The sequence below is a fragment of the Podarcis melisellensis genome, assembly GCF_964234715.1.
Source record: "Podarcis melisellensis genome assembly, chromosome: 1".
Lineage (NCBI taxonomy): Eukaryota > Metazoa > Chordata > Lepidosauria > Squamata > Lacertidae > Podarcis > Podarcis melisellensis.
The window spans coordinates 41,385,010-41,615,307 of NC_138528.1; the positions used below are offsets into that span (position 1 = coordinate 41,385,010).

The 230,298-nt window shown below is 44.1% G+C and overlaps 5 protein-coding genes and 1 long non-coding RNA gene across 22 annotated transcripts; 3 read left to right on the top strand and 3 right to left on the bottom strand.

Annotated features, from left to right (window-relative positions):
* The first annotated feature begins 29,687 nt into the window (after nucleotides 1-29,687).
* On the top strand, nucleotides 29,688-61,347 carry BUB1B (BUB1 mitotic checkpoint serine/threonine kinase B). Of its 2 annotated transcripts, XM_081886536.1 has the most exons (23): nucleotides 29,688-29,837; nucleotides 30,534-30,738; nucleotides 32,055-32,114; nucleotides 32,317-32,461; nucleotides 34,396-34,592; nucleotides 34,708-34,883; nucleotides 34,970-35,166; nucleotides 36,237-36,331; nucleotides 37,730-37,956; nucleotides 38,676-38,788; nucleotides 38,905-39,053; nucleotides 39,233-39,282; nucleotides 40,594-40,675; nucleotides 41,102-41,204; nucleotides 42,410-42,696; nucleotides 43,772-43,938; nucleotides 44,909-45,052; nucleotides 46,524-46,636; nucleotides 54,402-54,563; nucleotides 55,795-55,928; nucleotides 56,746-56,917; nucleotides 57,379-57,485; nucleotides 60,801-61,347. In XM_081886536.1, exons 2-23 carry the CDS (start codon nucleotides 30,599-30,601, stop codon nucleotides 60,979-60,981), a joined length of 3,201 nt encoding a protein of 1,066 aa, XP_081742662.1. In that variant the 5' UTR covers nucleotides 29,688-29,837; nucleotides 30,534-30,598; the 3' UTR covers nucleotides 60,982-61,347. The 2 variants fall into 2 exon arrangements, with proteins under 2 accessions (XP_081742662.1, XP_081742663.1); XM_081886537.1 differs by lacking the exons at nucleotides 56,746-56,917; nucleotides 57,379-57,485; nucleotides 60,801-61,347 and adding an exon at nucleotides 56,221-56,733.
* A 17,796-nt stretch (nucleotides 61,348-79,143) lies between these two features.
* On the top strand, nucleotides 79,144-125,959 carry LOC309355679 (serine/threonine-protein kinase PAK 6-like). 11 transcript variants are annotated; one of them, XM_081886681.1, is made up of 10 exons: nucleotides 79,144-79,476; nucleotides 93,520-93,581; nucleotides 104,608-104,816; nucleotides 108,341-108,973; nucleotides 116,531-117,016; nucleotides 117,876-118,009; nucleotides 120,331-120,457; nucleotides 122,092-122,217; nucleotides 123,042-123,176; nucleotides 124,188-125,959. In XM_081886681.1, the coding sequence occupies exons 3-10, from the start codon at nucleotides 104,613-104,615 to the stop codon at nucleotides 124,353-124,355; spliced, it is 2,013 nt and encodes a 670-aa protein (XP_081742807.1). In that variant the 5' UTR covers nucleotides 79,144-79,476; nucleotides 93,520-93,581; nucleotides 104,608-104,612; the 3' UTR covers nucleotides 124,356-125,959. The 11 variants fall into 11 exon arrangements, with proteins under 11 accessions (XP_081742807.1, XP_081742805.1, XP_081742813.1 ...); XM_081886679.1 differs by lacking the exon at nucleotides 79,144-79,476 and adding an exon at nucleotides 92,472-92,633; XM_081886687.1 differs by lacking the exon at nucleotides 79,144-79,476 and adding an exon at nucleotides 92,733-92,938.
* On the bottom strand, nucleotides 85,888-101,537 carry LOC309356477. Of its 3 annotated transcripts, none has more exons than XR_014162815.1 (3): nucleotides 101,460-101,537; nucleotides 97,681-97,756; nucleotides 85,888-86,009 (listed from the first exon to the last, which is right to left on the bottom strand). It is a non-coding gene; the product is annotated as an uncharacterized lncRNA (long non-coding RNA). The 3 variants fall into 3 exon arrangements; XR_014162816.1 differs by having other exon boundaries at nucleotides 100,730-101,537; XR_014162817.1 differs by lacking the exon at nucleotides 101,460-101,537 and adding an exon at nucleotides 97,843-98,592.
* A 1,551-nt stretch (nucleotides 125,960-127,510) lies between the features above and the next one.
* ANKRD63 (ankyrin repeat domain 63) lies at nucleotides 127,511-132,737 on the bottom strand. The gene has a single exon (XM_081887445.1). The coding sequence runs from the start codon at nucleotides 131,066-131,068 to the stop codon at nucleotides 130,241-130,243; it is 828 nt and encodes a 275-aa protein (XP_081743571.1). The 5' UTR covers nucleotides 131,069-132,737; the 3' UTR covers nucleotides 127,511-130,240.
* Nucleotides 132,738-136,717: 3,980 nt separating this feature from the next.
* On the bottom strand, nucleotides 136,718-191,805 carry PLCB2 (phospholipase C beta 2). 4 transcript variants are annotated; one of them, XM_081886487.1, is made up of 32 exons: nucleotides 191,430-191,805; nucleotides 186,517-186,594; nucleotides 178,576-178,644; nucleotides 175,773-175,913; nucleotides 174,961-175,040; nucleotides 174,060-174,113; nucleotides 172,342-172,417; nucleotides 171,290-171,390; nucleotides 170,558-170,724; nucleotides 169,737-169,883; nucleotides 168,576-168,733; nucleotides 161,622-161,704; nucleotides 161,175-161,259; nucleotides 160,834-161,005; nucleotides 160,044-160,138; nucleotides 159,438-159,534; nucleotides 157,592-157,676; nucleotides 156,707-156,831; nucleotides 154,340-154,494; nucleotides 153,566-153,730; nucleotides 151,750-151,849; nucleotides 150,317-150,421; nucleotides 149,042-149,127; nucleotides 147,607-147,709; nucleotides 147,314-147,385; nucleotides 145,451-145,664; nucleotides 143,626-143,803; nucleotides 141,428-141,504; nucleotides 140,867-140,962; nucleotides 139,467-139,524; nucleotides 138,557-138,643; nucleotides 136,718-137,402 (listed from the first exon to the last, which is right to left on the bottom strand). In XM_081886487.1, the coding sequence occupies exons 1-32, from the start codon at nucleotides 191,511-191,513 to the stop codon at nucleotides 137,142-137,144; spliced, it is 3,654 nt and encodes a 1,217-aa protein (XP_081742613.1). In that variant the 5' UTR covers nucleotides 191,514-191,805; the 3' UTR covers nucleotides 136,718-137,141. The 4 variants fall into 4 exon arrangements, with proteins under 4 accessions (XP_081742613.1, XP_081742614.1, XP_081742615.1 ...); XM_081886488.1 differs by lacking the exons at nucleotides 186,517-186,594; nucleotides 191,430-191,805 and adding an exon at nucleotides 179,196-179,264; XM_081886489.1 differs by lacking the exons at nucleotides 186,517-186,594; nucleotides 191,430-191,805 and adding an exon at nucleotides 179,180-179,261.
* An 18,874-nt stretch (nucleotides 191,806-210,679) lies between these two features.
* INAFM2 (InaF motif containing 2) lies at nucleotides 210,680-214,437 on the top strand. Its single transcript, XM_081927558.1, has one exon. It carries the CDS (start codon nucleotides 211,339-211,341, stop codon nucleotides 211,678-211,680), a length of 342 nt encoding a protein of 113 aa, XP_081783684.1. The 5' UTR covers nucleotides 210,680-211,338; the 3' UTR covers nucleotides 211,681-214,437.
* The last annotated feature ends 15,861 nt before the right edge of the window (nucleotides 214,438-230,298 follow it).

Consider the following 230,298-nt stretch of genomic DNA (forward strand, 5'->3'; position numbering starts at 1 on the left):
TCTAAGGCTGGAAACAGATTACAGCTTTTCCATAGAGCTGGAGGTGGTTTGAGAGAGAGACAGGATTACTGCTTGAGATATGCACACTCCTTATCATGTTTGCTTCTGTAAAACAAGCTGTTCAGGTTTCCTGTATCTGTCTTGCCTGCTGATGAGCAGCTGCTGAGATGCATCAGTCCCTGGAAAGTTTGGGCCTGGGGGGGGGCTGCTCTGCACTGTGCACAGCAACACTTCCTCCCCTTCCTACTGTTAACCCTTTAACTCCAGAAGATTGGGGAAGCAAGGGATAGAAAGAGCAGCTACCACTGCTCCTGATCATTCAACCTTCTTCTCCCTTTGGGATTCTCTACCTGCTTGCTCACCCTGCCTCTGTGCACAGTCAGGAGTGGGCTCAGAAGGAAGTACCCCAGAACAAATGCAACGGCAAGCCTCTGCTTGCTCACCCTTTCTTTCCCTCTGTGTAGTAAAGCAGCGTGGATATTTGGCTAGGGTGCCAATCGTCCATGCAGCAAGGGCAGAAATTAAGAGAGCAGAAGTAATAGCTCAAGTGGTTTTGTTTTGTGAAGGCAGCACCACAGGGTCCCACTGTCCCTCCCATTCTGCCCCGAGAGTGTGTTCTTGCTCGGCCACCTCTACCCCATTGCTTGCCTTCTCTTAAAGGTTGGGTAGGGCCAGCCCAAGACATTTTGGCACCTGAGGCAAGTCACAAAATGGCAAGGGGAATGATCTACATCAGGAACAAGAGGGAATCAAGATTGACAGTGGGAATGGGATGGGAGGAGACCAGTACAGTGGTACCTCTGGTTGCAAACGGGATCCATTCCGGAGGCCCGTTCGCAACATGAAAAGAGCGCAACCCGCAGCGCCGCTCTGCTCACGTACGGGTTGCAACTCGCTGCTTCTGTGCATGTGCGTGACATCATTTTGCGCTTCTGCGCAAGCGGCAAAATCCAGAAGTAACCCTTTCCGGTACTTCCCGATCGCCGCAGGACGTAACCTGAAATAACGTAACATGAAGCGGACGTAACATGAGGTATGACTGTAGTACCTCTTGTTCACTGAGAGGGCACTGTGGAGACAGCATGGGTCAGATCTTCTGCCCCTGTGGATCCTGTCACCTGAAGGAGTCGCCTCACCTTGCCTCATGGGCAGGTCGGCCCTGGGTAGGTCAGGTTGAGATAACTAGAGGGAGCACCCAACAGTATGTTTCCCAAGGTCCTCTGTAACTTGCCCCTTTGAATATTGTCGTCCGTCTCCAGCAGCCTGCATGGTTCGTTGAAACTTTCAAGCTACAATCTCAAATGCACCTAGAAGTGATTTCCACCGATGGAAATGAGTAAATATGCATAGAATTGTGCTGCCACACAGACTTTTAAAAGGATGAAGAGGCGAGACTTTGTTTGCAGATGCTGTTCTGTGGTTAAAAACTTCAACAATTCTAGCCTTGAGAATCCGAGTCATTGATACCCAAAGGAGAAACTCAACTCATATCCCAGTATAATGGTTCCTTTTTATGAAACATGGTACCAGGTACAAACATACAGCATTTTTAGGGTTCCTGATTTAACAGGCAAGGCCATCTTCTCCCAGTCATGCCCTCCTGTCACTCACCTGACACCACATGATTCCAGGTGTGGGGGAGGTAAAGCCACAGCTGCAAATGAACCATCGGGAGCCTTAAGAGTGTGCTCTCCATTGTTCCTTTGCAAATGTGGTTTGCATTTGTTGCCATTTAAATTCTGTACCAAAGGCAAGCTGCACGGCTAGGGTCAGATCCACTCAGCGGCTCCTGATATTAGCCCCCCAGTAGATCCAATGTCTGCTGGATGCAACATGGCTTGTTTTCAGCGCCAAATTTAAACAGCGCCAAATGCAAGCCTTTGCTCCCAATTTTTCTTTGCAAACCTGGGTTGCATTCTGTGCTGTTTAAATCTGGCACTGGATGCAAGCTGTGCTGCTTTTGGCCTAGGTTGGATCCACAAGGAAGCTTCACTCAGAGTAGATCCAACTTGGCAGCCTGGTTTGTATTTGGTGCTAATTTAAACTGGACCAAATGCAAGCCACAGTTTGCAAGCTTTGCAAACCATGCTGCTTTCAGACTGTGTCAGATTCACATGTTATTTAGGATTCACTTAAATAACAATAATCACAGAACAATAATCATAAAAGGGACAGCATTAATATAACATAACATGCTAAAAAGGACTACTGAGCAAAACACCGCCTTGGTAAAATATCTAAAGGACTATAGTACACCAGGGCCTAACAGATCTCACTTGAAAAGGCACTCCACAAGGTGGGTGCAACCACTGAGAAGGCCCTGCTTCTGGTAATTTTAGAACCAACTCCAAAACTGGGAAGGGAAAGGAGATGTACAGAGCCTTCAGATAATGGAATAAAAATAATGGTACGCTAGCAGGGACGCGGACTTATAAAAAATATTGGGGGGGCCCGGGAAAGCTCATGAATAATAAATAAGCTCATGAATATGCAAATAAAGTGGCGCCGCCTCCTCGTGAGCGAATAGGGGAGAGCGTGCTGCGCCTATTAATCAGCTCCAAAGGAAATTGGGTGGAGCTTTTGCTCGGGAGGGAGGGCAGGAGGCATGCAGCCCGCCCCTCCCTGTGCATTTTGGGCTGGGGGAGGGGCGGCGATGGCGCTCTGCTGGAGGGGCGCCGGAGATTATTGGGGGGCGGAGCCCCCCCAAACGAATTTTTGAGGGGGCTCGGGCCCCCTCAAGCCCCATGGAGTCGGCGCCTATGTACGCTAGTGTAGTATTGGTAAGCCAAAGAGATAACCTTGCTGACATTTAGAATTTGGTAACAATGTGGGAAGGCAGCCTCACTCGTGTTTGCCAGTCGGCATTGCTGAGAATAGGCTAAGATCTTGTTACAGTGGTACCTTCGTTCTCAAATGCCTTGGTACTCAAACAACTTGGAACCCAAACACTGCAAACCTGGAAGTAAGTGTTCCGGTTTGTGAACTTTTTTCGGAAGCTGAACATGCTCCGTTTTGAGTGTTACGCTTCTGATTTGAGTGTCACACTTCTGTTTTGAGTGTTACACTGAGGTCTGTTTTTGCTATTTATTTTGAGGGGTTTTTTTGTTTTTGAGGCTTTTTTGGTTTGTTTTTGTGACTGTGTGGAACCCAGTTCAGCTACTGATTGATTGATTGTGTGACTGCAGTACATTGATTATTGCTTTCATTTCATGGATCAATGGTCTTGTTAGATAGTAAAATTCATGTTAAATTGCTGTTTTATGGGTTGTTTTTTAAAGTCGGGAATGGATTGATCCATTTTGCATTACTTTCTATGGGAAAGCACACCTTGGTTTTGGAACACTTTGGAACAGACTTCCAGAACGGATTAAATTTGAGAACCAAGGTACCACTGTACTGATGTTTGACATGCTTTAAAAAAGAGCTGGATATATTACACTCTTGCAGCAGAGTGTAATATAACAGTGGAGTGCCCCTCTTCTAAGGTATAAAGTCACAAAGGCACATTTTAAACAAAAGTCACTGGGAGTGGGAGTGGCGGGGAGGGGGGCAGTTGCTGTTATATCACTTATCCTTGTGTGGCATTGCAAGCAATTCTGGGCTACAGCTCTCAGGTTAATAACTGCTTCATGGGCACTCTGAGAATACTGCTGTTGCGCACGACCATTTATGTTGCTGTGTGTAAAACAGTTGCTGTGATACTCATGCAATTACTTTCCACAAAGCAAGAATCCCGTCTCCCTGGGAGAAGAATTGCATTTTCCCCAAAAGCAAAATGTAATGCAGTCATAGTGAGGGAAAATGTGATAGCCATGTGGCTGATATCCCTACAATCTAGAGAGTGGATGTCTGGACTGTGTGCAACAGAGCAGTAGTGGCTGCACATTTACTGCAGAAAAACTAATACTATAGTTGGGAAATGCCCTCTGAAATACACTATTTTTCTCTGAAACTACCAGTAGAGGGCAACATCACCAACACAAAACATATGTACAATGGCTGGGAAAATGCACTATATGCGCTTTAGCATTTCAATAAGATAGTTTTAGACACACAAAGTTCATTTACAGTACAATTATATTAGCTTATGAGGTAGATTAGATATCCCGCCTATCAAAATCAGGACTGATGTGCAAAGGATGTTGTTTGTGCTTCCAGGATCACCACTGCATTTCCAGCTAATTGAGCCAGCATTTAAAATCCATTCTAGTTCCCCTTTTTATAATGTGTTTTAATGGCATTGGCCACAAAAACAGAATTTCTGCTTCCTAAGCATATTTTCAGTTTGGATTGCTGCCTAAAACCATTGTTCCATTTCTAAAGAAACAGGCGGTTCTTCAGTCCTGTGATGATATTATTTTGCAGGTGATTTCAAGTAGCTTTGCCATTAAAGCAATTCCATTTTCTGAAGAATCCCAAGGCGCATTAAGCAGGTGGGCATGGCTGACACCCTCATTTCTTTTTAATGAGAGAAATAATCATCCTTAAATCAGATTACCTGGATCTCCACTAGCCTTGTACACATAATAAAAGTTTTTGCGTTCAAGGTCTAGGCCAAGGATGGTAGAAAGCCTCTTGGCAAAAAAGAGCAATGGGCAGCAGTGTGTGGGCAGGTAGAGGCCACACACCAAGGCAAAACCAGGCAGCACGTAGAGCCAGGGACAGCATCCACACGGACATAGACCCTTCCCTGCCCCACTCATGCATATGCACCCAGGCATACACACAGGCATACAACCTCCCCACTCTCTCACAAACGCCTCCCTTCCCCAGAGGCATCAGGACTGCAGGTTCCAACCTATTCTAGTTCCCAGCAATCCCAGTGCAGCTAAAATTGTTGTTCCTATGCAGCTAGCTATGGGCAGTCTGGGGCCAGAGATCGTGGCTGCGTCAGGAGTGCTGGGGTGGGGAGCGGGGCAGGTTAAAATCTACTTCCCCCTGCACTGATACAGCTAGTATTGCTGATCCTCAGCTGCTCAGCTGCAAAGGAGCACAGCAGTCTTTTTCCTGCTACACGGCTGATGGCTGATCAGAGGGGCAAGGGGGGCAAGGGACTGTAAGACTGCCTTGGGAGCTGCATGTTCTCCTGGCTCCCACTTGCAGGCACATTCCTTGGACTCTTGGCTCGATGATTACCCAACCAAAAATCACTACAGGGCCTAAACTTAGATCAGGTTGCAGGTGACACGGCTCAGTGGTGCAAAGCAGAGCTCTAAGATGCATGGCTAGGCACGATGTGAGATGTTGTCCCAACACCTGACATGCCCCCTTTGCCCTCCTTTGGAAGAGCAGAGCAAGCAAAACCATCTGTGTGCTCTGCATCCCGAAGAACATGACTGGGCAAGCAAGGCAGCTCTTTGGCGTCTGTTGCCAGCAGGGCATCTTTGGAGGCAGAGGGTGGGGTCTGCCCAACTAGTTCATTATCTAACCCAGGTGCCTACCCAGTTGCTGGGGAGATTACACTAGCAGGAGGCAGGGTCTCTCCTGCCTCTGCTGGGATGTCTGGAACTGCTGGGGCAGGGACATCATCTGCCAGATTACTCAGCTGCTCCCTGGCATCCAGCTCAACACTTTCCAATCCTGCCAATAAGTCTCCACTGGGCTTGTGATGCATGTGGTCTGTGAGACACAAACTGCCCAAGTGTAGTCTAGCCCACCCCTGTGCAAAATGGCTAGTGCTACCACAATGTCTAGGGCTGCAGGGACGCAGGTTCAAACCCTCACTCAGCTGTGGAGCTCACTAGATGACATGGGGCTGCTCCCCTGCCCTTAGACTAACCATGGAGAGCATGGGATATGCAATGGCCACAGCTGAGAGATGGGGGGAGGCAATCTAGGTGTAAGGTGGTTTGCCAAATCATTTTGTTGGGTTTTTGGAAGCTATCATTACTGGGCTGACTATTGTAGACGGTGCTTTTGCATGCTCTTATTTCAATATCTATGCAGAGCATAGCCCTGATTTTTCTTAAGTTACGTTTTCCCATAAATTGTTGCTGAAATGTCAGTATGATGAAAAGAATTCCTAAATCCATGGTAGGGCTATGTCGTTACTGGGCCAACGAAATGCTTTCTTATGGGCCAACATGACTATCTTTGTTCGTTGATGCTGATAGGACCCTTTAATCACACAAATCTAAATTTCCTGGGAGACCCTTGAATCCCTCAAACAAAACGCTGACAGTTTGGAGGGGATCATAATTGCCGAGGTGATTTGAATGGAGTTTGCGTGCTGCCAGATTCCAAGAATGGAAAACACACAGAACTGAGAAACTGTCTTTGGTACGGAAATAACTAGTTACACAGTTGCTCTTGAGACAAAAGTAAGTCCTGAACTCAGTAGGAGAGGAAACATTTTAGTGCAGCTACATACTTAATATGGATATTAGTTGCAGGTCTGCTTTACTTACCATATATGAAAGACCATCTGCTGAAGAAAACCAGGTCACAGCGACATCGTAGTCAGGAAGTTCCCCTCTTCAGTTTGCTGCTCTTATGCACTATGAAGTACTTCTGGGATAGAGGCATGTCCAGACTTGCCATGTACCCTCTGATGCTCTGAACAACACTGGAAGCCTTAAATGCTATGTGCTCTCAAGGCTGCAAACCTATAATCCCTTTGCTAGTGAGCAGGGCTTTTTTCAGCTGGAACTCACCAGAAACCAGTTCCAGCACCTCTGAAGTGGAAGCCATTGCCATCCCAAGAGAACAAGGGAGGTGTGCATGGTGAGTCCTAGCACAGTTGGACTTGCTTCTGATTCAACATGCATAATAGTGATCTGTAACATGCACCAAACCAAGCTTTGTTTTGCTACTTTCAGTAATTTTTGTTCAGAATTACAGCTTGGGGAGCCCGAATCATAATGTTTGGGCAAGACCCCAAAAGGTGAAATAATTATTTATGTTTTCATGATGAATTCTACCTCTCTGCATAATAAAGGTTGCCGTGGTGGTTTTCCTGCAATGTTAGTAAAGAAATAGAATCAATAAAAAAACCTTTCAGTTGAACATGGTGTATTAAGGACTTTGAATGTTCACTCTAGCTCCAAAATAGCAGGAAATTGCAGCTGTTAAGGGACCCTTAAGAGACACATTATTTAGGCCATACTGATATGGAATGATGTAACTGGTCCCAGTTCTAGCACTTTATTAGAGCTGGGAGGCTGTCAGTGGCAGGGTGGTGGGTCTAAGTCTAAGGGCTAATCCATACCCCTACGAAACCCAGTTTACTGCCGAATCAGAGCAAACGTCAATCAAGTTTTATCCGGATTGATGTTTGCTCTGATTTAGCAGTAAAGAGCAGGTTTTCCAGGGGACAGTGGCAGGGCAAAGTCAAAACAGCTCAGGTACAAGACAAGTGGAATTGTGGGCATAGTCCCAGATTTGTCTATTCACTGGAATAGGCATGTGTAAGCTTTGCAGCTGAATCAACTATTCCATGTCACAAGTACTGAACTGAAAACCAGTATCATCAACATCAGAGTAGGAAACACGTTTCTTCCCTATTGTTGTGTATTCTGGCTCCAATACTGATCCCATTAAAAATGTTTGAACAACAGGAGCTGATTCTGGCAGTTGTGCACTGCAAGGCAAGAATATCCTTAATCACTTGTGAACTGGAAATAAATGAATGCTGAATATTGTTTTGTAAGGGGCAAAAGAAAAACACCAGGCCTTGCCGTAAATCTCAGCGAAGGTATGAAAGTGAAGACTCACATCTGACAATTGTACCTTTCTTAAAGGCAAACTTTCAGGCACAATGATCAAAGTTGTATCACCTTTTTAAGGTGGTCTTTTTTTCCAGTAGTCAGGCTCTACACAAAATCCAGCTGCAGATCTACACCAGGAATTTCAAATGATTTCAAGCATGTATTCTAAACAAGGAACCCTGGGGTTATTTATTAAGTGGCTAGAGACTAAGAACAGAGAATCACTTCCCAGAGTTATGGCAATGTGAAACCAGTTTAAAACTGTGGGTTTTAGGACAACACCTAAAAATGGAAGTTGTCCTGCTCCTCTAGAAGCATACTCATCATCCTGATGTCAAATTATCTTACTCTTTTCTAGAACTTATTTCAGTGAGAACTCTCTGGGTGAGCTAGAAGCAGAAGCTGACTGTGTTGTCTAGCAGCTGGCTCTGACATATTTATCCCACCTGCACTATCTCCCTTAAGTTTTGCCTTTTTTAAAGAGAAAGAAAGGTGGGGTGTTTTCTAATAGACATCATACAATCTTTTAATTGCCTAAACAAATTTAATTAATTAATTTATAATCCAAGGCTGGGGAACCTGTGGCCCTACAGCAGATGTTGGACTCCAACTCACGTCAGCTCCAGCCAGCATGACCAATGGCCAGGAAAGACGGAAGATGCAACCCAACAGCATCTAGGCAGCCATAGGTTCCCACTCCTGATATAAATGATAATATGCCAATTAATGGAATCTTTTGAGAGTGTTTTCACCTACCCACACTCCCACTGACCTTGAATTTTATGAAAAATTGCTGGTCTGACACTAGCTTGTTTAGATTTGTCCTTTTCCATTCCTAATTGTTGTGATCCTAATGAACTGAAAAAATGCATGACTAACAAGAATGGAATGCAAATTACAACATAATGGATATGCAGCAAAACAAAATTGCATTTGATCTTGCTAGTCAGATATCACTGGGCTTAAAGCCTTGGATTATTCTCCACTTTTGACAGCCTTGGTTCCAGTTCTGAAAGCAGTGCCATCATAACAGATGCTCTGGAAGCTCTTGGCTGGGCCTGCAACTGATTCCAGACTTCTGCTACAACAGCCAGTCATTTTCAAATCAAACTATTGTTTGTTTGGGCTTTTGAGGCTCCCAGAGGCTTTTGAAGTCTGAGCAGTGCATTACTAGACTAAAGGAAACAATGGAGCACATTAAAATGTGTGTTTATGTGCTTTTATGCCGATGTGCCTAATATGAGGGGGGAAATTAATGATCCGTAGGAACAAAAGAGGTTAGTAACGGGGCAAAGATTTCTCGGGAGACTCCTTTGTGAAAAGCCCTATCAAGCAACACCAAAAAATGAAGAAACAAAAGAGAACAGACGCTGCACACAAAAGTCCTTCTTAAATAGGGTTGGCTCAAGACATTTTACTGCCTAAGGCAAAGACGGCATCTCTCTCCATTTCGGACACAGAAGCTGATCAGAGTGGCAACTAAATCTTACTTGAACACTGCTGAATGGACAACTATATGCCCCTGAGGGCGGCAGGCTGGCTTAGGGGTTTTGTGGCACTCAAAGCTCTGCCCATTCCTGCCCCTCAGCACCAGCCACCTGATACAGTATATACACATAAGAAGGGAGAGCAGGGGTCTTGAAGTTGCCCATCAACAGTTAGTACCTGGATAGAAGACTGCACAGGGACACAGGTCACAGTCTTCTCCACAGTGATGAGATGTATTGTTTCTAGATTTACACACACACACATTAGTGTATGCAAATTTATTTCTTGTTTTTGTTATGTATTCCTTTTTTTTTGCAATGCATGTGTCCAGCCATATAGAGTGGCCTCACAGGTGCTAATTAAATCTGCTGTTTCTGATGCTTGCCTGGAACTGCACAAACAGGGAGAGGGCAAGGGATACATCTTGGCAGCTCATAACTCAATAACTCATAGCTGGTGGGCATTTAGCCCAGCGGTGTATGCTACAAAGACTGGGTCATTAAGATTTTCCTCAGACTCCCTCTCATTTACAGAGCCAAGGTGATGAAGTTGCTTCATCAAGCCTTGGACTCCACTGGCATGGGGTGAAGACACATGATGCACCCACTTTGCTGAAGCTAAAGGTAGAGCTAGGTCTTCTCGGTGCCTGGAGGAGAGTCCGGGTGGGAATTCAACCTGTACTACCTTAAATCCATCAAGGAAGAAAGGTGGCATCTAACTTATATAATACAGGGACATGGGCATAGCCAGGATTTATTGGGGGAGGGGGGAGAACCTCAGTTAGTTAAGTACAGTGGTACCTTGGATTAAGAACTTAATTTGATCTGGAAGTCCGTTCTGAAACTGTTCTTAACCTGAGGCACCACTTTAGCTAATGGGGCCTCCCGCTGCCGCACAATTTCTGTTCTCATCCTGAAGCAAAGTTCTTAACCTGAGGTACTATTTCTGGGTTAGCAGAGTCTGTAACCTGAAGCATCTGTAACCTGAGGTACCACTGTGTTTTTATTGATTTACCTGATTTAGGGGGGGTAGTTGTCACCCCTGCCCCCATGTACAGGGATCACTAACCTTTTTAAGCCTGATTGGGCACACTTGGATTTTTTGAGCAGGTGTTGTGGACATGGCCCTCTGGCACTTCCCTCCCACCTCCCCAAATCGGGCCACTCGCCAGAACATCCCTTCCCCTGCTGAAAGTGCACACATGGGCACATGGGCCACTTTTTCAAGCAATCTGGTAGTTTGATCCAGTAGAATTAATCTGAGGGTAGAAAATCGTAGGGAGCTGAAAGAGGAAATGGAAAAGAGTGCCACTCTCCAACTTCCTTCTTCAGCTGTATGTACTTCTCAAAGAAGGGGGCGGTGTGTGTGTGTGGAGTCACCACCTTCACCTCCTCATGATCAAGGGGACTCAGTTTTTGTGGGCATAAGGGGAATACCTGAAGGGTATTGTTACACTCACAGGCACCAAGTTGGCGACCCCAGGTATAATAAGCAAACAGAATGTGAAGAATAGGTTGTGGTCACCGATTTTAGTGAGACTGCTCAAAGGAAAAGATTGGAAGCCTGCACCTTAAGATGAGAAGTAAAAGTTGCATGTCTGACAGCCTAATGCAGTAATAGAGGTCTGGAAGGATAGTTTGCCTTGCAATGATTTACAGAGAGATATGGCAGGATTTCATGAAAGGATGGACTCGGAGGAATTCCTTGAGGAAATTAGTCATTGTTAAGCATTGGCTCTGAGTAAATAGACCCAAACCAAGACCGAGACAGTGTGTCTGAAAGAGAAAACAGGGAACTGAAGCAAGTTGTGCAGCGGTGGTTTTGCTCAAGATCGATAACGAAGCTGCCACAATAGCAGAGGGGAGACAAAAGGAAACAATCGGCTGAGAAGTTTTCCTGCACGCGCAAGACCCATTCAGGATGAATGGAAACAGCACAAGCATAGCGCTCTTGCGCGGTTGCTTTTCATTGCGCTGGAGCTTCCACAATGAACAAATGCAGCCCTGTTTGTTGGCACCTTTGCTAGCAGTAACTGATCCTAGAAGCCAGAATTGTCCACACACACACACACACACACACACACACACACACACACAGAATACTGTATTGGAGAAAGAATATCCAAGTCTGATCCACTTCTAATGGTAATAATATCAAAACCAGGCAAACACATTAGTTCAGAAGTGGCTGCGGGGGGGGGGGGGGAGAGAGAGAGCTGTATGTGTTTGTTTGTGGGTTGCTGAAGTTGATTGTAGCAGTAGGATGGAGGGAGGGGTGATCAATTGCTTTATCATCCCTAAGGGGAAAATAAGGCAACTGCTGCCTGTGGTATAAACCCGTTAATGGGCATAGTGCCTGTTTCATCTGTGTGACAACATTGCTGTTCTTATTATGATCTATTAATAAATAATCACAAATCATCTTACAATGTACAGCTTGCTTTTTCAGCATTTTCAAACTTGAATTTATCCAAGCAGGAGCATGTGGATTGCTGTAAATCTTATTATTATTTTTCAGCCCCTCCATCTGAAATACCGCGTCTGATCTTGCATTGGATGTAGTAGAAGTGGCGACCATTGTAGGTAGGCGCGTCCAGTTGATGCGCAATCGCTGGCACTGTGTGGGTCCTTTTGGAACCAGAAGAAGACAAAATGAGGGTGGGGGCCATGAACAGACCCCCCCCATGCAAAATGGCCATTGCCTGTATTGTTGGCCTAAGCAATGGTGAAAGACCTACAGTAATAACTGGTTCACAATTCAAGACACCCGAGTTATTTGCATGGTTTAAGGCTGACATGGAGTAGGGGAACAGAGCCTTTGTCCCTTTAACAGCTGAGTGGCAAGTAGAAATTGAACAGGGAAATTGTTTTCAGGTGTGGAAATACAATCAAGGGGAAATTTCAACTGTTGACATCATATCTGTCAGACATATTATTTCCTTGGGCCTGCCACCGCCACCTACAAAAGAGGGTACACATTTGCAAGTGTAGGCAAATTTCTATCTTCATTTTGAGTGCCACAGAGGGCCCATATTAGGTCCAATTCTGGATGCAGAAAATCCTGTTGGCAGCCCTGGTGATCATCTGTGTGCAAGCCGTTCTTCTGCCAGCACAAAGTAACCATTGGATAAGATCCAGAAAAGTGTGCATATTGTTTAAACGGCATTTCCTCTGTAGCCCTGTTCCTCTCAAGCTCATCTGTTCTCATAGAATTACAGAGCTGGTAGTAATCTTTGAGGTCATCGAGTCCAGACTCCCATTCCATGCAGGGTCTATAATGGAACTATGTTGTGGGATGGGACTACAGCATCCCTGATACATGGCTAACCAGCCTCTGCTTAAAGATCTCCAGCAAGTTTTAGATTTCTGCCTCCTGATTTTCTGTCCATTGCTTTCCTGATTTTCTAGGCCAGATTTCTTGATCGTTGGTAATGTTTTATGCTTTTGGAAACAGATATGGCAATCTGGATCAAGTTTGGGCTTTTTTCACGTGGTTAAAAATTGGCTTCTTGTGTTTCTCGTGGCAGCAGTTAAAATGTGATACCTACACTGGCTAGAGAATGCAATTTCTTTTTTGTTTTCTCTCCCAAGTTAACAGGATTGGTAGATGCTTTTGCAGTCTTCTGTATGAACCAAGCCTTAGGGCTCCTGCACACGCCCACTTGTCCCGCTGCTTTCCCACATGGAAAACCCGCTCTTTACTGCTGAATTGAAGCAATCGGACCCATGCTTTCTACTCACAAGACAAGGGGAAGTGTGGACAAGCCCTTACTCAGTACAGTGGTATCTTGGTTCTCAAATGCCTTGGTACTCAAATGACTTGGAACCCAAACACCACAAACCTGAAAGTGTTCCGGTTTGTGAACTGTTTTCGGAAGCAGAACGTGCTCTGTTTTGAGTAACACACCTCCGTTTTGAGTGTTACGCTGAGGTCTGTCTGTTTTTGCTATTTATTTTGAGTTTTTTGGTTTTGCGGCTTTTTTGTTTTGTTTTTGTGACTGTGTGGAACCCAGTTCAGCTACAGATTGATTGATTGTGTGACTTCAGTACATTGATTATTGCTTTCATTTTATGGATCATTGGTCTCGTTAGATAGTAAAATTCATGTTAAATTGCTGTTTTAGGGGTTGTTTTTAAAAGTCTGGAACGGATTGATCCATTTTGCATTACTTTCTATGGGAAAGCACGCCTTGATTTTGGAATGGACTTCCAGAACAGATTAATTTTGAGAACCAAGGTACCACTGTATAGTGACTAAGGGTGACAAATAAGCACTCAAATATCAGAAATAGAAGGAATCAATCTATTAATAATTTAAATGCACTAAGATTATAACCCGACAATCAATTAGGCTACAGTGTTTGGTTTAAGGCCATTACAACACAATTGTAAAGCATATTTACTCCATTACATTGAATGTGATTTATACCCTAATAAATGTATGTAGGTTTGGCACCAGTGGGAGATTTCCTCCCAAAGCAGATATTATCGTCAGAAGAGGGATTTTACTCAGGAACATAGAACGGAAGGAAAGAGCTAAATTCTCCCTCCATGCATGCTCTGAAACAATTAATTCTCAGCCCCACGCCAAGTTGATGCAATTTGCATTTTTAAAAACCTTCAGGTTAAATTGAAAGACATAGTTAGCAACACATCTAGCAATGCATGGAAACGAGTGGAGAGGGTCTGTTTTGACCTAAGTATATTGCATATTTATTTTTTAACCCCCCTTAAGTTTTAATGTAGGATAACAGTAAATTTGTAAAATGCTCTCCCCATTTTCCCATTCAAAAGTGTTATGCATATACAAATGCCTGCTTTTTTGACTGTCTGTTGTGCACTAATGTTTCCCCTTTCCTAAAATTATTGTAAATTAATATCATTTCATCTCGTTATGCTTTACTCAAGGTGCTAACATAAATTAAAGACCTAATCTTTGTAGCAGTGAAGTGTGACTATGGAAAAGTGCCTCCGTTTTCACTGGGGATTCACAGCACCCTTTTCTGCAAGGTGCTCCACCCTAATCCTAAATGTGAAAACCAAAAGGAAGCTGAAAACCAATATGAAAATCTCAGAATGTCCTTGACAAAGTATATACACTTTACTGGGGACTGGGAGTAAGTCTCAGTGAACTCTAGGGGACTTACCTCTGATCAGACATACATGGGGTTACCTTGTTAGTTAGCGTGTGCTTTTTTTTGAAGCCACTACTAATGGCCTTTGATTTAGCTTTCACTCCCATAAATAGTAAAAGCTTCTTTGGCCGAAGGGTGCTTCCAAGCAGTCACTTTTGGGATGAGATTCAGTCACAATCTGGCAGATTTAAGCACTGCAATTAAAGAAGATTTGGAGGTCTTGTGAAACAAACCTGCTTTCTCCAAAGATCTATCACCAATGCAAAAATTGACGGGGAAATGGATTGAACAGTGTCGGTTAACACTTGCTGGGCCCATGGTTTTATAATCTCCCCACAAACAAATCAGGCTGAATGCTCTTTAAACAAGTCATCTGGAAGTGACCATGGGAATAATAGGAGGAAGCTTATTTTCCAGACAATGGCACCAAGCAGTTTTCTGAAATTATAGTTTGTGCTATGGAGTAGGCAGTAAAAGCTCAGTGGGACTTACTTCTGAGTAAGCATGCATAGAATTGGCTGGCACATCTGCTGGGACACATCCTTTACACCATGTGTGAAAATGGAAATATACCATGTGTAAAAGAAACGAACGAGAAGAGCTCACCCTTTTTCTTTGGCCTGCCTGTTCTTAGGGTTGATAGTCACAGATCCCTGTGTCAGGAAGGCTCCTCTGTCCTTTCGCTCCTTTTCCTCCTCTGCTCCTTTTAAGCATTTGTTGTTTCTACAAAATTGGTTGCAAGGCAGAAACAGATTTTCATTTTTAATAACAACTCAGCTTCAGGTTCCCAAGGGAAGAAATGTTCTCCATTGGATACAAGAAGGTCTTGTGTCACCCAAATTCTTTATTTATTAAAGAGACAGAACAGATCCTCTTACTACCCCCTCTCCATCCCACCCCTTGTAAAGACACCTCCCTAAATCAGATAAGATGTTTACAGGGCCTTCATCTCCTCCACCCATCCCCAAGATCTTAGAAGGTGCCCTTGTGAAGAAGTAGAACAAGATATTTTGCCCTCATTTTGTTGCATCCCCTTAGCTTGCCTTGATAGTGCTAAGAGAGGTAGCTTGCTAGCAATCCATCAGTTAAGCATAGCAGAATGGTCCCCTGCATAATTTGTACTTTTTGCATACAGATGGAATTCTGCCCTCCTCTTTTTTGATCCAGTAGACCTTTACTCCAAAGAATGGCTATGAGTATTAAACAGCAAAAATTCACAGCTATTTGCTTTTCTGACGCCTCTTCCGCAGATGCTCAAGTTTTGGCAAGAGTAGTGGCACCTTCTGATGGGTAGTGCACATCATACCACACACATATGTTTTTGCCTTTCCATTTAAAACAATTACACATGCACACTATTGAAATAAATGTATATATTGTGCTTTATCTGTAGTGCACTTTCACACCAGCTAAATGAATCATTAGACTGCACTTTAATGATGCTCAGCATGCACACTCCATCACTAACTAAAACAAACAGCAGGCCTGCCAGACCAGGCATGGATCACTGTCTGCGTCGGCTCAGGGTTGGTACCCATGCCCAGTGCAGGTTTACAAGCAAGATTTGTTCTTTAGCTGCCCCTACAGATTACTGTATGTCAGGTCACTGCACTGATGCCAATGATCTGAGCTCTGGAGGAAGGAAGGAATAGGTAGGCTGCTTCAGTGATGTGAATAACAACTTCTCGTGTCTATCCTGGGGGTTGTTCCTATGTCTACAGTTTTGGATTATGGAAATGATCAGCAGCACATTTCATCATCAGGCTGCAGCTGTTTCAGATACTAATCTGGCGACTATCATGCATAGCTGTCAGCTTTTCCCGTTTCTTGCGAGGAATCCTATTTGGAATAAGGGAATTTCCCTTTAAAAAAGGGAAACGTCGACAGCTATGCTATCATGCATCCTGACTTTCTAGAGTTATACACTTGTCCATATGTGCTAGGATCTTCCTACAGCATTTGCACATTTGTATGTGCATGTCATCATGACCTCTACGCCAGGCATAGGCAAACTCGGCCCTACAGATGTTTTGGGACTACAGTCATACCTCGGGTTACAGACACTTCAGGTTGCGCGTTTTCGGGTTGCGCACCGCACCGAACCTGGAAGGGGTTACTTCCGGGTTTCAGCACATGCGCAAAAGCGCTAAATCGAGCTTTGCGCATGCGTGTGCGCAGATGTGGTGCTGCAGGTTGCGAACACTGTGGGTTGTGAACGTGCCTCCCGCATGGATCATGTTCGCAACCCGAGTGTCCACTGTACAACTCCCATCATCCCTCACCACTAGTCCTGTTAGCTAGGGATGATGGAGTTGTAGTCCCAAAACATCTGGAGGGCCGAGTTTGCCTATGCCTGCTCTACGCTGTGTGCTTCTGTGTATTGTAAATAAAAGTATTCATGAATGTACTGGGGTGGAGGTGGGGAATGGGGAGATCTTGGCTCTCATCTATTATGCTTGGCCTTCTTGGAACACCATTAAATTTGCATGGTGTTTTCCTCAAATGTCTCATTACCCTTTTGTTCAGCTCAGGCCACTGCTGACCAAAGTGACTCCAAGGCTAGACAGAGTGATGGGTTGTAGTTGGGTTCCGCCAGTCTTGCTGTATCTAAGGAGCTGTCAGTCAAAGACCAGTTTCAGACTGTAACCTGCTACTGCCGAGAGGGGCCAGCACCAGGGATTCATTCTAACCTGAGGCGATACCTTAAAGCACAGTATGAATTAAAACATCATCAATATGCATGCCAAGTCAGTGATACGACTGAAAAAATGCATCATTAAAGTATTATTAGGGCTCATCTTCCTTTTATGTTTTTCAACTTGCTTTTTATGCACTAATAGTTCATTGAATTTTTAACGTTAGAAATGTTTGCCTCTCACTGGATAGTGACAGAACAAATAAATCCCTCTTGATCTGGTAAGGCTGAAATCTTAGGCACTTTATTAAGGAGCAAAGTCCCATTGAACGTAGAGGAATTTAAGCTCAGTCGCCCTCAATGGTTTTTGACATAATGAAGCAATGGGTTTTGTTTGTCCAGCTTCCTGACATAATTGGTATTCAGAGATAATAGGCTTGCAATGATTCTCTTCAGTTTTGTCTGAGAATCTGAAGGAAGTAATTCTGAGAAATGCTTGTTCTGTTTTTGGATACACCTGGAGTATAGCGTAAGGCAGCATTCACATCAGTTTTCCCAACGTTTCCTTAATTTAATTTCCACATTATTAACCACTCTATTCTGCCTTGGTCAGACCACACCTGGAATACTATATCCATCACAGTTTAAGGAGGATGTTGACAATCTGGAATGTGTGCAGAAGAGGGCAACCACAATGATCAAGGGTCTGGAAACCAAGCCTTATGAGGAGTGGTTGAGGGAGCTGGGTATGTTTAGCCTGGGAAAGAGGAGACAGAGAGGGAGATATGAAAGCCATCTTCAAATATCTCAAGGGCTGTCACATGGAAGGGGGAATAAGCTTGTTTTGCCCTGCGCTGGAGGGTAGGACTCGAACCAATGGCTTTAAGTTGCAAGAAAGAAGATTCCAACTAAACATCAGGAAAATCTTTCTGACAATAAGAGCTGTTTGACAGTGGAATGGTTTCCCTTGGGAGGTTATGGACTCTCCTTCCTTGAAGGTTTTAAATCAGAGGTTGGATGGCCATCTGTCATGGATGCTTTAAGCTGAGATTTCTGCAGAGTAGCAGGTTGGACTAGATGACGCTTGTAATCCGTTACAATTCTATGATTCTATGATTGTATATTTGAGCTTTCATATTACATAAAAGTCACTTCCATATAGTGTAATATAGCACAGGTTTACCGCTCATTTCCATGTTATTCGAAAATGGAATTTTGTTTAAAGCAGATAACATGGAAATGAGTGCTAAATTTGTAATATATTCCACTATATTTCTGGAAGTGGCTTTTACTTCACGTGAAAGCTCAAATATAAAGTGGAAATTAACAGCTAGGGAAACGTCGGGAAAATGGAATAAACTGATGTGTAAATGCAGCCTTTGTGTAAATATGTTAAGGATTTGCAGCCTCAATTTGTTAACTAACTCTAGCCCACAATGTTTGCTGCCCCAATTTTTAGCTGTAGACATCTTTGAGCAAGTGGAGGAGGAGAAGGACCTAAAAACTTAGGAAAGACATATTTGATCGGTATCTCTAGACAATATTGTTTTTCAGACAGTTTATGGAATGTACAGTATCTCAGACTGATTTATTTTTTTAAAAAGAGGTAGAAACTAAAGCTGAGGGATAAATACTGGTGACTCTTCTCTATGTTTGAGCGTGGGGCATGTCTTATTTAAAGAGAGAAGCAAGAAAGAAAAGTGAGATAGAGACTATCTGAGCGAAAGATACTGAAGTACAATCCCGGTGTGAATAATTGAAGTGGAATCTGGAATGCACACCACATTATCAGGGACTTCTTGAGACTGCATCTGATCGGAAGAGCTGTTACCTGAGAGGTAATGGAGAAGTTGTTGGCCTCAAGCTTTGTAGTCTCAGCCTGTTGTGGAACAGTGACACCAGGGATTGAGCAGCAGGCGGAGGGAGGAAATCCTTCAGGGGGCACCTTAACTCACTGCACAAAGTGCATCGGATTTGAAAACCAGGCACCAGTCCAAAGTCTAAACACAGCCTCACAAAGCAATTGTTCAGCGATGCCAGGGGCAGCCAAGAGCTGGCCTCTGAGGAAAGAGTGCCAGGATTTCGACGGCAGAGATGCCAAAGGAGATGACAGACTCAAGTAATCACTTCTCACTCACTTTTGCTACTGAACACCCTTCCAGCAGAAGCTGCTGAGAGGCCGTTTGCACACCTCCTGCCTGCTTTTTGAAAGATAACGTTCTTATAACTGAACCTACACAATACGTTCTCAAACACAGAACCGTCACACATCTCTTAGGTCCAGTTTACATGTGGGCTCAACACAGTTTTCACATGCACTGAGGCTTGGGAGTGAACTTTGAGCTCACAACAAACAGAACCGGCAGTATGAACTGAGGCCTGTACACACAACTGATGGCAAGTGAGCTCTGTTCATACAATTCATCCAGCCTTTCTTATTTATTTTGCAGGGGGCAGCCCACCTGATTGCAATCAATTCAGAGTTATTTATTTATGTGCACAGGCAGGTCCCAATTCATATATATATGCAGGATATAGAGGTCCAAACACTTCCAAAGCTTTTATTTTTAGTACATGAAAGACGGTGCTTATGGACACATGCAGATGATTACTCACTAACTAAAAAGAAAGAGCAAGGCACTTGAACCTACCTTAAGTTATACTGAGGTAGTTCATGGGCACACCTAGCTCAGTGCTGTAAACTCTGACTGATAAATGCTTGCCAATGATTTGTGTATTTATTTATTAAATATATAACACCCCCCCATGATCTAAGGATCAAAAGGCAGTTTACAATACTAAAAGATAAAAAATAATCTTCTTTGGCAATCACTCGAAGAGAAACACGGTTTTAAAAGTGAGTCTGTAAATGACTGTGGAGGCCAATTCTGGATCCACGCGTCCTTCCACAGTGAGGACATAGGTTTCTAGAAGAGAGTTGATCATGGTGAGGATCTGCCAGCCATGCCTTCCTCTTAGCTCGTTTCTCCCTTTCGGCCTGACTTTGTGCTTCTTCAAAGTCCATGATGCTTTGGTAGAGGCTATTATCCAATTGGAGCACTCACAGGCCAGTATTTCCCAATTATCAGTGCTTATACTTTAAACCTCTTTTGTTGTCCACTGGTATTTCACTTTCCATTCCTAAGTTGGGAACAGAGTAGTTGCTTTGGAAGACGATAATCATGACCAGTCCAACACACTTGAGTGCTAAGTTTTAATCTACGTAGCTTTTTAAAAACAGAATTGCCCTTAATATATTTTAAATTCCAGTTTTAATGTATTAAGTGTTTGTTTACAATATTGTAAGTCGCTTTGAATTGCTGTGGCAAAAAAGCAACCAATAAATTTAATGAACGAATGACGTGGAAGTGCTTTCACAAAACAATTCTCTCAGATACATTCTGAAGGTGTGTGGTTGTGCAGTGGCGTGTAAGCTTCAATGTCTGAGACTGAATGCAAGGGAAAGTATGCATGTTTATGTTCTCGTAAATGGTTAATGTTTGGTTTCCTTGGAGGACAACTAAGGAAGGAAAAATAAATGTACTTCTGTGACAATGTAGATCCATTTACTTTCCCAAGATATTTAAAGACGATGAGCGTGAATAGTGGGCAGTCACCAGATCTTAGGAGACAGGGATCAGTGTAGCTAGAAATGTCAATCAAAAGATGATAGCTGATAGTTCAGCATCTGTACTACACTGTTGTGTAAGGAGTAGATGGTTTATTCAGTGGCTTCTCAATGACAAATGTCAGTTGTAAACCTTTCTACGGTGCATATCATAGTCGTATCTGAGCTCTATCTCAGCTGTCTGGAAGTCAGTAACAGAAAACGGCCATTTGATCCTGGCATTTTTAAAACTCTAATCTCATCTATCTATCACATGCTCTGCTGAGTGGTACCTGACCACCTTAACAGAAATTACACAAAGTCAGCAACCTTCCTGGAAGAAGCATTGTGTGTTAAAGTATTATTTACCCCAGTAAATAATGTCACCCTAATTATAATTAGAATAGCGTCTGCTGCATTGAAAGAAATTGAGACCCAGGTGGATATCTTTTGGTCATCCGTATGCAACCCTAGTCACACAGAATCTAGTGCACAATGTAACAAGGGTGTGTTTATCGGATCTATAGTGTGCCCATACCACTAGTAATATGTAACTGTGAAAACATACTGGTGTGGTTATAACTGATAGTATTCAGTTGCTGAGGCAGCAGGTGTTATTTACATTGCCGGCATATCATCAATGTAATTAACTCCCTGCTGCTCACAGATATGCATCTCATCTTCATGTTGAATAGAGATCAATTGGGGGGGGGGTTTCCTCCCAGCCTCTAGTGAATACTGAATGCTAGCCAAAATAGCCAATATGCTCCTTTTATATTAGTTTATTTTATTTTAAAAATGATAAACCACCCACCTTTCAAAAAGACTGTTATGGCATACCAATTTTTTTAAAATAAAAACAAAGTACAAAGTTAAAGGGGGGTGGGAGCCCCACATTAAATCTATCTGTAAAACCAGCAGGAACAATATCCAGTTGTGCTGCCCTGGAATAGCCTGGTTGAATAAAAAAAAGTATTTAGTAGATGCCTAAAAATTGTTGGCACCATCCTAATTTCCAGGGTAGCTGTTCCAGAGTTTTCATTCTGTGCACAGACCATGTAGAAAGGAAATCTGCAGTGAAGGAGGAGTTAACATTAGCCCCACTGCTTAGGGGGTTGTCTATAATGGACCATCTCCATGTTCAATATGGAAAATAAAATTTTGATGCTACTGGGGTTTTATTATTGTAGCCATCTTGAAGCTATGATAAAGCAAGATATAAATCCAATGAACAAAGAACATTACTTCCTTCATTGAGGAACTCCAGGCTTCCATGGAATAGTTTGAACAAAAAAAATATACAGTGGTACCTCGGGTTAAGTACTTAATTCGCTCTGGAGGTCTGTTCTTAATCTGAAACTGTGCTTAACCTGAAGCACCACTTTAGCTAATAGGGCCTCCTGCTGCCGCTACGCCACCGGAGCACGATTTCTGTTCTCATCCTGAAGCAAAGTTCTTAACCTGAAGCACTATTTCTGGGTTAGCGGAGTCTGTAACCTGAAGCGTATGTAACCTGAGGTACCACTGTATACGGTGCAGAGATAACTGTATGTGGCTGCTCCCTAGTCCTTCCTTTGAAAACACAACAAGTCAGAGCACTTTCCAGATGTTGAGGTCATTTCCCTGAATTTAAACTAGCATTTGGTGATTAAAGTTTAGGACAGGCTGGTTTACAAATGTAATCCTATACTTCAGGTGTAGCCAAAGTGATGTCTTCCATATGCTGTTGGACTATAACTCCCATCAGCCCAAGCCAGCATGGCCAGCGATCAAGGATGATGGGAGTTGTAGTCCAACAACATCTGGAGGGGAGCACTTTGGCTATCCCTGCTATACAGGTATACTCAAATGTAACTCCCAATGCATTCAGGAGGGCTTACTAGCAGGTAAATAAGTACAACCAAATCCTAACTATGTTTATTTGGGATTTAGAGTGCAATCCTTAAGTGTTTATCCTTGCAGATTTCATTGAAGCTGGCAGGGCAATCCTATTCATGAGTAGTCAGAAATAAGTCCCACTGAGTTCAATTGGACTTACTCCAAGGTAAGCAGTGTTGGGGCCTTACATTCAGATAAGTATGTTGAAGATTGCAGTGCTGCAAAGAAAGAAAGGGAACCAGGCAGAGGGCCTTCTCAGTAGTGGTGCCTGCCCTGTAGAACTCCCTCCCATCAGATGCCAAGGAGATAAACAGCTATATGACATTCAGAAGATGTCTGAAGGCAGTCCTGCATGCGAAAGTGTTTAATGTTTGATGTTTTACTGTGTTTTTATATTCTGTAGGAAACAACCCAGTGTGGCTAGGGCAACCCAGTCAGATGGGTGGGGAACAACAACAACAACAACATTAATTACAGTGGCTATAACTTTCAATGAAGGAATAAATATTTAAAAATACCTTAACAACTCATGCAACCCTCTGAAAGATTTAGAGGCCCTCATATACTGTACAACAGGATGCTCAGCACTACCATCTTTGAGCAGGCTTGTTAAAATATTCCCATTCCTGAATAAGAGCATAATATTTGGATCCTAGCTGCTTGAAGCGTTTTTCTCCCTTGTAGCACCCGTTTCCTCTGCCTCCAGTGCAGGGATCCACATCCAGAATCCTGTGGCCATTGATAGATCACACTTGCTAGCATGGAGTGGAAGTCTTAGTCTTGTGGCCAATGCCAGACTAGTAAACAACCACTTGCTTGATCGTCTGATTTGTACTTGCGAGTTAGAATTGCCTTCAGGGAATATTATTAACATCGTCCTGTGCTTGGATGTGGGTTCTTTGGGTATGCTAAGCTTTCTCTATGAACAGACACTCTGCTCTTATGCCTTTTGACACCTTGTCCTTAATATGATTTCTGCAATTTCTGAACTCGCCTGTAGGTTAGTTTCAACCTGTCTGCCTCCAATGCCAAATGAAGAATAAACATTTTTAGAACTCACATGCCCATTTTGCGGGAGAATGCCTGCCACTTTTGGGGTTTGGATCTTGATGATATAGGCTTGAGTTAATATACCAGCGTACGGCCAGCTAAGAGGCCTGGAGCCAACACTACATTATCTCAAGTCACACTAAGCTAACAGTGCCTGCAATTAACAGGGGATCATGTGCCTAAGTCATATAAATAAATGAAAGGGACAGAGTCATCCTTCAGAGGCTTGTCACCTTTTAGGCACTCATGCATACCTTAAACACACCAGGCCAACACAACAGCCTGAGAACAAAATGAGCAATTAATTAAACAAATGCACAGTAACAGAGTAACTATCTGAAGAGTGGGAAAGCTTCCCAGAGCTGTATCACCTAACTAGGGCCACGGTTCAAAAGAGAAAATAGGGATAGATAATAGCAACTCCCTGGGAGTTTAGGAAAAGTGCAGTGTGAATGTGTGCCCATCATAAACAAGGTGAATTCTATTTATTTGGATTCTATTTATGTTTGCTTCAGTGGGTGGTACTGGGTAAGGTGTGTGTCCATGCATACAGGTTGTTATCATCACACTTCATTATTTCTGCAGCATGTAATGTGCAGGTTGTTACAGTTTTCTGATATCACAAGCACCATTCTGTAACAATATTAGCTCCTAATCGCAGTTTTTGGTGATGATGTACTGCTTATGATAAACTCTATGGCTTGTATTATGTGGATAGTCAATTGGGTGAGATGTTAAGCACTTAATGAAACAGGCAGTTAATACAACAAGCCCTCTAATCTGTGGATTTTATGTCATTGTTACTGCTTTGAGTTGCAGCCATGTGAAATCCAAACTGGGCTAATAATTTCAGATAAGGCATATGAATGTTGCAAACCCAATGATGCTTGGTACTCTTAAAAAATTTCCAGTTCCTGTACAGTACTTTCTAATTAAAGGTTCATGTTTGAGGTGAGGCTGTTCCTAGTTATCATTACCAAACTGCAGAATATTTGTCACAAGTGAAAGCAATGAAATAATGAAACCCCTGGTCATTTTGAATGGCTTCCCAAAGAACAACTATCAGCTCTACATCATTCCCTTGTAATACATCCTTCACTGACAATTTTTTGTTAACAGTTTAAGGAGAAGACTTACAACACATTAATCCAGACTTTGCCAACTTGGTGACCTCCTGATATTTTGGACTACAACGCCTATTAGCCTCTACCTGCTGAAGTACTTTTTGAATTTCAGCAGTATTCCACAATTACTTCAGTGTCAAAGGGTAGAAGAGAAAATAAACTTTATTTTTTTTAAAAAAAATAATATTTATTAACAGTTTAACACTACAAAAGAAAAAAATTAAAACAAAACAATGCAATACAAAAACGAAGACACTACATAATGCTAACACTAAGACATTAAACTAACAAAACAAAACAAAACAAAAACAATTTAAAACACATCCAATAATTTCAATAACTTATCTTTCATTCACTTGTTTCAACGACCTCCTCACACCTCCCTTTTTGTATTCCACTTCAGTTAACTGTTTCAGCAATTCCTTTCCTTCTTCCTCTGTTTTCTGTCCTGTAATTTATCTTAACATATCCTAACCTTATTTTTCCCTTTAATACATTAGTAATCTATTTGTACTTAGTTCCTTGTAACATTTCTACTAAAGCCATATAACTTCATTCCAACATTTTTCTAACATTCATTGATTTTACAGTATTTCTGTAAATAATCTTTAAACTTTTTCCAGTCTTCTTAAAGAGAAAATAAACTTTAAAAACAACAACACAGTGATAAAAATAGTAGTGAGCAGAAAAAAAAACAGAATGGCAATTTTCCCTTTTAAAATAACAATGCAGTATCTAAAATTTATGCAATCATCCTATTTTATTTAAACGCTATTGCACAAATATTTTAATAATAAGAAATGTATCAGTAATAATATTAAAAGATTACCGGTAACTAAAATATGCAGCTGATATGGTGCTGACTGGAAAGGTAACAGTGAAGGTGATAGACTCACTTGCCCAGTAAGTCACTACACACATCTTGAAAAAGCCAAAAGAGCAATAAAAAGGGTCATCCACACCTATGAAGGTTGTGCTACTGCCGTTCTTTTAAAGAAAATAAGATTTTCAACAGTCTATAAAAGATGGAAGCAGCGGGATGGGGGTGAGGAACACAGGAATGCAGCAATTGGATGATGATGTGTAGATGTCTTGTATCATAGAAACACTGATTTGTAGAGATGGAGGGGATCCTGAGGATGAAAAAGAAGAGTCTGGACTCGATATCCCACCTTTCACTCCCCTTAAGGAGTCTCAAAGTGGTTAACAATCTCCTTTCCCTTCCTCCCCACAACAAACACTCTGTGAGGTGAGTGGGGCTGAGAGACTTCAGAGAAGTGTGACTAGCCCAAGGTCACCCAGCAGCTGCATGTGGAGGAGCGGGGACCCAAATCCGGTTAACCAGATTACAAGTCCACCGCTCTTAACCACTACATCACGCTGGATCATCTAGTCCAAATCTCTGTTATGCAGGAATCCTGCCCACAGCCATGCCTGGGTGGGCTCAAACCACCAATCTTCTTGTTAACAGTTAGACAAACTGACCCACTGCAGTGAATGAATGAAGTGACTATTCCATAATACATGCCTCGTGTAGAAACACAACTCCACTTAGTTCAAGATGATAATGAGGTTCAAAGGAGCCATGCCAGGCTTTCAGGAGGATGTGAAGGACAGTTCATCTAATGGGGCTGAAGCACAGCACTAGCCTCCCAGCAGCAGTGTTGCTGCTGTTTATCAGGAGGAGGAGGAGGCAGTGTGGTTGAGGCTGAGCCGGTACTAGCCTACCAGCATGGCCCCAACCTCACCACTACTTCAACCTTACCCTCCTAGTAAACAGCAGTGACACTGCTGTTGGGACCTCTGCTGCTGCTTCTGCACCCCACTGGATGAGCCACTCCAGTGTGGCTATTGCACAACCAGCTACAGAGCTGATTCAGGGCAGAATGATGATGAGACTGGGGGCTATGTAAACTTGCCGGCAGAGCCAATCTGGTGCTAGTGCTGGTGTGCCTGCACAACTCTGTTCTTACTGCTGTCATAACCCCACCTCCATAGCATCCGGGTAAGCTGCAGCAATGCCACTTTTGGGATGGCAGCTCTGCACCATCAGTTCCTGGCTTACTGCGTGTCCTTGAGCAGTCATTCTCATTTAACCTAGCCTACCTTGCAAGATAAAATGGGGGGGGGGCAGAACCATGTTTGAGTTCCTTGGAGGCAGGGTGGGATATAAATGAAATTAATAAATACAATTGAAACAAAAAACAAAAATAAGTACATATGCATTGTAACGTGGAACGTGGGGCAATTGTTCCATGCCTAAATAGTGCCTCTGATATGTTTCTACACACTGCTTTTGCTCAAGAATGCAGGACAAGTTTATTAGGTCAAACAATTTGCTTCAAGTCACAATACATAGTACCAATGGTTGTGGATAGTTAATTGAGGAAGTCTTTCTCTTATTTGAAGTGACTTTCGAAGACATCTAGCCTAGTAGAATAAATGTGAAGGTTTTAATTTCAAAAATATGAATCCTGTATCTGATCTCATCTTCCTGTGCTAGAAGGGATACCAACCTGCACTATTGTAACACCATTTCACATGGTTGACATAATGTCAGGTGAAGAGATACCTGTTGCTTCATGAAACTCACCAAGTGCTCCTGGATTAATAATGATTTCCTACCAATAGCCATATGGACAGGCCCCTTATTCTGGACTGGCCCTTATATTCACAAGAGATATTCCACAGGGTGAACATTGTACAGTTCTGAACACTTGTCTTAGGAAAGAGGAAATGTTTGCAGCTAGATTGTGACAAAAAATATTTTGTCGGTAATATATATATATATATATATATATATATATATATATATATATGTGTGTGTGTGTGTGTGTGTGTGTGTATCCTAACCTAATAGCAGCACCTAGCGGCCAGACAGGCAAAGAAACAAACTACAGTGAAAATGTCTTGCTCCACATACTATACTTTCAAAGCACATTTGAAGTACATTCCCTGCTCAAACTGCCCAGAATTTGTTGAGAGGAAAATGTGCTTCCAATGTAATATATATAGATATAAAGGCTAGGCATCATCATTCATGGGGAGATAAATAATGAGATTGACTTCCTGCTTCCAATAATCAGATCTTACTTCTGTATGCTTCTCCCTCAGCACCACCCAATTATCTTCCCAAATGACCTTGAGGAAAGGTTTAAAGGGTCAGGTAGTTAGTTACAGGACTGGAAAAGTTAGTGGGAAATGCTCAACAACTTTGCTCCCACTTTTTGAAATATGGCAATCCTAATCATAGCTGGCAGTCCAGTATAATTGTATTAACAACTGATATGGTCAAAATACCTTATCCCAGAGGTTGGTAAGGTTTACCTCGCCTGGGCTGGTTCACTCCAGTAGTGTCTGCATCTGCACAAACATGATTTCCAGAGTCTGCGCAGACGCAATTTCCAGCACTGCAGAAGCGAGTCACCACGCTGCATTGCACCAGTTTAGTGCAGCACGCGAGGATTTGCTGAGCGGGCAGCTTGGTTTGGGGGCAGCTCACGGGATGGTTAAACGACCCCTGTGAGCCGCTTGTGGCCCACGAGCCTTAGAATGCCTACCCCTGCCCCTCTTTCCCATTTTATTTCCCTTTTTATTTTATTTTTTGCATGTTGCTTACATTGTAATGTTCAAAAACTGTAACAAAAACATTTTAAAATAAAATAAAACAAAGAACTAAAGTTGCATTCTTCCCCACCCCATCAATTGCAGTATTCACTGTAATTTACTCCCAATATATACTGCTAAACCGTGACTCCTTTTCTCTGGGATTTAATTTGACCATATGAGTGAGCAGTAGGAAATGAAGTGTGGAGCCAGGAAATTGTTCTGCTGCACCCAGAAATGCTTTTGTCATTCAAAAGACTGCCCAAAGAACTACTCATCTTTCCATGAAGCGTTTGCCACAGCTCCCTAGCTCCTGCCTTAGCTTAATTCACTGAAAAAAATCACATATCTCAGGTGTGTGGGGTCCTTTGATCCTTCAGGCGTTGCTGAATGGCCACTCCCATCAGTCCCAGCAAGGATAGCCAATGGCAATGGCCAGGGATGATGCGAGTTGAGCAACACCTGGAAAGCCACTGTCTCTCCCCACCCGACATATTTCACCCCTGGCAACACTAGGAGCAAAACGCAAGAGCGTGTGTGTGCATACATATGTGCAAACCTGGCGCTCAGGTGTCCCCATACACGAACACGAGGCACAGTGCCAGATTTCTGCATAAACTAAAAAAAGCTGTAGCTTAGGGCCCCACTCTCTTGGGTGGGGGGGCAAAAAATTTTAAAGAAAAAAAATCTGGATGTACATTTCCAAAATATAAGATAAAAAACAAATAAAATCTACATACAGCAACAGTATTTTGTGTTGTATAGGCTCCTATGATGAAAGTAATAGGCCCCGCCTGTTACCTGCTCCCTAAAATATCACTGGTTTGCTCATTTCTAAATACAGTATAGGGTGCCTACATTCTGCATGTGCACATGGCTTTAGATACCTATTAGGTCCATAAATTACGATATAGCATATATTCAAAACACAGCGACAATTTGTTGTTGACAAAGGACAGCTGGACGTATAAAGGGCCCCATTACCTTCAGTAGCTTAGGGCCTCATCAAACCTAAACCCGGCCCTGACGAGGCATGTTCTTGACTTCCGTGTTGGCCCCTGCCCGCTGCAACACACTATTTCCCCCTCTCTTTCTCTGTACCGTACTTTAAGATGGCAAAGTCCTCGGGGCAGGGACCTGCTCTTTTGTACTCCGTAAAGCACCACGCACGCTGCTCGGACCCTGCGCCTGCTTACTAGGAAGCCCCACTGTGCATATTCCCAAGTGTCTTCTCTCGCTCAGATAGCGGGCGTGCTGCTGGGCGTGAACATCCTGCAGAAGGCGGCACTGCGAAGCGAGCTCCGTTTCGCCCGCTCTCCTCGCTTTCAAGCGACACCCAGAGAAAACTACCGTTCCCATCATGCACCGGCGGACCCGTCATGCTTTGCATTCCCTACCATCCAATGGCAGGCGGCAGTATTCGGAGGCAGCCAATAAGGCGGAGCGGGGTCTCGTGAGGGGTGTTCGTGTGTGCGGCGGTTAATATTTGAACGTGGACGGAGGAGAGACTTGCTGAGGAGCCTGGAGAGTTCGGAGCTGGAGCCCGGAGAAGCAGCTTCCCTCGGAAGGCGCCTCCCCCCCCCGGGCCCAGGCCGTGCGAGAGGCTGAGGTGAGCGGTTGTCGCTCTGCTTTTCCTTTAGCTGAGCCGGTTCTTCTGCGGGGCAGGGAAGCCGAAGGGGGGGGGGCCGAGTCTCTGCTTTCTCTCTTTTCTTTTGTTTTTGGCGTGGAGAGCCAGTTCTTAAGCGCGCTTAAGCCGGTGGACAAAAACGGCGCTAGGGAGGGGCGAGGTTCTTGCTAACCCGTTTGCTCCCGCGAAGGGAATGGCAAGAGCGTAAGAACCTACACGCTTCTTTCTCCTCCCACGTTTTTGCTTGCTTGCAGTTGTGACACGCAAGTAGACAGTGGAGATTTGTGTGTGAGAAAGAGTGAGCTAGAAGCAGGTAGCAGGCGGAAGCCTGTAAGGGAGAGACATGCCCGATTACTGCTGGAATCCAAGACTGTGGCTATGGGAGAAGCAATATCTTCTGGGGTGTTAATGCTGTGAGCCCCTCCACCGTAAGCTCAGGTTGTATATGTGTGTGTAAATAAATAAGCCATATATCCTAAAGACTGTCTCTCTGGTCCCCATTCTGAGGAAACATGAACCCAGGGTAAGCACCTGGAACCCCTGGAATCTTGCACCACTCAGATTGGGGTGGCCTGCAAAAGTATACTGTCAGGTTGCTAGGAAATATACCAACAAGCTGAATTCCTGCTTTCATTCCACACAAATATCCTCATTGTTTTCATTTCTCTTTATCACTAGGGTTTGTAATCCTGGAGTCGTGCACCTAGGCACTGTTGCTTTGTGTGCATAAAATACAGTTTACCATGTCTTCGGATGGGAGCGAGTGGGAGCTGAGCAAGGAGAATGTGCAACCTCTTAGGCAAGGACGAGTGATGGCTACCCTACAGGAAGCTCTGGCTCAGCTGGATGTTTCCAGCCATACAGCCATTCAGCAGCAAAAGCGGTGAGCATAGTATGGTTTGTTTGCCTCTCTGCTGCCCCTGGTCTCTGAGCTGCCCCCCCTGTCCCAAAGAGGACATGCCTCCTCCTGCCACCCCACAGGGGCCTGGGAAGAGGATGCTCTCAGCCTTAGTGGCTCAACGGAGAGTGGCCAAAGGAGAATGTGAGGCCAGCACCTTACATTGATTGGCAGCAGCGGGTACTACTGGGCCTGCATGGCAGAAAGGCTCTCCTTCAGCACCGGGCACTCAGCTCCTAGACAGGCATTGCGCAATTAAGCACAAGAAAGTCCAGTGCAGCGCCTGCCTGCCTGCCTGGCCTCCCATTTATCTGTCCATTCCCAGGCTGGCGGACTGGCTGGCTGGGCTTCCTCACGCACTTGCTTGCTTACTCAGAGGCTACCTCAGCTCCTGGCAACCAACACCCCCTGGCCAGCCCCAGAGGCACCACATTCACCTGAGGAGCTTGTAGCCAGGGCTGCTGCAACAAACAGCCATGCAAGCCTTTGGGAGACAGAGACATGAAAGGGTATCAGAGGAGGGAGGGAAGGAAAGAGGAATGGAGGGCCAGTGTTGCCCAAGGCACCCCTGACCATCATTCAAGGCACCCCAGGGTGCCACACCTTTTGGAAACCACTGCTTTAAGGTCTTTGTTTTTAAGTGGCCTTAGATTCAAATAGAAATAAAACATGGCTGCCTCTCTGCCTTTGCAGCCTGCAGCTTTTCTTCCAGCTTTGGGCTTACACGACTCCTAACTTTGGCATTTTTTCTTTCTAACAGTTAAAGGAGGCCCACCTATTTCCCCTCTGGCGCAGTCACTCTCTTTGTTCTCTTAAGGATCCATAGGGCCATTACCAGGCTGCCCTGGCTATTCCAGCAATTGAATCTGCGCTGGATCCAGGAACCTCATATTTACATAGGCTACTATAAGCCAGCTATAAGAAGCTATCTTGTATTCATTCAGACCATTGGTCAATCTAGTTCAGTATTGTCTCCTTCAACTTTCAGTGACTTTTGATCTGAATTTTCCTAGCTCTGCTACCTGAGATCCAAACAGCACAAGTTAGTCAAGTAAAACATTGTCTGTTCTCCTCAAAATAGTATTTCAAACAAGCTAGTCACTATTATAAATCTGGAATCTTTACTACCTTTTGAAAAAGAATTTTCCAAAATGTAGTATCTTGCTAATCAAATACTTTGTATATAGTGAGGAAAAGTAGACTTAACTGAGAAAAAACCTCTGATGCTAATTTTAAAATTATACTAAGAAATAGTAAATATATATTTCTAGCTACTTAAGTACTGATTACTTTAATTCCAGGGAATTTGAATCTGAAATTCGCTTTTATAATGGAGATGATCCACTAGATGTCTGGGACAGGTAAGCTTTTGTGAAGGGGGGCATTATTGGTTTGTTGTGGGGGGGCTGTTATTTGTTCTTGTTCTGTTTTATTTTGTATTTATATCCTGAGGTTTTCAGATGATCTTTGGATAAAAAACTTAAAATAATAAAATGAGAACATGGGCAATTCTCAAATAGAGGTGTCATTTCCTTGTGCTCATAATTGTTCTGATATCTCTAGGTATATTAAATGGACAGAGCAAACCTTTCCTCAAGGTGGTAAAGAGAGCAACCTTTCTGCTGTTTTGGAGAGAGCTGTTAAAGCACTGAATGAGCAGCAGAGATATTACCAAGACCCCCGCTATCTCAGTCTCTGGCTTAAATTTGTGAGTGATAGATATATTATTTGAATATTCTCATGTGTATTCTGTTCCAGCTTGCTGAGCTCTAAGCCTTGTCAGACTGTAGTAGGTTACTTTATGCTCTGAACACCAATAAGTTGCGTTGACTTTCTTATTCCATCACAGAAGTTATTGTACTTCATGAGTTTTCTTGAGGCAGTTCACTCCACGTGAACTGTCTCCATTTATGGGAGGATGTGTGCATTCATTTGCACTGGCTAATTCTTGCCCATGCTGAAATGACACATGCGACACAGCAAAAAAGTTAGATTTCATTGGGGGGTGGAATCTAACCTTTACCTAGTTGATCCTGTTGGAAATTCAAGCCCTTCTCAGGAGAAGCTGGCAGCAGTCCAGGCACCCGGCTTGATTTCCTGTTGACCTCCCTGGCTGCATTCCCCAGCAGACGCAGGCAAGGTCTCGATCGGCGATTCTTCTCAAACGTGAGAAGAACACACCCCTATTTCCTGCCTCCCCCAGGCAGGGGAAAGAGATAGACAGAAACGTATTTACATGCTTTTATTTCTGTCTTTGCAGCGTTACAAAAAACATGACTGCTCTCTCCATACTCCAGCAGTGTTTTAACTAAAACTTCCTGTACATCCTGTACAGCTCATATTACACTCTGAGGTAATTCCGGTGCTGCGCACTGGGAAATGACTGCCCCTCTGTTCCCACAGCAGTCCCAACATTCCCATCATGTTTACACTTCAAGCTAGGACTTTGCAGCTGCATTGCTTCATTATCGTAACAGATCCTCTCCTCTGAATCATCCAACTGTATCATGTTTGGACTTACTTAGTTTTCCAAAAGATTTTAATACTAATAGGACATATCTCTTGTACTGTATCTATTACAATATCAAAACCGTACATTTCAAAACTGATGACAATGCCATGAGACAGGCTAGATGCTAAGCAACTATAAAATGTAATAATAAACTGAGAAGGAGCCATGATTAAGCAGGTAGTTTATATATATTATACATTTGTTGTTGATTGTTAATCACTTTTGAAATATGTCTCAAGGCAATGCGCACAATATAATAAAAATGGCTGAAGAACAGTACAAAAAATAACAGCAGGTGAATTGGAAAATAAGGAGATGCCCATGGCAGGGACTTCTTGACTCAACTGGGGAAGCTTGTCAGAATAAAAATGCCTTCAATTGTTTCTTGAAAGTGTAATAGATAGTGATCACCTGTCATATCTCAATAGGAATGCTGCTCCACAGAACAGGAGCAGATACACTGAAAGCCCTGCTCCTAATTACTGTGGAGCAGGCTTCTGATCTCTTTGGGACCTTTAGGAGAAACTCCCACACTATATAAGGGATATGGTGATCTCTTAAAAATCTGTAGGTGCCAAGTAGATTCTTAAGAAGCATTTTTCCTCTCTCTCCATCCAGGAAGGGATGCTTGCTATGTCATGTGTGAATTATCTAAAAACTAAGCATGTTTCTTGCTTTAGAAACATTGTTTTAACCATATGTAAATATAACCGTATTAATTTCTACTTGATTACAATAAAACCTCTAAGCAGCTTACAAAAAATAAAAATATTAGAATAACAAATAAGCCAAAAAAAAGAAAAGACTAAGGGCTAATGATTTGAATTTAAAATTGCTTCTCAGGTTTTGATGAGGGCTAGTTTGAATGTTGAGCACAGGTCAGACTGAGCACTGTTTAGTATCCTGGTGATCATGCTTATCACAGAATGAGAGTGAATAGCTTAAATAACACTTCATTCTCCCATAGTCCAATGTCTCTGAGACCCCAAGGACTAGAAGTGTGCTTTGTTTTGTTCCATATTGCTGCAGAGCATTCCAAGTTGATGAAGTCTAGAATTGCTCTGAAAATGAACATTTGTACCTCCCCCTTTTGATACAACAAAGCCTTACTTTTCTATTGCATTTTGCAGGGTAGCTGTTGTAGTGAACCGCTGGACCTATATAGCTATATGTACAGCCAAGGTATAGGCAAATCCCTGGCACAACTCTACATCACTTGGGCCGAGGAACTTGAGGCAAGAGGGAATTACCAGAAAGCTGACTTGATATTCCAGGATGGGTTGCAGTTCAAAGCTGAGCCTTTAGATAAACTAGAGTCCCATCACAGGTAACCTATCACAAGAGAGACTGGGCCTGTGGGAATACGGAAAGCAATCCCCCCCCCAAAAAAAACCCTAGTAATGTCGTTTACACTGCAAAGAACTTGCTACTTCTGTGTCTAGGCAGTTCCAGGCCCGTGTGTCTCGACAGGCCTTGCAAGATCTAGAAGATGCTGATGGGGAAGAGGAGTTGGGTGCTCTTGCTTCTGAACCCCAAAGAGCTACACTGGCAGAACTGAAGGGAAGAGGAAAGAAAATGGTGAAAGCGCCAATCAGCCGTGTAGGAAATGCTTTGAAGCGTAAGTGGAGCTTGGCTATGTTAGAAACAATAAGTCTCACATGTGAACAATGAACACTTACCTTTAACCTCAGTGTCATCTTCTAGTTCCAAGCCAAGAACAGAGACTCCATAATTCATCTCAGCAAGCATCACATCGCCCAGGCTTTGCCATATTTGATGAGAACAGAGTTGTAGTTCCTAGAGCTGAGGTTCCTGCACTTGTACCACAGCCATGGGTTGTACCGCCAGCAGTAAAGGCTAAAGAGAATGAACTGCAGGCAGGACCTTGGAACAAAGGCAGGGTAAGGAAAAAGGGTGAATCTTCCCACTACAGTTGGAACAACGGGTGCCTATGTAGGAATATCTTTCAAAAGTAAATGCTTATTTTGAGTGTGGGGAATTCACCTTTGTTTTCTTAATGTTAATCTTGGGCTCAGTCTAAAACTAAAGCTCTTCTCTCTCTGACTATTTCAGACCATTCAAAGTTTTTGGTCTGAATATTTCCTGTCTTAATGTCCTGGTAGTTAAATCTATCTTGCAATCCTTTTTCATGCAGCACTGGTTAGCATACATAAACCAGGTAGCATCTGATGTTTTAACCTTGGGTGTGGGATACCTCTTGGGTTTCTGGAGAGCCTGCAGCTCCTGGTTATTCACTCTCTAGGCCTTAGATGGGATATATAAACGCTTTGCCATTCATCCTTGAACGAGAAATGTGTCCTGTGCATTGTTTTGCATAAGAGGAAATGTGGGGAAAAGAAATTTGTTCTATAGGAGGCAAAACCCAAGGTATACTTTGCGGCTTGGATCAGAAGGTTGAAGTCATGGTTTTAACTTCAAAGTAGTGGGTTCTACACAGGGACAGAAAAGGCTCTTGCCTTGTATTTAGCTTTGATTTATCTTACTATAATGAACTAATGAAGAAGAAATTTCAGTCTCTAGTGATATTGCTTCCCAGGTTTTATATTTAGGTACTCTTAAGGAATGCTCGCAGGGCTGATATGGTGCACTTTTTTTTTGTAAAGGGCTATCTGATGGAAGCTCCTGCCAACCTAGCAGTTCGAAAGCACATCAAGTGCAAGTAGATAAATAGGTACTGCTCCGGTGGGGAGGTAAATGGCGTTTCTGTGCGCTGCTCTGGTTCACCAGAAGCAGCTTAGTCATGCTGGCCACATGACCCGGAAGCTGTCTGCGGACAAACGCCGGTTCCCTTGGCCGGTAAAGCGAGATGAGTGCCGCAACCCTAGAATTGTTCATGACTGGACTTAACGGTCAGGGTTCCCTTTTTCTGATGGAAGTATCTAAAAGGCCACTGTGACAGACTGGTGTGGTCATATGTGAACATACTGATACTGGTTTTCTTTCCCTTTAGCGTCCTCGGAACAATTTGGATTCTGCTACTGTCTCCCCTGCTGCAGTCCCCAGCTTTACTCCATATGTTGAAGAGTCTGCACAACAACAAACAATGTAGGTTTTATGCCTTCGTATAATAAAAACAAACTCAGTATTAACTAATGTTCAATCTTATGGGTTAGGGAAGGCCAGGACAAAAGTATGTCTTTACAAGATGTCGAAAGCGACTGATGATGCTTCATGCATGGTAAAGGGATGCAGGACAAATAGCAGGAAAATGCCTGAATCTGGGTAACATACCCACTCAGTGATATTCTGTAGAGTGCTATGATTAAATTATCATATAGGGAAATAAATGAGTTTATAGGTTTATAAAGGCACAGGCAGTATCACAGGTAATCTGACCCCAAGTTGTTGAGGGCTCTCATGTGTTAGTAACAAGATTTTGAACATGGCCCAGTAGGCAGTTGACTTCCGGTGCAATTCCTTCTGGTATAATCTCAACTTGACCACAGCTTTCTGCAACAGCCACAGCTCCTGGATCAGTTACCCAACTGTGATGTTATCAATGCTTGAATCACAATGGCAAGTTATCCCTGTCCAGAAAAGGACATGGTTGGTGTAGCAACTTATTGATGCTCCTTTCCCTAGAAGTTACGTTGGCTTTCATTGACAAGGATAGTTCTAGAACACCACCACCACCCCGCAAACACCCCCCTGTTATTTCTGAGGGAGTGCCTGGAACTGAGAACCACTTGCCCACAGAGTCTTCCTCTTAACAGAATTCTGTTTCAACTTGTTGGTCTGCACCTAGCTCATCACTGCATCCAGGACCAGTTCAAAACAGTCATACCCTCTCCTGATTCAAATGTTGCAGAGAAAGAGCTGGATGTCATCAGCTTTTACTCCTAATGAGTGTTCCTAGCTGCTTCAAATAGGTATTAAATTGCATTGGGGACATAATAGCACCCTGTAGCATCCCACATAACAACTGCAACGGCATGGGTGCATAATCCCCATTAACTGAAGTAGAACACTGAAACGCAAAGTGCCACCAACCCTCTGCTCACAGGGACAGTTCAGGAGGATACTGTGACCAACAGTATCAGTAGTTGCTGAGAGATCAAGCAGGAGCAAGTGTTGCACTTGTCCTGTCCCTCTCACGAAGAAGGGCATTTATCAGGATGACCAAGACAGATTTTGCCCTTAAATTGCTCCTGAACACATAGTAAAATTTTAGTTTATAATTTGATTCGTATGAAGTTGAGTATGTTGCTTTACCATATCACCATTTCCTCCTTTTGGTTTCAAACATTTGCTTGCTGAACATGACAGTAACTTCCCAGTGATATTTGTGTTAACATAATTGGCAGTTTTAAATACCAAAATTACAACCCTGTTTACTTGTTCCATTGCATAATCCCATACCCATTAGATAGAGAGCTCGTCCTAATAGTTTGCACTTAAGTACCTGGTCCAATCCTCACTCTTGCTTCATACTTCCCTCCTTAGGACTCCTTGTAAAATAGAGTCTAGCATAAACTGTGTACTAAGCACTTGGAAGCCTGGAAAGGAGGAGGATCCTCTACATCGTGTGCAAAGCCATCAACAGGATGGCCAGGAGAAGAAAGAAAAGCCAATGTATTGTAAAGAGAAAGTGTATGCTGGAGTGGAGGAGTTTTCCTTGGAGGAGATCAGAGCTGAAATCTACCGACAGAAAGCAAAAAAGAGAAGAGACGGTATCTATTAGAAATGGGCAAATACAGGAAAATCGTCCAGTGTTGCTTAATGTTAGTCAGAAAATGTATAGATTTCCAGAGCCTGTGCTAGTTTCTTAGAAAGAAATTGGTTGAAAAGCACTTTTGGATCATGTTACAAGTCAAGGAAATGCTTTCATCATCAAATACTCTATTTCTTCAAAGAATTCTCGTCCTGTAGATTATTTTTCTAAGCTGGCCAGAGTGCACTGTAGTGTCCTGCCTTGTTTGCTAGTAAGCCCTTCTGTGTAAGTCTATGCCTTGGGACAATCCTCTTTCTAAACAAAAAAACAGAGATGGAAGGTGAGTTAGTCAAGGAAGAACAAAGTATGTTCCCCCTCTCTTTACTCTAGAATACTCAATGTGTAAATGCCTTACAGTGTTTGTTCAGCAACCTTGTTTGTGTAGGATCATTGCAGCCTTCAGTTCAGTTTCCCTCTCCTCTGAGAAATGTGTTTCAACTTAGTCAACAACAGAGTTCCACTGCATGTTGCAGGTGGTAGGAAATAAACTTGACAAGGGACTAGCGTCCATTTTCTTTTCTTTTGGTTGGGAGCCTTGTGTTTCAGATGTGCAGTCCCTTTCCCACCCCAAGTCTACAACAGGGCAACCTGGGAAAAGGGTTGGGACTATACGTGGTCTTTCTAGCTGTGCTTCTATTGTGGAGAATATGTGGTGATTTGTTACCTTCTTTCATACAGAGGAACTACAGGCCTTAGCACAGAAAAAAGCTGAGTTACAAAGGAAAATTGAGGAGTTGGAGAAGATGGGGAGAGAGCAGCAAGGAAATGATAAGCAGAGATCATGTGCACAGGTAATATCCCACCTTAATTTCTGGTAGGCTATTTGTTTGCAGTGGCCTTTCTAGAGCATATGGAACGTAATTTGGAGTATGGTTTGTGAGCAAATTGTTCTCTTCAACTATTTCAGCAAGTAGTGGAGCAGGAGCCTGCAGGTGTGTCTTCTGACAAGACAGAGGCTGAGATTCTGAAGCATCCTTTAATGGAAAGACAGCTCTCTCTGGCTGATGATGAAGCATTTGTTGAAGAATGCCTTTCAGATGTTTTTTCATTGAAAAGGTAAAGTGGGAGTTGGCTCTGGAGAAAAGAAAATTCTTTTTTTAAATTGTCAGATATTTAAATGATATGCCAGTTCAAAATATGTTTCAGAGTGGTGTGGGGTGGCTTACTATATTGTCTGCTCTTGTGATCTGAACGGTGCCCTGTATTTTTTTTTAAATCCAATTCTTTCTTTATAGCAATCTTGATCTGGTTGGAAATGTTCCACATGAGAAATCAAGTTCTAGCGGTAAGTTTTTTCGTAGGCTCCTGCTTGAAGGAAGTCTCTTGACTTTCCTCCTATGTGTTCAATAAAACCACTTAGAGGTTTTAGTTACAATTAAGCAGTATGCACACTCTGTTAAATGACTGAGGCTAATTTTAATCATTTGAGGAGCAGCAGGAGGGGGCAATGGGCAGTGTGTGTCTGCCTACTTGTTTTTGAGGTTTTTCTTTACCCTGATGGAATAGAATCTGAGACTGCCTCTAATCTTTCTTTCTCGTTTCCCCCTACTTCTCAATTCCCCCCCGTCACTTGACCCCTATGTCTACTTATGCTTAATCTCTTTTGGGTGACCGATATTTGACTAATTACTGATACTTAATTGTCTAAAGCCTTGCTTGCTCTTTGATTCTGGGCCTACAGCTTTGGAAGGCTTGCTATAAGGCAGTCTGGCCCTGGACACACAGAAGTCAGCAACCCATCTCTTCTTTCCAGTATTGTTCCTTCCTGCTTTACTTTGCTTTGATCCATCCTCACCCTCACAAAAACAAAGCAGCAAGCAAAAATGAAAACTTGAAAGTTGCTGGTCATAGTAGAACAGCTTGTTTTCCTCAGATGAAAATGAGTGTAAATACATGAAATGAATAAAGTTGGTTCCTCATTTGACAAGAGGAAGTCTCCTTTAGCTCAAATACATTTTGTAGATTAACTGTAGGAGCTAGCATGTTTATCTAAATTGTTTAACAGAAGTGTAGAATTTACAGTTTTAAAAACAAACCCATTTTGTTTTAAAACAATCTATTCCTAGCCACTGTGAGAGCCACAAAACTGTAAGCATGTGACCTAAGTTAGGCCAAGAGAACATCTAGTCTGAGCTAATCATGTTACTCTGTCTTGCAACCTTTTCACTAATCAGGACAGTAGATTCTATGTGTGTTCATTTCCCCCTAATTACCTTTGCTTATTCTCCCCCTAGTTGCTAGACTTGCCATTTTCCTTTTGTGTGTCAAGTGTCATAGGAAGAACTTCTTGTCTTCCTGCACAGAAAGCTCTAAACCTTTTACAACAAACAGAACATAAAATGGCTGAAACAGTTGCATTCTTTCACACACGTGTTGCTTTGATAACTTCTTTAGTGGATACCATGTGCTTCCTGCTATAGGTTTTCATCCTCACTGTTATCGTGGAACTTGCTGGTGAGCTAGATGGTCAGCTGATGTGAAGATGGGCTACTGGAATTGGCTGATTGCACTGCACCTTTGCAATGTGTTCAGTAAAAAGTATATTTTCAAATAATTCCAAACAGCTTTTAAAGTCTATTGGCTCTCCTCTCCACAGATTTTGAGATTCCTTCTGCAGTGAATCCTTTGACATTTTCTATATTTGTTGAGGAATCTGCATCAGAAAATGCGAGTACCAGGTAACTGTGTGTAACTAATTTCTCAGCAGGAGACAGAATGATCTCAGTTTGTTTTAAAAGCATTCTATGTTGGGATCAATTTCATGATCAAGAAAATTCATTGATCTTTCTTTATGCTTTAATAATAAAAATAATTTATTTATATCCCACCCTCCCCGGCCAGAGCCAGGCTCAGGGCGACTAACACCAATGAAATTACAATAAAACCTAATGGGGGGGGGGCACAAACAAATAAACAAAAACTAGTTTATTAAAATACGGGTTATACCACCTATAATTTTTTTTAATGTACCTGTAGAGCTGTATTTGTACAGTATGTTTGTATTCCTGTAACACAGAAGAAAATGAATGCAAGTGGTGAAATTCTTGAATGGAGTGAATTGGAATTCGAAGTCAACCTGTTCATATATTTGTTTTTTCCTTTAGTCTTTCTACTGGCCCTCCAGTGGTACGTTCCAGACGAGTTCTTGCTGTTCGCAAACCTTCAGAAAGTATAACTGCCAAGGAAAATATATCCCCTGAAAAATTTGTAAGTTTTTCATACCTTAGAGTCATTGAGATTTATGTAGAATATCCTGTTACCTCTTAAATGAAGGCATACACATGAACACTTGTGGCATCTTGTCACTAAGGACCACTTCACACATTGACCAAAGTGTACATATGTATGCACTGCTTACCTTTAAATATATGTCACCCATTATGTGTGAAGGATCTGTTGTGTTAAATCAGTTTCACAGCAGTGTAGACTTGCGGGGGGTGGGGTGGGACAACTCTGAGCTGGGTCAGACCACTAAACCAATTTTGTCTGGCCTCCAGCAACCCTATGAGAGTATAAGTGTGAGAGATAAATTTCAACAGTTTTAAAGATAATTCTGTTTCCACACTTTAATAATAATGTTCTGATTTCAGTAGCCTAGGCATTTCCAAGGTAAAGCTCTTATTTCTTGAAGCTGCTGCTGTTGACTTTGTGAAGGGGCTGGTTTGTCTAGTGCAGGGGTCAGCAAACCTTTTCAGCAGGAGGCCGGTCCACTGTTCCTCAAACCTTATGGGGGGCCAGACTATATTTTTTTGAGGGAGTGGGGAATGAACAAATTCCTATGCCCCACAAATTAAATAAAAGCACACATTCTACTCATGTAAAAACACACTGATTCCTGGACCGTCTGCGGGCTGGATTTAGAAGGCGATTGGGCCAAATCTGGCCCCCGGGTCTTAGTTTGCCTACCCACAGTCTAGCGTAATTCCTTCTGGCTTTCAGGACTAGTATCTGAGAAGAGCCTGTCCCCTGAGAAATCCAAAATTGATACTCCCTGACTTAAGACATATGGGTGACCTAATTCAGACTCCATCCTAAGGATGTTTGTTTTAAGAATGTTCAAATGTTTAGCTGTTTGTGTGTTGCCTATAAAACCCTTGTACTGATGCCCCTTGTGGCAGATTTTCGTAACTGGTGATTCAGCTAGAATAACCATGTTAAGTTGAGGTCTGCCCTGTTGCATAGCTGCTATAAACTTTGGGTCCCTTCTGGATGCTGGACTTGAATTAATTTCCCTGGTTCCATGTTTCATTTAGAAGGTGGTCTCTTACCTGGGTAATGAGCAAAGTGGTGCAGAAGTAAATTCTTACCATACATGTACCTGCATGCTGTTCAGCAGGTAGATTTTTTTTTGGACAAAATTTCTGAAAACAAAAAATACCTTTTGGTGGTGGCTATTATGTGTTTCTCTCTAGGCTGAACTCAATGGAATTGAACCGTTGAATGAAGATGCAATTCTCACAAGCTCGTATAAGAACAAAACCCTTTGCCCTAATCCTGAAGACACCTGTGACTTTGTTAGAGCTGCCCACCTGGCATCAACCCCTTTCCATGGGATAACAGAACAGAGAAATCAGCTTGATGACAAGCTTGAAGACAAACCAAAGGAAGAACATCCAGAATCTAAGCCTACATCTCTGAGCCAGCAGACAATTCTTAGTGAAAATCAGTACGCTGAGGCCCTCTCTACGAAGAAACTGAGGTACCTGAAGAGGATTCAGTGGGCTTCATGTGGTTTTATCTAGGGTGGGACACATGTTTGCCTTGCCTTCATATACTAGGAACTGCATGATTCAGTGTTCCATGGTGGCTCAAATTTTTCAGTGGCCTTCTTTGCCTACTGGCAACCATGCAAGCTGCAGCAGGAGACCTTCTTTCTATATACTAAGATATTGCTTACTATTTCGCTCTCATTACCCATACATCTTTTCTTTTTTTTTGCCTGTATTGTCTTTTTCTCTCTCTGATTCTTTTCCCAAAACAACTTCTTTTTCTGTGGGTCCTGTGAGAATTTTGAAAGCTTTAACGGATTCATGATACTGAAAACTCAATCTGCTTTGATGCTATTTCACCCCCAGGTTTGTATCAAAAATGTGGTAAGGAGCATGGGTGATGAGTGCACTATCTTGAGGTCCACTCCCAAAAGAACCTGGGGTGAAATAGCTTCCGAACAGGTTCCAAGTAGGACAGTTTGGTATGAATATTGAAGCACCTGTTAATATTTTCTTTAAAAATTGAACTGGTTCATTTCTATTTATGCTTTATATCGGGGGTGGCCAACTGCGGAGGTACAGTGGTCTGCTTTCAGAATTAAAATCTGACAGTGATCTACCCCTGTTTTTTGGGGTTCCGGTAAAAGTTGTTGACCTTTTTTTATGCCCATTTAGTTGGGGTTCCGTTGGGGGGGAGGGAGACTTTTAAGGGGGAACAGGATTAGTTGCTTATCAAAACAGCACTGTGAAAGCATTTTGCCTTGCAGCAAAAACTCCATCTTCTGTTACAGATATCAGGAGAAAATCCAGGCAGGGGAGAGGGGCCAGGGCCAGGTGCTCTTAGGCAAAAGCAAAGGAAAATGAGCCCACAATCGATTGCAACCTCCTGGGGATCGACCAGTTAATCCCGATCGACCTGTTGGACACCCCTGCTTTATATGATGCTTTTGAAACTTATTTTCATTAAAGGGATAGGATCTTAAACTGTTGCATTATGAATTGTCAAGGGAGGCTGAATAAATCTGTCAGATGGAAATCTTAATATCTTTCCCCAATTATGTATAGCCCAATTATGGAGGCAAGTCAGGAAGATACCATTTCTTCAGCATCTTCAGCGTCTTCATGTTCCCCTACGCATATCTCCACCATTAAATTTCAACAAATCCCAGAGAAGCTGGAGTTGGGTCATACCTCAGCTGATGAACTTGTCAGTGACGTTGAAAATGGCTCTAGTGAGTATGCTGCTGATGACTTGCTTTCTTCCTCCAGGTTCTTTATAAATGACCATAGGGAGTGGGTGGTGCTGTGGTCTAAACCACTGAGCCTCTTGGGCTTGTCGATCGGAAGGTCAGCAGTTCAAATCCACCCAATGGGGTGAGCTCCCGTTGCTCTGTCCCAGCTTTCTGCCAACCTAGCAGTTCAAAACCATACCAGTGCAAGTAGATAAATAGGTACCACTGTGGTGGGAAGGTAAATGGTGTTTCCATGCTATCTGGCTTCCATCACGGTGTTCTGTTGCGTCAGAAGTGGTTTAGTCATGCTGGCCACATGACCAGGAAAGCTGTCTGTGGACAAATGCCGGCTCCCTTGGCTTGAAAAGTGAGATGAGCAGCGCACCCCATAGTCGCCTTTGGCTGGACTTAACCGTCAGGGGTCCTTTACCTTTTTACTTTTAGCTTGATAAATGACTGATGGAACAATAAGTATTTTTATCTTAATGATTGACAGTGTTTGGTATGGGGTGTATCCTATAGCTTTATCAAATGGAAGTGAAAAATCAGCTAAAGCTAGTAGTGTAAGCAGAGGTTAAAAGAGAAGTGATCTTAAGTGTTAAGGCAGAAAAAACAGAACTGATTCTAGAACAAAAATGTTTAAATTGCTTGAGTTACAGATAGGTAGCCGTGTTGGTCTGCCATAGTCAAAACAAAAAAAATTCCTTCCAGTAGCACCTTAAAGACTTCTTCAGGTATCTGAAGAAGTGTGCATGCACACGAAAGCTCATACCAAGAACTAACTTAGTTGGTCTTTAAGGTGCTACTGGAAGGAATTTTTTTTGTTTTAAATTGCTTGAATGATTGAATTTTGAGAATGTATTACGAAATAAAAGAAATATTAATATCTTCAGTGGAGAGAGATTCCCATGCAGTCCTTATCAAATGTTGTAACTTGTAACTGATAGTTTTGCTTGTTTGCCTGTTTTAGGTTACTCTCCTGACAGGCTGTGGAATGCCGAGCAGCGCAAACAACTGTTGCAACCCCTTCCAGACTTGTTGACAAAGTCTCCTGACTTTAAATTGGAGGCTCAGCCTATGCCTTGGATGGAGCTAGGAAAAGAAATTTGTATTGGTAAAAATGATTAGATTTTTTTGTTATGCTAGAATTCTTCTGAGCAGACTAAAACCTGTAGCCTAGTTTGCACATGATGTTTCTGATTTATTTTTATTTGAAATATAAAAAATGTGCGCACACAAGCTCCTCAAACCAGTATGCTTTATTTTCCCACCTAGTTCACTTTGCTTGGTCTCATAATGCTGCTGTGTGGAAGAATAGTTGTCAGTAAACTTTGTAATATTATGAATACTGTATTTTTCGCTCCATAAGACGCACCTAGTTTTTAGAGGAGGAAAGGAGGAAAGCCCCATTTTGGGGGGGATCAGCTCACACTTGTGCAGCTTCTTTTGCAAAGGGGAAAAGCCCCCTATTTTGAGGATCAGCTCAAAGTTGTTGAGCTTACTTTGCAAAGGGAAAAAATCCTGTTTTTATGGGGTTCAACTCGCAGTTCTGCAGCTTCTTTAGGAAAGTAAAGGGAGCCTTGTCTACAGTTTCCAGATAGATAATCTAATCAGCCAGTCACATGTCGTTGGGGAAACAAACAGCCTCCGTCTGCAGAACATTCAACAATGGAGGCCTGGGCAAGGGGGCGAGGCCAGAAAGGGAGCCACACATTTGCTCCATAAGACGCACAGACATTTCTCCATACTTTTTAGGAGGAAAAAAGTGTGTCTTATGGAGCAAAAAATATGGTGTTTCTTAAGCCTAGCTTGTGGTATCTTGAATGGATTACTTATTTGCTTGAACTAGTATTTTGTTATGTAACACTAGCAGACTTGTACTTGGCATTGCTCAGAAATTCTAAGAAATACCAAAACTAGTGAAAGGTGAAGCCTGCAGCTTGAAGCAAAATTGTCTAATTGTATCCAAGCAGACAAAAGCCTGCTCTTTGAGCTTAGGAACCAAAATCCAAAGTTTGGTTACAGTATCTTAAGAGGTATCCAAAGGCATAGAGAACACTTGGGCCATTTTCCAAAATACATAGTAACTAAGCAAAGCGAGCTGTAGCTGTCCAAATTAATTAAAAAATATATGACAGCACCTGTCAATTCTGGGCAGGAATTTGATGTCATGGTAAGACAATTTATGTCAGGGAAAGCATTTTGGCTTGCCAGATGTAATGACCCCCTCCCCAAATCTCCTCCACATGCAGTTCTGTAGGTTCTTTTCCCTCCCCAAAGCATTTTTTTTGCGGGGGGGGGGGGGAGCAAGTGGAAGTCCTTGCACAGTACTTCTGCTGGTGGGACTTATTAGTTGACTCCTGCCCATTGTGAGGCAGTGATTGAAAAACATGTTATTTGCAAATTTGTAGAAAGGGCTGGATGATCTTATCCATGATTCATACTTCAGGTTTGAAAACATTAAAGGCAACAGAAGTCAGCTTTCTTAAATTTTAATTATCTATATTGTAGAATGTTCTCTCCAGAGATTGTTTTCAACATGTGGTGGCCATGATTACTTCAGTCTTAAAATTCTGTTTCAACAGGGGATGTGAAATACTCTATCACTCAGGAGCATCTGATCAGTGAAGGTGACAAGCTGTTTTCTGCTGTAGCAACCAGCTGTGCAGATGAAGACTCAAATACAGTTTTAATAAAGGTATATAAGTGTCCTCCTTATAGTTCCCCCAACTCCACAGTATCTTCACTACTCCTTTATCAACCCCCTTCTTATTTTTCCTTGACTTGTGTTGGGGCCCTCTTATTTCTGTTCTGAATAGCTAGATGCCCCATTTTTCAATTTTTTGAAATCTCCAAGGTAGCTCCCAAATTAGGAACAAAAATACACAATAAAATGTTGCTGTGTTGATATTATAAAGTATCTTAAATTTACAACAGCATAAAAACAGAAAGGCACCATAAAACCAACTTTGAAATGTAAGGGCATAGCCTATCCAAAGAGCAGCAGTTATAAAAAATCATAAGTTCAGTTCAGCTAATAGCATGTGAGAATAAAACTGTATTAACCTGGTGTCCATAACTGAGACTTCATACCAGTTGAAGATTTCTTGGGAAGGGACTTCAACAACACAGGTTTTATAGTGGAGAAGGTCTTATCCTTGATCACCTATGGTTAATGTCCTTGGTTCCTTTTCTTTTTTTTCTTGACTTCTTGGGGTTTTGTAATGTTTCCGTCATGTGCTGTTTTTACTAGTTATTATCTTATATTTAATATTCTGAATGGGCTCTATCATGCTTGTCAGGGTTTCTGGGAGAGAGGAGGAGATGACAGAGGAGACGGAGAGCGAGTGGGAGGAGGGGCAGAAGGATGAGGAAGAAGATGACGGAATTCTGAGGGAATCCACGAGTCTGAGCAGCGAGTCAGAGGATTCTCAAAAGGGGGTTACCTTAATCAAGCAAAAGGGAGGAGAAGGGAGAAGCGGAGAGGAGCCCAGTGGAAGACAGACGCAGCAAGAGGCGTCTCAGCCGGAACGGAGTAAAGGGGGTGGAGTCGTCAGCCTCTCGGAGGGAGCAGGATTAGGAGAGAACAGAGAAAGGGGGTTGGAGCAAGGTGTTCAGCCGGAAAGGGTGGAGAGCAGAACAAGGGGTGGTGTAGCGGTCGAAAGAAAGGTCAGCAGCAACGTACGCGCGCCAAGTTCAAACGTAGAGGCGCGCGGAAGTGGAGAGAGCTCAGGGGAGGAGCCCGGCCCTAAAGCCAGAAGGAGGGGGGAAGAGGCGGCAGAGGATTCAGCCTCAGGCGAGTCACGGAGAGAGGGAACCCAGGGGGGCAGGAAGACCCTGCGGAAAAGAAAGGAGAGGAAGAGGTGGTCTAGAGCCAGGCTATTAAGTTGGTGTGGAAGAGGGGAGGAGTCAGAGGGGACTTCAGCGGTCTAACGTGACAGACGTACGGCCACGATGCTGAACTGTACGAGAAGCAGAAATCTTCAATAAACTTTTCCTGTAAATAAACTGCAACGGAGTGAGGTCTCTTGTGAGCTGGGACCCGTCTTGGGTGGCCGTGACAGTAAGTCCCCTCTCAGAAAGCAAAAAATTTTTTTTTGCGAAGCTCACGAACGGGAGCAGCCATGAGCGCTGAGGAGCAGCTGGTTGCACTGCGGGATCAGGTTACCGCTCTCACATCGGCAGTCATTGCTTCGCAGAAGAAGAATGACGACTTGGAGAAGACGTGCCAGGATTTGCAGGCAAGGTGGGAACACGCGGACAGGGCGGGGGCCCCAGGTTCCAGAGCGGAGGGCATTGCGCTTGGACGGAGGGGGGGTGCCCTGGTTCCGCATTTTAATGGCAACTTGCAAGACTATCCCAATTTCAGAGCGGACGTCGTATATGCACTGCATTTACTCCGTCACGATTTTAAAGATGAGGAGGAGAAAGTGGGGTTCATTGTTTCGCACCTGCATGGGGAGGCCAGGGCTTGGCTACGCAATCTGTGGCGCGAAGATGGACCGGCCCGTCGCAATTCAACTGCGTTCATCAAAGCGATGGATTCTTGTTTTCAATCCTCTGTGGATGTGGACATTGCGCGCCGTCAAATGCACGGGCTGAGGCAGGGGAAAGCGACTGTGCGCCAATACCACTCTAAATTTTTTGCATTGCTCACCGCCTTAGATTGGCCAAAGGACAGTAAGCCGGTCAGAGATCTTTTTTGGGAGGGATTGAGCCCCCCCATCAAGGATGAGATCGCTAGGGGGGACAGACCCCAGACCCTAGAAGACGTGGTGCAACGGGCTTTAGCTATTGGAATTCGACATGAGGGACGTCCGTGGCACGAGGAGGACGGGCCCCAAGCGCGTGCGCAAGCGAGGACTCTCCCTTTTGTGCACAGGGATTTCAGCCGTGCGCACCCCTCGCCAATGGGGAAGGACAACGAGGAGCCAATGGAGATTGGTGGTGCTAGGGCTCAGAAGCCATCCCAGAGCCCTGTCCCTGGTGCAGCCAAAGCGAAGCCTCCTAGAGGAACCAGGAAGTGTTACATCTGTGACAGTGCGCACCATATGGCGAAAGAGTGCCCCCAGAGGCTCCAGAAGCACACTGCAGCACTGGCAACTGTAACAGCAGAGGTGCAACCAGGGGAGCAGCTTCAGGGAAACGACAGTGCCTGGCTGGAAGCAGAGCTACTGGGGCTCAGCCAGGCGGATCTGTAGACAAGCCCCCAGCATCACTGCAGGGCGTGGACCCTTTGCCTCCCAGACCGGCAGTTCTGCTCACAGCAACACTCCAGTTGCCTGATGGGAGACTCCTCGAGGTTCCAATAACGATCGATTCGGGAAGCAACGCCGACTTCGTGGGACTGCAGTTCGTTAAGCAGCACAACATGGCGCTCCTGCCTGCAACGACGCCTCTAAACGTGGTCACGGTAGACGGCAGGAAGTTGCTGGGGGGGCAAGTGGTGCAGCAAACCCCTCCCATGATGATGCAGATTGGCAACCATCGAGAACTTATTAGTTTCAATGTCACCCACTTATCGGACACACCCATCGTGTTAGGCATGAGTTGGCTGGAGAGGCACAGTCCCGCGGTTGCGTGGTACCAGCGGCAGATCACCTTTTGTTCATCGTATTGTGCTCAGCATTGCTTTCAGACCGATCAGGGAGGAGAAGCCGAGCAGCAGTTGCATCTGGGTATGGTGCAAACAGTGCCTCACAAGTACCAGGACTTCTTGGAGGTTTTCTGTGAGAAGGAAGCTGACAAGTTGCCGCCTCACAGACCTTACGACTGCGCGATCGATTTAGTGCCAGGGGCGCAACTGCCTGCTGCCAAGCTGTACTCCATGTCGGAAGACGAGATGCAAGAGCTTCGGGAGTTCATAGACCATAACCTCAAGCGAGGTTTCATCCAGGAATCTAAAGCAGCGGGTGGCAGCCCTGTGTTCTTTGTGAAGAAGAAAAACACGCCCCAAAAAAGGCTTATAGTGGATTACAGGTTTACAGGTTCATAAACAGCTTGACTAAGCCCAAAGCTTTCCCCATGCCCAAGATTGACGACCTTTTAGCGACCGTCAGGAGGGGCAAGATTTTCACCAAGCTGGACCTACGTGGAGCTTACTATCTCATCCGCATCCGGAAAGGAGATGAGTGGAAGACCGCCATGTTCACCCCTCTGGGCACATACGAATACAGAGTCATGCCTTTCGGTCTCCAAAATGGCAGCCACGTTTTTCAAGCATTTATGCACCACGTGCTAGCAGGTCTCCTCTACAAGAAGTGTGTCTGCTTTCTCGACGATATCCTGATTTTCTCGGAATCGCCGGAGGATCACGATAAGGACGTGAGGGAGGTCCTGCAGAGGCTGAAGGACCACAGGCTGTACGCCAAGTTGGAAAAATGCCAGTTTGATGTCAGAGAGGTTGATTTCCTTGGCTACAAGTTGTCCGACGAGGGACTGGCCATGGACAGGGCTAAGGTTCAAGCGCTGTTGGACTGGAAAAGCCCTCGAAATCGGAAAGAGGTCCAGAGGTTCATCGGCTTTGCCAATTTTTACCGCAAGTTTATTAAAGGTTTTGCGAACGCGACGGCGGCTATCACTGACACCCTCAGTTCCAAGAAGAAGAAGTTCGTCTGGACCGAACAAGCGGAGCGGTCCTTCCGGACGCTTAAAGGTCTTTTCGCCTCCGAAGAGCAGCTGCTCCACGTGAATCCCGGCAGACCCATGCGGGTAGAGACCGATGCGTCAGACAGAGCGGTTGGGGCCGTTCTTTTGCAAGAGGATTCACAAGGCAACTGGAGACCGGGTGCGTTCTACTCCCGGAAGCTCAGCAAGACGGAGCGCAATTATACCATATGGGACAGGGAGTTGTTGGCCATTCATGCAGCTTTCAAAGCGTGGCGACACTTCTTAATAGGAGCCAAGCACACGGTGCAAGTCCGCACGGATCACAAGAACTTAGAGTATTGGCGGACGGCTAAGTTACAGACCCAGCGACACATGCGCTGGGCGGAGTTCTTTGCGGATTTCGACTTCAAAATAGAATACATCCCAGGAGACTCCAATGTTATTGCAGACGCGCTGTCCCGAAAGCCGCAATACTTGGAGGAAGCAGCTCCAATCGCAGCAAAGCACATTTTCGCACCGCAGGCGTGGACGTGCGCTACCATCGCAGTCGACCTGGACGCGGTGCGACGCGCGTTGCAAAGGGATCAGTTTGCACAGTCCAAGATGGAGGAGCTACGCGGAGGGTCGCGAGACAACGATGAGTTCCAATTGCAAGATGGACTTTTGACTCGTAAGGGTGCCCTTTACGTGCCCACCGACGATCTTCGAGCCAAGGTTCTGCAACAATTGCATGACGCCCCTAGTGCAGGCCATTTCGGCAAAGAGAAGACGATGGAGTTGGTGGCTAGAGACTTTTGGTGGCCCCAGATGAGAGGAGAGGTGGCGGACTACGTCGCCAGGTGTGATATCTGCCAGAGGTCCAAACCAGTGCACCAGAAGCAGGCGGGATTGCTAGAACCGCTGGAGACACCGCAGCAACCGTGGGAGAGGGTAGCGTTGGACTTTGTTACGGACCTGCCCAGCTCCAGAGGTAAGACGGCGGTGTTAGTGGTGGTGGACTTGTTCACCAAGATGGCGCATTTCATCCCTTGTGCCAAGGTGGCGACGGCAGAACAGACCGCAAAGCTCTTCATCGATCACGTCTTCAGAGTGCATGGACTTCCGCAGTCCGTCTTGTCCGACAGGGGGCGCCAGTTTGTTTCCACTTTCTGGCGAAAGCTTCTGGGCATCTTGCACGTCAAAATCAACCTGACATCGGCGAGACATCCACAAACCAACGGTCAAGCGGAGAGGGTCAACGCGATCATGCAGCAGTACCTGCGGTGCTACGCCAACCAGCGACCTGCGGCGTGGGTGGACTATCTGCCGATGGCTGAATTCGCCTACAACAACACGAAACACGCATCCACCGGGGTGACGCCTTTCTTCGCGAACAATGGCCGTCATCCCAGAACCTTCCCGAGATTTGCGGCACCAGGAGGGGGGGGGCCTCAAGATGCCGACCAGTTTGCAGCGGAGTTGCAAGAGGTGCACGAGGAGCTGCGGAGACATTTGGAGCTGGCAAAACAGGCGTATAAGGTGCAGGCCGATAAGCACAGGAGGGCGGGAGAGGACATCCAGATTGGGGACTGGGTGTGGTTAGCAGCCCACGCGATGCCGGCCAGGTCATTGGCCAAGAAGAAGTTAGGACACAGGCAGCTAGGGCCATATCAAGTTGAGGCTAAGATCAATCCGGTGGCTTTTCGTCTAGCCCTTCCGGAGGGTTCCAGGGTGCACCCGGTCTTTCATAGGTCGGTGCTCACTCCCTACAAAACCCCACACAGGTTTCAAGAGTCAGGAGCACTCCCAGAGCCACGTAGGAGGGCGCCTGAGGGGGGGGAATCGCCAAGACCAGAACCTCTTAACGAGGTCACAGAGATACTGGACTCGAGATGGGGGGAGGAGGGAGTTGAATATTTTCTAGCCAGGGAAGGCACTCCGGCCTCTGCCAATAGCTGGGTGCCGGGTTACGCGTTGGACGAACCCCTGTTGAAGGAGGAGTTCCATGCACTTTTTCCGCACAAGCCCATGCCCGAGGAGTATTTTGATGATTGGCTTTTCACGCCCACTTTGTCAGACAGCACGTTCGAGGGTTTCTCCTCACCCGAGGGCCATACGCCCGAAACAAGCCCGACCAGGGATCCGAGACTGGGGGGGGAGGAGACAGGCCCTTGTTGGTGGGTGGATCAGCCAAGGGAGGCATGGAGTCAGAGATGGATGGTAGGTCCTTGGCAGGCAGCGCCAGGAGAAGCAGTGATGGAGGAAGAGACTGTGAGGTCTGTGGGTGGGGAACCCGAGTTCGAACACACATATACGGAGATGACAGAGGAGAACGTTGAAGTGGACAACTTGTATCCTGAACCGACCCCGGAAGAACCACGTTTTCCTCAACCTGCACCCGGCGAGCGGGAGGGGGGAAGGGGGGGCTTCGAGGGGGGGATGGATGTCAGGGTTTCTGGGAGAGAGGAGGAGATGACAGAGGAGACGGAGAGCGAGTGGGAGGAGGGGCAGAAGGATGAGGAAGAAGATGACGGAATTCTGAGGGAATCCACGAGTCTGAGCAGCGAGTCAGAGGATTCTCAAAAGGGGGTTACCTTAATCAAGCAAAAGGGAGGAGAAGGGAGAAGCGGAGAGGAGCCCAGTGGAAGACAGACGCAGCAAGAGGCGTCTCAGCCGGAACGGAGTAAAGGGGGTGGAGTCGTCAGCCTCTCGGAGGGAGCAGAATTAGGAGAGAACAGAGAAAGGGGGTTGGAGCAAGGTGTTCAGCCGGAAAGGGTGGAGAGCAGAACAAGGGGTGGTGTAGCGGTCGAAAGAAAGGTCAGCAGCAACGTACGCGCGCCAAGTTCAAACGTAGAGGCGCGCGGAAGTGGAGAGAGCTCAGGGGAGGAGCCCGGCCCTAAAGCCAGAAGGAGGGGGGAAGAGGCGGCAGAGGATTCAGCCTCAGGCGAGTCACGGAGAGAGGGAACCCAGGGGGGCAGGAAGACCCTGCGGAAAAGAAAGGAGAGGAAGAGGTGGTCTAGAGCCAGGCTATTAAGTTGGTGTGGAAGAGGGGAGGAGTCAGAGGGGACTTCAGCGGTCTAACGTGACAGACGTACGGCCACGATGCTGAACTGTACGAGAAGCAGAAATCTTCAATAAACTTTTCCTGTAAATAAACTGCAACGGAGTGAGGTCTCTTGTGAGCTGGGACCCGTCTTGGGTGGCCGTGACAATGCTGTTGAAGGCTTGCTTGTTCCAGACATTATTGGTAGTGGGGTGTGTGGAAAACAGCTTTTAGCAGTTCAATTTAAATAAGCAGTATAACATAACTTTACTTTTCATTCAGCTGGGTGAGAGTCTTGATGAAGATTGCAAGTTTTAATGAGGAGTCCTCTTGTTTTGATTTCTCTTTTTGTTTACCATATTCTTGCATCTTCATGAAGGAGAACATTCTAATTCAGAACAAAATAAAAAAAATTCCTTCCAGTAGCACCTTAGAGACCAACTAAGTTTGTTATTGGTATGAGCTTTTGTGTCCATGCACACTTCTTCAGGTCATTTATAACTTCCCTGTAAGATGTTTAGGTTGGGATGGGCCACTTTGCATTCACATCTCTTCCAAACTGCTTTGGTGGAGCTGTGCTGTGTTATCCAATATAAGTTGTATTGGCAGTAATTCTAGAGCACATTGTAAGCATGGATGTCGTTGGGTGAGATGACAGTATAAAAATGGCCTTCCTAGTTATGCTGTGAGGCCTGTCATGTCAGCTCAGGATTATAATATGCTGCATAGAGGCTGCCATCCAGCACAGACGTCATCGGGATTCTGTGTGAACAATCATTTAGGTCAATGGTGCAGTTTCAACTATAGGTATTTTTATTTTCCTTCTGTTTAGGTGTATTCAGAACCTCTGCCATGGGACTTCTATATCACACTGCAACTCCAAGAGCGTCTAGGCACTGAGTTTGATCAGAGCTTTAATGCAAACTGCTCTTGTTTCTTATATCACAATGGCTGTGTGACTCTGCACAAGGGGATAAATGATTTTACTGTCCAGGTCAGTGTGGATAACCCTAGTATGATGGGCAGAGTTGAGGTGCATATTGAAAATGAGTCTGAAAATGTTGGTTCCACTTATTCTTTTCCATGTGGCCATGTGAGCATAGACACAACAGTGTGAAGAAACGTTTACTATGAACTAGGCAGTGCATAGACAGCTGGAAGCCATTTCCTCTAGTTTCCCCCACCAAGTGATTATAGGAGTCCCCCATATGCCTACCATAACTAAGCTGGAGGAACTGCAGTAACAGCATACAGTATTCTTCTGTTTAGCCCTGCCTTCAGTTCCTTCCCCGTCTCCCGTCACCTCCCATTTGCCTTTGTTTAAAGTGTAAGTCTGCTGTGGTTGGGCAGAAAGTCACCTCATTATTTGCATCAAGTATGATGTGCAACTTGGATGGTGCCACATAAATAAATCCCTGAGTTTACAGTTTGCATCTTCAAGCAATACAGTGCAGGAAAAAGCCAAGCAGGACTTGTATGCGAGAATCAATCCTAAGGTGCGGGTGATATATGCATCTTCTTGGCCTTGTTTTCTGGCACTCTGAGATTTTCCATGCTTGTTATCTAGAGCAGGGGTCAGCAACCTTTTGCAGCCATGGGCTGGTCCACTGTCCCTCAGACCATGTGGTGGGCCGGACTTTTTTTGGGGGGGGGACGAACAAATTCCTATGCCCCACAAATAACCCAGAGGTGCATTTTAAATAAAAGGACACATTCTACTCATGGGCTGGATTGAGAAGGCAATTGGGCCACATCCTGCCCAAGGGCCTTAGGTTGCCTACCCCTGATCTAGAGTATGACCGTAACCCCAATTGTACCAAAGCACATTGCTACAATGTTGAGTGGTTCCCGAGTCATATAATTAATAATGCAGATCCCTTTGCCCCCAGCTAGTAGAATGCTGATGCTTATGCATGAACTCAAATGCTTCCAGTATAACTTGTGCTAAATGGTTTAAAGTACATGTTTCTGTTTAAATGATCCATCCAGAGTCTTGGTCATATAAATGCGGAAAAGTACAAGAGACTTGTTTTATCAGTGTGATCACTTGGTTGAGTAAGGGGAAGCCAATTCTGAGTCCTTTTAATACACATTACACTTGCTATTTTCTATGTTTTGACAAAATCACCTTCAAGCCCAATAGGTTCCCACCTATGATCAAATGTACCTGCTTGGACCATGATGGCATAGTACTGTAATAGATTATGTTGCTCTTTCCTTCTCAGGATATGATTCATACCCTGCCCCAAGAAGCAGTCACGTGGATTGTCAACAATCTTCTAGAAGTGGTGGAGAAATTACACAGAGTTGAGATAGTCCATGGAAATTTGCATCCAAGGACACTATTCTTGGGAGACAGGTTGGCTGCTCCTTTCCAGTGACCCCATACCTTGGGCTTTGTGCTTTCTAAAGTTAATCCTGAATTGATACAAGTCATTTGGATCGGGGTGGGTGGGAGGAGAAGGTGTTCAGATGGCTGGAATTTTAAATGTCGGATGTTTGTTTTGTACTAGTGCTGGGAGTAAATAGAATATGCAGAGTATTTATTAATATTATTAATATACTGTATCATTACAGTATCATAATGTAGAAGGTTGTTGCTAGTAAATTAAAGCTTTGTTGATTCTATTTTTGTCCTACCTTTCTTTGAGGCTTCTAAGCAGCTTGTTGACCTGGCTGAATCTTTCAGTAGCCTTTGATGGTCTTGATCATAAATATGTAGCTATACTATGCGCTTACTTCTACAAGTACCCTGGGGATGTTGGCTTTCAAACGTAGGAATTGTAGCAGAAATGGTCCTATACTGGTTGATGCCAACAGAGGGTGAGATTCTGATTATTCTACAGTCTGTAATGATGTGTTCTTATAGGGGGAAAAAGCTAATGTTGGTTAAGTGTACTTGCACTAATGCAATGAGACTTCTTCCTTCAACTCCTTCTCCCAAACCTCTGGAAAAGATTTTACGGGGAAATAAGGGGACAGAAGGAGAAGGAGCAGAAACGTGTTTTTCATCCACAGTAATTCTACACTGAGAACTATAATAGAATAATTTGCTGTTAGTGTAAACTCCTTTTAGAACCAGTTCTTAAGACAAACACTAGAGGGAGTTAGCAGCATAGCGAAGTGCAAGTACAATGGAGCATTCAAGAAACTTGTGTCCACAAATCTTTCCTCAGAATCTGCAATCCGAACGCTGTTGCTGAAACCACCAGTGCTCTCAAAATAGTGGATTTCTCCCACAGCTTAGACCTGCAGCTGCAGCCAGCAGTGAATTCACTAAAAAGTTTTCCAATAGCTCAGACCCAGAACGGGAAACAGATCCTTGATGATAAATCACTTCCTCACCAGGTGAATACATGTATCTGTAGAAAAAATATTGTTGATAGCCCTTGGCCATTATGAAAAATCAGATGTGCTGACCTTTTATGTAGGTGGCATGTAGTCTGGATTTGTGGAGCTGTTTGCACAAACTATGCAAGACTCTCTTACATGGGAACACCCCTTTCATCTTAGTCTTCATTTCTTCTATTGGCTAAAAGAAGGTGGCAGCCTACTTCTCCTGTTGTTTTATTCCCATGTGCAGCTAATTGCCACTATTTGCTTTTTTATATTTAATTTGTAAGAATTGTTTTCTAAAAAAAAATTCTTGCATCACTTACTGGAAGACCCCATAATGACATCATAGAAGCTGATAATGGTATTTCTGGAGTAGTTTTCAAATGGTTTTACTGTGCAACTTAAATGATGATGGGTGTTAAAACTGCAGGTGAGGACAGTACCAAGTCTGACTAATGATGTTGTGATTTTAGGTGGACTTGCTTGGCATTGCAGACACAATACATCTAATATTGTTTGGGGAGCCCATGAAAGTTTATCAGGAGAAAGGCCACTGGAAAACTATGAGAGACTTATCTCAGTAAGTATTAGACTATTAGTTCTATCTCCTGTATTAGACTATTAGTTCTATCTCCTCTATTGACTGGTTCTGATTCATAGTTGTAGAAGTGATAACGTCTGCCAGCTAATGGTATGTGCATGTTTGAGTTAGGGCTACATGTATTGATCAGTTGATGAACAGAGCAAATTGGAGGCTCCATCTGCACTGTATAGTTAAAGTAATATACCACTTTAAACAGCAATGGCTTCCCCAAAGAACACTGGGAAGTGTGGTTAAGGGTGCTAAGAGTTGTTAGGAGATCCCTATTCCCCAACTATTTATATTGTAAAGTGGTGAGGGATGCTAACAGGTCTTGAGGGAGGAGAAGGGATAGCAATGTAGCTGTGCAACTGAATTTCAAGCCAGTTTGATGTTTGATTTTCTGGAGCAAATTTATATCCACACCACTGCTACATTCTGGTTCAGGAATGGCCAACATCTTTAGCTTGGAAGCCAATGTGTCAGAGGCCAGACATCATCAGCTGTGACACCATTGCTTCTCTGTTTCCCAATGCCGTATACCCAGGGATGAGGAACCTGTGGCCCTCCAGATGATAGATCCTGACTCCTTTAGCCTCAGCCAATATGGCCAATGGTTAGGGATGATGTGTTGGAGATCTTAGGTGAGATACCCCCCAGGTGGAAGTTGCCCCCAGTTCTAGTCACCACATAGAGATAGCTTAAGGTTCCAAATTGTTAACCAGTACAGAAGATCAAGCTTCAGTTTTGGACGTTGCTGTATACATACAGTTTGTAGGCTTTGCAGATACATCTATATGCAAGTAGGAAATATTTCTTTGCTCCAGCAATTCAAGACATAACACAGACTCCGACTCATAGACAGCACTCACTGACTCGCCTTACTTATAAAGATGGCACTGGGGCATTGCCATAGTAAACTGACTTGGCTGACCTTGCACCTGCTGAGTTATCTCAGACATGGAATGATATGTGTTTTAGATCTGTAGTATACCAATCTTTTCTCTGAAGGAGGAATGTTAACTTTTTGTAGACTGGGCTGGCTGACTCTGATGGGCATTGCAGTGCAGAACATCCATAGGGCATCAGAATGGTGAAGGCTGCCCAAGAGAGTGGTCTGCTGTGCAATGTTTACCAATCAACTTACCCTGTCTCTTTATTATATTTTGCTTTTAATCCCCTACATAAGTAGAATCAAGGGGGTATATAGATGGTTGATGAAAATTGATGCCTTTCCTTTTTGCTGTCAACCATCCTGGCAATTCCTGTTCAAGTCTGTTCCAATGCAGAAGAAAATCTGTTGCACTTTATGTGTTCTAAAGAGTTGGAACAAAGCTGCCTTTTTATAGCCATCTGCTTTTATAGATGGGCTTAATATAGATAGTTTTACATCAGCAGCAGTTCTTCATGGAGCTGGCTCATGGTGTGGGTGTGATGGGTTTGCAAGGAGCAGTATATTCAGCGCTTTCTTACGTTGATTGGAAGGTTCAGAATATTGCAGAAAAAGAGATGCCTTTGCCAAAAGTGTTTGTGTATGTATGCAGGAACTCCTTGTTCCTGTTCTTAAACTGAATCTTAAATTACGTAGATAGAAGATTTCCAGATAGGCAAAACTGACTAAGGTGTTTCAGTTAACACTTAACACTCTGTCTAGGCAAGCCTGGTTCTCTGAAATACAGATACTAATCACATTCGCACTACATGGGGTTTGCAGCTGCTGGTGTTGTTACGCTTTTTGTTTCAACATGTTTCATTCCTGGTTCTTGGATGAGGTTTTTCTTGAGAGCTGGTAGGAGGAATGCTTTAGGTCAGGGGTGAGGAAGCTGTAACTTTCCAGATGCGGTTGGACATCAACCCCAGCCAGCATGACCAATGATCAGGGATGATGAGGGTTGTAGCCCAACACTTCTGGAGCGCTCATAGGTTCCCCATTCCTACTTGAAGTACCACAGAACTCTCACATGCAGAATTTGATTTATTGTGCAAAGGTTTATACTGAATGTTACCATGTCCTCAAAGGGTGGCGCTGTGGGTTAAACCGCAGAGTCTAGGACTTGCCGATCAGAAGGTCGGCGGTTCGAATCCCCATGACAGGGTGAGCTCCCGTAGTTTGGTCCCAGCTCCTGCCAACCTAGCAGTTCAAAAACACAAAGTGCAAGTAGATAAATAGGTACCGCTCCAGCGGGAAGGTAAATGGCGTTTCCGTGTGCTGTTCTGGTTCGCCAGAAGTGGCTTAGTCATTCTGGCCACATGACCCGGAAGCTGTCTGTGGACAAATGCCGGCTCCCTCGGCCAATAAAGCGAGATGAGCGCCACAACCTCAGAGTCGGTCACAACTGGATCTAATGGTCAGGGGTCCCTTTACCTTTACCATATCCTCAAAGATTTCCAGTGCTGCTGTTTAAGCAGAAAGCTGTAGGCTGACAAAGTTGAGTGACCAAATATCAACTAATATTTGCCAAATTGCGCTCCGTGCGAAAGAGTTTAGATTGTTGGATTAAGCACAACTATATTTTCCATTTTAAAGGGATGGTCAATACTTGGCATATACTATCTATGAAATTAGAAAGGAGATCTCTGCATGCCTGTAGCATTAAAGCAAGAACTAACTTTCTAAAGAGCTGTGTATATAGACTATTGCTTTTGAAACGTGGCAGAATATTAGTAACCAGACTTAAAATTCAAATTCCATTACACAATGCACATATCTTATAAGCAAGTCTGAATTCTGTTCCATTACTCTGAGTACATATCTTGAATTAATGAAGCATGTGAATGTGGTGTTGCCTTTTTTAGCCAGTGAAAATTATTACAGTATGGTTTTTGTACAACCAGTACCCTTAAAAAAAAAAATGTTGGTAGCAGGTAAAAGGTGCATTGCAAGAGGCAAGAGCTGCAGTGAATATATACCTCCTTGGAGTTATTTGTCTTCAACTGGGCCTGCCCTTTGGGTAAACAAAGTGAATGAAGCAATATGGCATAATGAAGCAAACAGTAAAGAGTGCGCAAGTTTTTCAGTTTGTAGCTCTGTATTAGTTACTAGCAGCTAGCTGGTTTTTAGTCCCAGGTGATCTGCAGTAAATTTCAAATCTGCCACATCCAGTCAGTGTACAGTTTACAGTATTACTGTAAATTATGTTCTAAAATTTGTGTTAAAAGTTGTAGGCTAGAAATTTAATAATTTTATCTACTCTTAATTATGGACTCAAAATACCCTTTTCAGTGAAAATTGAGAGATTGACATATAAGCAAGAATCCTCAAACATCCATGTGTGTGACATTCTGAATGAAAATTGCTTTCCTATCTGGTTTTAGGTCTGCTGGCAGTGACTTGTGGAGTAAATTCTTTGAAAGAATTCTAAACGCAAAAGGCGAGTCTACTGTGCCTCTGCTGAGAGAGCTAAGACAAGAACTGACTGCTGCATTTCAGAGTTCTTCCTCAGTGATCCCTAGGCAAAGCTGGACCTCTTCTGATTTAGAGGAAATACCCTTCTAAGACCACCCAGTTTTTCTACACCCCTCCTTGCTTCAACCTCCCCCACCCCAAGCACAAGTGAGAGTTCTTGCTTGATCTTCTTTTACTTTGAGGTGTATAAACAGTTGAAATACTGCTTGCATTTATTTCTTCATGTAAAAGAGCGTTTGTAAAAGATGCCTTACTTACATGTACAGTTCGTCTATTCTTTGGAGGTACCTCTCTGTGCCACATTAAAAGCTTCCTTGTGTACAGCTGCTAAAATGTCTGTAAATATCGTTTCATGGCAGCTTGAATTCTTTATCCTTGCATTCTTATAAATACGTGGCCTGTTCTGTCCACTCCTTGTAAACACGTTTCAATAAAACTACGTTGTGCTCACCTGTATTCAGCCACTTGGATTTCAGAATTTGTCACCTGGTTGCTGAGGCTATTGGGTTTTTTTGTGTGACTTACAATGGGATGAAATGTTACGCTGCTGGTGGCTCTTGTAACAATTTGCTTTTGCAGTTTGTTTGTTTATTTATTTATTTATTTTAAAGTATTTATTTATTTGCCAGTTTATTTTGAGTAGGCACAACAACTAAAAGTGTGTTTGAGTTGTAACAAAATTCAAGAACTGAAATATCAGGACTTAAGTTAAAACTAGTTAGAATAATTGCTTACATAATTAATGGTGAGGTTGGGTTTTTATTTAAGTAAATAGCAACTGGGGGTGTAACCTCTGCTCCTGTAGTCACTGTTTACAGTGGGAAGAAAACCTATATTGGTGCTAAATGGGAACTCTCTCCTAAAGCAAATAGCATGGGGGGGGCTGGGCTACAGCAGCAGCAGTGGGCTCCCTATGACTGCTATTCTGCATAAGTAAAAATGATTTTCAGTCTGCGGAGAGCATTCCAGTCCCCATTATATATGCTTTTGGTTCAGTGGCCTGATTGACACAACACAATGGCAATGGTCTTGTTGTGAACTGCCCAAAATCTACAGATGAAGGGCAGTATGCAAATTTAATAAATTACATTCCACAGACAACAAGTTAACCATAGCTTGTCATCTAGGCAGCCCAGGACCTCCACACACTGCCCAGGCTTGCACTCCATGGAAGATCACTTCAGTGCTGCTAACGCAGTGGTTTGACTTCACCACCAGAGATGCAATTAATTGCATCTTGAGACCGACAGATGCTGATGCCAACAACAATTAACTTTAAAAATTGGTGTCTGTTTGTTTCACTCTTTCCTCACTGTTTTTTCCCCCTTATGCATTATATCTTTTAGTTTACAAGCCTGTAGGCAAGGACTGTCTTCTTTTAATTGTTGCTAGCGACTCTGGGAGTTGTTTTTTAAGTAACATTTTTGGAAAATCCAATAAAAATAACAGAAATCTCAATATAACTCTAAAGAAAGAATACATAATGTAAAAGAGCAAGAAGGAGATCCAGTACATATCAAATAAGGACAGAAGGTGATGCCAGGATTTTCACAGTATCACCTTGTCCATGCATACAAGGCGACAGGTGTAATTTGTACATTTGTAATTTGTTGTAATTGTTCTGCATTGACATAGGAAACAAAATTCCATCAAGGTATTTGGAAGGAGTCCAGTTTTGCTATTACATTTATAGCTCTAATATGCCAAGTTCTTTTCTAGAAATGTGGTGTTCCAAGTGTTATGTAACCAAGAAGAAACATGAAGATTGGACAGCATTTTCCATTTTTATGCATCTACCAAATAAAAGGTCAACAAGTCCTTAGATTTAATGCCATCATTTGTATCGTCAAGTAAAGGAGTACTACTCGTGGAGGAAACTGAAAAGGTTCCTTAAGAATATCTGATATTTCTTTAAACACTTTAGTCTAAAAAGAGCTTGTTACTGGACACTCTCCTGGGTGTCTCTGGCTGTCGAGCTTGTTTCATATTTATTATAAGCAAATAAAGGAAGAAATAGCCTCAGTAAGAAATTACATACCACTTAGCAATCCACAAACGACTTACACCCATTAGGTGACTAATTAAGTGAAATAAGGTTAGAAACAAAGGTTGCCAGCTTTTTTCCTAACTAGACCCCTGTGCCCTTAATGGGCTGGCAAACTTTTGTGGGCTGCAGCTTTAGTGCCTATAACAGCCAGTTCATTGGGTAACATGAGCAGCTGCTCATGTTGGTTCCCATGCCCTATAATCACCCCAGCCCACTGCACATTGTGTGGTCATTAAAGGCACAGGAGGAGAAGGCCAAGCAGGTCAATTGGCAAGACTAGCCTTAAAAGTTGCAGCAGAAAAAGGAAATTCAGCAACTAACTTGCTTCTTATTAAACAACTATCTGACTTTAATAAAACATCTGAAGGCAGCCCTGTTTAGGGAAGTTTTTATGGATTGATGGTTTTACTACGTTTTTTAGATACGTTGTAAGCCACCCAGAGTAGCTGGGGAAACTCAGCCAGATGGGCGGGGTTATAAATAAAATTATTATTATTAAACACAGGTTCCCTCTAAGGCTGCAATTAACTGGAAGTATGCCTCATTGAATTCAATAGGAGGAGGAGTTTGGATTTGATATCCCGCTTTATCACTACTGTAAGAAGTCTCAAAGCGGCTAACATTCTCCTTTCCCTTCCTCCCCCACAACAAACACTCCGTGAGGTGAGTGAGGCTGAGAGACTTCAGAGAAGTGTGACTAGCCCAAGGTCACCCAGCAGCTGCATGTGGAGGAGCGGGGAAGCGAACCCGGTTCACCAGATTACGAGTCCACCGCTCTTAACCACTACACCACGCTGGCTCTAACTAACTTCTGAGTAGATATGGCTAAGAGTGTGCTGTAAGACTCTCTCCACCCCACCGTGAATATTCTCATGCACCTTCATATGTTGTTTATACAGAAATCCAGCTGCTGTTCACCTCAGGGATATTCTCTGTGTACCCCTTAAACTATTTATTTTATTTGTCTGTGGTTTCTTGTCTCCTTTCACTCAGTGGAACGTCTTGGCTTACCTGAATTGTAGAAATTTCAAGGCTGACACCTGATCTGTCTCCCATTGAATAACACTGGCCACAAAAATGCTTTTAAAATAAAAATTACAGCCATGTTACACAAGTTGTGGCTAACAGTACATGCTAGACATCTCCCTAGCTCAATGATTTCCCAAAGGATGCAGTATGAATGGCAAAATCTTTTCCCCAACTCGCTGCAGGTAGAAAAATGTGCACCACCTGTCAACTTTCCAAAGTCACTCCATCAACTTGTTCAAAATAAGTCATTTCTTATCTGTTCTACCCTAAATTCAGCATGAATGATCCTCATGCTTAGCTCGGCTATACAGCAAAGTACAGTGGCACTTCTGGTTACGAACTTAATTCGTTCCAGAGGTCTGTTCTTAAGCTGAAACCGTTCCTATCCTGAGGCACACTTTTGCTAATGGTGCATGCGCCTCTGGTGCACGATTTCCATTTGCATCCTGGGCCAAAGTTCTCAACCAGAAGCAGCTACTTCTGGGTTAACGGAGCTTGTAACCTGAAGCGTTCATAACCAGAAGCATTGGTAACCAGAGGTACCACTGTATCACATAAGTCCACTGAACCACTTTCTAACTATAAGCCATAAAACTGATTTCCACTGTGAACCTATTTTCTCATTATAATGGCAGAATGCAATTCAGCTGACTCTTCCTTAACAGGGAGCCACAACTGTGGCCATCGAAAGGAAAGGAAAAAGGAAAGGAAAAAGGAAAGGAAAGGAAAGAGGGAAAAAAAGGAAAAAGGAAAGGAGCAGTTGAACATTCAGTCTCCCACATGCAGTATTGTTTGGTCCTGCAGCAAATGCAGCTTGCTGGACTTTTATTTATCTCCCTACTTTGGACTTCTGTTTTTAGTGATTTATGGAAAAAACAACAGTAAACATAAAACCAGTAAAAGAGGTGTCACTGCAGCAAAATGTCACTACAACCCCAAAGGAAGTCACACCTGGCAGCAATGACTGGGAAACACCTGGGCAAAGAACTCTTTCTAATAGGTGCCAAAAACAGTCATTGGCACCTGCTGTATTGCAGAGCAGAGTGTGTTACATAAGGTGCAGATAAGGTCTGTCTCTGTGTTGGTATCACCTGTGATAAATTCTTGCATGTATGGAGGTCTATCTTCAGTTCTGCTGGAATCATGAGCTACAGTTGAGGTCACGGAGGCCAGCCTGCTCTGTTGCTTTTGCTCTGTCTGGGTTCCTAGGCCCTCCACACCCCTGTGTGAGTTCACCCAGTAAAAGGACAGCAACCACAACTGGCTTTCCTTTTGTGTTCATATTGTAGGCAACACCCACAAGATTATAACAGTACATACTTTGTTGTGAAAGGAAAGAATTGGTGAATAAACACTTGGATTAAAAGATGATACTGAAGGTGGGAAACCTTAAGAACCTGTGATCTGTAAGATTATGATACTCAGTATTGTGAAATGATCTATATCTGATCCAGTGGCGTAGGAAGAGGGGTGCGGTGAGTGTGGGTCGCCCTGGGTGTCATCATGGTGTGTGTGTATGTGTGTGTGACAAAATGGCAAAAATATGTGTTTTTAAAATAAATAAATAAAAATTGGGCTCATGATACATTTTTTTCCGAAAAAATAACTCCCACACCCACTGCACCTCTCTTCCTTCACCACTGGCAGCTAGGTGAGGTGGGGGGCACTGGGTGTCACACCACGGGGCCTGCAGTGTACCTGAGCCACGTGTCTCTCCTGAGGGGGAGGCGGTGGACGGACTGCCTGCAAGCTCCGCGCTGCTTTTTTCAGTAGCATGGGGCTTGCGTCTGCCCACCGCCTCAGCCTGCCCTACAGCTGAGGGGGCGGCTGTGGAGAAGCTCCATGCAGTGCGCCCTGACTTGGCTTGCCATGCCCCCCCCCATGGGCAGCTCGCCCCTCCCCCATCTGCAGGACACGTGCGCCACACCGGGCACCCAAGCGGCTAGCTACGCCGCTGATCTGATCTATAAAAGACTGTAAAGTAACACCTCTATGTAGACTAAGTCAATATCAGACTAGCATTTGTTAATAGTACTGAAGGGTATAGGTTTTTTGTTTTTGTTATTAGACAGTTGTGAGATTAAGAAAAGCAATGTCGGGCTCAGACTAGACATGGTTTTAATTGCCTGATCAGCAGTTGGCTGCTTACTTTTTCTGTACGATTTCTTATTATTAATTAAATTTGTATACCACCAAAGAGCTCAGGGCAGTTCACAGCATAAAAATACAAGATACATAATAGAAGACAAGGACAAGAACAAAACAATAACCCCCCTCAACGCATTTAAAAGGACACAGAATGTTAATCAGCTGAAGGCAACCACAAGAGGGAGATAATACCTATTGGGGGAGGGAGAGAAGGTTTTTAACCTTTTGTCCCTCCTGACAGTCTTGAGCTGCTAGTGGCTGCTCTTTGTCCCAGGAGGAAACCTGCTATTGATGCTAAACAAAGACCAGTTATTCATTATGTTTGCAAACCATGGTTTAGCCCTAGCAGAAGCCTGCTGGCTCCCTAGGTGAAGATCGCAGCTACTTCGCTCCTCCCCTGACTTTTTAGTTCAGTGCAATGTGTCAGGTAAACCAAGTTTGGCTTAGTGTGTCGTCCAGACCTGGGATCATGATGAAGGTTTCTCATTAACCATGATCTGTAACCAAAGTTTGTTTACAGATTGTGATCAAGGAAATTACTCATGTTCCTGGACTGGGATAAATACATCAAGCCAAACTTTAGTTTAGCTGCCACACCACCCTAACCTACAAATCCCAGGGAAGAGCAAACATGCTGCAGTCTCTTCCCTAGGAAGTAGCATGTTCCTGCGAAGCATTCCAAGCAGTCTTGGGTGGCTGGCTTCAACAGCCCTGCTAATTCCCCGTTAGGCCAGAAGCATTGTGCAAAATTAAAAGGGTGGCTACATCCAGCTGCCTTGCGCTTGTGGAATGTTGGGCCAGGAAAAAAAAGTCAAGATGAGGCCAAGTAAGGCATCAACAATGGGCCCTGCCACAATATTCGGGCCCTAGCAGCTGCCCCAGTAGTGATGTATGGAAGTGAGAGCTGGACCATAAAGAAGGCTGATCACTGAAGAATTGATGCTTTTGAATTATGGTGCTGGAGGAGACTCTTGAGAGTCCCATGGACTGCAAGAAGATCAAATGCATCCATTCTTAAGGAAATCAGCCCTGAGTGCTCACTGGAAGGACAGATCGTGAAGCTGAGGCTCCAATACTTTGGCCACCTCATGAGAAGAGAAGACTCCCTGGAAAAGACCCTGATGTTGGGAAAGATGGAGGGCACAAGAAGAAGGGGACGACAGAGGACGAGATGTTTGGACAGTGTTCTCGAAGCTACAAACTGTTGGAATTCTGCCTCGGTCAGAGGAATGTGCTACAGCGTTGGCACCGGCAGATATTCCTTGGCGACCTCCCCGCTGCTACACTGCTGATAAGCAGCCGAGGTCTCGGCGATTCTTCTCAGATGTGTGAGAGGAACACACCGTTCTTCCTCTCTCCCCTTTGGTGTCCCCCAGGGAGGGGAAAGAAGCAGACAGAAATCTATTTACATTTTTTATTCCTGTCTTTCATATCAGTACAGAGAAACATGTCTGCACTCCACAGCAGTAAGAATAAACTCCACCCATGTACTTCCAGTACGGGTCATATGACACACACACACTGAGCTAACATCCGGTGCTCAGTACAGAATGGACTGCCCCTTTGTTTCCATGGCAACAGTCACAAACATCCTGTCTGGCTTTCCAGCCACAAGCAGCTGCCTTAGCTGACTGAGCTGCTAGAGCCTTTGCTTGCAGCAGCATTGGTGCTTTATGATAACACAAACATGAGTCTGACCAAACTGCGAGAGGGAGAGGAAGACAGGAGTGCCTGGCGCGCTCTGGTCCATGGGGTCACGAAGAGTTGGACACGACTAAACGACTAAACAACAAAGCAGCTGCCCAAAGATGCCATACACTGCTCATTTGCATATTATGCAAATCATGGGAAATAACCCCTTCCCAACCCAGTGCATGGTTTGCATGATGTCAGGGACTGGCTAAATGATGAGTGGTGGGAGGCTCCAGCTGGAGAACCCAGCAGGGAAGCCTCAGAGGAGGAAGGATCAGAGCCAAGGCAGTGGTGGTGGGACACTGAAGACAGGTCAGAGGAGGAAGCGGGCAGGAGCAGAATGCTTGGATGTTGAACAAGCAACAGGCTTCAGAGAGAGAAAGGAACCAAAGGCAGAAAGCAGGGCAGACACAGGACAGGCAGCTGAGGAGGAAGAGGGGGCAGAGGCTGCAGCAACTTCACAGCAGCCTGCTGGTCCTAATGTATTAAGCTCCCCTCCTCCCTTGTCTCCAGGGGCACGGAGGGCCTTGCATGTAGCAGAACAAAGAGCACAGGGAGCTCCTCCCCAATGGAGTTTAAGGCTGCCTGGAAAACATCCAGATGAGGAAGAGTAGGAATAGAGGGAAGTGGGAGGCACAGATTGTCAGTTCTGGAAACTGCTTTACTGGGAGCCAATCTCGCCTGTAGGTTTCCCTGTTTGTATTCTGTTTCCTTGAATAAAGAATTAACTTTATTAATGCTCATCTCTGAGACTCCATACTGACCTGCAGTTGAACCAGTCCTGACACCTAATGAGCAAACATGCAAATTAGGCTGATCAGATTTTGGGAATTAGATTCCTTACTACAGAAGGTAGCTAAAGAAAACAGGTTTGTTAATGGGCCTGCAGGCTTTCCAAGTTCTGCCTACCCATCAAAGGTGTTAGTGTGACAGCCTGAGGTGTCACATCAGTAAGAGGTGCTCTTCTGACTGGTGGTTCATGAACAGAATTCTGAATGTGGAATGGTGTGTGTGTGTGTGTGTGTGTGTGTGTGACTGCTACAACACAAACAACAAAATGGTATCCTCACCCACATCTCTTGCATAGTACTGCAGCTGGTCTTGCACAAAAACTTTGTGTTTGGCTCACTCAGCTGACACACATAATGCATCTTGGGTCTCTCTCTTACACACGATGCTGCCAATCTCAGTTTGCCGGTGAGCATAACTAGGGTACTTACATTTCCAAACATTGGCTTGCGCAGTCATCCTAGAGGGTAAGAAATACTGGCTAGGGACCACGATGAAGCTATTCATCTTTGTATACAGCTGTATACAGTGTCAATTTATGGAACTGTAGCGAGACCGCCATATGACATAATTGCTGGACTGTAATCCTTAGCTGCAGTCCTATGGCATGTACATAAGTCTGGGGCGGGGAACCTGTAGTTCTCCAGATGTGATTGGACTCTTGTTCCCATCATGCCCTGACAGCATGGCCAATGGTCAGGAACGATGGGAGCTAGAGTCCAACAACATCTGGAGGGCCAGAACCCTGCCCCCAATAATAAGCACTACTGATTCAAGCACAGTGTTCAGATATACAACTGCCAAAGGCTTGTAACTTTTCCACTAACAATATTAATTTTAAAAAATATCATTTGACTTTTGTCAACTTGTTAATTTATACAGTGGTAACTCGGCTTCAGGTTACAGATGCTTCAACGCTTCAGGTTACAGACTCCGTTAACCCAGAAATAGTACCTCGGGTTAAGAACTTTATTTCAGGATGAGAACAGAAATCATGCATCGGCAGCAGGAGGCCCCATTAGCTAAAGTGGTACCTCAGGTTAAGAACAGTTTCAGGTTAAGAACGGACCTTCAGAAAAAATAATGTTCTTAACCTGAGGTACCACTGTATCTGCACAACATTCCTCAATGGAAGATTGGCCCATCTGAGACTGTGTGGCTTCTCATGTAGCAACCATTGGCTGTTTTTTTTGAGTGGAGATGAGTCATACATTTTAAAGTAAACAAGTCCTGGATTATACTGTCTGGAAGTAGACATTTCACCACTATCTGTTTATAGATATTTTACAGTTTAAGTAGCCTTAAACATTAATAAGCATAATTAAAACAATTAAATATATGCTCACCAGTAAGTGCAGAAATTCTCAAAATTCTTTATTAATGGCTGAGCTCTCACAAATTATAAATCTTTTCTTAAAAAACAACACCTCCTGACAAGGTTTCTCTGTACTTGCTTGTGTAAAAAAGCCTGACATTTCTATATCTGTCTCTAGTCTTGTATCTGATTTCCCTAATAATAAATATTCCAGAATAGCCTTTGGCGAAATTCTCATGTTTGATGTGCAGTGCTGCATGCTGCCGTCGTGGGGAAATTCCCCAATGGTGCCTGCACGGACTAACGCTTCCAGTAGGTTCAGCGCTGTTGTTTTTTCAGCCAGTTACCTAACCTAGGTTGTTCATTATTGAAAGTTAGGCTATCATTTAGCCCTAGGCAGTGAGTACTGGGGAGAGTTGAACAGTGCAGGGTACAGAACACAGTCTCGCAGCAGGCTGCACTGACAACAGTGGCTAGAAAATGCTATTCTGTGGAAGGACTCCTGCCTATCCGCCTTCTCTCTCGCCCTTGAGCATCTTTTGCCAAGTGCTGAATGCCTTGTGCCAAGATTGGACTGGAGGAGGCTGGCCACTTCTGCATCACCCAAAAAAAAGAAAAAAAAAAAAAAAAGAGGAAGTGTATTACATCCCTGCAAAGGACAAAAGAGATGTGTTAATTTATAGGTGCCTATGCAAACTTATATATGGGATGTGGGTAGCGCTGTGGGTTAAACCACAGAGCCTAGGACTTGCCGATCAGAAGGCTGGCGGTTCGAATCCCTGCGATGGGGTGAGCTCCCATTGCTCGGTCCCTGCTCCTGCCAAACTAGCAGTTCAAAAGCACATCAAGTGCAAGTAGATCCACTCTGGTGGGAAGGTAAACGGCGTTTCCGTGCACTGCTCTGGTTCGCCAGAAGCGGCTTAGTCATGCTGGCCACATGACCCGGAAGCTGTACGCCGGCTCCCTCGGCCAATAAAGTGAGATGAGCACCGCAACCCCAGAGTCTGTCACTAATGGTCAGGGGTCCCTTTACCTTTACCTTTATGCAAACTTATAAAAATATAGACTAATTGAACCAGATATATATTGTGCATCTCACCTTTGTGGGCATCATGTTTCAATGAGGTTACCGGTCTACCTCCTCAGTCTGATCTCTAGGTGCTGACTATTAGTAGGCCATTTCAAAGGCCCTGCTCTCATTTCACCTTTCAGTTCAGCTTCCAAAACTTTCTTAAATTGAATCATTTCTTAATTCCCCAAGCACTTGGGGAGCATCTGGGGCTGTCGGGAAGATTCTCCCTTATTACCCAGTGAGAGTCTCTGTGGTGCAGTAGACTGTTGGTAAATGTAAAGGGACCCCTGAACGTTAGGTCCAGTCACGGACGACTCTGGGGTTGCGGCGCTCAACTTGCTTTGTTGGCCGAGGGAGCCGGTGTACAGCTTCCGGGTCATGTGGCCAGCATGACTAAGCCACTTCTGGCAAACCAGAGCAGCGCACAGAAACACCGTTTAACTTCCCACCAGAGCGGTACCCATTTACCTACTTGCATTTTGATGTGCTTTCAAACTGCAGGACCTCAAATCCTCACTCCGCCATGAAGCTCACTGGGCGACCTTGGGCCATTCGCTGCCTAGCCTACCTCACAGGGTTGTTGTGGGGATTAAATGAGGGAGAGAACCACCTACGCCAGCTTGAGCTCTTTCAAGAAAAAGGTGGGATATAAATGCAAAACAAACAAACAAACAAACAAACAAACAAACAAACTGGAGTCACCCTTGGGCCTCTCAGAAGCAGGAAGAGTTAAATCAGAAGTGAGGAAAATACTCGGAATGCCTAAGGTATGTACATCAGTGCTGTCACTTTCCTGGCTCTGTGGATTTTCTCTTTGTAGGCTTGTAAATGCTATGAGATGGGACCTGAAGCAATAAATCAGGTTCATAAACTACAGGATCCGTTCTGTAGCAGGTGGAGTCACTGAGGTGAGATTCAGAAGGTCAGAGAGGAAGTCATCGTTCTCTGCTTGGGCAGTTGGGGGCTGAATAATGTTTCTGGGTGCTTAACACTTTGAATAAGTTAAATTGAAATCATGCATATAGATGGTTAATTAGTAAGGGGACTGGGGAACTAATTTATCTACATCTGGTATTATTTGCTATCATTCCATTGTGAGTGCAGGGCAAATTATCAGTTTGGCTTTTTCTGTGGTTGTGCTGTGGCACTAAAACTGCAAGCATATGAGTGACCTAGCACCTAGGTGGGTTATAAGAAGGTTCATACTGGCTGAAATACAAACTTGACAAGCAAGAATTGTCTACATTTTCACTTTGGACTCAGCATTGCATTTTTCACACACTAAACTAATTTTCTATGCACTTACCTGTTTGTGGGCAAGTACTCTATTGTTCTGTATATGCACACACAAGGAAAGTGCATGGGTGCACTGTCGCAGTGTGGTCTAAGAAGAGCCTGACAGATCAGGCCAGCGGCCCATCTAGTCCAGCATCTTGTTCTCACAGTAGCCAACCAGATGCCTGTGAAAAACCCACAAGCAGGATGTGAGCCAAGGGTACTCTCCCCTCCTGTGATTTCCAGCAACTGGTGTTCAGAAACATTGGCACCTCCACAGAGCCAGTGTGGTGTAGTGGTTAAGAGCGGTACACTCGTAATCTGGTGAACTGGGTTCGCTTCTCCGCTCCTCCACATGCATCTGCTGGGTGACCTTGGGCCAGTCACACTTCTTGAAGTCTCTCAGCCTCACTCACCTCACAGAGCGTTTGTTGTGGGGGAGGAAGGGAAAGGAGAATGTTAGCCGCTTGGAGACTCCTGAAGGGGAGTGAAAGGCGGGGTATCAAATCCAAACTACTACTACTACTACTACTACTATTCTTCTTCTTCTTCTTCTTCTTCTTCTTCTTCTTCTTCTTCTTCTTCTTCTTCTTCTTCTTCTTCTTCTCCTCCTCCTCCTCCTCCTCCTCCTCCTCCTCCTCCTCCTCCTCCTCCTCCTCGTCCTCCTCCTCCTCCCACCTGTGGAGGCAGAGCATAGCAAAGTTCTAAATCTTCGTTAGGATAGCCCCCATCAAACTCCTAACCCTTACCAACTAGCTAGCACCAGAATATTCCCTGATGCAGAAGGCATGTGAATCTTTGGAGGTTTTTGGAGTTGGGAGGAAAGATATTTCAGACCGCCTCCCTATCTTCCTGCAAGGATAGGGGGCTCTGCTGAGGTGAGAGAATGGTGTCTAGGGACAGGGTCTTTTTGGACATGTCCACCCCATCTTAAATTATCTCCCCAGGTTAGGTTGCCTAGCACTAAGTCTTAAAAGTCTTTATGGCATCAGGCAAAGACCTTTTCATTTGTCCAAACCTATGGAATTTGCTTTTAATGTGATTTTGTTACTTCATCTGTTTCAGTATTATTACATTGCCTTTGCTGCTTTTGTATTTGATTTCATTTGTTTTCCTGTTAAGTCCCCCCGGAGTTCTTAAGAACTGAAGGCCAGGTTATGAAATTTGCTAAATGAATGGAAGGTACAGCAAGGACTAGGCTATATGAGGATAGCTTAAAACAGATTAACATTGGACACCCAGCAAAATGTCACATGCCATTTTTCAAGAACCTCTTGTGCAATAAGCCGTAACGTGTTTCTAATATATTTACAGAGGATTTTCCTGTGAAATAGGCAGATAACGTTTGAACAATGTTTTCAGTCATTGAAAGCAAGTGTCAGCAAAACACCTTAAACCAGGAAGATTATGAAAGTGAGTGATTTGTTCCTGTTCTTGCAGCTAATATCTCTGGCTATAACTGGCGTGGTGGATTTTAAAGAGGCATGACAATAGAAGGTACACCTTCTTTGAGAGCTGAAAATCAAGATTTAAGATGCTTATACGGAGTTCTGCCAACAGTTCACACAGCCTTTTTTAAATTTTGGGGTCTCTTGTTTATGATGATCAGACCAGACCTTTTGGGGTCAGTTCTCCTTTTTGGATTTTTCCTGGTCCTCTTCTACCATTGGCTTATCACACTTGGCATCAAAGAGGGGTCAATGGTACCCTATTTTCAAAGAATCGTATATATTGCTATCCTTTCCTTTAAGAATAGATGTCTTGATCTGTGGATAAAAAGGTAAAGGGTAAAGGGACCCATGACCATTAGGTCCAGTCGTGACCAACTCTAGGGTTGCAGCGCTCATCTCGCTTTATTGGCCAAGGGAGCCGGAGTGCAGCTTCCGGGTCATGTGGCCGGCATGACTAAGCTGCTTCTGGCGAACCAGAGCAGTGCACAGAAACGCCGTTTACCTTCCCACCAGAGTGGTACCTATTTATCTACTTGCACTTTGACATGCTTTCGAACTGCTAGGTGGGCAGGAGCAGGGACCGAGCAACGGGAGCTCACCCCGTTGCGGGGATTCGAACCGCCAACCTTCTGATCGGCAAGTCCTAGGCTCTGTGGTTTAACCCACAGCACCACCTGCGTCCCTTTGATCTGTGGATAAGTTGGCCAAATTTTGATCTTGAAAGGTGATAATTGCTTGTACCGAGTAACCATCATAAGGTAAGTACTCTATCCATGAGAGTAAGCCCTTTATTGTAAACAGTAATCAGCGACTAGGACAAGCTCTTGTTTGTCTCAGTCAGAATTCTTCCTGGCCTCTTCAGCTGGAGTTGAATTGTAGAGTCAGGCATGAATTATCTGACACGTTCCATTGCCCATCCCTTTCCTTATCAAAACCCCCTGAAGTTTTAGGGCAGTGCCTTGGTTGTACAAGACCTCCAAATCAGCTTTAACTGGGTAACATGAATTTGCCCAAATGTGATTTTTTTTTTTAAATAATATTTTTATTAGCATTTTTAAAATACAATACACCAAAACAGACAATATCACATATGTTTTAACATAGTTTCATAACTTTTTTGGACTCCCTCACATCTCTCGCTCCCACTTTCATCCCAATAATATTTCCCAGCAATTTATCGCCTTATTTCCAATCTTCATATCTTACTTTCTCTTATTACTTCTCTAATTTCAAATGCCCTATTTTCAAGTCCCTAAAGTTTTAAATATAATCCAATAATTATCCAAAAGAAGAAAAAAAAAATTCCCCTAAATCTTACTCAAACTCATAACTCCAACTAATTTAGTGGTGCCAAATTATTTATGATCTAGCATCCTTCTTAACATTCAACCAGATTACAATGTTTCTGTAGATAAATCTTGAATTTCTTCCAATCTTCTTCAACCTTCTCCTCTCCCAGGTCTCGGATTCTGCCGGTCATCTCAGCCAGTTCCATATATTCTATCAGTTGCGTCTGCCATTCTTCCAGTGTGGGTAAATCTTGGGTTTTCCAATGCTTGGCTACGAGTATCCTTGCTGCCGTTGTTGCATACAAAAAGAAAATACGGTCCTCTTTTAACACCCTCTGGCCGACAATACCCAAGAGGAAGGCCTCCGGTTTCTTAGGAAAGGTATACTTAAATACCTTTTTCAGCTCATTATATATCATCTCCCAGAAAGCCTTCACTTTAGGGCAGGTCCACCAGAGGTGAAAAAATGTTCCTTCATTCTCTTTGCATTTCCAACATTTATTATCAGACAAGTGGTATATTTTTGCAAGTTTGACTGGGGTCATGTACCATCTGTATATCATTTTCATCACATTTTTTTTCAAAGCATTGCATGAAGTGAAATTCAACCCAGCAGTCCACAACCTTTCCCAGTCCTCAAACATAATATTATGCCCAATATCTTGTGCCCTTGCCCAAATGTGATTGAATCCCACCTGAAAACAGCAACAGTCTTGAAGCACCCAAGGTCTCTAGACTTCACCTTGAGAATACCACTCCCAAGGAGCACAGATTTAACTGGTGGCAAATAAATAAGTAATTCTGAATGCTCTGCTGGTGTCTGTATGCCAAGTACCACCTGACCTCTATTTAGGGATTCGCTGGAAATCACCTCTGAGCAGAAGAGCTAAAAAGCCAGCTGTATGGAATGAATTATGCCTGAAACCTGACAGCATTTCAGGGACTTGGAGCATTTCTTGACAGGTTAGCAAAGTTCATTTCTGAGACATGGCTGTCAAGAACCTCTGCCTGCCCATTTCCCCCCTGACACCTGCACTGAAAGAGGTGCAGGGATTCAGGGCGGGGAAGGGGGGGGATGGAGAAGTAGGCTCTTTTATAAATAGCTCTGTTCCTGTTGTATGTGTAAATTCTGTGCTTTTCCTGCGAATGACATCATCCTCTTCCCCATGGCAACTTCCTACGAGGTCAAAATTACCAGGCAACATTTAGGAAATGCAATGCTCTCAAGCGAACGAGTTGATTCATGATTTAATTGAGAAATAAAACCGCGGGGGCTTGGGGTGTGGGAGGAGCCCTGGCAAAATGGGCTGCTGTCAGCTCTGGAAAGGTTGCTTCTATTATTGCAGCTTTTTAAAATTCATCTTTCCCCGATCTCTCAAACCCTCTTCGTTTCTCCCCCCTCTCTTTTTAATAACTAACCTTGTCAAAATGAAGAAGTGGGTGGGCATTGGCAGGGCATCTGCGCTCACTCTGGTGAGCTGGAGAGAAGATGTACAGGTGACTAAGCAGAAGACTCAAGGATGAGTCACTCAGGAGTTATTTCTTTCGCTCCGCTTCCTGCACTTTTTCATCTCTTAAGTTTTGGACCGGCCGTTCATCCCCCCTTCAGACCCAGATGAGTGTGCTGTACTGTTCCACTCATAGAAATGCACCAATGATTGCTAGCCCAGGTAAAAGTATTTCACGAGCAACGTTGCTTATGTCTGGCAGTGTCCTTCTCTTTGAATTTGCACTTCGTTCTTCATTACTTGAACTTATTATGAGGTGCTGATGTTTACAGAGTTGTTATCTCAGTTTTGTCTAACTGCATGCTTAGCAGCAGACATTGCAGTGGTACCTCTGGTTATGTACTTAATTCGTTCCGGAGGTCCGTTCTTAACCTGAAACTGTTCTTGACCTGAAGCACCACTTTAGCTAATGGGGCCTCCCGCCGCTGCCGCGCCACCACTGCGTGATTTCTTTTCTCATCCTGAAGCAAGGTTCTTAACCCGAAGTACTATTTCTGGGTTAGCGGAGTCTGTAACCTGAAGCGTATGCAACCTGAAGCGCATGTAACCCAAGGTACCACTGTACAATGTGCATAGGGCCTTATTTATAGTTTCTTACTGCTCATGAGAATATGTACTTGCGGGCACACAGGTGAGGATATCAAATGGAAAACCCAGTTTTCCCTTCTGAATTTCTTCCAGAAAAGTACAAGGTGTCTTACAGATTGCTCAACTGTCTTTGTTGTAAATATACCTGGGGAGGAGGCCGGAAAAAGAGGAAATACTTCTTTGGCAGTTCTATTGGTTTTAACTTGAATGGGAGAGGAAATTATTCTGATGCAAGGCTTTTATTTTATTTTTTAGTTTCCTGTTTTACCTGGGGCCTTGCTGAGAACTTGGATCTTGTCGGAAGGCAATACCATGACAGAAATATTCTGAATTGAAATGTATCGCAGCATCAACTGTGACTGTGTGAGATGTAGCTGGCTTCTCAGACTCCAAATAAGAAGCGCTATGTTTTGAAACTCTTCTTTCTCCTTTAGATTTGTTATCTGAATTTGAATTAGCTGTGTAAACACTATACATTTAAAGCACAATTGAAGCACATCCCCCCAAAAAACAATTTTGCTAAGAGTTGCTGAGGACTGTAACTCTGTGAAGGGTGAAGTACAGGGCCCAGAATTCCTTGAGGGAAAGAATGTGCTTCAAATGTACCTTAAAGGTACGCAGCCTCAGAGGTGCAGACTCCTCCTCGAGGTCATCTGCCAATCTAAAAATTGCAGGGCAGGCTTTGCCATGAAACACGTTGAAGGAGTTGCTTCAGGCAGGAGATTCCAAAGAGGGGTGTGATTTTTTTCCCCTGTCTCTAATCTCAAAATCTGCGTATGCCAGTCAAAGGAGCAGGGGAGGATTGCCACCAGACGCTTTCTTTCAGATATGGAAATGCTGAAGACCGCCTTGCTGAGGAGAACTGGTGTGAAAGAGCTACGTGACAGTTGACTGCTATCACCATCACCATATTTATTTAGTGACAATACAGATGTGACACGGGTCCCTGCCCAGGAGGATTTTGTCCCTTGCTAGATGGAAAAGTGCACAGGAGCATTTCAGGGTGATAAGGCTTCCTCTTATCTTGGGTCACAAGACACACGGGTTGTTTGCTCATGGCAGCAATCCCTTTGCAATGTTGTTGACGTTTGAAATTTGTTTGGCAGATGACCCTCTTGTTTCCAGTTTTGGAGACCTGGAGGAATTGTACTTATTGTTTCAACTCAGGGTGGTCTGCAAACCACCAACTTTGCCCTGTCAGGATTCAGTTGTAAAAGTAGTAGTGGGTGCACAACACGAACTGTCCCTTTCATCTTGCTTCCAGAATACCTGTTCAGGGTGAGAGGCTGGGAGGAGAAAGCAAAGATCCCAGGTGAGAAATGAGAGGGATTACTACCTTCTATGGGTGATAAGGGCTAAGAACTACCTTTAAGAGAGGACTCTGTATTCTAGTTGAACTTTCTGAAGCTTAAAAAAAATTATTTACATCAGTTTTATATACAGTGGTACCTCGGGTTACATACGCTTCAGGTTACAGACTCCGCTAACCCAGAAATAATACCTTGGGTTAAGAATTTTGCTTCAGGATGAGAACAGAAATCGTGTGGCGGTGGCGTGGCGGCAGTGGGAGGCCCCATTAGTTAAAGTGGTGCTTCAGGTTAAGAACAGTTTCAGGTTAAGAACGGACCTCCGGAACGAATTAAGTACGTAACCAGAGGTACCACTGTATCTTATTGTATCAAGAAAAGCTCTAATAAAAATCTTAACCTGGAATACAAGTTCTCTTTCAGGATCTAATCCAATCTTCTCTCTGCTGAGATTACAGGATTGGCTCAAAACTGGAATTGGGGGCGTGGACTTGCCTTCATTGGAGGTTTTTAAACAGAGGTTGGGTAGCAAGCTGCCAGGGATTCTTCAGTTGTGATCCTGCACAGCGGAGACTTGGACTAGATGACCCTTTGAGTCCCTTCCAACTCTTCAGTTCTCTGATTTGCCGCAATATCATGCCTAAGTAAGATTTTTAAAAATTGCTTGTGAGGTGTGTCGGGTATGAGCCGCTCATCGCAGCAAACTCTGGCCTGGTTCTTTCCAAAAGCGTATAAGGAAGAGGCTTCCTTGTGAGTCCCGCTTTTTCAACACCTGCCTGGGCAAAGGGGGGCGTTTGGCATTTCCATATCTGCTCCTTCACAGCAGCTGGCAAGCTGGCACAAGGAGAGTGTCGGTGAGGAAGCAGCTGCGAGGAGGATGTATTTCTGTGCATGTGTAATGCTGAACCAGAATCATTCTGAAGCTCAAGAGATGGAATTGTGGGGAATTTTTGCCTGAAGCGAGGGATGTCTCCCTCCTCCTGAGACAAGCAGCAGCCTGCAGTCAGAGAGGGGCAGGGACTAAGCTGAATCTTCTGAAGAGCAGAAGCACACAGGGCAGGAGCCGATCTTCAAGGTAAGACCCCGGTTCCACTTCTAGTAAAGGACCAGGGTCCGGGTGAACTTCCCCTTCATGTAACAAGAGTATTTATGTAGAAGTGTGGGGGGTTTTTTTGGTGGTGGTGGGGTGTGCCTGGGAAAAGTGGAAGCTGTCATGTTCCAGACCTGTCTGCGCTATTAGCTGCCGCTCCCTTCTCAGACTTAACAATTTAAATCAGCCAATGGGAGCCATCTTTTCAAACCTAAAACCACCAACAAGTGGAGGGAAGACTTTTAACCCCAGAAAGGCTGCCTTTAGCTTTAGCCAAACCACAGCAGACAAGATCTGCTTGGTTTACATCCCTTATCCAAAGGGGACTTTATTGAAGAATACTAAAAGCAGATAAGAATGGTTGAGCCTGAAATTCTGTAAGCTGAACACACCACCATAGGAGATCGAAGTGTTTGTGGGTGTTGGGGGAGGGAGCGGGGCTCTGCTTTTATTTATTTCTTTTTTAAAAAAGCTAATAATTTTAAGCTGCTAATGGGTCCCTTTTATGTACTTAAGATGTGGGCTTAAGATGGTTGTCCTTGAGAACTGGATAGCTCCTGTTCTTTTGCAGTTTGATCCCATATAATAGGAACAAGAGATTAGGAACCTCCAACAGAGCCAACCCAGTAGCCTAAACAAGCAGCTCTCTCTAGATTATTCAAGGTTACTGACAGCCATTATTTTGAATTTAAGGGGTATAAACAATGTTGGTTTTTAATAATGGATTTTTTGAATGCTCTGCATATACTTGTCTGAGCAGAGGGGAGGGGAGGTGTTTTTTCTTTCTAAAAAGAAATTAATCAGAACATCTTCAAATGATTTTTTAAAAGAGTAAAATACTGGGAATGGTTCCCAGAGCAATAGCCATGGTAGATTGTTGCAGCGAAGATAACAACGAACCCTGTGGCACCTTAAAGGCTAACAAACGTTATTATGGTGTAAGCTTTTGTGGACAAACTCTAGTCCATGAACGCTTTTGCTGTAATAACATTTGTTAATCTTTGAGATGCCACAAGACTCTTGATTTTTTTTTTAAAGAACTGGGAATAAGTTCCAGATTAATTCTAATTTCTGTATCGTTCTTCCATTAAACTTCTGTTTCTGCTAATACAGTATATTCACTGGCTGTTAGAACAGACATGCTCACTGGTCTGGGCAGAACAGATTATAGACATGTTCCATGCTGTTTCCCTCCCTCACTTTCATTTGCTTGATCCCTGCACATACTTTTGAGATGCTGGTGCTTAGAAATGTTTTCCATTTCTCTCTCTGACTAGTCTGTAAACTGTGTGTGCTCTCGTAAGTGAAATCCACTTAGATGTAGGGAAACTGGTCTGCTCAGTGCAGGTGCAGAGACACACAGTGGAAGTGTCCGGAATAATTTATATCCTGCCAGCAAGAGATCCTTCACCCATCAATTTAGGTTCTGTTCTCTGTGAATCTTTGGCTATGGTGACAGGCCACAGTACATACTTGGTGGGCACAATACTTACCTCTCTGTTTTGGGATTGCCTTGCTTTGTAGGTTCATATGCAATATCTGAAAAGTCTGACAGTTTTAGTAATGAGAAGCCTTCCTCAACCTGGGGCCTTTTTATTGTGCATTCATGATGATTTAGGGTCATGCACCTTTTTCCCTGCAAAGGTTTCAGGACGGACTGTGTGGTGTAGTGGTTAAGAGCGGTGGACTCATAATCTGGGGAACTGGGTTCGCTTCCCCGCTCCTCCACATGCAGCTGCTAGGCGACCTTGGGCTAGTCACACTTCTCTGAAGTCTCTCAGCCTCACTCACCTCACAGAATAATAATAATAATAATAATTTATTATTTATACCCCGCCCATCTGGCTGAGTTTCCCCAGCCACTCTGGGCGGCTCCCAATCAGTATTAAAAACAATACAGCATTACGTATTAAAAACATCCCTAAACAGGGCTGCCTTAAGATGTCTTTTGAACGTCAGGTAATTCTTTATCTCTTTGACATCTGATGGGAGGGCGTTCCACAGGGCGGGCGCCACTACCGAGAAGGCCCTCTGTCTGGTTCCCTGTAACCTCACTTCTCGCAATGAGGGAACCGCCAGAAGGCCCTCGGCGCTGGATCTCAGTGTCCGGGCTGAACGATGGGGGTGGAGACGCTCCTTCAGGTATACAGGACCGAGGCCGTTTAGGGCTTTAAAGGTCAGCACCAACACTTTGAATTGTGCTCGGAAACGTACTGGGAGCCAATGCAGATCTCTCAGAACCGGTGTTATGTGGTCCCGGCGGCCACTCCCAGTTACCAGTCTAGCTGCCGCATTCTGGATTAATTGCAGTTTCCGGGTCACCTTCAAAGGTAGCCCCACGTAGAGTGCATTGCAGTAGTCCAAGCGGGAGATAACTAGAGCATGCACCACTCTGGCGAGACAGTCTGCAGGGAGGTAGGGTCTAAGCCTGCGTACCAGGTGGAGCTGGTAGACAGCTGCCCTGGACACAGAGTTAATCTGCGCCTCCATGGACAGCTGTGAGTCCAAAATGACTCCCAGGCTGCGCAGCTGGTCCTTCAGGGGCACAGTTACCCCATTCAGGACCAGGGAATCCTCCACACCTGCCCGCCTCCTGTCCCCCAAAAACAGTACTTCTGTCTTGTCAGGATTCAACCTCAATCTGTTAGCCGCCATCCAACCTCCAACCGCCTCCACGCACTCACACAGGACCTTCACCGCCTTCACTGGTTCTGATTTAAAGGAGAGGTAGAGCTGGGTGTCATCTGCATACTGCATACAGAGTGTTTGTTGTGGGGGAGGAAGGGAAAGGAGAATGTTAGCTGCTTTGAGACTCCTTCAGGTAGTGATAAAGCTGGATATCAAATCCACTGAACCTTCCCACTGGAAGCCTGTAACTTTTTATATCTCAATGTTCCAGGTTCCTTCTGTTTTGCTTTATAGCTCAAGAGTGCTGCTTCAGATGGCAAAAATGCAGTCACATTGGCAGAGACCGACTTAGGGGAACGAGACCAGTTTGGGCGCACTGGGTGCAGAGCTTAAGGGGTGCTGGAGGGGGCGCCACAACTATGATGTGGAATGGAAGGCAAGAGGCGGAGAGGGGGGCACTGAATTTCAGCATTGCACAGGGCACCACTGAAAATTGAGACCCCAAAGTCCTCCACTGGGGAAGCATCTGTTGACCTCCTTCTGTCTTGGGAGACAATGGGGAGATTATTGGGTTGTCTTTGTTTTTATTTTATTTTATTTTATTGATTGAATTTATATACCACCCAGTGCTGGATTTATGTATAAGCTAAAAAATTTAAAGGAAAAAAACAACCCTGGATGTACATTTTTAAACTATAAGATTAAAAAAAACAAATAAAATAAAACCTACATACAGCAACAGTGGCAAATGGCTTTAGATACCTATAAGGTCCACACATTACCATATATTCAACATAAAAAACAGCGACAATTTGTTGTTGACGAAGGACAGCTGAATATATAAAGGGCCCCATTACCTTCAGTAGCTTACGGCCTCATCAAACCTAAATCCGCCCCTGATCCTCCCTGTACCTGCAGGTCTCAGGGCAGTTCACAGAAAAGATCATAATATATAATATCAAAATAAGAACAATAACCCAATAACACCCCCTCCCCCAAAAGCCACATTTTAAAAGGGCATAGGATGTCAATCAGATCAACCAAAGGCCTAGTTAAAAAGGAGAGCATTCCACAGACGGGGAGCCACTGCAGAGAAGTCCAGTTCTCATGTTTCCACCCTCCAGACCTCTTGAGGAGGGGGCACACGAAGGAGGGCTTCAGAAGATGATCTCAGGGTCCGGGTAGGTTCATATGGAAAGAGGCGGTCCTTGAGCTATTGTGGTCCTGATCCATATGTATTATGTATGGTGATTTTATGTTGTGAACTGCCCTGTGATCTATGGGTATAGGGCAGTATCCAAATATAGGAAGGGGAAGGGGAAGGGGAAGGGGAAGGGGAAGGGGAAGGGAAAGGGAAAGGGAAAGGGGAAGGGGAAGGGAAAGGGAAAGGGAAAGGGAAAGGGAAAGGGAAAGGGAAAGGGAAAGGGAAAGGGAAAGGGAAAGGGAAGGAAGATGTGGAGCACCTCTGGGCCTTCAGATGCTGTTGGACTCAGTAACACCTGGAGTGTGAACAGCGCAAAGGAGAACAGGGCTGTGTAGAAGAGGGGATGTTGAAAGCTGGAGCTTTTCATGCATGGAAGAAAAATTAGCATCTGTTGAAATTTCTATTTTGGTTATAAACATTTGAGGTAGAGCAGCCCTCTGCGTCCTTCTCTGCAACTTGGCTGCCTCACTACAAAGGTCACAATTCTTTATTCCAGCCATTTCCTTGCTTTCTCCTTTGGTTCACTTTGTGGACCTAGATTTTTGCTATCTAGGGAGAGCGGGATAATTAAGAGGAACAGTGTTAATGTTCCTTTGGGATGCAACAGCTTGACAGGCCAGGACCACGTGCTCTTAATTAATATTGATTGCTGCTCTCTGCTAAAGATACTGGTGAAATCCAGGGAATTAGAGTGCAGGTTATTAAAGGCCATTTGTATCTGTGAGTAATTGTTAGCAACACCTCTTGAACCAGCCACGAATAAGACCTCTCAAGGGGATGTGTGAGAGACGGTTGCATAGATGTCACAAACAGCGTGAGAGGTGGATAGGGTGTGTGTGTGGATTACCTGGTGGAAAAATCAGAGAGTGAACTCTCATGGCGCAAAGTTCAAATACAGTTCAAAGTGGAAGTGGCTGAATTTTGCGAAGACATTTCAGCTGGTCTCTGCTGATCTCCTTTCATTTCCTACTGAACCATTCAGTTTGCAGGCAGGGCTGTCACTGATGCTGCAGTGCTGTCATTATCAAACTGAAGAATTAGGATAATAACCAGGTGTCCAGGTAGATATTAAAGTAATTCCAAAGGTCTTTCTAGGACAATCTGCTGATTCCCAGTGTTGTGTTCTATCTTGGTTGGATTGGAAAGTCTGAGAATGGAGATGGGTTTATGGCGTGCTCCCTAACTCTGACTCTCTTGCTAAGGTAAAGGAACCCCTGACCATTAGGTCCAGTCATGACCTACTCTGGGGTTGCGGCACTCATCTCGCTTTATTGGCCGAGGGAGCCGGTGTACAGCTTCTGGGTCATGTGGCCAGCATAACTAAGCCGCCTCTGGCAAACCAGAGCAGCACATGGAAACGCTGTTTACCTTCCCGCCGGAGCAGTACCTATTTATCTACTTGTACTTTGACCTGCTTTTGAACTGCTAGGTTGGCAGGAGCAGGGACCGAGCAACGGGAGCTCACCCCATCGCGGGGATTCAAACCGCCGAGCTTCTGATTGGCAAGTCCTAGGCTCTGTGGTTTAACCCACAGCGCCACCTGCGTCTTACTCTCTTGCTAGGATCGAACTAATTTTAATGCAGCAACAAAGAAATGGTGGTCCTTCTGATGTTGCTGAGCTACATCCTGCAATGTTCCTCCTGGCTCTTGGCTGTGCTGACTGGGGCTGATGTGAATTGGAGAGGTCCAACAACATTTGGATGGTTCCCTGTCTCTATTTTAAACAATATTCATCATCCAGTAAGACCAAGTAGGATTTCCTGTTGAAGTTGCTCCCTGAGAATAGTGCTAATCTCCTCCCTCTGCCACTATCATTTAAATATAGCAGTCTTGATTTTGAAATTATTATTATTATTATTATTATTATTATTATTATTATTATTTATTTTCATCCTCATCATCAATATACTGCCCTTCATCTGAAGACCACAGGGCATTTTGCAACATAAAAATACAAAATGAAAACACAAAATACATAATATAATTTTAAAAACCACCAATAAAGCCCCACAATTATATGTTTGGCTCATTTTATAGCTTTTTATCCCTTGGTCTATTTCAGTAAAATCAAAAGCACCAAGAGAGGATGTTAATACTGTATTCCCTCCCCTGTTCCTCTGCCAGCCTCTTTGCTTACATTCCCCTTGTAGTAATGAGCAGGATTCTAGGTTGCTGTTGTTGTTTACACATGGCAGATGTGAGAGGAAAGTAGGTGGGGCAGAATAATCTCCGTAGTCTATCTGGAGGACATGCTCTGGGATGTCTCACCTGTAGCCTTCCAGATGTCGTTGGTGTTATGTAGTGTAGTTTCACCCTGGGCCAACAGGGGGATACTGTATATAGTTTTCACTCAGGTCTGTAGATAGTTTTCACTCAGGTCCGCGGCAGTTATTTTAGGCGGGAACTCTGGGCTGTTGTTGTTACAATGTTGACAGCCGGCTGCCTATAAAAGCAGGCCGGCTGAGCTGTTTGCAGTCAGTTCTATTCCAGCTTAGAAAATAAAGAGCTACTTGAAGAAATCGCTGTGCCGGCTGCTATGTCAACCCACAACTTAACAGTTGGACTCTTAACTTCCATCATTCCTCACTACTGGCTATGTTGGCTGGAGCTGATGGGCACTGGAGTCCAGAGTATTTAGAGGTTCACAGGTCCGCCACCCCTGGTTTAAAATGCCAGGGATAAACTCTGTGGATGAAGATTTGGCAACCTTAAATCAAAGCAGGCATCTTCTAAGGATGTAGATCTAGAACAAAGCATCTTAAAAGAAAGTCTTGTTTTGCTGAGAACCAGTTCAGACATTAGGTAAATTAGGTAAAGTGGGTGTCTTGTAGTTCTGCAGCAATTTGTGGAGAGATCAGGATCTCTCCCTTGGAGAGATCTGTGAGCTCTGGAGCTCTGCTTTGTTGCTTTTCTTATATCTAAACTGGCTATTAAGAAGGTGGTTGTTTTTCAGCACAGAATGCCAATAGCATGGCACAACTGATGGCAGCAGGCTTGGTTTAGCTGCCTGCTTCCTTCCTTGTGCCACCCAAGTGCCCACCGACTGTTATTAAACTTGATGGCGTTTGCTAAGAGGCAGCCAACAACCAGAGGATTCCATTGATTTCATGGGACTAAGAAGGTACAGAGCTTGAAACTGTCCCTTTAGCATAGTTTCGAAGATTACTTGCAGATTCCCAGTTCCACTTCTTATATCTGCTAGAAGCTAGTAGTTGTACCACCTGCCCACTCCCTGCACATCTCACATTTACATACCCTCCAACATTTCTCTGATGAAAATAGGGACATTAATAATAATAATATTTTTACTATTTATACCCTGCCCATCTGACTAGTTTGCCCCAGCCACCTTGATCAACATTTGATGAGCGCCGCAACCCCAGAGTCAGTCACGACTGGACCTAATGGTCAGGGGTCCCTTCACCTTTACTTTTTTATCTCCATTTAAGTATCAGTTTTTGAATTGACATGAAGGGATGATAAAATTGTCCGTAGTGAATCTTTCTTCCAGATGTCAACCAGTGTTGGAAATGCATGTCCCAAGTCTTAAGCTTTGTTTGGAACCCTGGGAGACTCTGTTCATTAAGACTGGCTTTTGAAGCCAGAGAGTCTGAACCAACATGTTGGGGAGAGAAGAGCTCACATTTTCTGAGATTTTAAATTTGCGGCTTAATTGCAATTTTAATGGGATAGTTTTATGTTTGTTTTTTAATTTCATTTTATTTTTACTCACCCCGAGCCTTTGGGAATTAGTGATCTATATTATCAACTAAATATTTTGAGCAATTTTATTCCTCGAGGCTGCTATGGTGATTTTATTAAGGTTGAATTAGAGGCAGAGGCCTCTGTGTTTTTATAAGTTAATAATGGCAGCTTGATTACTGTAGGCTCAGTAAGATTCCCCCAGAGATTCTGCCTCATTAAGTAGCATCTGTGTTGTCTTATTGACAGTCTTCTAGTATTCATTATGTCCCGTGAATGCTTTAAAAGAGACAGGTTCTTGCCTTGATTGCTCTCTTTTCAATTCAGAAAGTACAAATTCCATGTAATTTAATCTGTGCCCCACACTAAATTACAGCGTATAGTGTTATGAATTAAGGTTGCTATTCAGTGATAGTCATACTTAGGGCAGGCTTAAGTGCATTGATTTCAGTAGGTCTACTCTAAATATGTCTTAGGTACATAGTACCTTAACAGATTCAATATTACTACAATCTCTATTCACAGGCTTCCCTAACAATTCTAGATACATAGGGAGGAAAGCTCAAATGGGGAAATATGCCCCTTTGTAGCAGATGTAATATTCTAAGGCAAAACGAAGTAAGTTCTTCACCCATGATGCGAACACATTCTAAGTTTTTATTCCCAGAAAGTGGTAGGGGACGTTTTATCCCATGTTGATGGCCTTTCAGCTGATTCCCTGGTGGCCCGCTGGAATGTGGAGTTAACCAGGGCTATCGACTGTCTGGCTCCGAAGCGCCCTCTCCGATTGCATGGAGCCTGGACAGCCCCGTGGTTTTCCCCAGAGCTGAGGGTGATGAAACAATTGCTGAGACGGCTAGAGCGCCGGTGGAGGAAAACTCATTCTAAATCGGACCGGACACAGGTTAGAGCTCAGCGTCGAGCCTACCAAGTGGTGATAGCGATGGTGAAGAGGACCTTCTTCACCGCCTCTATTGCATCTGCAGAAAACAGCAGCAGGAGACTCTTTCAGATTGTTCGCAATTTAACGGAACCACCTGCACCATCGGGGCCTGGTAAGGACCCCAAAATCTCCTGCACTGATTTTGCAAGATGGGCAGGGTATAAATAATAAATTATTGTTACTATATTATTAATGGCATTTTGGTCCTATTTTCATTAAAATAAATCTTAGGGGAACAACACCAAAGCGCAAATACATCATCATCATCATCCAGTCTTAAAACAAACAAAAACAATAAATATAAATCAAGTCACAATCCAGTTCAACGAAGATGAAATCGCTTCCCAATAAATCATCAAAATGCCCGAGTAAATAGAAATGTCTTCAAAAGAAGCATAAAACCTATTACGGTCAGCAGCGGCTGCACCTGTTGAGGGTTGGCATTGCATAACTGGGATACCCTATGGAGAATGTCCTCACACAAATAGCACACTCAGTAAACGTGGTGCAGTTAAAAGGGTGTTGCCCCCTGATCTTAATGTATATAGGCTGCTATATCTGGAGCAGGCAAGCTAGTAAGTATCAAGGTATTAAGCTGCATAGGACTTTATATGTCAATACAAGCACTTTGAACTTTATAACTTGTAATGAGACATCGCCATGTGAAATACTAGATCAGGGAGCTGTTTTCCATGCCAAGGATGCATGTTTGCTCTCAAACCTGCTTCACCTGCCTGCATTTTAAAGTTCAACACACATCCGAATTCATGGGATTTTGTATGAAATTAAATGCTGAAACCCACTCCTAAACATGTTGCTCGGAAATTTAGAGCACTGAGATCAATAGGACTTGCTTCCACATCGTGTGTTGTGAAGATTAGGGTAGTCTAAAATGCAATGGTAATAAAGATAACTCATTCCTGACAACTAACGTGTCATCCAAAAATGATCTGCTATGCTAAGTTGGCAACTACTGGCGTCTGGAAACACTTCCTTTATTTTTAAAATTTTTCTCCTTTTGGGACACCACAGAGCCCCACGTCATCATAGCTTCTTGGGGGGGGGGGCTCAGTGAGCATCTCAATGCTACGATTGTCTAATGGTCAGCTTGACTGGCAACTTAGGGTACCAATATGGACTTGGGTATATGAGCCACCTGGACATAGGTACCAACTCCCCGGGGCCCTGGGTGCCCAAGCACCCACAAAACTCCCCATGAAGGGGCCAGGGCCATGCACGCCGCATGGCACCCACGGTACCGGGCACCCGCAGTAGCGGGGCCAAGCTGGCACTCCTGCACCCAGATACGTTCTTCAGGCACCCCTGACATTGTTGACTTTCAAAGTGAAATCTCAAGCCAATAATAACTGGAAGGAAATTGTTGATACCAGATTCGGTGGGAAATGGGATTACACAAATTGGAATGCTTCTGTGATGGGAGTTGCTCTCTGCTTATTCAACAACCTGCATGGCTTATTTATTTTAGCAACACATTGAAAGAGAGTATAGAATTGGCCTTTGACCAAACTTGGACAATATTATCTACAGAAAACATTGCTCAAATGTTTGGATAGTTACTACTGTAATAGCTTCTGTCTCAACGCCTTGCCAAAACCAGGACACTAAATGCTTTATATGCAGTCATTTTCTTGCAAGGTTTTCTAGTGTGGTTGGGTCCTTAAGCAATTTTGTCTTAAGTATTTTGCTCTTCTGTTTATTGTCACATTCCTTCGGTGACAATCCTGAACGCTAACATCTCTCACTGGCACCCACGTAAATGAAAGTCAGGTTTCCCCATGTCAAAGATGTGGAATGAGGATGCCTTTTGTTAGCCCCCCAAACCCCCCCAGTCAAGCTTTTAGAGTGATGACAGAACATGTAGCCATTATTTTGATAGTGATCTCTGTGACTATTGCAGTACAGACAATAGATAATAATATGGAAGGCTGCTCTGTAAAGACAATAATACCAAAGATGGCACAGCCATTCTCTCTACTGTAAATTGACTTCTTGCAGCAATTTTGTGCTTACGTGTGCTCCTGGAAGCCTAATTTTTGAGGGTTACTTTAACTTACAGTGGCCTAACAAATCCAGGCCAGCTTGTTGAGTCCTTTCCATGGCCCGGTTTTATGTGCATAACTACTACAAAGCATCAATTAAAAATTATACTTGCAGAACTGAATTAGTATTGGAAATCTGTATTTTTAATAAATGCATAAATAAAATACAGTGCAACTTGAGCCTCATCCCTGGGTGCCTCTAGATAACCTGTTTATTTAAGCATTCATCCTGATTGGCTTGCAGAAAGCTTACATGGAGGTTAGATTAACACTGGTCTTTTTAAAGCATCAATATCACCAGTATCATCAGCATCTTCCCAGCTCCATATGGCTCATGCTTCATGTTAGTGTACTAAGAGCCTGAATATTTGTGCACTGAATAGTTTGTACAGAGGCAGATGGGCTCAAGTGACTTTCCCAAGGACACTTGGTAAAGAGCAGTGTCTGGAAAGAAGCCAAGCCCTGTACTTTCCTAAAAACAAGGCCGAAAAGCATGACTCTCTGTTTTCTTAAAAAGCTGGATGGAGTTAACTGAGCAGAGTGAATGTGCTGTTCTTGTGAGACCTTAGATCAATAGACAAGATATTATGTGTACCTTGAGGCGTTCTATCTGAGGTCTTTGGACCTAAGTGCTTTTGTGTGCAGTGTCCATTGTTTGCATTAGATCCTTGCAAATAAACCAAGCCCCTCTTATTTGCCGATGGCTTTGGATGACGTGAACTCTGAACTTTTATCTACTTCAGGCGCATTTCCAGTATCTTCCGTGTACTTGGTTTGCTGGGGCTGGGGGGGCTGGGTGCATTTCTAGGAGCCAACACAGACTCTCAAGAGACTCTCAGAGCATTTAAACCAGATCGTGTGTTGTGTGGATTTGCAAGGCATTAATTATTATTCCTCCTCCTAATATATATTTATATCAGCAAGCAAGACTGCTTCTGCTTGGCAATAGCTAGGAAATTCAGGGCTGGTCTTGAAATTTGCAAGCCGGGTGACATGGTGAAGAAATGTCAAGATTCATTAGGGATAGCGAAGGCTCGAAGGCCCTGAGGCTCTGGGGATTGGGAGAGAGAAGAGCTAATGATCTCAGCAAAGTTTTAGTAGGTCAGTCAGCTAAGAAGGTCTGTGCACAGCAGTGCAGGGATTTTGGATCCTGAACTTACCTGCCATGCAGCAGGTGAAGGGTGGGGAAAGAGTCTCTCTTTAGACGGCAATGTGAATGGCTTCAAAGTACAATAAGCCAGCCCTGCTGCCCTAGGGAGCCCTCCTGCTTATTCTGCTGTGTAGCGGGTTCCCAGACATCTGCCCCCCAGCTCTCCCCAATGGCACCACCGGGTGTGCAACCACATCAGAGTACCCACTCACAAATCTCAGACACTCCAAGTCTCCCTTTTTTCCAGGGACAGTCCTGGATTTACAGAAACCTTCCTGGTTTCTGATTTGATCCCGGAATGCCCTGCTTTTCTTTAGGACATCCCTCTTTTAGTCGGAGAAATGTTGGAGGCGTTATCCAACCCCCGAGCCATCTGAAGACAGTCCTGTATAGGAAAGGTGTGGGTTTTTTTATTATAAAATGCTTAATGTTTTATTATGTTTTTATATATGTTGGAAGCCGCCCAGGGTGGATGGGGCAACCTAGTCAGATGGCCAGGGTATAAATAGTAATTATTATTACAGTGGTAACTCAGGTTACAGACGCTTCAGGTTACAGACTCCGCTAACCCAGAAATAGTACCTCGGGTTAAGAACTTTGCTTCAGGATGAGAGCAGAAATCGCGCGGCGGCTGCAGGAAGCCCCATTAGCTAAAGTGGTGCTTCAGGTTAAGAACAGTTTCAGGTTAAGAACAAACCTCCAGAACGAATTAATTTCTTAATCAGAGGTACCACTGTATTATTATTATTATTATTATTACTATTATTATTATTGAATAGGCTGTCCCTATTTTCATCAGAGTAATGTTGGAGGGTATGAAACCTCAGCACCTTAGCCAGGGATTCTCAACCTGTCACTTTGGCTGCAAACCCTGATGTGGACACTCGAGTGGAAAACTCAGGCCCTGCAAATCCCAATGTCAGCATTATCCGGTTCGTTTAAATTCAAATCCGTGCCTTTGCAACGCGCTCCTGTGTGCTTGCAGGGCCACGCCCCGAAGTCAAACTCCTCGCTAGGTGAACGGGAGCCCTGCACAAACACGCCAGGCAGGCCTCCGCCCCCTTCTCCTCCACTCTTCTGCTCCCCTTCTGTCATTCTCTCCTAAGTTTTCTTTTGGAGCGTCAGCAAGGAACTCTGCGTGAACTTGAGTTCCTACTTTGCTCTCAGGTGGCAGCGGCAGCCCTGGAGTAAAGGAGCCTTCCTCCTGCTGGGGAGCAGCACGACCAGGTTTGCTTATTTATGAGACTGACTTCTGATTGCTGCTCTCACATCCTATTTGCTGGCTGCTTACGGAGGACTGGATTTGTCAGTTTCAACTAACATCTTCGCTTTCCAGTTGCTTTGCTGCTGAGGATTAACTCTTCGTACGCAGAGCTGCATTCAAAAAAAAGAGATAAAAGAAAAAACAATAGAGTGCCAAGGAGGAATATGCTGAGCATTGATGTGCTTGTGCGGTGAGGGCAGGGAGCAGTGTGCACGGCTTCTGCAGCTTCTCCCCCTTCAGGGATTATTCTTGGGTGGGTGGGGGGAAGAAAACTGAAAGCTGAACTCCTTTGGGAAGGCCTTTACTCCATCTTCACTCCTGTAACCCGGCAACAACCATCCACCAATCAGCTTTGCTCAATGGCAGAAGTAGAGTTTGCTAGCAGTCTTTTATTCCTTCTCCCTTGGAACAGTCCTCACCAGCATCATTCCTGATGCACCCTGATCTCCTTTCGCACCCTGTCATTTCCAGGACCTGTGGGAGGTGGACCTGCAAGTATATCTGTTAACGCCGTTTACGGGGGTACGGAGGGGATGTGGTGTCCGTCTGGTGGGTGGGGTAGGATTGGGGGTGGGGGCCGACTCTGTAGAATACTGTCAGAATACGTGGAAGGAAAATTGCATGGATGAAACTGACAAGGAGAGGGGAAGGGGTTAAAAGATGCCCCAACTGATGCTTCTGAAATCAGTCAGCATGCAAGAAACGTGTCTGCCTGCTGCCTCTATGTATGCAAGACATAATCATCTGTCTTCCGAGGACCTTCTGCCTGGGGGGGGGGGACCCCAGACCCACCTATTTCAAATTTACTAAGAAAGCACCTGCCTATATGCCTGGCATACACTTGTCGTATCTCCTGGAATCGTGTGCAATCCAGATTTAATTTTAAACTATCAAGGAAAATTGAGAAAACGTGGTTGAAACTCTTTTGTATGATTTTAGAGGAGATGCCAACCCACATCTCCCGTGATCCAAAGGTAATTGCCACATGTTGTGGTGTCTGTGTGTATATAATTACTTGTCCCACATGAGAATTGTTTGGTAACATTTGCTGACTGCTGTGTATTCTTCTTTGCCAGGGTATTAAGGATTTAGCCTGATTTGAGGCCGAACAGAGAAGAGACAGCGGACTGTTCACCTGGTGAGTGAAAACTTCTAAATGTCATGGAGCTGGGAAAGTTGAGCAGGATAAGGAGACAGGCATTTAAAACGTAGGGCCTATTTTGTGTGTGCTGTGTACCTCTCGCTGCCATACACACAAAATAAGGTCTGATGCAAAGGATCAGAGAGGTGTGTGTGTGTTTTGGGGGGCAAAGGTTGTCCATAGGAGTTGGCCCAAGACATTTTGCTGAATACCAATTGCTGGAAATCGCATGTAGGCAGAGCACTGTTATGCTCATGCCCGGTTTGCAGGCATCTGGTTGGCCACTGTGAGAACAGGGTGCTGGCCTAGACGGGCCATTGGCCTGATCCAGCAGCTTCTGCTTATGTTCTTATGATAGCACCCTCCACTGTACATTGCAGGCTAGCATGAGTGGTGAGATCTTTCCTTCAGCACCTTGCTGCCGCTCTCCACCTCCTAATGGAAAGGGCAGCGCTGTGTAAAGCTAGCAAAACAAAAGCTCCACTGTTCTGCAAACACATCAATGGACCTCGGAGGGCGGTTGAACTACCAAGAGGGCTGATCTTAACACCTAAGAGGGTGTGTTGGGAAGGAAGCGGGCTTTCAGATATTTGGGGCCTAGGTCATTTAGGGCTTCATACATCAATGTGAACACTTTGAATTGGGCCTGGAAATGAACTGCTGACCAGCACAGGTGTGTTAACACAGGGGTTATACACATTCAAAATGGAACCCCCAACCAGTAATCTGGCTGCTGCATTTTGGACCAGCTGAAGTTTCTGAGCTGTCTTCCAGGGCAGCCCCATGTATAGCACATTGCAATAATCTAGTCTGGAAGCTATCCAAGCATGGAGTACAGTGGCCAAGTCATCTCTATTCAAAAGGAGGCCATAGTTGGCAAACCAGGTATAGCTGGAGATAGGCACTCCAAGCCCACCAGAGTCTCCTGTGACAATGTTGGACCCAGGGGTAACCCTCCCCCCCCCAAGCATTTAGTGAGAGGCATGTACATAATGGCCTCCGTTAAAAGATATTGTGTTTCAGGTGATTTGCGATGACATGAAAGCTCGCTCTGTGTGTACTGTTTCATTGATGATAGCCGTTTCACCCATGGAAATTATCACTTGCAGTCATTAAGTGACGAAATTTTATGTGCAAATGCTGAATTGGTACATTGTATGTGTAGGAGATTGGCAATCATTAGCAATGGCTGGTTGTAAAATATAGTGTAAGACATACTGGCAAACAGTTTGCTGGATTACAACATCTGTACCAGTTCAAGGCTTCTCTGCATTCTGCTTCTGTGTGTTGTCCATTCTAACTACACGCAACATGTGAGATCTGTAATTTGTTCTGCCAATATTTAAGAGCAGCCATGGGCCTCTCCAAAACTGATAGGAGCAGTTATACTTGCCATCAGTCCTGTGGAACTGAGGGAAACTGTGGGGCTAAAGCTTTGGGGGAAAGAGCCATGGCTCAGGGGTACAGCACATGGTGTTGTATGCAAAAAGTCACAGGTTCAAACCCAGGAACGTCCCTGCCTAGGGGTCTTAGTTGACCACAGGTTTAGCATGATTAACAATGTGATGCAGCAAAAAGAAAGATAATGCTATTTTAGGCTGCATAAACGTAAGTATTGTGTCCAGATCAATGGAAGTAGTAGTACCATTCTATTCTGCCTTGGTCAGACCACACCTGGATTACCGAGTCCAGTTCTGGGCATCACAGTCTAAGAAGGATGTTAGAAGAGGGAGTTAGGGATGTCTAGCCTGGAGAACAGGAGACTGAGAGGTGATATGATAGCCATCTTCAAAATCTGAAGGGCTGTCACATGGAAGATGGAGCAAGCTTGCTTTCTACTGTTCTAGAAGGTAGGACCTGAACCAATGGATTCAAAGAAAGCAGATTCTGACTAAACTTTAGCAAGAACTTTCTGATGGTAAAAGCTGCTGGACAGTTGGACTGCTAGACTCCTTCACTGGAAGATTTAGCAGTGATTTCTGCATTTCAAGGAGCAGAACTGGGTGAACCATGGGTTCCATTCTAACTCTGCAATTCTATGGTTCCTCCACCACCACCTTTCCAAAGCAAACAGTTATTCCTTAAAGTTCCAACTCGGCTCTATTCCAAGGCAAACTGAGGTGAGCTTGGGAGAGGTTACCCATCCCTAGATCACAGCAAGGCCACATTCAGAGAGGTCACTTTCAGAATATTCCAATCATTTCATTTGTCCACACCCTAAGATTTTATCTACAGAAACACACAGGCTCACTAAATGGAATTTGCCATTCATATTATTAAGAGCCAACATACCCCCTAGCCATCAGATGCCATTCATTTAAAAATGAGAAAAGAACAAAACAACAACAATGCAGTTTTGGCTTTCATTTATATATATATTTTTACCCTTTCAGCCCTCTTGGTATAATTTTTCACAAGACACTGCACTCTTGCAGTTTCTTTCTCATCTGTCCCCAAATACACCCAACAATATAGCAAATAGTTTTTCTTTCCCACTCACTCTCTGTCTCCCTCTTAAGCTTGTTTCTAATGGAATGGTAATCTGTGTCCACAAAAGGATTTAGAGCATTCCATCATCAGTTTGCAGTGCCATTGGCATCTTTAAAATGCCAGGAGCAGAGCGTCGTTATTGGGGAGAAAGCAATAAAATGCAACATACTAACAAAAAGTGACTGTACATTGCGACGGAGGTGGCTGAAAGAATTTCCCCCCAAGTAAGGAGGCAAAAGAAATATACAACATCCTGGCTCTTCAATGGAGTAAGGCAGAGATGGGGTACCTGCAGTCCTGCGGATCATAATATCCAGCCATTGGTCGGGGCGATAGGAACTGTAGTTCAGGAACATCTCTGGAGGGCTACAAGGTCCCCCAGCTCTGGACTAAGGAATTCAGTCATCCCAGCTGCCTCCACATGTACTGTAGGAACCTCCCTTCGAATGCCAAACCAGGGCTTCCATCTTCCCTGCCTCCCCACCTCCCAATCTTAGATTGCAAGGTAAAATCTGATTTACATTATTACACCCCTTTGGGAAAGGGCCCATCATTTTTGCTTGTCTGCCAGGTGCTACAAATATCTGTGTTTAGGTGTAAATAATGATAATACCAAATGGTTTCTGTGAGTCTGCAAGGCTGGGTATAGTGTAATATACAGTGGTACCTCGGGTTAAGAACTTAATTCGTTCTGGAGGTCCGTTCTTAACCTGAAACTGTTCTTAACCTGAGGTACCACTTTAGCTAATGGGACCTCCTGTTGCTGCCGCCGCATGATTTCTGTTCTCATCCTAAAGCAAAGTTCTTAACGCAAGGTACTATTTCTGGGTTAGCGGAGTCTGTAACCTGAAGCATCTGTAACCCGAGGTACCAATGTATTGGTTATACAAATACAGGTATACAGGAGAATTTCCTGCTTTCTGTTTAGCAGCTCTGGCCTGCATAGTAATACAATAACATTCATCAGTCTTCTAATGAGATGTTGGTCTTAATAGCTGGAAATCTGGAGCATCTCTATAGCTATGAGGATCAAGGGAAATATCTGAAATCATTTCTGCTGAATAATTAGCAACCAGAGGAAAGTAATCTCTCCAGTAATGAGTAGAAGGGTCCTTTTTTCATTTGGCACAAGTCTTAAGTTTTCTTCTGTTCCCCCTCAATATATACCCCACTAAGGAACAAAAGTACACATGACTTAAATTTGACTTTGCATCTAACATGTGAGGTTCTGTTGTTGCTTTTTTAAAAAAGCAAACTGTATTCATTGGGGAGAGCTGGAAATTAATGAGAGCAAGGCTGGCACAGAGGGGAAATGTAACCCTTTCTTCCTCTGCAGCAGTCGAGGAAAATCCCACGTATGATGCTTGTATTTGCTTTGAGGGCAAACACTTCATTGGTGGCAGTGTGGGATTTCCTCCCAACACAAATACTAGTTTGAGAGGATAGTTCATCCTCCAGGAATACAAAAGGGGAAGAAGGGTTAAATTCCCTCTCCACAGCTGCTAGGATCTTATTAGTTATCAGCTCCCCTCTCTCACCTGATGCAGTTTGGATACTGACCTGCCCCACCCCACACTGGCGGGGTGGGAGATGCATTTAACCTCACCTCATATCTAGCTTGTTCCTAATTCTTCACACCTGCTGCCTTCAGATTGGTGATATTACTATGCTTGTTCTGTGGCCTGTAACAAAGAAATTACTGTAGAACAAATAATTAAAAGTATTGTCAAAAGAAGAAATGATAAACAACAACAACAACAGTAGTTACCTCCAGTTCCTTTTTGTTATAGTAGTAAAAAAAGAGAAAGAAATGCCAGTACTTATATCTTGGTCAAAAGATCTGTGGGTGCCAGCACAAAATGGCTGCCATGGGCAGTTGTAGGGCAGGAGGTGAAAGCAGAGAGGTCACAAAAAAGCCACTCGTTACTGCACCTATGGCTTTAGAGATCAACATAGGCAAAGAAAAGGGGAGATCCCTGCCCCATAGAACTTACAAACACAATTTCAGTAGCAGGAAAGACAGCAGAAGGAGGGGAGGGAGAAAAAAAGAGAGAGGAAAAGTTAATAAGCCTGGGGAGGGGAGAAACTAGGACTCTGATGCACGTTCAGTCTGTGCAAGCATTTCAGTTTGCCAGATGGAACAATCCGCCCCTCTCTTCTGGCATCCAGCTCTGGGGTTTTCCTGACACCCCGCCCCCCCCAGCCAATTTTTTTTGGGGGGGTGCGACGGCGGGGGAGGCAGAGAAAGACCCCTTACGCAAGCAGAATCCCTAATGAAGCTGATGGGCTCCATTAGGTGAACCCCACTCAGGGGCGTTATCTGATGATCGCCCTGCTCAGAGTAGACCCATTGAAATGAACGAAGCTGTTAGTCACGCCCATTCTTTTCCACGGGTCTGCTCTCACACAGCTCACAAATGCACCGTGCGGCCAGGGGGCTATCGCAAACGTGACGCTGGATCCCCGCTATTAACATGCACAGCGAGCCCGTGCCAAGAGCGAATAGTTGGGCATCTTTTCTGGCAGGCTGGCCATTTCCCGGACCACACACTCCCAGCCCCCGACCCTTTCCTTCTCCCTCTCCCCTCTCCCCACTCCTCTCTCCCTGACGGTGCCTGACCCCCTTTTTTCCTCCCCTCTTGCCTCGCCCCTCCTTCCCAGCTGGTCCCTCCTCCCTCTTGCTCCGAATCTGCCGGCTGTGCTTTTCCTCGCAGTCACTGGGAGATGTGACAGCCTTTGGGATTGTATTATCTATGAAAAAGCTATATCCGGAGTTGAAAAAATCTTGACGTGGCTCCCGGGCAGCAGGGATGGATCGTGGAGAGAATCTCAGTCTCGAGCGCCTTTTCTTTTATGGCAGGGACTGATTATTTCCGCTGGTGGCTGTTCTCTCAGTACAGATGTGAGCACTAAACGGGGGGGGGGGAATAGGTCGGGGTGGGGGGCAGCAGAGACTAAAGACTAGCATGTTACTGAAATGTCAGTGTCTTGGAAGTACAGGCTGTATGTCAAAAAGGGACCTTCTCTAATTGCTTAAGCCTCAGGTATGCATTTTACATTTACTTACCAGGTCCAAATCCAGTTGTGAATTAAAATTGCTCTTGTGTGTTCTTTCTCTACCAGCTCAAAAAGTGTTTGATTTAGGCTTTTTGTATAATTTTTTTTATATTAAAAGGGGGTGGGGGGTGGAGAAATGCAAATATGCTCCAGGAGTGCTGGAAGCAGAACTGTAATGCACGAGAACAGTGTGGCTTCAGCAAAATGCAAAATGTGAGCAGGTTATTAAAACTGAAACAGGAGGATTTCTCTCTCTCTCTCTCTCTCTTTAAAATCAGTTTTTGTGCATGGTGGTTCTCTCCCCCTCCCAGCAATCTTGCTAGTCTGACCTTTTAAACCGTGTCCACCTGTCTGGTATGAGGCTGTGGTCTAAGATAGCTGAGATAGCTGGTGGAAATAAAACACAAATGCTGCTAGGAAACCCGAGGTGTTATGAATGCAAAATTGGATGCAGTTTTCATCATCCTCACTACTTGTGAGCAAATATGTGTCTGCTATTGAAGGTGCCCATGTGTCTCTCTGAGCCAGGTAACTGTTGCATCTGCAGGTGTAACTGCCTTCCTTGGGTGTTTTTTGGGGGGAAATTGTGGTTGGATTCTGGCAGTCTTTGTGGGTGTGGGCTTGAGAGCTGGCCAAGAGTTCCAGACCACAACTGCAGTGTAAAAGTGTTTAGTCCATAACTCAAGAAGACTTTGAGTCATAGAAGAACACTGTTGTTAATAGCTGCTCACCACAGCCATGGTTCCTTCGTTATTTTCTTTTCAAAGCATCTGAAATTACTGAAGCATTGTTTTGGGGGTGTCGGGAAGGAAGGAAGAAATGGTCCAGGATCCAAAGAACTTTAAAATTAGTTGGAGCTGAAGGGAACCTGGAGGAATATTAGCATGTTGGTCACTGGTTGATCTTTTGTCTTGAGAATGAAGGAAGTTTCAAATGCATATTTTGAATGAGGCATGGCAGCAAGTTGGAGGAAAAGTTATTGAAATCCACTTGGTTGGTGCAGGTGGATGAGCCAAATGCAAGATAAGAACATCAGAAGAGTCTTGCTGGATCAGACCAGTGGCCCATCTGGGCCAGCATTCTGCTCTCACAGTGGCCAAGCAGATTCCTATGGAGAGCTGCTGCCAACCCGTGTTGAAAATACTGAGCTAAATGGGTCAATGGTCTGGGCTCAGTATAAGGCAACTTCCTGTGTTCTGGCCATAGTGACCATTAGATTTTAGCAATGGTTGCTATTGCTGGAATCCAGAGCCATTGAGATAGCAATGTTATACCCACTTACCAGGGAGTAAGGCTCTTTCGACTCATTGGACCTCTGAGTAAATATGCATGGGGTAGTACTGTTAGTCTCATGTCTGTGGGCTGCCTTGAATGTGTCATGCAAGAGACATTTGCAAGCTGTTGGGAAATCATAACGTGGCAAAAAGGCTGACTGTGACTTGACTACATGTCACACAATTTCCCACGCTAAGGTGGCATTAGTGTGGTTCATTTCACCTTCTGTGCACAGGCCCTTGGTATGGGAGTGGCTCCAAGGGAATAACCAGTGAGGAGAAAAAGGAAGAGCAGAGTTTAAAGTAGCAAGATCACAAAATTACTGAGTCTGTTAATTATGTTGTTTGTTGTTCTTCTTTTGTGCTGAGGTGGGGCTTTCTGTTGGATGTTGAAGGGCACATTTGGTTGGCTTGCCACTCTGCTTTCAATGCCCAAGGGAATAGGTTTTGTGTGTGTGTGTGTTTTTACAATTATGGCTATATTGAAAATAGCTTGGGGGACCACAGCTGACTGGACTTTGGGGACAATGGTGTAGATGACAATGTTTTGGATGACATTACTTCCTACATCAGACTATTTGTCAAGATAATGATAGGTATTACTCATACTCTCTTGACAGCTGAGACACTTGTTTAATATCAAGGGCACAACTTCCTGAACTCATCTTATGACTCCTGGCTAACTCACTTTCATTTAGTAGCTCATTTGTATTGATGGAAGCTTCATGATGCCTTGGCATCTTTCTGTTGCTACCAGCAACATTGCTAGGCATATATCATTCTTAGACATAGGAGTGGGCACTCATTTTTTTGTTTAAAGGGTCAACACTATAAGCTTAGCCTTCAATCTTTCCCGCCCACAATGAACCAATTGCCAGCTTTAGTCCAGTAGAAGCTGTTGACAGTAGTCAAAGGTACTCTTTTGGAACAATCTCTACCTCATGGGTTGCCTCACTAACTGGGAGTATATCTGAGGGAACTACAGTGACACCCCTGCTGATGGGAGTAATAAGTAAGCAGTGAGCATATCAAAAATGCATATTGCTATTTATACCAAAATCGTCCTCTGTTTGTTGTCATGAAGCACCAAATTCAGGCAGTTATTTGAAAGGAGCAGTGTTAACAGAAGAATGAGTGATACTCTCCATCTCTTGAGAAGGGCAGTTAGGAGACAGTTGGGCAGAAAGAGAGAGAGAGAGAGAGAGAGAGAGAGAGAGAGAGAGAGAGAGAGAGAGAGAGAGAGAGAGAGAGAGAGAGAGGAGCTGTTGAGTGGGAACAGAAAAAGAGAGAGAGGACTGCTTCAAAGGCTGGTAGTGAGAACAGCTTTTCCAGGGGGGAGTCAGCGTGTTAGGCTAAACAGAACCATTGTTCCTTGTTTTGTACTTGTTCTTCTGGGTGTTATTTTCTATAAATAAATATGTTTAATCGCTTTACATTTCTGAATGTCTTTTGGTTTGGGGGAATATCGGGTAGCATATCTCACCCCATGCAATGGCTTTGGCTTATATAGTGAATTGTATAAAAGAACAATCTTCCCGCGGTGTATCTGAAGAATTGTGCATCCACACAAAAGCTCATACCAACTTAGTTGGTCTCTAAGGTGCTACTGGAAGTAATTTTTTTATTTTGTTGCGGTGTAGCAGTTAGAGTACTGGACCCGGGAGACCAGAGTTAAAATCCTGACTCATGCATGAAGCCCATAGGATAACTTTGGGTCTGTCACTATCTCTCGGCCTAACCTGCCTCAGAGGGTGATTGTGCGGATAAAATAGAGAGAAAGAGAAGTATTTATGTCACTTTGAGCTCCTGGGAGAAAAAGTGAGGTATGAATGTAATCATGAATAAAACTAGAGCTTAACTCAATAGGTGGAGGCAGCTGTGTATTGGGGGGGGGGGCTTAAGGGGAAGTCTAGACTTGGTGGACAGGTAGGAGCCAGGGCCTTTTAAGGAACCCCTGGGACATCACACCACTTTTGTTTGTATTTTGCAGAGAGCTAAAGAATAGACAGGAATCTCTGGGGAACTTTGGAGAAGTGGAAGCATGAGTGACCTATAGCAAAAAGGAAGAAGCCAAAAGTGTTATGAACTGCCCTCGGCTTGACCATTCCAACTGGTCATTAGAAGAATTAATAACTAAGAATTGGTACCTACGTTTGCTTATATCCTCCCACCCTCCATCTTCCTTTTATGTTGTATCTTTTAGATTGCAAACCTGAGGACAGGGACTGTCTTATTACTGATCTTTGTAAATTGTTGTTATTATTTTATTTTATTGACTTATATACCGCCCTATACTTGGAGGTCTCAGGGCAGTTAACTACTCTGGGAGCCGTTTTTCAACAGAAGAACAGGGCATATGTTCTTGTGTGTATATCTATGTGTGTATATCTATGTGTACAGTATGCGTGCAGTATGGTACCACAATGTACTGCTTTACAGGGTGACAATGTAAAGTAGGATAACCCAGCACTGTGTCTGGACACTCTGAAATCTAGATGAATGCAAACCTGTGCAGGTGTGTGTCATTGTGTAGGTTTGATATACATTGGACAGGTACATAGATGAGCTAGAATTTATCAACCAGTTTGCTGATCAGAGTGGCCAGCTCATCTCACACACTGTTTGCTAGTTCAGCAGTTTTCCTTTTATAAGGTAATCTGGTAAAGGCTCGGTTTGTATGTGACTGAGTGGTTATATGGTTTGGCTAAGTGTAAATGTGTGGATTTCTAGAGAGATTGTGGCTCCCCAGCATCTCTCCCTGTAAACCACTGTGGTACAGCTTGTGGACTACCTTGGTTACAGCTGGCAGAAGCAGATTTAAGGTAGCGTGGTTGGTTCGGTCGTACTGGGAGAATGGAGCATGGGAGGCATGTGTGTGTATCTGAATGTTGGTGTCACACAGGGTGCTGCTGAAATTTTAGACCCCCACGGTCTGCCACTGCAGCTGGAGCAAGAGAAAGCCAGAAACCCAGGTTTGGTTGTCACACTAAGCCAAATCATGGCTTACCTTGGGCAGCATGGCAGCTGCAGATCTGGGGGAGGAACTCAGCTGCTGTGATCTCCTCTGCAGGAACCTGTGTGTTCACACTAAACCATGGTTTAGTGCAAGATGGAGTTGTTCCGCCAGGTCTTTGGCCAGGGTTCAGTCTGACTCCCTCTCCCCTTTCATAAGAACTTGAATGAAAGTGGCCTCCCAGTTTTTCTCACAGGTGCATATAAGTTCAGCACAAACAGTTGGGCCTGGTGAGCATATAAGGTTCCCAGCCCTAATCTGCAGGTTGCCATCTGATTGGGTTTTATTCTGATCCTGATTTTATTATAGGATGTATTTTAATTGATTGCCTGATTTTTATGTTAATGTGTTATACATTTGATGTTAGCCGCTCTGAGCCCGGTTTTGGCCGGGGAGAGCGGGGTATTAATAATAATAATAATAATAATAATAATAATAATAATAATAAGAAGAAGTTTTATGTGAAAATCAGGTTACCTTTAATCATCACCCACTTTGTCTTTACCATTTAGATGCTCGTGTTTTGGGTTCCCAACTGTCTTCAGAGAAGGAATGGCTGCTCTACATATTTCATGAGCAACATTTGAATCTTGTCCATTTTAAAACCTGTTCATTAATCAAATCTAGGCTCTTTTGTGGGCGCCATGATGTAGTTTGCAGACAAAATGAACTTCCCTCTGAAGTCAGCATGTCACAGTAGTGCAGTATTATAATCATCCCGCTATTACAGACTGCGCTGACCCCAGAAAATAGGGCAGGATGGCAAAGAATACATTCAGAATATGTGCTACATATTTTTGCTTGGAGCTATGGTATTAGCTGTGACGACTGCGATGAACAATATGGAATGCGATCACGTTAGTAAGCGTGACACTGAAGTGTGATGCATAATGCAAATATTGCCAGAAAAGTCTGTGGCTGCTACAGTAGACATTATTCCTACTGAATTCATGCTCTGCCTCTGACCCAAATTCAGAGCAAAAATATCCCAACTGTGGTAGTGAGCAGGCTCAGGAGAGCTCCTTGTGAAGTTGAAGAGCTGTGCAGGCAACTGAAATCTGAAAAGAGAGAAAGCTCTGCATGGGGAATGTGGGTCTCCAGCTGAGCCTTACAGTTGGAACGTGTGACCAGCTTCTTGTATTGTGGTCCCAAAATAAATAAATCAGCTTATTTTATCTTTCTCATCCAGGCACAATGTTCCGCAAGAAAAAGAAGAAACGCCCCGAGATCTCTGCTCCACAGAACTTTGAGCACCGTGTGCATACCTCGTTTGATCCAAAGGAGGGAAAATTTATTGGCCTGCCTCTGCAATGGCAGAATATCTTGGACACTCTGAGGCGGCCCAAACCCGTCGTAGACCCTTCAAGGATCACCCGGGTGCAGCTTCAGCCTATGAAGGTGAGGATGAAATATCTGAACCCAATCATCTGGAATCTGAATTAAATAGTCCCTCCTTTACATTTCAGCTTGTCAGATATGGAGGGGATGTAGCAACTCCCTTATAAAGAATGGTTGCAAGGTGTTGGGATTTTGTAGTTCAGAGACAAGGCAAATAAGAGGTGACATGATAGAAGTTTATAAAATTATGCATGGCATGGAGTAAGTGACTAGAAAAGTTCTTCCTTTTTCTCTTATATGAAACTTGTAGACCCCCAAGGAAGCTGAGTGTTAGAAGACTCAGGACAAATTCTTTTATTTTTCATGCAATGCATAGTTGAACTATGGAACCGGCTCCCACAAGAGGAGGTGATGGCCACCAACTTGGATGGCTTTTTAAAAGAATGAGACAAATTCACAGAGGAGAGGGCTACCAGTGACTCCTACCCATGATGGCTTTGCTCTGCCTTCACAGTTGGAGACAGCAATGCTTCTGAATGCCAGTTGCTGGACACTACAGTAGGGGAGAGGGCTCTTGCTGGTCAGATCCTGCTTGCTGGTTTCCCACAGGCAACTGTTCAGCTACTGTGAGAACGGGAAGCTGGACTCAATGGCCTATTTAGCGACTGTCTCTTTTCTGTGGAACACACTTCCTGTTGAGATAGAACAGGCACCCACTATCCACACATTCCGGTAACAATTGAAGACGTCTTTGCTCCAACAGGCTTTCCCAGCTGGATGTTTGCCATGGGTGTCTATTTTATATGGTTTTAGATGTTGACTTTTTAAAACAGTTTTTTTGTGATTAATACATTAGCAACAACTTTCAATGGTATAGGAGCCCTTTTCTCTTTCCCGTCTGGGCACTCTTCATCTCACTTTGGAATTGATGTTGTCCTTTATTTTTCTTTAACTGCCTAGATATAATCTCATTCCATCTTGGGAAGGCATGTGTGAAGCAAACAGTCTCGAAGCCCGTTCTGTTGCAGTAACCCAGAAATTATGAATATGGGAGATTATTGTTTGAGAGAGACTGAAGAGGCCAAGCAGTCCCTCTTGAGTGGGCTCCTTGACCTGAGTGTTTGTTTCAGCCGTTTCCTCCCTCCCCCCCGCAACTCTTTTTCTATTAAATTATCACCACATACAGAGCAAGAAGCCCAACCCATCTGCCAGGGCCTGTCTCCTGAGCCAGCTGGGTGGCTGACAGAGCAAGTCAGACTGTTGACAAAAAGCAAAAGAGCACATATGCGTGTCTGCACAAGTAGATGGATGCATTTCCATGGCAGAAGTGGAGAGAAGGAACATCCTAGTCCTAGTGCAGATAGGGTAGCATATTTGTTCGAGCTTTTCTCTGCTTATTTTAGAATCGCTACCACCAGCCAGAATAAGTAGAGAGAGAGGAAAGAGGTAGTTATGGTTGGGTCATAGGATTGGCTTAAACCCGGGTGGATGGATCAGGCCTTCCTGACTGACTACGGAGTAGCACATACGCATGTGTGAATGCTCTCTGGTAGTCCTCTACTGTATTTATATCTATTACAGTGAACTGCATCCTTACATGAGTAAGGGAGTCAGTAGACAGAAGAAGCTACTGTTTTGACTGCTGCGGTTAATTCAGCTTGTGTTTTATGAAGGCACTGCAGAGATGTTAGCAAAGGGAAGAAATTCTCTTCTCACTCCAGGGGAAGTTTCCCCCCCATACGGATTGGGAATGGTGCCAGGAGAAGGCAAGGGTATTGTATCGGGCCTCCCTGTGGTGAAATAGATGGTGTTAGTTAATAGATTCTTAAGCTTCTTACTTCCTAAGTAAATGAGTTGGCTAAGCTGCAAGGTAGATAAGGTGTGGGAGGGGCAGGTGTCTGGGATGGAGAGACGTGTGTGCTATACAGTGGTACCTCGGGTTACATACGCTTCAGGTTACATACGCTTCAGGTTACAGACTCCGCTAACCCAGAAATATTACCTCGGGTTAAGAACTTTGCTTCAGGATGAGAACAGAAATCGTGTTCCAGCGGCATGGCAGCAGCGGGAGGCCCCATTAGCTAAAGTGGTGCTTCAGGTTAAGAACAGTTTCAGGTTAAGAATGGACTTCCGGAATGAATTAAGTACTTAAGCCGAGGTACCACTGTATTACGTTCCAGAATCAACATTATTTGCACATGGTCACAATATGATTTATCTCAGAATGGAGCCAGTTTCTTACTGTGGGCGAGTTGGTCGGTGAGAACATAAAGCTATCATTATTATAGATTTAGTATTGCAGATGATTTCCCCCACAGCATTTTGATACATCACTCAGTAAGGGGTAGCAGACAGCTAGAACAAGACTGTGGATTGTATCCAAATAGCTGGTTCATCATGTGTGCATTTACCGTGGCTTAACTCCAAACTCTTCCCTTCTCATATTGTCTGCACAGATTGAAACAAGCCCAGCTCCCTCAGCCCTAAGATTGCTTGAATTGAGCCTCAGATATTACCCCTATTCCATTGTTGTCAAAAATGTGAGTTAGTGGCCAGAGTGGGGAGGGCTACATTCACCTCCCGCCTATTCCAAAATCTCCTAAAGGCTCTCCATGGCTCAAAGGAGACCTGCAGGATGCACTGTAAGAGATATGTCTTTAATGCATGAGCAAGACTTTGGTTGGAGCTGCTGCAGGGTGCAATGGTAGGAGCTGAATGGGTGCATCTCTTCCCCCCTTCCATTAATGCAACTATTGTTGTGTGTTTGTCAATGACTGAACATGGCTCCAGATTTTAAAACAACTAGCAAATAAAAACAAATAGCAGGAGGCACAAATGTACTGTCTATCTGAGGCGTGGGGGGCGGTGGCTTTGCATGAGGTATATTTCTCAGTACCTTGCCATGTTAAGTATTTTTGTAGGTAGCGCTAAGCCTTTTTCCAATTCAAGTTCAGCATCACACAGTAGATGACCATCTCGGCTGTGAGTCCTGGAAGACCTGCTCCCAGTCTTGCAGGCGCTTTCCACCTACCAGGGAGGGCAGGGCCCTGACGGACTCCAGCTACAAAAACTAGGGTGCTGAACAGAGACTTGGGCTGGGGTGTTGTTTAGGGTTTTCGTTGTGGGCGGAGTTGTTGCTCTCCATTTTTTATATCTTTATTTTAGATCTTGTGATTTATGTGGCAATTGTTCAGTTGGCTTGTGTATTTTAAATGTTTTATTTATTTATGACTACTTTTGTCATGTTGTAGTTATTGGTATTTCTATGTTGTAAACTGCCTTGAGCATGGTTTGAACTGCGGAAAAGTGGCATACAAATAAAATTTTGTATGGAATCTTTATTAAACTTGTATACCACTCTTCATCTGTAGATTTCAAGGCTCTTCACAGCATATGTACCATATGTATGCATGTAAAGCAGAATGTGCTTCACCCCATAAATCTCTAATTCCAGTGAGAGGTAGGTTCAAGTTACACACTCAATAGTGTCAAAATGCCCGAGAATCTTCTGAATGTATCTTCTGAGAATGCCTGAACAGGTGACCACAGAACGTTAACATAGCTTTTGTTTGTTTTTGTGGTAGACGGTTGTGAGAGCCAGTACATTTGAAGTGGAAGGATATATTTCTGGGATACTCAATGACATCCAGAAGCTTTCCCTCATCAGTTCAAATACCCTGAGGGGGAAAAGTCCCACGAGCAGGAGAAGAGCCCAGTCACTGGGGCTTCTGGGAGAAGATGGACCCACTGACATGTACCTACAGTGTGCGGAACCAGACTGGGCAGACAGATATGGAAACTACCTCAACTGCAATGGCGGGAGCAAGTCCTCGAGACGGCAGACTTTATGGCCAGATTATAAACCTGCATTGGACGGACAGGCTCACTCCAATGGCCTTGTGATGAAAGCGCAGTCTCTTGGCCCTTCAGAATTCCAGGGCGCAAACAGCCGCTTTATCCCACTCTCCTCAGGTTTTCAGCGCCAGCAATACATCCCGGTTCCTGAGGCAAACAGTGAAGATGCTGGAAGGGGATGGAGCTCCGAAGAGCACTACGCTCAGCCTAGCCAGGGGAGCCAAGCTAATTCGAGGCCGCCCGGGGAAGGCAGTCCTGGCTCCAAATCGAGAGACAACAGCTTGAAGAGGAGGCTCTTGAGAAGCGTGTTCCCCTCGTCCAGCGCCTCAAACAAGATCGGAAACAGCCAAACACAGATAAAGGTATGTTTATTTTGTGCCTGAGAGGTTGGTACCTTTCAAGTACAGTTCTGAAGGTCAATATGGCTTCTAATAGTTTAAAGTTAATGTCAGGGCTTATGCTTGCATTATGGAGCAGCTATTGGCCTAATTTGCACTGATGTTACACCATCGACACAATCCACAGAGCATGCTGGTATATTCTTTGGCAAACTGTATTTCCCCTTGTTGCCCACAGTACAGCTGTCAAGGGAGCCAAGACAAACAAGCAAATCTATGTCTGCAATCATCATAATCTGCTTGTCAATGTCATTGTCCTTGGCAGTAGTGTAGTGGCGAATTCATGGTGGTCACACCCATTCTAAGATCATACAGCTTTCTTGGATTAAACAATAATCTTATAATTATATCATAGCCATGATTAAGGATGCATTGCCCCAATCAGTGCAGATCTCCATGTTTTGCCTTTTAGCCAGATCTACTATTTTCTGTGCACATACGTGGGCAAATGATTTGGAGCTCCAACATCCTCTTTGGGAGGGACTTAAGTTGTGTTTTCTGTGAAGTTCTATTGTATGGAGCAGAACTTGCACACCATTCTTTTGAAGCTGGAACACTATGCTTTCAGTGTTCCTGGATGCTTAGCTTTGGAGCATGAAGTGGCTACAAAGCTCCCCTTTCATGTTCATTGGGTGGCTGTAGGACTCTGGAGACAGGGACCCTGCTGCAGAATAGTATCAGGTCTTGGACCATCCATTACTCTGGATCACTACGCAATTAGTCCTTGGACCCTCTACTTTTCTTCAAAACGTATGTTTCTAGGCCTCATGACGATACGGAAATGCAATGAAATTTGATCTTTGTGTACTAAAGACCCAGTTGTTCCTGAATCTGAGACTACCTATTATTCTTCTCATGGGGAGAAAATAATAATTGGGGCTGAATTTTGAGTGAGAAAATACCCGTTGGAAATATGGTGAATGCAGCTGCTTTATCACACCCCTGCCCTCAAATGGCCATTCATTCACGTAAGCTCTCAGGGTTGCATTTGTTGAAGAAAATAAAATGGTAGATCAGTAGTTCTTAAGCAGTGGGCTGGGACCGACCAGGGGGCTTCAGTGTCATTGTCTGCCTCCTTCCTGGCCTGCTCTGCTCCAAGCAACCCAGTCATATTTTTTATTATAATATATTTATTTATTTATTTATTTATTTAGCAAACAAGCTGGGAATATAAATGAAGGGAAAAAGAGAGGAAAGTTGTTACAGGAGGAAGAAGTGAATGTAGAAGGACTAGAGGGAGGGATGAAAAAAAAACCTGACAGGCTGGGGTGCATGTGCTGAAAGTAAGGCACAAGTTGAGTGTGAAAGGAGAATGGGATAAGAAACTACAAGAGATGGGTAAAAATACTTGGAGAGGCAAGTAGGAGTGGGAAGGAAAAAATATAAAAGAAAAAGCCTTCTCCATGTAGAGACTCTGGATCAGCAAATTCTGTCTAAATTGGAGAGGCTGAGTCACAATACTTCCAGAGCCAACATCTGTACAGTGGTGCCCCGCAAGACGAACGCCTCGCAAGACGGAAAACCCGCTAGACGAAAGGGTTTTCCGTTTTGGAGGCACTTCGCAAAAGAATTTCCCTATGGGCTTGCTTCGCAAGACGAAAATGTCTTGCGAGTTCCTGCGGGTTTTTTCCCCTCCCCCCCTTTTCCTAAGCCGCTAAGCCGCTTATCAGCTGATCCGCTGATAAGCCACTTAACAGCTGATCGCTAGAAGCCGCTAGACCACTAATAGCGCTAATCCGCTAAGCTGTCAATGGGTTTGCTTCTCAAGAAGAAAAAACTGCTATACGAAGAGCCTCACGGAACGGATTAATTTCGTCTTGCGAGGCACCACTGTAGTAGCTTGAGGAAAGTTGAGCTATGGAACTCCTCGCAGCAAGGAAAATGCTGTGGTAAAGAATTTATCAAAGATTGATTTGATATTCATGGAAAATTATGCTAGTCATTGATAGGTGGATATGCCAAATGCTGTCTCCATCTGCCACTTTCTGATGGGCTTTGCTCCTGTGGCTGGTGGGCCTCAGTCATTTTCCACGGTCTCACCTGAAGGTAGAAAGCTTGAGAACCCCTGTGCTGGACGCAGGATTCCTGTGACTGCATGAACATCTCCTTTGGCCACACAGATGCTTAGCCTTCCTGATGTCTCCCACCTCACACAAACACTGTGCCAATGCCTTTTTTTTACTTTTACCAAAACGGCTTTTATGAAATTAAATGCCTTAGTTACAATTCTAGTTCCATCTCTTCTCCATATTAAATCAACCTGAGTATAACTCATGATTTACAGGATTTCTTCAGTAATCACTTTCAGTTTACGCCAGATGCCAGAACAAAATCCAGAACAGAGTTCCCTGTGTTATTGCACATCAGCTGTTAGTCGGGGAGGCTGAGCAGCCTAAACAAAGCCCCTTCACCTCTAGCCTTTTTGGGGCTTCCTCTGCCCTCACTAACAGTGGCGTAGCGTGGGGGGTACAGGGGGGCCCGGCCGCACCGGGTGCAACATCTGGGGGGGTGCACTCGCAGTGCTAAAATCCACGGGTTAGGGGGCGCAAATTACTTGCCTTGCCCCGGGTGCTGACAACCCACGCTACGCCACTGCTCACTAATGTCTTTTTCGAACTCCATGAGGGTCTCCTCACTAGCCACAAGGACTCTTCGGTCTCGCATCACTTCCTGATCTGATTCTATTTATTTCATTATTTTCCGGCACTTCACGTATACACAGTTGTGCGTGAGTAGAACTTGTGTATATGGGGTGTGTGTGTAATGTCTGTAATTTTAAAAATGGCCCTCCTGGCTTTCCCTTCCTCGATCTGATTCTGAATGGTGCTTTCAGACATCCAGGATTAAAAAACCAATTCAGCCTTTAATGCTGCGAGTTCTTTGGAAGCTGGTTGTGCACGACTCCTGCAGTGTCAGCTGGTTGCTGCTATTGACTAACCACGTTTGTTCTGGGCCAGCCAAGAGGAGGAAGCTCAGCTGAAAGTGTGTTGAGTTCTGGCTGACTCAGAACATCTTCATAAATGCAAGAGGATGACACACACTGTGGTTGCTCAGCGAGAGCAGATTGCAAGTAGTGAACGAGTCAGGCTGTGGCCCATGTTAACTTGACCTAGATTGCAGCATCACCACTCTTTCCCCTAAAGGGTGTTTGCAGAGCACCTTGAGGCCTCTGCTGGTTTCTCATTCTGTGTCTTTCCTTTCAGTGAAAGGAGAAAAAGCAAAACGGTATGGATCACACAAGTAGGAATTGGTGACTGTCAGTTTCAGTTTCTCTCAGTTTCTCATTTTTGCACTTTCAGCTTTCCACAGCAGTTTGTGTGTTACATTAAAGTCCTTATGAAAATTAATCATCAGTTAATTTTTGCTGATAGTCAAACCTCGGTTGTCGAATGTAATCCATTCCAGAAGACCGTTCGACTTCCAAAACGTTCAACAATCGAGGCGCGGCTTCCGATTGGATGCAAGAGCTTCTTGCACTCAAGTGGAAGCCGTGTTGGACATTCAGATTCCGAAAAATGTTTAAAAAACTGGAGTGTTTACTTCCGGGTTTTTGGCGTTCAGGAGCTGAAACTTTAGAAAATGGAGCCGTTCGAGAACCGAGGTTTGACTGTACAGTGGTACCTCGGGTTACATACGCTTCAGGTTACGGACTCTGCTAACCCAGAAATAGTGCTTCAGGTTAAGAACTTTGCTTCAGGATAAGAACAGAAATTGTGCTCCAGCGGTGCAGTGGCAGCAGGAGGCCCCATTAGTTAAAGTGGTGCTTCAGGTTAAGAACAGTTTCAGGATAAGTACGGACCTCCGGAACGAATTAAGTACTTAACCTGAGGTACCACTGTATAGACATATTTGTATGTAATTTTGCCTGATATGCATGTTTCTGCAAAGCAGTTTTACCTAATATAACTCATTCTTATATAGGATTATATTATTTTCATTAATATGTAGATTTATATGCCCCCTGGTATGTATATTTTTGTTCATATGACATGCCTGGAGAACTGCATTGCAAAATTTGGAGAAGCATCAATTTTGAAAGGTATTTCAGTTCGCATATTGTTTCAGAAAGTAAGAATTAGGTGGATTCATCTTTCAGTGTGAACTGAATCTATTTTCTCCTCCATCCCTAGACAGTAAGGAGGTCAAGTCACTGAGGGAGGGGGAACCACAGAGGTGTCTTGCCTGAGGACCCTCCAGATTGTGGAACCAACACTTGTTAGACTGATAGCAGAAGGGACAGGTCATTTCAGTGGTGGGCTGTATTCTGTGGAACTCCCTTCCAAGCGATGGATGGTTGGCCCCTTCAAACGTGGCATCCAGAAATGCTTTAAAAAACCTTTCTCTTTCGAGCACCTTTTAACTGGTGTACTTTTATTGGACCCACCCAGCTATACAATTCTGTGATTCTATGATGCTAGCAAAGTGTTTCTACTGCCTGGATTATATTTCAAAGTATGTCTGCTTACTTTTTGTATTTTATTTTTTAAATTAGAAAGTTTATACAGTGGTACCTTGGGTTAAGAACTGAATTCGTTCCGGAGGTCCGTTGTTAACCTGAAACTGTTCGTAACCTGAAGCACCACTTTAGCTAATGGGGCCTCCTGCTGCTGCCGCGCCGCTGGAGCCCGATTTTTGTTCTCATCCTGAAGCAAAGTTCTTAACCCGAGGTACTATTTCTGGGTTAGCAGAGTCTGTAACATGAAGCGTATGTAACCTGAAGCGTATGTAACCCGAGGTACCACTGTAATATGATAATGAGTATTTATGTTTATTCTGCTGCTCACTGCCTTCAGAGAAGTTTGTGCATCCTATAAACATTTAAAATAAACAAAAAGAACAAATTTCTATGTTTTTCTAGGCACATGGCTACTTGTGCGTGTGTGTTTTTAGAAAGCTTGACATGGAGAATGGATATTTGGTCTAATCATTAGGAAGGAAGGCCTCTGTGAGCAATGGCACCTCTTTTTTTGGGTGCTCTAGGTTACATAAAACACGTCTGTAAAACAAAGCTGGAGGTTTGAAAACACCTTTCCTCCAGGAACGTGTCTCAGCTGGAATGGAAGGGTGGTGCAGGTAGAAGATGGGGAAGTAATTTTCAACAGGCAGTTACTTGTAACTGTGTGTGTGTGTGTCCCCAACCCACAATGTGTTACTAAGCAAAATAAATTTGCATTTCCCTGTGTGTGTGTGTACCCACAGAGGTCAATAGGTTAAAAAATAAAAGCTTATCTTAGATAGTTCACTATGTACAGTCAAGGTGGAGTGGGAAAACAGGAAAACTTCCTCTCCTTTCTATTATATTATGTATTACTTTGTCAAAGCCACACCTCCTTAAGGTTAAGGCCACTGACTTTCAGCTACTTAATAAGGACAGCATTTGAACCTAGAAAAAGAAGCCTGCGACTCAATCTGGGCCCACAGTGGATGTGCTTTTTTAATCCCCCACAGTCACTGCTTTCTCCAGCCCAGCTAACCAAAGGGCTGCTTTCCGATGCATCTGTGTCTTGGCTGCCACTTTACCTGTCCATATCCTGAGAGGTTTCAACTGATTCGAATCTCTTCCCTCACCAAGCCAAGAAACGCATATTTTCTCCGCTGGGCCTACCTCACAGGGTGGCTGTGATTATAAAACGAAGTAATCCCCCATCTACACCACCCTGAACTACTTGGAGAAGAAGTGGGATGGGATAGAAATGTAAATGATAGCAACAACGTTCATCTCATGCGGCTCTCTATTAATTTAGGTGTTTCAAGCCAAGCTGTAGCAAACTGCTGATCTTCTAGAACTCTTTTCCTCTTAGGTCGGGCTTATGTTGTGTTCTGTCACAAAGTAAGGCTGCTTCTCTTCAGTAGTGGCCTGGGGGGATTCTTGTATTCTTCAGGAAAGAAATCTAACTTCTTTTGAAATAACCCCAAACCAATGCAATAAAAGCATTAATGCTGTACTACTGCAAGTCGCTGTGCCAGTGACGCGAGGATCACTTACATTTATTGAAACTCTCTGGGCATTTTTCCCAAGAGAACGCTGGTATTATGGCCAATGTTCCAATTTGGGTAATTACATTTTCTTTTATTTGACTCTCTCACTGCATCTTCACTTGGGTTCTTAACAGAGCACTTTTCATCCATCAATCTTAGATCCGTTTACAAAGTGGCCAAAAGTATTTATTCACTTTTTACGGATGAGGGGTGGGGAATAGATACTCTGGCTAGCATTGGCTCTTGCAGATCTCAGGCAAAGAGAGGTCTATCAGTTAATTTTTAAGAGTATGCTTAGAGTTGTGTTGTTGTTTTTTTGGGGGTTGGTTGCTGCCTTGAAGAACAGATAATGTTGGTTGTTTTTTTTAGGAAGAGCTAATGACTGATTGATTTGTTGTCATACAGATACTAGAAGTGTGAAATGTTTTGTTGCATGGAATCAAATTGTTTAAGTTTCCAGTGTGCATGTTTTGAAAAGTCAACTAGCTTTAACAAATAAAACTGAGCAACTATGTATTTTTAATGCATTGTGAGTGTTCTTGCATATAACACAGAAAACTTGTTTTCAAGGGGGTGGGGGCATGTTCTTAGCCTTCTCTGGATGTCTACAACAAGCATTTCCCCTTGTTGTAGTTCTGTCATCACCAAACCAGTTTTTCAAGAGGTTTGCAGCATGTTAGAAGGTGCCTCGGAAAACACAAATCTCCCCTTTCCAAGCATAACCAGCACTTTGCTGATAGAGATGTGTACGTTTGGTGTGATGTGTCACTGTAAATCAGTGATCTCATTCACATGTCATGGTAAACCATACTTAACCATTTCCTGTGAATTCACCTGTCTGAGCCTTTTCACTCATCCCTGCTAGCGTGGAAAGGAAACAAACTGCTGACTTAGTGTTACATCTAAACAAGAGATTGCAATTTGTATCACACCAAAGAAATCACAACCAGTAAGCTAAGAACCATTTGGGCTTGTTTTTTGCTATTACAAACTTCATGTAGTTCATCCTGAAACAGCCTTGGGTATAGTTTTTCATTTTTCAAATTGCAGAGGAGCAGGAGAATCTGGCTCCCCTGTGGACATCACACAAGGTCACAGATCTCCCCTGGTCTTGCTGTGCATGCCAGCCACAGCGGGAAGGGAGAGATAAGCAAAGTGCTGTGACTGGGCCTGATGCACTGGGCGCGGGGGCTTGCCTGGGATCAGCCCCACCTCGCCCTCAGAACACACCACTTGTGGCTTTTTGCTGGCTACCAACCATGGGGCTCAGGCCAGTGATACTCCTGCTTGCCTGCCCATTCAGCAGGTGGGATGAAGAGTTTTGCATCAGTCCACAGGTAGGAGCCAGTGGAACCCAGCAGGGCTGGACCAGGGGACCCTTCCACCCAATCCATGCCCTCCATCCCAGGGCAAAGCAGGTTCAGATTGCACCCTTAAGCAATTAGCGATTCAACAGAAATTCATTTGAGAAATGGACTGAGATTTTGTAAAGCTGACTTGATAGCCCTCCTAATAATGCCATTTTCTCCTGCTCTCCTCCAGCCCAGTCCTTTCTACCGACCGCCACAGCACTGGGGTTCACCGCACAGCCCTGCTGCCAAGTCCCAGTCCCTTCCCTCGGACCAGCCAGCGCCAGAGTACGCTCGGATTTCAGAAGCTGGGACCCCTCAGAAATCCCCGACCACAGAGACTGCAGCGGCCCTGCCTCCAGGCCGGCCGTCGCCCGCGGGGTCCCCCCGGAACAGACACACCCAAACCAGCTCCAGCAACCTCCACCTTCCCTTGGACTCCAAAGCCCAGCCGTCCAGTGAGGACCCGGTTGTCGTCACTCACGAGCAGTTCAAAGCGGCTTTGAGGATGGTGGTGGACCAAGGCGACCCCAGGACGATGCTGGAAAACTATGTTAAGATTGGGGAGGGGTCTACAGGTATCGTCTGCATTGCACGTGAGAAGCATTCTGGACGGCAGGTGGCAGTGAAGATGATGGACTTGCGGAAGCAGCAGCGACGAGAGCTCCTTTTCAATGAGGTGACCAGATGAGGGAAGAGATGAATGAGATGGCAAGGAATACCGAATGGGGTGGATCCAGATTTAAGTTACCGTATTTTTCGCTCTATAAGACGCACCAGACCATAAGGCGCACCTAGTTTTTGGAGGAGGAAAACAAGAAAAAAAAATTCTGAATCCCAGAAGCCAGAACAGTGAGAAGGATCGTTGTTCTGGCTTCTGGGATAGCTGTGCAGCCTCTTAAGGGCAGCGGGGTGAAGGCTCCCCGTGCCCTGAAGAGGCTTCGCGCAGCAAAGCCAGAAACTAGAACAGCAAGAGGGAGCGCTCGCAGCGACCCCTCTCGCTGTTCTGGCTTCTGGGATAGCTGCGCAGCCTGCATTCACTCCATAACACACACACACATTTCCCCTTACTTTTTAGGGCGGAAAAAGTGAGTCTTATAGAGCAAAAAATACGGTAGCTGAGCTTTAGTCCACTGAAATCAAAGGGATTTGAGTTAGACATGACTAAATTGCCCTAGTGATTTCAATGGGACTAAAACATGCCTAACTGGAACCAGTCCTATATTTCTAAAGGCAGTCGACAAAGCGAATATGGGCCAGATTACAAAATAGGGTGGCAGTAGCTAGTATAGAGTAGGGAGATGAATGAAGACAGTGAATATTCCAGGCAGGCCATTGATCTGCGGCGTTTGGGATGTAAATGTTTGGGGTTTCTTTTTGATGTTGTGTGGTTGCATTGTTTGGTGATCCAGTTTGCTTTGTGCAAACTGTATCTGATGAAAAGTCCCATTGCGCACACAGAAATCCTTGCACTGATAGTTACTCTGCACTGCACTGGATGCAAGCCTCAGTTCCATGTCTATCCGCACCTTTCTCAGGTGGTGATAATGAGAGACTACCAACATGACAATGTGGTGGAGATGTACAAAAGCTATCTGGTTGGTGATGAGCTCTGGGTGCTGATGGAATTTCTCCAGGGAGGAGCCCTCACGGATATTCTGTCCCAAATCAGGTAGGTTAAAAAAAAACCTCATTTCTTCCCACCTTTCCTGCCTAAAATATCATATAACTATAGAATTGGGAAGAGTCCCCGAGGCTCATCTAGTCCAACCCCCTGCAATGCAGGAATCTCAACGAAAGCATCCATCCAACCTCTGCTTAACAACCTCCTGAGGGAGACTGTTCCACTGTCGAACGGCTCTTACCAACAGAAAGCTCTTCCTGATGTTTAGTTGGAAACTCCCTTCTTGTTACCTGAAGTCATTAGTTTGGGTTCACCACCCTACCCTCTGGAGCAGGATAAAACATGCTTGTTCCCTCTGCCATGTGACAGCCCTTTAGATATTTGAAGATGGCTATCCTATCTCCTCTCAGTCTCCTCTTAAAGGTAAAGGTAAAGGGACCCCAGACCATTAGGTCCAGTCGTGACCGACTTTGGGGTTGAGGCGCTCATCTCGCTTTATTGACCGAGGGAGCCGGCATACAGCTTCCGGGTCATGTGGCCAGCATGACTAAGTCTGCTTCTGGCGAACCAGAGCAGCGCACGGAAACGCCATTTACCTTCCTGCCGGAGCGGTACCTATTTATCTACTTGCACTCTGACGTGCTTTCGAACTGCCAGGTTGGCAGGAGCAGGGACCGAGCAATGGGAGCTCACCCCGTCACGGGGATTTGAACCGCCAGCCTTCTGATTGGCAAGTCCTAGGCTCTGTGGTTTAACCCACAGCGCCACCCATGTCCCAGTCTCCTCTTAGTCAGGCTAAACATACCCAACCTTGGGCCAGTAACCGTCTCTCAGCCTGATCAATCTCAATGGGTTGTTGTAAGAATAGAATGACGAGGAACCATGTAAATTGGCTCGAGATACTTGAGGAAAGGCAGGCTACAGATGTAATAAATAAATGATAGCTTCCGTCAGAGTATAAGACAAATTCATGGAGCATGGGGCTATCAAGAAGTACTGGCCCTGGTATCTGTGTCTTATCTCCACTGTTAGAGGCAGCATATCTCTCTGAATGCCACTTTCAGGAGAGCACAAATAAGGTGTGTGCTGTTGCTTCTCATAGGCATCTGATTGGCCACTGAGAATAAATAAGAACGCAGTCCAATAAACACAAGGTCCCATCAGCCACACCCAGCTAGCAGCCACTGGGAATGAATAGGCCTAGCAAGATCAGTAATGTAAATAAAAACACAAAGAGGGACAATTACTTTCTGTCGCAAGCTGCCCACTCCCAGGATTTGTTGAGCTCAAGTTCTACAGTGTTAGATTTGCTAATAAATTCTACATTGGCAGTTTCCCACTGGTGCAATGTATAAAGGTGATATTGTGTGACTCCAGCATGCTGCCCCAACCTGGTTTGCTTGCACAAAACTTACATGGGGGTTAGACTATGTCTTGCCTTCATTGAGCATTTGTTCCCGTTTGTTTGAGGAGAGGTTATACGACAATGAGCATTCATTCTGATTTCTTTGTGGGGTGTTTACAGTATACAGTATGTTTGTCATTAATCATCTGTTTATCCCACACTTTTCAGTGCATTTCTCTACTTTCCTACCCCTCCTCCCCAAAAAATCTATTTATTTTTTACAGTGCATTTGTTGTGCTAGGGCCACAGAGCACTTTAATTCGCTTTAATTATGGATAGCTCTGTTGGTTAGAGCATGGTGCTGATAATTCCAAGGTTGCAGGTTTGATCCCTGTATGGAAAAACTGCACATTCCTGCATATTAGGGGGTTGCACTAGATCAGAGGTAGGCAACCTAAGGCCCAGGGGGCAGATTCAGCCCAATCGCCTTCTCAATCCGGCCCCCGGACGGTCCGGGAATTAGCATGTTTTTACATGAGTAGAACGTGTGCTTTTATTTAAAATGCACCTCTGGGTTATTTGTGGGCATAGGAATTCGTTCATATTTTTTTTCAAAATATAGTCTGGCCCACCACATAGTCTGAGGGACAGTGGACTGGCCCATGGCTGAAAAAGGTTGCTGACCCCTGGACTAGATGATCCTCAGGGTCTCTTCCAACTCTTCAATTCTATGATTCTACGAATCCTTCCCACAAAATTCTGGAATTCTGCAAGCGTCTTTTGTATATGAAACTTCCACATAGCTATTCCAGTCACTGCAGGCCCCGTACTTCATGGATTTGTCTAATCCTTTTCTAAATCAATGGTTGTGGCTACCACCATTCCATTACAAGCTCCGATACTCTGGACGGAGCAGGAAGTTCACTTAAACCTCATGCCATCCGACATAATTGGATATTTAATTGCTTCTGCTCTATGAAAGAAAATGACTTCCGATTTTTTTTATTTTTGCTTCTTGTTTCAGGCTGAATGAAGAGCAAATTGCTACAGTGTGCGAGTCAGTCCTGCAGGCACTGGCTTACCTGCATTCCGAAGGTGTGATTCACAGAGACATTAAGAGTGACTCCATTCTCCTGACCCTTGATGGAAGGGTAAGAATTCCTTCGCAGTTTGGGCTCTTCTCTCTCCTCCCTGACAATGCTTTGCAAAGCCCTCTCTCCAGCTCCCCTGTGCCATAGCAGGTTTTGTGCACTGAAAGTCACAAATTCATTCCGTAGTTTAAGATAGATTTCAGGCCCACAGTGGACACCCATTCCACATGAATTAGCAATTGCAAATGGCTTTAAAAAGTAAATTGCAAGCATCTTTGAGGGGCATCCAGGTCAAGAACTCAATATATGTGGTGGGATTAGGAGGCTTTAACTCTTTGCCTCCCTGTGTTCCCAGTCCAGATTGGGCCTTCTGTACCTGCATGTCGTGGGGCGCACACCTCCCATTGGAGCAAGTGGGGACTCCCCCCATGCCAAGAAAATAGCAGGCAGCAGAGGGCCCAGTCCAGATTTGAACCCCAGCAGGAGGGGTCAGGCCAAAGGTTGAAGCCCCATTCCCTCTGCGGCAGGGTCCCAGTCGGATCAGGCCTCTCATGCCCACACTTGACCTTTAGCAATTGCCTGGGCGTCTTGTTAATCTCATAGATGATGTCTTGTCTACTATGGTCCTCAGGCAGCAGTCTGAGCAAGAGTTTTGCCCAGGGGCAGCCAATGTGATGAAGCTCCAGACATCTTGGGCTACAACTCTCATGATTCCTGGCAGCCCTGTTTAGGGAAGTTTTTAATGTTTGAAGTTTTATTCTGTTTTTAATGTTCTGTTGAAAGCTGGGTGGCTGGGGAAACCCAGCCAGATGGGTGGAGTAGAAATAAATTATTATTATTATTATTATTATTATTATTATTATTATTATTATTATTACCATGCTGTTTGGAGATGATGGGGTTTTTAGTCCATAACATCTGGAGGGCACCAAGTTGGCTACCCCTGCTTTTGTCCAAGGACTTGCATATTCTCCTGCTGCTCAGCATAGACAGCACTAGGCTAGCCAAGGGTTTGTCAAACCTTGGTTCCCAAATGGGTCCGTTTCAGTTCCCAAACGCTGAAAACCCAGAAGTAAATGCTCCGGTTTTCAAACGTTTTTCAGAAGTTGAACGTCTGACACGGTTTATAAGCAATAAGCTCTTGCAACCAATCTGAAGCCGTGACTCGGTTGTCGAACATTTTGGAAGCTGAACAGGCTTCCGGAACGGATTTCGTTCGACAACCGAGGTTTGACTGTAATGAAATATAATCACTTTTTGCCCCCTTTACACCTCCTACTCCTGCAACCCAGGCATAGGAACCAACTCCTAGGGCAGGCACCCCCAACCTTCAGCCCTCCAGCTGTTTTGGACTATAATTCCCATCATCCCTGACCACTGTTAGCTAGGGATCATGGGAGTTGTAGGCCAAAATATCTGGAGGGCCGCAGGTGGGGGATACCTGTCCCTTTGGCCCTCCCAATAAAATATTTGAGGGGCTTGCCCCCTCCCCCAGTTGATGGGCATTGCTATTCAAATGGTGTGCATGTGCTGTGCCTTTTGATTATGTGGGGTGGGGCTTATCTGTCCCCACCCCAGCATTTAAGTTGGCATCCCTGGACCCAGGCTACCTCCAGGTTTTCCTACAACCTGCCCCTTTGCCCCATTTTATTTTCCTGGCAACTTTAGGGTAACATTTTGCTTCTTTGGGATAGGTGAAACTCTCCGACTTTGGCTTCTGTGCTCAAATCAGTAAGGACGTCCCCAAAAGGAAGTCCTTAGTGGGAACACCGTACTGGATGGCTCCGGAAGTTATTTCAAGGTCTCCATACACCACCGAGGTAACTATCATTCCTGGACTGCAAAAGAGGCAGCAGATGAGCAGGACATAGCCGTTTAAACCTGGCTTATGATGCTTTCTGAAACCAATGCCTTGACATACATAGGTGTATCTGACCTATCACGCCTCAGTGTTTCCTGCTCTCCGCTACGTTACTTGTGAAGTGTGTGGCACACCATGATGGGAACCGTTCTTGATGGTAGGATGCAAGAATCTGGATTATGTTGCTTTTGCATTAATTCCAGCAGCACTTACATCTCCACCCCAGTGAAAGGTTAGCACGAATATAAAACTGCTCCCACAGCTTTGGAAGTCTAAAAGTGGCAAAGTCAAGCCCACAAATCCAGAATAAAACATGGAAATAGACAACTTTCCTATTTAACAAAATATGATTATTTATTATTATTCTTTAGCAGAACTTGGAAGTTTTGGATGAGTGTGTATTTGTGTGTAAAAGCAAAGAGGAAAGGTAATGACAGTCCTAAGAGGAACATTGTGAAGCAAAGCTTTTGTGTTATAATTTGGAGGTTGGATGAGTCCTTTAAGATATCACAGGGGGGAAGCAGCTGTTTTTGGACTCCAACTCCCATCAGCTCCAGCCAGTCTACCCAGTAGTCAAGTATGATGGGTGTTGGAGTCCAACAACATCTGGGCAGCCACAGTTTTCCCACTCCTGATTCAGCCTTTCAGGTTCTTTGCTGATATAAGGCCCCCAGTACCTCTTTGCTAGTCTGCTTCACAGGTAAGAAGTTCTGTAAACGCCAGAGGACCATGGTGTATCTTTCTACAGGCCATCTGTACTGATGCAATATTTTGCTTCTGCAGGTAGACATCTGGTCTTTGGGAATCATGGTGATCGAGATGGTGGACGGAGAACCCCCTTATTTCAGCGATTCTCCAGTCCAAGCAATGAAGAGGCTCCGGGACAGCCCTCCTCCCAAAATAAAGAATTCTCATAAGGTCAGTCAGTTTGTAAGAAGCGTCACAGCCAGGAACTTCATAGCTGTACAGGTGGTTGCTTATGATAATCTCACATACGTCTTATGTAGCAGATCTGCACAGTGAAACAAAGGCACGTGTTATTGGCATGCAAGGTAATATACGTGGATTTGCCCTATTTTCCCCCTGTGTGGAAGTTCTTTCCATGTTGAAGGATCCTGTGATATTTGAAACTGCCACGGAGAACATTTAAGTGCAGCTCCTGCTCCCTGAAAATTGGGCCATAGAACCCAAGTACAATTGAGCTGTTGCTTTATGATAGTTGCATCCTTTGTGTCTATGTATCCCACCTTTTATACTGACTACAGTGGTACCTCGGGTTATATACGCTTCAGGTTACATACGCTTCAGGTTACAGACTCTGCTAACCCAGAAATAGTACCTCAGGTTAAGAACTTTGCTTCAGGATGAGAACAGAAATCGTGCAGCGGCGGTGCAGCGGCAGCGGGAGGCCCCATTAGCTAAAGTGGTCCTTCATGTTAAGAACAGTTTCAGGTTAAGAACAGACCTCCGGAATGAATTAAGTATGTAACCAGAGGTACCACTGTACTTGAGATTTGTTCAGACTCAGAATGGAGAAGTTAGTAAGGATTTCAGCTGTTGGTTCTATAGGCTGGTGCTGACACCTAGTGGCTGGTACAAGAAATGCCTCTCACAACAAAAGGTTTGTGAACACCGCTGCGTCTTAAATCAAACGCTGGACCTGACCAAAGCTGCTAGTTAGTAAAATGCTTCCTGAGCCCATTGGTTCCACTTTTTGCTTAGATCATGTTATCAATCGCATTTTAGTCAAGTAGCACGATCACCTGAAACAACATAGGGGAGGACTTTCTCCACACAAGCATCATTTGCAGATTCTGTATATTTAAATATGTCCTTAAGTACTACTACTGGTTGTTATTTATTCAATGTGTATACTTCATCCACCCTCCTGCTCTGAAATGGCTTATCTGAATTGTTCTGTTTTCACAGACGTCTCCAGTTTTAAGAGACTTCTTGGAACGGATGTTAACACGAGATCCGTTAGAGCGAGCAACAGCCCAGGAACTCCTTGATCACCCTTTTTTGCTTCAGACGGGACTTCCAGAGTGTCTGGTGCCCCTTATTCAGCGGTATAGGAAACGGACCTCCACCTGCTGACCCCAAACTTAAGAAGCACCTAGTATATCATAGCGTTTGAATGCAGTCTTTCTCTCGGAGTTACCAGATCAAGGGCAGCCTGGCCCTGCAAACATGGCTTGGAACTTGTCAGCGAGAGGGAATTTTCACCATTTGAGCTGCTTTTTAATGTTTACCTTTTTCTCTTTTTCATTGCTGAAGACAATCAAAAGCTGGACTCCTCCAAGTCTTAATATATATATATTGTGAAGCTTCTGGGATAGTTCCTATTTCAGGAGTATGTTTGGTGTTTGTAAGAAGATTCTCGCCACTTGATTTGTACATACCTGCAGACCTCCAGAGATTTCATCTACTGACTGCGCTGGAACAACATTCCTCTCGCAGGATGGTATTTGTTCTTTAAAACACATTTGAAGGTAGACGTCCTTACTTTAACCTGAAAACAGGCTTCTCCAACTTGGAGCCCTTTAGATGATTTGGATTGTGAGGGCTGGGGCTGATGAGAGATGGATTCCAAATCATCTGGATGGCATAAGCTTCCCTAAAGCAATCATCTCATCTCACGTATGGGCTACTTGATCCTCTTACAAAAGACTCGTCGACCTTGTTTCCTTTCAAATCATTTCCCCAGGACTTTCTTTCTTTCTACAGTTAGGACTAATATGGGGCCTGTGGCTTTTCAAACCTTAAGAATGGTCTGTCATTTCACAATCTTACTCCAGCTGGCAAGCAGCACTTCATGGCAGACATTTCTCCAGAGATGCTGGAACCTGATGCTTGAAACTCCACGGCATGTAAACATAGTGCCTTCTCCAGCGAAGACTGGAAGTAGAAGGCAGCACAAGGGTTGTCCCGATAAGAACTTCAGTTTGCTCATATCAAGGCCCCTCTAAGTACACTGGAATTGACCAAGGATACGGCCTTGAGGCTGGGTGGTGTTTTTCACCAGCTCTGAATTCTGTAGCAAGGTCAATAAAATGCTGAAGCTCTCCCATTCCACTGAACCATGTTTGTTTTGCCAGTGAGAATGTTAAGACTCTACCTACCTCCTATGTTGTTGAGAATAGGGGAAATGCATGGAACAGAGTTTAAATGTGTGCTCATGATTCTATAATCTCCTGGATGTAGGTGGACCACTTCTAATATTCTTATCTAAGGTCGATGCAGAAATTTTATATGGTTAAGTCTTATCTGTGTAATGTCCAGATCAGTTGGCACCGATTAGTTTAGGTTGTGTTATGTGTGTTACTGTGTGGAGCATAGTTGTAACATAATTGGAATTCAGTTTTCTGATACATTTGGGCAGGGGTTATGGAAAGTGGGGAGGGGTAGGTTGGAGGGGGGTCAGGTGTCACTTCTACTGCCTCAGAATCTACCCTTACACAATCCACCAAGTGGTAAACATATGAAAACGTGTAAAAACAGCAACAACAAAAAACTTGAAATATTGTGGGGAGAGCTTGTTGTAAAATATGTCTGTATGTTCCAGGAATCCTGTGCAAAAAACTCCCAGGTTTCTTTCTTCCTTCTTTTTAACTTAATTATCTGAAACAAATATTTCTCCTTTCCGTGAGTTGTTTGCATTTGTTGTTTTAAATTAAAACACAATTTTGATTATTCATAAACCCATTGCAATGTTGAAATGTTTTTGAAAAACGCGTTTATCCTTATTCCAAAGTGCTCCACAGAGTTCCTAACTCAAGACTTTAAAAACTTGCCACAGAAAGTTTCAGGCCTATAAACTTGACAGATAAATCAGTGGCCCAAATGAGTTCCATGTAGTTTCAGTCAAGAATGGCCAACAAGGCAGTGAGGGGTGTGTGAAGTCCATTTGGCCAATAGTGCTTTATTATGGAAGTGGATGGCAGTAATGAGGCACAGGTGCAGCCCTGCCGTTTGAAAGGACAGGGATCTTCAAAAAAGGGCCCCCTGGACCGAGGTATGATCCTATTGTTTACTCTGGAGGCAAGGGAATATAGGTTCTGCAGATGCCTCACTCTATTATAGATCCTGAAGATCTATTTGTTTGTTTTTAATTGGAACAATACATAGAAGCAGCACTACTTTAAAAAGAGCATGCAGCTTTTTTTACGGAAAATCCCCACCCCACCCGCCAGCAGTTAACAACCACAAAATACAAGTTTCTGTAACTCAATGTTCTCTTATTCTTCTGAAGATGTGTCAGATGCCAAGAAGCTTCTCTGGCTGCACAAACACAGAAAAAACACAGAGCACAACCTAGCAAAAGCATTTCATGGCAAACACCATGTAAATCAGTGGAACTCCTTTGTTTTCAGTGGCCTTCGTCACACAACTACCTTACTAGAATGTGCCTATAAATCATTTGTACAGAAACATAAAAGTTTGAATTTAAACTACAAAATCCAACCCAAGTAGCAGACAATGGGCACCATCTTCTGAAAATAAAAAAGGTTTGTGACTAGGGGTGGGGGAGACATTCAATTCACCTAGCTTTTAGAGCCAAATTTGCACTTTCTGAAACAGTATGAAGTATGAAGACCAGAACACAGCCACCCTTTGAAATTTGCATCTATCCAAATTTTGCAATACAGTTCTCCAATTAAACAATCTGTACAAAAGTGCATAAAAATGAGTGTGCTGAAAAATAACATAAATGCCTCTTACAAGAAATCGCTTGCAGAAATGTGCACCTTAGTCAAAAGTGCAGACCAAAATTTGTTTATTAGGAGAAATTTGCACTAAAATGCTGAAGGGAAAAAATCACAAATTGCTGCAGAAATGTGGATAACCTGAATTTAAGATTGGAAAAGTATGGAACAGAGAGAAGCGAAATGGACAGATCCTTCCATTCATACTTGTGACTGATGAAAACAAAAAGTAATCCCAAAATGAATATGGAGGTTACTCTGCCACTGAATTCCTAAAAGGGAAGGGGTGTCATTTCTGAGGACACATAATCTGATTGTATTATTTATTTTATTTATTAAATTTATATATTTCCCTTTATCTGAAGATCTCGGAGCAGTTCACAAGATACAGCATAAAAGCACAAAATAAATAGTTATAACCAAAACAAAACAATAACCTCCTCTTCCTACAACACATTTAAAGGCTGTGGAATATTAATCCGCCAAAGTAGACAGGGGGAAATGTTTACTCAGCAATGGATTCCTTAGCAAGAAAGAGCCATACAATTAGCAAGAAACTAGTTTTATTGCATTCTGTAGAAGGTCAGCTTGATAAGCTACATAACCCTTTACCAGAAAAAAACAACATCTGAAAGAAGAAAATTCTGAGTCCATCCTGCTGTAAACACAATGTGCTTTTAAAAAAGAGAAACAAAAGGAACAAGTCACAGTCTTCGTAGACAACAGAAGTTCAACACTGAATGCATACAAGTGAGAGCATCTGCCAGTAAATAAAGCCAGTATGTTGGAACAGTGGGTATGGAACTGACATTGTGTTATTGCTACACGCTGCATTTTGCACTCAGTGTCCCTTTTAATGGCCTGGATCAAAGCTTTACAATGTGTTTCTGAATTGTGCAGTCAATGCTACTAAAATGCAACTCCTAGAATCCTGGCTCTAAGAAATTAATAGATGGGGATCAGCTGCAGACTCATCAGATGGACACCAATGCAGCTTCAACTCTCTTTCTGAAGTGGAAAACCGTACTACTACAATTTACAAAGATGTTATGAAAGGAAAATGAAAGAAAATGATCATGCACTATTATCTAAACTGCTAATAATTTTCCAAGTTAGTATGTGCTTTTCAAGTGCACTGCCCTCCTATCTTCAAAAACTTAACCACCATGTGTGCTTTTTTAAAGTTTTGGCAATAAAAAATCAATCCCAGTTTAAATCTGACATCTCAAAACAAACAAAAAAACAGGTAGCAAGTGATGTAGCAGACAGACCCCCCTGCCTGAGAGTCCAGGAGAGCTGCTGCCAGACAGTAGGGCTGCAATGCTAAACCATGTCTAACCAGAAATGAGTGCTGTTGAATTCAGTGGGCCTGAGAAATCCAGGATTGGATTCCCCAATGTAATTTTCTTTTGTTAAAAGCTGTTCGAAGAAACAGAATTTGGATTGGGGTTGTTATACCAGGGAAGATGGGTTAACCTTCCACAACAACAACAATAAATAAATAAATATCTGAATACATTAACAACCACCTAATAAATAATATACTATTAACTAACAAAAAAATTAAATATGTAAATAAAGCAATAACACCAACAACGTGTTCCAATAACTCATCCAGTTGAAACTAGGAGGCTGTGGCGATGTGGTCTAAATCACTGAGCCTCTTTGGGCTTGCCGATTAGAAGGTTGGTGGTTCAAATCCCTGCAAAGGGGTGAGCTTCTGTTGCTCTGTCTCTGCTTCTGCCAACTTCGCAGTTCAAAAGCACGCCAGTGCAAGTAGATAAATAGGTACCACTGCAGCAGGAAGGTAAACGGCATTTCCGTGCACTCTGACTTCCGTCACGGTGTCCTGTTGCTCCAGAAGCGGTTTAGTCATGCTGGTCGCATGACCAGAAAGCTGTTTGGTCAAAGCTGTGGACAAATGCCGGCTCACTCGGCCTGAAAGTGAGATAAGCGCTGCAACCCCATAATCGCCGTTAACTGGACTTAACTGTCCAGGGGTCCTTTACCTTCCCTTAACTTTACCTTCCCTTTACCTTAGTCACAGAAGGGAGCTGGGGAGACAGGGACAATATGAGCCCTTATCATTTCCCCCCTCTGTGGCTAAATAACAGCTGATCTGATCACACAACTCCCACTTCACACCTTGTTTGTCCTTCCGTTACTTTCATGCAGTGTCACTAAATAAATAAAACTTGAACAAAAAATGCCACAAAAAGTGAAAGGCCACAAACATCCCAAAACACTCCGCTGAAATCATTTCAGGCAAATGCGGCATCTAGTTACAAATAAATTTCTATCTTATTAAGGCTTGCTGGATTCAAAGACAATGTACATGAGTGCAATTCCATTTAGATAAAGAAATCCACACAGATATAAGTGGACACGAAAGCATCTCCTAAGAATCAGACATGGTGCAAAATCTTCTTCAGAAGCCCTTACAGAAACTGCCCTGAAAATGGACATCATATTGACACTTTTGTTCTTTACAAAAATGACCACTGATCCATTTCACCCATTACAGAAAGAAGCATTCTCAGAAAATGCAAAATTTTTATTTTGCTGTCATGCCCTGAACTGACCTTTCAGCACTTTTAGCCAGGTTCACCATTAGTTTTACTTGACTGTTCTCTGTATACTATACAGCGATAGGTTACCAATATTTTTTTTCATAGCTGGAAGATATTAGGGTTTGACAAATTGGTACTTTGCCATCCATGGATTAGGCTCCTGAGATTTTCCACCTGCACATTTTGCAAGATTTGCCCCCAAACGGTACATAAATTCTTGAGATGTGCAAAGATAGCTCTGGCAACAACACTCCAGTCGGGCAACGGAAACATGAATGTTGTAGGTGACAATGACATTTTGTGCTTTTAGGTTGATTTTAAAGGAAGTACACGTCGACCCTCTTGCTGAAATCGACGAGAACCTTACGCCCAATCATTCTAGAACATTCTTGACAAGAGAAAGCAGTAAATCACCATTCATCGCACCTTATTACAGTGCACATTGCTACAGTACTTGTTTCAACTAAACAAATGCTAACACCTGCGCTTCTCGGGTGCTGTTCAACGAAATCGGGAGAGCCTCGGGATGTGCGGAGGCGCTCCGAATCCGCCCGCGGGCAACGATGCAATGGTCCAAAAGGTCGCTGACAAAGCGGCCAAGTCGGAACCCGACGACGAAGGCTGGATCCGCGGGCAGAAGCAACGCCTGCGAGGCGAAGTGGGAGCTGGCCGCGCCGAGGGGACGCGCGCTTCCCGCCCTCGCCGCCTAGTAGCCGAGCAGGCTCTGGCAGTCGGGCGCCGTGGCCCTGCGGATCAGCGGGCGGCCTCGCAACGAGGCGCCCCCTCTCCCCGCCTCGGAGCCATGCTGCGCTGCGGCGGCGTCTGGGCCCCGCTGCTGCTGCTGCTGCTCCTCGTCGTCGTCGTCCTCCTGCTCCCGCCTCTGGGCGCCGCCGTCCCCGCGAGGCGACCGAGGGGCCGTCGAGCCGTCGCCGGGGGCCGCCGCCGCCGGCTCGGGCAGCTCGAGGATCAAGGCTCCGGAGGCCCGCAGCGCCCTCACGCAGCGCCCGTGGCCCTCGCTGGCGGCCAGCTGCAGCGCGGTGCGGCCGGCGCGGTCGGCGCGCTCGAGGCAGAGGCCGAGGCGGCGGAAGGAGCGCAGCAGCCACTCGACGACGGGCGCGCGGCCCTGCCAGGCGGCGTACATGAGCGGGTTCCAGCCTCGCGAGTCGGCCGCGTCCGGGTCGGCGCCGTACTGGACCAGCAGCTTGGTGACGTCCAGGTAGCCCCGCTCGCAGGCCAGGCTCAGCGCGCTGCGCCCGGCGTCGTCGCGCAGGTCGACGGCGGCGCGGCGCTCCAGCAGCAGCCGGGCGAAGGCCACTCGCCAGGCGGGGTCCTTGAGCGCCACGGCGTGCATGAGCGGCGTGCGCCCGCGGTCGGCTCGGCAGTCCACGATGGTGCCGTCCACGGCGTCCAGCACGAAGCGCGCCAGGTGCAGGCGGCCCGCGCTCATGGCCTCCAGGAAAGTGCGCGTCGAGGCCCCCGGGCCCAGGTCCCGCGGCCGCAGCATGGCTTGCTGCTCGTACCCCGCGCGGCTCATGGCCCGACGGCGACTCGAGGCGCCGGCTCCCCGGAGCCGCTTTATAACCTCGCCTCAAGTCGCCATGGCGATCGCCGCCTTGGAGTGTCAGGGGAGAGAGAGAGAGCCACCGAGGCACCTCCGCTCTCCGGTTTGCGCGCGGCGGGCGGCGGGGCTGGGTCGTCGAGGGTTCCCGGAGCCCCTCCAGCTCCTCCCCGCCCACCTCGAATAAGGCAGGGCAATGTCGTGCGCTCGATACGCTGCCCTTGTTATTAGTGTGCTTTCAATGGTGTGACGTGTGACTGGTTCAAGGTGGCACGTCCATATCTCCATTGGCTGACTGTGACAACAGTCTAAAAACCGAAGAACACTGGAATGGTATTTGTCATATAGATATGCGGGGAATTACGGTGTTTTTTTTGAAACAAGACACGCGTGGTGTTCTCCGATTTGTGAAATCCTTCAGGGAGGGAGGAAGACGTGAAAATAATAATAATAAAATAAATAGAGTTGGAAGGTACCTAAAGGGTAATCAAGTCCAGCCCCCTGGAAAATGACTTGGGGGATCCATATGCCCCAACTTTTTCAGGGCTCAGGGTTATACCATTGATAGTGTGTGGTTCCATGGACAGAATCTATCTGCACATCACTTGGTAGTTCTTATCACGGGGTGAAGAAGGTCTGAACTGTGCCTTTTGACCACTATTTTGTTAAGGTGATGTGAAGACGCTCTGGGTGGCTGTAAAGTTACAGCCATCAACTGTGCATGTGTGAATTCACCCTTTGTTCCTGCATGAGCTTGTCAGAGGATCAGATGTGTGTATATGCAGTACATTCAGTCCCTGTAGCCCACGCACCTCCTGCGGGTCTTTTGCTCTCGACTTTCCTGCAGGGCAGATGGTTAGTAACAACACTGGGATCAGTGCAAGAAGGGGTGTATCCACAATCCAAAGTGGTCCACGATTGCCCTGACTGCCTTGTACTCACCTCCTCCTGCAGGGGCTCTTGGATGCCTGCAGCAAATGCACCACCCTAGGTGAAATTTTCATATCCTTTCATATGACCTCAAAGTCAGTGGTTTACAGGGGAGGCTGTACACACCTTCTGCTGTGTGTTGTGAAATGCAGCAAACATAGAGGAACCAGCCCAGAGTTGCATTCATTTCATCTCTATGCTGCCCTCTCAAAAATTCTGCTTTTGCAGCATTCAGGTTTTGCAGCCTGATTATTTATTTATTTATTTATTTCCATCCATTTATGAATGGCTTCATATGAAAGTAATTGAAGCAATTTAACAATTAAAACCATTTCATACATAAAAAGAATTAAGGCATAAATCTCTCTATAAGAGACTGGGTGAACCACTCTCCTGGCGCACCCATTCTGGCAGGTGAAGAGGAGCCCATTTCTGATTATGGCTCCCAAGCTTTGTAACCAGCTTCCCACTGTTGTGAGGCAGATCCATGAGCTTCTGGAGTTTCTGGACTACAACTCCCATCAGCCCCAGCCAGCATGGCCATGTTAGAATTCCTGCTCCGTGACTGCAGTCATGGGATTGTTGTCTTTCATATGACAATGTATGTTTTGACTCCACAGAGTGGGAAGTGATGGAGACAGGATGTTTGTGTTACTGTCTTCCATGAAGTGGGACTATTTCCTTTGTTCATTCCCTTTGCTGACTGATGCTAGAGAGAGAGGGAGCCATGTTGCAGTTCTCCATGTATGTTTATATGTAAATAAAGTAGATTAGCCAAAATGCTGAGTTGCTGAGGTTGGTTACACAAACTGAACACTGCGGATCCCTAAGTGTGCCGGTGTCTGTTGGCATTGGTCGCTGTGATGTTCGTTCCCCAGGAGGGAGAGAACATGCGAGTCGGGCATGTGTCTCTGCCAGGATCCTACTCAAATGTAGGATGAGCTCCTGACAGGCCAATGGTCAGGGATGACAGGAGTCGTAGTCCACCAACATTGAAGGGTACCACATTGGCTACCCCTGCCTTAGGTTAAGGCAGAAATTCAGGCTGTTTTGCAAGTAGTAGTGTAGTTTTATTTTAGTGATGAATCCAGCATAAATTGAATCTATCTGTCAATTATCTGGCTTACAGAAAGTACACAAAACTCATGACATGTCAGGAAGCGAGATGTCATGGGTGTTGGGGAGCATGGCTAGGCAACACCAGCTGCTGGCATGAGTTTGCAGCTTGAGTCAGGCAGTGCATAGAGGACCCACCTCTGAACATCAGAGCCCTGTGCTCTTACTGCAAGCCAAGTTGCCAATGGCAAACTTACCCACGAGGTCTAGAAACTGTTTTTGAATTTTAAAGGAGAACTGAGGTTTTCCCTTGTTCTCTGTCCCCTGCTAGATTCAGCAGGAACCTCCACATGCATGGTAATCTACCAACTCAGTGGGAGCCCCTGTATTTTAGGTGCTGCATTTTCCTCTTTAATCATTGTTTCTAAGGGCCAAGCAACATCATCCCACCAGCAAGCAGCTGTTGTGCTGCTGCTGCCAGACAGCTTTTCCCTGTGTCAAGAACCAGCTCCAGCAGCCGGATACTCATGACAGGTGTGCAGTGCCTGTTGGTGAATTCTTAGCTCTGCGCCCACCAGCTTTCAGCACATGACTGCAGTCAGATGCAAAGGGATGCTTGTGGTAGGATGCTAAAGGCCAGAGGTCACCACTAGCATCAGATGCAGGACCTTTTAGGGTGAATTGGTGGAGCCCACATGCTGAGCAGCACCTGGCAGGGTCCTGTGACTTGGACCAACATACCAGGGATGAAAACATTTTTAAAATAGTGTTCTAGCCATTCTGACTAAGGCTATGCTTTGGAGACTTTCAGGCTTCAGTTCTATACACTGGGAGTAAACTACACTGAACTCAGCAGGCATGTAAAGGATTGTACTGTAAGTGCCTGGAGCATGAGAACAGTGTCAGCATCACATCAATTCTGGTGGGTCAGCATTCAAAATTGGCCAGGTATCAGGTGCCTATAAGCCACATGGGACCAAGTAAGGCTGCCTGGGCACCAAGGATGGCGCCTGACGTCTCCACCATCTGGAGGTGCATGCCTGGGGATCCTTGGATCTTGTTTTCACAGACTAGTAACACATCCTGTAGAATTCTATCCATTATATTTTATCCGGGACAAATTTCAGGAACCTAAAGGTTGTATTGAAAAATACGACTTTTGAGCTGACTGGCCCCCAAATGACAACTAGACATTCTGTTTTGGCAACTGTAACCCTGGTTTAAGGAGCCATTTGGTGCCTAGCTTATATATGAGTTTCTAACGCTGCAGTGGGTATTTTTCTGGGCATTTGCTTTTGGCGTTTTGGTTGCCTGACTCTCCGCACTGCTTGAAAAGTCTCCTCGCAGCAATAGCTTCTGCTTAAGGCATCTGCTTCTGGCTCCATACTGGTGTTTGTAAAGCTCTTGGAGAAAGTGTCATGGAAATAATTACAAGGAGGTTAATAAGCCAGCAATCAGGTGAGGTGCCTTCTGCTCCTTTCCAGCCTGCTACAAAACAATCTATAGCAACCTTTCTGTCTATGAAGGTGGGGGGAGAAAAGAGGATAAATTGCTGTTTGCATATTTCTCCTGCCTATAGAGTTGGCCTATTAGGGAACAATCTTGTGCTCACTGGGAGGATGGAAGAGGAGGATATAGGGTGCTGTGGATCCCTCACTTAGCCAGCCACCACTGGGACCCTTCCTGCTGCTGTAGCAGAAAGCTGTGCTTGTGGTGGAGTCCAGAACAAAACATGTTGGGGGAGGTGGTTGATCTGAAGAACAGTCACTCCCCCCCCACCCCCCGCAAAACCATTGACCAGCCTTGAAGCTGGTATAATTAAGAATGAACTAGTTGCCATCCACCCTCTGGGGCAGCAGGGCGATGGATCCAGTGGTTGCTGCACCATGTATCCTCTCCAATCCAGGCAGGTGAGATTGCTCTGTGCATTTGCAAATTAGGATACAATATGAATACACCGAGCATATGCACTTGCACACACAAAATATTGGGTGTCGTAGAATCATAGGATTATATGTAGCGTTGGAAGGATCCACAAGGGTAATCTAGTCCAACCCCTGCAATACATTCAAGTAAGATTTACTCAAGGGTATACCCCCTGAAATGAATGAATGAGTGTAGTAGTTAGAAATTCAGACCCTAGGACCTGAGAGACCAGGGTTCAAACCCTCACTTAGCTATGAAGGCCACTGAATGACCTGGGGCCAGTCGCTGCCTCTCAGCCTAACCTACCTCACAGGGTTGTTGTGGAGATTAATTTGGAGGGGGGGAATCATGTACGCCCCCTTGAGCTTCTTGAAGAATATAAAGTGGTCAATCAGTAAGTCAGGTCTATTATTTCCAATGGATCTACTCTAAATAAATGCCACCTATAGTGTCTTGTGATTAGTTCTTGCATCTAAATTAATCTGGGCTAAATACTATTCCAGTAGCAGCACTCATTCAGCTGTATACAATGCAGAGAATGTTGACAAGTGCTTTGATATTGATCAGAACTTGGTCATAAAGAATGCAATGCCAGCAATGAGCGCAGCAGCAAAGCAGAACCCAAAGCCACTCCCTGAAGTTGTGATTATTATTCTTCCAGTTGCAATTGTTATTGTAGGTCCCTTTGGGTGAAACGTCTCCCTCTGGTGACTTTGCATGCGGTCTAAGCATCCCTAGATTAATCAACATGGTAATTAATTTCATAGCACTGTAATGCCCTATGGAGGTACGGATTATTTGTCAAGTGAAAACAGTGCACTGTTTTCTGGAAGCTGTTAACAGCCCTTTGAACAACAGATTTTAGGAATTACACAGGAGGTGGTACCAACAAAGGAAAGGGATTGGCTAGCGAGCTAATATGAATGTATCTCATTTGTCGAACAAAAAATAAACTGCTAGAAATTGCTGACTGACTGCTTGGTGCAGTGTGAAGGAAAGACAAGGCAGTAATGCATAGCTCGTAAGATGTTCAGTAGTGGTGATGTTCTTCAAATAGCATAGCTATCTTCAAATATCTGAAGGGCAGAAACTTTCTAAAATGTGTGAACCAAAATGCAGTCATCTGTCAAAATTTACACTTATCTGAATTTTGCAGTGCAGTGTTTTTTTGTTGTTTAGTCGTTTAGTCGTGTCCGACTCTTCGTGACCCCATGGACCAGAGCACGCCAGGCACCCCTGTCTTCCACTGCCTCTCGCAGTTTGGTCAAAAGTGCAGTGTTTACTAACTAAGTAATGTGCATAAAAATACATATCCTGGGGTAAAGTGTGCATAAAAAGTGATTTAGTGATTGTAGCAATTGATCTGTGAGTGCTCTGGTAGCTAGGATTATTTCAGGCCTCCTTTTTGACCATACTATTACCCGCAAAGAAGACACTTTTTTCGTTAAACCAGTCACAAACCCTTGGACTTTGACGCAGGTAGGGTGGGCAACTGTGCCCTGGAAGAGGAAAAACCTCACCTCTACGAGAGAGCCATTGCATTCATGCCCTGCCAGGAAAAACTGTTGAACTGCTGTGGGATATGGGATGCTAAATTAACTGGACATTTATTCTGATCCTTCAAGGCTCTTTTTGTATTCCGACTACAGGTTTGGGGTTTTTTTTTTAAAGTTTATATTAAGTAGTGGGTGGACATAGCAGACGACACAGAGATTTCTCCAAGTAGTTCTTTATAAGTAAGCTGGAACTGAACTGAACAGCAAACGGCTCAGCCGGCCTGCTTTTATTGGTTGTCAACATTGTAACAACAACAGCCCAGGGTTTCCCACCTAAATTAACTTAGTGGACCCGAGTGCAAACTATATACCGTACACAATACGCCCTGGTGGCCAGGGTGAGAACTTCAATATATAACAGTTTATTTCTATCCTGTATTGTCACTACAGATCCTGAGAGATAGAAACTCCAGTGTAGATGCAAACTAATCTGGGTTACCAGATCACGATAATCAAAGATTCAATGAGCTGATGGAAGTGCGACAAGAGACAGCCCATTAAGTTCTATGGAACTGTAACGTCTGGAACAAAATGAGTCATTAAAAAAATCTGTGCCTTAAGAACAGGGTCAGGTGAGAGACTCACAGCCTGCTCACCAGTATTTCGCTAGATTCCTCATCCTCTGCTGTATTCTCAGCCGTCTGAGTTTCACATCTTTCAGCAACAGGTATCAGGTTGTTTTCTTGCAGCTGTTGTTTCAGCCCCTGGCCTCCCTCACTGGCAGCATATAGGTCCTCTTTCTTTGCTGCATCAGCTTTCACACAGTTCTTCACTAAAACTTGCACTTCTGAGCCAAGAGCTTTCACTTTGCCTTCGTACTCTGCGTATGCCTCCTGCTGCAGCTGTACCAAGAGAGAGGTCAGTACATGAGACACACATGTTGCTCAAATGCTCAGAAGAAGCCCAGTAGTTGCTTGTTTGTGGAATTTTAAATGGTACTGCTGGGGGGGGGGGGGAGCCTTTGTTTTACAAAACCTCAGTTGTTAAGGGCCAAATTAGGCATGCTCACTTTTGTGATGGGGAGCTATTAGGATCATTTTTTTATGAAAAGTAGCTGACCATATTTGGATTGGGAGGGATTACTTTGTACACCCCCCTACCTTATGCCAGTTCTCTCGTGCAAGGCACCTCGGCAGCCAATAGCTTTGGGGAAGGGGGTAGGAACCGGGATTTTGGAATCACGTGGGCTCACTTTACCCTACACAGGAGGTCAGCGGCCGTTTTGAACCAGTGAGCACATATGGAATACTGGGAAAGTATTGTGGGTGACCGTTACAAAATGGCTGCTGTCATTGTGGTGTGGAAAAGCACAAAATGGCTGCCATGGGGTTGTGGTATAACATCTGCCACTAATGAACTGACAAAGAGAAGCTCTGCACAGGAGGGTGGGCATCGAATCCTGGCATCCACTGAAATGCAAGGATGTTGGATGGGGCAGGTTCAAAGTAGGAGAGGATTAACCATTGCAAACAGGAGCTAGGCAGGGACAACAAACAGTCCTTTGCGCATTTTGCTGAGCTATTTGCTGAGACCTTCAGCACATACCACAGCAAGTACAATCAAGCACACTGGTGTATGTGAGTGCTGTGCTGTTGACCCCTGCCCAACGCCACATTCCCAGTCCAAATGGTCCCCTTGGTACTCCCAACTCTGGGTAATTTGTTTGCTGTTTCCTTTCTGCATGCTTATGTGCACTAGTCAGTGCCCAGCTGGCTTCGGAGTGAGGTTTGCACCACTTGCCCTCTAGTCTTTGTCAGACTTGCTTCATTGCCTGAAGCTCCCCAGAATGCCAAGCAGCCACTTGGGTGCCACAAAGCTGGAGAGGATGCTCAGGAGCGATAGTGTCAACCACCCATTTCATCTCAACCATTCCATAGCAAAACTAGGGCTTCAAAAGGATTGTTGGCTTTCTCTGCTGGACTCTTCTTAGAGCAGGGGGTTGGAGTAAATTATCTCTGGGGTCTATTCTAGATCTTTGATTCTCCCATCCTCTTACCTGGTTTTCCTTTTCCTTGATTGCTTCTAGGCAGGCTGCCTGCTTTTTCTCCAGTACTTCTTGGTCCCTAGCCTGCTTTTCATTCATCTTGAAGCAGGGAAAGAAAGTATTTTAAAAGCCACCATCTTCAAAGCAACAGTATAAAAGCGAAATAAAAAAAAAAATAGTCCAGTAGCACCTTAGAGACCAACTAAGTTTGTTCTAGGTATAAGCTTTCGTGTGCATGTACACTTCTTCAGATAGTATAAAAGCGGCAAATGTTATTGGTAGGTCCATGGGGCATAGGCTCATGGCACAAGTTTGCATAATGGTATAGACTGCCTCTGGGCAAACTGAGTTAGTGAGTGGGTGGGATTTCACACTAGCACTGCATTTTGCAGTGTGCTCAGTAAAAAGTGATTCAGCGGCAGGAATTCTGGGACCCAGCAAAGAAGAAGACGACGAGCTCAGGCCCCTGGCTGCCCCCTGGAAACACCCCTGATGAATCCCTGTGGTCCATCAGCAATGTGTTAAGCTGACAAAGCAGGAGTGCACACTCAGGATTTCTTACCAGCTAAGGCATAGCTATTTATTTTTTAAAAAATGTTTAAATATTAAAGGCCACTTTTCTGGGAAAATGGCTATCCAAAGCAGCTTGCAACCAAGGACTATAAAAAAAAAAGAACTAGTTAATACTGTCATCGTGAGAAGGACCTCTCTCCTTTGTGGCCACCCACCTTCCTGACCTAGGGGACAGGCACAGCAGGAGATTTCAAGTTCCAGTGGGGTGGTAAAGGTACAGGTCCTCCAATAAACGGTTCGGGCCTAAGCTAAGCTGAGTAAAATGATCCCGAGAGTGTACTTTTGCGTTGTACAATTGGACTAAGATTTGCCAGAGGCCTTATCCAGCTAGTTTTCGTGACAGCCTTACCTGTTTGACCATCTGTACCACTTCCTGAATGTGTGCATTGTTGATTTCTCTCTTCAGTCTGTAGGGAAAAAACCACCCTATCAGCACACTTTGATAATGATAACCTTCAGCAGGGAAACGCAGTCATGACTGAGAGGTTTATCACAGATGCCCAGTTAAGAATTAAAATGACAGGGTGTTAAAGGTACATGATTTGCCAGCAAAAGGCATTGTGTTGTAAAGAATTGTACTAAAGTGACAGATTTACAGGATTTCCCTGTAGTGATGATGATAGCAATGTGTATCAGTTAAGGAAACCTGCACAAATGAATTGTAACCTGAGAATGTCCTGTGCAGTACTTACGAGTGTCTGACAAGGACCAGGGAGGGTTAGGTTCAAATTCTCACTCAGCCATGAAACTCACTTGGGACCTTAGGCCAATCACTGTCTTTCAAGATTGCTGAGAGGGTATGTGAAGTGTGTGTGATAAGCACAGATCAGCAGAGGATGTGTGGGAGAGTGTGTGGGTCACACTCATGGCTGATAAGTGGCCCCTAGAGGGCTGCTCAAGGATGAATGTGGCCCTTGGGTCAAAAAAGGTTAGCCATCATTGGTTTAGCAGGATACCAGAATTCTCACACTGTTTTTAAGTTTTAGGCTCTTTGCAAGTAAAAAATTGTTTCTAGCTAGGCATGGAGGAGAAATTCTGTTTTGTTTCCATTTTAACTACCTCATTCACACTTCTTGAACCAATATGCAAACTGAAATATGGCCATCCTTCAAAATGTGCACTTTTCCAAATTTTGCAATAGCAGTTCTCTGTCCAAACCATATACAAAAATATTAGGGGGAAAGGTGCATTAAAATGCACATATTAGTGAAAATAATATTAAAATGCATTACATTACTGGGATTTGCTTGCAAAAATGCATGCATGAGTCAAAATGTGTTTATTAGGATAAATTTGCACTAAAATACTGGTGAATTTTCAAGAGGATTAAAAAAATAAATTGCAATTTGCTGCAGAAATGTGGAGATCTAAAATTAAGACTTGAAAAAGGAAAACTAGGGGTAGGCAACCTAAGGCCCAGGGGCCGGATGCGGCCCAATCACCTTCTCAATCCGACCCGCGGACAGCGCGGGAATCAGCATGTTTTTACATGAATGGAATGTGTCCTTTTATTTAAAATGCATGTCTGGGTTATTTGTTCATTCCCCCCCCCCAAAAAAAATATAGTCTGGCCCACCACATGGTCTGAGGGATGGTGGATGGGCCCACGGCTGAAAAAGGTTGCTGACCCATGACTTAGAGGGTCAAAATTGACAGTTTTGTCCATCTCTATTTCTAGCTAATGCCCAGCCCTGTGAAAGAGTTCAGCAGATACAAACTCCAAAGAGGCCAATCAGTCTGCCACAGTACCTTTCCTGGGCGCTCTTGTCGGTTGTGTTCTTAGCCATGGTCTGAATTTTTTCCAATCTTTTCACCTCTAGTTTCTTCTTCATTTCTTTAGTGTCACTGTAGAGGAAGATATCACCTAGAGTTGATCGATTTCAGCAATAACACATTTTTATCTCTGTAAATTGCTGTCTTCTTGTCTACCTAATGTCTTCAATCATTTCAGTCATAGAGCACAGGTTAGTAAAGGAAGCACCACATAATGCTCTTTGTTTACAGGCCTGAAAATGTTCCTTGCCGGAGGTAAACGATCCCAGTGGAATGAGAGAAAATGCATAGGTATTGTGTGCAGGTTACATCATGCAAATCCCTTCTGACCACCCCTTCTATTTCTTGCCCAGCCAAACGACAGATGAACTAGACTAGCACCAACCAGGACTGCATGCACTGAGCCGTTTCAAAATAACTGCCCCCTTCCTATCAGCTGCAATCCAGTCTGAGCAGGGAAAACACAAGCAAAAATTAAACCATGCAAAATTAGTAGATGAAAACGCTGGGAAAAACTTACATTATTTTGTTACCTACCTTTCCCAGGATTCCTTTAGTGCCTTTAGCTCAGATGCTTGCTTTTCTCTTGCAAGCTCAATTATTTTAGAAATTTGCTGTCCAAAGATTAAAACACAGGGTAGAATGTCAGAATTTAATTTTACTCTTTTTTCTTTTGTTTTTAAAACTGCAAATTGCTCCTCCATTTGTGGGAGGGCCTTTTATCCAGTGGAAGCTCTTGCTGGAGGAAGGGAGAAAGAGGCAATTTTTGCAAGTTCCTACTTCTGTTTGCAGCCCGTTGTGCCACCTTTTTCATTGTCCTGGAAGGGCCCCTGACAAGCTGGAACAGGCCTTAAGGGTGCTGCAGGGAGAAGGAGGAATCAGCAAAATTGTAGCCTTCCCTTCCTGCAGCAGGAACAGCCCATGAGCAGAGTTCCTACAATAAATCTGGCTCCAACCTATATTCAGCCATAAAATAGGGGACCCGCCCATGAGGTCTATAACAGCTAGTTTGGGGTATACAGTGGTACCTCGGGTTAAGTACTTAATTCGTTCTGGAGGTCCGTACTTAACCTGAAACTGTTCTTAACCTGAAGCACCACTTTAGCTAATGGGGCCTCCTGCTGCTGCTGCGCCACCAGAGCCCGATTTCTGTTCTCATCCTGAAGCAAAGCTCTTAACCCGAGGTAATATTTCTGGGTTAGCGGAGTCTGTAACCTGAAGCGTATGTAACCTGAAGCGCATGTAACCTGAAGCGTATGTAACCCGAGGTACCATTGTATTTGACACTGTCTGTGACACATTGACTTGAACATCAGACAACCATGGCAGTGAGGATGAGATGCTGCTGCTCTCTTATATTAAAATCTACAGAACAAGCAAGTGGAAAACATGGTTTTCCCTCACCCTTACCTGCCATTCCTGCGCTGAACGTTTTCTTGTGAACAGATTTGTCTGACACTACTCAGTTGCAACCAAATGATCTGAGTTGTGTTCAGGCAGTAGCACTTGGGATCACTGACTTCATGCCTTGAGATCCTCAAAGATCTTCCTCTGAGTTCCCCTAACCAAATGATGTGCACTAGGGCCTTTTCATTGGTGGCATTGCCACTATGGGATGCCCTCCTCCAAAAGGCACACATGGGGCATATTTTGGTGCCATTTTAGTGTGAGGTAAAGATCTTTTTATTTTCCCAGGCATTTTAATCTGTCTTTAATCTGTGCTTACTCTATGTGACTTATGTTTTTATGCTGTATTATATTTATATTGCTGCTTTTATTGCGATTAGATTTTTAATGGTTTCATTTCCTGTTGTGGGCTGCTCTGAGAACTCTGATGTAGGATGACCTGTAACTACAGTGGTACCTCAGGTTAAGAACTTAATTCGTTCTGGAGGTCCGTTCTTAAACTGAAACTATTCTTAACCTGAGGTACCACTTTAGTTAATGGTGCCTCCCGCTGCCGCTGTGCCACCGGAGCACGATTTCTGTTCTCATCCTGAAGCAAAGTTCTTAACCCGGTACTATTTCTGGGTTAGCGTGAAGGAAGGTGAGGACAGGTGACCTCACCTAGGCCCGAAGTCACCCCCCACCAAAGCAGGCTCAAAGCTTCTCAGAGCTTTTCAAAATCATTTTTCTCAGCAGTTAAAAGGCATTAGCTAAGCATCAGAAACATTCCGCTTGCTGTAACTACAAAGATTGCAACAAAGGTAGGGAACACAGTCCATTGTTTCTCAGGCCTTTCTGATGCCTTCTGGCCTTGCTAAAGAACCACATTGCAACTTACTTTCTGTCTGGGAACCATGCCAGAACAAGAGATTGAAACATATCTGAACACTCTGAAACCCCTTTCCTGGGAATAGTCCCAAGACAGGAGCTTTCTGTTCATGCTCAGAGGAACTCATGGGGCAGGACTCTGGAAGGAGGAGGGATCTGGTATGGGTATATATGCTTGTGCACATGATTGTGAACTCGTGCATGCTTTTGTGGACTATCACACTTGCTCCTTCCACCAGTTCATGGATGGTAGAAATAAAAGCCTTTTCTCCGAAACTATTCCTTGAGTGTCTGTTGACTCCCACTTCCCTTTCCCAGGCGCAATATTTTTCCCACCCGAGGGCAAAGCCTCATAAGGCTACAAGCGGAGTCTGTAACCTGAAGTGTCTGTAACCCGAGGTACCACTGTACTGCAAGCCAAATGTTAAGTAAGGAAAGGGCAATAAACTTTCTATCTGTACCTCTGTGGCGTGGAGCTCTTTCTTCTTCCGAATTGCATCATACTGCTCTTCTCCTAGCTGCATTAGCTCTTTCTCCAGCTTCTCCTTCAGCTCCAAGACTCTGTTGTCAGGAGGACTCTCTGCCATCTCACCGGCGTTCCTTCCTGAGCTGCTGTCATCCACAGTCCACTTCCTGCAACTTCAGAAGAAGAGGAACAATTCTCACAATGTGGCTAATATTGTGACCAATTCACTGCTGTACCACCAAGGAGCCATTTTTCATGAGATCTCTGCATGGCATCATATTGCCAGTATGTTCTATAACAGCTGTAGATTATGGGCCTTATTCTGCCATGTGAGAAAGAAGAGAGGCAGGCAGGGAAACCACTAGGCCTTTGCCAGTCAGACTGTCCCCTTTCAGGACCAATGAACATCACCTGCCCCATGAAAAGGAAGATGAAAGGCTGGGAGAGGGAATTGTTTGTGTTTTATTTTTATGAGCATGAGACTCTTAATCTCAGGATCATGGGTTTGAGCCCACACAATGGGGTAAAAGATTCCTGCATCGCAGGGGATTAGACTATATCAGGCATAGGCAAACTCTGGCCCTCCAGATGTTTGGGACTATAATTCCCATCATCCCTGACCACCGGTCCTGCTAGCTAGGGATGATGGGAATTGTAGTCCCAAACATCTGGAGGGCCAGAGTTTGTCTATGCGTGGACTAGATTATCCTTGTGGCCACTTCCAACTCTGCAGTGATTATGGAATTGTAGAACTGATTATAGAAATCTATAATTATAGGATTGTAGAGTTGGAATGGTCCCTGAGGATCTTCTAATCCAACCCCCTGCAGTGCAGGAATATTCTATGCTTCTCTGTGTGACGGTGAGTGGGTGGGACAGTAGCAGAACTGTAAACTGCCATGGGTGCTGAAATAACAGGTGCCTTCACAAAAAGGCAGTATATAAATCCTATAAATAAATAATATAAATAACTTGCTCTTTAAGCAGGAAGGTGAACGGTGGAGCCATCATTAATCCTTGATTTTGCTTCCTTTATACCCTGCAGCTGTCATATTTAGAAAGTGGCTACATAGCAAAACTGTGGTATTGTAATTCTCTGTTTATGTAACAGCTGTTTATTGCAGCTGTTGTGTAAGAAATGCCCTTTTATTTTGTTTCCCTTTGTGAAGAGGCATTTCCTTAAAATACTTTGGGATCTCTGAGCTTTGTGATTAAATAATTACATGTGACACATCTGTGATTGGATTTCCTTCAGTGCTTTGGATTGCACCTTTGCTTCCTTCCTTGTCATTGTGGCATTCCCCTTCTGTTTCGTTGTGTCTTTGTGTGGCAGGTATCTATACCACTGAGAATAGTAGTACACTGTTCCTGCTACCTGCCAGGGGCTTCTCCTCACACTCTTTTCTAGCACTGAGATTAACACAGTATCAACACACAAATCAGTAACACACACCTAAATCTCTCTCTCTAATGCACATACCTAAATCTCTCTCCTCTGGAAAAGCAGTGGTGTAGCGTGGGTTGTCAGCACCCGGGGCAAGGCAAGTAATTTGCGCCCCCTAACCCGTGGATTTGCGCCCCCTAACACTAACCCCCAGATGTTGCGCCCGGTGCGGCCAGCCCCCCCTGCACCCCCCCACGCTACGCCACTGTGGAAAAGCCTAAAGTCCTATAATGTCTCAGTAGTCGAACAAATTCCTTTTATGCCATGATACATACATTATGAAAGAAATGTATTAAATAAAGTTACAGTTAACAGCAAGTCTTCTGATGGCCAATAAGGATCCCACAGCCTTTTCTGCTCATGATCCAATTTCTACCTTTTCTTTTTCTGGGCTTTAGGTGGGCATGGCATTTTCTTTTTGCCAGCTTGCATGCCCAGCTCCATGAAAAGGATGGCATATTTCTGCAACAGCTCTTCCTTGCGCTTCACTGTCTTCCGTTCCACCTCCTTCAGGTCTTTCTCTTGCTTCTTCAACAGTTTCCCAAAATTCTTCATCTGCTGCAGCTCCTCAAAGCTCGCCGTTTGCAGCTCTGAAACATAGCATGAAAAAGAGATGCATCTGCTTAAACGAGATGCTAAACTGCCACTTATTTTCACCATCCACTTGAAGGACCTTTCTTTGCTATACTCCAGGCACATCCAACTCCGAAGAGACTACAATCTACTCCCATTATAAAAAAACTGGCAGTGATCTACCCATTGTCATTGGAGGGAGGAGGAGCATGCGTGGGGTGGGTGGATTGCCCAGAGTTGTTGATCCCAGAGTTCTTCAGCTTTTATTTCTTAACTTTCAGTAAGCTTTTATTTAATCTCACGATTGATAAGGGTCCCACACTACCAGGATCAGCTAGGGATCTACCAGTAGATTGCAATCTACTGGTTGGGCACGCCTCCATCTCCTCTCAAGGTGATCCTATGATTGCACATACCTATATCACAGCATCTCAGCACCCAAACCACAATATTTTATCCCTGGGAAAACATAACACTTGCCTCTACGAAAGAGTTCTGCGCAGATGCAACTCTGCAAATGTCAGAGGCCCTTGTTGGGTATTGTTTGTGACACTGGAGTCCACATTATCTTATGCATGTACAGGGCTTACCTGGCCCCCTTTTCACTGTGTCTGCCATGCCCTCTGGAAAGCCATTCCTAAGACACAGGACCCTCCAGATATGCAATGCACAGTAGAGGGTTAATGTTTCCCCTCTCTTGCATAGATTGCAACCCACAACATTTTTTGAACTTTTAAAATGTGTGTCTCTGTGTGAAGTTCAATTTATTTATTTTTTGGAAAGTGTAAATATTGCTGTAGAATCTTATGGACACTGTAAGCTCTCCTATTTTTTGTCTTCAGTGCAGGAGCACTCATTTAGCCACACCTTTTTAAAAAGTGGCTAGCCATAACAAAGTCACCACCTACCTTTGAAGCATTGTTCCATAATTTTATGAACCTTCTGCTTAGCCTTAGAAAACCTTCTGCTTATTCTTATATTTTAGAGGCCCTCCAGCACACATCTAACTACTTAAAATGTGCATGTGTGTTTTTCCACCCCTTAAAAATATGCAGATAAAAAAGTGATGGACAATTCCATTGTTTTATTTTTGTAAACCACTTTGAGGTATTTTACAATTAAGCGGTGTATACATTTTATGAAATAATAAAGTATGAATCTGTAGCACTAACTACTTTTCTGCAACAATAAACCTGCAGTTTTATTATTTTCATTAAAAAAAACTGTATAAGATTACATGATTCCTGTGAAGAAAACTGGCTGGATTGTTAAAGTGTGTCAGTTAAATCATTCCAACACCATATTTTTAAGGTCCAGGTAATCCCAGAAAATGAAAATATGCTGTTGGGATGTGCTTTGCAGGATTCTGTGGCTATGTCCAGAAGCTGCTATCAATTCTGTGCAGGATATAAAAAGAATATGTAATGAGTTCACTTCCAGTACAGTTACAGTAGCACAAGGCTAGCCAACATGCTGCCTTCTAGGTGCTGCAGGACTGCAACTCCCATCATACCTTGCTATCGGCAATGCTGGCTAGGGCTGATGGAAGTTGGAGTCCAACAACAAATGGAGGTTGCCATATTGGCTGCCCCTGCAAAATCAGGACAGAAATTACAGTAATTTGAACTTGAATGTTGCCATTCAACAGGAACAGGATTAGAAATACCTGTAGGTTCTTTTGTAGGTTCTTTTGTGGTCTCTTCTTTTCCTGTCGAGGTTCCTTTTCCATTCAGGGTTCCTGAGGGGCAAAAACACACGACGGATGAGTGAGCTTATTCTGTCTCGTGAAAGATAACAGCCACTGAAATTGATCACAACCAGCATGTTAAGTGAGTCCCAATGAAATGAGAAATGTCAACCCTGCTTCTTGTCTCCTGGATCAATATCATTTCTTTTCAGAATCTGAACAGCGTATATTTAAGCTGCCGTGCTCAGCCCCAACCATATCCATTGCATTACCTCCAGGCCCGTTTGAAGGAGGAGTACTAAAGGTCGCTGTGGCATTATGTATCCCGTTGGTATTGAGTTGAACAGATGAAAGAGTTTTTTGCAAGTCAGGCCCCTAAAACAAAAATTAATTGTGCATCAGTTATAGCAAAACGGATCACTAGAAACAACTGGGCACTTCGCCCTCAGTTTTGCTTCATGGCATTGTGTATTTTGCCACACTGAAACTATAGGAGACATAAGAGAGAGCCATAAGGTGCATCTTTAATCTTCTTGCAAACTTGCATCACTGTGAACTTTGGGTTTTAATCTAGTTGGTGGTGGCACCCTTTTGTCCCTGCTGGAAGCTGAGGAGACACTGGCTTGTGTCTATGTGGCTGAACGGGCAAGCAGAACAGAAGATTCAGGAACAAGCAATAAATACACTAGAATTGAGGAGGGAGTTGTCTTGCAGCTTGTGGCAGGGAAAGGTGATGCTTGTGGTTACTAGTACAGTAGTGCACTAATGTGCCAGGCACAGGAGCCTTCTATGGAAGTGTGTGTTACTGCAGTATTTAATCCATTAACTTGGTCAATCAGTCAAAGCCATCCATTGATTTAAAACCTTAACTGCCTGCAGTGGCATCAATAATTTCAAACACAATGCTAAGAATGCATTCCCATCTCTAACTCTTTCAAAGAATCCTGTAGATACAATTAATGTGGTATGCAATGCTTGAAGCAACTGCTTTTGATGTGAAAAATAGTGCCCAGATACATCCTATTTGAATTTTTAAAAAAGATCTAGTGGGTGTAGGTTTTCCTATCCCAATGAATGAATGTTCATTTTTTAAAATTGCCAGTAGCTAGCTTCTCCTTAGAGAAAACTAGCATTAGGTGCTGCCTCTTCTTTTATGGAAAATGGATATTCTAATATGGAAATATTCTAATATGGAAATGCACACATTTAAAGATTCACAGTATAGGATGCTGTGATGTCATTGTACACATGCAGGAAACTAATAAAAATGTAAGTCCAAGTGTGTTCACTCATTCCTTTCAGTTAGTGTCCCCCTTGTAAAATTAATTGCCAACTCTGCAATACCCAAAATGGGTAAAATTCTGGACCATCATTTTAAGATTATTCTTGGGAACTGAACTTTATTCAGGATCCAAATTCTGCTGCCAGCTTCTGCCTGTAGGCCCCTCCTAGGGCGAAAAAGTCTCCTTTTAAGAAGTGGTTCCCCTCCCACATTCCTGCTCTTGATTCCCCTAAGCAAATAAAACCCAGATGGAACCTCCATGTCTTCTCTACTTACCATTTCAGGCATTTTTTATACACGCCATTTGCAGTAACTTCAGCTTCTATTGCATGAATTCTGCTGTTAGTCACCTTGAACCGTACAAGTGAAAGTGGAATGCAATTATTCTGAGTAGGTAAATAAATAAATGTATTTGTGGAACTCACCTCAGGAGTATCCTCTTGGCTCTTCTCTGATTTTTTGTCATGTGCGTTAAAAAACTTTATTGGGTTGGAGAGCGCCATGGTGAGATCTAGGAATATAATCCAGGATTTTCAACAATATCATATCATCCCTCTCCTACTTATTCCTTACTGCTATGTTTCTAGGAATATGTTAGAGATCATATATCCTGAGATTTGAGTCTCTCAATTCTCCAGATTCATGCATAATAGTACAGGTTCATTAAGGAAGCAACCCTATTGCAAGTTCTGCCAGGATTCAGCATATATCTGGATAAGCCAGGGGTTTTCAGCACAGTTGGGCTACACCAGCTTAACTCTCTCATCCTCATCTCAGCATCCCCTACATCCCAGCTGGCTATGCTGAGCCCAGTGGAACTTAAGCTGGTGTAAACCCTGAAAAAAGGGGTGTATCTCCTTAAGCAATGGTGTTCTTGGGACACATGCCTCATGGATAGGAGATGGCTACCCACATGAGCCAAACTTCAGGACACATTTCCACTTCACCCCTCCCAGAAATTTATGAAAATCACTGGATTTATGAATACCTCAGCCAGCCCTTAAGAAACAACTATTACAAATAATGACCACCTGACCATCATGCCTCAAGTTGTCAAAGGGCCTACAGAGTTGGCAAGCCACATTCTGGATCTGGTACTTGTAATGGGTTGGTGAAAGCAGGCCAATAGTGGAGGGTTTGTTGTGATCCAGTTGATCCAGTCAGACCATTTTCTAGTAAGGTCTACACTGCTAACTTGTTTTTCTTCATGGTGGTGGTTTAACCTTTGAAATTCTTCATGGCACAGAATCCAGATACTGTAAGGATCACCTTCCATATTAACCTGCCCAAATATTAAGAACTTTTACTGAGCCCCCTCCCAGAGTGTCACCGCCTTCGCAGATCAAGAAGGCAGATCTGTGGCACCCCCAATATGGAACTCCTTCCCAGGTACCTGCTGGATTATCTTTTCGGTGAAATGTCATAGGAAGACATTGTTATTTCTTCAGGCATTTGAATGATGCACATTTTTAATATTATAAGGGTGATGCAATTTAAACTCTGCTAATATCTGCAGGTTTCATTCTGCTGTTTCAATTAATACGTCATTTGCTATTTTATATCGATTTAAACTAAGCCATTGTACATTTTATCATTGTAGTTTTTCTTTTCACTGTAAACTGCTCTGGGGTAGATATTATGAATTTGCCACTAAACAAAAGGTAACTACATCCCTCTTTCAGGTTTTTGGAATACGGTACCTGCCCACGAATCCGGAACATAGTCTTTCATCTCCACATACACAAAGAGAGAAGGCATTGTAAGTGGCATGTTGCTCTCACTACGAAGGCAAACATGGTGATAGCCTAAAACAGAAAGCACATATCCCAATAGAAACAGGTGGCAAACAGAATGCTACTGAGGGACTGTTTTGGAAAATGCTGGAGGCGATCAGAAATCAGCTTCAGATGATGCAAGGTGCAGCAAGTCACCTGCAATGGCAGGTTCTGCATACCAGTAGAATTATAGAATGATAGAATCATAGAGTTGGAAGAGACCACAAGGGCCATCGAGTCCAACCCCCTGCCAAGCAGGAAACAGTAAGCAGGGCTGGCCCAAGGCATTTTGGCACCTGAGGTGAACCACAAAATGGTGCCCCCACCCCCCGGTGGGGTGAGTGAAGATCCACATCAGGAACAAGGGGCAAGAGTGATCTACATCAGGAACTAAGTGTGTGGGGAGACCAGTAGCATCTCCAATTTGCCAAGAGGCTGCTGTGGAGGTGGCATGGTGGGGGGTAGGCACTGAGGAGATGACGGATCCAACCTACAAGCTGCACACTGCAACCATTGCTGCCACAGTGCCTTCCTTGGAGTCTGGCTCTTCTGCCCCTCTGGATCCTGCTGCCTGAGGTGGTTGCCTCACCTTATCTCATGGATGGGCCGGCCCTGCCAGTAAGGATAGTGGGCATGGGAGCTGACTCATGGAGCATAGGCCCCCAGGAAGTTCTCCTGTATAAGTCCTATTGAAATGGCCAGGAGTTATGAATCACAGATAATAGAATTGTAGAGTTGGAAGCAACCACAAGGATCATCTGGTTCAATCTCCTGCAATGCAGGAATCTTTTGCCCAGCATGGGGCTCAAACCCATGACCCTGATATTAAGAGTCTCATGCTCTACCAACTGAGCTATAGTTGTGGAAGCTCCATGCATTTCAATTAATTGTGGCAACGTCTCAGTCTGGTGAGGAAAACAATAATTTCCTTATACAAATCATGACACATCATCACTATGAATATTTATGGCTCTGGAAATGATAGGGTAGAAGTTAGTGAAAGGACTCTAGAAAAGCACAGGCAAAATGACCAAGCAGCTTTTATATGCAAATAGACTAAATTGCTAGATTTTTCAGTTAACAGAGGATGCAGCTATGATTGAGTTATATAGAAAGGGAAGAAGTAGAGGGCATTTGGTAAAATTAATAAGCATCAAGTTTAATACCAACAGAGAGTACACACACACACACACAGATATGAAACAAATATAAAGGTCACTGCCACTAGCAGTTTCTACATATATCCTATAACACATGAAGGGCATATGGATTCATGCAGATAAATTACTAGTCAACCAAATGATCTAGTGAAGAAAGTAAGTCCATTTTCAGAAATCTCAAAAATAGTCCATTCTCACCTGAACGCACAGCAGTGATGGGAATGACACGTTGCCCTATGAACTTTCCTCCTTCCTCCCAAACCACAATTCTGAGAGAAGCTAGCTCTGGCATCAAAATCTGTCAAGAAAGAATCAAATGATGCTTATCTTCAATTGACTTAAAATATTTTAGAAAATGGAGTTCTCAAGAATCATGAATTCCTGGATTGTCCAAGTATTGGACTTCTGGCTCACTCAGTTTGAGGGCAATTTTTCTTTTATACTTCCAGTTCATTTGTTTTTGCTAGCTCTCTGTTCCCTATAATAACAGGCCATATGTTTTCTCCACTAGTGTCCTGTAGATTATAGCTGGCTGAGAAAACATAGTGCTTGTGCAGTTGCACAACACTGATTTGTATGTAGCATTGTATCAACCTAATTGATTCCAAGTAAATTCCAGAGCATACAAAACAGCTTAGTGTTCCCTATTTTGTTTTGGTTTTTTTAGCACACAATTCCGCCCGCCCCCCATCATAACCAGAGTTAGTGTGTGTGATAAGGAATGTGTGTTTTGGGAAAGAAGGAAGGACTGTATGAGATACGGTTCATAATGTTGAAACAGGAGTATGGCTGATTTAAACGTGATAACCCTAAATAAACAGCTCACAATGGGCTAAGTTTATGTCCTGAACAACAGACAACTAAATTTCCTCACCATTCACTATAAAAACTTCACTCCTTTGCACAGGAAGATGTTATCTTAGGAGGTGATCTAAACTGAAACATTAGGGAATCTCACTACAAAATGTACATGTCAGGCAGCATCTCTTCCCCAGTGATCGCAGGGAACTTAAAACTATTGCACCTCCTTGAGAGGTGGGGACTGCGAGATACACAGAGTGAATTTGACTTGACAGACATGAGCTTTTCATTTCATACCAATTTAAAACAAATACCTGAATCAATTTTGTTACAGCTTCCAGCTCACTACTCACTATGGTAACATCCACAAATATTGGCTCTATAAAAATTACAGATCACACATCTGGCTCAACTTCTTTTACATTGTGCTCATGGTTAAAAATGAGTCATTCCTGGTCTCTTAAACCAGCTTTGTTTGCTAATCAGGACATTAGAGAATGAATTGAGACAGCTCTTAAGAATTATTTTGATGAGAATAAGCAGGAGGGGACTTCTTCTATTATGGGAGGTTCAGGTGAATTTGTATAAAAGGGTTTTTTTATATATAGAGAAAGGAACTTTCTCTGAGATAAACAACTAAGAACTAGAAATGTCCTTACTATTACAGGAATACAAGAGGACCGGGTGAACTAAAACATACAAATAATTAACGCTGTCAAATTTATGTATGAGGGGGAAATAAAATTAAGATGCCTTCTAGTTCAACAAAGCAAGTGTATATTTCCATAGTCCATTTGATTTGCAAGTTCCACAGAACAAAATATTTTGTGGGTTCATAAAATAAGAACAGTGGACTTGGATCTGGAATATTTTAATTTTAAAAAGCTTGTTCAGACAAGAGCTCAGTGGGTAATTTTTGGATAAGCCTCAGTCTCTCAGCTTCAGTTCTCCATCTGTGAGATGGAAATGTCAATTATTTGCCTCACAAGGTTGCTAGGAAGAAGGAAATCAGTAATGTAAAAAACGCTGTGCTTGAAGGTTGTCAAAGAAAATGTAAAATATAAGCAAGTGGCTCCTAGATCACTCAAATCCCCCCCCACACACACACACTATTTACACTGTAGTTTGAAAGTTGACCTCAGTCCATGGAAGTCTAGAACTGTCTAAGAAGCTTGTTCTTAGAAGAGACACCTGTTGCATGAGGCACTGTTACCTTTTCAAAGACAAAAGCATCCTCTTTCCATACAGGGTTGATTGAGTTGGCATTTGGTGACATCTTGGTTCTGTATCTGCGTTTTGGATCACCCGGCAGTCCATATAACTCCACTTCTACATATGACCTCACACTACGTTCCGAGAGGAACTGACCAGAAAGTATCTACGAATACATGGAAACAAGATCGATGGAGCATTTACTTAAACCCAGTTTACATCATCCATCGTTATATCATTAGAGGCTGTCACTATATTGCAGATGGAATTCAATTACATACTGGCAAAATTCATGTTGCACAATTAAAGTGAAATTGCCACTCTGGTGCAACAATCCCCCCTTGAACTTTTTGCAGGAAGGAAAGTGATGGGAAAACACTGAAAAGCTGCCAAATGTGAGATAACGACTGCTCAGTACAATGTTGTATAACCTCCATGCAAACTTTGTGAAAACAAATCAGGATGATTACACAATAATCACAATTGGGGAAAGTCCTTAGTTTGTGGTTCTTCTCTACTTTAATCCTCCAGATGCATTTTCTTGCTTTAGTGCTACTTGTGTCATCTTTCTATTGCTCATTCTCCATTTTCATTTGACTCACTACATTTAAACACTGAAGGAAACTAGGCTTTTTCAAAATACCACTTTGCAGGTTACTGCAGGTGCATTTTTCCACGAAGAGCCTTGCTGGGTGATAAATGTCTCGGGGCCTCGGGACTATATGCCTGTTTAAAGGGCTCTAAATCCAGAAGCAACCTAGCACTTGTTACTTACTGTTATTGAGAGTGTGCTCGCCACCACCACATCAATGCGATCCACAGAGAAAGGGTCAAATTGCTTATCTGGGCGACGCATGAAGTCATGCTTGAGAATATAGCCGCTCTGCCCATTGAATTCAAAGAGAGCCAGGTTCTGCTGCATGGGAATATCTGTTAAGGGAACAGGCCAACAGGAATAAACAGGTAGGAGTGTCTGTTAGCATGTATGTACAGTATGAATGAAAAGCAGATGAAATTGTGCTTCAGCAGCATATTCATTTCAAAGTCCTCAGTGTGCTTTACCTAAAGCCATCTTGGTACCTATTGGCTTACCCACGTTCCAGCACAGATTCTGAAAGTGCCCATTTGTTTTTAACTGCTCTGGCACCTTTATATGAGTGCACTCCTACACACATCTACTCAGGAGTAAACCCCCTGGCATTCTAATTGGTTTATTGCAGAGTTAACTCCACACAGCATCCTACTTCATGAGATGTATAGATGTAATAATTATGTTCCAACACTGATGTCACCTATGTGTAGAAAAATATATATATAGGCACCATCATGTATGAAAGCTGCATGTCTGTTTCATTCCACATGCTGGGAAGCTGCAAATTGACCATACACATGTGGTGAAAGAAGAACATCTGTACTTGTCACATGTGATGATATAAAACTTTCTCCTAAATGGAAATGATACTGATGTAGGAAAACATTCATGAGTAAAGTGCTGGTGGATGTTTGCACATAGGCACTGAGATACATAGGACAATAAATCAAACTAATAAGGAAGAATGGAAGATAATGAGGAAACTGCATCTTCCTGCCACTTCTATTGGGTATCCAATATCTTCTATTGGATATCCAGTTTTAAAATGAATGAACACCTCAGTCCACTTTCTCATTACATTCCTTGTCTCATTCCTCTTACAATTCCATCGGCACCTTCATTCTCTTGTGTACTTTTGATTCATCCTGCCTCCCTTTCTCCCAAATTTATTACACTGCCTCCCCGCAAGTTCCCATCTGTTCACTTTATCCTTTCCTTTTCCTCCCACTCTTCTCCTCATCACACAACTCTGCTCTTCTATGCATGAGTGTAAGGAAGAAAGGAAAATTACCATACTGAAGAGATGGAACAGAAGTCATACTGGCCATTGTGCTCCAAAGGAGACTGAACCCCTTCCCTTCCTCACAGTGAAATGAGAGTAGATCAAACTATGCAAGGCTGCAGCTATGAGGGAGGTCACAGATGTTGCACATCCACTGCAGGTCAGGCATCCCTTATGTGCTCTGACTTGCTATATTAGCACTGCAACAAGCATCTGGTAATGTCATCTGCACCGGCAACATATGGTAACTGCTGTAGGCAAGATGAAGTGCTGCACTCGTACTGTCAATATACGCAACATATACTCCATTTCCCCCATTACAACAACAACAACAAACCCCACATCTGAATAGAATCTGTGAATTCTGCTTCAGTTGTACCTGGCCATTCAATATCCAAAGAGGTTAGTGCCCTCCTGCCTGAATTACATTATGAGCTCCACTTACTGTTCTATGTATGCTGATTTAGCTTCCTGCCTTTAAGGTGCTCACCCTGAAGTCATGCCTTTCTGCCTTTCCATCAGGAAGTATTGATATAGCCACTGTTTTCCAATGTCCCTCCCTGCCTGCTTCCTGAATATAAAAAATGCCTGTTGAAACTTCATTTCTGGGTCGCCATATTCTATCAGATGGCTCTGGACTGGCCCTAGAGGCAAAAGGAAACAGATTCATTTGTGTTACAGGCAGTCCTTTGACCCCACCTGCTTCCTTTGAAAGGACATCTGGATTGTATCCAAAGGTAAGTTTAATTTAGCAAAAGGCCCTTCCATGAGCACATTGGGGGGCACCTAATTTTTACCAGCCTTTCCCCCCAATACTGCAGCCCCATCCCATTCTGTTCCAGAGGGTCTCCTAACTCTCAGGAGCAGCGTTTTGGGAAGGAAGCAGGGCTTCAGCAGGTTGGAGGGGATGGCAAAAATCAGGTGTGCCAAACTGCCCTTTCTTTTGAAAACATCTGTCTTCAGCACATGTGGAGACTTTGCATTGGAAAGATCTCTAATTAAATGCCGCAAGCTTTGATGTTGACCCCTTGCATTTTTGGGTGATATGGGGAAATATCCAATATAGAGGACGACGACACCCAGTAATAACAATAAACATAAATGAAGGAACACAAATGAAGAAAAGCAAAGAGAAAAGGCAAAGAAAGAAATAGACACAGCAGGGTAGTGAAGCAGCTCTGGGAAATTTATGGGTAGTGGTGAAATTAAAAGAGAAAATTATTGATCGCCTATGAACAGGAAGGGGATGTAGGAGGTGCACCACTTACCAGTTGTCTGGAAGTTTAATGCCACCATTTGACAGCCAACATTCCAGAACATCTGAGGCATGTAGTTAGAAGAATCCATCCGGGTACCCTTGGGATAAATTCGGCTCATCTGCCTCTTGTTGTAGCTGAATTTTCCTAATAGGAGTTCCATCTCTGAAATTTATTGCAGTATATATACCCTTAGCAGTTTTGCTCTTACAGTTTTGCTCCCAGTATGAGCTTTTCATGGAGCTGTCCAGGGTGCTGCCTATATTCTGACTCTTCCCGTGCTTCACCAGTCTGGAGTTTTTATTTACCTTGACTTGCCTGGCTCTCATTTGGTGGAACATGAAACTTTGCTGTGAACCCTGCACTCCCCCCCACACACACATTGGAAGAGAACACTACACAGCTAAAGTGTTTTTAAAGGTTTCCTAAAGTTTAATATGACAGTGCTGCAAAGCTAACAACTTCTGTGGGAATCCTATAGAAATCAATAGGTACACCTTATATATAATAGTTCTAAGGAATACCCATTTTGGGAACTGGCTTTGAGTTCATGGAAGATTGCAGTAGTTCACATTATTGGATTTTATCCACCGAAGTTTTCCCTTTTCCTCCCCAGTGCATTCTCAGATCTGTTCTGGGGTTTCCCTAAATCCTGCAGAGCAAATCGTGTGTGTGTGTGTGTGTGTGTGTGTGTGTAGGACCACACAGGGAGAGGAGATAGATATGTTCTGTTTTATAGTAAGTCCTTGTGCAAACAGGACAACTTCATTGGATACAACCTCTTGTTTCCAGACAGTAACATTATGATTGGCTGCATGTGACATGACCTAGAATGAACTTTTAAAAATGTGAATAGGTGCACTTGCAGGTGCACCACAGAAAAAAGAAAAAGGATACTCTACAAACTGGATGGGCGATTTGGTCAGCAGGTCATAAGCTTTCATCTCAGTGAAGGAGGAAACGACATAACTCCTGTTCTTCTCTGGAAAAACAAGCAAGGTAAACATAAATCATGCCCAATGCTCCAGATCCTCCTATTCTACCATATTTTCTTCACTATCAGCCCCTTGTTATTCACAAATAAAGACACTGTTTATGCATGATCCTCTGACGCAGAGTAGTAAGAAATATCAAGTTTGATTTGGGTTTTGATGGAGGTTGATTTGAGGACCTTTCTCTGCATGGTAGTTGCTTAAGCAGCACTGAAGCCCTCAGACAGTATCACCTGAGCAAGTGTTTTGGTTGTGGAAGTAATCAGTAATCAACTGCTAATCAAATCTGTGGGTAAACAGCATTTCTTGCAATTGACACCTTTTTGAAACCTAGAGGGATGGTGCCCATAACTTCACTGCAAAGTCTTCCACGGTGTCCCTTCTGCACCTGTCCATGACATTTATTTATTTTTACTTTCTCTTTTTCTTCTTCATGCATTTAACCTGTCCACCTATCTGCCCTAGTTCAGGAGGCCTTGCCACATGTGTGGCTTCTGCAATAGCGTGACAGTAGTTCTCTGCTTATGTTAAGGTGAGACCACCTGCATTGCTTTGCTATGTTTGAAGATGGGAATGGCTACTCTAGATTCAGGAAAGGGGCAGAAGGCTTAGAAGTAATTGGTATAAAGGATCTGGAGCTGCTGGTCCTTTTTTGGAGTAGAATCAGCTATTGTTGCCTAATATTTTTAGAAGAAGCAGCTTATTTTATAGTAAGTGCATAATCTTAATTAGTCCTTTGTTCCATTTCCAGACTTCTTTTCCAGGAATTTTATGTAGCATAGAGCAGTCCGCAATTTTATTTAGTAAAAATATGAGGATTCAGAAGCCCCCAGCTTTTTGTCTGACACTAAATCAGTTGGGAATCAAAACTTGGAGGGGGGAGCTCTGCATTTCATCAGGCTTCCCATCAGTTCCATAAATCCTTTCAAGGACACTCAATACTTCGCCCAAGCTCATGAATCTTTTGATATGCTTTGGCAGATGTAATGAAAACATGGCTCATGATATATGATTTCAAGTATGCAATCTTCTCCCTTTCAGTTCTCAATTAGACTGGGGCAGATAAGAGTAACTCCAGGTGCAGGGAAAATTTTCTGGGTTTACACAGCCATACTGAAGAAAAGCATCTGATTCTGGGGCTGCAAGCCAGGAACACTTATCTACAGGTCAGCGTAGCTTTGGGATGTAAGTTCACCTCCTTCTGCAACTCTAGCCTCCTAATAACCTCTATAAAAGGGAAGTAGGAATAATCTGTTAGGAGGCTGGTTAGTAGTTTTGGTTAGTGCTGCATGACTGTGCTCCAAACCTGATGCATTTTCTGCTGCGCCTTGCCTTGCTCTGCCCTAAATCTATGCCTGTTCTGGATTTCACCTGGCCTATTTGCCCTTCCCCCTCCAGATACACCACCTTTGTCCAGTCTTAAGAAAATGGCATTTTCTTTAAATAAAACCCTTAACAACTAGTTTGTTTTGTTTCAAGGAAATACAGTTTTGTGAAGTAGGTGATTTGGAGCACAGAATCAGCAAGAGGGAGGTATTTAACACCTTTCTTGGGCTGCCACCTTCGCTGCTCCACACCATCTTAGGAAGACTTCTTTTCCCTACACAGAATTGCAAAAGCATGTAATTTGTTGTTCAACCTTTACAGTGGAGCCAACAGATGACAACTAAATGCATGCAGATAGAGCATATAGCTCTAAATACCTGAAAACATGACATTCAATAGGACAGAGACAATAAATCTTTGCTTACGTGCTGAGTTTTCAAAGCATTCAAATTTGATGGGCTGGATGTAATTAACCAGGCTGGACATTTCTTCATATGCTGTCACTTCTAGACCTGCTGTACCCTAAGCAAAATTAGGACAGTTAGAGGAAAAGGCATATCATACAGACTGACAAAATGGTTTTTATTGATAAAGCCCAGTGGCAGACACAGCCCTAAACAGAATCAGAAAGTAGTGGGTAGAACTCAGAAGAACAGTCAATGAGAACCACGTATCTTTTTCCTTGAGTATAGTTTGCTCTGATCCAGCTGGAGAAGCACAGATATGCAGAAGCAAGATATCTCCTTTGTGCGTCTCTCTAGTCGGATGAGGACCGGAGTGCACAAATGAGTGGGGTGTGTGCAGCTGCTCCCCTGCCTCAGCAATATTGCTAGGACAGGGACTTCCTAATTGGCCCATAGAGAACAGGGTGTGGGGAATGTGTAGACTTCCAGGCAGCACAATGTCTTGGACCAGTCCTGGACAGGTGGAAAGCACAATTCCACCAAACAGCTGGAAAGTAGGAAGATTTTTTAAAAAACAAAAACATGTTACTTTTAAAGTGCTCTTTAAACTAAGAGCAGTAACTGTACCTCATCAGACTGCATCTTTTTAATCTCCTCTTCATCCAGGTTTCCCATGTCTTCCTCTACTTCAGATACTTCTTCAGTCACCTCACCTGACTTCACTGATAAATCAAAACAGAAATTAGTTCATTTGTGATGATTGCAACCAGGAGTACCAACTTGGCCCCGTGATGGTGGGTGCCCGGGGCCATGTGTGTGATGCAGCGTGCATGGCCCTGGCACTGAAATTTGTAGGTGTCTAGTCCCTTTATGGGGAATTTTAGGGGTGCTCAGGCACCCAGTGCCCCATGGAGTTGCCACCTATGACTGCAACCAAGATCTGCCAGCTATTTGTCTAAAATCATCTTTAGGATCTGAAATTCCTTCAGACTGCAATTTCTATCCTTCCCAATCCATCTACCAAATCTGGAGGTCTACAGGCTCACCTTTAAGTGAGAACTGAATCAGACTTCCTCTTCCTCATGCCTACTTTGGAGACGCTTTCGAAGTCACTGATAAAGCCAATCATTCTTATAAGTGAAATTCTGCCCTAAAATGGCAGTGTTGCCCTCTGTTTCCACATCAAATCATTGTGCTTATGTCAGAGCCTTAAAAACTGATTCCAGGCTTATCTGAATTCCCACCCCCCTCCCCAAGTAAGGACCATCCCTTGTCATAATGCACCCTGTATATGATGAAGTGGACTCTAGTCCATGAAAGCTTATGCAGTAATAACATTTGTTAGCCTGTAAGGTGTCACAAGACTGTTGCTCTTGCTGCAAAAGATTAACAGGGCTATCCCTATGGAATATACTACCTATGCTATCCTTGTCTACTGGTGTGGGCTGATCAGGCATGACATCCTCCAGACTTCTTGCTTTCTTCAGAGTCTCTTGGTTCTCCCCAGGTATGAACTGATTCTTCTTGTTCTTAATCAAGATTTTCCCCATGAGATCCTGTGGGCTTGGCAGTGGGACTCCTGGTTTTAACTGCCCAGAAGAAAAGAAAAAGGTTAGCATTCATGCAAAGTTTAGGTTTTTGCATCACTCCTCTAGTGAAGATGTAGCACAAACTGCCAGGGCAACTTCAGACCAAGCTAACACCTGCTTGCACGATAACTTCATCCCATGTAGCAATTTGGCATCCCTATTCACTTACTGGAAATTTTTCAAGTGGCTCTGTCAGCAGCATGTCCCCAAATATTGTTCTACAGTACTCAGCCATCTTAGCCTGCTGCTTCGGCCTGTAAGAAAATATAGGTATAAAACACACACATGTCAAGCCTGAAGACTGGCATGATCCCTGCTCCATACCCCAAAATCCCCATCCTTCTCTTAGCATATGCATGATTTGCCCAAGCTTACTGTCCCATGCAAATTAAAATGTTGCCACTCTCTGCCATGCTTGTGCCATTGTATCCTAATAACTTCTGAGAAGTAAGTTTGATTGAGTTGAAAGGAGCTGACTCCCAGGTTAGTGGGTTCTAATAGTGCAGCATTTTTTTTTACCTTGTTCTGACTAGACACATTTCTTACCCACCCCTCTACCCTTTGTCCAGAGTGCAATCTCAGCTTTTTCTCTAATCAGCAGACACTTAATACTCACGAGTCCACATGGTTCTCAAAGGACAGGATCACTGGATAAGGGGAGGTTTTGAAAGCACTTTCTGCAATAGCCTCAATTGCATCCTGTATAAGGCATGAGGCAAATGAGAAAGAGAAAGAGAGATATTGGTACTTTGCAAACCAAGGAACTCCTTGTTCTTGGTAGTTATCCAGCTTTCAGAATGGCATCAGTCATTCCTGTATGAACCTTATAATATATCCAAAGCTTTTTTAAGGGCCTCCCATTTCTATAACCATATACAGTGAACAGAGGTGCTGGAACTCACCATGAACACCTCCCTCCATGGTCCATATGGAGATATCATAGCGAATTCATAGAGGAGACAGAGGGATTATGCATTCATTGGATAGCTGCATAGGGCCTCTGCATATACAACAGCATTCCCATAGAGCTCCCTCTACACCACTGGAACCCTTGAAAACATGTGGCTTGTGATCTCAGAAAGAGAGCCTTTTGTGTGTATTGCTACATGCATGTGCAATTGTCTGCATCCTGCTGAACACATGATGGTCAGGAGCAGAGCCAGCATCCCACTGAGAGTTTGCCACACGTGTTCATTGTGATATCATATGTGGCTTCTGTCTTACAGTGTCCATGTAACTCTGGATCATTTTCCAGGTTTGTTAACTGATATTAACCCAGAGTTCCACAGTTCAGAAGTAACAGGGAATTCTGGTTTAATACATGCCAGAATTGTCACACTGAACTAAGTGTGCAACAGGAGAAGGAGGAGCGAGTGAGCGAGGAGCACTCAGACCCAGCACTTGTTCCTGGCTTCTGCTTTATGAAGCCTCAAACTATCATCTGTTGAGGCCTATAGGAAAAGATTGTATTTATTCATTTTATCATCTTAGGCTGTAGATTGTACAGTGGTACCTTTGGTTACGAACTTAATTCTTAACTTGAAACTGTTTTTAACCTGAGGTACCACTTTAGCTAAAGGGGCCTCCCGCTGCTACTGTGCGATTTCTGTCCTCATCCTGAGGTAAAGTTCTTAACCCGAGGTACTACTTCTGAGTTAGCGGAGTCTGTAACCTGCAGTGTTTGTAACCCGAAGTACCACTGTAATTTGTATGTCCCTTGGGGACAGAGGCCATATCTGTGTTCTGTACAGTGCAAAACCCACTGTTGGTACTAAAAATTGTTGACAAGTAATTGAAATACTTTTGCTGTCATCTGTCGAGTTTAAATTCAACCCGATTTGAATGGCTGCCTTAGAGAGCAGTAATTTGTTTTTATAGAGCATAGTAAAGTTTTAAATTACACTAGACGGCAGTTCATTACTTACATTTCCCTTCTATTTGGATGATGAGACTATTTCAATTTTTATTCATTCTTTTAAGTCCAGGTGCAGCAGCATTCTTGTCACATTTTGGTTTGATGGTTCTATCCCTCATGATCTCCTGGTATTAAGGGGCTAACTACATGTTACACTGCAGCTGCATGCAATAAAGCCATAACGGCCTGCAGCAAAGTGCCCTCAGAAGTGGGAGCTGGCTCTGGAGAAGTGATGGATGGAAACTTTCCATCACCTTCCTCATTTAAAGAAAATACAACAACTGAGGGCACATGCAAAGGAGACAGGGCCTTTCAGATCTTCATTATATGGAGCTGCAGAGTAACATGTAGTTTGTATGTAGTTTGTGTCTATCATCTCTCTCTCACTCATATCTATCTATCAACAACTTTGCTCCCCCCCAAAAAAAACCCCAACAACTTTTCGGTCCAGATTTTCGCTTTTTGAAATATGGCAACCCTAATCTATCTACACAAGGAGAAGGGGATGACAGAGGACGAGGTGGTTGGATAGTGTTCTCAAAGCTACTAGCATGAGTTTGACTAAACTGTGGGAGGCAGTGGAAGACAGGAGTGCCTGGCGTGCTCTGGTCCATGGGGTCACGAAGAGTTGGACACGACTAAACGACTAAACAACAACAATCTATCTACTGAAAGGCAGTCACACATTAACTGGAGCCAAGTCCTAATCTTTTCCCCTCACATAATTTCTTGTTGATGTCAGAGAGAGAGAGAGAGAGAGAGAGAGAGAGAGAGAGAGAGAGAGAGAGAGAGAGGGCTGGGGGAAGTACAACCCTGCTCGTTCTCTTTGGTCTTCTGTTATTTTAAATCATGAACAGCCCCCCCCCCCAAAAAAACCATCACCCCTCAAACTTATCTGCCTTCTTGTTCTCCTGTTGCATTACTTCTGTGACATCATGCAACTATTATTTTACCATGTACAGTGGTACCTCAGGTTACATACGCTTCAGGTTACATACGCTTTAGGTTACAGACTCCGCTAACCCAGAAATATTACCACGGTTTAAGAACTTTGCTTCAAGATGAGAACAGAAATCGTGCAGCGGCGGTGCAGCGGCAGCAGGAGGCCCCATTAGCTAAAGTGGTGCTTCAGGTTAAGAACAGTTTCAGGTTAAGAACGGACCTCCGGAACGAATTAAGTACATAACCAGAGGTACCACTCTATTTAATTCTGGGGTGGATTGGAGAAAATCAGTAGGCCAAGGTTAAGCACCTCCTCCTCTTGCCCATCAGTTCTACCCTTCAAATTCCTTCCTAGGCCTTGCATTAGCATTAGAAAAGTCAGGAAGGAACACCATGTTCTCCTGTAGCCAATCACAGCTGAATGATGAGCCATGCACACCTGTAAGCACGTATTTGTTGAGCTTGCACTTTAAACTTTTTAAATATATGGGCTTCAAATCCCTTGGATATGAAACACTTCTCAGAGAGCAACAGTTTGGGAAATGCACGAATGGAAGGCACGATAAGATTTCCAAACAAATCCCACAGACACTTTCTCAGCTTTTTGTTTTTATTTTGTAATCATACTGTGGCATCTGAATATAGACTGCATTTTTAATCAAGACTTATATTGGCTTATATCTTGATCAGGTTCCTAAATTAAATGGGCTTAGATTTTCAAAATGTTTCATGCCAGGCAGAAAAAACCTTGGCAAGAGGTTTTCTCCTAAGACAAGAGGGCCCCATTGATTTATGGTAGAAAAAACAATTCTCAAAGTCATAAAAAGGGAGAATTACATATGCTGCCCCAAGGCTGAAAAAACACTATTAAGAATGGGTAAATAAGTAAAATGATACCAATGGGCCTCACGTTAAACCTTGAGCTGAATTCTCTAAGGCCAGAAGCAAATGGGAAAAACATTTAGCTGACAGAAAAAAGAGAACATTTTTAGGAAATCTTCTAAAGCTGTTTCTTTCTCAAACTGAGAGAGTTAAAAAGGGCAATAAAATGTTGGGGAAAGGCAACTGGCTTGGCTGGAGAAGAAGCTTCTTTCTACTTTATTTTTAGGCTGGAAAGGGGGGTGAAAGGAGGAGTGTAAACTAAAGAGGCTTCTTTTAAAAGCTGTTTTTTACTGAGTTCCTTCCTTTTTACTTTGAGAAGCTTTATTCTTTTAAGAGGCTACCTATGATAATGTATGAAATATATTAGCTTAAATATATTGGCTTAAATGTAATTATGCAAAGGATTTAAGGAATGCTAGATTCTTATTTCATATGGTTGTAAGAGTTGTATTTATCCTGAAATTAAGTCAGCCACCAGCCTAGCCCCCCTGCCAGACAGAAGACGCCATCCAAGCACTCTTGATATATAGTTGTCAGGCATTTGTTTAGAAACCTTAAATGAAGGAAATCTTTCAATGTTGATGTGAACTCAAGATCCTTGACATCTGTTGAACATAAAAATGTAAGATTAAACATTTGTTTTAGAAGGCAATAGGGCAAGAGGTGAGCTGGTAATTAAGATTCCATGTAAGATATATTATTACTTATATGTCATATATATAGCTCTTTGTCTCCCTTATAAGGGCAAGGAAATGGGTGTATCTTTTGTGGGTGTATCTTTTGTGATTGGTTCTACCAAACAGCCAATAGGAATTCCAACCAGGCTGATTGGACAGAGGCAGCCACAGGAGGAGCAAAGGGGGCTGGATTAAGGGAATATAAGTGCTGGCCAGAATGGCAGGAGGCCAGGCCAGAGCTTGGTAACCATATACCACTGTGCCTCTCATTTATTTGTCTGACAAATAAATTAATATTTTAATTTCTCTATTGCTGCGTTGAATATTTCATTCCAGCTAAGCGTTAACCACAAGCAGAGGTGCTACAATACTTTTGTGAAACCTCTGTGCATTTGTCATTAACTTTTCTTTATTCCCCTTCCAACACTAGTAATTGGTAGCTTACGGTAACATTGCTTTTATCTCTAATTATCTGCCTTCTTTCTTCTGCTCTGTTCTGTGACATTGTGCAATTGTATACTGTGCTATTTTATGACTTCTTTGTGGAAGCTGAGCCTTGATATGCAGCATTAGTACTAAGGTTCAACATGGCCTAGGACTTGATATTACCTCTTGCTAAGCAACTGTTCCTGATTGAACAAGCAGCAGAGAACTAGGAGGAGGCTGTTAAGGTGCCTCTGTACTTAATCTGCATGTCAAAGTAAAGTGCTTCAGGTTGAAAGCAGGAGAGTGTCACCTCCCCCAGCTAAGCTATTTTGGAGAGGAAGGCAGCCATAGGAAGAGGGGAGGAAACATACATTACTTAAGCTATAATGAAAGGTGCATGCTGTGTTAATGGCCTGTAATTCCTTTGCAAGGTTCATTGTTGTGGTGCAGAGCAATCCTTCCATGTAATTATAGCTCCAGTGAAGCACAATAGCACTCTCTATGTTTTGCAGATTGGGTGGTGCAGTGTAAAGGGGACCGTGATGTCATAAGATCTGGAATGTGAAATTATGAACACCAAAACCACAAGCATAATAGAGAAGCTAATCATTAAAGTAGGAGAAGGAAAAACGGCCTTTCATCTTTGCTCATTCCCTGCTGATGCAATTACTGTTGGAGGTACTAGTCCACTATAATCTAGCTGGATATGCCTGCCAGAACTTTGCACATTTTTGCATCCAGAAAAAAGGCTTTGCAAAGTCTTCAAATAGCTTGGGAGAGAAAAAATGCAGGTAGACATCAGGACTCTGGGTCACAGACATTGAGCAGATAGTTGGGTCGCTAATGATGTATATGTTCTAAGTACTTAACTTGCATATGTAAGACCAGGCATAGGCAAACTCGGCCCTCCAGATGTCTTGGGCCTACAACTCCCATCATCCCTGACCACTGGTCCTGTTAGCTAGGGATGATGGGAGCTGTAGTCCCAAAACATCTGGAGGGCTGAGTTTGCATAAGACCCAGGTTTTCAGTTTGCTATATTGGTTATCTTTGGTGTTAAATTAAAACTATTCCGCTTTGTAAGACATGGAAGTAGATTCATAACTGTAAGCCACAAAGAAAATACATTTTACTGTATTTTATTTGATGTCAGATGGCATAGATGAGTAGAAGCTGACTAAGCCAGAAAAAATAGCTCTTACACTGATAAATGAAAATGGGGGCTGGGTGTGTGTAAACAAACCAATAAAGCAATATGAAAATATGGACACTTTACATTGTGAAGAGCCCTAATGTCTGGCTAAGGTTGTTTTCTGTGTCTCAGCACATTCTTTGTACTCAGTCTAGGCCTCAGTCTAGAGCAGGGGTAGGCAACCTAAGGCCCGTGAGCCCAATCGCCTTCTCAATCTGGCCCGCGGATGGTCTGGGAATCAGCTTGTTTTTACATGAGTAGAATGTGTCCTTTTATTTAAAATGCATCTCTGTGTTATTTGTGGGGCCTGCCTGGTGTTTTTACATGAGTAGAATGTGCACTTTTATTTAAAATGCATCTCTGGGTTATTGATGGGGCATAGGAATTTGTTTGTTTCCCCCCCCCCAAAAAAAAATATATATTCCAGCCCACCACATGGTCTGAGAGATGGTAGACCAGCCCACAGCTGAAAAAGGTTGCTGACCCCTGATCTAGAGTGAATGTCATGCAGTGGCTAGTATTGGGCTGGGGAGGGGAGAAATAGTTGCTTCAGTTTTCCATATCTACCTCAAGGGGACATTACTTTGAGTTCTTTGGAGGAAAGATGGTATCCCAGGCTTTTTAAAATGCCAGCTGAGTTTGATTTTATTCTGTGAGGATGCTGATATCCCCCCCTCCATTGCTTCAGTGCCTCTTAAATCTTTTGTTTCTATCATTTCAACTGTGTTAATGTGTTAACGGCCCTGTTAATGGCCACGCTAAAAATACATATGTAAAACAATGTAGTGAACAACTTATATTTTTGACATTTAAAGCCCTTCGAGTCAAGAACACCTGAAAGATTCCCTGTCTCCTAGTGTCTCTGCTTCAACTAAAATAGTCATCAGAGTCCCTGTTCTGGGTTCTCCCACTGCCTGAGGTAGATACACTGAGTGGCTATCAGAAAGAGGCTTCTCAGTGGTGGTGGACTGATTTTTTAAATGTCCTTGCCAGGTACACTCACCCACGGGCGTACGAGGGGGGGCAGAGGGGGCGGGCCGCCCGAGCATCACTCGGGAGTGTGTGTGACAAAACGGCCTGCTGGCTCCTCAGCTGTAGAGCAGCCAAGGGCGCGCATGCAGTTAGTATGCGCGCCCCCGCGTGCAGTTAGTATGGGCTGCCGTTCTCGTGCACTGTCTGTACAAGCTGCCTCTCACACGGCAACTGTTTGGGGTGCCACACATGCGCAGTCTGTACAGGTTGCCGCTCATGCGCAGTCTGTATGGACGCCGTGCATGTGCCGCCGGGTCCTACCCCGGATGTCGGAGAGGGTTCCTCCGCTACTACACACACCTGGAATCAAATCTGATGCCGTTTTGGCACCAGGGAAATATTATTTATTTTGACAGATTTTATCTGACTAGGTTTGTTATGTTTTCTGTTTCTTCTATGAATGTTGATGTTATCAGTATTTTTTTCAATTTGCGTTTTGAAATTTTGTGAAATCTCTAAAAACAAAAGGTAAAAAAAACAACAACCAGCGGAAGATATCTGTACCTTGAACAATATTTCAGTTGTCATGGTGAATCCATGGGTGATAATAGGCTCCTCATCTGGAGGACGCCCCTTCCAGCAATCAAGTTCCACACAGCGGCAGCCAGCCAATAGGGTCTGCCGATACATTTCAGGGGAGGAGATTCCAGAAAATTGTCCAGCTGCAAAAAAAAGGGGGGGGGAGGAGGAAAAATAAGCCTGTCATCATCGTCTATGCAGCCATATCTTTTGAATGAAGAGAAGGGAAACTCATTTCTGTTTAAAACTTTTATTTCTTTTTGAAAAATGACTTGTGACTTCTCCGTTTCCAAAAATTCACCCATGACATAATTGAAATTATAAATATTGCTTACACACACACACACAATGTTATATAATTGTGGGTCGTTTTGAAAATTGTTATATATTTAAAACTCTTTTTAAAAAAGAATTGTTATATAGCTTATTTCAGAATAGGTAGACAGAAGTAGACATGTGGACTGTAGCAAAACAAAAATAACAATAAGTAGAACATATACGTAAAAGGAACATGAAACAATATCTACAGCACAATCAAGCCAGTGTTATACATATAAAGATAGTTATGGACAATTCTGCTATAAATTTTGGACAATGGTTTCTCCATCTGTTCTCTATTTGTTTGGACATCTTTCAAAATATCAGCACCAATCTTGGCACAAAGGGTTGCCGAGGTGGGGGCAGTGGTCTTCATTTACATCTGGATGCTGGATGCCATTTTGAATCAAGATGGCAGACCAAAATGTGATTTTGACATGACTTTACCTGGTTTTGGGCACAGGTTCAGCCACTTCATTACCAAACTTGACATGAGGGTTCCTAAGGTAGGGGCAGCTATCTTCATCAATGTTTGGATGCTGAGTGCCATTTTGATTCAAGATGGTGGACCAAAACGTGACTTTGCCTGATTTCTGGTGTGATAGGTCCATTCACAAATTTAAAAATTATTTAAAAATTGTAATATTTTTTGGTTTCTACAGATTCCCAGGCATTGCCAGGCATTCCCTGCTAGTGATAAATAAGTCATGGCCTGATGAACAGTTTTCATAATGAAAGTAAGCTACAAAGCTAAGTCAAGGGTCAGTAGCTACCCTCTTGCAATACAACAGCTAGTAGAAATGGACATATCTCCTCATGGCTGCATACCTGTTAGATAGGTGTTGTGGGAGGAGTTGATGAAGTAGTGAGAGAGTGGCTGGCTCATATCTTGGTGCAGCAAGAGTTTGTCCTGTGATACTATACTGTTTTCAGGACCACACAGGAACCAAACCATTCCTTCTGGAGACAGCTGCCCTGCAAGATAATTTTTAAAATGTTACTATTGCTGGTAACAAAATACAAGGGCCTGGAGGAACTGAGTTTGCATATTCCTGCCCATCTAAGCAATGAGTGATTGATTCCAGTGGGGCTACTCTGAGTATTATTTAGTCAGATACACCCAATGACTTTAAGCTGCCCTAGGCCCAGGCTACTGAAAGATTTCCATGTAATAAACAGATTCCTCCTCTTCCCCTGATGACTTTGCACCATCCACGACTCCTCAACCTCTGCTACCACCTCCTGCCATCATTGCCAATAAAAAGTAGACCAAAACGGAGGCCAGTGGTGAGTGGGATGAGGCGAGGTGGAGGTGGCGCCAGAGGAGGAGGCAGGGAAAGAGCTCCTCAGGGACCCAGATCTGCTGTCCCTCCCAGCTGTCCTGAGCCTGCTGCCCTGAAGCAACTGCCTCACTGAGCCTTGAGGGCAGGCCATCCCTGGCTGCCTTAAAAGTGGACCTCTGTGACCATCTCTATCTGTTTTTCATTTGCAATGTTTTATTTTGATCTTTTGTAATGTTACATTTGATTTTTTAAGAATGGTTGTAATCCATTTAGGTCCACCACCACCCCGTCAGAATTGTAGTGATATAGAAATAACAACAACAATATTATGATACATACTTCTGCTTATGGAAAAAATAAACTCACCTCTTTGAATATTCATCCCACTGGGCTCATACTTGTCTATGAGACCCTGTACCTGTTGTGGCTTGGCAGGGGGGAAAAGCATGTCATTGAGGTGAGAATCTCGCTGTTTCTTGTTAATGAATTTTGTCAAGTGGTCTTTGGTCATGTACGGCTTGGCTTTCGAATGGCTAAGCAGAGACAATGGAAAAAGGACAAAGAGAGAGTGGTGTCTTTAGATGTTCTGGAAAATCCCTCTTAGCAGCGAGACAACTTTTCTTACACTCATTTGTGGTTTTGACATGACTAGTTCCTTGTTACCCTTGCCCTGTCCGATACTTTACATTTGGTATCAGCAGTACTACAAGATGTGGGGGGACTAGGGATTTATCATGCTAAAACAGTCATCCAGTAGCATGAAGTGGGTGCTGGAAAAACATGCACTGCAATGTTGGTATAAGTAGAAGTTATGGGGATAACTAGGCATTATAGATAGAGATGGCAACAGCATGCTCACATTTAGTCTGACCGTAAGTACACTTAATTCTGTACTGGATAGCGACCGATGTTAACAAAATGGTTGGAGGAATAGGAATAATCTTGCTACCCTTCACCACTTTTTCATTTAAAAAGTAACAGTGCTATCAATCTAGCAATCTGCAAAATTCCAGCTGGTTCTCACAGCCTCCCTTTGCCTGTACAGTATCCCTTCTCTCCCACACATGCTGGCTGCGCTGCTACATAATGGAGGCTTACTGTGAGGTAAATATCTCGTCGATCTCTGGGCGAGGACACAGATTCATCAGGAACGTTTTGTACACCGCTTCAGGGAAGTCCTCTGGATTGATGCCGTCATTCTGGAAGCAGAACAGCAATTCTTGATGACTGTTATCAACCCTTTTGTGGACTTCATTTCCAAAATGAAGGGGCCCAAAACCTACCCTGGAAGTTGGGCCCTCTGTCTTGGATGCCCTTCCCTGCCCAGGCCCAGATATGCATACTTCAAATGTATTTCTACCTCCACCATCACTTGGTTTCAGTGTATCTATGTGGGGTTTTGCTATTGTTCATTTGGTTGTTTGTGAGTCGTTTTGGTTTGTCTTGGCAAGATAAAGCAACTAACAAATTTAATAAATAATAATAAAAGTGTGCCAGGTGCACATCATTCAGTAGTAAAGAATAAATACACTGTACTCAGCTCTACACACATTCATACACATTCTTGTTTTCATGTGTGTGTGTGTGTTTGTGTGTGTGTGTGTGCCCTCTAGGACTGAGACCTCTCACTGAACACAAATACTTTCTGAGGCTGAGCTAAGAGATTCCAAGGCTGAGACAAACCAAGAGGGATCTATTGAATTGGTCAATAGTACATTCTCTCTTCACAGTTTCTGTGATCTAAATAATCATCAGACACACACACCCTCCACACACACAGCTAGTTAAATACAAAGATACATTTAAAACTATGTGCATTTCAGCTCTAAATAGGCAGTGTTGTACTGTGGTACACTGCATACTGTACAGTAATGCAGGAGGTTCTCTGGAAAACTGACCTTTTTTTTTACAGCTGTTTTACTGTTGTGTTAGTAATGGGCATCTATACTTCATAGAATTAAACTGGTTTAACTGCCATTCAGTTTCCTCAAGGAACCTGGGAAGTTAGGCACCTGGAACAGAACTTTCCAACCTACAATTCCCGAAAGTCTTTGGAAGAAGACATAAGCTGGTATAAAATTAATATAAATTTGTTGGGCAGACATGTTTGTTGACTATGAGGCCTGGGCTATGGAGAATATACTTCTTACCTTGCCCTTCGGAAGATGGCAAGCACTTAATGCTGCTTCTACCCTTTTTCTGTCTGCAGGAAATGCTTGAAAAATACTGAAAGAGAAAGAAAAGGGTGAGTGAGAGTGACTGTTATTGGGGAAGAGCTATTTGGCAAAACTTCCAGTGGGAAAGGCAGTCCGTATAGAGAAAATGGCAAATTGCCCAACATGTAGGCCATTAGTTGTCTCCATGAACTAGTTCAGCATAGGCTCCAACTATACAACCAGAACTATAAGCAGTTGTTGTTGTTTAGTCGTTTAGTCGTGTCCGACTCTTCGTGACCCCATGGACCAGAGCACGCCAGGCACTCCTGTCTTCCACTGCCTCCTGCAGTTTGGTCAAACTTATGCTGGTAGCTCCGAGAACACTGTCCAACCATCTCATCCTCTGTCGTCCCCTTCTCCTTGTGCCCTCCATCTTTCCCAACATCAGGGTCTTTTCCAGGGAGTCTTCTCTTCTCATGAGGTGGCCAAAGTATTGGAGCCTCAGCTTCACGATCTGTCCTTCCAGTGAGCACTCAGGGCTGATTTCCTTAAGAATGGATAGGTTTGATCTTCTTGCAGACCATGGGACTCTCAAGAGTCTCCTCCAGCACCATAATTCAAAAGCTATAAGCAATAGTTATCTGATATTTCCTTCCCCTTTTCTTTTAGGAGTAACTGTGACTGAGAAAAGACAAGCAGTTCGTGTTATCCTTTTTTATTTTCTGGCAGAGTAGTGTAGATGACTTGCCTCACTTAAGAGACAAAGTGTCACACCTCTCAGCAGTTCTTTGTTTCTGGCAATCTGGCATCTGGCAATGAAAGTGTTTTTGAGGACTCCATAAATTCAGGAGCCTACTCTTCTTTTCTATGTTTGCTTTTTCTTGCCAATCTGATGTTGAATTGTGCCAAGTTATGTTCCTTTGCAGATGGATGAAATGGCAACCTGTCTTCTGCTATCCTTATTATTATTGTTGTTGTTGGATGATGATGATTTAATATTTTAAAATTGTTATTATTATAAATTTTCCACAAGTGAGGAAGCCAGAGAGAGTGAGTCTTCCTAGGATTGGAAGCCAGGGGGATAAAGTTGTTCAAGGCTTGGGCGGTTTCAAATTTTCATTCAGCTATGAAATTCAGTGGGTGACCTTAAGCTAGGCACATTCTCTCAGCCTAATGTGCACCACACAATACATTTAAAGCACACAACTTCCCCCAAAGAATCCTGGGAACTGTAGTTTTTTAAAAGGGTGCTGTAGCTCTGTTAGGGATAAACTACAGTTCCTGGTATTCTTTAGGGGAAGCCATGAGCTTTAAATGTGCTTTAAAAGTATGGTATGGATGTTACCTCACAGGCTTGCTGTGAGGATATACTTAGGGTAGGGGAAACTGTTATGCCCCCTTAAGGTCATTGGAGGAAAGGCAGAGTAAAAATGTAATAAACAGATAAATAAACAATTAAGTTGAGGCAAACCTGGTTTCATAACAAATAGTGAGTGCTGTAGAACAGCTTGATTTGTCCTGGATTTGAAACCTGGTAAATTTTACCTCAGCCCTCTGAACTGTATATCAGACTGGACATCTCTAAGCATTCCCTCCCAAAAGAACCCCTGGGCAGCCATTTGTCCAAGAAGATCCCTCGATAGTGCAGTCATTCAAGTTTGTCACACACCAGCAGTAGACAAAAAGAAGCACAATGCACATGCCGTACTCACTTCCTAACAGGAATTTTCCCCTCACTATTCAGTTGCAGTTTCAGCTTCACCAGTCTGTGGAAACATTCAAAATAGACAATCCTTGGCTAAGAGAAAAAAAATGGAACAAGGGAAGTATGGTAGCCATAACAATAGGGAAAAGTAAGATAACCGTAAGAAAAGCCTGAGGTGAATTATTGTTAGATTTAAAGCTGAAATTCGATTCCACATTGATTGGAAAAGTTATTAAATTCCACAGACTCGTCGCATTTGCAGTCACAGGGAATCGTGAAGTGAATTGAAACTGAGATTTGGGCATTTTGTTTACTGACATCCCAAGCTAAACTCAAAGGCAACAACATTTCATATTGAGATGATTAATACAAGTCAGTGGAACTTGCCAGAGAATTAGCATCGTGATGCTAAAAAGAATCTTCTGTTGATATCATACTTAAGCTTTCTGGATTGAATTGTTTATAGTACATTCCTCTCATCTCAGCACATGACTAGTTTCATGTCATCAAAATACAAAAGACGTGTAACAGTTGGAATGATACATGCCTGCAGTGTATCATCACTTGATCAGGCCCTAGCTAGCCATGTCCTACTTTGGGACACTATATGACATAAGGGACCGAAACAGGACATTCAACTCTCTCTCCCAGTTTTCCTTTTTCCAGCTGACATCCAGTATTCCATAGCTCTGTCCTCACTGGGCTGGCTTTTGGGGGGAGGCACTGACACCTTACTTTTAAACCGTTGTTTTGTAATTTGCAAACTTTAGGGTTTCCATAAGCACCCCAAGTCTTATCCCTTCTTTCTCAGTGGCCGCCCTTTCTGTTGGCACTCAACACTTTAGCATGCTATTTGAAGGAATAACAGAAAACACTTGGTAGTATGAAGTTATTTGATAACTACTTACATTCTCTCCAGGAAGGAATAGCGGGAAGCATTATATACAAAGGGGTTCCTAGAAATGACCATGATATCATCTGCCCAAGCCTGAAAAACAAGGAAAGACTGGAAAATGAACTGTGTAACACCCTCACTCCCAGTGCCGCTGAGCATGTGTGTTATGGCCAAGTTCCACATGGAACTTGTTCATTCTCTGCCCTTGTTATCCATTCTAAAGTGATGCCCTCCAGCTAGACAGCCATTGAAATAAATGATATTTAGTTTCTAGTACCGTTATGTAAGCTTTAAATCAGGATTTTAGTGGAACAAATTATTCTTTTCTCTGTTTAAAGAGGGCATTTCAGTACATCTTACAGGTACCTGTCTATAATAAATAAAGAGCATCAAGGTAAAAAACCCACAAAAGTTTATTTATTAATTAACTTATATTCTGTCTTTCCTCCAAAGAGCTGAAGGTAAATAAGCAGACATCATTTTCTCAATTCCTGTTTTCTCAAGTTGAAAACAGGTGTGTCTTGCAAAGTATCCAGCAAACTTCATGGCCAGGCAGGAATTAAAACATTAATCTCTCATAGCCAAACCCAGCACTTCAAATATTTTACTGGCTTTCTCAGCATGGAAGCTCCATTTATCTTTTTGCTTGAGCAAACTTCCAGGATAATTGAGGAGCAGGGCAGCATAAACTGCTCTTTTTGTGAATAACATGTACTCACTCTTTGAAAAATAAGTCACTAGTGGACAGTTTGCCCATCTTCCCATCACTCCTTTCAGAACTCTTCATGATGCCCCAACCCAACCCCTTTTATAGTTTTTCAATACCTTTCCAACATTTTCTTTATAGGAAACAAAATTGTGAAAAGTGAGATCCACCAAATCAGGACCAGAAACCACAGTCAAGGTCTTCAGAAAGAAATTGTTGTCTGGGAAATCCAGGTTGAAAACGTCTCGGAGCTTCTGGCTCTGCAAAGGATAAACAAACATGAACATTCCAAGTAGGAATGCAGAGGGGAGGACAAGTTGCCTGCATGAAACAACAAGAACTGGGTCAACCTTTTGCTTGGAATTCAAAGTGGAATGATTCAGCTTGAAGATCAGAAAACATTAACCAATATAGCATTTTTTTAAAATTATAATTCCCTTTACTCATTGAATAGTGTAGTGCTTTATTCATTTACTGTTTATAGAAGGGATGGGGAACCGGTGGCCTTCCAGATGTTGTTGGATTACTCTTATCTTCCCAGTGCTGGCTGACACAGATGTGATTTAGGAGCATCTGGAGTCACTAGTTCACCATCCCTAGTTTACAAAAAAGTTTAACATGCTCCCACCCCAGCATACACTATTGAACTTCTTACAGAAATACTATAACAGGGTCAGATGCTACAATAAGCTCAGAGCTGTCAGAAAATAATGGCAGCTTTGTGTTGAGATTGTCTTCTCCGTTGTTTCTGGCCATGCCCACGATCAATGGCGGTTGTTCTCCGCAGCCCTCCAGGGGCTGCAGGGAAATTCAGGCAGGAGGAAGAGAGGAAATGAGGCATAAATCCTCTTGATGCTCTTCAGTGGGGAGTTCACTGCATCCCACAGCGTGGTGCAATCCCGTGTCTGCCAACTTGAAATGCATAAGAGGAGCGATCTGGAGTGTGCCGCTGCCGTGGACAAGCCTTCATTACTGGCATGATTTGTGGAAGGTTCCTCTTCAATTTGGATAATTGGCATTCATCAAGAGGCGCTCTCCAAGCATCATATGCTAAGAGGCTGAAATCAATCAGCTGCCGAAATATCCGGGACTGGTTTTCTGAAGGTATTTGAATGTTTTCTGAAGCTTGAGAATCCTTACAACAGCCTCAAAGGAAAGAGGGAGGACAAGAAGCTTTGTGCTTTCTTATGGTTTTCCAATGGTCTTTCTATTTCTTGTCCTCCCCTACGATGAAGAAACATGTGTAGTTGCTACTTTATTTGACACTTCAAAAATGGGGAGGGGCAGTGGTGGAGGAAGCCTCTCCATCACCTGGGGCATGGCGCTGAGGGGCGTGGCGAACCTCCCGGTAGCGCACATGCGGCAGCCTGTATGGACTACTGATCGAGTGCCATCTGTACGGGCTGCCGAGTGTATCGACCTGTACCCTCGGACACTCTACAGCTTGGGGGGAGGCAGTGGACCATCTTGTCACCCCCCAACAGGGTGGCACCCGGAGTGGACTGCTACCTGCCCCCTTCATATGCCCCCAGGGAGGGGGGCTTTTCAATTATGCTTTACAAGGAATTTAATAAAGTTTTGCTATGCCCCCCCCTTGACTGAGGCTGAATGGATTTTATTCATCACCACCACCAGACCAGGGTGTTGTTGGAGAAATCCAGCAGGGAAAAAGAAAAATGACCCGCAACTGGATAGCTGCTGCAGAGAGGTTGATTCTTAGGAAAGTGTGTGCTGTGTATTGTGTGCCGGGAAAGAACTCCAGAGGGGAATTTAATGGCAGATGTCTGGAAAGTTCACCCTGTGAGATATTTATGGCTGTGGCTCACATGTCAGCCTGATAACAGTGGAACTGAATCGAATGTGACCTTGTACCACTCAGATAAACACTACAAAGAATTGAACAACGAGAGAAAGAACTGAACTTTTTTAACATTCCAAGTCTGGAACAAAAATGTACATGAAGGGCTACAAGTGAAATGGATTATATATTTACAAGAGGGAAATGAGGTGCTGATTGTAAGGTGACAAAGGGGACAGCTGGAAGAATGGTTTAATGGCAAGTGAAGGATGTCAACTGGAGACTAAATAAGAACTGAGCAGCTATGGGGGAATATAATGGACATATGATTGCAACAAGAGCAGGAAACCTGGTTTTAAGAAATTGTATTAAATTAAGTAATTTGGTTTGATTTTTAATAATTTGGAAAATCAATAAAAATAATATTTTTAAAAAAGAGAGATTGTCTCCTCCATAAGTTACACTGAAACTTACAGTACCATACTTGTCAGGAAATGTGCATGTTTCACACCTTTGGTTCTTGATGCCAGATCACAGGTAAGTTTCACCACACATTATGGAAAGGAAGGGAACAAACTTCTCATTGGGCTAATATTTTTGCAGCAATCCTGTGTTTTTCACCATGTATAATCCTGTCCTAAAAACAAGGACTATGAGATGTTGTCTTGTTAATGTGGACTTTGCTGATTTTGACAAAAACACCCCATGCACACTGGATATTGCTTGCACCAACTTTAGTTTCTTGGGAATGTTTTCTCTCTCTTTTAAATGTGGGCCTATGCATGCCCATTTATTCACCAGACTTAAACTTCCCCCCCCATTTGATTTTACCTATTATGTAACCTCTTACATAAGCACTGTTTAGCAGTTTCTCCTGAACATTTTCAGATTTTGCACCCACCGTCCACTCCCAAATTTAGCAGTGCAAAAAAAGGATACATGTTTCACAGGCCACACATTTCATACAGTCCAGTGTTACAAAACACACAATTTGCTACCACAAATGAAAAGAACAGCTCAGTCAATATGAGAGGAAGAGGTCAATTAACAAGTTACAATGGCATCTCCCATTGAATATTGCATGGATAACAATTACTAATCTATACACTATGCCACAAACTCACCTTGGGAATCTTTGCAAATTTCCCTATTCTAGTATCTCGAATGCTTGTAATTTCCAAAAATTCCATTTCCTGCAAAAAAAATAACATTCAAGTCCTGAGCAATTGTAAAGGAAAGGAAAGCACTTGCATTCACAAGCCCATTACTCAGCAGCCTAATCACATCTTCTAATGTACAAAACAGCATGCATTAAACATTACCCATTTTCCAACAGATTCCATTAGGGGCAGGCCCAGAGAATGTTACCACTACTAAGCAGTAATTGGTAATGTCCAAAACATAACAGCTAGCCCAGTATCACTTTGATGTTTGGAATCTGTGTTATATAAAATGCAAGGTATCTTCTCAGAAAATTAGAATTCTTATTAGCTTTAACTACTACAGCGACTCTCACATGAGTATTATGTGGAAATATTGGGGAAATAAATGCAAGGTTCTGAAACGTTTGTGCATTATACTCAAATGGCAACTGGATCTTTCACTAGCTGTCTTCTTTTGAGTATCACATACTAATGTTTGGGAATTGGGACTAGAAACAAACTGACAACCAATACAGGTGCTTTAAAACATGAGAGATCTAAACGGAACCCAAGCCAGTAATCTGACCACTGCATTTTTCAACCTTCATTGCATTTTCCATGCAGTGTTATGAGCCACTGTGTTAGGTTATCTGAAAGAGGAGCTTGCTGGGAGAATTTGCCTCTGCAGAGATCTTTAGCCCGCCGAGGACGCATTCTGATGACATCATTGGTTCACGCTACGCCAGTGGCGTAGTGTGGGGGGTGTAGGGGGGGCCGGCCGCACTGGGCGCAACATCTGGGGGTTAGGGTTAGGGGGCGCAAATCCACGGGTTAGGGGGCGCAAATCCACGGGTTAGGGGGTGCAAATTACTTGCCTTGCCCCGGGTGCTGACAACCCACGCTACGCCACTGCGCTACGCTGCATATACGGTGGTTAGGGCAACCCACACAATACGGTAGCTTTGCACATCTTCTTCTCCTTCTTGTACTTGCACTTTCTAACCTTCAAAGTCTGCTGGCTCTCAGCGGCATTAGCACCCATCAGCATGGGCAAGACCCCCTTCCCTGGTTACTGCTTAGCAACAGCAGTGAAATGATAGAAGCTTTAATATAACACACCACTGATCTGCATCAATGCAGATCTTTTTTGTTTGGTTTTTACTTTCATAATGGGGTATAACAGCAGGGAGCTCAAGAAGCCTAAATCTCCCTTGTTTGTATTTTCAAATGCTGACAAGCAAATTTCCAAGAACATCACAATTCTCGTTTGCTGATTCAGGCCAAATGGCATATCACATGCCTCAGCTCTGATTATTATTATTTAACTTAAAAGCCGCTTCAATTTGTGAGCAGAGAAGGGGTGGATGGGTGTAACCCATTCCCTGCTGGCCATTTCCACACTCCAGATTGCTCACTTCATTCATTCTGGGGGAAAAAACTTAGAAGGAGGAAGCAGCAGGAGGTGTGTAATTTGGAGAGAGAAAATAATGGGGAGGGGAAAGTTAATCACCCCACTTCCCAGTAACTCAAAAACTGGCATCTCACACGATGCAAGATCCCATGGAATCTGATGGCAAACACGAGTAAATGTTACATTTTTGTGTACCCTTTCTGGCAACACCTTAAAATGGATAGGAATAGAATTCTTATCCCCAAGAGAACTACATGGATAAACCCTTCTGACGGAACTTATTGTACACTGCTATACATCTGTACAAAAAGTCACCCCCCTTGTACAAAAACTGGCTTGGAACTGGACTGTTTGTTAGCTTGCCCAACAGCATTTGAGCTCACCTTTGTTTACAAGCTCTTTTCGCAAGTGGGAAACCAGCCTACCACTGGCCTCTCCCAGTGTGGAATTAAACAAACCACCATCCTACTCCCATATTTGTTTATTTTGCTTAGTATTCTAATCATAAGACTACTGAATTTTCCAGGCAAATGAGACACCTGAGTTATCACTACCCTCAGACAAGCCCATCTCTTCCGTTGACAAATTAGTGAGCTATCTGCCAGGAACTACAGGCAGCAGAGTGAAAGAGGCCCCACTTCACTCTTTAGAAAACTCATCCCTAACTCAAAGGGTCCCTATACTGCAGCAAACTAGTACCTGGCAGAGCCATGAGTAAGCAGCAACCAGGTGTCAGGAGGTCAGAGCTTTGTGTGTAACGTGGTCTGCCTGCACCCCTAAGCTAGCCAGCTCCCCTCGGGTGTGGTGGAGAACACTGGGCAGATTCACATCACACATTCAAAGCGCTATGATACCACTCATGGCCCCCCCAAAGAATTCTGGGTGCTGTAGTTTGTTAAGCATATGACTGTAGTTTGTTAAGCATTTTAAGGGTGTGAGTTGACATGATTACAAGGTAAATGTCTCAATTTAGTGTGACATGTTATTCTAGACAAACGTTTGAAGGCACAACTATCAGTGATTATTGGCCATGATAAGTGAATGGAATTTCCAGGTCCAAATGCAATTATATCTCTGAATATCACTTGCTTGGGAGCAACAGCTGTTGCATTCATGCCTTGCTTGTGGGCTCCCTAGAAACATCTGGTTGGCCACTGTGGAAACGAGGGTGCTGGGCTAGATGTGTGTGTCGTTTGATCCACCTCGGATCTTCTTATTGTCAGCGAAGTCACTTAAATACAGTGGTACCTCAGGTTACATACGCTTCAGGTTACATACTCCGCTAACCCAGAAATAGTGCTTCAGGTTAAGAACTTTGCTTCAGGTTGAGAACAGAAATCGTGCTCCGGCAGCGCGGCAGCAGCAGGAGGCCCCATTAGCTAAAGTGGTGCTTCAGGTTAAGAACAGTTTCAGGTTAAGTACGGACCTCCGGAATGAGTTAAGTACTTAACCCGAGGTACCACTGTAATGCAGACAGATTTCAGAGAGAAATGTCCTGATAACACATTGCAGAGCAAAATTGAATGAAAGCAGTGTATACCGGTAGTTTGAGGAGAAAGAAACAGAGAAGCTTTTCTTTTCTTAGTTAAGGTCTTGTACATAGCTCCCTCAGGGCTACATAGCCAAGCAGGGCATGAGGTGACTCAGCAAACATCATGCCACTCTGCCTTGTTGCCAAACGAAACCTCCGCCACCCTATCTGGTTAGCAGACTTATTGATAGCAGAGTTAGCCCTTACGTTACAAACTGAATGATCCCTGCTGTTGGACTTCTACCACTTCTAGTCTTCCAAGAGGAAGTGAAACCTGACAAATTGTCAACCTCCTGACATAGTTCTACTGTGCATAGTTACTGCTATTGTCGTATTCTCAAGCTTCAGTTACTCCTGTGATTAAGAGAAGGAAGCAGCTCCAAACCACAGTATCATACTTAACTAGAAAGCAGAACTAAACGATCAGAGGCTCTCAGTGCCCACTGGCCTGCTCTATCTCACTGCGTTTTCAGTTTTCATGGAGGAGAAGGAGACAGATGGCCTTCCTTTTCATGTGGATTATTGCTCCGCTTACCAAACATCCTTACACTGGGCTGGTTCATGCATATCACTTGGAGCCACAGTTAAGCCTAACTGGTTTAGGAATAAATGTGGAGTGTGCTGGTGTATGGAGCTAGAATTACAGGTGATTGTTCCTCTTCATGCTGCTTCTGTGCTCACAGGATCTAAGCCATAGTTTCGGCTAGTATTGTGTCCAAAGAGAAGTAGTACCACACTATTCTACCTCAGTCAGACTACAACTAGAGTACTGTGTCCAGTTCTGGGTGCCACAATTTAAGCTGGGATTGGTGCACAGAAGGGTGACCAAGATGATCAAGGGTCTGGAAACCAAGCTTTATGAGGAGCAGTTGAGGGAGTTTGGAATGGATGAGACTGAGAGGAGATATGAAAGCCATCTTCAAATATCTAAAGGGGTGTCACATGGAAGATGGAGCAAGCTTGTTTTCTCCTGCTCTAGAGGGTAGGTCTTAAAGCTACAGGACCGGTGGCTTCAAGTTAAAAGAAAGGAGATTCTGCCTAAACATTCAGAAGAACTTTCTGACAGTAAGAGCTATTTGACAGTAGAATGGTCTCTCTTAGAAGGTGGATGTTTTGAAGCAGAGGTTGAATGATCACCGGTCATGTGTGATCTTGTTGAGATTTCTGCATTGCAGCGGATTGGACTAGGTACTCAAGATCCTTTCCAATTGAACAATTCTATGATCCATTTGGTATCCACATACCAAAAATCCAGAAACCCATGGCAAGTTTTCAAGCTCCCCATAGGCATTTGGTTAGCAACTGTGAGAACAGCACACTAGATGCCATGAGACATTGGCCTAACCCAGCAGGCCCTTGTTATGTTCGGATGTTCCTTCTTTTCTCTGTTTTGACAAATCTGCAGGACAAATCTACCCCAGTCTCAAATCTTCAAGGCATATCTCCACGTAAGGCAACCTAGTGCTTCCATAAGTCCCAACTTTTACACAAGCAATGAACAACAAGTACATGCTTTGGCCAGGTGACAGTGGGAAGTGGCTCTTTGGAAGAGCTAAATTGGATGTGTCAAAGAGAAACTGAGACTAAGAGGATGCCTAAAGAACACGTCGCACCTCCAGCCGTTACAGAGATACTGGAGAACAGGATGCACAAGTACAGTACTTGGTGTTTTCTACCCCCTGCATGTTCAATTCCATGCAAATCAGGAGCAAAAGATTAAGAGCATCAGAAAGGTTACATGCAGAATTAATGTCTTGGATGTCCCTTCCAAGTGAGGAAGTGTGGCTCAATGAAAGAGCACATGGTTTGTGCTCAGAAAGTCCCAAGTTCCATCCTTGGCACCTCCAGTTAGAAAAGATCAGATAGCAGCTGATAGGAAACTTTTCTGCCAGTCAGGGTAGACAAAGCTTCCTATGAGGCTTAGAGGAACATCATAGATGATGTATAAGGTTGAGAGAAAAAGTGAGTTTGGAGGTTGCCTGCTGTAGAAGGAAGTGGTCAACAGGCATGGGATATTCAATGCTCCTTTATTATTACATTTCTATTCTGCCCTTCCACCCAAGAGAGTCCAGGACAGCTAACACCAACGTGGTGAAACAACACACCATTACAAATAAACATATTTAAAAACTTTGTGCATTTAATATAGGCTTTTAAAAAATGACCTGTGTCTAATATTTTAGAACATTACTGCATGAGAAAAGAATGTTCTCACACAATTAAGAATAAAATCATCACCATCACTTCCCATGAAGCATCTCCATACATAAAATAGTTAGCTTTCTAGTTTCCGCTCTCCATTGACTCACTGCTTTTCTCTAGAATTCCCCAGATGCACATGCTGGTCAGTCAGCAAATATAATTAATGCCCTTCTAGCTTGGAAGGGGCCAGAGCTCAGCAGCAGAACACCCTCCTTACATGCAGAAGTTGGGTGCCTGGTATCTCCAGATAAAAGGATGTCCAAGAGCAGAGCTGGGTCAGGGACCTCCATCATAAGTTCAAAACTTTGCATGATACAAAGATAGGTGTAATGCTATGGCTGCTTTTTCTGAAGCCTCCAAGAAGAGCCCATCTGGAGTTAGAATAAAGGGGATCATTCCCATTTTTCTTCTGCCACCAAGCTGTCCCCCCCCCCACAACCATATGTGCAAACATTTGCTTAGAACCCCACATGAATGGAGCTGGAGTTGAAAACCACAGCTGCGTAGGAAGCAGCTGCCTCACAAAGAGTCAGATTGTTGGTCCAGCTACCCCAGGGTCACCTACACTGACTCGCAGTGACTCTCTAGGGTTCCAGACAGGGGTCTCTCCCTGTCCTATCTCGAGATGCCGGGGATTGAACTTGAGACCTTGTCCATGCAAAGCAAATGCTTTGCGTGGCGATACCCGCCCCCCCCCACAGGTGAAATAAATAAAGACACAGGACACCAGAATTAAGGTTGATGGGCGAAAATGGCCACAACTTTATTGATTACAGGTAAGAGCGGTATTGGCCTTAGGCATTGGCCCCTAACAGACTATCCGGTCTAACCGGGGAGGGTTAAACACCAACAGGGGGAGACCCCAGATGTACATCCGTAGGTGCTCCCCAAGGGGTTACCGCTCGGGAGCGAGCTTTAGGCCCTAGCCTCCGTAGGTTTCGGACAAGGCGACACCCCCCGGAGTCCTTTAACGAACTACCCTCCAAGCATTGGGGGAGGTGATGGCGATCCTCCCCCCCGACCTCATTTGCATAACAATACCCCTGGCCAATGCCTAACCGCCAAAACCAAAGAGTTGTGACGTTTTGCTACGAGGTAGGCGAAGAAACCAAGTGGCTTCAAAATCAGCCAATTAGCCAAATGGAAAAATTCCTACCAGGCCCCTTGCGGCGACCAGCCGAAGCCCATAGCAAAGTCCGAATGCCTGCCTAAAGGGTGGGTGGGTGGGAAACCGCGGCTGCTGCAGAGAGAGAAAGGGGGCGAGCGCGGGCCACCCCAACCTTAAGTGCCCCTGGTAGCCCCGCCCCCAGCACCAGCCGATTGGCTGGCGCTGCTATGCATGAATATTGAAGAGACCTTGAATCCCACGGGGCTGGACCAGCCCCGCGATAGTGTGGGCGGGGGGCTCACGCCCGCAACCCCCCCCCCCCTCCGTAGCTCGGGAGTGGCTTTACTACCAAGATACAGCCAGCAGAGAAAAAAGTAAGCGCACCTTCACCCTCTCCCCACTTCTTGCTTCATCACTCACAATGGGTTCCTCTCAAAGCTGCTCTCCTTCAGAAAAAGGTGAGGCACGAGGGCTGTGTGCTTCACACATTTGCATTTAAGACATAGTTTGCTCCCTAAATCAGAGAAGATGTCTGGGACTGGGTTAGATAGCTTGACGGAATGGTCTTATTTAGGAGATGGGAGCTTCATAGATGGGACCTATGTGCTTTGCCCTTCAAAGACTCAAACCCAACGACAACTACCGGTAATGGTTCCTCACCATCCTGGGGGGAGGGGGAGTGACAAGTGGGGTCCCAAAGGGTTCAGCCCTGGGCCTGTTGTTGTTCAACAGCTTTATAAACTACATGGATAAAGGATTTCAGGGGACGCTCATCAAATTTTCAGATGACATCAAACTAAGAGGGTAGCTAATGCTGCAGAAGACAGAGTCGGGATCCAAGATTACCTTTACAGATTGGAGAACCAGGCCAAAACTAACAAAATGAATTTCAATAGTGACAAATGAAAGTTTCTACACTTAGGCAGGAATAACCACCTGCACAAATGTAAGATGGGGGACACCTGGTTTGCCGGTAGTACGTGTGAAAAGGATCTAGGTAGACCACAAGCTTAACATGAGTTAACAGTGTGATGTGGCGGGGGTGGGGGAGCTAATGGTATTCTAGGCTGCATCAACAGAAGTATAGTGTAGAGGTCAAGGGAAGTAATAGTACCACTCTATTCTGCCTTGGTCAGAACACACCTGGAGTACTATGTCCAATTCTGGGCACCACAATTTAAGAAGGATCCTGACTAGTTGGAACGTATGCAGAGGAGGGCAAGCAAGATGATCAAGGGTCTGGAAACTAAGTCTTATGAGGAATGGTTGAGGGAACTGGGTATATTTAGCCTGGATAAGAGGAGACTGACAGGTGATATGGGGGCCATCAAATATCTAAAGGGCTATAGGAACAAGCTTGTTTTCTCTGGTTCCAGAGAACCGAAATCAATGGATTCAAGTTACAAGAAAGGAGATTCCAACTAAACTTAAGGAAGAACTTTCTGACAGTAAGAGTTGTTTGACAGTGGAACAGTCTCCCTTGGAAGATAGTGGACTCTTCTACCTTAGAGATTTCTAACCTGAGGTTGGTCATGTGTCATGAATGCTTTAGTTGAGATTCCTGCATTGAAGGGGGTTGGACTAGATGACACTCTATAATTCTATGGTTCTATGACTCTGGTATCTTTTGACATCAACATCTCCAATTAAAGACTGAGGATCAGGACTTACCTTACTCTGCAAAGTCCAATAGAGATAAAAGCCCTTTGGGTCTACCCGCAGAATCACAGGAGAGGCAGTTGCTGTATCCTGACAAAACCAGAAAAACAGGTTTGTTTGTTTGTTTGTTTGTTATTTGTATTTATTAGTCACCTTTTTGCACTCGAGTGCATCAAAGCAAGTTATACTATAAAAGAAAACAATGAAGGCCATACAGTAAATAGCTCAGAAACCGTCATTTATGTGTTCTAATATATCTGTGAGGGAGAGGAAATGTCACTTCAGCTGCGTGAGATGGGCTGGATGACATATATTTAGGGTAGGGGATGCCAACATTTTACCTGTTGGCAGGGCCTTGCAGAGCCAGGCAGAGGCCTGGCCCAGGTAGATAATGTGCCCCGCCCCGCGCCTCCGTGTTCGCCCCAGTGCATCCCCTGCGATTGTGAATATGCTGACAGAGGCCCCCTTTGGAATCGAAGGCCCGGGCCAAATGGCCCATATGGCTCCCCCTCTCTCTGGGCCTGCCTGTCGGACTCCAACTCCCATCAGCCCCAGACAGCGTGGTCAATGGCAAGGGATGATGGGAGTTGGAGTCCATCAACATCTGGATGCCTCCATGTTAGCTGCTATTATTATGGTTATGGTTAAGATTATGATTGATTTAAGGTTTTCCCCTATGCTATCATTTAAGTTGACTTCTATCCACATATACCGTATTTAGGAATTGCTGTATGGTGAATAGAGGAATGTATCCCATGTTAAATCAGTACAAACTTTTCTACAGCTGAGTGGAATTCTTGTGGTGCCCTTATTCCTGCCCATTCTGTCACCCCACTTTCTTCATTAGCGGGATTTTCAGAGAGAGGAGAGAGAGAGAGAGAGAGAGAGAGAGAGAGAGAGAGAGAGAGAGAGAGAGATTGAGGGAGAGGGTTTTAAAGCATGGGGTAGAACTTCATAAAAAGTTTGTTCTGGATTCCAAAATTGAAGTGGCTATTTTTTAAATAGGAGTTTATTAGTTGCTATTTTACTATGTAATAATGACTTCCACTTTCTTCTCAAGATCTGATGTGAATGAGCTGCTACCTTGGCTACAATTCCCTTTTATTCATCTCAGAGCATCTGGAGGAGAAAGTGGAAGTCAAACTGTCACACTTGTCTAAAAGAAGAGATCCTGAAGTCTTAATCCAATTCATGGGACTTTTAGTGGGGTAGATTTGCTGCAGCTTCTGTTTTCTGTGGTTTTACTGCTTTGTTTTTGCAGTTTTATTGTATTTGGTTAAACTAACTACTCAGTCAGCATTTGGATGTCTTTGACAGCAAACACCTTGATTTGGAAATGGGGAAGGAGTGGAAATTAATACGATAGAGGTGACAGCTGTGCCCGCCTTGTTTTGTGTGATCAGCCTTGTTCTACATCATACAAGACTCTGAGCTGGTTTTAGTTCTTAAAATATCTATGACACTCAGATGTACTGAGCTGCACCGCACCACACAGAATGAAGACCATGATGAAGCCTGCCCTTAAGAGCTTTCTGTTTCACCATTAAAGCCATAGCTACATGGTCTATCTCCAAGTGACATACAGTATCTCCACTTACAGAAAACTTGTGCCTGCTGAGTCAGCTGACAGTAACAACCGACACAGCTGTTACCTGAGGGGGCAGCAGTGGCGTAGCGTGGGCGGTGCCGGGGGGGCCGGCCACACCGGGCACAACATCTGGGGGTTAGGGTTAGGATGCGCAAATCCAGGGGTTAGGGGGTGCAAATTACTTGCCTTGCCCCGGGTGGTGACAACCCACACTACGCCACTGGGGGGCAGCCAGGTGATAGATTCCTTCATGACTGATTCAGCACTTTAGCATCCGAGCTGGAAAGGCTGCTGAAGGAAAAGCTATCAAATAGTGCAAGCATTGTGTACTATACTCCTGCCTCTGGATTTTGCCACCCACAGTGGCTTGGGATATTACACTGTTAATAAGAAACTTCTGCTTGACAATTCAAGAGCAATGATAATATAAAATGTAAAGGGACCCCTGACAGTTAAGTCCAGTCGCGAACGACTCTGGGGTTGCAGCACTCATCTCGCCTTACAGGCCGAGGGAGCCGGTGTTTGTCCACTTCCGCAGACAATTGTTCCGGGTCATGTGGCCAGCATGCCTAAGCCACTTCTGGAGAAGCCAGAGCAGCACACAGAAACAGTGTTTACCTTCCCATCGGAGCGGTACCTATTTATCTACTTGTACTGCATGCTTTGGAACTGCTAGGTTGGCAGGAGCTGGGACCGAACAATGGGAGCTCACCCCGTCGCGGGGCCTCGAACTGCGACCTTCTGATCAGCAAGTCCAAGCGGCACAGTGGTTTAAACCACAGCGCCACCCACATCCCAAATGATAATATAAAGGTCCTCAATAACATTTTTTTAAAACCCTCTATAATTAGTTAATGTCATCCAAAGGTATCTCCTTAATTAACATACGTGAAGCCATATAATCTACACCAGTTTTTTTAAAAAAACAAACAAACACCAAAACAAAACAGGAAGGAGTGCATTTGGGCATCAAAACACAATGGGGAAACATTTTTCTGGTTTGACCTGAATTCCAACACAGGAAATGAATATTGTCACCAATGCGGGACAATATTCTATACAGCTGAAGCCCTAAAAGCAGGGGCAGGGAAGCATTTTCAGCCCAAGGGCCACATTTCCTTCTTTGCTTCCTCCAGAGGGCCACGTGATAATGGTGGGTGGGACCAGAGGCAAAAGGGAGTGGAGCGATGGATGTAAACTTTGCCGCTGTATATTTCTAAACGTTCTCACACACCTCTCTGTATCTTCTATCCAGATAAGCAAGAGGCATTGTTAGAGTTTAAGGACACATTCCAGCCAGGCCAAAAACACTTAAGAGTGCGCAGTAGGTCCAGTGAAGTTTGTGGGGCTAGCTGGTGAGAGACCTAAGGGCCAAAAACAGATGGCTGCAGGGCTATATTTGGCCCCTGGACTGGAGGTTCACCAACCCTGCTCTAAAGGAAACACAGGTTAATGATGGAATTACCCCGGTGCCAAACTGAAGGCCTCCAAAAGGACAGAAGATGAGCCTGCTGGAAGAAGCCAGTGGTCCGTCTAGTCCAGCATCCTGTTCTTACAGTGGCTGAATGTGAGCACAAGATAACTCTCCCCACCAGTGATTCCAGCAACTGGTATTCAATGGTACCTCAGGTTAAGTACTTAATTCGTTCCAGAGATCCGTTCTTAACCTGAAACTGTTCTTAACCTGAAGCACCATTTTAGCTAATGGGGCCTCCTGCTGCTGCTGCGCCGCCAGAGCACGATTTCTGTTCTCATCCTGAAGCAAAGTTCTTAACCCAAGGTAATATTTCTGGGTAGCGGAGTCTGTAACCTGAAGCGTATGTAACCTGAGGTACCACTGTAGTTTATCAGCTAACCATTTATCAACCAACCAATCAACCCCTCTTTCCAGGGAACTCTGAGAATTGTAGCTCTGAAAGCGGAATAGGGACTCTTTCTCTCAGCACCCTTAACAAACTGCAGTTCCCAAGATTCTTTAGGGGAAACCATGAGTGTTTAAGTGGTATCCTAGTGCTTTAAATGTATGGTGCCTCTGTACCCTACAAAACTCTCTTGTTATCTTGTATGGTCAGTGGGCAGGTGGGAGCATTCTCTCTTCCTTACCCCCCCCCCCTTAGCAGAGTCTGTAACCTGAAGCGTATGTAACCTGAGGTACCACTGTACTGCCTTTGATAGTGGAAACCCGTTGATGGCCTTCTCCTCCATGAATTTATCTAACCCTCTGTTAAAGACCTTTCATAGTTTGGGGACATCACCAAAGCATGCTAGGCTTACTGCACATAAAGTGGCCCAATGACATCCCCACATCATGTCGCTTTCTGCACAAAGGTTATGAGATGCTGCAGAGCCTTAGAGTACATGGACCTGCGGAAGAACCACAGTGGCCTCTGTATTTGCCAATATTCTTCATTTGAAACATGCAGTTGTTTCCTATTCACTCAAAGACCGATATTAATCATAGATCAACACGGTGAATTTGTCATTTGTGCCAGATAATGCAGCGTATACGAAGACTGTGGTTGACTTACTTTTGAAAGATCTCACAGATAATTGGATGAATTTGCAGAACCGCGGCCTCTTTAATGTTATTCTTCCCAGGGCAGATTCACGTTTATCACTTGTTATTTACAGAACTGTCAAAACTTACATTTGTTTTGACTGGCTGGTGATCAGCTCTTTCGTATGAACATGGCCTGTTGCTCTTTGTTCAATGTTGTTATATTTATAGTTATTTATTTGATATATGATTTACTTGGGGTATTCAACAGATTAAGCTTGAAGAATGAAGAAGATGATAGATATTAAATGAAGAAGATGATAGACGATAGATGATAGATAGATAGATATAGATGATAGATAGATAGATAGATGATAGATAGATAGATAGATAGATAGATAGATAGATAGATAGATAGATAGATGATAGATAGATAGATGATAGATAGATAGATGATAGATAGATAGATAGATTAGATAGATAGATAGATAGATAGATAGATAGATAGATAGATAGATGATAGATACTATTCCTCCACACTTCATAGCAGTGCCTTCCATAGGATGGCTGGAATATAATAATAATAATATCTCACATGCACAATAAAAATGCAGGAGTGGGCCCATTACAACTTTATAATTACTTTGCAATGTTTTCCTCTTTTTTACTCATCACTCCTTGCTTCCCCCTAAATCTTACCACATGCAAACATTCATTTATTGCCCTCAACCACAGAAGGAGAGATTTACTCACACAGTTGGGTAGTTATGTCTAGAACCCTTCCACTTCCTGCTTCTCAAGAGCCCCAAACCAGGGTGAATTAAAAACCATGGTACTCACATCATCCCACTTGATAAAGCGTTCACCTCTGGACATGTACTCCTTCACCTCAGGGGGGGTCAAAATAGGGGTAAGCACTGACATCTTGGCATTCAGGTCCTGGCTTGTAGGACTCTTGTTCTCAGCTGCCGCCTCCTTCCTGTCTCTCTAGATCTCCTCACATAACGCTCTCCGTTGCTTCAGGAGCCAGAGATGCTTTATAGGCCAGAGAAAACACCAGGATGGCTCCACAAACTGAAAGCAGAGACGCTGATCTGCATGGCAAATTATCAGCTTTCCAGAAGAAACAGGTGAGCTCTGGGAAGCCAACAGCCCAGAGAATGTGGGGTGGGCAGGCGGAGTTGATTAGCAGGCTGTTCCTTGCAGAAACCCACAAGCAAGGGCTTCCTGTTATGAACTTCCTCATAAGTGCTTCTGCTTCCCTCCTCTCCACTTTACAGTTGATTCATAAAGTATTTCAAAAGGGCTTGAAGGATTTCAGAGTTCCTTTTCAAAGCTGTTGTTTTGGTAACGTTTCCTCCCTAAAAAGCTAAGGGAGTGGTATTATCTGCACAACACAAACACGCGCACAGCTATGCCTGGAAACTTAGGGGTGGGTGTGGGGTGGGGACTTGTTGGTACCAAAATATCTCACTAGCAGTGAGAACTATTTGGGGTAAAACAAAGTCTTTTCACAAATGACACTAAAGAATGGTAGCTAAAACTATGTTTCAGAGTATGGGAGGCCCACATGGACAAGAATGTACAACTGAATTTTTAAAAAATGGCTCTCTATTCTGCTTTCAATATTATATGGACAGGGTCACCGCTAGACATTTCACTGCCGGTGGCACAGTAGGAAATGGTGCCCCCTCCCCAACCCAAAGTCAAGGTGCGTAGTATCTAAGGTCAACCAAGTTATGTTAGCATCTGAGGTAGAACATCCCACAAACACCCCTCCTCCATGGTAGCAAAATACAGTGATAATAAATTAGGCAGCAAACCATTTGCTGTCTTTCCATGGCACCCAAAATCTGCTGCCCGAGGCAGCTGTCTTGCTCTGCCTAATGGTTGGGTTGGCCCTGTTTATGAACAATATCTAACAGACAGAATAAGCATAACCCCAGTGACCTAGAAGTAACTCCCATTGAACTTAATGAGATTTTCTTCTGAGCAGATAGGTATATCTTTGCATTATGAATCCCTGTATTGCTCATTGTTGCAAGGGTCCAGACATCATCATCATCATCATATTATTATTATTATTATTATTATTATTATTATTATTATTTCTCAAAGGTAATGCTTCTTTTATACAGTGTATCTGAAAAAGTGTGCATGCATACGAAAGGTCATACCAATAACAAACTTAGTTGGTTTCTAAGGTGCTACTGGAAGGAATTTTTTTATTTTGTTTCGACTGTGGCAGACCAGCACGGCTACCTATCTGTAACTTCTCTGTATTGTTCCAGTTTTAGCATATGTGCTTTTATTGTGATATTGCATTTTCCCAGCTATCAAATGGCCACATTTTGCAGTGTGAACTGTGTGTGCTTTAAGGCAACCTATTTCTATTACGCATTCATCCTGATTTAGTTGCAGAGATTAGACTAAAGCCAGCTATTTAACAAGAGTCAACCTGATTTGTTTGTAGGGAGGTTAAATGATGTTGCATCAGAGCAAGAGTTATCCCACACTTTCCAGTAAATTTTCCCATCACTTCCTGATCACAGAAAAGTTGCACAAGACCTTCAGATCCATATTAATTGTGTGACCTGGTACTTTCATGGTAATTACAAAATGTAATTTGAAAACGAATTCATGACAGTTTCTTACCCTTTAAAATCATCTACCATCTGGGACATGCTGCCTCATCTGGCCTAATGTCTAAGCCATCCTAAGTGTAGCCTGGAATATTTCCAGTGCAATGTTTTATGCACTGGCAGAACACATTGCGGTGACTAAACAGCAGGAGAGAGGAGCAAACTGCATCAAAAGGAAGCATGTAAAAACATTTTGCCTTTTTGACTACAGCAAACAGGAGGTTTGCTCAAACCGCCAACTTGCTATCTAAGTGATTTCCATATACAAACTGAGATTTCATAAAAATCCTCCCTTATGCAAAAGTGTTATTTTACCCATTGTGAGTGTGAGAAAATGAGGATGAAACTGCCACACATCTTTCAATCACTTTTTATGAAACCTGGTAGCATAATCACACACACAAATATATCAGAACAGTTTACAACAATTATACACAAAACTAAACAATATAAATATCTTAAAGTCAGAGATTAGCTGTTATGCTTTAGCTGTATAGTATAGTGAAAACTGGGCTGTATCTGGAGGAAACAGTTTTAAGAGTCTATGGCACAGCTCTGAATATTGCTGATTCATTTATTTGTGGGAAATCATTGCAACATTAACAATATAGGGAGGTTTCTCTGTCCATTCTCTGGCTATAATCAGAAGCAAAAGACCAATCACCGTCTGGAACATTTTATAACACTTGGCTCCTAAAGGCCAGTTCACACAGAAATGTTCCTCTGGAGTCACTGTAAACCTTTCTCCCATCTGCAGTTCCTCTCTCTTTTTCAGGGCTGGTCCAAGACCTTTCGCTGCCTGAGGTGAAAGACAAGATGGTGTTTCCTCTCAATTCTTCATACAGAAGCTGGCAGAAAGGTACTTGAATGTTACTTCAACATGGGTGAGGGGGGAAAGCAAGCTAGATTAGGAGAGGTGCAGCAGCACAAATAAGCTCTTGTGGCTGCTTGTATTAGCTGTAAAAAATGCACTACTGACCTTGAAACTCAGAAGGAAAGTTGGGCTTGCAACATACCCTGACCTACACACATTGCTTAGTTCCCCACCTGTGTTCAGGTGATGGGAATCTGGACCTACTTCCTCTTGTATAACTGAACTCTTAGGTTTCCCTTCTGCTGTGAGACAATTACAGTCTTAACCAATAGGAAGAGAAAGAAGAATTTGTGGAACCACGTAGAAAGGTTTGGATATGTTGAAATCCATGGGCATTGCACATTCCAAAATGCAGGAGTTGATCTGCCACATCTTGCCTATAATTAGTTTCCCCCCAGGAAGATTTCCGTTCAAAAGTCTTGCATTAGATGCGGTCCCTCTGAGGAGGGCTGCCAGGTTGCAGCGAGCCTTAACCTTAAATTCAACTGGAAAAGATTGTGGCATCCTAACGTTGAAAGGATTTATTGTGGAATAAACTGACATGGACTCATGACTCCTCCAGACAACCTTATAGAAAATGAAAGAGTCACCTTTCGAACACACTGTTGACAATTATTTCATAATACGAGAACTTGGGACCATCCAAATTGGTGGCCGTTGCTACTTCTAGAGGGAGCGAATTCTGTGGTTTAGTTATACACTGTGCAAAGAAGGACACACAAACGTGCGCACACCCAAACATATATCATTTTTATTAAATGTTCTGTTTTACAGTTTAGAATATTCATTGAAACAACCTTGAAATATCAATGACTTTCCTTCTTCTCTTTCCATGGTTCATTTTGCAAAACATAAACTCCTGCATATTTTACATAAAATAAAACATTCAGTATTCCATTATTACATCCATCAAAACTTATTTGCACTGTTGAATTTATTTTAATGCTGCCAATGTTTTCAGGTGTACATAATTCCCCCCATATATTCAATAAACATTTTCCAATCTTCTTTAAACCTATGCTCTTCTTGTTCTCTTATTCTATATGTTAAGTCTGCAAGCTGCACATATTCCATCAGTTTAAGTTGCCATTCTTCTTTAGTTGGGACTTTGCTCATTTTCCATTTGGGGGGGGGCTAACAAAACACGGGCCGCAGTAGTGGCATACATAAATAACCTTTGCTGACACCTAGGAATTTCTGTCTGGGTGATTCCCAACAAAAATGACTTTCTTTTGTCTGTCCCAACTCATTTCAACATTCAGCTTCATTGGATGGTCCCAAGTTCTAGTACTGTATTATGAAATAATTGTCAACAGTGAGTTCGAAAGGTGACTCTTTCATTTTCTATAAGGGTCTAATATAACTGCCCTGCTGGAATTATCACCCGTAAAGAAGGAGATGTGGTTCTACCCTCTCTCCTACTTGATGCTTGGGCTCCAGGTGTGGGAACATAGCAAAGGAAAGGAGCAGAGAGGAACAATGGCTGCTAAGGCATTCCCTGCCTTAGAGGTGCATTTAATGACAACACTTCTTCTGTACGTCACAAACTCATGTAGATTTTGGCCTCTCCCCTATGTTCTACAGTTATACCGGCAACACTCCCTTTTAATTCTCTCATTCAAAGTACAGTGGTACCTTGGCGTTTTTGACTGTAAGTGTTGCAATGAAGTACAGTGGTACCTCAGGTTACATATGCTTCAGGTTACAGACTCCGCTAACCCAGAAATATTACCTCAGGTTAAGAACTTTGCTTCAAGATGAGAACAGAAATCGTGCAGCAGCAGCGCAGTGGCAGCAGGAGGCCCCATTAGCTAAAGTGGTGCTTCTGGTTAAGAACAGTTTCAGGTTAAGAACAGACCTCTAGAACGAATTAAGTTTTTAACTCGAGGTACCACTGTATTCTGAGGATACCTGGCTAAATACCAAGTAAAACCTTCCCTTTTACGTTTTTTGATTTTCAACAGTTGCATGAAATATTGGCATCTAGTGGCTGACCTGTGAAATTACATACACTACCATGACAGCATATAACAGACTCTCCTAAGGTGCCAGGGTACAGGAAGTCCACATCTCTGTTCTGCAAGGGAGCCAACGCCTAGGGGCTGAGGTCACTTCGCCCCCCCATTGAATATTTGAGGAGGTTCTCCCCCCCAAAAAATTGATGGGCATTGCCATTCAAATGGTGTGTGTGCACCACATCTTGTGATCAATTATGTGGCCCCCTCCCCAATATTTTATTCAAGTTGGCACCCTTGCTGCACTGTACATACGCAGCCCAGAATTAATGCTGGGTTAGCATGACCTTACCTTTGCTTCTCATTGCCGACCTGAGAAATTCTAGGAAAGTGTATTTGCAGTGTATGGCCTTAAGCCAATGAGATGCTAAGCCAAAACGGCCCTACATATTTCCTAAACACTGCACTTTCACATATATAACCTCAATCTCCCTCTGCAATAGGCAATAAAATGCAAGACATTCATAGATGTTACTGGAAACAGAGGCCTCAGTTGTGCAGAACTGCATTGCTTTGTGCTCTACTCAACTTCTCCATCTTCTGTTGTAAAAACTATACCATTATTATTATTATTATTATTATTATTATTATTATTATTATTATTATTTCAATTTATATACCACACTTTATCAACCGATCCCACGGTGGTATACAACATTAAAAACTCATTACAGAACACCAATAATAAAAACATAATAAAAAGCATACTGTCAGACAGCCTAATAATAAAATAGTCATCATAACAGTAGTCCCCCACACTTTCACAGTTTTTAATATTATTACTATTACTCCCCCCCCCCTGACTGGACTCAAGGCAGTTTACCGATAAAAATGAAAACCACTCAAACACAGAGAAAACAATAATTGAAAAACTATTAAACATTGACAGAATTAAAACTATATACATATATAAAATCTATTTAAATGACACCAATAATTACAATTTATTAATTTTTTTAAAAAAGCATGGCACCAACTCTTTCATTAAAAGCTAGTTGGAACAAGAAAGTCTACACCTGCTGGAGAAAGGACAAAAAGCGAAATCATGTGCCATAGTCTCAGATTATTTAGGTGATTCTTGACTCTGCAGTCTCTAGTTTTATGAGGGGGGCTCTCTTTAGATCGTAGAGTGGATTGCTTCGCTCACTTCAAAATTTGATAACCCATGCCACATTTGGGAACTATCCTGCTTAGTTCTGCTGCGTGAAACACTGGACATCTACTCCAAAGCCCTGCCCTGATGTTGCCTCTACCTCAGATGCTTGCAAAAGTTGTTCCTTGTCTCTCCTAGACATAAAATGGCTCTCTGATATAACCTCTAATTCTCTAGATGTCTTTACCTCACTCAGTTTTTCTGATGGGCTGCTCGTGTTTCTTCCCATCTGGTAGCACTTGGCGGTATAACTGTAAGAAGGCGGTGTACTCCCTTAAAAGCTCTTATCACACTGTTTTTCAAATGGGTGTGAATCTTTCTGGTGCAAAGAACATCCATTTGCAGCTCCCTGCCTGCCCTGCTGGCGCTGCAGCTTCTTGCCACTATAAGAAAAAAACACTTGCTATAACAATCATTGAAAACAAAATTAAATTCTCCCATTTAAGAGAATGGATGACATTGGAGAATTCACATATTTTAGATTTAGAAGGTTATGATAATATTTTCGGTTGGCACACTTATTTATAGTATGAAAAGGTGAAAGTGCATAAAGGATTTACAAATCATATAACTAGGAAAAATCTGTAGAGTATGGGATAAATACAAAAATCAGATTTTAAAAAAGAATGGAAATGGTTTATTGAATATTTACAAACAAACTGTAAACAGATAAGAACACTGGCAGGATTATTGTAATAACCTGCAGTTTTATAAGAGTATACATTTAAAATAGATGAATAAATGATTAAGTTGTTAAGCTAATTTGGAATATGCAGAAAATATAAAAAATAAATTTAAGGCACCGCAGAAAGGGGGGGAGTCAAATTTTGAAATGTTAAAACGATTGTAAAATTATTGAAATGTATAAAATTGAAAATCATAAAAAATAAAAAAACATATAAATCAGGTTCTAAGAGAACTAGATAAACCATTAGGCAAGCATGCTATGCCATAGGAGCCTGGCCAAACCTGATACAGTGCAGAAGTGTAACTTTCTGGAATTTTTATATCTTTCTTCCCAAGCTGGGCTTTGTTAAAATCTCTTCATTTCATAACATGGTGGCAATTTCCATATCACAATGGATAAAGGTGTGACCATGCTCTCAGGTAGAGGAACGTTTAATATTGGTAGCTTGGCTGTCTTGAAGAGTGAGGTGCAGAAAAGACTTTTTTATGTATACAACAGCTGTCCAGATGCTATTAGCCCAGAGATGGCAAGAACATAAAGTCCCTACCAGAGAACAGCAAATCAAATTGTTGAACTATGCTGAAATGGCAGTTGACCAGAAAGCTCAGGAATCAAGAAGACCAGAACTTTAACAAAGAATGGGGGCAATTTATAATTTATCTTGGAGACCACTGTAAGCAGACAACAACAACAACAACAACAATTTATTGTTTATACCCTACCCATCTGGCTGGATTTCCCCAGCCACTCTAGGTGGCTTCCAACAAAATGTGTATTAAAAATACAATAAAATGAAAACCCTAGCAGGATTATAGTAACACTTGCAATGTAGCAAGTACTATGGAGACAATGGAATGATATAAAATATAGATTATTGGAAAAGATGCAGTAGAAAAGGTTTAATAATAGGACCCATGGAGGTGGGAAATCCAGAGATCCAGAGGAATCTGCAAATGTGGAAATGTATGATGGTATTGTTATAATTTTATACTTGTAAAACCAAATAAAAACTATTTCAAAAAAGAAAAAGAAGAAAAAAGAAGAAGAGCAAGGTGCTCTGTTCCTTTCTGATTCCACCATTCCTCCCTTATTTCTTTGGTCCATCTTCCTCTCTTGCAGTTGTGCAAATCTAGCATCCTGCCCTCTGTTGTAGATGGGACAGCAGAGCAGACGGAAAGACTAGGGCTGCAATCTTTTGCACATTTACCTGGGAGTAGGGATGGGAAATCAGCCCTGAGTGCTCACTGGAAGGACAGATCGTGAAGCTGAGGCTCCAATACTTTGGCCACCTCATGAGAAGACTCGACTCCCTGGAAAAGACCCTGATGTTGGGAAAGATTGAGGACACAAGGAGAAGGGGACGACAGAGGACGAGATGCTTGGACAGTGTTATCGAAGCTACAAACATGAGTCTGAACAAACTGCGGGAGGCAGTGGAAGACAGGAGTGCTTGGCGTGCTCTGGTCCATGGGGTCACGAAGAGTCGGACACGACTAAACGACTAAACAAGAACAGGGATGGGAGAGAAATTTGGCTGGGGTTTGGATTTTAATGCAAATTTCCTAATTCACACTCTCTGAAACAATAGGCGAACCGAAACAAATATATTTGCACTTCTCCAAATTTTGCAATGCAGTTCTGCAACCAAATCATGTGTACAAAAGCGGTGCATGTTAGGGGGAAGGGTGCATAAAAACACATACATTGGTGAAAATAGCACAAAAATGCATCATACGAGGCAAACGTGCTTGCAAAAAACGTTCATTGAACTAGAACGCTGATAAAATTTTATTAGGACTTTGAAAGAAAATTCACAAACTGTTGGTGAAATGTGGAAAAATGAACTGAAAACTCAGAAACTGGAATTGGCAGACCTGCCCCTTCCTGCCTGGAGAAAACCCCACTGAACGTAGTGGGATGGACTTCTGAGTAAATTTGGACAGGATTGCACTGCAATGGAGACTCAGGCTTCAGCAGCTACAGCTCCCTCATTTCTGGCATTATTGGTGTATTACTGGTAAACACGCCACCTCAGAATTGTAATCAACAAGACTATTCAGTAATGTAAACACTTTACAAAGTTTTCCCATGTTTGGCTCTGCATGGACGTAATTGCCACAGCATGTTTTTCATCTTGCTATTTTTCTCAGGGAAAATTTAGCCTTGAAAAGAGGTTAGTTTCATATTAGGTAACAATGCTGAGCAGAACAAACAGTGTAAAAAAAAAAAAGCAGTTATGCAGCAATTCTTTCTGAAAAGAATAACACCTCAGCAAAATAACATCTTGGTTGCATAAACCTTAATCACTTCCGTTGGGTTCCCTTGGGGACTGCTTTACAAAGTACCGTTTTAAGACACTGGATGATGAGTCACTTCTGTGTATGATAATATATGCAAATAGAGAGTCAGATTGATAAGTACACCCAATCACCTCCCTGCTCCATCTATGAGGAGCCGGTGAGCAGGTTTAGGAGCACCATGACACACGGTTCCATGTGGATGTGCCAGTGGCGTAGCGTGGGTTGTCAGCACCCGGGGCAAGGCAAGTAATTTGCACCCCCTAACCCGTGATTTGCGCCCCCTAACCCGTGGATTTGCGCCCCCTAACCCTAACCCCCAGATGTTGCACCCGGTGCGGCCGGCCCCCCCTGCACCCCCCACGCTACGCCACTGGGATGTGCACCTCATTCAGACAATGCCTTTGCCAAACACATCGAGCTTGTGAGTGGCGGCTGGATGTCTTGTGTCTTTGTAGCATGGATCACTACATCCAGCTTATGCTCAGTGGAACAGGTGGAACAATTCCCTTTTCTTGCTTAATATTTTGTGCTAACCCCAGTTCAGATATTATCAAATATTAGGGGGGAAAGGTAAAGGACCCCTGACAGTTAAGTCCAGTCACAAATGACTCTGGGGTGCAGGGCTCATCTTGCATTTCTGGCCGAGGGAGCCAACGTTTGTCCACAGACAGTTTTTCCGGGTCATGTGGCATGACTAAGCTGCTTCTGGCGAAACCAGGGCAGCGCACAGAAATGCCGTTTATCTTCCCGCCAGAGCGGTACCTATTTATCTACTTGCACTTTTGAACTGCTAGGTTGGCAGGAGCTGGGAATGAGCTACAGGAGCTCACCCTGTTGCAGGGATTCGAACCGCTGACCTTCCGACCAGCAAGCCCAAGGCTCAGTGGTTTACACCACAGCGCCACCCGCGTCCCTATTAGGAACCATGGTTCAAATATTATGAGCTCTAGCATGAGACCCACTCGTCTCAGGTAGTGGGCAGCAGAACAAGCAGAACAAGCACCACCACCTGCCCACCCCCCTGCAAAGCTGCCAGAACAAGCTGCTTCCCTTGCCAGCTACTGTTATGCCGCTTGAGCTGCCATTGCCAGCAGCTTCTTGACAAAGCTTCAAGAGACTTGTGGAGGCTTCTTTGCAAAACCTTCTGTAAAGTAGCAGCTACTGGTGCTAGGAGGTGCAGCCGCAAGAGGTTCTGCCTTGACACAGGGCAAAATAGGTTGGACCAACCCTGCAGACCAACCTGCTTCTGATTTACCATCTCCTTTATTCTCCAGTTTGCCATCTCCTTTATTCTCCAGTTGGGACGCAGTGGCACTGTGGTCTAAACCACTGAGCCTCTTGGGTTTGCTGATCGGAAGGTTTACTCAGAAGTCTGTCCTCATAGACAGCATAGGATTGAAGCCTGAAAAGTGTAAACCTATTCTGAGTGCAGTCACCTGCTTTTCCAGTACAAGCACTTTGCAGAGACAGGGAGAGGTCACTTTTTGCACATTTTGACATTTGTGAAGTGCACAACTGCTAAAAGTTTTGAAAGCCCAAGGGATTCCAAAAAGCTCTTTCGTTGTCAGACTGGGCAGTGCCCATGCTTTTCCTACCAAGAGGCTACTTCGTGCCTTTACTTTGGGGGAAATCTCCTCTGGAAAAATCTCTTTTGGCTTAGGACCAGGACCCCTAAAGGACGGCCGTGTCCCTTTCCACCCCCCACAACCCAGCTAGACCTACTGGAGAGGCTCTTCTTTCAAGCTACACCACATTGCCATATCCTGTTGTTTTCCTGTGTATTGGGGGGGGGGGGTTAAGGAAGAAAGAATGTTCCCACCTCACCTGCCCACTGACCATACAAGATAGAGAGTTTTGTAGGGTATAGAGGCACCATACATTTAAAGCACTAGGATACCACTTTAACAGTCATGGTTTCCCCTAAAGAATCTTGGAAACTGCAGTTTGTTAAGGGTGCTGAGAGAGAGTCCCTATTCTGCTTTCAGAGCTACAATTCTCAGAGTTCCCTGGAAAGAGGGGTTGATTGGTTGGTTGATAAACGGTTGGCTGATAAACTACAGTGGTACCTCAGGTTACATACGCTTCAGGTTACAGACTCCGCTACTCAGAAATATTACCTCGGGTTAAGAACTTTGCTTTAGGATGAGAACAAAAATCGTGCAGTGGTGGCGTAGCGGCAGCAGGAGGCCCCATTAGCTAAAGTGGTGCTTCAGGTTAAGAACAGTTTCAGGTTAAGAACGGACCTCCGGAACGAATTAAGTACTTAACCCAAGGTACCACTGTACTCTGAAAACTGTAGCCTTGTGAGAAGAATAGGTGTCTCCTAGCAACTCTCAGTACCCTTAACAAACTACAGTTGTCCGGATTCTTGCATGCAGCAGGAGCCATGATTATAATAGCCATGGCTATTATAAAATGGTATAATAGTGTTTTAAATATACAGGGAAGGTGTAGCCAGAGACTGTACTTTTTCCTGTGAGACACTGGGGGGGACTGCACTGTGTGAGAAAATATTTCCTTCAAGAAGCAATTATAAGCTAAAGTATAATGGGGTGTGGGAATCAGAGGGCAAAATGTGGTTTTATTTTATTTTTGCAGGAATAAATAAAACCAGAGAAGGAAGAGGATGAACATATTAAAAGAAAAATCCGTAGCGTTAGGGCAACCCCCGCCCCTCGCCTCAAAATTAAGCAGTGAAGGGTTGGTCCCAGTTCTGCAGTTGGAAAGAGGCTGAACTTGAAGGAACACAATGGGGTGAAAATTAGAAGGCACACAGCGTGACTTTAAGTCCGTGCGTAGTACAAGAATGAAGTGATTCTCTGTAAAGGCAGCGTATTTATAGCCAGTAAAAATGAGTGATCGCTGCTCAAGAGACTGTAATTACCCTTTGGAAGGCACACCACTGCCAGGGGCCAGCAATATGAATCCTGCGGCTGAGCTTCTATGAGCACAGAATAATTCCTACAGCAGTCTAGTCTGCATCCCTTTGCTGCATTTCAAGCTAGGTTAATGAGGGTAAAGGAACCCCTCAGGGGGTTCAAACTGCCTGCTTCTTTCGCTGCCAAAGACCCACAGTTGTTGAGCATTGCATGACCCCCAGAGCTCCATTCTAATAATGTGAAGACAGTTGGGTTCACAGTTCAGGACATCTTATTTATTTTTTAAAGGCAAGAGAAGTGTGTTGCTATTTTCTAGGTGATCTTTGTGTTAAGAACTGTCCAGGAATATCAGCGCCAGGGATTTACCTCAGCTTTGCCTTCACAAACTCCTAATCGTTAGGCTCTAACGGATGTGGAGGGTTCTTATTTAAAACCAAAACACACCCCTCTTATTTCTTCCATTTATGACCTCTTTTTCCTCCCAAGAACTCACCATGTCACTCTTGCTATTGTGTGTGTGAAGTCATGATGTCATGGCGCATGCACTGTGCGCAAACCGCCTGCCGCCTTGCCTCTGCTGACTGTCTGATGCTGCAGTGGAAGCGACTGGGCCAGGGCCTCTGCTTCTGCTGGGCCCACTATGGCCGTAGATGTGCTTGGGCACCCACAGTGGAAATTTTCTGGGAGCGGAGACACCCAGCCTCCCCCCCCCCAAAAAAAAATTGGCACCAGTGACTTATGCAATGCAAAAATCCCTTTCAATAAATTCTATGTATTTTCTTCTTTCTATGAATCTCAGCAACAAAATCCTTGGATTTGTTTGAAATTGTACTGTCAGTTCTTCCCACACGGTGTTTTGTAGTCTTTAACACAAAAATGATTTTTTGGGCTTTTGCTAGATTGACAACGATCCACACTGCCTGGGCAGAGACAGGAAGTTTCTGTCGGGGAGATGCTGTGTCTTGTTTGAGCAGGGATCTGTAAACTCTTGTACCATAGTAACCCAAGCTCAGTGCCATTTCTGTTTGTACCTGCGATCAATACCAAACCAAAGTCCAGGTTAGCAGCCTTTTCTATATCTCCAGTTCCATTTTCTCAATCGTAAAATATAGATTTATTTTTTTTAATGTTTTGCTTGCATATGCATGACTTTGAATACTTAAGTGCTGGTTTACTCTATTAGGTGGTTGAATTTCAGTCGTCGTCTGCACTATGCACTATCCCCAGTGGCGTAACGTGGGGGGCGCAGGGGGGGCCGGCCGCACCATCTGGGGGTTAGGGTTAGGGGGCGCAAATCCACGGGTTAGGGGGTGCAAATTACTTGCCTTGCCCCGGGTGCTGACAACCCACGCTATGCCACTGACTATCCCCATCCTTATAGTGTAAACTCAGTACCATAAGTACAGGTTACAACAGGACTCGGGGGTCAAATGCAGCTACCCAGGTCTCTATGCCTGACTCTCAGAACTCTCCCCAGGCTGCCTGGAATGTGTCATGGAACTCTGGTAGTATCTTTTGCTTGTGTGGCTGTAGGAAAGAGTGGGATATTTGAGTGTGTAGAAGCTAGCCTGCTCTACAATGGGGGCATTTAAATTTGTGGCCTCACCCACCACTGGCATGTGGTTCTTGTAAGGTTGCCCAGAAGGGAATGCAGCCTTGGGCTAAACAAATATTTTCTAGCCCCTGGCTTACAACAAGAGATTAAGAATGGATCAAATCTTCCATCCGACATAGGAAACTTAGTACATAAGCAAAACAATAATCCCAAGACACCAGATTAAAAACAGCTTAAAAATAAGGAACCACACCGCTATAACTCATCTTGCCAGCAGATCAAAAGCCTGCCAGAATAAAATCAATAAGACAGTGGAAGGTTGGAAGGGAAGGACCAGACTGACCTTCCAAGGTGGGGAGAGCCATAATTTAGACACAGAAACGGCCCTTTTCCAAATCCCAGCAAGTCACAACTCCCATCACTGCTGGGATGCAGAGAAGAGACTCCTCTGCAGATCACAAAAAACAGGCAGACATATATGAGAGAAGACATCACTCATGTGTCCTTGGTCCAAAGTACGGCCAACACCCTAAACTGTACCTGGAAACAATGGATGCTGGCATAGCTGGGTCAAGGGAAGGACTTAGGAGCTAGGAACTCAGAGCCAGAAGCAGAGAGCAAGACCAGGAGCAGAAGCATACAACACACCAGGACTCAGGTAGAACTTGATGCTCAAGAAAATCACCTCTGAGACAAGAAGCTCTCTGTGTAGGAGACAATAGACAACCTGGAAGGATCTTTACACAGTTACTGAAGTTATGTATATATCCACCCCCATCATTCTGCCCGGATGCTGAGGCCCAGCGCTGAGGGCCTTCTGGCGGTTCCCTCACTGCAAGAAGCAAAGCTACAGGGAACCAGGCAGAGGGCCTTCTCGGTAGTGGCACCCGCCCTGTGGAACGCCCTCCCATCAGATGTCAAAGCGATAAACAACTACCTGACATTCAGAAGACATCTGAAGGCAGCCCTGTTCAGGGAAGTTTTTAACGTGTGATATTTTACTGTATTTTTGGTTTCTATGGAAGCTGCCCAAAGTGGCTGGGGAGGCCCAGCCAGATGGGCAGGGTATAAATAATAAATTATTATTATTATTATTATTATTATTATTATTATTATTATTATTTACAGGGCTGTGGTGAACAGTTCCCGACAGATGACAGAGCAGTTGTTTTCAATTAGATCTCATTTGCTGCCACGTGGAGAGCACACTGCAGTAATCCAAAGTGAATGTAACTAAGCCATGCCCCATTTTGACCTTTTGGTAGGCCTCTTTCCCTTGTACTGCATCTTGTACAAAATCCATTGGTCTTGATGGCGCCCTAGGGCTGGTGCGCTCTCTCCCTCTCTTGTTTTTGCTGCAACGGACTGACCTGGCCAGGACAGGAGCTTGAGATATGCTGGGTTAGTGATGCCAGGCCTTGAAGAATTAAGCGCAAGCCCTGCTCCTTGCAACTTTTCATGGAGGGTACTGGCAGTCTGAAGCACAATCAGGGCCACCCTCTGGGCCCAGCCCTCAATGTCAGGCCACCAGAGGGCTAACCATGCCCCTGACATCTGTGTACTAAGTGTAGATGTCTTGTGAGATTGCCTTACCCCATATATGCCCACTTGACTGCTTTGATCTGCAGAACTGGCGCTGTTACAGGTGCCACATGATACTTGCAGCACCCACATTTTGGAACTCCCTGCCTTTTGACACCAGGCAGATTCAATTTACCTATTCCCAGCCTCTTGTCTGCAACCCATGTCCCCTGGACCTGCGTAGAAGAAAGGTTAATTGTGCTCATCATCCCCCACATGGTACCTTAGAGCTGCTGTTGGATAAACAAAGTTATTTTCAAAGCACATCTCCTTATCCAACTGAGTATATCACAAAGAGGCATCAATATAAGCACACATCCATTGATTTGCTGACAGCAAAGAGAAAAGCCAAAGCCCAACTGCCAGGGCAGCCAGACATCTTCTTAAGTCATTGATCCAGCTCTCCACCCTACAAGTTCTAAGGAAAACATCCTAGAGCTAAATCTCTGATTTCTGAAGTCTCTCTTTTTCTTTAGCTTTCCTTTTTTTACGTATATAAAAAAAGAACTAGAGGCTGATTCTCAGATGCTTTTTCTGTGTCACGGTTCCAGGGGTTCCAACAAACTCAGAGGGTGCTGCAGAAGCAGTTGAAACAAGAAAGTTACTGGCAGCTCTCAACAAAGGAAGAGGGATCTGTCACTTTCAACCCTTTCAGCAGGGAAATTTTGGGTCCCAAATTGCCTGGAAAACAAATGGAGAACATTCAGAACACAGGAGATCGGAGAGGAGTTGGGTGAATAAGTAAATAAATTAAATTAAATTAAATTAAAAACCGCTGACAGTGACAAAATAGAGGGGGACCTCTGGGGGCCATGAAAAACCTTGGGGGGCATGTAAGGCCCACAGGCCACATTAGGCACCCCTAATGTATTGCATCACGAAAATACTATCACCATACCAAATCTCCCACTGCTCAAAGCCATGCTCAAAGCCCAGCATCCTCATATATGCCTGATCCACTTTATTTCTTTAGGTTTCCCCATCAGCTGCTGAGCAACAGCAGAGCCTTTTAATGAGCGGTGCAATTTGGAAACCAGTAATTTCATATCCTGCTGGAGCTCCGATCAGCTGTTACTATATTGCAGAATAGCTGCATCTGTGACTGTGCTGCTCGTTCTCTTCCATTCAATAGCATTGCCCACTTAAGACAGATTTGCTGGGCTCCTGGGAACCGGAAGACCAATTCCCATTTAATAAGGATTTCCTTCACCAATAGCCAGCCAGAACACAAAGATGGGGAGTGTGTGTGTGTGTGTGTGTGTGTGAGAGAGAGAGAGAGAGAGAGAGAGAGAGAGAGAGAGAGAGAGATGATTTGTAAGACAAGAAGGAAACGTTGGAGGCTGAACATATGTAGGATAGTTATTCAAATAACAAGAATCTTAATAGTGGGGAAATCCCCCCTGCCCATTATTATTGCACTAATTTTTCATCCTACTTTCCTTAACATAAGGTTACCAGATGTCCCCGTTTCCCAGGGACAGCCCCCAGATTTACAAATCAGTCCCCATACAAAATCCATTGAAGTTGAAAAGTGTCTCCAGATTCATTGGAAAAAAAATCTGGTAACCTTACCTTAATATGAATGTGTGTTTAGGCATGCATTCACTTCCCCTTATGCATTTGTTTCTGTGTGGATTTTAATGTGGAGGAGAAATAGCATTCTGACAGCAAAAACTGTTCTGTTTTAGTCAGCCAACAATCCAAGCCTATAATGGCAAATTAGCCTCCCACAACTATGAAGTTGTGTGAAGCTGCAAAGCTACGTCTTCAGGACAGAGTGGCAATAACTGATTAAGGTGGCATACAGATTAGTCATTATGGATGGTATTCAATTAATGGACCTAACTTAGTCATGTTCACTCATTTCAGTGGAACTATTCTGTGTAGTTTAATACCAGCATATGGCTGCCACCCTGTGCGCAGTTACCTGGGAGTAAACCTCAGTGAGCTTATTGCAGTTTACATCTGAGCAGACATGCATTGGCTAGGCTAGGGTGACATAAAGATCTCCCATCATGATATGGGACCGAGGTGACTGAAAATATAAGGCTGTTCTTTAGAATGAGAGGTGTTAAGCAGCTATAACGGAAGATGCTCAAAAGGCCCTTTTCCAAAACATGTTTTGCTAGAGCAGGGGCTGCCAAAGTTGTGCCCAGGGGCACACATAGGCTTCCTCTGATGCCCACAGGGTCTTCTTCTCCCACTGAAATTAGACTTGAAATGTGCATTCTGTTGTCACCTATAGAATAGGTTGGTGTGTAGTTGGTTGCTCTGGGTGTGTGATGCCCACAAGATTTGCAAATGGGCCCAGAAAGGTTGGTCATTCCTGTATAAACAGAGGGTCACTTTGAGAAATGGCATGAACCGGAAGTCCAGGGTCCACCTCACCTGCAAAAAGGAACTGGTAGCCATTCACATGACAACAAGGGCCTCTCCTTAAATATGCTGCCCCCTTGCACCTGAGCTGACAACTGGGAAGTCAGAGGGCTTGATTAGAATTTAGGGCCACTAGCTGCTGACATGTGATACAGGGACTGTTTATGTAAATAAAGGTCCCTGAACTTATTTCAGCCATTTGCTTATACATGCTCAAAAGCCAAATCAATGGTTTGAAGTACAGTGGTACCTCGGGTTAAGAACTTAATTCGTTCCGGAGGTCCGTTCTTAACCTGAAACTGTTCTTAACCTGAAGCACCACTTTAGCTAAAGGGGCCTCCCACTGCTGCTGCGCCGCCACCCGATTTCTGTTCTCATCGTGAAACAAAGTTCTTAACCTGAGGTACTATTTCTGGGTTAGCGGAGTCTGTAACCTGAAGCATCTGTAACCTGAAGCGTCTGTAACCCAAGGTACCACTGTAATAAGTATATGAAATTTCCCATTACAAGATCAGCTCTTGACTTGCCCTTCTTTCAGTTAAAGGTGTGTGCTGTTGTACTCAACAGCAAGCTCCCCTGTTACCTTTTTAGCCTTCTCTACCCACTAGAGAAAGCTAAACATGCAGCAGGCTATCACAGACTCAAGCAGGTCAGCAAGCAAGAGGACGTAGATGAAACCCACATGAATTAATTCTGGAAATCCATTTAGGACTTCTGAGTGATAGAGGTGTATCCTTCATGAACTGCATTTCAAAGATGTTTCAGCTGTGCTTTTTATATCTAGACATTTCATCAATTTATTGGATGTTAGTATTTGTGCAACATTTCAAACTTTTGTCACATAGTTATACTTTAAGACTTTGAATTTAGCAGCAGCCAGCAGATCAGAGATCAAATGGTCCTAATAAGACAAGTGGTATACAGTATTGTCATTCATTTACACACCTCATTTAGTATTTTGATCCACTATACCTATATTAAAGGGCAGTTCTATCACATATGTATAAAATCAGCAGAGGGATTATTACATCCCAATCCTTTGTTCTCAACATGTCATATTGGCACATCACTGCATTAAGAGTCAAATGGCAGTAACAGAGCATCTTAAGGTGACTTCATTCTAACAGTCCTGTTTTTAAAATCTCTGTTTTGAAAGTTTGGAACCAGTGAGCACTTTTCTAGCTTCTTCCCCCTCAATTCCTTGCTCCCATGAAACAAAAATACAAAATGTTGGATTTCTAACCAAGATCACACACCCAGATGCCAATCAAGGCGCTAATCAGACTTCCACCAAAGTCATTAGTGGGTACTAGACTCTCTATTAGACACAGCAGCATCTTGGGCAGGGCAGATCAGATTTCTAGAGGAAGGAAGGCGTTTTTCAAACGGTCAAACGCACCTAATGTTTGCAATGTCCAGACTCCAGGTGCTCACCTATTGGTATAAAAATCCCAATAGTATAAAAATTGGTATAAAAATCCCTAGATAAGATTGAAAAAGCGGCTTTCTTGGCTTCTTTTGCAATGTGTGAAATGGGAGCTATGAGATTCACAAATTTTGTCCACAGTGAGATGAAGGGGCCCCCAAACTAGTTTAGGAGTTCTTCTCGGACAAAATCCGGGAGTCCGCATGTTGACATTACAACACAGGCCGGTGGGGAGGAGAGTGCAGCTCGCTGACCGTTTGTTCTTCCATACCTGCCACTTCGGGATCACGGACAGGAGCCTCGATATTTGACCATTCCCACAAGCCCGCACCCTAATATCAGCTAGAGGAGGGAAAACTAGTGTCTGAAGCGGATCTCTCTCTCGAATGGCGTAGGACTTTTGAGCAACGCGGAGCAATGCAGGGACGTGCGGAAGGAAGTCCCATTTCATTCAGTGCGACTCCCCCCACGCCACCAGCCTCAATAGCCAAGGATTGCAAATTTGTTTAGGATCGCAGCTGTGCGTGTACCTTTCGCTTCCTGTCTCCCCCGGCCCCGCCCGCCCCCCAGCGCGACCCAACCGCATGTACTCGGAAGTAGTGACTCCATTAAATGAGACTGCCTCCCAGGGAAATGGGAGTGGGGATCGCAGCCCCCCGACTCGCTCCCCCTCCCAATATGTGATGCGCCGGAGCTGTTCCCCCCTCCCCGGACAGAAGGCGGATCGGCGGTCCCTGGCCTGCTGCTAGCGCAGAGCCGCGGCTGGCCGGTGGTCCTCCCGCTCTTGCATTGCCTTTTTAAGGCGCCACAGCATCCGCTCCCACCTCCGTCGGCGCTCGTGCCCCTTTAATACCCGCTGCCTGCACAGCCCGGCCGCTGAGCGCCGCCGAGACGCCGCCGATTCAGCTGCTGCTGCTGCTGCTGCGAAAGAGGCGCGCGCCCCGACAGCAGCATCCCCGCCGCGGGCCGAGGCCGAGCGACGCTGCCTTTCCGCCGACGGGCTTCCCACCCACGGCCGCCTCCCTGCAGCCGGGCGCGTCGCAAGCTCGCCGCCGAGGCCGTCGACCGCTGTCCGCCGCCTGCCTGCGAGGCCCACCCGCTGCAGTAGCAGCAGCAGCAGCCGCGCCTGGTTCTCCCGGCGCCCCGGGGCATGTCGTGATGTGATCGGCGGCGGCGGCGCGTCCCTCGGGGCCCATCCCGCTCGGGAGCCTCATCAAGACGGAGAGGGCGGTGGAGCAGCGGGCCAAAGGCCGCGCCCCCATGAAGGAGAAGGAGGCGGGGGCGGGCGGGGAGCGGGGCAAGCCGGCCACTTACACCGGGGACAAGAAGGCGCGCATGGCGGCCAAGACCAACAAGAAGTGGGTGCGCCTGGCCACCGTGCTGGCCTACGTCCTCTCCGTCTCGCTGGCCGCCATCGTGCTGGCCGTCTACTACAGCCTCATCTGGCAGCCCGTGCGCGGCGGGCCGCACACCCCGCCCCAGCCGCCCGGGACGGCCCCCGGCCCCGACCCCGGCCCGCTCGCGCCCGGCACCGGAGAGACCACGAGGCCGCTGACCACCGCCGTGCCGCCCACGACGACGCCCGACACCTCGGCGCGCTAGGGACTCGATCCGGCCCAGGAGGCCGGAGGCACAACCTTTCTCCCCGCCAACCCCATCCCTCGACCGACCCCACCGTGCTGCACCGACTCCGGCGGAGACAGCGACTGCGGAGTACAAGGGAAGCCATCCGACCGGGAGCCCCGACGGCCGCTGGAGCAAGCAGGGAGCCTGGACCGCCCCGTCGCCCCGGACTCGAGCGCGCGCCCTCGGCTGTGGACTCGGAAAGGCCGAGAGATGAAGGACGCTTCTCCTCCTGTCTTGGCCCTTGGCTTCCCCGCCTCGCTCTCTGGGACTCGAGCAGGGAAAACTGTACCGGTTTTTAGTTTTTACAAATACGCTTTATTAATCCCTAAATAAGTGGGGGGGGAACCACATGGAATGGAGCTCAGGTATGTCAGCCTATCTGAAATGTACCCCGAGGCATTTCCTTTGTATCCCTGTGCATATACCTCTTTGTATACAGATCCCCTTAGTTAATGCATAGAGAGGACCTATATAATCTATATTCTGTACACACGAGGACAGAGAGAAGGATCAGGTGCTGAATGGTGTTTAAAGGGCTATTGGGGAAAGCTTCCTTTGCAAGTCACAGCTAATCTGGGGTGGAAAAGGATGCCCAGTTCCTTAACGCCCTGGCTATAGCACTGTTTGACCCTGTGCTTTATTACTGCTTGCTCAGCACCTCTTTTGTTAAACCATTCTTTTCCAAATTGTAAGCAAGGAAGAGGTGTTCCGGTTAATATTTTGCTATAAACATGCCCGAAAGGAATTCATTCCTGAGGTTACTGTTTGTCATATTTCTCCGGCCTCATGGCGATGCTGCTTCTGAGAGTTAACCTTTGGTGTATTTCTTCCTGACCTTTTCCCAGGCCAGTTACATCAGATTTGAGTTTCATTTAACTTTCCTTCTGTTTCAGCTGTCATTGCTGCCAGTCCTAAATTCTTTGACCTAAACCCCCACTGATATCACTGCTGGCCTGCATGCTGACCTTCCCAATTTGGGTTGACTCTACCCTGCCCACTGCAAATGGTGAACACCCCCTCCCCTTCCCAGCAGTGAATGAGAGCAAGTGGAAACAGCTACCCTTTGGTCACTGTTTTTGTCTGGAAATCCCCAAACCATCCTTCTGCCACTTCTGTTCTCCTTGGTTGGTTGCAACTGCTGCTGGGGCTTCCAGAAATAAAACAGTTGCATTTTAATTGCATTTTAATGCCATAGGACCATTCCTATAAGTGCAGACTTTACAATGGTAGGAGCGATTCCAGTAGTCTGAGCATTGGAACAGTGAAGCAGCTAACACAACCATCCTCCTATAGAAATATATACCTGGAAATGGCCACGGTTAGTTTCCCCAGGACCTGACTTGAATCTAGTCTCCTCTCTTGAACCTATGTCAGAGGCCTAATCTTTTATATTTTTAAACTTGTCTGTTAGGGATTTGAAATACATTAGTGTATGAGCTGACAACATTCACGATTTTACTGAAGAATCTAATGAGAGCAGAACATGGTTTAAAACCCACTGTAGTGCTTAGACATAGCTGATATTCAGGTTTTTTAAAACATGCATTTTCCCTCCGTAGCTCATAGCGTTTAGTTCTATAGTTGATCGCTTCCATCACTTCGTACAGTACTCTTGTCCCACAGGCGCATAAATCTTTTTGTCAGGAAAAAGCATCTGCACAAAGAATCTTGTAGTCTCTTAAAACTTTATTGCATCGGGTATAATAAACACTTGAGTTTACGCCAGAATATATTAGTCAGAGGTTCCACAAGGTTGATTTTTTTTTCCTGGAAAAGATAAAGATGGCTTCCTTTCTGGAACATGTGCATTACAATGTGTCACACATGTGTATTGTCTGCTGTGGGATGGCAGTTGCTGTGTATATCAGCTACCTGATCTGTGTTCCTGCAGTGACAAGGGGATTGATTTCTCCATCGGAAATTGTAACCCTAAGTCCACTGTGCAGCAGGAGAGGGGAGCTTGGAAGCCTGCAATGCAAATCCTATTCATGCCTGCTCAGAAGTGAGCCTCACTGCTTTCACAGTGGGAATTAGTCCCCAGGTAACACTGTATGTGTGAGCAGCCTGAAGTGGTCTTGAGCACTGGTAGCAGCATGCCGGCCCAGGAAACTACTGGACCAGGGTGTTGTGTAGCTGGTCACTGCTTGACTTTCTCACTTTGAACCAAGCAAGCTTGCAAGCTGCCCCCTTCTGATCAGCTGGATCCAGTGGCTGAAGTAGCAAACTAAAAACAAAAAAGAGCAGCGTGTGTTTTTTTAAAAGCTGAAGATGTAATAGTGAACTGACCTCTGATGGATGTGTTGTTTTGGGCCTTTGAAGGAAAACACAAGGTTCCCACCCCCCCCCTTTACTGATTCAAATAAATAGCAAACATTTGTGCCCTTAGAGGGATTTCCAGTATATTTTTTGATATGTTGTACAGTTAATACTGCTAGTCAGACATTTTGAACACGCAAGGACAAATGTGTGATATTTCTGAGTGATTTACTCTGGGGGAAGAAATGAAATGAAATGTTGGCAAAATTACTTGATATTGGGCTGCCAAGCCACTAACCTTCTGTACGGTTGTCACTGAACGTCAGGCTTGAATAGGTTTAAATTCAAAGTTGTGAACATGCTCTATGTCTATATCTAATTCAGCCATGTAAGCTATGTCTGTATTCAAAAGTTCTGTATATTTTTAAAAAAATATTTTTAAGGTGAAAAAAATACACTGAGAGATTTCTGCCTAAACTCAAATGTTTTTGACTTTTTAAATTTATTTTAAAAATCACATTCCTTAAGAGAGTATTACCCTTCCCTATTTACAGATGTAGGAAATGGCAAGTAGCCTGTCAGCCTTATCCAACAAGAAAAAAATTGCTTCCTCTCTAGATTCTAGATCCTCTTTTAACCAGCTGTTTGGTTTGTACGTTACTCCAGACAGGAAGCTGGGGAAATCTGAGTATTTATGTGATTTGGAGATGGCTGTATGCAGCAGGGGTCAGGAGGAGAAGCGCTTTGGTCAAATGGCAGAAAAAAGAACTTTGTGGGCACAGGAACTCCAATTAGCTTTAATTCAGATTAAAGCAAGCCTGGCTTTCTGTGGATAGAGGGCACCATGTCTGGGACTAGCTTTGCATGTTTTTGATTGTTGAGGGTGCAACTGTAGAAAGTTGAACTGTTTCGTGTGTTATAAAAAATTCATACATGGAAGGCATTCAAAGAAAATGTACAGTTAGCTTATCAATTGTTTTGTCTGATGTCTGTTTGTGCAGTGGGCCCAATTGTGGCTTCCCAGTGGGCAGGTGCAGAGTGGGAAAATGTGTGTCTGATCCCACATACATGACTTTTTACATGCCTGCTGCACACTACTGACTATTCAGAAGGTGATGTGTGGAAGGGGCCCATTGCGGTGGCGATGGTTTTGTGCTGCGGGTAGGATTAGACTATTGTGCAGTTTGGATCTCTGAGTTGGCAGGAACAGACTTAGTGAGAAACGCTGCTTTCGCAATACGTTGATCTGGGATTCATCTCTGCTCACTCTCATCAAAGGGGAATGAGGGGGAGAGAAAGGAAGGAGGAAGACTCATCGGGTGCCAGGACAGTTCAGTATATTTGGAAGCTGGGTTTATGGGAAATGTGCATTCCCAAGATCCCATGGCACTTAAGAAGTCATTCAGCTTTTAAAATTTTTTTAGAAAAGACTCAATAGGAAGCTGCCGCGGCTGGGACTGCTCTGTGATTGGGGATTCCTCAGAGGCTGCGGGATGTTTGTGGGAAGGCGGACAGGGACTTATGAGCAAACATGTTTTCTTTTTGCAAACAGCTAATGGCTTTCTTAAGTCTGCTGGGTAAAGCAGATGGAAGGGGAAGAGAAGTAAACTCAATTAAATGAGCGCTGCTTAATGTTCTCTTGCCACTTCGTCAGAGAGAACTTAGAATTCCTGTGGTTGGGCATCTTTTCATATACGTTCAGATTAAGGCCCTTTCTTGAAAACCTGCCTGCCATTTAAGGGCAGCTTCACCTGAAAGTCCTGTTGACTGGCTGTTAACATCTCAGCAAATTCACTCTTCAAACAGGAGTTGAAAGCTACTTTTGTTGCTGACATTCCAGCGACCAAGTATGCACGACACAGCCATTCGGGTGCAGAAAACATCTTGTCTACCCATAACTGCTTGATGGTGCAAGTATGAGTGCCATAAAGCCGGTCCATTTATTTGTAAAACAGTTGAGGTTGGCGTGGATCATAGTGTCATAGAGAAAGTGTAAGCAATGCCATGCTAGGGAGGTAGGAATAGTTTGAGATCATTGCGACAACCATCTTAAGGGCTGTCCCATGGAAGATGAAGCAAGCTCCCCCCCCTCCTGCTCTGGAGGGTGGGACTGGAACCAATGGCTTCAAGTTGCAAGAAAGCAGATGCCAACTAAACACCAGGAAAACTTTCTGTTTGGCAGATCCTTGGAAGGTGATGGACTCTCCTTCCCAGTGGTGTAGCGTGGGTTGTCAGCACCCGGGGCAAGGCAAGTAATTTGTGTCCCCTAACCCGTGGATTTTAGCAGGGGGTAGAGAGCTGCAAGTGCGAGTGCGCCCCCCCCAGATGTTGCGCCCGGTGCGGCCGGCCCCCCCTGCACCCCCCACGCTACGCCACTGCTCCTTCCTTGGAGGTTTGTAAGCAGAGGTAGGATGGCCATTTGCCATGTAGGATCTAGTGGAGATTCCTGCATTGCAGGGGGTTCGACTGGATGACCCTCAGAGACCCTTCGAACTCTACGATTCTATGATTCCTTTCCCCCAAGCTTTTTATTTTGCTGGGATGCTTCTGGCAGGCAACATTGACAGCACCCCTTGGACTCATGTGCCAACTTGCTACCTGTTGCATAGGACTGGGCAATGGTGAAGTGGTAGAGCATTTGCCTTGCATGCAGAAGGTTCCATGTTCTGTTCCTGGCATCTTCAGGTAGGTCTGGGAGTGTTCCCTGTCTGAAATCCTGGAGAACTGCTGCCAATCAGTGTATAGGCGATTCTGAGCTAGATGGTCTTGTTCCTGAGCTGCTGGTTGCGGCAGGTGAAGTGTCAATAGTTCAGTCCCTAGAAGGTTGGACCATATTACCTGGCTGCATTCCAAGTCAATTGACCAAGGTCCTGGTAGGGTGTTTGTTCTCAAAACCAGGAACACCGTGAACATTCTGGGGGACAGGCAGGTTCCGTCTTTATGCTGACCAGAGGAAGCACTGCACAGCCCATAACAATCCTATTTTGGTTCACAAAATTATAGCCACATGGGTATGATTTTAGGGTAGCTATTAACTATGACACATTGCAAATTCCTTCTTTGTGAGCTTGGCTGCTTTTCTCCCCAAAATATAGCTAAAGAACATAGGGTTGAGATATGTCATGGGAGACTTTCAAGATAATTGCCGTGAATTTCATGGCTGTGTCAGATGATGAAACTGGTGAAATCCTTTGTTGATTCTTTGTAAACATTCCTTGTGAACAGGCCTGTCTTGCTGTCTAGACCTTCTTTTCCTGCCTGGGTTGGTGCTTGGGATGCAGCAGCCAGACCTCAAAGAGTGCGGACGTGTAGAAATTAAGATTTAGATTTTTTAAAAATAAAAATTCCTGATTTTTTTTTCTTTTTTAAAGAAATGGTTATTCATTGTTGTTAGGAACCAAGCTGTTTTAATGAGCCCGGGGCATGTCAGAACAATTAATGCTTATTAATTTTTTAACACATCCAGGATTTGCTGGCTTTGTTGGAGATTAGCTAACTGTTAGGGATGCAGGTGGTGCTGTGATCTAAACCACAGCCTCTTGGACAGCGGTCAGCAACCTTTTTCAGCCGTGGGCCGGTCCACTATCCCTCAGACCAGGTGGTGGGCTGGACTATATTTTGAAAAAAATAATAATGAACGAATTCCTATGCCCCACACATAATCCAGAGATGCATTTTAAATAAAAGCACACATTCTACTCATGTAAAAAACACCAGGCAGGCCCCACATATAACCAAGAGATGCATTTTAAATAAAACGACACATTCTACTCATGTAAAAACACGCTGCTTCCCAGACAGTCCACAGGCCTGATTGAGAAGGCAATTGGGCCGCCTCCGGCCCACAGGCCTTGGGTTGCCTACCCCTGCTCTTGGGCTTGCTGATCAGAAGGTCAGCGGTTCGAATCCCCACAACAGGATGAGCTCCCGTTGCTCAGTCCCAGCTCCTGCCAACCTAGCAGTTTGAAAGCACCCCAAAAAGTGCAAGTAGATAAATAGGTACCACTTCGGCAGGAAGGTAAACGGTGTTTCTGTGCGCTGCTCTGGTTTCACCAGAAGCAGCTTGGTCATGCTGGCCACATGACCCGGAAAACTGTCTGCGGACAAACGCCGGCTCCCTCGGCCTGTAAAGCGAGATGAGCGCCGCAACCCCAGAGTCATCTACAACTGGACTTAACTGTCAGGGGTCCTTTACCTTTACCTAGCTAACTGTATCAACTATTACAGCTGCATGGACAATTTAATGGCTCGTGAATCTGTGTGCCACTATTTGATGGCCAGAGGATGGGCAGAATGCATGACTTACAGCTCAGGGATGGGAAACCTGTGGCCCTTCAGATGTGCCTCCCCCGATTCCCCCCAGCTCTATTTTGTTCCTTAAGCCAGCATAACATGGACAATGGTCAGGAATGATGGGAGTTGTCCTGCAATGTCTGGAGGGTCACCAGTTCTCCACCCCTGGCCAAACTGTGTGTCAGCCTTTCCTTGTGTAATTCTAATATGAGTTCCTTTTATATAATGATGCTGTCAGATCTCTTCCACTTGTAATACACAAACAGGGTTATAGTAGGGAACATTTTTGATATTTGGATTGTCAGTACCATAAGAGGTCACAAACAATTTTGCAATATGCTGCATTTTCTCTCTCCCACCCCCCATCCCATTTTTTTTTTGAGCAGCCTCTAAAGGGTATTGTAACATTAATGAAAACGTTCACAAAATGTCAGGGTGTCATTGTGCAGCAGTCCTGGTGACATTCCTCCTACATAAAAATATATTGATGGAATAAGCACTGGGGTGTTAATTTCTAATACGGTAACACTGTTTTTAAAAGATCTAAAGGTTTCACAGTATGATGTAGAAGCAAATGCAGGAGACTTGATGCTGCTTATTGCTAATAATTATGCCACAAACTGCAATACAGTGGTACCTCGGGTTAAGTACTTAATTCGTTCCGGAGGTCGGTACTTAACCTAAAACTGTTCTTAACCTGAAGCACCACTTTAGCTAATGGGGCCTCCTGCTGCTGCTGCACCGCTAGAGCCCGATTTCTGTTCTCATTCTGAGGCAAAGTTCTTAACCTGAAGCACTATTTCTGGGTTAGCGGAGTCTGTAACCTGAAGCGTATATAACCTGAGGTACCACTGTAAATGCCACAAAACCTTTGCACCTACGCTCTGCACTCCAGTGTGATAGCCACAGATGTGCTCTCTGGGGAGAGAGCAGTATTCTTTTAGGTGAAAAGATGTGGCAGCTTGTGGGCTTGGCAAATGGGAGATTCCAGGAGCAGAAGCACAGCCTTAAAAGGGTCTTGTGGCACATTCATGACACATTAATGGCCGTATAAACTTTGGTGGAGCAGAGCCCACTTCATTAGATGCATGAAGTGTTGCCGACTCTGCCACAGCAAAACTTCTACCACAATCAATTTGCTGGCCTTTAAGGTGCTGCAACATGTATTGTTTTCGCTCCAACAGTGCCTGCCCACTGGAAACTGTTGCTGCTGAAAGCCTTAAAAATTGATGGTCATATTGTGTACGACAAATGAGAAACAAGAGTATCTGCGGCAGACAAGATTAATGAATAAAGAGGCAAGATGGAAGTTAGCTAGAAAACTGTCCGACGACTTGAAATGATTGATAGGCTCATAAGCAAGCAACATTTCCTGGTTTGTAGAACTGCGAGAGCTACCCCTTTAAGGCAGGGGTGGGGGTACCAAATGTGGCCCCCTGGGTCTCTCTACTTGGCCCTTAGAACCCTACACAGTTCATGCCATCTCACTGGTCCTGCTCTTTGTGCCCCCCCCCCCGTACTTTTCTTTCCTGGCTGACGTTGGTCCTTGAACTTTCAGTTGCCTAGATGGAGAGATGTTAATGTGAGTGGTGTAGAAACTTCAGTTTTGTGTGTGGCTAGAATGTCGCCTATTGGGTGATGATAAGTGTTGCATCTGTTTCTTCACCCACTTATTGCTTCTAGCCCTGCCCCCCCCTGGCATGCAACCCCAGAAGACTGCCCACAAAGGAGTGCCATCCTCTGGTTGAAAAGGGGCCCCTGCTTCCTCCATCAAGGGATAATAATTGGTTGGCTGAGCTGAATCCTGACTCTGACCAGGTGTCAGTCAGTTCATTCCCTGCATCAAAACTGGGCTCCATTCAGAGGTGTCGCAAGGTGGGTGCAGTTCTCCCCAGGTGCCACCTCTGAGGGGGATGACAAAATGCTGTGCGGCAGTCAACGGCTGTGAGAGACACTCTTGCTTTGGCACGCCCAGGCTTCCCGTTGTCCGTCCACCGGCTTTCCCTCAGCTGTATGGCAGCCAGCAGGTTCCTCCTTGCAAGGCACACAATCTCCCCTCAAAAAGCTCAACAACTTTGCTCCCCCCTTGAAATAAAGTCAAACCAATGTTGCAAGTTAAAAAAACAACAACAATGGGGGGGGTACCACCTGACCTTGCTCCGCCACTGGTTCCATTACAATCTCATCTGACTAGTCGTATTCCATGTACAGTGGTACCTTGGGTTAAGAACTTAATTCGTTCTGGAGGTCCGTTCTTAACCTGAAACTGTTCTTAACCTTAGCTAATGGGGCCTCCTGCTGCCACCGCGCCGCTGGAGCACAATTTCTGTTCTCATCCTGAAGCAAAGTTCTTAACCCGAGGTAATATTTCTGGGTTAGTGGAGTCTGTAACCTGAAGCATATGCAACCCGAGGTACCACTGTAACTCTGATTTGCAAAAGCACTGCAATTGTGGATGGAAGCAAATGCCTTACTAAAAGCATCCTTAGCAGTTCAATAATGGGATGCCTGCAGTAGACATGAAGTCCACTGTGTTATATTATACTGAGCATTGCATTTCCCTTGGGCCTCGTTGAAGGTTGCGCTGCTCAGTCTCTCTGGTCACCAGTCTCAGGCCTGATACGTTAAGGTATATTGCCCTTGATTTAATGGGCGATGCACCACTTGATGAACTGCTTCTTCCTCTGGGATATGCTGATCTTACAGTTGTCCATTTGCAGCAAAGGTTGGACTGTGCAAAATAAGGTGGGCTCTTAGCCCAAGATGAGCGTATTAGTGAAGCCTGGCTCTTCTAGCGGTTCTAAGCATTTAGAAGCTTGTGAAGGGGCTCTTGGGCTTGGCTTGCAAAGCATGGTGGCGCTGCAGAGGGTCATTGCTACAGATGATCTGTGTCACTGCATGTTGAGCTGCTTGTGTACTTAACCATATGGATGTTGCGATTTTCTCCATAGCATCACAAAGGTTCAAAGGAGGGGGTGAAAATGGCATGGAGAAAAATCAATCTGCTTAGCGTAAGCCTCTGTAGATGAGTGGTTTCCCACATGGTGGCAGTCACCACATGAAGCATTTGAAAGCAGCCTCCAAATGATAGCCATAACATATGAAACAGCTCTTAGATATCAAAGAATCGTAGAATTGTGGAGCTGGAAGAGACCACAGGGGTCATCTAGTCCAGCCCCCTGCAGTGCAGGAATCTTTTATCTTTTTGCCCATGAGGCTCGAACCCATGACCCCGAAATTAAGAGTCACAGGTAGTTACTATCCGTTGCTAAAACATTTGGGGGGTCAATTTTTGGCATGATAAATCAAATTGAAAGGTGCTTTTAAAGGTCTAACGTGAACAAGTCTGGAGCTGTATTTCCCCCCCCTCCTGTCTTTGTTTTGTGTTCTGTTTTTAAAACAGCGACAGTCAAGGAGTTCTCTATAAAAATAAAAATAATTTATTATTTATACCCCGCCCATCTGGCTGGGTTTCCCCAGCCACTCTGGGCGGCTCCTAACCAAATATCTAGTGCTGCTGTTGTAGGTAAAATAATTGTAAGAGCAGAGGTGCAGCGGACATCTGGGGTTCACTGAATTTTCTGGATCTCAGTTTTGTTACACAGGTGGCGTGTTACGTTGTAGCAAAAATGTTGCAGTGTGCCTTGTTCCTGTTGAAGATCATAGAGCTGGAAGGGACCACAGAGGACATCTAGTCCAGCCCCTTGCGATGCAGGAACCTTTTGCCCAACATGGGGCTCAAACCCATGACCTTGAGATTCAGAGTCTTATGCTGTACCGTTTGAGCTTCCTGAGAATCTATGCATCTATGCCCTTTTCCAGAACATGCCTTTCCACCACCTGGGCTTTGACTCAAACCTTGCAGAAACGCTTCTGTGTTTAGATATTTCAGGAAAAATTACCGCAGAGATGTGGCTGTATGTATTTATTTGTGCAGAGTCACTTTTGAACTAGCATTCCAGCAGATGTTTCATGTCCAATCACCTCTCAAATTATTTAGGGATACCTTTGATCATCATCATTATTTAGCAACCGCCCTTCAGACCCTGCCATTATGGAGCGACCGTATGACAATACTAACATGGTATTAGTGGTACCCAGAGTTCTGATGGCTGTCTTTCATGGGTCCACACATGACAAATACAGATGCTCTCCACCAATTTTTGTGCTGGGTATAAGAAACTCAGAAATTGTGGCCCCATCCTTTCCTGGTTGCTGCTTCCTGTTTTTGTTCTTTTGCTTTATGCATGTACACATTGGGTTTCACGGGGCATGCGTGCATTTGGGTACTCCGTTATGTGTACCAGTACAAAAGGTAAATGGAGAATCAGCCCTGAATATTGAGTGCCTCTGGGACCAGGATGGAGTAGCTGACGGTGTGATTTGCTGCCAAACATCTCCTTTTCTTGAAGGCTACATGACAAATGGTGTACGATGATGATGCCTTACAGAAGCTTTGTGCCAGGTAGCCAGATTTAAATAGCCTCCCCATGTTTTATTTAAGCTTCGTATTCTGTAATTTAAATTCCCTTAATTAAAAGTCTTTATAGCTTCCTTCAGGCTTGCAAGCCAATTACAGTCAGTTGGGTCCAGGGACGAATTGGTATGGAAAATAATTTTAAGATCTCCTTTCCGATGAAATACTTGCAATGGAATAGCAGTTTTAAAATACAGCAGCAGTTAATGCAGCATAAGAGATAGCAAGGACTGAAAATAGGAAGTACAGTATTTGATTTTGCTGGGGCCCTTCATATGTAAGATGGACTGAATAGTAGGTCCAGCAGCAGCGGACTTCTCCTCTAGTGCCCGTCAACTGTTTTTTTTAATTGATACAATATCCATCATCTTCCTCTTTGGATGAGCTCCTAATATCACATTTGCTTTTTAGCTTATCAGAACCGGAATCCAGACTTCTTTGTTTAATGCTTGTACTCAGCCTTGTTCTAATGAAGCAATGATGGAGTCCTCTGAGCATATACAAAGTATTTTTCACCAGTGGTTTACTGTAGCAAGTCCTGACATATCAAGGGTTATCGGGTGGGGTTTGCAGACCAGAGGCTCAAATCCGAAGATGAAATACTGCCAAGAAATATTGGAGCTTTTTTTTTTTTTTACACAAGGGTATGCATTTCTTTTATTATACCTATATACTTACATCTCCCTCTTCCCTCAAGGATTTTGGAGAGAGTTACATGAAGCTTCTAGTAGGGCCATCCAGACACTGTCCAGGGTGAAACCTGCTTATCTTTAACAATAGAAACAGCATTGTCTTCTCCTGGTCATTTCATGGAGGATTTCAGAACTTTATTCTTGTGTTTTTCTAACTTCTGAAATGTTGGTCTTTTTGTTGGAAGATGCTGTTTGATAATGAAAGCATACCTTATATATATATATATATAAAATGTGAAAATGAACTTTCTGGACCATAGAGAAATTTTGAAACTGAATCTTTCAAGCACCCCCGGTTGCAAATTTCAACAGGACTTGACTCCAATGGCTCGTTCAAGCCCATACTGTGAACTCTTTGTGTTCCCATCATAGCATGTTCACAGAATGGAGTGGCTGGAATTGTGAACAAACAGCAGCATTCCACACTGCAACACCTTGTTGCAGGTTTTACGTGTAAATATTTTGAAGCAGTTATTTGGGAATAATAAATAATAATAATAATAATAATAATAATAATAATAATAATAATAATATACCCCTCCCATCTGGCTGGGTTTCCCCAACCACTCTGGGTGGCTTCCAACAAGAGATTAAAAATACATTAAATCACCAGTCATTAAAAACTTACCTAAACAGGGCTGCCTTCAGATGTCTTCTAAACATCAGATAGTTGTTTATTTCTTTGACATCTGATTGGAGAGCGTTCCACAGGGCAGGCGCTACTACCGAGAAGGCCCTCTGTCTGGTTCCCTGTAACCTCACTTCTCGCAATGAGGGAACCGCCAGAAGGCCCTCAGCGCTCGACCTCAGTGAATGATGGGGGTGGAGACGCTCCTTCAGGTATACTGGGCCGAGGCCATTTAGGGCTTTAAAGGTCAGCACCAACACTTTGAATTGTGCTCGGAAATGTACTGGGAAGGAGCTGGATGCCATAGGAAAGGAAAACCCATTTATCATAGAATTGTAGAGTTGGAAGAGATCCCAAGGATCATGTAATCCATCCTCCAGGAATCTCAGCTATATCATACATGACAGATCACCATCCAACCTCTGCTGAAAAACATCTTTAAGAAAGGAGAGTCCACATCTTCCCAACAGAGTCTGTTCCACTGTCCAAAGAGTTCTTGCCATCAGAAAGTTCTCCTGATATATAATCTCCTTTCCTGTAACTTGACTCATGCTGGCAGAAGTTGCATTTTTCCATGTCAAAAGGTCCCATGGTCAATCCCTGACATCTCAAGGTATTGCTGGGATTGTCCTCTATCTGAAACTCTGGAGAGCTGCTGCCAGCCAGTGTGCACCAATGGTCTTCCTCGGTATAAATCAGCTTCCTGTGATCCTTCCCATGATCCTGAGCACCAGTTGGATTTCTGCATGTCATCTCTGAAGGCATAGAATAGCCTTCCCCAGCATGGAGCTCTCCAGATGTTTGGGACTACAACCCTAATGAGACCCATCCAGTATAGCTGTAATATTCACCGGTACCGTGTTATAACAATCAGAGACCCAAGGCCAGAGCCTTGTTAGATTGTTCAATAGTAAACCAAGTGCAGGTTAGTATTGGCTGTTCTGCAACGTTGCCGTGAACCACCTGAACAGAGCTCGCAGACCGTATTTTGAGAATCTTTGCACCAAATGCACCTTGCACTATCCTGCAATGGTGTATTCTAGGGCAAGATCAACAGAGGAAAGTGAGGAATTTGCTGATCTTGTTGAGGAACGCCTGGTAAGCTCTAAAGGAACCTTGGGATTCTTTTGTTTAGCCACATCAAAGCTGTGTGACCCAGAATCTTTCTGGAATTTCCAATCCACCCACTTGCAGTCTGGATTCAGTGGAATGGTATTTTATTTTATTTTATCTTAAAAAAAGGTTGTTGTTTATCTACAAATCTGTTCTTACAGGGACTTAAGAATTCTCCAGCCTGCAATATTGATTTCTCTCACAAGGTAAGTATTGACCTACTGTAATGATTTGTTGGGAGCTGATTATAAATCTCACTATTTCTGAGCAGCCCACGCCAGTAAGGTAGGTTTCCTGGCTGGTACTGTAAGTGTTTGCTGCATCCAGGGCACTCCCTGCAGTTTCCGCCTCCTTGTAGAAAGCTTCAAAGAGTGAGGAACAAGAACCTCTGGCTGCCAGCCAATATTGTGAGAGGAAACAGCTACCTCTTGGAGAGAACGACTTTGAGTGGGTGCCTGGGTGGAACCAATTTTCATTGCTCCGTTTGAGTTCCAGTTATCTCCAAGGCAGCTTTGCCGTCTCCACAGAAGAGTTCTGGTTGGGATTATCCGTTTATAGCACAATAAGCATGCAGTTGCACGTGTTTTGTTTTTGTGTGTGTACAGGTTACTTTTCCTTCAAAACAGCAACTTCGAAAGTTGAAGTCAATGTGTTGCTTTATCCATCTTTGAGGGTGCATGTGTGAGGGTGAGAAATCTGTGCTATAGCCAAGTAAGTGCAAGAAGTATGCCCTCTGTCTGAAGCATGGCCCAGGAGCACCCATAGAATCAGAGCTGGAGGTGGACTTTTGTAATCCATCTTTCTACTTTGTGCCAGAAATCCAGAGTGTGAGCATCCCTAACAGATGGCTGTCCAGCCTCTGCTTGGAGATCTCCAGCGTGGAAAGGAATTGGTTGTTATCGTCAATTGATTGCTCCTGGTTCTCACCCAAAGCCTACCCTATTGTCACCTAAGCCCATTAAATCTGTTTCTGCCCACTGGGGAAGAAGAGAAAGAGTCTTTGCCCTCTTCTATATGACAGCCTTTCAAGTATTTGAATGATTCTGCCATGTCCTCCCTGCATCTTGTCCTCTCCTGGCTGAAGATACCCAGGTCCTCCTAGGTCTTGTTCTCCACACCATTAAGTCTGACCTACCTGCTGCAATTTGTCCAGCCCCACTCGTCTGGACCATCATGCTTGTTTACACTCATCCACAAGCAGTCACAGGCATCTGATAAAGGATCCTGGGAAATGTCAAGGGGGAGGGGGGTTCCCAGTGGTTACATGTCAATAACCAGAAGGCTGGCAAGGAGGAGGAAGGTGCCAGGTGGAGTGGCACATCCAGACCACTGAAGACCTGCACTGGCTAGATCTGAGGTGGCCAGAGTGTGCCAGTCTAGCTAACTCCTTTTTCGACCACCTCCAAGTATTCTAGATATTCGCATGTTGGTTATGCAGCTATGCAGGTGCTTTTACCATACAATGTTACAAAGGAAGAGCTTTAGCTCATCGGCAGAGCATCTGCTTTGTATGCGCAAGGTCCCAGGTTCCCTCATTACGAGGGTAATGTGAAACTCCTGAGGAGGGAGCCGCTCATTTTGTTTTGCTGAAAAGATGTTCTGGGTGGTGTTCTGTACAGCCACAACTATTTCTGGGAATGGAGAACACAGCTCAAGGAGTCAATCTTTGTTTTGAAAACTGTTGTTTACCTGCATTTTAGCAGAATCTTTTATTTGTTCCTAACAATGTAGCCGTTGCTAATCTCTCAAAATTCCCCCTAAGCATTTTTTAAGCCACGGAACTTTTCTTTACCTGAAACATTTATTTAACAAAAATAATCACGGTATTTCTTAATCATTTCACTCGCCTCTCAAACATCACATTTAAATTCTGGAAAACAAGAATAAGTATCAAGGTTTTTTTATATATTTTAAAAATTTCAATAAGCAGAGTTAATGCAGACCCTTCAATCAGTACTATTAACAGTGCAGTCTTAGACCATGGACACATTTCAATTTACTCCAGTGCGTTCCCACTGATGGTGTTTGGAGCAGAGCACACATGCTGTTAGCCACAATCCATAGTTATCCTGTAGTTTATTGAGAAATACTGCTGTCTAGTGTCTGTTCCTTCAAACCAGCTTCCATCCAACTTGAAAATGTAAGCTCAGGTGTGTCCGTCTGAGGTGGCAGATGTGCAGATGACAGCTTCAACGAAGAGACGTTCGGGGGGTTGCGGGTGCAGGGCAATAAACAGGTATTGCACATTGAGTGAAGACATCCCTGCCCCCTCTCTGCTGTATACAGCAATGTAAAAACATGACTTGGATGAGTGGGTAGAAATGGCCTTGCTGTGTTAAGCCACTAATGTGTACGTAGCCTTAAACAGATTTAATATTGATTCTCTCTTCAAAGGGAATTCTAGTTTTTAAATGGTAGGGCTGGTGGCAGGGGTAGAGAGACAGAATCTCTAAGACAATTCTCAGGGAAAGCCTCAATAGACTGTTATAAAACTGTGCAGGTATGCATAAAGATTCTATACTTGGGAAGGACCAGTGTTTTTGATAAGGCACCATCCCATAGTGCCTTTTCATACATTTCATTGTTTTCTCCTGCCCATATGTGTCTTACTTTTTCTGGCTTTTACTTGATTTTGGTCTTCTGGGACAAAAGGCTGACTAACAGTTCCTCTTCCATAAGTGAACTTAAGTGGAACTTAATGGAGCTTATTATTAGGCTTGAGAATAGCTCTCTCTCTCTCTCTTTTGCCAACGAGGCAACCTAGCAATTCAAGTTTTCCATACTTCGCTATTAAGATGACTCACGATTATGCTGGAAGAACAACAGGTGGAAATCCTGCTCAAAATTATATTAAGTGATATATAAACAAATTCATTTTCTAACAACCAATACATACAAAAAGCATTTATGTGTGTTGCAGTCCCACTGAAAATCAATGAGGATTGTGCTTATTTTTCTTTCAGTCATACCATGTGCCCTACATGGTAAAATGTGGGATTATTTTTTTTAAAAAAAGTTTCAAGTTCATAATCTGGTAATGTGTCTATATATATTCACAAATCAATGAATGCTGAGTGTTATGGGACATAGGAATCAAATCTGTTCAGGTTAAGAACCTTCAAACCTAAAAATCATTTATCATGACTCATTCGATCTGTTTGTTTCCAAAGGAGGCCAGTGTTGGCTCTCACAAATTCAAACTATTATTTTTACTGAAGCACATGCTAATTGCACAACACTCTCTGCTTTCTTGCTAACAGGCTGCCCATGGGGGCTGCAAACCCCTCCTGAACAGATTGCAGATTCTCCAGAATAGAAGCCATCTGAGTGATTTCCATTTGAGTAAGTGGGAAAACCAAAACACATTTGTTAGTTGAATAATACCAAATGCAATGCTTCTCATTATTCTGGCCAAAAGTAAAGCACAATTACTATTAGGGCTAGTAAGAATTTGCTGCTGAGAAGCCAAACAAATATCTCTGCATGCATACTCCAGATATGCTGCTTTGCTTCACTGAAAATACTGGGTCACGGGATAGCTATGGACGTCCAGACATCTCTTACAAAAAAAATTCAGAGTACTTCTTTTGCAACCTCTCTCCCCAGCCACATAGTGGTCAAAAATAACAATAGGTCTGCTGGAGGTAAGGATGTTCTAGCAGGTACATCTTTTCTGAATGCTGGCATCACGTGGAGAACAATACGAATGTGACAGATTTCTGGTGCTGATACCTCTTTAACCCAGCAAAAATTAGAGGAAGCTTGTGTCTATCATGCTCCCTTGAAAGATAGAATTTCAACTAGGTGTAAGCTGTGTGTAATTCTGCACACTTGAACATTACCTTTTAGAATTGATCTAGTGAAAGAGAATTAATATTGTGTTTTACTCCTTACCAGTGCATCAGGGATACACTGCTGTATAAGTCCCATATGACTGCTGTGCCCACAAACATGGTGTTCTCTTCTGACCTATCAGATGCAAACAGCATCCACACACACCCTGAATTATTCAGCTCTCCATAACACTTAATCTATTAATTTACTTTATATAATAATGGCATCTCTCTTTCATATTAAATTGTCACAAATTAAATCCCTTCTCCTTTCAAGCTATCTAATTTGATTGCCGTTGCCACATCTGCTAGTAGTAGATTCCTTAGGTTAACTTTTGCTGTACTTCCTTTTGTCTGTTCTGAATCTCCCATCATTTTGCCTTAGTGGATGAGTCTGAGTTCTAGTGTTATGAAAGTGGGAGGAAAAACTTACACCCACTTTCTGAGCACAATGCATATTTTTTATAAAACTATCTTACCCTGCCCTGCCTTACTTTCCTTTTTACTAAATTTAAAAGCCCCTGTTCCGTGGAGGTGTTTCAGCACTAATATAATTTTAGTTGCCCTTTTCCAGCTCTACAATATCCTTTTTGAGATGTGGGGCCAGAACTATGCAGAGTATTCCAAACGGGCCCCATCATAAAATAGTTTGACATTGCAGTACTGGCAGTTTTATTTTCAACCCCTTCCCTAATTGTCCCCAGCATGGATGTCACCTTTTCACAGCTGCTGTGAACTGGGTCAACATCTTCATTGCACAATCCACCATAATTTACATCTTTCCCCCCTCGTTAGTTTCCTTTTCCTTGGGCCCTGCCAAAACGTATGTAAAATTAGGACCCCCCCCCCAATCAGTATGCATCACTTTACACTTGCTTACGTTGAACCAGATTTGCCATTTTAATGCACATTTACCCAGGTCAGACAAATTCTTCTGGAGCTCCTCGCAATCCCTTTTTGTTTTTACTACCTTGAACAAAAATTGGTGCTGTCAGCAAACTTGGTCATCTCCCTGCTCACTCCTTACTCCAGATCACTTAGGAGCAAGTTAAAAAGTGACCTGGAATTAGGTCCCCCTGGATTGTGCCCATTGCATTTTTAGGGAGCCAATCGATAATGCAGACATTTGCTGCTGGTGCTTGGAGTCACCTCTGCTAGCCATTTCTCACACGTAGCTAGATTGTTTCACAAAACCCTGGTGCTCAAGTGCAATTGGCTCCTATCATATCCTAGAAGTGAGGAGACAATGCTTTGCAAACTTTGTTCTGCTTTATGGAATTATGCTGCAATACCATTTCCCAG

Coding starts and splice junctions, on each gene's coding strand:
- PLCB2 (XM_081886487.1), bottom strand. CDS start 191,513: ATGTCAGTGCTTACCCCTATTTTGACCCCCCCTGAGGTGAAGGAGTAC. Junction 171,391..172,341: donor GCCATCTTCCGAAGGGCAAG/GTAAGAAGTATA, acceptor TTCTGCTTCCAG/AATGACGGCATCAATCCAGA. Junction 139,525..140,866: donor GACAAGAGCGCCCAGGAAAG/GTACTGTGGCAG, acceptor TTTTCCCTACAG/ACTGAAGAGAGAAATCAACA.
- LOC309355679 (XM_081886678.1), top strand. CDS start 98,928: ATGGCAGGGACTGATTATTTCCGCTGGTGGCTGTTCTCTCAGTACAGA. Junction 108,974..116,530: donor ACAGCCAAACACAGATAAAG/GTATGTTTATTT, acceptor GCTCTCCTCCAG/CCCAGTCCTTTCTACCGACC. Junction 122,218..123,041: donor GGTCTCCATACACCACCGAG/GTAACTATCATT, acceptor TTGCTTCTGCAG/GTAGACATCTGGTCTTTGGG.
- INAFM2 (XM_081927558.1), top strand. CDS start 211,339: ATGAAGGAGAAGGAGGCGGGGGCGGGCGGGGAGCGGGGCAAGCCGGCC.
- ANKRD63 (XM_081887445.1), bottom strand. CDS start 131,068: ATGAGCCGCGCGGGGTACGAGCAGCAAGCCATGCTGCGGCCGCGGGAC.
- BUB1B (XM_081886536.1), top strand. CDS start 30,599: ATGTCTTCGGATGGGAGCGAGTGGGAGCTGAGCAAGGAGAATGTGCAA. Junction 39,283..40,593: donor TGAGAAATCAAGTTCTAGCG/GTAAGTTTTTTC, acceptor TCCTCTCCACAG/ATTTTGAGATTCCTTCTGCA. Junction 57,486..60,800: donor ACTATGAGAGACTTATCTCA/GTAAGTATTAGA, acceptor ATCTGGTTTTAG/GTCTGCTGGCAGTGACTTGT.